At 44.6% G+C, this 288,358-nt stretch overlaps 8 protein-coding genes and 1 long non-coding RNA gene across 28 annotated transcripts; 5 read left to right on the top strand and 4 right to left on the bottom strand.

Moving 5' to 3' along the window:
* Positions 1–52,467: 52,467 nt before the first annotated feature.
* On the bottom strand, positions 52,468–162,727 carry KLHL3 (kelch like family member 3). 7 transcript variants are annotated; one of them, XM_041397460.1, is made up of 18 exons: positions 162,430–162,727; positions 127,850–128,442; positions 119,174–119,297; positions 102,021–102,086; positions 88,858–88,974; positions 85,755–85,861; positions 80,585–80,706; positions 72,791–72,953; positions 70,096–70,205; positions 65,178–65,294; positions 64,056–64,205; positions 61,400–61,517; positions 60,469–60,666; positions 59,582–59,683; positions 56,971–57,099; positions 53,696–53,836; positions 53,342–53,485; positions 52,468–53,101 (listed from the first exon to the last, which is right to left on the bottom strand). In XM_041397460.1, the coding sequence occupies exons 4-18, from the start codon at positions 102,059–102,061 to the stop codon at positions 53,073–53,075; spliced, it is 1,788 nt and encodes a 595-aa protein (XP_041253394.1). In that variant the 5' UTR covers positions 102,062–102,086; positions 119,174–119,297; positions 127,850–128,442; positions 162,430–162,727; the 3' UTR covers positions 52,468–53,072. The 7 variants fall into 7 exon arrangements, with proteins under 7 accessions (XP_041253394.1, XP_041253397.1, XP_041253395.1 ...); XM_041397463.1 differs by lacking the exon at positions 127,850–128,442 and having other exon boundaries at positions 162,418–162,727; XM_041397461.1 differs by lacking the exon at positions 119,174–119,297.
* HNRNPA0 (heterogeneous nuclear ribonucleoprotein A0) lies at positions 109,410–111,078 on the bottom strand. Its single transcript, XM_041397470.1, has one exon. The coding sequence runs from the start codon at positions 110,878–110,880 to the stop codon at positions 109,948–109,950; it is 933 nt and encodes a 310-aa protein (XP_041253404.1). The 5' UTR covers positions 110,881–111,078; the 3' UTR covers positions 109,410–109,947.
* On the top strand, positions 120,671–126,074 carry LOC121332226 (neuropeptide Y receptor type 6-like). Of its 2 annotated transcripts, XM_041397468.1 has the most exons (3): positions 120,671–120,928; positions 122,992–123,068; positions 124,078–126,074. In XM_041397468.1, exon 3 carries the CDS (start codon positions 124,096–124,098, stop codon positions 125,212–125,214), a length of 1,119 nt encoding a protein of 372 aa, XP_041253402.1. In that variant the 5' UTR covers positions 120,671–120,928; positions 122,992–123,068; positions 124,078–124,095; the 3' UTR covers positions 125,215–126,074. The 2 variants fall into 2 exon arrangements, with proteins under 2 accessions (XP_041253402.1, XP_041253403.1); XM_041397469.1 differs by lacking the exon at positions 120,671–120,928 and having other exon boundaries at positions 122,656–123,068.
* Positions 158,637–161,436, top strand: LOC121332228. The gene is made up of 3 exons (XR_005952126.1): positions 158,637–158,660; positions 159,237–159,356; positions 159,952–161,436. It is a non-coding gene; the product is annotated as an uncharacterized LOC121332228 (long non-coding RNA).
* Positions 162,728–164,477: 1,750 nt separating the features above from the next.
* On the top strand, positions 164,478–177,028 carry MYOT (myotilin). 4 transcript variants are annotated; one of them, XM_041397457.1, is made up of 10 exons: positions 164,478–164,645; positions 166,344–166,946; positions 168,609–168,759; positions 170,672–170,773; positions 172,760–172,809; positions 173,377–173,509; positions 174,585–174,792; positions 175,314–175,479; positions 175,933–176,066; positions 176,433–177,028. In XM_041397457.1, exons 2-10 carry the CDS (start codon positions 166,510–166,512, stop codon positions 176,603–176,605), a joined length of 1,554 nt encoding a protein of 517 aa, XP_041253391.1. In that variant the 5' UTR covers positions 164,478–164,645; positions 166,344–166,509; the 3' UTR covers positions 176,606–177,028. The 4 variants fall into 4 exon arrangements, with proteins under 4 accessions (XP_041253391.1, XP_041253392.1, XP_041253390.1 ...); XM_041397456.1 differs by lacking the exon at positions 164,478–164,645 and adding an exon at positions 164,695–164,802; XM_041397458.1 differs by lacking the exon at positions 166,344–166,946 and having other exon boundaries at positions 164,479–164,645.
* An 8,342-nt stretch (positions 177,029–185,370) lies between these two features.
* On the bottom strand, positions 185,371–229,920 carry FAM13B (family with sequence similarity 13 member B). 5 transcript variants are annotated; one of them, XM_041398039.1, is made up of 25 exons: positions 229,663–229,919; positions 219,382–219,548; positions 218,227–218,417; positions 217,564–217,776; positions 215,289–215,466; positions 214,523–214,667; positions 212,306–212,463; positions 206,539–206,580; positions 205,373–205,531; positions 203,328–203,463; positions 203,083–203,106; positions 200,736–200,803; positions 200,111–200,165; positions 199,595–199,742; positions 197,064–197,129; positions 195,786–195,996; positions 194,138–194,267; positions 193,595–193,676; positions 193,099–193,328; positions 192,686–192,769; positions 191,797–191,892; positions 189,510–189,593; positions 189,241–189,413; positions 188,721–188,822; positions 185,371–187,712 (listed from the first exon to the last, which is right to left on the bottom strand). In XM_041398039.1, exons 3-25 carry the CDS (start codon positions 218,381–218,383, stop codon positions 187,589–187,591), a joined length of 2,865 nt encoding a protein of 954 aa, XP_041253973.1. In that variant the 5' UTR covers positions 218,384–218,417; positions 219,382–219,548; positions 229,663–229,919; the 3' UTR covers positions 185,371–187,588. The 5 variants fall into 5 exon arrangements, with proteins under 5 accessions (XP_041253973.1, XP_041253975.1, XP_041253974.1 ...); XM_041398041.1 differs by lacking the exon at positions 191,797–191,892 and having other exon boundaries at positions 229,663–229,920; XM_041398040.1 differs by lacking the exon at positions 197,064–197,129 and having other exon boundaries at positions 229,663–229,918.
* Positions 229,921–240,209: 10,289 nt separating this feature from the next.
* On the top strand, positions 240,210–243,010 carry LOC121332367 (thymosin beta-4-like). The gene is made up of 3 exons (XM_041397773.1): positions 240,210–240,247; positions 241,132–241,239; positions 242,673–243,010. Exons 2-3 carry the CDS (start codon positions 241,140–241,142, stop codon positions 242,708–242,710), a joined length of 138 nt encoding a protein of 45 aa, XP_041253707.1. The 5' UTR covers positions 240,210–240,247; positions 241,132–241,139; the 3' UTR covers positions 242,711–243,010.
* Positions 243,011–255,586: 12,576 nt separating this feature from the next.
* On the top strand, positions 255,587–258,897 carry WNT8A (Wnt family member 8A). The gene is made up of 6 exons (XM_041397815.1): positions 255,587–255,684; positions 255,772–255,805; positions 256,018–256,156; positions 257,044–257,169; positions 257,270–257,412; positions 258,330–258,897. The coding sequence occupies exons 1-6, from the start codon at positions 255,614–255,616 to the stop codon at positions 258,888–258,890; spliced, it is 1,074 nt and encodes a 357-aa protein (XP_041253749.1). The 5' UTR covers positions 255,587–255,613; the 3' UTR covers positions 258,891–258,897.
* A 16,020-nt stretch (positions 258,898–274,917) lies between these two features.
* Positions 274,918–284,851, bottom strand: NME5 (NME/NM23 family member 5). 6 transcript variants are annotated; one of them, XM_041397698.1, is made up of 8 exons: positions 284,577–284,851; positions 284,314–284,447; positions 283,843–284,162; positions 282,514–282,680; positions 280,486–280,691; positions 280,001–280,101; positions 278,874–278,992; positions 274,918–276,558 (listed from the first exon to the last, which is right to left on the bottom strand). In XM_041397698.1, exons 3-8 carry the CDS (start codon positions 284,024–284,026, stop codon positions 276,472–276,474), a joined length of 864 nt encoding a protein of 287 aa, XP_041253632.1. In that variant the 5' UTR covers positions 284,027–284,162; positions 284,314–284,447; positions 284,577–284,851; the 3' UTR covers positions 274,918–276,471. The 6 variants fall into 6 exon arrangements, with proteins under 6 accessions (XP_041253632.1, XP_041253633.1, XP_041253636.1 ...); XM_041397699.1 differs by lacking the exon at positions 283,843–284,162 and adding an exon at positions 282,782–282,899 and having other exon boundaries at positions 284,577–284,850; XM_041397702.1 differs by lacking the exon at positions 283,843–284,162 and adding an exon at positions 282,782–282,824 and having other exon boundaries at positions 284,577–284,850.
* Positions 284,852–288,358: the final 3,507 nt, after the last annotated feature.

Genomic DNA, 288,358 nt, shown 5'->3' with positions numbered 1-288,358 from the left:
TTAAGCCCAAATTTCTTGTGTGTCAGACAGACTTTATGTCTTTCTTGCTGATATTTTACTGTGGTTCAAACCTCCTTGAATACTGCATGAGAATGTGAGAGGGAGCACCCACCCAGGGCCTCACCTGAATCTCCCAGTGTTGGACCTTGGTGACATTTTCTGTTGATGTGGGGCCACCTGAAAACCTAAAAAGTGTCCAGGAACACTGGGCATAAACCACAGTTTTCAGCCAACATCTTATTTGTGATATTTTCCTGAAATGAGCCTTTTTTCCCTCTATATATTTTCTCTCAAAAGCCCAGCTGTGGAAAACCATTACAACCATCACTGATGCCCCAGGCAAACCTTTTTTTCTTTTTTTTGCTTTATTTCTACAGCAGGAGGTGATTACTGACAGAAGCTCTCTCATTCTCTCATTCTTCCTGAAAATCAACCCAAGTTTCCCATTGCCTCTAGGCTTGAGCTTCCCAGCTTGGGAGCCTGTCATTTGATAAGGACAGAAAGAAGAATCTGGTACTTAGAATATGGGGAGAACACCTGAGTCAGTGTTTAATCCTGCACTGCAAATATGGTATTTGATCATTGCCTCATACACAATGTAAAACCTCACATATCTCCTCCAGTTTTTACGAGAAAAAAAAAAAATACACTCAGTGTCTTAGCTGGTTTTCAGTTTATCCTCCTGTTAAATTATTTTTCTTTCACCAAACTAGAGAATAAGAATAGAATACCATTTACACACATGATGTGATGACATGGGGTATCTCACCAGAATGGCTGTGTGGGACAATAACAGGGAGACACTGGGATGTGGGCAGCTGAGATAAATCAAGGCTTCCTTAAATCCTGATCAAAAAGTGATAGACTGGGAAGAGATTTATCTTTAGTGCCAGGAGCAGGTCCCAGCCAGCTCCACCAGGAGTTGTTGGGTGCTCAGAGCACTTTCCTGAGCGTGGGGGGAGTCAGAACTCCTGAGAAAGCAAAATAAAAGGAATTAACTCAAAGAGCCCCAGGACGGAACCTCCTCATTCTCAGGATGGACCCAGACCTGGAGGGGCCTCAGGCCCAAACCCAGGCTGAAATCTGAGCAGCATCAAGGGCAGAAATGCCTCCAGCCTTGCTGCCCATGGAGGGGACAGCCCCACGTCCCCAGGGCTGGGGCAGAGGAGATTCCTGAGCTGAGAAGGGCTCCACTCCCTTCCCTCACTCCCCTGGCCCCCTCTCTGCCTACTCCAGGCAACCCAGATAAATAAAAACCAAAGCAGGAATGCCTCATTTCACCTGACACTGGGAAAAAAGGCAAATTAGCTGCCTTGAGCAACAATTAGGAAGCAGAACATTTCTCTGGGCATTGCTACAGAAGCTGATCGTCCCTCAGAGCAGAAGCCATAATAGCTTTTGAGTCATTATAAGCACTGCACATTCGAGCAACAGTCATTTGCACTGAAAATAATCTCAGGAAGGAAGGGAAAGCACATTTATGTAAATAAACTAACCTCACTGTTTGGATACATTTGTATTGCACATGGGTGTTGTTTTTCCACGTCTGAGGAACCTCATATCAGAGAAAGAGAACAAGAACAAAAAGGATTAAAGAGCTTCAAGAATTTTAATATTTCACTTCCATTTTGTGGACACTTACTTTCCACAATCTGATACTATATGCAAATAGTTACAGTCAAATTCAGTTCTGTGTTTACCAATGCAATTCCAGGTTGATATCCAAAAGCCACATTCACTCAAACCCAAAGAAAACTGCATGTCAATCACAACGTGTGTATTAGAACCAGAGCTGGAATACTTTACAAAAAGCTCTGAGAAATTGCCACTCAGAAAAAACAGGTGAAAGTCATTGAAGCTGTTACTCCTGTGAGACCCTTGATTTGTCCATACCAGTATTCCTGCACACTGTTTAAAACAAACAAGTCTTCTTTTTTAAAAAGAAAGTAAAATAAGAAGGAAAAAACTAAATTAAAAAAAAAAAGCTACTGAGAGAAATAGTACAGACATGCAGCTCTGCAGGGCAGAGAGCTCAGAGGGCTCACCTAACTGAACTGCACTTCTGCATTGTAAGACACCACAAAACGCGCAGTTCCAGATTAATTTAATGCAGCCCAATTTTAAAGTTTGTTTGTTTAAGAGAACCAGAGAACTATTTTCAGTTAAATTGCTATTCCCTAAAGGGTTTTGTTCCAGTTTTCTTTGTTTTTACATTCATTTTAGTTAAACTGTTCCAGCTTTGCCTACAGGAAGAGTGCCTGGATTTATAAATACCTTTGCTGGGAACAAACAAAACTGTCCCATGATGCCAATTGTACCAACAGAATTCTGGATTCCTCATGTGGTGGCATCCTCTGTGGTATCTCTCTTCTCTCACTGCTAGAAAAACAACCCAGCAATCTACAGCTGTACCAGTAAAGATGGAAATACACTCCTGGAGAGCTGTCCCTGCACCCAGGCAGCTGACCCCAGCAGGACATTTTTGGGCAGGTGAATTCATCAGGGGTGCCCACCCCACACATCTCACAGCTCCAGCACAGCTCACCTCTGAGAGCTTTGGCACAAATTAAGGTGTCCAGGCAAGCTTTGAATAATTTGTTTCACAGTGCCAAGAGTCCCAGATCAAGGTAGGAAAACCCAGTGCCAAGCAAGGCCAAGCCCTCACACAGCTCTTGCTGAACATCCCTCACACCACGGGGCTCCTGATGGGCTGAGAGCCTGCCATGGATGAAGCTGCAGCCTGCACTCCAGGGACACTGCCAGCTCAAGGGGCACCAACACACTGGCCCCATGCCCTGGGCCGCACCAGAGAGGGACCATGACCCTTCAGTGCTGGGGTGAAGCCAAAGTGCTCCAGCTCTGGAGCAGAGCCAGAGGTGGCCTCTCGCTGTAGAGCATCTCCAGGAGGAGGCACAGGCTGGCCCAGATGGGCCAGTGATATGTTGGAATCATTGGCAACATCACACAGACTTCAAAGGCCTCGGCAGTTTTGGGGAGAATAAAGCAGTGCATTAAAAGTGAAAAAAAATACCCAACAGAAGTAAAGGTGTGCTGGGCATTCCCCTTCTGCTGCACGTGTCCCTTGAAGCACTGCAGACCCTGGTAAGGTCAGAGCTGAGCACATGGAGCCATGGAGCACTGCAGCACAGCAGCATTCCTCTGCCTCCAGCCCTGCTTTGGGCTCTCTGAACCCTGCTTTGGGCTCTCTGAACCCTGCTTTGGCACCTCTCTGAGCCCACAGCCTGAGCTTTTGCTCTGACACAGGACATGCAGTGACACCATCAAACCCAGCCCATCACCAGCCTGGCCCTGCACAGAGGAGTCATAGGGCTCAGCAGGAGCCAGGAGACATCTCAGATGCCTTCAGCTGCCAAGGTGCTGCAAGCCTGACTCCTCTCATGCTATGGAAGCCACTCAATCCCTTGTCAAAGTGGCACACACCACGAGGATACTCTTACATTTGCTGTCTAGAGGAGGGGAGGACACCCACCACAGCTGTTGTGAAGGGCTGTGGAGAACCCTGCAGGTTCCTGCAGAGGACCAACCCAAAAATGCAATTTAGCAGCCCCAGCCATCCTCCAGACCTGTCTAGACTGCAGAATGCTCTGCTCACAAGTGGGAGCAGGCTTGAAAAGCCACAGCTGCAGTCAATGCTCTTCCACCCCACAGCCCTGGGGCTCACTCTTGCCAGTTTATTGCTTTCTACGTATCATTTTCTGTCAGATGGGGTTTGCAAATCTGAGACAACTCTATTTTATAAAGTAAATTGAGTTCTCGCCTATCTACATAATAAATATTAAAACATCATCATTGTAATTTTAGGCTGGGAATGTTTATGTAAAAACATTGTGCAGATGTGGTGAAAGGCTAATAAAGCGATGCTAATTATCTAATCAATCTTTCTTAACCTTTGTCTTAGACACTACATAGTGCTCATGCTAAGCTTAAATTCATTTTTCAGGGTCTAAATAATGTTGTAATCATAGCTGTAATGTGTGGGTTCATTGAAAACTTCTCTTTAGATGTAACATTGTCAGTTTACACCCAAATCTGTCTATAAGCCATCTGTTGCAGAAACTGGTCATTATCAATTTTATCAATCTGTTCCCAAATATTGCAGATGCCAGCCACCAGGAACCATCTGTTAGTGTAAAAAAAAAAAAAAAAGTAACAATTCAATAAGCAGACTATTTGGGGAGGAGGTGGGCAAATATTCTGCAATACTTGGCACAAAAGGCAAACTTACTAATGGTTGCAGTTTGACTACTGACCTGTAAGTCCTTTTGGAGCTCATTGATCAGCCATCAGTGGGAGGGAGACTGCCAGAGCACAGTAATAACCATCAGCAGGGATGGGAGAGGAGAGATGACACCTACTCCTGCTCTGACATATTGTCCAGCAGTGCCCAGGCTGGTGCTGGAGTGACTTTCCTGAAGTCACCAGCACAATTGGAGCAGCTTTGACTGATTACCTGTAGCTGTAGTTTAAATAAAGACAGTCTGCATAAACAGGCTGAGATTTTATGTTCCCGTGGGTTTGTTCAGTCTGAGAAATAAAGCAAATTCCACATCTCTTTCATATGGGCAGCCCTCACTGCAGTGCTCAGAAAGGCTGGGGTCCTCTGAATGCCCCAAAATCAAAGCCCCTGAGCCCTCCTGTGACCTGAGCAGACAAGCAGCTCCTGCAGAGACAAAGCTTCTTTAGAAATCCCTGGAAGAGTTCCCAAAGCCATGCTGGGCATCCAGCTGGGGTTGGGAGTGTCAGTGCCCAGGACTGGGTCTACTCAGAAGTAATAAGAGTAGAAGAGATAAAAGCCATGTTTTGGTCAAAAACCTTTAAATCCTTCATTTTATCATTTATACAACTGTAAGCTTGCACATTAACCATGCAGCAGAAACCCAGGTATTAACCATCATGATAATGGCCATGTGGCTGTCACCTCCACCTCCACCACCTTTCCTTGCTCCTCAGATGCCTCTGCTGAGGCCTGCAAGCCCTGGGTGGAGAATTGCGAGAGCAAAAAAGTTCTATGCAAAGAGAAGCACAGGCTGAAAAATAAGAAAATCCAAGACACAGCAGACATGCTGTACTGAAGTGCTGGCCAGAACCCACCTCCCTTGCTAACAATTACTTTCCCCCCTTGTCTTGTCTTGTCCAGAACAGCCTGATCTGACAAGTACCTGGCAGCTAAACATGTAATGCTGGAATAATAAAGCACAGAAGCTCAGTGTTTATGAACTACTCTTGCAGCAAAAGAAAAAAAAACAACAAAAAAACCCACATTTGTTTTCAGACACAGTTTTCTCAAGAAAGAAAAATCCAAATTTCATTTCAGTTTGTAGGAGGATGTGCAAATGTGCTTCCATTTGCAGGCCATAATGGGAACTTTCTTTTGGGTCAGATATATAATTGTTTAAGCAGTTATTCTCTGGGAAAGCTGCTTTGTCCTTACAATACTCTTTCACCTCAGAAATTTGAGTTAAATCCTTATGTGTTTCAATCCTATTTAGAAGCAAAAAGATCAAGCCATTTCCTTCAGCCAGAATAGATAGTGTCTGCAAAACTACCTGCCAACTAATCACCATCTCCAGGTCCTGAAATTCCTTAAACATATTCTGCTGGACATTCTGTATCACAAGATCACATAGAACTCCCCTTGCAATGGTTCTAGCTCAGGAGAGCACCCATCATTTATAGACCTAATGCTTCTTCTCATGCCTATATATTCATATGCACATGTAGATATGTAAATATATATAAATGTTCAGGTCCAAAGTGTTTTTCCTGGAGTAAGTAGCAGGAAGGTAGGCTGAGATAAACAAGGGAGTGGATTCTTAAGTTAGAGCTCCTACAGCTCTAAGATCATTCATCAATGCTGTTGGGGAATGAAGTGCAAATATTTCTCTGAGGATGCAAGTGTTGGAGTAGGCAGGCAGGAGGCAGTGGGAGAAACTGATATTTGTAACAATTTGATGGGAATTGACATAGCTGAGCCCTTTGCTGGTAGAAGGACTTGGAAAAAATTAAAAGCTCAATATTCATATGCTGTGAGGCAAAAGTCAGACCTGTGTGGGATTATTACAAATGGATTTGGCTGTGCTCAGGGTTTTCAATTGGGTGTTTGTAATAAAGAGTAGCTAAACTCTCTTACTCACAGCTGAACATCAGCATGCAGGCCTGCAAGGGTAACTGACCTTTTTGAATGTTAATTATCTTTAAAAGGCCTGTTTGCCCAGAATTGTCTGAACCAGCTGTAACCAGCCAACAGGGTCACTGAGGAGAAATGATGGATGTCATGAAGAGTCATTTGATATCCATTAAAGGGGAGGAAAGTCATTAAAATATATCAGGCCCAGGGACCTTATGAAACAAAGAGAAAGTAATTACTTTAGGCTCAGATTTACCTGCCTGAGCTAATCAATAAAAAGACACTCTGAAAAGAAGAGAGGGAGTAGAAAGAACACAATTTTGACATGTCTGTGAGGAACATCTGTCACCAGAGCAGAGGAAAAGGTCAAAGCCTGCCCGAGTGCTGCTCATCCAGCTGTGCCCAGTGAGAGGACAGGGGCTTCAGTGGGCAGCAGGGCCAAAACACACCTTTACAGAAGCATCACAGGTCAGAACAACTGTGCCAACATACCCTCAGCCCAGCCCTGGTTTTAGGGGTGTGTGACTGTGGGACCACCAGGAGATGCTCAGGTTGCATTAACCAAGCAGATGGAGGTCCCTAATTAGGTGCCCCCGTTCTGCTGTCACTGTGTACCAACATCAGCTGCCCTCACAGGGGCTGGGCTGGGGGTAGCAGAGTATTTCTGAAGCTCAAAGCACATCTTCAGTGGCTCAGCAGCCATGTGAAAGCAACCAATCTGCTTTTTCAGTGTGGCAGAAAAGATTAACTTTGCAAAAATTCCCTGGATTATGCATCATCTTCTGGGGCTCTCCATGGCCAGATGCTCGAGGCAGTAGGACTCAAACCCTCACAAAAGTTTGCTGGCTTTTTAACACCCTGGTGGGCACCAAGCTCTTTGAAAAACCTGATCCTACCTAATCCCTTTTAAAATGTAACACCAATTTACTTCTCCACCAGGATATGTGCAAATTAACTCAGCTGTGGAAGATGAGCAGGAAGGCTTAGGCAGAGAACTGCCACGGGCACCTCGTACCCCAGCAGCAATTCTGTCCTGCCTTCACTACCTTCAGTGGGCATTTCAGCACATTTTCATCCAAAAGCAAAGTTGCTGACTTTATTCACTGCGTAAATCACTCAGGTTTTTGCAAAACGAAATATCCTCCGAGCCACTTCACAGAACTCCATGTATCTTCCAAAATGAGACGTGCTAAAAACCCACTAGTTAATTTTGTATCATTATTCACTCTAATTAAAATCTTTGTCAAGGGAATCTATTGCCTTTTTTCTATTTTCTGCTCTGATGTTGCAGTCCTTGACATTACACTGTGGTCTATAAAGACACAGAATATTAATGCCTCCCATTCTAGGAAAAATATAGTGAGTCTGCTCCACTATTTTGACCTTTTCAGTACATTGTATTTTGATTAACTGGCCAGCTTGCTTCTGCCCCACAGGTTTCCAAGGCTGTAGGGGGACAAAGAGGTGGAAAAGCTACCAAATCACATTTCTAATCACTTGGAAGGTTAAAGGCATGTGATCAAACATCACATCTCACAGACTGGCTGAGGCACAACCACACGTGTGGAGGAGAATGCTGGAAACCAGAACCAAAAGACCCCACCATCATCACAAACACCTTTTCCATCTTGAAATTCTGTAATTTTTTTCTCTCTATAGCTTCTGCAGGCACTGTCTTTCCTGAGAGCCAATTAATTCAAGTCACAAATATCTGCCCTGAATTCTTGAAGGTAATTAGCACCACGGGTTATCAACAGGAAGCTGGTACCCACAGGCACTTCAGATAATTGTGTTTCAATATTGGCACATTTCTGCTTACCACAAAAGGTCACTTCAGTTTCTCTTCTCTATTTTCTCCCTCTCTTTTACTAAATGAATGAAAAATCGTTATCATTATTTTGAATGCTCTTAACGCCTGGCAAAGGTTTTGGACATTACAGGACAGACATGAGTGACATGGGCACTTCATATGGTTGCAAAATTATTATTTTCTAATCCTCAGTTTCAGATATAACCCCCCTCAGCATACCAGTGAATGGAAAAAAAAAATCCAAGTCTAGTTAAATACTCATGCTCCTGAATTAATTTCAAAGAAAAGCAATGGAAAGAATACATAATTATAGAGTAGCACAGCTATTGGTCACTTTAACCAGCGCCTGCAATTTAGGTAAAGCTGCATTTAGTAACGCAAAAATTTGAAGAACTTTTTACCTGTTACAATAAATTTTAAAGGGTAACCATTCATTTAATTATATGATGAATAACTTCCACAAACTAAGTATTATACATGAAGGACTATGTAATTGCTTTGTAAATATGGGATTATATCTGTCCTCGAAACAAGAAAACAAATTAAATCAGCCTTGCAAAATTGCAATCACCACTCACAGCGAGTGCAATTCTATTGCGAAAATAAATTACAAAACATCATCTTCTTTACAGAATGGTCACAGTGAAAGGACAGCTGGGGTGTTTTTTGGCAGGGCCATACAATTTCAAGGCAAGGCTGTATCAAGTGTTAAATTTCCGTAACAACAAAACCTTCCCTGCCAGAGGAATTTGAGAGCATGCAATAATTTTGTACTCGCCTTGGACTGCTGAATAAACTGTGTATTGGAAAAGAAGTCAGCAGTTGTGCCTGTTAAGCAGAAGTTTTGAATCAGAAGCATCACTGCTGGGAGTGAAGGGGGTGAGCCATGGCACCCCAGCAAGTGAAAGACAAATTTCCCCCTGCACTGGGAGGTTTGCCAGTTACCCTGTGGACACTGCTCTGCCAGGTACCAACATGAATCAAATCAAATTTGCTTTCTGAATTACTGAAGATGTGGCCTCATATGAAGTGCATGAACAACAGGAGTGCTCTGAGTTGCTTTGAGTTACTCCCCTTCTATCATCACTGCATTATTGCTCTTAAGAGTTTCTTTATTGTATCATTAAAGTTAATGAAATTTTATAGACACAGAACTGGTGGGTGGTATAACAGGGAACATTAAAATCATACTCTCATTTCAATCCCTCACAAAACTAGAAAGCCAACCACTTAACAGCTAAAGACTGCAGAGAGCTTGAGTCAAGAGACATCGTGGCCCTTAATAAAAATGAAAAGGGGAAAAAAGGTGACACTATTTCAGCAAAAGAAAGCGTAGGCATTCTGCAATTCCCAGTGGCCTTCAGGAAATCAATACCCACTTCATATGGTAGAAAACTTTTCCTTTAACCTTTATTCAAGGTACAGCAGTACCATCGATCCTGGGTGAGGTGGCAGTGACATTCCCGGTGACACAGCCCCACCCCGGCACGGAGCCGGAGCATCCTCAGGGCACAGCACATCCCACTGCAGAGACCCTGAGAAAGGGTAAAAGCTGCTTGCCTACAGCCACCCGAGGAACTCCCTGCCTGCCTAAGAAACCAGCAAACCACTCACACCCAACAGATTTTTTTTTAATTTTTTTTCCCCCCCAAACATGCAATTCTGAGTCATGGGAAGCTTTATGTGTGCTCACCTCCCACTGTGAAAGGCAGTCAAGTATTTTCTTCCTAAAGAAATGAAGCAAAATATCAGGACAGAAGGTCACCTTCTCTCACCTATTTTGGATAAATATTGTTTTGTTAAACCAAATTCTTTTTATTTTTATGGGGCCTTTGGGTCATTGAAGCTTTTATTCGCAAAACATAAATGCTTCTCACTGCAGTCCACTGCCAAAGCAGAGTGAACATCATTCCCAACCTGACTCACACCTAAAACCTTCAGCAGGAATCCTGCAAAACAATGCCATCTGCACTTCTTTGTGTTTCACACCTCTGCTGCACCCTGAATAAAAGAACAAGAAATTATTCGCTCCTCCAACGTAAGGTTTCCAGTAGCCAATCCAGGGAACACACCTCCTTATCGTAAATTCATATAAAACCCTCTACTGTCCAGGTGTGAGAGTCGTTATTCAAACACTGCTCTTCAAATTTCAACCTACTGATTTCAGACCTCACCCTCTCACACAGTTCATGATCTCCTATGACCCCTGATGGTGTAACTCACATACAACATGAACACCCACACACCCAGATCTGCAGCCTCCTGTAAAAAGTGGAGTCAAACAACAAAACTCAGCTCTGGACCTCCATCCCATCATGGATTTTTTCCCAGTTACAGAGAGGGTGCTGCTCTCTGTTCAGGGACATGACAGCAGTGACCCAGTGCATGGCAACAATCTGCATGTCCGTGTGCCAGAGAACTTCATTTTGGTTTGTTTTTTATCTGATAACGCCTGTTTGCAGCATATGTACTTCCACCTCCAGCCCTGGGCATCCTCAGGGCACGGTTGCACACATGTGAGATCTGCTGAAGATGCTCAGGTGACAGAGATGCATGTCTGCACACTGTTACACGATTTTCTGCTACTCACACCTGGACAAGCAGGAGAGCTTTGGGTGTGGGTTTGATTTCCTTCTGCCTCCTGAAATGTGTCCAGATGGATGTGCTGGTGATGGTTGCCTTAGAAACCAGCAGAACTCGTCGTGCCTGGGCAGGGCAGAGTCTCTCGTGCTGCCAAGAGCAGGGAAGGCACAAGGCAGGTACAAATGTTCTCGCTGCAAAGTGAAAGGTTTTTTTGCTCTGCACACAGCAGGAACTCCAGGAGATGCAGCTCCAAACTGCTGCCAACCAGGGCCTGGCCATCCCAGGGGGAGCCTTGTCACTCTCCAGGCAGAGGGGAGGTGGGTTTTCCCTAAATGAACATTTTATTGCATTCAACAATTTTCCCTCTGTTTTTATGTGTAAATACAAACGATATGTAACAGCTACAGATCACTATCTTGATGTTTATATGAAGTGATCTACATATGCAAAGTCTACTGCTATGATCACTTGTATTTTAATTACCAGCACAGTTCTGCTAATTTCAAGCTCTAGCAGAAACACACGAAAATCAATGTTTCATAAATGGGAAGAGGCTTCAGTGGGTCAAGGAGGATTATTTCTGCACTTTCAAAAACTGTACAAGAGAAGTAAACAACAATGTTGAAAACTATTTAAAGAAACACATTTGACAATATCCCTTTAAACAGATTTAAAATTTACATATATTTATGCTGAAACTTTCCCAGAATATTTGAAATCACATTCATTATTTTTTGGGGGAGAGGGAGAGTGGGGCAGGAAGAGGTAAGAAAATATATAAATATTTGAGAGACAATTTTAGAATATATTTATGTCCTTTTCAAATGCAGTTTAAAGGTCTGCAGTCTGTGCAACCATTGCCTTCAGTGCCATTTTTGTCAGTTCAGTGCAGTATTCAAAATCCATTTAATGCCATGAAAAGGCGCAGCCTTTTTCATGAATTCTGATTTATTTAATATTGAATCCAAGTCTAACATGGCACAGAAGCAGCAAAAATTATTCTCAAAGCAACAACCAAACTTCCTTTCCACTTTGACAGGTGAACAAGCAGTTATTACATCTCTGCAGAGCCCCTTGCAGACTCTGTGCAGCTGAGTTTGCCTATTAAGAAATGCAATTTCACTTGGGTGCTGCAACAGCAGAACGTGGCATGTTGGGTCATGGCTAACAATGGAGATGTGAACGTGAACACAGATATAACTAACTTTCTCATTTTCCCCAAGTGCAGCAGTAATAAAAATGGAAATCAAGTCCAAAGCTAGGGTGGTTGCCCAGCCCTGGCCAGCACTGAGTGATGCCAGTGGCCACAGCCCATGGGGGCACCGTGTCCAGCCCAGCCCCAGAAGCTAGGGTGGTTGCCCAGCCCTGGCCAGCACTGAGTGATGCCGGTGGCCACAGCCCATGGGGGCACCGTGCCCAGCCCAGCCCAGCCCCAGCCCAGCACAGCCCCCAGGAGCTGGCAATGGCAGGAACTGAGCATCCTAACTCCACACAGAGCCTCACCCAGCCAGGGAACAACCAGAGCACACTGCTTTTAGGGGAGCAGGGCAGCAGCTGCAGCTTCTTCTGACAACACATGCAGCAGCTCTTTGGAATAATGAAATTCTTTCAGTTGGAAAAGACTTTTAAGATCTTTCAAGATTACCAAGTTCATAAAACCAGCTTGGCAAAGTCCAGCAGCTTCTGAACCCCAGACCAGCCAGTCCATGCAAGAGCACTCAGCAGCAGCCCAAGGTGCAAAGAAACAGCAGATAAGGGATGCCAAAACTCAGTAAGTGACAAAGAGCCTCTTCCCCTGCAGGAGAAAACTTGTCCCATGATGAAGAGAAAAGGCTGATTGATTTATCTTGATATCCTCTGCTCTTTAATGAAACTACAGAATGAATACCAGCTAGGGTAGGGATATCAAATAAAGCAATGATTAGATCCATGAAACAAGCAACCAAATATATTGCACTGAGCTCCAAAATTAAGATGGCAACAACAGACAATTACTTATTCTGGCTTTTCTCTGTGTGTGAGTTAAGGAGAGTTAACTTCACCAATGACATTAGTTACTTAAAACTGTGAGGATGACTAATGTTTTATAAGTAAATTCATTTTACATCTAATTATGACTGTGTTTTGCCAGTTTTTGATCAGGAACAAGTCCCCTCTACCTTAGTGCACAAGGACAAATCTTCAGATGAAGCAAGGCAGCAAAGTCAGCTGTACCTCAGAGTATTTGCACTGCATTTTTCCTGTATAGATACCATTAACAAATAAGGCTGGCAAAGGGATTCCAATACCAGAGCAATAAAAAGGTCCCTGTGGTGGCAAATGTTTGTTTCCAATAGCTCCTATTGACAGCATTTGTGCCAGCTCCATATTTTCTCTCCTCGGGTGTTCATGTAAATGTGGTTTAATCCAATAGCCCTGCAAATGTGCTCCCCCAGCTCCTAAAGCCAGCCAAGTTAGGAACACTCTCGTGGAGAAAGAGGCTTCATTACTCAGGGAAAGGAGCTGCTAGAAAGTGTCTGCCCTGCTCAGCACCTCAGGGCAGAGAGAACAGGGCTGCATCCACAGGAGGGTTGCACCTGTGGAGCAGTGCCTGGGGCCAGCCCTGCCTGTCCCACCTGTGCCCAGGCTCTCCTCCTGCACCTCCTGCACTGTCACGCTCAGCCCCATGGCCTGGGCTCAGCAAAGCAGCTGTGACCTGCTCAGGGCTGAGGCTGGTGTTTAAAATAGGAGCAGCAAGGAAAGTACAGATGAAGTCACACTCACTGGACAAATTCAGGTCCTGGGGCTACAACCTACTTAATGTGATAGGGATGTGATTTGTGAAGCCTTTTCTCAAAAGACATTTTTCCTGCTGAGATCAGAGTCCCATTCTGGGCAGGGAAGGGAAGAAGTACAGCAATTGCTGATTGTCTGCTCCCCTGCATCCCCTCCTGCAGAGGACACCAAGTTACATCTCCCATTTTAAATGCTCATCTCACTTCCCTCTTCCACTAAAGGCAGCTACAGACACTGTTCCTGCAACCCTGCCATAAACATACCCTGTTGCTGAGGGCATGGGGGAGGCAGAGCAAAATGCAGAAACAGCTCAATAATAATAGTTATAATGATGATTATGATGATGATAACAATAATAATAGTAATTAAAAGGATGGTTGGGAAATAGTAGTTTGAGTTTGTACAGAGCTGGCTTGAAAAATAGGCCGGGGACTGGGAAGTAGACTGCTTCATTTTTTTTTCCTCAAGGTTATATTCCTCTCTACTTTATCCACCACCATTGTAATTCTGTCTCTAAACCTAATAAATTTCCCACAGAAGCCCTATTCATTCTAACACCTATGTCTGCTGATTCAGGGAACTGTCATGTTTTTCCATGCCAGAATCAGTTCACACCGTACTAAAAAAAAAAGCAAGATAAGGACTGGAAAATAAAAAGCAACATTGTGCTTTCACCCAAAAGCAAGAGGCAGCTTAGGGGGAGTTGACAGTCTTATTTTGCTGATCATCAGTCTCTGCAATAGGTTCTGTGACCAACTAATGAAATGCAGGCTGGAGGAACCACAATTTCATAGGAAATCTGACCTCTCTTACACTGAAATCCAGAGATAAACGTGGGATGTAGCTGTATCTGTGCTCCCTGCCCAGGCTGAGCAGCCACACACACGTGGGTGTTGGGATGGAAAGAACCCAATGGGCAACACTTCACTGGCCCAAGGATCATGGTAAACATTCCCACGAGCAATGTGACCAGAAACAGGGGTTATTCTTTTCCTTCTAGCTTTGAAACAGATGCAGTCTTTATATCAGAAAGACTTTTATTTCCTTTTGTAGGCAGAGGACAAGACCCTCTCTGGTGCCGCACGACACGCGTGGTACCCCCAAAGCAGAGCCGGGAGCCCGCAGCAGCCCAGCTCCTGCCAGGGCAGGATGGCTTCCAAGCACACAGCACTGCAGGCTGCCCTCCCCTCACAGCCTTCCGAGAGGAGCTCAGCAAAAGTGCTGGGTGCTTTTTGATCCTTTGTTCAGGAGTAAGCGGTCTGACGCCACCAAGCTCTGTCATTTTGCCATCCACAATGGGACAGTTGCACTCGCTGGTCCCACGGGCAGCCTCACCTGTCTCCTGACACTCCTGGTCACATTTTCCTTTTAAAAAAACATTGATTCAGTCAGATTTCAAACATTTGTTTACACTCGTTCTTTTTCTCTTGGGTGTGCCCTTTACATGCTTCTCTCCCCTGAAGCTGCCGTGTGTCACTGTGCCAGGAGAAATCATAATTAACACACAAATATTCACAGGGCAATAGGCTGAACAATTAAATTTGCCTGTTTGTACACATTTCCTTTTTCTAAGGTTATATCTCTCTACAAGAAGTCTAGGCATTCTCTTTGAAGCTGTTTTAATTGGGGAAGAGCTGGCTCTTGCCAGCTGCTAAAACATTGGTATTTGCCACTGTTGAGGTGCCTTTTGATTTCGTTTGGTTTTTTGCTGATACAATTTGCTAAGCGGCCAGCCTCATCTTAATTTATTTATTGGCTCATCTCAAGCAACGGCTACAAGTTAATTACAGTTTGCTTTTTGCAACAGAAAATCATGCAGCACATGTGGTTTTTTATCAGGAATCAAATCCTTGGATTACTCTGTTAATTGTGACCTGGATTAACCACAGAGAGTATTCCAATTTAGCAGACAATTTCCCTGGCTTATTTTTGCAGTCACAAGCCATGTTTCATTGGCAGAAAGTAAGGTAAAATCATTAAGTGTGCTCTGGGAATGGCATTTAATTTCTGTATCAAGAGTTCTCCATTTAAATCTGCCACCATTTCTGCTATTAAAGAAGCAGAGCAGCAACCCAGGCTTTTTGTAATAATTCATAACCTCTCAGCAACCAAGAGCATGTTACACAGAAACTGCTGCATGATCCATCGCCACCCCCCACGGACTCAACTTTTGTTGGCAGATTTGTCAATCATGTTTATAGGCTCCTTTCTGCTGTACAGTCAGGAATTCTCATCCTATTTTGATTTGTGTCATAAAAATGCACCAGGACTGATATACACCCAAGGACTTTCTGTTGATTTGTTTCTGTCGCACAAGCTATGTCTAATTTATTTATAACTTATCTCATTCTATTAGATCACTTTGCAATCATATTTAATTTAGATTTATTCCCGACAGTTCAGGCTGGCTCCAGGCATTTAATTAAATTTTGCCCTCTTAAGCCACTTAGTCAGTCTAGATTTTAAACATGATGGCGTTTTCCCTTGGACAGCATTTTCTATCCATAACCTTTGAATTGGTAATTTGTGCAGTTGCACCTCACATGACATTTTCAGGAGCTCTCGATGCTGTGCAGTGTGAGCACCTGTGAGGAGAGGAAGCCCAGCACCATCCAGCCATGCTTTGATGGGCACTGCACCATTTAGACACCATTTTACTCTGCATTTTAACCTGAAATTGAAATCCCTGACTCAAACATGGCAGAAGGGATGAGGGCAAAAGTATAGATAATAAAGATAATAAACTGTGCTGTTAAATTACATACTTCATTTGATTTTGGAGGTTCAAATTGAGAATTAAAATTTGTGTTTCTCAAAAATTCTAGTATAAAAGTATTAAATACTCCTAGAATTCAATTCTATTCAGATTCTTTTAATTTGATATTATTACCCTTTAGGAGATGGACCTGAAAGTGTTTAGAAAAAGAATAAAATATATAACTGAAAATTAAGATTAGAAAATAATCTTAACTACAATTTTCACTGACTACTTTGCTTTTCTTCCCTGATTTCTATTAATAAGAAAAAGAAAAAAAAAAAAAAAAAAAAAAAAAAAAAAAAAAAAAAAAAAAACAAAAACAAAAACAAAAAAACCTTTGAATGAACAGGATTCTTCATGGTTTATTATGAATTTTTCCTCTCTTGCTGATTACTGGAATTGTGTCTCTCCTTCTGCTGGTACTGACAAATTACAATATTTTCAGAGAGCACACTTTAAATTTCCCTTTGTCCTGAAAATTACTTCATTTTTGTTCCTCAGTCTTGAACAAAACCCTCTGAGTTTCACTAATGCCTCCTCCTTGGTGCAAATCCTCCCCTTTAATTTTCTCCTGCCACTCTGTCAAGTCTGGTATCATCAAAATGCAGATTAAGACATGACTCCACAATAGCCACACACCTCTGTGTGCTTTATTGTGGTCTGCAGTTCCTAAAGCACCTGGACATCCTGCCTGCTGCTTTCTTGCCCAAGCCCAGGGCAGAGCACACTGCAGAGACAGCTGGGCTAATCATGATGCAAATTCAGTGATAAACTAGTCACTTAAATTCCACTAATATATCTTAATTTTTCACCCAGCAATATGATATATGGTGCCAATATAATTCAATCTTCTTACATTTTTCATGAGTTAAATAAATCACATCAAGATAGAGTCCTTCAACCACAGTATTTCACTCTGCCTGCAAATCTCCTTCACACAAGTGCAGAGAAAACTCCACATCCCCCTTTACTGGCATCAGGGAAGTCAAACCCAAGGAAATGTGGATGCCAGGAAGCAGCAGGTGATGGACATGGGCAGTCCCCCAGGTTAGCACTCTGTGAGTTACTATTTCAAAAAAGGCATCAGAAGAACCTGTCTGTAAGGAGCTTTCCTACTGCTGCTCAAGCTCAGGCACTGGGATAAGAGTAATTATACTCTCTCCACAATTCTGGATTTTCTTTTTAAAGCACAGCCATTGTTTCAACCCTTCCTCCCTCAGCCCAATGGATCCACAGCATCCACAGAAATGTCTGGACCATTTCAGCACCAACATCTTGCCTTCAGCACTGCTGGGCAGGAGCAGTGAACCCATAAGGGCATTTTCCCAGAAGTGATTTCCAAAGGGTTAAAGAGGGCTCTGATTTGTTGTGTGTGTGTCCCAGCTCACAGCCTCACAAACCTGGGCCACCCAGGGCTGCTGCTGCTGGGTTCCAGTCTTGCAGCACCCCAGGCTGCTTGAATGAAAGTATTGTAAAAATCTGGTTTTCTCCCCACATTTTTGATTGAAAAGAGCAGATGGACAACTCCCATGAGTAAACACCCGTTGTTGTAAGCAAAGATCATGCAATGAGCCTCTGGAGGTACAAGCAATCTTGCTACCAGAGTAGCAATCTCAACCTTCATAGTCATCACTACAGTTTAGGGAATTACAATTCTACAAGAAATCTTTAGCATTCCATATCAAAGTATTTTGGGATCATAAAAAATTACAGCTCAAGAAAAATGTATTTCATATCCTTGCTTTCAATTTCTCCCTCTCTAGCACAGGTCATCCTGCTACAGAGCATTTGCTCTCCTGCCTCTGGCAGAGCTGCTCTTTGTCATCTTCCTTTCATCGTTTATTTTCAAAGCTGCTCTATAAACTTCTTATCAATGCATTTCTAATAATCTTAACAGACTTTTATCAAGGAAAATGATAAGTTTCCACTGTCAAGAGGCCTTTCTCTGAGCCTCAAGTGCTGACTTTTTTTTGACGATTTATCTAAAGTCAATTGTCTTCTATTGACTTTTTTCAGCCAGTTCCAGAATGACGACACTTTTTAGCTCTGACAGTTCATTTGGCTTTCTATGCTTTCTTTTTCTTTTGGTTTTTCCCTACCATCCATAAATCTTTAAAAAAAGGCAAAAACAACCACTGTACTTTGGCAACAATGTCTCACTTCAAATGTGTTCCATTAATTTCTCTGATTCTGTTGCTCTCACTGCCATCAAAACCAGAAACAGCAAAACATTTTAAAAAGCTGCTGAGGTTCTTATTTGATAGCCAATGTAGGTATGTTTTCAATATTTTGGTTTGTTGGACTGTGGAGTGTTACTTGCTCTTATTTCCCTTTGGAATCACTAAGTGCTCATCCTGGAAGATGCTGGAGCTGACCCAGGGACCACAGCTGCTTTGCCCCCAGGGAAGCCAGCCAGGGGTGGCTGTGTCCCTTGGGCATCCCCAGCCCCTTTACCCAATTCCTCAGTTTCCAGCTGCTCTGAGGTCTGACTCTGCACCCTCTTTGCTGCCTGCTCGTTACAAACTCCCTTGATGTTCAGCAGAGAAAGATGAAAGCATCATTTACAGCCTTTGCTGAACTGGAACCACATGTCTATTTTCCTTCTGCAACAGACTTTTTTCTGCAATACAACTCCACTTTCCTACGTGTTCCTTCATTCTTCATACACAAATGATTTGATTGAGCTTTACTCTATATTCTCTGCAATAAACCATTTCAGGATTTAGTCCAACCTTATGTTGCTGCAATGTCATGTTAGGAAGCAAATTAAGTTTATTTTTATATCACTTTCTTACAAGACTGTCTGTTCAAACAGAGATCTCTTCTTCTAAATACTCAGGTTTTTATTCTCTTTCCAATTCCCATCACCTTTGATTTCCTTCCTTTCTCCTTTTCCTTCTGTTCATTGCAGACCAATGAGGTCTTTCCTTCAGAACACTCTTGTAACACCCCCACACCACAGCTCAGACATCAGAGCAGCTCAGCATTTCCAGATTCCCTGTATCACACTCACTCATGAGCCCAGGGGATCTTTCAGAGGCCACACCAGAACTCAACATCTGTGACACCCACTGCTCCCCAGCCCAAGGGGCTTTAATTGAGGGTCTGATGCCAAATAAGAGAAGAAGGAAACCTTTTAATTTACTAGATAATCTCTTCTACCTTTCCCAAACCTCTCTCACCGTAGCATTTCCTTGCAAATTTCGGGCACACCTCAAATTCCTTGCATCCACCTGCCATGGATTTGTGCCTATTGATTGTAGCTGTATCCACACTGCTGAGAAATCCCTCTCCACTCCATAAAGGATTCTTTAGGTGTGAATTGCAATTGCTAATTTTAAATTCATAGCTGTCACCATTGAAAGGCCTTCCTCAGCAACTTCTGCCATGTATGTTCTCAGCTATTACATCAAACCCTCCTCTGCTACCTAAGAACAGAACAAATAAATTCTAATCACATGTACAAACATCCTTCCAATATTTGCTAAGCATTAAATCAACTCTTTATCTTCTCTCTTATTATTTCCCAGCATACTCTTAAAGCTCAAGAGAGCCAGAAAATGAGAGGAAATGTGCAGAGCATGCCAAAAGAAAGCAGGAGGGGACTGCACATTTTTGATTCAAGGGAGGAATCAGAGGCTTGAGTGATGGCTGACAACAGACTGGATGAGGAGCCCAGTACCAGATTTAAACCTCATTAAAGTCTGAAGCTTATAACTAGACCACAGCCTTGAGAAATATAGTGGGTAAAAAGGTTTATTATTACCAACGAAGTAAATGTGTAGAAATTTTTGATAAGATAGGTGGTGCATTGCACTAAGTAGTTTCTTTAGTTATTATTTTGCACTGGGTGATTGGAATTTTGCCAACAGATATGTATGATAGAGAAGAGACTGTCTTTTCTTTACATAGATCTGTTTGGCAGGGGCTGGCACAGCCGCTTTCCATTTTAATCTCTCCTAGGTCTTCATTGTTATTTACTTATGCCACTGTCACGGCCTTAAAAAATCAAGATCTAATTCAGGATGGAATTTTTCTACACTTCTGAATGACTTTGAACCACGAGTCCCTTTTGCTTTTGATACCAAAGGTGCTGCTAAGAGCACATGAAATCCTTAATCTGCCAGAATTGGAGGTGGCAGAGGAGCATGTCTGTAGTAGGTAGAAAACATTGCAGCAGCAGTGGAAGCAAAGACACTCCCTCACTCCCAGAGCCACGTTTGCCTCAGTCAGAGGCAAAGTGCCTTTGCTTGCCACAGCTCAGCTGAACACACCTCCAGGAGCAAAGCTGAGGAGAGGACAAGAGGTGGTGGTCCCAAAGCCACTACAGAAGCCATAAAATGAGACCTCTGTTTGACAGGCTGCAAAGTCAGAGAGAAATGGGATCTCTGACATGCACAAAACCAAACGAAGCTCAAAAGCTTTTTTCCTTAAAAAAATATCAAGAACCTCACACACAAACACAATTTCAGCACTCAAGGTGCGGCTGCACACAGACATGCAGATACCCTTGTTTTACCAGCTCCAGATCTGAAAGTTGCAAGGACAATGTATTCAATCTGGATTGCCAAATATATTGCTATAAATAGCATACAAAGCTGTGAAGAGTATGTAATGCTACCGAGAGAATTCCTTTATTTTATCTGAACCATTCTTTGCAGTTTTCATAATTTTCCTAACTGAGCCCACCAGCATTCTGCATTGCACAAGGATTAACACACCCATCATGTTTTGTGTTCCTGAAATCATTGTTTCTACAGTGCACTTGGAAAAGAAGTTCACATCAAAAACACATTCCCAGTAGTGTAACAAGGAAACTGGAGAGTGTGAAAAGGTGCCTGTGCTGTGGTGGGCTCTGGACAGGGGCAGAACCCAAAGTCCTGTACTGGAGAGCACCTGTAATGCCTCACAGCCTGTCCAAAAGGACGAGAGGACACATTTCTGGAGAGAAAAGAAGGACACTGCAGGACTAAGGGTGGAGAGAGGCAGAACCTCCCTCCTTTGTGAGGAGTGCCTTTCCCAGGTAGGCACTACCCACAGGGACAGAGGAGCCAGCAGCCTTTGAACTGCTCCATCTCACCCACTCCAGGTGAGTCTCCCTTCTCAGCTCTGGCTCCAACAGGAGCCGGCCTCGAGTGTTAATTTGTGCTTTTCACAGGAGTCCTGAACTCTGAGGGCACAGAGAAGAAACTGGGCATTTGAAATGTCAATCAGCACACACCAGACAGGATCCTTCTGACTATGTCCCCCACAAATGTTACGGGCTCAAAACATCTATTAATTACAGGGAGCAAAGGACACCTAGAGCAAGAATGGTAAATTAAATCAAGGGTGTTTCAAAGGAGGACTGGTTCCAAAGCACCTGGCAGAGGGAAGAAACAAGGAAAATGGTCCTGATGATTAGAATATGCTGCCAATATTTCTAGTGAACTTTTGGTTGTTTAAATTCAGATTTTGTATTTGCACATAACATATACAGAAGCAAATTAGTCTACTCTGGAAAGCTAAGCAGCCAAATCCTGCTAATTCCTGCTAATAACCAATATTCCATTACAAGCCGCTGAAGCTAAAAAAATTAGTGAGTAAACAAGCAAATAAGACAAGTTGAAAAGCAGAGTATCACAAGATGGTTTTTATGGAGGTTCAGTGATTGGTAGCTGCTTGTGGAAAGCAGATATGTAATTTTCTACTCTGGCTCTCTGACAGTCAGAGAGGAGGAGGAGGACAGAGCCAGTAGCTCATATTGCCAGAATGGCTCCATCCTCCCCACCAGGGCAGCTCATGGAACCTGCTGCAAACAGGTGAGCAGTGGGAGGGAGAAGGTCCTGGCAGGACGAGGAAAAATTTTAACAGGCTGCAAATTCAACACCATTTCTGTAGGTCATGTTACACGGCCCAAGAGGGGCCTGTTAGATCAAGTGACACAAAGCCATTAAACATTATATTTCCCCAGTGCAATTGGAGTAATGAAACACCTAGAGTTAGATGAGTCTGTGCTACCCTTGCCTGCAAATATCAGAGCTGTTGCTGCTCAGAGCTGTGCTGGGATTGAAGGGAGTGGTACATGAGAGCCAGCAGAGATGCAGAGCCTGGGGCCAGGTCTGCAGGACAGAGCCCAAAGCACAGCAGAAGATAACCAAGCACAAACGGGCTTGTGAGGAGCTCCCACCACGTGCCTGGAGGTGCTCAGCTTCCCAAAGTGCCCCTGTGGGAGAGCAGCACGCTTCTGAGGTGCCGCTCCACTGGTGATCAAGTGATGGGCGCACACAGAGCCCTGAGCAGCAGCTGGGGCGAGGCACGAGGGGATGCTGAGGCAGCAAATTGTGCCACAGCACGGGCTGTGTGAGGAGGGCAGGAGCTGTGCTCCCTGCTCCTGCCACACCAGAGCATCCCAGGCCAGCTGGGAATGACAGGGTGCCAGACCCCATCCGTGCTCAGGTGCTGACAGAGCTCGGGTCACTCCACCTTCACCCCTCTGCATGAAAAGGCTTCATTAGAGCAGCTGGGGGGTCACGGAGGAGCAGGAGAGGAGGCTGTGCTGCCAGGAGCCAGAGCTGCCTGGCAGGAGCTGGGTACACGGGCACAGGGTACCCTGACACCCTGGAACACAAAGCAAAAGTGAAAAGTTGGCCATCAAATGACTTGGCCAGGTTTGATGGGCCCTGAGCAACCCAGGGCTGTGAGTGGTGTCCTTGCCCATGGGAGGGATGGGGCGTTGGAGCTAGCTGATCTCCAAGGTTCCTTCCACCCCAAGCCATTCTATGAAATCCATGGAGTTAAATGGGGACAAGGAAATGCAAACAAAGGCCAAATGTGCCCAAAGCTGAGAAGTAGCCTCAGCAGCTATTTTCCAGCTTCACAGGTATGAAACAGCAATGTCAACACTCAGGAGAAAGTTTCCAAAAAGACCATTTTTCTCAGCAATTCCCCAGTTAGCTGATTTGACACAATAACCACCCCTGTGCATCCCAAACCTTCTTTATAATAATAAAGAAGGTGTCAGGAGCAAGAGCAGGCAGGCTAGTGGGCAGTAAGCCCAGGGAGAGGGGAGGCTGGAATCACCCCACTGTGTTCCTGCCTGCTCCAAGCCCTCCCAGCACAGAAGGGAACATAATTTTCCACTTTCCATTTATGATTTATTTTTAAAGCACCGTATAAATCTGAGTCTACGTGAAGCTGTTCCCACTAAAGTGCTGCTTGCCAACACTCCCTTTGAAGAAATATTTCCTTGGATTCCATTGCTGCCAGTTGCCAAGCCACGAACACCCTGAGATAAGGAACCTTGCCCAGGTGCTGTAGCAGCTGCTTGTGGGACGTAGAGATACCACCCAAATTAGTGTGAGAGAGGGACAGAACAAAGATATGGACAGGTCAAGGGCTGCAGAACAGCTACAGGCACTTTTGCTCTTCTTCTCCTCCATCTGCTCCCTGGGAATACTGTCAAGGTCCTGACCCACAGCAGAGAGCTGACAAAAAAACAGTAAAACCAGGAAATTTTTCATTTTTAGTTCAGGCTTTTTCTGTTGAAAGAAGACCTCTCTTCTATTATATTGTTTTTCAGACTTCACGATCTGATTACAATACTTGAAAAGTTTCCTTTTTTTCCAAGAAGTTGACTCACTGTCACTTTATTTCAACTGCTTGCACTTTAATATCAGCCACAGGCTACTTCAGGAATTATACATATAAAATAAAAAAATATTAAAAAGGCGCATCCAAAAAGATGAGGAAGTCAAATTATTTTCCCTGCTTTGATGTTTATTTGTGTTTTGTACTGCAGGGTACTTGTGCAATATGCACAGAAATGCCAGGAGAATGAGTGAATCCTGCTCAAGTAATTTAGAGGATGAAATGGTAAAAGAAACTGCTTTGAACTCAGCCCAATGGCAGATGGGGAAATGCATCTCCTGCCTCTGCACATGGCCACTTCTTCCCAGCTTGGGTTTGTTACCACCAAGGCAAGACTGGCCACAACCACACCAGGCAGGCCTGGGATGTTAAGGTTTTTGTCAGGGTTGGAGACAGCAATAGAGGCAAATCTGATAGCAAGGAAAGATGTGTCTTGTTTTTCCTCAGAACCCTCTGGATTTAAAAACTTTAAAACCCCCAAAATCTCATCTTTGTCCATAATTTGGAAAATTGGTCCAAAGTTGTGAGGGAAATGTGGAAGAGGGCTCTGTAACTGCATCTTGTTTATGTGAACACAGCACCAATGTCAATGCTTTGGCTAAATAAACTTTAGTATTGCAACTGTAAATTGAAATCCAAACCTTGGCTAATGTGAATTAGTGCTGGATTATAATGCTACATCATGATAAGCAGCTTCAAAATATTTCAAACAGATTTGGAAAGTTGTTCTCCATTAGATTATAAATACTATTAACAGATAACAAGCCATATAAAAGGCCATCACTTCAAAGGGGATCTTCTGGCCATTTTCTATCAGAGGAGCTGAAGGGACATAGTTTACTGATCTAAATTTGAAAGCAGAAAGCAAATCACAGCATCTAGAATTATTATTGATTCCTGAAGTTATTAACTTAAAGGATTACCTTGTTCACTTCATTTTTGTTAGGGATAACACATTAGCTAGATATAACAAGAGATAAGACAGGCCAAGATTTGAGCTGTAATCATTAAGGGCCTTTGAAGTTATGCATGAAATCCCAATAAAGATGTTGTTTTTTCTTCCCAGAACAATACTGTGGACGTGAGGGAAGAGCAGGGGGCTGACCTGGGCTGAGAAAAGAAGCAGGAGGCTTTGGCAGAAAAAGCTTCATGTCTGAGACACCCAATCGCTTCCTCACATCTGCACAGGACACATCTCTGTTAACAGTTTATGAAATAGTCATTATTGACAGATCCACTCGGGGTTATGCCAGCAGCTATACAAACATGTAGTTAAAAAAGCAGCAACAAAAATGTCCTTCCCAAATGAACAAATCACAGAGGATTAATGAAATGGGGCAGCCAAGGCCTCCTGAGGGAACACCAGACTAAATTAAACTTGCCATCAGCTGATCAGCATGAAGTTTTCTTCTCAGCAAAACCCATCAAAAGAGATTTCATTGCAAAGCACTTGGACAACTAGTTTTTATTAAAGGGTTTTAAAATGTTTTCCACCTTACTCCAGCAAACGTGTCAAACCTTTGCCCAGTCTCAGTGACAGCATTTGCACTGACCCAGAGAGCAAAGGGGGTTTCTCTCTGTGATTACAGCTGAGCTGTCATGCTGAGACCTATTTTGATCCTGGAACTCGAGCTAACCCTGTAGACCAAATGGGTCTGTATTTAGATTGTACTGTCTTGCCACTGATAACAGAGATTTCAGAAAAGTGCTTCATGGGAAGGATTACAGCAGGATCTGTCTGCCCAATACCCCTGTAAGCACAATCCCCTTTCCCAAATTCCCAGGGTCCTCCCTATGGGCAGCTTGTCTCAATGGCTACAAATCTCTCATACAAACACATAACAGGTAGTGACACATTTACTGCACTTTTCATCTTTACAGCAGGGTGTGCTGGTCAGTTTTTATTACACTTACCAGACAAAGTGCTTTCCTTCATGTCCACTAGCAAAGAGAGGGTTTTTTTTCCCCAGACAATCTGTAACCATACAATAAAGATACATACACATTTTGCCATATTACAGTAATTGATAGAAAAAGTTAGCTCTAAGCCCAGTATGTTTCTGCCTCCTTTCCCAACTAGTCCATCACATCATTCTGAAAATGTTCTTTTTATGGTGCCTTAGTACTTGGCACCATCTAGGCCTGAAGTGCTCCCCCAAGGGTTTGTATTAGGCTCAGAAAGGATGAAAGAATGAACTAACAAGATCAGAGCTGTAGCAGGTTCAGCTTTAGGGGCCACAGCAAGTAAATTTCTAGTTTGTAACACTTGCGTATTCCTGAAGTTATTAATCGCTCCCATGCAGTATTTATAGCTGGGCTGCTTGCTTCCCTTTCCCCCAAGCAAAACTGTCACTATTTTAATGCCATAATAAGCTGATTTCCTAATGTATCACTTCAAAGGAAAACTTTCTTCTTCTGCTTGATAAAGTATTAATGGGGATAATGGAGCATGGTGACACTACACAGAACCCCAAGAACCCTTTTGGGTCTCCAATGCAGCACAGTCCCTGGCTGGCAGCTTTTGTTCTTGCAGGTTATCTAGTAAACTTGCCTGCAGGAAGTTCTCTGTCTTCTTTCCCAAATTGTGACCAGGGACTGCAAGTATGTACCCAGCACATTCTGTTCCTTTTACAGCTCCCAATCAAGGTGGTGTCAGGAGAACGAGGAGGAGGCTCCTTCATTTTGCACCTGGGAGGTTTTAGCAATGAGGGCACAAGTTGGGAGGGATGAAGGAAGAGGCAAGAACAGCCAGAACAGGGTATGGCTTAAAGCCTCCTCAAGAGAGTGCAGAAAGGATGCACCCACCATCCCAGGCTGTGTCTGCCAGCCAGACCCTCTGCAAATACAAGCTACAGCCAAAAATGCTTCACCCTTTCAGCTAGGGAGGGTCTGGTGGATCTGCCTCAGTCAATATTTGATGCACAAACACACCAGTTTGATCTCTCAAATACAACACATGCACCTGTCCTGGGTATTCAGCACCAGCCCGTGCTCCTGCATTGAGATGAATTTGCAGGAACCGCACTCAAAACTATTTGAGGAATTCAAACATGTAGGATGGCTGGAAAGCTGTAAGGAGAGCTGTCAGGGGAAAAGAAAGCTGGAGAATAGCTCAGACAGCAATTCTTGCTGGGGGCTGGAACAGAGATAACAGAGGTGCTGAGCTGCAGGGAACATCATTCCACAGGAGACCTTCCTGCCTTAGCGTGGCTCTTGGCTCTGCTGCAAGGGGATAAATGCAGCTGTGCTCTGTGGTGATTTATTCAAATTCCCATTCAGGTCTTTTCCTAGCATTGCCAAGGCTTCTGTGTAAAAGGAAGATGCTGCAAAGCTTGGGAGAAGCAGCTCTGCATGTGTGCTGCAAACGGGTGAATACAGCATGGACTGGGCTGAGGTGGAGTGACTGGGTTACTTGGGGGTGTTGCTGTGCTATCACTGTTTATGAGCTTTCTGTCAGATCTTTCACTGCTTTCCATCTCATTTCATGATGACTGGTATAGCTGCTGCCATAATGCCCAACCACTCGACTTCAGTTATTTGTCAATATATTCAATATCCAGTTATTTAATCGGAATAGTACTTACATGAAATAATGGATCCTGTGCTACTGGTGCCATCCCACTGGTTTAATGTCACCCCTGGCTAACCTCAATAAACACTTCAGCACCCCAAGTCATTATTCATTAAAGGAACATCAGCTTCTGGCCTCTGTAATGGGTCCAGTGCTCCATCCTGCTGTTCTGGAGACAGAATCCCCCCGTGCCAGTGCTGCAGCACCAGCCTTTCTGTGTGGGAATCACAAAATCCAGTGGCTTATTCAGCCTCTCACAGAGGAATATTCATTAATGTTTACTGATGTAGAATGCACACACTACATTAGTCACAATCCTATAAGTAAACATGTTTTTCATCCACACTACATTAATCCTGAGCCTATAAATAAACAGATAGAGCACAGTCATAGCCTGCTAAGATACCCCCTGCAGAAAGAGAGTTACTGTACCAGAATACAGCACAAAGCAGGACTGTGGCATTATGAAGAGGCCTCAGGTTTGGTTATTATTGTAAAATGGGAAGTTATTTAAAGGAAAAATTGGGATTTAGGTGGGCAGGGTGGGGAAATTTCTGTACAGCAGTACTGACTTTTGGTACTGTCTCATTTAAAGGTGTGAGCTGCTGCCCACAGCCTTGGGTAACAACTTTATTATAAAGCCAGCTAAATAAAGCTTGGTGTGCCATCAGCAACACCTGAAAGACTGGATCGTGCACAGAGACTTTTCCATATGATGAATACACAGTGCCATCTTGCATTCCCACAGGATCCTTCTATTTGCCCATCATCCTGGAGGAAAAGCACTGTGCTTTCCAAAATAAATACCCACAGGAATGGCTTCACCAGTGGCAGCCAAATTGCTGCAAGCCAGCTGGGGTGGAGAGGACGCTGTTCCCAAGAAGATGACAAGGAAGCATAAGGAGGCAGAACATGCTCACCCAAAGTGGGACTTGAACCATCAGGAGTGGATGGATATTGGTGCCTATATAAAAACTGTAAAAATCAGTTCTTAACAATCCACTTTAGACACCAACCAACTAAAGAAATGCCAGCAAAGGAAAGAAAATAAAAATAAAAACCATTAAGATGAAAAGGTACAGAAAGAAAAACAAAATGGAGTTGAGCCCCTTTAACCTCAAGCAAGAGGGCCTGGAAACTTGAAAATAATGCAATACAAGGAAAGAGAAAGGAAAAAGGAAGGGGAAGGGAGCTTAGTGTTTAATCTCAGTCACAGTTTCACTGATTGTCTTATTCATTAGCACAGTATTGGGCTAGACCCAACGTTTTTGTCTTTGCAATAAATAATAGTTGTGTTTTAACAGGCGATGAACCTACAACTAAGAGCATCTTCTATCTCTGGCTGTGTGCACCTGCATCTGCACAACCTGAATTATGTTCAGGAGGCCATAAAAAAGAGAGCACTGAGCACTACTCAGATGGTTGGTAATATGATGCATTGGCTATTTTAATTAACTTTCCCACTGGGAGCTGACTGTTTATACAGAGCACAATAAAATGCATTCTTAATTTTTAAGACTTTAAAGATAACAAGGCAAAATTGGAGCAGGCTATTTAGGCTGCCCCTAGAGATCAGGACTGTTGTACTCCTCTTTCCCCCATGAGGAGTGGACCATTCCAGAAGCACTGGACAGGGAGTGCAAATGATTGCTAAGCCATGAGATTGACCTGATATACAGAATATCTGAGGCCTGAGTAAATTTCTCTCTAACATTTCCCTTCAAATGTTTCTACTGCATCTTATTCTGTGATGGGCACTTAAGCAATCAGGAAAAAAGTTTACTATTTGCTTCCTTTTCTGGTTTTCCTTCTCAAGAGGGTGCAATCAAGGGAAATGTAATTGTTCATGAAAGACAACATCTGCATCACGTATCCATCACGTTTCCACTTGGAAAGCTTCCCAGTGCAGCTGCTGCTTGGTGTGCATTACCTTTACACTCATCATTAATGAAGCTGATTCCATGATTAGAGACCTGGAAGCTGTAACAGGGGGTGATGTCTATGTCCAGAGCATCTGCGTGCTTTTGACAGGAGATGCACCTCACCAAAAGCCAACACAGATGACTAAGCCACTGGCCAAGGTATGCTGACTTCTGATTTTATTTAACAGTAATGAAATGTAACAAGTGCACCAGAGGGATGCATTTTCCTAAGCAGACAAGCAGATGGGTGAAGAAATTTGACTTGCTATAAAAAGCTCATAACTGCCAAGCAGCCTGAAAGGCCCCATGGAAAGAGTCATCTCCTGCACAGTGAATTCCCTCGTCAAAGATTCCACATTATAGGTGCCAGTCACTCTCTCTGGCACTCCACATCCTACAGGTGATAAGCCTAGCACATGGCTGCTGGAGGCCAGCCAAAAGCCACACTCTGCCAGGCCACATTTTGCTTGAATTCCTCCAGAATTCCCTCCTGCCCAGGGTGGGTGGAGTGTGGGTGGGGAGGACAGAGGATTAAATGTGAATTGCTCATTCAATTGATTTCACTCCCTTGTGAAATTAATGTTTTTCTAATAAATTGCATTAGAACCTCAGAGGTTCTCTACTTCAAATGGTCCAAAATCACACATGTTCTAGGGGAGAGGTTAATATCAACTATCACCAAAGATTAGGCATTAGACAGAAACCAAAGCCAAGGCAAACCAGATCACGTTCTTCCCCATTTGCACTGCACCAGTCAGACAGGCAGTTGTGTCCTTTCCTTAAACTGGAGAAATTCAGAGTTTGATGGAACACAGTGGGACTTAGCTGTAAATCTGGTTTTGAGTTGAAATCTCCTAAATCTGCTGTGACTGCACTGCAGATATGCTGCTAGATTTTAGTGGCAAAAGTACTTCACATCCTTTCTAGTCGTGATCGTTGAATCCATCCAAAATACCCACAACAGGCACAAAAGCAACAAAAATGTCAGCAACCAAGTGGGAGGGAGCAGTAAGTAGAGTATTTCTCTTTTCCCACAGCCAATAACACCACACTACCACCCACAGTAGTCCTTAATGGCAAACCCTTCTCATTATGTTCACAGCACACAGAATACAAATTTAACTTATCAAAATCACAATCAATAAGACATTTCTTAAATTACCTAGATTCAGAAGAAACGAGGAATATTAATTAGTGTTCACCAGGCTTATCCCTGGGTGAAGGCTTACACTGAAGGTCCAGATCAATACTTTTGAATACAGATGCTGAAAGTCAGTCCCATCACCCTGACAGGACTGGTGGATGGTGGCACTTCTAAAACCCAGGCAGCTCCCTATCAATATTCCACAAGCTTTCTTGCTCTAGAATGCTTCTCTCAGAGCAGCAATCATGCTCAGCCTCCTTCAACATTTCCCCATACCAACCTGTTTCTTTGTTGTGCTCAAGTTTTTGTCTTTGGGATTTCACGGGCAAACTGATTTTCCTGGTTATTTGTGTTCATTTGCAAGAGGCACAAGTCATCAAGAGGAGACGCAGATGAACACTCCACTGCTCATTGTTTTCTTTTTAATATCAACACAGCATAACAATCCAACTTGAGAAATGTGTGTTTATAACCAGTCAGCCAGATGGAAACATCTGATCTGCTATAAAAGCTTGGAGCTGCTGAAAATCTTCAGGATTTGCTGGAAGGACTCAGCTGTAGCAAATCATGCCAGGGTGCTAAAAAGACTGATGGTGCTTTGTCCAACTGTTGTCTCAACATCAGCTTTCCCAGAGCTGAGGCTGCACTTAAGGAGATGGATGGGATGGGATGGGATGGGATGGGATGGGATGGGCATGGGGATGGGATGGGATGGCATGGGGATGGGCATGGGGATGGGCATGGGGATAGGCATGGGGATGGGTAGTGTGGCATCCCTGGTGCTGGGAAATGGGTAAACCACAGATGTTCCAGGGCTTTGTGTCACAGCAGCCCTTCTTTGGATGCACTGGGGGACTGGAGCATATTCCCAGTACCCAGCTGGGATGCATTTGAAGGGATCCTGCTCTGAGCACTCAGAGATGGCTCTGCCATGCAAACCAGGGCATGTGAAGTGTGGACAACCATGGGATTTGCTTCAAAAGAGCCCTATCACCCAAACCACAGCACCACCACAGACAAATCCACAGAGAGAGAGCTTTCCTGGGCAATCAGGAGCCTGGGAGCAGGTTCACAACCAGTGTGGAGTGCCAGCTCGACTTAGAGCTCAGCCCTCTACAAACTGCCAACACCCTCTGAAAGCCACGTCCCTGCCTCAGTTACATCTGAGTGACATCAGCTCCCAGGGGCCTGAAACTCCCAAAGGAACAGGAGATGATTGTGCCAAAAGTCCTCATGTCAGAAGCTGTTTTCTGTCAGCCTCCAGATCCAGCCTGTGCTGGAGGAGATGTCCACACCATCGTGGTGGATTTCAGACCTCCCCAGCACACAGAGACTCCTCTCAGCTGTCCCTGGGAGCCCAGTTTCAACAGCCCTTCACCTCCTCGACACCCCAAAGCCACTGTTTTACTGTTTTACTTTCTGCTTGTGGCTAAACTGTTTTGCAAGTACAATTCCAATGAACTTGCCTACAGACTACAATGTTTCTCCATTATCCACAAGCACAGCACACTGAATATATTTTTTCTTTAGTCTTCACAGGAAAAACATTTCTCTTACAACTAAAATGAGATCTGTAGAGACACAAAAGATGTCCAAAAGCTGCCATAGGCTGTTGGTCCAATTGACCTGGAGGTGTATCAGAGCCAGTCTTTCCAAGGCTCTGGGAAATGCTTTGCCTCTCCTCTAGGTAGCTTTTCTCCTGCTTCAGGCATACACAAATTTTATCCTGATGGGGGAAAAAATTGCTATTCAGTTTATAACTTAGGGTTTTGTGAAAGGAAGTTTTCATATTTTTGCCTCTGGGTCTCTGGAAGCCTGGATCATAAAAAGGTCAAGGTTCTCCAGCTATCCACTTGCAGGTCAGGTACTGTGATAAGAATACATATTGTCTGTTCAATATAGATGAAAACAAGAAATAAAGTGCCTGTTCAATATAGATGAAAACACTCTGAAACAGCACAAATATTAAGCTGTACAGAGTCACACTGGATTTTGACATCATAATATGACAGATATCCTTAAAAGCACTCTGGAAGCAGCTTCATCAGCCCTAAACACCCACAAAATGCAGCTGCTGGGGCCACACCTGCATGTCTGCTAAATGCCAAGTTCCCTGTTTCATGCCCCAGTGAGAATTCAGCTTCCCTCTGGCAATGTGGAGTGCCCCAACACACAGCCCTACAGTGGGAAGGCACCAAACTCATCATTCCCACTCACTCCTTCCTGTTTTCCTGTGGTTGAGGAAAGGGAACATCACTGAAAAACATATTCTGCTGCTTTAAAACCCAGCAGTGATGACTGGAATCCATAAATCAGATTGGAGGGTTTTTTTCCCCAGACTTGTGGGACTGCTCCAAGCATAATTAGGTTTTGGGTTTACAAAAAATGCCAGCATCTGTTGCCTGCTCTGTGCATGCTGCCAGTCTGAGGGGACTGCTCCAGGCTCACTACAGCTTTTGTTCTCACAAATAGAGAAAACTCTGTCAGGCCTGGAGCAGGGCTGCTGGCCAAGGGACTCTGAGGCTCACATTATGTGTGGGACTGGGAGCAGAGGAGGAAGAAGGAGAGGAAGGATATTGAACTCTGAATGCCTCATTCTCTGGCTCAATTTAATTTGATGAGTCTCAGTTTAAATTAAGACAGGGAAAACTCCCAATAATAGCTTCTGCCAACAATCCCATTACAAAATAATGCTGGTGTAAAATAATCACAAACATATGCATGTCTCTCTCTTTAAAGTCAGTTCCAAGAATTCAGAGACCGGCCAAGGCCCTTGCTGATTAACATGGAAAGATCATTTCGTTGGATGAAAAGGCTTTGCTCCCTCATTCACAACAGAGAAAAACATCAGAGCAATTCCAGCAGAGCAGCCCCATCTCCAGCAGCCCAGGGTGCAAGGGAAGGTTAACGGAGAGGGATCTGTTAGTCCTTCTCCTCCACTTCCTCAAGGACACTCCAGGGGAGCTTCCCGGAGACAGAGGAGCCAGCACCACCCATGGTCACCACACCCACACGGTGGCTCCCCAAAATCTGCTTAAAATCAGGCTGTGAAGGCTTCAAAGGAGTCCTATGCCTTTTTTGATTCTTAACAATTCTCTGAGGACAGCTCATGCTATAACAGCAGCAGCTGGAGGTCACTGCACACAGGATTGCAGTGCAAACAGCATCCTGCAGAACCCTGTGCCAGCCCAGAAGCTTCTATCCAAATCCAGCTGAACTTCTAGGTACATTTGGGTTCAAATCCCTTGAATTCCATCTAATTGAGTATTACTTTCATTTCTAGATAAACAACTCCATCAGTTCCTCTTGTTTCAAATCTGAGCTCCCAGCCTGTTTGGGCTCAGTACCTGGATCCTCTCCCTCTGCACCATACCTCTTTCCTTTCTCTGTACATTACTGTGCTGCAAATGCATTGCTCAGGCTTGGTGAAGCACTTCTTTTCTTTCTCTGAAGCCCAGAAACACTTCTAGGAATCCTTCCATTATTTTTGGAGTGCTGCTTCACTTCTCCAAGTCAGGAGGAAATTCATTCCCATATCCCCAGCCTCTCCCACACAGGGGTAACCCATTAGATTATTTGGTTGTAAGTAGCACTGATTCTAACTCTGGGGACCATGTTCAGCCAGCTCAAACTTGAATACATTTTTAGGAATACATTATGTATGAGAGTACAGATATCCAAATGGAGTTAAAGAAAAAAATTAATAAAAGCTGAATGTTGAGGAGGAGGAGTCAAATTACCTGCCCTGCCTCATACCAGAGTTCCAACAAAAGAAATTTATGATGTCAATAGGAACATGTATTTAACATCACAGGGGATTGGCAGGTGGCAATATACACTGTATACTGTGAGAAAAGGAGTGGTACCTTCTCAAAGACACACCCATCAGGTGCCTTCTAGCCAGGAGGGAAATGCACAGCCAAGAACAGGGCCAGGAGCAGGAGCTTTGCACTTGATCCTTGCTACAACCAATAGTAAAGAACTGATATAAAACCAAAGTGAGTTGTCATGCCATGAAACACGAGGTTGTGCACAGTCTGCCCAAGGAGAAGGGCAGTGCTTCTGCAGAAATAAAGCAGAATCTACCACAAGTGCAATCTAAAACCTGTGCAGAGTTGCTGGAGACTTTGCCCTGATACACCAAGCTCTTGGGTCCTGCAGGTTTTATGTCAAAGAGCTTTGATGGCAAAAATACAAGATTTGCAGTTGTATAATTCACCTTTTTAATTTCTTATCTATTTTTCTAAAAATGTAGAGGAAAGAAATATTTAAAATAATTTGATGAAGGATTAATTAAGAAGTGCCTCGAACTAAAAAGAGTAAAAAGCCATTAACTGGACATGTAGAGGGAAAATGGTATAATGATATGCTACCTCTACATGATTAAGAAGTTAAAATGGTCTATGAAAGAAAGGTTGTATTGAAGGAAAAATAATAGACCTATTTCCAGCACCTTTCAAACAAACGTCTGGTAACATGAGTTGTCAAACATTCCTAATATCAAAAGACAAAAAACCTACCTCCTGGGGAGTTAAAAAAGTTAAAAGGAGCATTTCTGCTTGCAGGAAGGAGGGTAGCTGACACCAGAAATGAACATTTTCTTCTCTCAAATGTGCTCCAGCAGGAGATACCATGGGGGGGTCCCAACTGCAGGTTAACAGAAAGCCACCACAGCTGTAATCCCCAAGTTCTGCAGAAAAAGGGGGAAATAGACAATAACACCCCAACCACATTAAACTGACAGGCAAGTCTGTGTTAGGAAAACCCAGATTTCCCCAGCATGGCACAGTCCTGTCCTGCCTGCTTGAGAGGCAAAGCCATCTCTCTTTGGGAATGACCCCGGATGGCCAGGAGCAATTATGGACACAGCAAAGTGCCGATGCCACCTTTGCTCCGGGTGTCTGCTGGGGGCCAGCTGAGCAAAACCCGGGGGGAAAAGGAGCAGGGTACTGCAGCACTCTCCAAGGCACAGACAAGGGCATTGCTCTGATGCTCCATCAGTTTTTGGTGCAAAACGGTGAAGAGATGAAACATCCTGAGAACAGCACGAATCCCCCCAGTGCCTCAGCCCTGGAGAGCCTCTCGGAGCAGAGGTAATTACCTCCTTCATTAGCAGCCCTGGGGCTGCTCTGCAGACACAGCCACCTCCTGGGCAGTTTGAAGTGCTAACCTGGCAGTTTTGTCAGAGACCATCTAGACAAAGTTAATTGTGGTGTAATTGTTAGAGTGGCTTGTTCTGAAAAAGCCCTTCTTCCTCTCTGTCTCCCACTCTAATCTTGTCCAGCCCTCCAGGATCAGCCAGGCCAAAAAGACACACCAAGTCAAGCAATACCTCTTGGGTTTGCTTTTTAAGGGATAGATGCTGTAATAAACAGCAATCCCAAGCCAAGTTTGGAAGCCTGCTGGCTCAAACACCCATTGAATGTTGGTGTGAAGTACATGCAAGATCAAACACCCCCATCATATTACAGCAGCCCTCACAAAGGCACTTTATGCTCCAGGAAAAACTTGAGAGCTGCAGGAGGAGCAAAAGAAGGTGAACATTATTGTGCACTGGATGGAGACTCAGCATTGCTTTGTGCATTGCTGGTGGTGGAAGGCTCCAGGACATTTCACTGCCCACCACAAGCACACATGAAAGCCTGGGACTTTTTCTAAAAACAAGAAAACAAAGCATGAATCTTGAGAGTTTTGTGAAAGCCAAAGCAACACACACACACAACAGTTGAAAGAAATAAGCCTTTGGCTGCTCTAAGTTATAAAACATGGCAAAGCAGAACCTGTGGTGGCACTTGATAAATCTCCAAATGCCTTGTCATAACCTTGTGACACCATGAGTTACAGTCTCCAGCGTGACTCTGAGAAGTGCTGCTTTTTAGACAAAATGAGGGAGAGAAAAAAAAAGAGAAAGGGAAAAAAAGGAAAGTACTCTTTTTTTTAGCTCTTTTTAGAGGAGTATGGCCACCCTGGAATGCTGTGAAGAGCATCTCTATTTAGAAAATACCACATATCTATGGTACAAAACAGGATTTTGAACATCTTTCATAACATAAAATGAAAAAAAAAATCAAAACTCTGAACAGAGAAGTCCAAGAAGTACCAATATATTCAGAGTTTAATAGTAGATTACTACCGGATTTACAATAATAACTACAAAATTATCTAAATTAATATAAAATGCAGCCTCAAAAAAACTTCATGAGGCCACACAGAGTCAAAATAGAGCTCTGAAAAAGGATTGGAAAATACACATGTACAGCATTGAACACATAAATGAGGATTTCTGTAAGGCAAACCACAATAAAGACCTTTAGAACACAATAGATGAGCTCTAAATGAGGGTAAATATTGTTGCTAGCTTACAGCAAACAACTGAAAGGCTTTAGGAGGCCTGTGAGGGAAATATAAACTCACTTAGATCTGATGTGCACAAACAGCAGAAAAGCATTTGCAGGAAAAATTTGGTTCATGCCAGGAGGATCACAACCAGGAGCTGCACTGGCTAATCTGATCAGTGGGACCTTCTATTGATACACCCAAAATAAGCTTTTAGGTAACACAGTTTTCCAAGGGACACTTGTGAGACAAATACTTGGTTTGTACCAGTCTGATATCAATTTTAAGATGTTGTTTTTATTTTAAACCCACTCTTGTCTCCAGCCTAAATCCTTTTGCAAGTCTATCTCTGCAAAACTGATGCCATCTTGTGGTGGAAAAAACTCCTTTTCCTGAGGGTTTCAGTCTCCTTTAATGGTCAAAATAATCCTTGACTAACTCAGTGTTACAGGAACAGTGACTTTATTCCAAACCAGGAATGTCTCCTCAGGTGTCCCAGCCTTCAGAAGTGCATTTCTATTAAACTCCAAAAGCTTATTCCAGCACTGGAATCAATTTAAGTATGAGCTTTTAGAAATTGAAACTGCATGCAGATTTCTGCCTCATTCAGCCCTGCAGCCACAGTTTTTCCATGGACAGCCCAAACCAAGGCTGCTGCTCCCAGAACCACCATCTTTTATTACAAACAACTCAATTTCCTTTCATTTGCTGAGTCTTCCCCTTGCAAAGTCATCATTTTCAGACATCTGCACTCCTGCCCTACTTTTGGCTTCTTTCAAACCACTACAGCTCACAACACTGTGTCTCTTCTTTCTATCACCTAGAGGAGTTTCACTGACTTCTGCATGCTTTACTCACTTTTTTTTTTCCATTCTTTTCTGCTCTCACAGTTTTTTCCAAACTGTGTTTTCTGCACACTGACCTCACTGTTTCACAGAGGTCTGATCTTCCTTCCTCCCTCCCCGTGGTGAGCAGACCCTACCTCTGGGCAAAACGATTCTCTCCATCTCTCACCCCACCCTCCCTGCCCTTCCCCAGGATCACTGGGTAAAAAAATTTGGATGTTGTGCTGTGAAAGTGAGCTGGTGGGTGTTGTGGCCAGGAAAAGCAGGCACAGATCCAGCCCCCTGCTCAAACTCTTTCCTCCACAGCATGCAATTGCTCATCAGTCATTTTCTGGCTTCAGCAGAACTCACACAGAGTCTCTGATCCAGAACCTGCCGCTCCTCCGCTGCTGGGGTGGCAGGGATTGTGCCCCCAAACTCCATCCATCCACCTGCCTTGGCCAAGGATGTCCAGCAAGCTCTCCTGTGTCCCAGGCTGCAGAAATGCCAGGCTTTTCTGAGCAGCAAACACAGCTAACCAAATCTACCTGCTCTCTGAAGGATCTAATTTGTTGCTCCTTTATTAAGTATTGGATTTTGGTTTATATAAAGGCAAACAACACATCATGGCTTGACACCGGCCCAACACCAGGCACCCATGAGAGCCCCTCACTCACCTCCCCTGCCACAGCTGGGCAGAGGAGAGGAAAAAACATCAAACCAAGGGCTCCTGAGATAAGGGCTGGGAGAAAACCCTCCAAGGGAAAAACAGGCTCAACTTCAAGGTACAAAGTGAATTTATTACTAACAGAGTCAGAGGAGGATAATGAGAAGTAAAATAAACACTTAAAACACCTTTTCTTCTCCCAACCCCTCTCTCCTTCCCACTGACAGTGCAGGGAGACAGGGCATGGGGGTTTGGTCACTTCATCACCAAGGCTTTCTCCTGCTGCTAAGGGAGAGGAGCCCATCCCCTGTGAGGCTCTGGGGTCTCTCCCACAGGAGACACTTCCCTGTGAACTTCTCCAGCGTGGGTCCACTGATGAGCAGCAGTCCTGTCCAAACTGCTGCAGTGCAAGTCCCTTCCATGGGCACACAGCCCTCCCAAAACTGCTGTGGCACGGCTCTCTCTTCCAGGGGGTGCAGCCCTCCAAGGACAGGCTGCTCAGCCTGGGAGCAGGGCCCTCTCTGCCCTGGGTCTGCACTGGGTCACAGCCTCCTGCAGGATCCACCTGCTCCGGCATGGGCAGCTCCTCCAGGGGCTGTGGGTGGATCTCTGTATCCCTGTGGATCCCCAGGGGCTGTGGGTGGATCTCTGCATCCCCTGGATCCCCACAGTGTGCATGGATCTCTGCATCCCTGTGGATCCCCAAGGGCTGTGGGTGGATCTCTGCATCCCCCATGGATCCCCCGTGGGCTGGGGGTGGATCTCTGCATCCCTGTGGATCTCTGCATCCTCATGGATCCCCAGGGGCTGGGGGTGGATCTCTGCATCCCCTGTGGATCCCTGTGGGCTGCAGGGGCTCAGCTGTTCCACCCTGGTCTCACCAGGGCCTGCAGAGGAATCCCAGCTCTGGCCCCTGGAGCACCTCCTGCCCCTCCTTCCCCACTGACCTTGGTGTCTCCACATTGTTTCCCTCACATGTTCTCGCCTCCTCCTCTTCTCTGGCCAGGAAAAAACTGTGCCCCACTTTGTTTTGACTTTCTTCCCAAATCTGTTATCACAGAGGTGTTGCCAACCTCTCTCATTGCCCAGGCCTGGCCAGCAGCATGTCCCATCCTCAGAGCCATCAGGGACTGGCTCTGCCAGACATGGGGGAATTTTCCAGCATCTTCTCACAGAAGCCACTTCTGTGGCCCCCACTTCCAAAAACCAGTCTGTGCAAAACCAGCACACAATGTTATCACACAAATCTTGATCTTATAAAGGCAGCCTCCCGTTAATTCCTTGATAATTAACCTCTAGGCACAGCACTCATCTTGTTCTGTTATACCTTCATTATCATCAGATTCATTAATTCATCCTCTCTGTGCTAAGACATTGCATGGTTAAAGGCAGCATTTAGCAATATTTAGAATCTTGCCAGGGTTCCCCATCCTCTGCTGAAGAGTTTGCAGAAGCAATATTACATCACTAAGACCAAGAAATTAATTTTTCCTTTAAATCCTTGCTATATTCAGGTAATAGTCAAATTAATATTAGTACTTATTTAGTTGTAATTTCAGTACATGCTGGGCATAGTGAATGGCCTTCAGAGGGACCATGAAAGAGCTTTGCCAGAGGGTGGCTGGATAAGCCTCTTCCCGCCTGCCTGCCTGGAGAAACTGGGGTCTGCTGCCTTTCTTGGCCCCTGGGGTAAGAGTTTCACTGGCTGAAACACTTCTGGCAGCAGCTGAGTTTGTTAATCCTCCTGTTAGCCAGGCCTCTGTAAGCAACTTGTCTTTGTTACTCCATAGTTGTTGGCAGTGCCCTGCATTGCCAGGTTGTGCATAATTCCTCTATATTCCAATTCCATTTTAAATAAACCCCTTTGGAAGTGGCCAGGAAGTCAGACAGACAGACAGGGAAGTGAAGGATGGACACAGCCATCGAGGTTATGAGCTCAGAGAAACTCTCCAGGTGCTGTAGGTGATGAGCCCAGACACAGCAAAGCCACCTTTGGGTGGCAGGGTCTATCCAACCCTTCCAGGGCAGGATCACCAAATCATCTTTCATTACAGGTATGATTGAGTAAAATGGGCTGTCACACCATTTATCTTTAAAACTCTGGGCAGTACCTGCCTGCAGAGCAGGGCTTTGATGAGATTCCCCCACCCTCCCAGATGCCCTTCAAGAACTATAATACAAAAGTGAGGAGTCTCAATATGTATCAGTTTTATAAAAGCTTCCATAGAGCACCATCAGAACAAAAAGACCCTGCATAAACATAACACATCAAACCAAATCCCTGCCACAAAGAGCATTCCTGTGCTCTGTGACCACTGAGAAGAACAAGTACATGGCTTATAAAAGTAAAAATAGTTGTGCATGTTCCAACTAGAGGCATAGTGAGCTAAGGTATCAAGTACAGCAATTTATTTTTTTTTAAGCTTACTAAATTAAATTTTGTGTTCTAAACACAGTATTTTCACTTCTTAGTAAATAAATATCTTTGGCAGCAGGTAGAGATTGATGCAACACCACTTTCAGGTGGGAAGTGATACAGATGCCCTGCCAGCAGGTAAAACAGAGAAATATTCCCCTGGCATGTTGAATATATTTGATAAAGAAAGGAATTAAGTAAATACACATGCAAATATAGGTAGACCAATTTAATAGAGGCCTTCAAACTCAAGTGCTAACATTTGTACAGCTTATGCTCTGCACATCTGTGTACTTTCAAGCTGCAGACAGCTTCATTGAACAGGACAAATATGAGCTGCACTAGAAGAGCAGGGGAAGTGTCTCTCTGACATTGGAGCCCAGAGACAGGATAGGAAATATATTTGGTGAAAGAGAGAGGGCTATTATTCTAAGATTATAATACCTGGTTTAGAGAAGAGAGGTTGTTCAAATATTGAATTCTGCAAGAGGCAGAATTCAGTATCAGTGTCTCCTCACCATCACATGGAGCTGGCAGTTCAAAGGGGTCAACTGGGCTGTGGTGCTTTTCCTCCAGATCCCTTCAAAAAGCCAGCCTCAGAGATGTGCCATGTTACAAACCAGCACTTTCCTGGTGTCCTTGGAATTTCTGTGGCTGGCTGGGGTTGGTGTTGAACTGAGCTAGGGAGGAGGGAGCTGTGCTGGTGTGCAGGGACACCTCCAGGTGACATCCTCTGCCAGGCACCACTCCTGCAGGGAATGTGCCTTTTCTTTTAAATAAATAAATAAACCACGCTGACTTCCCAGTTATTTACAAACTTGCAGTCACACAGAGAGCTGGTGAAGCCTCCTGCTGTCCCTACCCAGCTTTTAGCTGGGCTCTGGACCAGCTCTTAATGACACTTGTGAGTGATGGATTGTGGGCTGGCACTGCTGCAGCAGGGATGAGAACACAGGCCTGACTGTGGACTTCCCCAGTGCAGAATCATGCCCAACAAATTAAATTAAATTCAGTTATACTGAAGCCTGTGGCCACTTAGGAACCATTAAAATGTCAGTTAATTAAAGCTGGATTTACCAAAGGTGATGAAACAAACTGTCATCTGTTAATCTGTCAAAATCTGAAACTTAACAGTTTAGGGGATATTTTAAGGTGATCAGGCAATGGAGCAGGTTACATTTTTTCCACCTTTACTTGCCTATGTAAAGCTGCTTCCTGACACACACACACACAAAAAAAAAAAAAAAAAAAAAAAAAGTCTTAGAAATGTTAGTGATTCCCTCAAGAAGGCACAAATAGAACCAGGTTCTACTAATAATCCTGTCCCTAAATCACAAGATTTGGGGAATCTGTCGTAGCTTCATAAGATTCAATTAAATATTTTCCTTGATGTTTTTAAAGGGCTCAGTTAGTACTAAAACTAGCTGCACAAATAATCAAGTAACTATCTTGATTTTACCATTTGCTTTTACATTTGCTTGTGAACAAATCCAGATAATCTCTCAGTGAAAGAAGCAGGCCCACTGAAGAGGTGTTTTCTAGAAAGGGCAGAATTAGAGGAATCTGCCTGATTTGTTAAATGGTAATTATAAAATGAGATCACTGCAAAAAGACACAGATTTCAGAACCAAGGACCTTCCCCTTAACAGCCACATTAAGAACCAGCGGCGTGTGCGTGTCTCAACTCACATATCTTTTCAAAAAAACTAATTAAAAACATGGCATGGTGTCAAGCTTTTGTGTAAGCCTCAGTCTCATTTCCATAAACTAATAGAAGCTTTTCTGGTTCATCAACAAGCCAGTGACAGCACAGGCAATCAGTGCCTTCCTGGGCAGTGCCCACTTCTGGGTTACGACAGAAAAGGGAGATGCTAATAACCTCTGGGGCATTATTCCATGAGTTTCAAATAGAAAAGCTCTCAAGGTGGGAGGCAGAGTGAAACAAGCCAGGGGTTCTGATTTCTACCAAGAGTAATTGTTTGCCCTGCTACCAACTCTACCTGCTCAACAAAATCATACTCTGACATCCAGAAATTATGAAATGCTACTTACAGAAATGAGTAGCTTGCAGGTAATGTCATTGAGACTTGAAATTTGAATGTTGTTTCCATTAGATTTGAATCCCAGAACTCAGCTGCTGGAGAGCAGCACCCTCTCATCCTTCCTTGTCACCTGCACTCAAGGATCAGCAGCTTTGGCAGGATTCAATCATTATACAGGAGGCAAAAAGCCAAATTTCCCCCAGGCATCTTTGGCATGTCCCAGCTGGAGAGAAACCCTAAACCTCCCTCCTTTTTTCTCCATCATTAAGGGATGATCCCTGCTTTGAGTTTCTTGAGGGGACTAGAACTAGCAGAGAATCAAACTGTGAAGTGGGGTAAATCATGGCACTGTTTAGGTTGGAAGAGCTCTCCAAGATCATCAAGTCCAGCTGTTACCCCAGCACTACACCATGTCCCCAAGTGCCACCTCTGCCCATCTTCTAAATCCCTCCAGGGATGTGACTCCACCGCTGCCCTGGGCAGCTGTGCCAGGGCTGGACAGTGGTTTTTGTGAAGAATTCTTCCCTGATACCAAACCTAAACCTTCTCTGGCACACCCTGAGGCTGTTCCTGCCATCCTGTCCCTGTTCCCTGGGAGCAGAGACCGACCCCCCAGCTGTCCCCTCCTGTCAGGAGTTGTGCAGAGCCACAAGGTCCCCCCGAGCCTCCGGTGCTCCAGGCTGAGCCCCCCAGTTCTCCTCATCAGACTTGTGCTCCAGACCCTTCCCCTGCCCTTCTCTGGACCCACTCCAGCTCCCCAGTGTCTTTTACACAGCCCAGTCCACAAAACAGTTCATGACACCCCCAAGAGCTCACAGGCAGCCAATATTAAGGCTTAATTAAGCCTGCACCTCCAAGTGCACAAGTTTTGCCCCTAAGATCAACCAAATCCTCCCCCAGACATCTGCTGTTGCTCAGCTCACTGCGGCTTCAGGCACCTCCTACTAGAAAAGAGATGACAAAGCCCATGACTTAAAAGAAACAGCCCTTAAAAACTCCATCTTCTTGTCTGCAGCTTATTTTTAACGTGTGCCATCAAATGTGAGGCTCAGCTATGATGACTCTGAAGAGCAGAGCAGGAAGGATTTGTGTCACAGTACTTTTCATCCCAATCTACATGCAAAATACAACACAGATGCTGGAATTGCGCTGCTTGAGAAGAAAATATTTCTATTTTTTCCCCAAATACTGTTTTCAGGAAGTCACCCTGAATCACAAAGGGCTCTTGCTAGCCAGGCTCGGGCTCATTTATTAGGCTGTGCTGACCCCCAGAGTCCAGTGCTCTGTATGGCACATCCCGAGCCGAATCCCATCAGGTTCCTCAGCCTCTTTCCTCCCATTGCCACTGATTCAAAGATATTTTTCTGGAGTGACTGCTCCCACAGCCTGGGGACAATTGCACCCTGCCAGCACCAGAGAAAACAGACATTTACCCCGCACTGACTCAAATTGCTGCATGCATTTGAAACTGCAGAATTAACTAGATAAATGGGGGAAAATTACATAGGCATTGTAACAAAGCACATAGAGAATCTCATGGGGAAGCTGTCTGATTATATCTAATATTTCCAGCCACACACCTGGAAAAACCTGAATTATCACTAGATAAGCACCTGCTGGAGCAGAAAGAATCCTTTATATCTGCTACTTGAGTCTGGAGAAAGCTGATACTATTTTCTAACATACATTTTTAGGACTTTCTAATTCCATTTTTCAGAAAAAACTGTTTGCCATATTAACTATCAAACATAGCAATCAGACATTATAAAACACACAGAAAACAGAGAGGGATTAATTTGGGTTAATTATTCTTAGGCAGTTGCTGCATAAGAGAAATTGTTTAGACCACAGTCACAATGTTAAAATCACTGTGACAGACACCAAAACTTCTCCAGGATGAGAGGACACGAAGCTGAGTGATTGCTCACTTTTTTTTTGAGAGGAACCCCACTTCAATAAATGAAGTATCTTCCTCTTGCACATAGCACTAAAAGAGTTTTCTTTATCCTAATTCAGGTCTCCTTAGAGATGAGGGTTTGCAGCTGTTTTCTAAGCAAGTTTAAAATACCTATATAATTTTTTAACTTTTAAAGCTCCTTGCGACCTTCAGTCTAGAAAAAAAAATTAGTTTTTCTTCAGGTAAGAGGCATTTTTCACAACCCAGATGGGAATTATCTTTCCTCTCCCCCCTTCACAAATGACAACCTGATAAATCTCTTTTGTCTCAGTATACTCTTCTGTGAAGACAGGATCTTTCTTCTTGGCTGTGCTCCCCAGTCTCTGCACCACCCTTTAGGCTGACACTTGTCCCCTGAGCTACAGAGCAGCTGAGGAGACATTTGTGAGCAGGGACATCCCCCCTGGGTCCCCTTTGTCACCAGCATGGAGGACACCAGCTGCAGGACTGGTGACATTGACACCATGCACACACAGGGGACAAAGGGAAAGTGCTGAAGTGTGAAAAAGTCGTAATGAATAACATCCTGGAAAGGAATCAAAGAGAGCTATCACTTGATGTATCACCCAGGAGCATGTACTTCTCAGGAGCCCTGTATCAGCAAGCAGGCTGGTGGCACTGATGGATCACCCCTGCTGGGACAGCCAAGCCAGGATCCCACCTGACCCTGCAGCCCCCAGCCCAGCACCTTGGCTGCATCCAGCCCCCCAGTGATCCTACTGCCAGCAGCAGCATCACATTCCTTCAGCCAGCACCTGAGGCTGCAATATTTTGCCATAAACAAACATATGGAACACGCTGGAACTCATTAAACACAGAATAACTTTTCAAGAAAATATCCATCTCCAAGCACAGGTGAAGCCAAGAGAAATCCCTGGTGCTGTATCCTCAATGCATCATCTCCTTCTAGGAAAACATCCCCTGTACTTAGGGAGAGATCCAAGAATTTTTTCATCTTACAGCATCACCATTAGAGATGTAGAGAGGAAGAGAAGGAGAAAACAAGGATGCACAAAGGAGAGAACACAAGAATTCCCTGTGACCTGGCACAGACGCCACCACCAACCCTGCCAAATGCCGCAGTGGCTGCTACCACCTCTGTCCCAGGGAGCCCCCATGTGACACCCATGGGGCTGAGAACTCCCCCTGCTTTGTGGCTGCCCTTTCTGCTGCAGCCCCATCCCCACTCACCCTGCTCTCCTTTGGTTTGGGCTACGATGTTCTCTGGAACCTGCTCTGCCAAATCCCCCTCGCAGTGGGCACTGCTTCCCACGGCTCCCACCCCTGCAGCTCTCACAGAAACCAGCCCCTGTGCATTGCTGGGACAAGGGGCTGGGACCAGCTGTGTGTGTGCACCCCTGCAGCTCTCACAGAAACCAGCAGCCCCTGTGCTCTGCTGGGACAAGGGGCTGGAACCAGCTCAGTGTATGAGGTATTTCCTGCAGAGAATAATGGGAAAGAGTCCAGAGCAGGGATCAAAGCTTCCCTGCACAGGGTGGCTGGGGAGAGGGTGGAGGGATGGATACAAGTGAGGCAGCCAACTCCTGTGCTTCAGCCAGTTGATGGCAATTAAGGTTAAGTCATCAAGCAGGTGCTCCTGCTTTAAGTAACTTGCTTCCACCTGAATTCCCACTTTTTTTTTCCTTTAACTAAGATTGTAAAGATTTCAGTTTCATTTTGTGTTAGATAAACCAAGCTACTCCCAATGTCACATGTGCTTTGAAAAACAAAAGCATGTTTTGTGTTCAAGATACAGCTATTAAAAACAACTTATGTAACAAGTAACTGGGCTGATTTTTGAGACATAAAGCCCTGCTCTTGAAGGTTTTTAAAACCCATTTTTTTTGGGTTGTCCATGGGTTGAGACTGGACCATGGTGTACCACATATCCTGCAGCATTTTCTCTATCCAAACTCAAAGGTAAGGGGGATTTTAAGAATAATAAGTGACAAATTATTGTGGAAAGAGTATATGTAACAAAGTATAAGAAAAACACTGAAAAGTAACATTTAAACCTCTTGTGGTTAAGAAAGAAGAACAGATCCCTTGGGACAGGTATTCATACTTTAGAGGGCCCTTTTAGAAGTCTTACTGAATGGAGAATAAAAACCCTCTAGCATTTAAGACCAGTAATTCACTGAGCAATGTGCTTAGCAGAGGCTGTGGAGGTTTGCAGTGATAAAAGGAGGAGGCTTATGATAACATATTTTGTAAATCAAGGCCAAATCAAATGCATTGAGTTTCAGCAGCTGTGCCAATTAAATCTCATTCAATTTGCTGAACAAGAACGTTAACATTAATCACTTTGGCAAATTTCTTAGAATATTTCGTGTCACTGAGTAGTAAAGTGATTTTGTGCTTGTTTACAGTGCAGAATAACATTCTGTGAGGCAATATCATCAGTCACTGAGCAACTGTAGGATGCTTTGGGAGCCCTGGGTGGCTCTTAGCAATGTTTCTGTAGTGGTCCTTTGCCTCCTAGAGGCTTTTTCAAAAGTATCCATCAGATTTTGTTATTTTTTAACTGCCATTATTCTCTGCCATCTACCCCTAGCACAGTCAAAGAACAAGATTCCAGCCAGAGCAGAGGGAATTTTGCCATCTGAACCCTCCACAGCCACACCCCATGTCAAACTCAGACCATCAGTGCAGCTCAGGGCACAGGGACACAGAGAATTCCTCTTTGGCTTTGTTTATTCACAAATGGACAGGTTCATCTTTGATCAGGTGTTGAAGTTTCTGTAGCTGAGGTTGTTTCCTGCCCTACCTTTGATTCCAGCTCCAGATGACTCAGGCACCAAATCATAAAACATTTCTGCAGCAGAGCAGGCACATCTCACCCTGGCTTATTCCAACATGTGTGACACCCAACAACAAACACAGGAGCTGCTTTTCTGACCTTGTAACCCCCAGGTGAGTTTCCCCCCATTTTCTTTCCTTTCCTCTCTGCTTTCCCTTTCCTCACTGCAAAACCCTAACCTTGACCCTTCTGAGGTGAATGAGGCATGGTGGCAGCTACTGCTGTACAGTTTCTGCCCTGTCAAAGGTGAAATGTAGGGTGGAAAACATGCCCAAAGGTGAAAATGAAAGATGCAAAAATAAACAATAATAACAGAAAAGAAGATCAAGCAGAAAAATCAAGGTAGTGAGATTTCTGGATTGCCAAGGCTTTTCTTTAACTGCAGGTCCATAGATTCATAGATTTATCAGTTTAAACATGAATAAAAAGGAGCCAGCTGCACAAAAGTCATTTTGAAATGAAATCAGGAGTAATTGCAAAGTCCCCCAGCTGCATAGAGCAACCCACAGTATGTCATTCATTATCTGTGTATCAGGTAATTAAATTTCAGGATCCCAGGATGGTAAATTGGATGTTGTACATCGATATTAACAGATGAGGGAGGCACAAGGAGCATTTCTGGAAAACCAAAGAGCTCAGTGAGATGTTTTGTGAGCATAAGGCAAAATGAGTTGGGTGGCTTGGCTAATGTGTTACTTTATGGTGTTATTAAGAAATATTGAGCCCTAGGAGCTAAAGTCTCTTTTTTTGTGTGTTTTCTCTCCTCCCAGCTGCATCCCCTGAAAGGTTCTGTCTTCTGCCAACCATGCCCTGAACCAAGGGCTTCCCCACCCCCAAGAGAAATGCTTTTAACTTCCCTTGGAAAAGGAGCAGAGCAGAGTCTGGGACAGCATCAGAGCTTGGCATCAGAGCAGCATCTCAGCATCAGCACGAGTGCCACACCCCACAGCAAAGGGCAGTGACCCCAGGGCTGGTACCTGCTGTAATTAAAGAGGGGACAAATAAAGCCATGGGGAGTGATGAGATTCTTCCTTGTTGTCAGAAGCCAACAAAGTCAAAACAGACCCAGAAAAGTTTCATTAGTCCAGTTTTTATTCAAATTAAATGATGGGGAACTACAGTGTGATTTTCTTTCATAACATAAATATGTCAGTGAAGAATGTTTCTTGAGTTGTTCGTCGCACTGGACAAGACAGCTATCAAGAGAGTTACTTTGCAAAGTCCTTTGTCCTCCACACTCATGCAAAAAAAATCTTTAATTTAAAAAATGAGCTTAAACAGTCAACCAACTTGTTAGAGTATACTGTCACCTACTGAACCAAAGTACTCTGGTTTACAAAACCAAAAATTTTCACACTCAAGTAAATAATTTCACAATCATTCATTACCCTAGAGGGTCTTTATACATAAAATATACAAATTAAAATTATCAATATTTATTTATTTATTCATTGTCACTGTAGAAGAAAATAATTTATAAACCCATAAACAAAGATAAGGGCAGATGAAAAAAGTGAATGAGCCCATATTCAGACCATAATGTGTAGCACACTCCCAAACACTGCAGCTTTGAGCAACAATGCTCACATGAAAGTGATTATTGGGCATGATGTGGGCAAAGGGGGCAACTGCTTTGATAGTATATGAATAATGAATCCCAAAGGTTGAGACCAAGCTGCATTCATCTGTTGAGCCATCACAGTAGCTTGGTGAACAGCATTTATCTGTTGAGCCATCACACTGGTTGAGGAACAGGCACCACACCTTGCTGGATATTAAGGATTTTGGTCTCCAAACAATGTAAACCAGAGAAGAGCTTTGATGGTGGTGACATGCAAAAGCTGCCAAGTGTATTTATGGTAATTACTTGTTGTACACATCCATAAAAAGACGCCGTTTGGATAAACTGAATGAACTGAAAATTTATTTTAAACACCCCCAATTTATCTATTAGGGACCAATGGAAAAGATAGACTTCATTCAGACTTGTTTAAACAACAGCTTGCTTGAGACAAATCTGCACTGCAAGCCCAGGAGGGTGTGCACCACACATGATGCTCTTGGGGCTGGGGCTCATCCTGGGGTGATTTTCTGCAGGAGCAAAGCCCCCTTTAGGAAACCCAGGGCCAGAGTCCCACAGGGAGACCCCAAAAAGAGATTACAACAGAAGGAGCTGAGGAACGTGCTCATATTCTCAAAGGATGAACACAAGGAAGAGGTCCAAGTTTGGTCTGTAAAGCTTTTACTAAAACTCCTGCAATAATTTGTCTGATTTTGGCATCCTGGGGGTTTGTGCCCAGACTGTTGTGGGCAGAGTATCTCTGTCTTCAAGCAGCTCATGCAGGAGCCAAGAAACAGAACCACCAAGTGACAGCTTGTCCCCCAAACTACCCAGGAACCAAACTCATGGCACAAGGAAATTAAATCAGGGTATTGGAATCATTGTAAAATAACCAATAATCTAACAGCTACTGGTGGCTGAGGTAATGGGTTTGAATTTATCTCACAACGTGGAGCCCAATGCTGTCCTTCTAACATTAAAACCAACACAACAGCTATCCCAGATCTTTCTTACAACATGGCATTTCTTGTGCAGAGAACATACAGAATCACACCTACACCACAGCCAGCAAAAACCACACTGGAGTGCACAAATTAGATCGAGAAATGTCATTGAAGACCATAAAAAGCAATCCAAAAATTATTTTAAATTGTCTTATAAAAATATTTACAATAAAATTTGTTAGTACTAATGCTATGTTTTCAGTCCTAGAAAAAGGCAATCTGTAAAGGATCTGGCTCAGGTGCTCAAAATGAACAATACAAACACGAAACCACACATCAAAGACAAATTCCAAGAGCATTTTGGGGATGGGGGGGGGCACAGCTGGTTCATCACGTGTTGTTTGTATTGCATAGCTGGAAAACGAGGTCACTTGACTTGCATAACACTGCAACGTTTGGGAGGGAAGGGAGGAAACACACCGAGGAGCCCTGGCTGAGCTGGGAGCAGCATCAGTCCCTGGCAAGGGCTGTGAGTCCTGGCCCTGTCCAGCATGCCACAGCTCTGGGCCAGCACTGGGCAGAAGTGCCATTTTACAAGAGCAGGGAACCACCAAAACTTGTTTTCCTTACGAGCAAGAAAGACTTATGAACAGATGGATAGCAGGGAAAAAATTATCCCACCTCCAGGTATACCCACATTTCCCACCTGAAAAACACAGCAAATTGCAACCTTGCACCTCTCTAGCAGTACTACCAATTTTTATCTCCAGCCCATATAAACTCATAGTCTCTGGCTAATATTTGCTTTTACTCCACTGAAGCCAGAGGTGTGAGAATGTTGGCTGGAAACTCTTTCCAACTGTTGAGCTGCAGCTGGGCTGTACAGTAGCTTACAGAGGAGTTTATTTAGCTTTATGTCTGTACCAGACCTAACAAGGGCCACGTGTGCCCAAATGCTTGTCCAGCCTCGTGCAGTCACCTCTGCCTAACAACAGGTGCTACCTTGGATTGCAATGCTTTGTCTGTCCCATGTTATCCTTTATTCCCAGGCTGCATGGAAGGGATGAATTTGAGTCTGTCCCAGCTGAGCCCTCATCACCTTCCTTATGCCACCATAAAGGTGCATCTCAGGACTCTGATCCAAAAGCAGCTGCAGTCAGGGAAACATTCCTACTGGGATACATTCCTACTGGGGTACATTCCTCTTGGGATGTACATTCCTGCCAGGGTACATTCCTGCCAGCCTCAATGGCTTTTACAGTAAGCAACACCTCACAGCAGAGCAGCATGTCACACTATGATTTTGGCACGTTTCCCTGCAGATTGTAAAACTCAAAGCAAAAGGTTTAAAGGGTATTATGGAAAAGACTAATTTTTTTTTAATTACTATTTTCAAGACCTCTGAGCTCACATACTGTGGAAGGGTAGACAAAAAGAGCAGTAATGCCCTTTCTTTAGACAGTTTGCCCTTGTTTGTGAAAGCAAGAACATCCCAAGAGGAGTGGGAGCGACCTCACGTTCCCCATGAAGGGAATGCCAGCCCCTCTGCAGGGCAGTGACACAACACAGGCACCCATCTCACAAGGACTGTGTCAACTCAAACATCAAAGAACACAAATTTATAGGAGAAACCCACTCCTCTACAAAAGCAGCACAAGGTGATGCAGCTTAGATCCCTCTGAAATACATTTTTATGTATTTTTCTGTTCTACTGTCGAAGGTCACACAGAGCAGATCTATGGAGACAGAAACCAGCATTACAACTCTGGACAGCTGCCCACAACAAAAAGCCTCAGCTGATCTACAAGGGAAAACAAAACAAAACAAACAAACAAAGAAAAAAAAAAAAAAAAAAAAAAAAAAAAAAAAAAAAAACCCCAAACAAGAAGAAAAAGAGTAGAGAAAATATTTTTCTTCACTAGTTCCCTTTAGCTGGGGAGCTTCTGGGAGCTCACCTCTGTATGCAGAAGCATGTCAGAACTCATAGGGAGATACAAAGAGGTATTTTAAAGTCAAATGTCTTCTTAAAAAGAAAACTTTAAGAATTTGGTATATAAGCAAGACAGGTCCCTTACATCTGGATCTAGATTTGTCTGTTTTGAATAATCTTATGAGTCCTTCATACTAATAAAGGAATGCTTTCAGTAAGGGCAAGACTAAAATAGCAATTACAGTGACAGTGATTAGTTATTCTCCCTGCTCTGGAAGCATTAAAACACTGCAGGTATTTTACTTGGCTCATTAATCCCTGCTTGGGTGACAGAGGGCTCTTGCTGTATGGAATGTCTCTACATTAATGGCACCATAAGGTTTTTTTTAACATCTAAATGCTCTATTATGAAATGGCATTGAGATGCTGGACAGAGCTAGAACTGAAGCTTTCAGCACAGCTGAAAAGTGTGGGTTGGGAACATTTTCTATTCAAGCAACATTTGTTTCACAGGAGCAATAAACCCCGTGGGAGCAGCATGTGTTGTGTGGGGCTGGGAAGGTTTGTGTGGCTCAGGTGCAGAGCTCAGCCCCAGGGAAGGCACTGCCCAGCAGGTCCCGTCACGCACAGCACACAGCATTCATGGCAAGTAGAAAAACCACATGGTGTTTATTTCCACAAGCATTTCAGGGATACATACAGCAGTCCAGTGGCATGTACAAACGTATGGCTGAGACAGCGTCACACTCGAGCCAGACCACCCTGTTCCAGTCCATTTCTGCTGTTTTTATCTGTTGGAACTCAGAAGTTTCCCCTGCCAGTATAAAGTCCACCCTCCAGGCACAGTGAGTAAGTAGTTCAACCAACAATGTGCACGGAGCATCAGTAGGGAAGAAATCCAGAAACTTTCATTTTTACTCACATGCCCAAACGTAGCAGTTTTGTTTCACACAAAAAATCCCGTGCCTGCAGTCCAAGCACAGTGTTTATCTCAGGACACATGCCATCGAGAAGAACAGCTGATTGCACCACAGATAACAAGCAACACCTCGTGTCTAGCATGGAACACGTCCCCAGAGGGATTTTCACTTGGCTATGCAATCCACTGCAGAGTGGATGATGCTGGCAACGTATCACTTGTCATGCTAAGACATTAACAGCAATGAGATGGGTCAAGTCAGAGGTCAGTCATCTTCCCAACACCACCTAGCTGGATCCACTTCACTTCTGCTCCTCACATTGGCTTGATCGTGTGTCACAAGGGTTTGTGAATCACAGCCACACCTGTTGTAAGAACAGACAGACACAGTTATGTAGGAGCAGCTCCTGGGTTGCCACGTGGCTACAATCATTCTGCAAAGCCGAAGGCCAGCAACGAGGGAGATGTCTACCACTTCTGTGAAAGTTTCTCCTACTGAAATCAACATAAAACATACCAAAAAAGCAAAATTAAAGCTTCAGGGAGCACAGCCCTCAGGTTTAGGGATGACTCCACTGCCGCCCACTCTCCCACTGCCTGTTTACCTGCATAACTCCTCCCTGTGCTCATGCTGGTTGGCAACAAGGTCCACTTGTCTGTGCTGGGGTTGTAGTACTCCACTGAGGCCAAATTGCAGGAACCATCATCACCTCCCACCACGTAGAGGAGACCATTCACAGCACACACACCTCAAAGCAGAGCACAGATGGTGAGACATGGGCTAGCTCATCCCCCACAGCACGCTGCTGCCACATTCCAATTCACCCCCAAGCAGATCCCTCAACTCCCATTTTTATCTTTTACAACACTGATCACACACACCACGAGCACACCAAATGCATTAAAAACCACACATAGACAAGAGAGCCAACCACCACAGAAAGGCTTATCATGGTTACCTGCATTTCTTCTACACATATTCATGTCTGCTACTTGTTTCCAGGTGTTTGTCCCTGGGTCGTAGACTTCCACACTCTTCCTCACCAAGGGCCCGTCATGGCCCCCGGTGGCGTAGAGCAGCCCACTGAGCACACCAACACCTGCCAAGCACAGCCAGGTCAGCCACAGCACAGGGACAGGGCTGCACATCCCTGGTTCTGCTACTGGGCATGGCCTTGGCCTCTCCAAGGCACTTCCAAAAACATGGGCCACATGTGCATCAAGATCAGCAGGCACATGGTCAGCTCTGCCCCCACCCACCCCGTGGCACTACAGCAACCTGCACAGCAATGCCTGCCAGATGTCCCCTCTTAGGAAGCTGTCAGGCTATCCAAGACCAGCAGTCTAGTCCCATGACATTCCTCTGCCTTTATTCCATCTCTTTGCACTCACTTGCTCTCTGCCTCCCACCCCACCTTGTTTCCCTCTGCCTGATATTTTCTGCCATGGGACCCTCTGCTTTTAGCCTGATTCCCCCTTTCAGGACTTTGACTTTTGTTTTTCCTGCTGCCACAGGAAAATGTTTTTCATTGTGCCACATGACTTCATCCCTTGGATGATGCTCCTCTCCTCAACAACTTACAGCTCCTGAACCTGCCACTTGATTCCTCTCCTCCCACTCCCACCCCAAAACCTGGCAGCACTTGGCACAGACAAGGTGCCTCCAATGCCATCTTCAAAGCCATTTTTGAAGGCCCCTGGCCAAATCTCTGGGAATAACAGGGATCTTAAAGCTACTTCTGCCTAATATTAAGTAAATTAGTTAATTAAAATGTTCACCAATCCGTGAGAGTTAAAACTTCCAGCAACATATCTTCGTTAATAGGTTCAAAGGCCTCTATTAAAATTAACAAGGTGGGATGTTAGTAAAACAGAAACAGATCTGAATCACATTATTTCAACCATGGACATTAACCAGTATGCAGGGACGAGAGGGGCCCTGCCAGCCTGACAGCAACAGGTTTTTGACTTGGTCCCTGTGCAAGAATCTCTCCTGGTCAGGAAAGGAGAGGGCAGGAACAGCTGCTGAGCCAGAGAACAGGCACCACCCAGGCTCAGCTGCTCCATCAGGAGCATCCCCATCTGGGCACAGGTACATAGATCTACCATGTCACCCCTCCCCTCTCCAAATTACCTTAGCTTGCTACTGCTGGGTTTGGTTTTGACCAGCCATCTCTCACTGTACCAAGTGCTGAAATCCTGATATGACATTGGGACTCATGGGTCACCTCTGGCAAATGTACAATTAATCTCTAACTGCCATAAATATCCACCTTACTGGGCCACATCCTTGGTGTGGTTGAAGTACTCCAGCATGCAGGACTCGGGAAGAGCAAAACACATCCACATGTGTGTCCTGGCTCCTGAGCTGTAGCAGGTGTCTCCCAGGTCACTGGGAAATGGAAAGTCACTTAACTGCATCTGAGCCCAGCAGCCTGGCTGTGCAGCACCTTGGTATTTGACTATATTCAGCTGTTAGTGGAAATTTTATACTTGTAAGAAATAATTTAATGAGTAAATTAATTTAGCAAGTAAGAGAGTAAAAGAGTCGGAAACACTCAAGATTTTTCACATGAAACTGCCTCCTTGTGCAGTGAGAACAGGGCATGCAGGGACAGGACACCCCTGCCAGCAGGGGAAGTGAACTACTTCAGCAAACCCTGGGAGTGTTCAAAAAATGTGCAGATGTGGCACCTGGGGACATGGTTTAGCAGAGAACAGGGCAGTGCTGGGTTAACAGTGGTACCTAATTATCTTGAAGGTCTTTTCCAATCTAAAAAAATGTATGATTCTATAAAACCTGGGCAGCCCCTGCACATCCCCACAGCCTCAGTGCCTGCAGAGACTTGGGGACAGCTGTCCCCAGCCCCACTAGATGTCAGCACGGGGATGGCAGCGCAGAGCACGGTGTCATTGCTGGAGTGTACAGCAGAATGTGCTGCAGCACTGCTGGTGGCACTGGGCAGTCCCCTCCAGTCCCTGCTGCAGGGGCCTCTGTGGGATCACCAGAGTGTGAGGAGCTCAGCTTTCAGGTGGGGAACAGAAAACTGCAAAGAAGTTTGGCAGAGGAGTATGAGCATTCCTAACAAAGGACTTGCTACGTGGAGAAACACTTGTAAAGCAGCACTCAGAGCAGAGTGTTTCCAACAAAGACAACTCACTAAAATCCATTTCACTACAGCCACAAAATTCTTGCTGTTTCAGCACACTGCCAACAATAGGAGACACTCATTCTGCTCTCCTGGAAGGCTGCACCAGACTAGGTTTAAGCATCAAGCAGATACTACAAACCTCTTCAACAGAACTCAAACCAACAGTGTGTCCATATTTACCTCACCTGGAGCTACAGAAAATATACTGGAGTGAGGAGAGAGAGACAGGGTGTAGGGAGCAGCCTCAACCTGCCCAGCTCAAAAGGGAACTCCCACCACAGCTTAACCTGCAGGGTCATTTCAGCCCCAAAGAGCAGCCCCCAGGCTTGCCTGTGGCTACCTGCACAATTTAATAGCAGGGAAGCACACACTGAGCATTAGGATCAACAGTGACAAATTCCCATTCACCTGAAGATGATTTTACATGCAGTGAATGAGAGCTCTTCTCCCTTTCAGAGAGGAACAATCACAGAGAAGACAAATTGCTACCTGGCCCAAGATCATGTAGGAAATTAGAAACCATCAAGACTAGAATCCAATCGTTTTACAACAGGTCCTTTCCTCTAATCCTCCAGATCACCAACTCTCGCCAACAAAAAACCAACTAAAAACTACCTAAGCAGGGACAATCTGAGATGAATTTTGTTATCCTACACATCACCCAATGTGCAGATGAAGTTTGCATTGCAAAGCACCCATTGGGTGCTTGCAGGAAGATCCAAAATGAAAATTCCTCTGAAATCCTACAATGACAGGGGACAGGGAGGTGCAGCTTGGATTTCCTGTGCCTGCAGCTGGAGATTTAGAAAGGGAACTCCTGGCTTACAAGTGAGATGCATCTGCTAGCAGGGCTACTTTGAGACACCGACCATTATTTCATCAATCCAGAAATCAATCTCAGTTTGGCAGGTTTAGTCAAAGCCGGGAGAGCTGCTGAGAGATTCCAAGCCATTACAATTTTCCCCCTCACGGGCAGTGGGGCACACAAGAGGTTGCACTTGCAAGCCCAGCGATGGCAAATGCCACTTTTCCTCCCTGTGTGTGAGCAGAGCAGGTGGTGTGGTGCCCGTGCTGAGCAGTACCTGCCCCGCTGCGCCGCGTGCTCATGTCAGCCACGTAGGTCCACTCGTTGGTGGCGGGGTTGTACTGCTCCACCGTGCTCAGGCACTGCCGCGACGCGCCGTCGTAGCCGCCCACGGCGTACAGCTTCCCTGCAACACACACAGCCAGGCTCAGCAAGAGCCACAGCCTGGCGACAGGCCCTGCCTCAGGACATGCCTAACCTGCTGGGTGGCTGGGGAAAAGCCTAGCAAAGGCATCTGGAGTGGACTCGCCACAGGAGTGATTGTTTGTAAAGCTGTTAAACTGTCAGCAGCACGAGGATGCACCACAGCAGCTTCATCAGAAGTCAACAGACGGTTTTCCAAATTGCTTATTGGCCCAGGAGAAGAAGGATTATCAAGGCATGTTCAGTTCCCCCCATTCAGGTATGCTGTCAAAGGCTGTCACTGCCCATTAACTACAGCATCACATGAGCAATAAATACTAAATAGCTTCTTATAATAATATAATACCTGCAAAGAAACCCAGACACGGCTTTGTAGAACTTGGGCCAAATGGAAACCCAGAGATGCTGTGACCAGCTGAGGCCAGCTGGTCACTCGTGCCCAGTGATGACAGCACAGGACACACTGTGGTGTGAGGGTCTCCTGAGGTATCCAGCCCTCCCTGCCTCAACTCACTGAAAGCTGATAGACACACACTTACTGAGACCAGAGAAGCACAATCAGATATCATGGGACTGCACCATGCATGAAACAGGGCTGATGCTCTACTGTGTCCTCTGTTCCCAGGCCTGACTGGTCCTCTCCCCTTGTCTCCCTGTATCATCTATCAGCTTGTTTTGCATTTAGGCAGTTAATTCTCTGGGCAGAGAAGGATTCTTCTTACTAAAGCAGCCAGCACAAGGCATTCTGGTTCAAGTCCAGGTCTCCTAGATGCCACAGTGACCAACAATTAAAAAAGCCCAACAAATATGTAGGAAAATTCTAACCTAAATTTTTGTACAAAACCTAGAAATTGTATCAATTCTCAATCGATGACAGCAGAGCCTGGCCATGAATGAGCTGTGCAATTCTTTGCATGCACAAGACTCCCACCAGCAGTTATCTTCACCCTTAGGCTTTTGCATCCTCCTGTTTCTGGATGTTTGCAGATTCCAAGAACAAGCTGGCTCTTTTCTTTCTCTCTCAGGCCCACTCATGGCCTCCTTCTGCATCTTCCTGTCTCTAGTAACATTTCAAACTCTTATTTGTGCTGTTGGTCCTGCCTGGTGTTTGTCAGCGAATCAGGCAAGAATGCCAATCTAAGCAAGACAAGATCAATTTCCCTCGCTGGCATGGATTATTAGGTATTTTCAGTATATAATTGATCATCAGATCAATTTTTGTCACATTCAGATGAACCCTGTGGATTAACTGCAGGCTGCAGTTTATTTTCTACACCAGTATGAGCAGTTCTTGTGCCCACCACATGTCCTCATTATTTTTATCATGGACTCCAACATATGCAACACTTGTGTTCTCAAAAAAATCAAAGGAAAAAGATTTCATGAGTGTTCAGTAGAAAATCTGTCCATAGAAACGCATCTCTCAGGTCCATATTTAATACTTTTTCTGCATTCAAGCCATTTGAATAAATTCCAATGACTGACAGCAGCCCAGCACTTCCCAAGCATGGGCCAATTTTGAAGGAGGTGCTTCTTAAATATGCAAATTTAAGTTAATGACCACTACGTATTCTGACTTTATCTCCCTTGTTCTTCTCACATAAACAGATTTCATGTACACTAACATATTCCATGTACTTCCCACTCAAACAGGTCCAACCAAAGCACTGTAAAGCATGGTTTATATGGTTTATATTAAGGCTTGTGCCAAAGCTGCTCTGCATTGCACTAACAGGAAAGTGCTATGCCACAATAAAGACAAGTTCAAATAAAGCCTTTCACTTACTTCAGAATAGATTTTGTAAAGGAAGAAATGGTTCCTACTTAAACTTTTCATTCTCCTGAGTCCAAACCAAGCTGCTCAGTTCCAGCTCCCTCAAGTTGCTGACCCAGAGGTGCCAGCAGCTGCCACCATCCTGCCAGGCCTCCCACCTCACTGAGCTGCCACAGCCTTTGCTATCGTCAGCCCCTGCTCATTCAGGAACCTCAGCAGAGCTCTGCCTGATGTCAATAAACACAGGTTTTAGTATTCCTGCCAAACCACCAGCTTGGGGCTGTGGGACAAACTCTGCTCCTGTTTCTCTGGCTGAGCAGATTTTCCGTGATGGGTATTCCATCCACGCAGCCTCTGCCGGCAGCAGCAGCACAGCAGTGCTGGCTTTCACCAGCCAGAACCAGCCCAGGAGAATCTGGATTCAAACAAACCTGCATACACCTGATTGCATTCACAGGAGGCATGGGCTAGTCTGATACAGGTCTGTGGCTCTTGGAAAGCTACACATGATTTTTCACTGAGATAAAGAAGAGAATGGAAAAAGTTGCAGCAATTACGTCATATAAAATCAATCTTTCCCAACTGGTGTGGGGAATAGCTCTTGCCATTCCCTCCTACTGCACTTAACCATTCAGGCTTCTATTTGACACAGTAACATTTGCTTGATGGAAATGGCTGTTCATTTTCTTACCCTCCACAACTCCAACTCCAACACTGCTTCTTCTTGTGTTCATGGGAGCCACAAAAAACCACTCATTGGTTTTATAGCTATAGGCCTCAACTGATGCCAGACCTAGTTAAAAAGGGGATACACAGGTTTTCTAATTAAAAAAAAAGAGAAGAAAAAAAGATTGGTGTTGCACTTTCATCTGCCTTCCACCACCTCCCAAGCCCGTAATTCCCACCATGCTCCTGCAATCCCACTTCCTAACCCCTTGACTTTCAGGCTGGGACCAGACTGTCAATGCCACTTCTTCAGTGGCTGGGAAAACTGTCACCCCATGACCCCCACCCTTGGACTGCTGCCTCTCCAATGTGCTAGGCCACCAAGGTGAGCAGAGTCCAAATTCCAAGCCCAAAAGCCCCACATCCTTTCAAACATTACAAAACATCCATGCAAGGGTTTAAAAATTCCCCCAGACCCTGCTTCAATAGTTAGTTCAGGGCTTAATCAAGTGGCAGAGCTTTACAGCAGAGGCAGAGGTGTGAATCTAAACACGCAGCTATGCCAAGATAAATCCCAGGCACACACACCCTGTAAAATTCCTTGCTAGTATTTTATTCATGCTGCTATGAAAAATTTAACTGAAACAAGGAAAAAAAATCCCTTTTCAGCCCTGAAAAAGCATAATCATGCAGAGAATGAGGCCGAAAGAAAATAATAAGGGTGAGATTCTCTGCAATTACTGACAGGCCAGAACACGCACGTGGGTAGTTACAACACACACCAAACCCCATTTGCGGCTCCCTCTCCACAGAACCCTAGAGGAAGGGCGCAGGAACCGCTCTAAAGCTCTGCAATCTCTGCAAGCACTTCGGTCAGGTCAGGCACTGCCTGCTGCTTGCCCAGCCACGTACCAGTGCTGCCATCAAAGCCGCCCACGGCGTAGAGGAGGTCGTTGAGCACGGCGGCGCCCAGCGTGCTGCGCCGCTCCTGCATGCTGGCGATGGACGTCCACTGGTCCTTGGCGCCGTCGTACACGTCCACCGTGCGCACCCGCAGCGAGCCATTAAAGCCCCCCACGGCATAGACATTGCCAGCCATGAACACCACGCCTGAGGAAAGAGGAGAGGGGTCACAGCAAACTCTCTGGGAAGAGAGCAGGACCTGCCCAGATCGTGCTGGCCGGCCAGGGTGTGAAAGGCGGCTGGGGAGAGCGGAACACGGCGAGGCTTTGGTGTTTTCGGCAGGTTAACAGTGTTGAAGTCGAGCGTGATAAAGCATATGTGTCATATGGGAGGTGAAATGTACATGAAAACATGGCAGCATAAGGCACAGATGGAGTTCACACCTGAATGAGTAATTCTGTGAGCCAGAGGGAACACCAAATGGTGAGGCACATTCACAACTCTGTCAGATGTTTTCAGAGGAACACTCGCAACTTAAAGATCTGCTCTCCATCACCCACTCCTCCGCACCAAGAGAGACTGACTCAGCTCCTTTGATTTTCACTAGGAAACCAGCAAGAAAAACTGAACCCCTGTGGACTGCCAAGACAGCAACAGGGGAGGAGGAGGGGAAACACTGATGGAGGAACAGCCAGGAGAGAGAGATGACGAAGGGAGACAGTGGGAGGGCTGACAGGCAGGAGTGCCATTAGAGAGCAGGACATCCACCTGAACAAGAAGGGAAAGATGTCTGCAGAGAAAGAAGAAGACATGGCAAAAAGAAAGTGCTGCTTGAGGCCAGGGGCACAGAGGAAGCTAAAGGGAGGACTAAGGACATCCATCCAGTGCTGAAGAGCAGCATTAGGGAAACAAAGAAGGTTGCAGCAAAAGTTCCCTTTACCTGCTCTGCATCTCCGTGAGGGAAGCTCAGCAACCTGATCCCACCGCTCCTCCTCAAAATCATAGCACTCCACACTGCGAATGGCTTTGGGTGCTTGCCCACCCACCACAATCATCACCTGCAGAGGGAAGAGGAGAGCTAGAAAACCTCAGACATGACCCCAGGCAGCTGCTCTCTGCAGAGAAACCATCACCACAACCCGATCAAGAGCAGCTGCCAAAACATGTGCTGAAGGCCAGCCAGAAGCCTCTGCAGGGACACTTATTTCAGGCAATTATATTTCAAGGGGGAAAAATTTCTCTCCAATTTAATGCATGCTAAATATGGCCACCCCATTTACCCTTCCTCACCGTGTCCAAGGTGGGCAACTTGCCCAATTTCTCCTTGAAATACAAAACCTTTTGGCACCACAGCATTCCCAAGACTCACTGCAAAAGTATTTTTAAGTGAGGAAGATTCCAGCATAATTTCCACTGGCAGCCCACTGTTTAGTCGTTATCTCCATGGTGGTGCTAAAAATAATCAATGCCACTCAGCAAATAAAACGTGACAGCTGCGGTGCCACCTGCGGGGAAGGCGACACTCAGGGAAATCACCAGAACTGCCACGACCTGGGGGGCCTGGGCTGCTGAAGGATGTGATTTGTCAGCTTCATTAAGGCTTTTGGCTGCCACAGGTACTGAAGGAAATACGGGAATTAAACCGTGAATTCCTTACAGGTAGGGAAGAGCTATGTCAGGGTGGTCAAGGGCAACTTCAGGAGTGGAAGAACCACTCTGCTGGCTCAGGTTCATCCAGCCCCAGACTCCACTACCACCAACAGCAAGGGGTGGGCACTGGTGGGGAAGTGAGAAGACCAGAATATCTGGTCTTCTCACCAGGGAAGCATGCAGTGTCGTCCTTCCCAAATCTGCCCTATCTGCTGCCAGAAGACAAATTCCCCACGGACATTGGTGCCAGGAGCCTGCAGCTCTGCACTCGAGGGTGCCCTGGCTCTGAGCCCCAGCTGGGCACTGCAAACCCCTGCACAGGCTGCCAGCCCCCAAAACACCTGCACTGGCAAGCAGCTGGACCTGCACTTTGTTCAGCACACATTTCATTCAACCCTCCACAGCCAGCAAGAGGGAGGATTTGCTCCCCTTATCACAGCAAATCAGTGGGACAAACATCACCCAAGACAATCTGATCTTTACAAGGCCAAGGAGCTAGAAACAAAATAATGGGTCCTCAAATATAGATACAGAGTAGTTGGAAAACTGGCTTTAGGCTCTGCAAGGCAGCTGGGAGTAGCTGAGGGGATAAGATTGTCACTTGGGTCACTCAGATAACAACCCCAAGCAGGGTTGCTTTAAAAGTAGAGAGCTAGACAGCAATTTAAAGAATTTGAAGAGCATGGAAATAGTGGCCTGTTTGATCTACAGAGATGAGAACATTATATTAGGAACCAAATTGAGTCTAAATTAACAGGCTGACTACTAGTTGTGTAACAGTCTCCCATGGCAAGCCACAGGGCTTCACACGATTACAGAATTAAGGGATTCCACAGCAGACAATAATCCCTCATCAGCAGGACCAACAGGCCAGATGAAAGTTCCTCAGTAACAGGATTGCTGAAAGATCATCACCTCCTTCCCTTTCTTCACAGTTCAAAAGAAGGGAGGAAAGACCTGCAGAAGGATTTGGGTTTATACTCCTAGGTCATGCTATAAAAATGTTGAGAACCTCTGAACTCACTGATTTGCTGTTCCTTTTATCCTTAACTACTTTAGTCCTTGAACAAGGGCCATGTCAGCCCTTCATGATACCTCCAAAGCTGAGCTCTACCAACTTCATCTCAGCAACAGCGGGCAGAAAGGACACTGACACATGCTGCAAAACCACAACTTCTCAAAGGACAGTCCAGTATCCAAATATCAAAAACAGCACAGATCTCATACACCCTCCCACAAAGCAACCTCATTATTGTTTGTGCTTGGAAAAATAGCACACTGTGGTTTTGATGTCCTGGAATCTCCAAATGCTTACTAGCACCTTCAGTGGCAGTCTGCTGAGAGACATTGTGCCAAACTGTGTTCATCTCTGGGGCACAGAGAAAAGCTCCTGTGGTGGTTTTTTCCTTCACTAATAAAGTGGTGGCTGGAGCACCCCAGGCCTGCAGGATAAACATGGGGAGTAACAAGGATTATTTATTCAGTTGCTGCTTTGAGTCTATTGAAATGCGCTTCAGACTTCCTGCCCACGGGGCTGGGTGCTGCTGTTTCCTGCTTTCCTGGCTTCTGATTATGGATACAGGAAAGGAAGAGACACCTACTGTGACCCTCCTCAGCAGGGCTCCACGACACTCTTACCAGGCAGCAGCAACCTCAGCCAGCCCTGCCAGCTCTCCAGCAGCCACTCCGCAGCTCAGCGAGCCACCAGCCACAAAACATTACAAGAGCAGAGATACTCCTTCCCCTAAGGGTTTATCTAAGCTTATTCAACTTCATTATGTTCCTTGCTGGGCATAGGCCATGCCAGAAGAGGGAGTAAAACACTTCCAAGCACAGCCACTGAGTCAGTAAAAAGTAACACGGCAAGCACTGGATCTCCTGTCAAAGGACTGAAAATGCCACCAGGCACAGGCGTGAGGTGACACAAAGTGACAAGCTCAGCTTACCTTTGGCAAGCTAACGGGGGTCCTTGGCTTTGTCCTGGGATTCTTTATTAGTTGCCTTTGATCCAGAGGAAGCAAATGATATTTCATGGCTTCAATAAGGAAGTCTTTACAGGTGTTGTTATTCTTGATTAAAGCTTCTTCTTCGACTGTCTGAGAACATGCACACACAACAAAGATCATTTACACTGGCACAGGTCACAGGGAGCTTCGTGGAAAGAACATGTAACCTGGAATTTCCCTTCAAATGTACCAACATTAAAAAAAAATGCAAGAGACAAACACAGACTTCCAGCTCTTCCCAAAGAAGCACATGCAGCAACATCCAAGCTTCTCACTTTTTCCCAAGATCACTCACAAGAAGTGAGTGTTTTATCACCCTCTGCCAAACACTTGATGCAGCAGAGGAGAATTCACCTCAGTAAGTGGTTTCTTTTATCTGAGTCAGAATTTTTAAAGAGAGGCAGTATCTTTTATTCCATTAGAAGATACAGATGAAAGAAAAGAAAAACCATGATGGGTTCATCTTATGAATACCAATTTTATACCAATTGTATTGACTTTTTTAGATATATGATAAAAGCACAGCAGTCACGGAGCCCAAATGCCAACCTCTTCTTTGGGAATTCTCAGCTTATTATCTAGGCCCAGATGCCAGGAATTAATTTATGAAGAACAATCTCCAAGTCAGACTGAGTCAGAGAGTGCCTCCCTGCCAGCCACACAGACCCAAATGTATGCACAGCACACGTCTTAAACCAAAATTATCATACATTATATATTTCCATTATGATGTTTTGCTTGTGCATGACAGAAAAAAGCTGCGCGAGCTTGTAACACCACCACTTCAGTATTTTCAGGGTGAAAAATCACAAGACATTAACTTATCAATGCTTCCCCTACAGGGACAGCAGCTCTGCTCTCTGCATTGCCTGGCAGAGCATGGGTCCCATTTACAGGAAGGTTTCTGAAGCACACATTGATTTCAGTTTTTGTTTTTATTCATCCGTTTACAGACTCAGCAACAGACCAAATTACCCATCTCAGACACAAACAGCCAAGCCACTGATAAAGGAGCCACCAAGAGCTTAAGTGCAAGTATTGATGATTTCTTTGCAGACTAACCTGTACCAGGTAATCTCTGGGCAAAAGAGGCAGGCGAACGTGCTCCATCAGCTTAGCCATGTGCTCTAAGCGAGATTCCTTCTCATAATTTATCCAAGAGATAACTGCTTCAAAGACCTACACAGATTAAGTACAATTAAATGGAGAAAAGACAACTTCCTTGCAGAGTCACCCACCCAAAATCAGCAGCATAGTGATTTTAGAGCATCAGAGGAAGGGGGTGCAAGATCTCTATCAAATCAAAAAGCTGTGACTGCACAGAGCACAGGCAGCACTGTAGCAAAGAGCTGAGCTGACCATGCATGTTAACAAGCAGCTTCACATCTAGATGTGCTGTATCACTCCCAGAGCTAAGTACATGTCCAGAACAATCATATACTTCTTGGACATTAGCACTGGAAGGCAGCCAGGAAACTTAATGAGCCTGCTGACATTTGCACTGGACATTATTCATTAAATCAGCCACAACAATTACTCCTGATAACAGAGATCTCCCTCCTCCAGGAGCCTGGCCACATAGTAAAGTCACTACGCTCATATTTAATCACTACACCAGTTCCACCAGCCCCCAGAAACCAAAAAGTCTTGAGGACAAGTTCCCCCCACACACAGGGCAAGCCCTGCCTGCAGCCATGGAGCCTCTGCACTGCCTGCATTTCCCTGCTAAAAATACTCAGATACTCCAGCTGGGGAACAAGGGCACGCTGGGCTTCTGGTCTGAACCAAGATCTAGTTTTACTTCCAGATCCAGCTGGTTGAGATAAGCATCCAGAGCTGGAGTCCGTGACAAAGTGCTCACAAACAGCCCCACGGCAGAGCCCTGGCGACGCACAGGCGCAGCAGAAGCCTTCGCTCTGGGCTCCTGTATGAATATGCATGTGCTTATGTAACTGGGAGCCTCACTCACAAAAGAAAGGCCTAAAAATGTCACCGGGAGTGGGAAAGGCTTCCTGGAACACCCAGCAAGGCAGGAAGAGGGGCTGATGCAGTCTCGGATGCTGCACAGCAGGATCTGGATCACTGCAGTGGAGTTTCCCCACAGAGACAGAATTAAATTCTGACACATAAGGCACATCTACAGGCAACACTCCCCAAGCTCTCTCACTGCCCAGTTACCCAGGGGCTGAGCAGAGACCCTGTCTGTCCCATGCTTCCCCCAAAGGCATCCCTGGCCCTTCCCTCCAGCATGCCAGGCAAGCGCCCTTGGTTTCAGCTTCCTTCTGGGGTCACCATACGGTCAGGCCAATTTGCACAGATAATTATTTCTTTCTTTCCATCCTGCCCATCGCTCCCCAAGAAACCATTTTGTTTGGTCCAAGGTCACTAATTTGACAAAATCAACCAAAAATGAGGGCACCATCTTTCAGTCCCCAGTTGTTGCTGGTAAATGTACTTGCAGGAGGCTGTGGCAGACACATCCTGCCATGAAGGAGATGCAGAGCAGAAAGGGGTTTCTTCCTCTTAGGCTAAACTATATACTTTTAAAATGCAGTAAAGCACCAGCCTCATTTCCTGTGCCAACAAAGTTCCTGCTGAACTGTTTGGAATTCAGGACACTGCAATGAGGATTTAAGCAACCCAACAGGGAGTGGTGTAATCAAATCACAGCAAATGCTGAGGAAAATAAATACTGCAGAGCTTTTAAGTATTTTTAAATTAAAATAAATAAGCAAACAAACATTTTAACTTTGGCTATGAGGCTTTTAAAGTAGAAACTGGGTTGTGAGATTTTTTTAATTGCAAATGAGTGTGGAAGAAGGATAAAGCAAATGTTTAGCCGACAAACAGGCTTTTCATTAACCTCTTCTGCACAAAGGCTGAGCTGCAGAACAGGTCACAGGGCTGGGACATACCCAGCTACAGGTCAGGAGGACAGTGAACAAGTCTAAAGGAAGGTAAGGCAACAGGAATATGCACTAGGAATAAGCTGCTTCCTCGGTGCTGGCGTCCACTCCTGAGTCAGGCCAGCACTGATGCTTCCCTGCTGGGCCTACTCTAAAAATAACTTTTTTTTTTTTTTTTTAAATCAGATTCTGGCACCTTCCATTGGCTCTGATTCCTAATTTCAGAGAAGGGAAAAAGGCTTTAATCCAAGACAGCAATATCTCTATTTAAAGGCCACATCTGTTTCCAGTCCTGCCGTGCCCGCTGCAGACCCCGAGCAGCTGCTGCCGCTCCCCCGCGACCCTCCAGCCATGCAGGACCTGCTGCCAGGGTGGGATGGGCAAAGCAGTTGCCCACACAGCTTGATTTAGAGCTGAAGTAGCAGCTGGCACCTGCCTGGCTGCAGGAGCACTCCCGAGCTTGGGAGAAGTAAATTTCCCACTCTGTGGAGGAGAAGGGTAAAAGCCTGGAATATCTCCTCTCTGCATACTGCCTAAGGAAGGAGCAAGCCCAGATGTTTTCCCAGTCTCTTCAGCCAAAAATCCATTTGTTAGAGACTCCCAAGAGTGAGGGCCAAACCTTGCATCAGCTTCTGCTGCATGTCAGCAGCATGAGACAATGAATCAATTACCAGACTCTGCATAGAAACCCCAATCCAAAAATCCCAACCCTCTAAAATATTTCTTTAGCCACTGTTCTGAGTTGGCAGGAGACCATTTTCCAGTCCCCCCACTTCATACATCTTTAGTAAATAACAAATAATTATTATTTTTATATTGTTTTTTTACCTTGCAAACAGTAAAAAGATCCAATTAGGTCAGGTACAGAAAACATTAGTAAAACTGTCTTCCACTGTAGTGTACTCAGCTATAGCAAAAAGAGCAAGCAGGGACAACAAACCTTTGCACTGTTCTGAAAGGGCCTGTGTAACTGCAGAGGCTGGTACAACAAGGGGGACAGAAGAGAAAGGAGAAGAATCTTGGACTGATGAGAAAATGCTGTCACTACTTGACAATTAAAATAGATTTCTGTGCTAGCAGAGAATTTTTGTCATCCTGATGGCCTAGGGGTATAAATAAGCCAAAATTGGTGGATAAGGATATATTTTATTAAGCCAATAGGTATTAGTTGCGGGGTGGCAGAGGAAGGGGAGAACACACAAATTCCTGAGGCATTCCAAGAGCAATTCTCCCTCCCTGATCTTGGCAGGACTTGGCTCTAACACTTCTCAGTGATCCAGGGATGGCAGTGCTCTGGCTCACAGGCACAGAACATGTATGAGACACAGCAAGAAGAGGAACAAGAAAGCTCCTTGTGAAATCTGGCTGTGACAATTAAGCTGCCAGATTTCTGAAATATTTTGCACATGCATACACACAGATATACGTGTGCATGTAGGACTGGTATACACATATATATACTTTCATATAGTTTGTTTTATAATATCTATCTCAAGCATTAGCAGATAGAAAGAATAAAAGTGAGGAAAACAGCTTGTCTATCATGAAGTTAACATGAAACAGCAGCCTAGGAGTCTGTCCTCAATTTCCAGCACTTCTTTGAACTCCAGCACATTTCATGCTTATGTTCCATTCCCATTTTCTGCCTTTCTCCTGTTATTCAGGTCTGTTGTTTTGAACGTGCAGCTTATGCTTACATTTCCTTCCACGGCCTTGCATTCTCAACAATCTTTTCTTTTACAAGTTCTTTTACAGTCAGCTAAAGAAATACTGGGTTTGATTGTGTAAAGCTCAGATGAGGGAAGGAGCATTTTGATTCCCCTGGGCGCAAGGCCAATAAAAGCTTTTGAACAATGCTTCACAGGACTGGAAAAAATTGGTTACTAAACTTGCACTTCCCTTTGCAGGCTGCTTGGCTCAGGCAGAGGGATTCTGCTGTGAGTTGGTGCCATTTGCTGTTTCCCTTGCTGGCCCTGCCCCAGTGGCACCTCGCAGCCCCACGCCTGCGGGAACGCGCCCGGAGGCTCCGAGTTCATGGGCTCAGCAGGGAGCACCCCTGAGCCCACACCTCACATGGAGCAGGATTTCTGGAGAGTTTTACAGTGCCTCTGGGCCCAAGCACTTGTGTGTGTGCAGCCCAGAGGGGCTGAGCAGGAGAAGAGCACATGTGAGGATGTCCAGCCCCAGCCCACCCAAATGCAGACACCCAGTAAGGGCCCTGAAGTTACAAACCACACAACCCTCAAGCTCTTCTGTGGCCTCCCACAAGTGACCATTTACATTTAGGAACATGGTTTAGTGGCAGACCTGGCAGTGCTGTGTTAGTGGCTGAACTCAATGATCTTAAATGTCTTTTCTAACCTCACTGATTCTGTGACTTTACAATCTCCCCACAGTGACAATCTGGAGATGAGCTGAAGGACTGGAGGCACGTGCCTGTCCCCAGAAACCTGCAGCAGTTCACACAAGAAACTCAGACCAGAGAATGGAGCTGGAGTTCACCAAACACCATAAACACTGCTCACCCTGCTCCCCAGGACTCCAGACTACACAAGATGTGCTGAACATTTCAACACAAAAACAGTATTAACCAGTGCCTTTTTCCCTTTTTTTTATTAAAAACACTGAAGATACTAGAAAAATACTTCCTTCCTTCCTTCCTTTTGGTTCTGGGCTTCCTTTTGTTTTTCTAGCCAGCCTGCAACAGAAGCCAATATTCCTCCCCTGCCTAATGAAATTCACTTTTTTTTTTGAGGTTTTACAGCAGGTATTAAATGCTTTACACAACAGCAGATGGGAGTTTCTTAGTTTTCCAGAGAGGGAAAGTAGTTGGTTCTGAGCCCCAGGGCTTTTAGCGTGATATGGATCTGAGAGTCATAACTTCCTGCAAAGAACAACCAAGTGAAGGTCATTTTTATGTGCTTTTAGGATTCACATTATTTTAATTTTCCTTTCCACATGATCTCTGTTGGAGAATGGCCCCTAAGGAGCATATCATGATAACAGTTCCTGGTGTAAGAACTAGAAACATTCCAGCATTCTTACATTCAGTCTTGCTATACAATTTACTGTACCTTTTCTTCAGAGGAGACTGTGAGCTTGTCACTTGATATTAAACTGCAAACCTGGTCCAGACTAAGGCTAAGAAATTCTTCTCCTAGCATCACCTCAGGGAAGTGCTGCTCTGTTCAACAAACGAAAAGGGGGAACAGAAAATTATAATGAAATCCATGTTTTCAGTCAGTGGCAGGACCACAGCATGAGAGAACAGCTCTGAGCACCCACGACAGACCCACAGCAGCTGTGAGTGGAGCACAGACAGAAACCAGCCCCAGAGCAGGATAAAGAAACCTCATGTTATTTCAAGCAGCACCAGCCCCATGAAATACTTTCATAAATGATACTAAACTTTCTGAAAAGCCACTGAGACTATTCCAGTGGCAAATACAGTTAGAAGTGGCAATTAAGACAAGGGCCAATATACAAAGCAGTAAATAACCTGGCCACCACAGCATCCACCTCCCCAGTAGTTTTCCCCTTTCCACTTAAGCCTACAATTGTACATATTACTATTTCTCCCTTTTTGCCTCCAGATCCCTCTATACTGTAACTCTGGGAGACACTTGAAAACAAAAAGCATGAATATAACCCCAAACTGGAAGAATTATGACTGAGCATCATCAAATCTGTCAAGCTTTATATCTAGCCAAAAGGCACACAAAATAAGCACTTCCTAAAAAATAATTTCTAGGTCAAATATGTCATTAGCCATCTGCAGCAATTTTAGTTTTGCAAGAATTTCTTACATATACTGCCAATTTAATCTCACCTGTCACTTGCTAAGTCCCATTTATCTTTGGCTGAATTACAGAAACATGAATCTCAGACACTTTATCTGAAGCAGCTTCTTTCAAGTTCTAATTCTGTAGCTTTGAGAAGCTCAGACTCCTGTATCCAAAAAGCTCTCTGCAGCAAGATCTGCCTCGAGTTTTCACATCTGCAAAGTGCTTTGCCTGACAAAAAGCAGCATCAAAGGGACATGAGCTGGCATAACTTCCAGAGAGGAGATTTTTGGAGCCCCTGAAAGACCCCTCACCAAAGCTGCTGCTGTAGAGTTGGACTCTGGACTTGGACTCCCCAGTCACAGACCCTCCTTGCTCTACTGAGGACCAAAACCCCACAGCTAAGCCAAAGGCTCTGATTAAAAATAGCAGAATGTGGATAAAATATAATACTCTGTTATGCTGGAAACATACATATGTTCTAATGAACTCTTTAGGCCTCAAATATTTAAGAAGCAGGAAACACTCCCCACATAATAAGCTGGATGTACTCTGACTTCTGAGCAAAATCTCATATTCATTCATTCTGGACTTGCATCTGGCAGCAGAAAGGTATTTGATCTCTCATTATTAGTTGGAAGCAAGGAAGAATATTTACTGATTTTAATAAAGGAACTGGTGCCTGCATCAAGGAGGCTCCTTCACCTACTAAAGTTATCCATTGGCCAGAACTCAGCATTTCTCAAGTAACTGAGCTCATGCATGCATGGACTCTTGAGCTTGGGGACTTCTGTCTTGGTTTAAGGCTGTTACATAAACAACATAGTGAAAAGAATTTTAATGGCATTTTTATTAATGGAGTTCCATTAACATTACATGGGCTGCTGTACTAACTGGGACCTACGAAGGCCAATAAAACAACAAAGCAGACCTTCTAATTGCCAAACAACCAAATAAATATACAGTGAATGCACTGCTTGTTGGGTTAAAGATTAAACAGGGCCTGGAAACAAGGATAATGAGATATTACAAGCAAGCTTTTATACAATTAACCATTCCTTCCAGGGTACCTTTTTCTCCAGGGGATAATACAGCCAGAGCAGCTGAAAAGGTTTTAGTTTTATTTGCAGGAGAATAGGGGAGGACTCAATGGATACATTTTTATTCCACCGAGCCTACTTAGGGTCCAATTAAGGACAAAACTGTAAAAAGGAAAATGTTGCAGGACAGAGCAGGTGCTCTGGGAAAGAGCAGGTGAATGTGTCCCTATACAAATTATCAGAAAACAGAAAAACAAACTGGGAGAAAACTATCAGCTTCTCCCAAGCAGAGGTCAAGAGCAACTCTGCTGGAGGAGACTGGAAAGTGCTGGGCAATTCAGAGCTTGAGGCTGGCTGAAAAAGCTTTACATTTATGATGTAGAGGAGAAATGCTGAAAGCCATTGCCTGCACCTACTTACTGCAACCAAACACATCCACTCCCAAAGAAACATGAGCCCTTGGGGTAAGGGGCCATTGCTGCACAGATCAGAGCCTCAGACTGCATGGCAATTTTAGCTGAGTGCTCCAGCTCCCACCCCAGGATTTAACTTTGCTCAGTGCTGTTTATTCCCACAGTGGAAACGTCCAGCAGTGCCTGCTGCTCTCCCAGGGCAGGGTCCATGCGGAGAACACCAGCACCAACGCTGAGCTGTTCAACAGGCACACCAAGAGCTTGCTAGGATCACACTCAGGAACTGTATTGTGGCCTGAGATCCAGAGGATCAGCCTTTTTTACCTCCTAAACTCCTCCTTTTTTACCTCCTAAGGTGCTCCCCTGTGACCAAACCACATTTCACAACCTGCAGCACCACTGAACTAAACAAAGCATTCCCTTCCTGTTTGAACAGCAGAAATCTGAAGAGACCAAGCAGGACTCCAAGCTGCTGTGCCTGGAGGCAGGGTGAGCTGCAGAGCCAGACCCCCTCCCCTCTCACCCCCTCCTCACCTGCGTAGGCGTTGGCCTGCTGCAGCAGCTCGCTGCAGGCGTGCACGTCGGCGAAGGCGCGGATGCCAAGGCAGTTCGTGGGGTGCAGCTGGGACTGCAGGAAGTCACAGCAGTTTTTTCTAACATCCATCAGTTGCAATAGACTGGCAGCTGGCAACAAAACCTGCAAAGGCACGAGAGGGGAATGAAAGCGAGTAACGAGGGGTGATTCACAGCTTGCACAGGTTGGAGGCAATTCCCATCCAGACAGGGACATGTCCCTGTGGGGTGATGAGAAGGAAGGTTCAAGTCTTAGCTCTACTCATACCCTGTTCATGCTCTGAGACATGAAAATGCTATCCTACACTGGGCTGTAAGTGGAACTCTTCTCACAGCTTCTCCCCACAAGACCTCAATGCAAAGTGAGGACAAGGTAAAAGCAACCACAGATGCTCCTGAATTTCTAGCTTTGCTGCAGGTAGGTCCTGCACACAGATTTTTTTTTTTTCTTCCCCCAAAGGGCTTTATATTATTTATAAGCATTGCCACCAGATTCAAAACCCATAGCAGCCCAGTAGTCCTCAAAACCCTGAACTTTGTTACTTCCAACAAAACCTTATTGGCTTGTGAGGAGGGTCCCCAAGCAGTCATGTAAGAGAGGGGGTTCCCAAAAGCTCAAGCACGCTTTGGTGACAGCAAGGCTCTTGGGAAAGACAGGTCCAACTATTCAGATCAGCAGCTCTCATTTGCACTTACACAAAATGCTGGGGACATTTGTGGATCATGGCTGCATCTGAATATGAGGTACTGCTTTGTACCTCCAAAACTAAGCATAGAAAAAGGAGACAGAAATGGATGATGAACGTGACATCTACTGGAAAAAAAACACCTTTGAGGCCAGTGAGAAGGACAGGAAGTAGAAAACAAAATCCATCAGGACATTACAGCCCGTGACATCAGCTACTTCCTTTCTTATGTTCAACAGCAACTGCAGACGTGTCTTATTCCAGCTTTTCCACAGCTCTGGCTGCCTCACACATGTCCTTCCAACCGGGCATCTGTGCTCACCATCTGAGCACACATTTCCGGAAAGTAATTGCCAACTCAAAAAAAATAAGCAGCTGTTAAACAAAACAAATAGGTTAACAGCATTCACCTCCCTGAATCCCGATGGCAGCAAAGAGATAAAGATGCTCCCTCCCTGTTCCTGCCACCACAGTGCCATTTCACACCAGGGCAGGACACTCACAGCCTGCTCCAGGTCTTTCTAAGCAACTGCTGTGTTCCACTCCAGCCCAGCTGTAGAGTGGCTCACTGCTGCCAAGCAGCCACCCTAACAGGCAACAATAAAAAGAGAAGTCAATTAACCCAGGAGCCTGTTTTGGCCCAAGCCTCTTGATGCCAGGAGCAGATTAGTTTGTGGCTTTGATTAAGTCAAGATAGCAATGCTCTAGGATTTTGAAACGTGGCTGTGAACCACTTTCTTTCTTGCTGAACCATTTCTGAACACCTGAGCTACATAAGGGCTTTGGGTAGCCAAGTCAGACTCCATACAAGCCATCTCTGGCTACAGACCAGCCAGAGCCTCCTCAGTGCACCCCCATCATCCAGGACACATCCCTGCCAGTCCAGGTGGGCTGCTCACCTCTGGTGTCTGGGATGTGGCCTCCAGACCAAAAGGAACTCACCACCATCCCCACGTGCACCAGCCCCTGCACAAACCAGTGCTGCTGTCATGGCCTGTGCTGCCTTGAGAAGGAGTGCAGAAGGAGCCTTACAGCACTTCAGCCTTCAGGAAAGGGGCATTATCACACAGCACTTCTCAGAAATAGGATATAAAAAGCCTATCAAGAGATGAGGGGATTTTCTCTTTCTTACTTCCCAGCTGAATGTCTCAACACTCATCTTGTTTTTACCAGGCAAGGCAAAAAGCAAGCAAAGGATTTCCGTGAGAACAAAGTCTGTTTCCTTTAGAAATAACAAGAGGAAATGCCCTGCCTAAACATGCAGCAGGACCAAACTGCAACCCCATTAATATCCAGGCAAGTTACTCACATGGCTCTGGATTTGGCTCTTAATATTTGAATTCAACAGCCATGAATGATTTTATGAGAGCTGGTTTCTCTACCAGATCTGCCTCCAAATCAAAACACATTCATTTTTTTGAAACTATGTCAAAATTATCAGCTATTACTACTAAGACTGACTACTTTGCTTAATTTATGTCCAGAGCTTCATCTATGGGGTGTGTGACTGGAGATATATATACACATATAGCATCTAGTTCACCAGCTGTGCTCTGCAGACTCCACACAAATTTCAAGTTTTACACAACATTGCCCGGGCAATTACTTCCATAGACCTTTGATGTCTCTAAACTAGAAACATCTTTCAGCCAAACGTGCTCTGTATATATAAGGTTCATTCATTAATGCTGGACTGCAGAGGCTGGGGTTAATTCCCTACTGTGACAGAGCATTACAGGTAGCCTTGGCCAAAAGTTAACTTACATCATTCCTGCTCTGCAAAACTGGCAAAGGAGCATTTCCCCTAGGCAGGGGATGTATTAAAGCTTATAAGCAGCTTTGACAATTTGATCAAATTGGAAGCCAAATAAAAGTACTGGCTGTAAGCCTCAGCTGCACACCCAGGGCCACAGCTGGACTGCACATCTGCCCAAACAGGGAGACAGCTCGCAGGCACCTGCCCAGGGGAACCCGTGACCAGAGAAACAAATGAATTTTGTGCTTGCAAGGCAGGTAAAATACTCAGTTTTAAACAAGCTGCTATGAACAGCACAAATAGTGGAGATAAAATGACATTAGCATAATGTGGCTTTTGAGTGCAAGGGCACAATCAGGCTTTATTACACCCCAGCTGCTCCCAGGCAGCACGTAGGCTGAACAACAGTACTTCCACTTAAATGCTCCACCTGAGGTGAAACACCCCAGACAGAGGAAGGTGTGACAGCACCAGGGAGTCAAAAAACCTTGTCAGGAGCAGGAGATGGACAAAGAATGTAGAGATTAGAGAGAAAACAGGGGAACAACTGGCAACTTCCCTCCTGAGCTACCTTCTCCAACTTCAGACACACCATCCCTTGGTTAAACAGCGAAATAAAAAAAGTGAAGACATGCATCAGGCACAACACAGTGCTCTGGTGTCACATCCATAAGTTTCTCCTCAGCCTAAGAACGAGCCAATTTAAAAGACCTCCTATGGGTTTAAGGAAGGGCCCCCAGCCCAGAGGAGTCACCCTTGCAATGGACCAGGGACCCCTGGACCACAGGGAGATGCACAGCCAGGAGCTTTGGCTCCAGGGAGGAACACAGCCTCAATTTATTGCTGTGCCTCACCCTGGGCTTGCACCTAATAAAGCTGCAGCTTTTGAACTGAATAGGGAGAAGAGAGATGGACTGACCCATTCATAAACCCTTTATCATCAAGACTGCACTTGCCAGAGAACTCTCTTTCCTTGCTGTGAACTCCTAAGTGTGCAGGGAAAGCTGAGGTGCAGAAGCACTTCTGAAACAGAAATATTGCAGCTCCTAGCACATCTTTTTTCCTCTTTTCTTGAGACATTTTTTATGAAAATTACTATGCCTGCAAAGCTGACAGGTTCAATATCTACTTCCTCCAGAGAGCTGATTTCAGATTTGTTCGCTGTGTATGAGCCATATCTCAACCTGTGGCAGTACACAAGGACACCTCACACATGTGGTCCATGGCACATCATTCCTAACAACTTAATTGTGAAACCAGGTTCATCAGGACTTTTTCCAGGGAATCATTACAACCTGAATCATAATGACTTTCTTAATTGGGAGGGCACTTCTCAGGCTGCCTGCTAGTAATGAGGTGTCATAGGTAAGGCTGGTTGGGACACACTAAGGAGCGACTGGATTCACTGTCTAGAGCCAGAGGTCCAGGTGTTTTCCCAGGACTGCCTAGGACAGGGAAGGGCCTGCTCCCAAATCTCTTCATTCAGCTCTGCTCAAGGACATCATGCAGAGCTTCTCCATCACTGAACTACCAGGTTTGATATGAAAGTTGGAAAGCAGGCAGCAGTGTAACCACTTCAGCTGCAAAATCAAGATCTATTTGAAAAATTCGGGTAATTGATATGTTAAAAGCAAGCTACCCCACACATGTAGGGAGCAGCAGAGCCTGTGCTCTGATAGTGTTTATGATTTCCATTGAGATCAGCCCAGGAACCTGAGCCTCTGTGAAGTTCCCCAAGACAGTCACTTTAGTTTTCCTTCCTTTTACAGAAACTGCATGACACGACTTCCTTCTAAATAAATGTATCAAGCTCCATCTTCAAATGAATGAGGTCTTTATATCATGCATATCAAAATTTACAACCAACCTTGACGTGGGATGCAACAGAGGAGGAACAACAGAAGGCAGCAGGTGTAGAAATCCCAGGATGGATTTTCCTGAAACTACAACACGACTGCAATAAAGACAGAAATTCTGTCTCTGCTCCATGCCTTCCAAACAAGTGGGAGGCTCAATCCCAAATACGTGTTCACAGGTAAAATTTCCCTATCATCCATCATCCCTGAGCTCTCCTACTGCTGCACCTATACTGCCTTGAAATCCCACTCTAAGAATGAAGTTCCGATAGATAAAGCACGATTGCATTTGTTGGGGTAATTCTCAGCCATGCACCCCAGCAGGGTTAGAAGAGAGTATTCCCTCCACATGGGCTCAGGGTGAGCTGAAAATTCCCTTTGCCTGCACATTTGGGACATAATCTTGAGAAGGAATTGGATGGCCACCCCCCTGAACTCACTACAGAGATGATGACTGGAACTGACCATGCAGGCTTGGCCCCTGGTGCACGTATCTATCCTTACATAAAAAACAAAACAAAAGACGCTGTGTCACTTCATTGCACAATCAGCTACAGAAATAGGTGCTTATAAAAAGAGTCTCACTTCCTGAGCCCATACCAGGCCTATAAGAGCAAAACAAAATACAGGTTTCTATTAGAAAAGAAACAACAAAAAAAGCCGTTAAAAGGCTTCTTGTTGTGAAGGGCTGGGCACTGCTCAGCATTCAAACAAACCTAGGAACATTCATTCTGCACTCCATGCTACCTTTACTGTTCATCTTTTTCTCATTTCTATCCTGCTCTCATCTTATTTTTCTCACTGACAAGACAATGTCTTTTCATTTATTCACAAGTCCTGATACCTTGGTTGCATCTGCTCAGTTAATGCCATTGAGCAACATTTTTTCTTTTCATAATTTCTACAGTGACTTTACCTGGCACCTGTACCCAGAAATTGTTTCTTCCAGCTACTGAGAAAGTCTGAAGAACTCCCTTAAAAAAGCACCCTTGCCGAGCTAGAGATTCAGAACATGTGACAAGGAAACAGGAGAGCTCAGGAGATACCTGCTGGGAAAAGAGAAAGTCTCACTGTGCTCAAGCAGAGCTGCAAGAAAACATTGCTGACACAGCACAGACAGGCACTACTGAGGTGTGCTTCCATGGATGGGTGGATGGATGGATGGATGGATGGATGGATGGATGGATGGATGGATGACCCAAAGCTGTACAGCAGGAGGATGTGGTGATGCAAGGGACCAAACCTGCTCACTTCTTTCTAACACTGACGCTGCTGATGAAAAACTACAAAAGAAGCTTCATTTTCGTTTTTAGCCTTCACTTCATGTGAAACTTTCCAATAAATTACAGAATATTCACTTCTGTAACCTTTTCTTCTTGTGGCTAAAGGTGAATATTAACCTGTTTATGGCATTTTGTTCAGAGTGAATCACCCAGGGACAGGATAAAAACTTCTCTTTCTATTGGTTTCATAACACACTTATATTAAATTCCATGAAACATTTTCATCATGAACACTTTAAACATGTAATAAAATTTAAACTAGTCAGTTAATCTTGCAGTAGATCAGCTTCATTTCTTAGCTCCTATGAATTAATTTACCTCTAGCATGAAGAGTTAATACAGAGTGGATATTGAAATAAATGCTGCAGTAAAAGGACCCGCTTTACTAGATTGGGAAAAAACACTTAGTATTCAAAACTTACATTTTTTTATCTTACTGTCTGAGAGATGAAAGCCAAAATGTAGCCAGGGATCTGCTTTAACTCCCTGTAATCCCTAGGCCACAGAAGGCAGGCTTTGGTTATGTTTTACTAAAAAATATGGCTGTCTAGTAGCCCAGGAAAAGCAACACCTGGAGTTTCACAGACCTTCTGGGCAGGATGGAGCTGCTACAGCTCCCACAGCACTGCTCACACCCCTTTTGGTGCAGCTGGAGCACCAAAGCCAGAATGCAGCTGGGGTCACTGCCCAAGCCCCATCCAAGGCAGGCTCAGCAGATGGGATCCCAAGCACTGCACATCCCACAAGCCAAGTGGGAGCTTCTGGAGCACCCAGCCCGGCAGCGTGGAAGGAAAGCACACCTTTCACAAAGCACGTGGATACAGTCTCCATATTCCCCACAGAAACAGGGACCAGCCTGAGGGTGTGTAAATGTCATTTCTCCTCCAGCAATGGGAGAACTCAGAGGTGCAAGGAGCTCCATACCAGTCCCCCCCTGAGTGATGTTGTGCCAGCTCCTGATGACCCTGCTGTGGGTCACACAGCAGCCAGCCAGGCCAGGCCACCCAGGGCTGGGTTTGAGTCTCAGCTCCTTTGCCATAATGCACCTTGAAGGGCTCCTCACTGATGGCTCTCAGCCTCACTGCAGGGCAGCCAGGCTCTACACTCCTACCAGTGGGACACTGCCAGGCTGAGAGCACACCAAACAGACACATTTGTAAAACCAGAGGGCAGAAGGGGCAAGAAAATCCCCCACAGATTTGGGTCACAAAGGATGGTGCAGGGCTGCACTGCAAAGTGGGAGCAGCTCAGGGGTTTGTCCAAGCTCTTGGACAGGGCTGCAAGAACCTGCACTCTGCCTCAGGGGCTGGAGCAGAAGAGCTCACAGCAAGAACCCCATTTCAAGAAGAACCAGTCTAATTTTGCTGTGCTAATTAGGTCAGCAAAACTCTCCCCAGCATCACTGACACAGACTTGCTCCCCTGGCAATGTCCAAGTCAAAGTGAGGAGAACAGGCTCAAACTGCCACTTGCAAGCAAAACCAGACCAACTGAAAAGCACGTCCACACACAAGCTCTCAGCATCCCTCCCAGACATCAGTGCCTAAGTGCAGAGCCTTTTTCTTACCACAAATACAAGCAGAGTCTAAGAAAGAGCTTTACCAGCAGCCACAGCCACGTGACACCGCAAAACACTCTTCCTGAGCACCCTGCTTTATTTGAAGGCAGCCTTTCAATTACTCTTTCCACTTTTGAGCAAATATTTACCTCTCAGAAATTCAAGACAGAGCACACACACAAAAAAAAAAAGGAAGAATGTCCTCATTTGAACAATGTATTCCACTCAAAGCTCTGTGAAACAACACAAACTACCCAGAAGAATTTAAAAACTAACAGCCACATTCCTCTGCCATGGCCTTAAACCATTTGACTCACTGCTTGTTTGAGTCTATTCTGACCTTCGACAGACTGACCCACAAGTCAGCACAGCTTCTTGGAAGGCAGATGCCTGCTCTTGTTACAACAGCTCCACACAAAATCTAAATGCAACATGACTTAAGCGTGGGGAAAGCACTAAAGTGCCTCAAGACTAAACAGAGGCTGGAAGCAGCTCTTTTCAAGCTCAACCTTTTACTTTCCACAGCCTGAGGAGATGCCTCACCCCCGAAGAACCTGTGCCTTTGAGCTCCAAGCTTTCCACTTGGCTCTCCACAGGAGCAGCTGAAGCAGACCCACCTGCACGTTCTCCTCCGTGACCTCGATCTCAGCGGTGTAGATGTAATCAATCAGCTTCCTCAGGGTCTGCCCATCCACGTCTTTGATCTCAATCTTCTTGGCCTTACTTTCAGACATGTCTCCTGAAATTCAGTTCAAAAGGACAGTCACAGTTTGCTCTGCAAGACCTTGCTCCTCACATTGTCCCGGTGTCTGACTACGAGACTGCCTGGCATTATCCCTCACCACTGAAGAACCACCAGTGAGATTCCCAGAAGCCTCCTAATGCCACCTAAAAAACAACTCCATATTGAGGACACTGGTGTAAAACAACATAAATCAATAAATGCAAAAAACTCAATTTCTTGACAGAAAAGAACCTGCCATGATTCACCTGCATTCAAACAAATACAAGAGCTAAAAATAAACCCCCAGTATGTCCCTCAATCATGTCTCAAAACAGAGACAGACTCAAAGAGACTGTGGATGTGTCTTACAAAGGCCTTTGAGAAATATAGTTTTATATCCATTTATTATTTTTTTTAAATATATATACATATGGACACAATGAATATGAATGAACATGAATGAATATAAATTAATACGTTACAACAGCAACATAAAGGTATTTTTTTTGTATATCCTACATTAAAAGCAATGCAGTGTTATTCTCTTTCTTTAGAAAGAAGCTAAAACCTGCTCAGGAAAACAAGCACACAGGCCAGCAGTTACACCCAGCATGCAGCAAGCTTCTCTCCTAATTACCCTGCTGTAAGCTATCCATCACTACACCTTGTGCAAAGCATCCACACAGAAAGATGCAGTTCTCATCTCTCACCTTCCCAACCTCACACCTCTGGATCCAAACTGCATCCCTTCCCCAAACACATAACTCAAAAGCACGTGGAACTAGAGCAGTAATTTCTTCCCTGAATACACAAGTAAAGCCCCGTAGCTGTGTAAGAGCCTATTCATGACCCAGAGCTTTATGCACACCTCCACACCCCCCGTGCAACAGGAGCACATCAGAGGAACAAAAACATCCAGTGGGGAGAGAAAGGACTCCCCATGGCCCTTCCAGCATCCCCACACATGCCGGCCTCACCCAGGAGTTAATCACCAGGATCTCCACAGAAAAGAAAGAACAAACTCCCAAGCGGAAAGAAAATGATAGGTGGAAAAACAAAGCTAAACAAAGGAGAGCATAAAGAAATGTCAATTCTTAAACCTGGGCATGAATAATCACTACTCTCAGAAATCCGGTGACTCAGTACTGCTTGTGGGATTAAGTGGAAAAATATTTCCTGCAGCCTATAGAAGTAATTACAGCCTACATCTCTGTGCAGCATTCCACAGGACGTGGCCAGGCACAGTAAGTGCACAGCACAGACTCAGATGCTAAAGAGGGCCCAAGCTTGAGCAAAACCTGGATCCTGCTAATTGAACTTTGCTGACTTTCCCTGTGTGAATAAGGAGGTAAATAAAAGGAGTGGGGTGGGACCATGAGTGTTAGAACAGTCAACAACGTCCCAAGAACTGAAATAATATTTGCCCCAAATTCAATTTTTAAAATTGAATAATAAAATGTCATTCAGAGAAGCTCATGAATACAAATGTACCAGTACAAAGGGATAAATTACCTACATTTGGAAGGCCTTCAAAGCAGGTAGGACTTTTTAATTGACAAAATGTCATCTTCACACACTTCCTCCCCCTAACAAAATCCCCAAACATCTCCAGAGATGAAAGTGTGCTTCTGCGGACAGAGCACCCCCCATCAGCCCAGTGGTGCTGAAGGTGCCTGTAAGGAGCACCCAGTGAATCCCCCTGCACTGGGAGGGTGAATGGGACCCTGCAGGACCCCTGCAGCTGTGGGGAGGGGCTCGGCCACACACACCCAGAGATGGATGCAGAAATAGCCTGCAGGGACCAATCTGGTAACATCATCTGGCGTGGTGGCATCCATGTGACACAAGCAACAAAAATAAAAGCTGTGTGGGTTTCCCCACCCACCATCAAGCTGCCAGCCCTGCATACCAACAGGCTCCTCTGGCTCTGCTGCAGGACCAGCCCAGGCAGCCCCGCGAGGGTCTCGTGTGCTGTGCCCACCGTTGGGCAGGATCCGACTCAGAGTCATCCAGTCCCTCCCACGTGTCACAGGTGGACAAATCTCCAGTGCTGTGGAATAGGGAAGAGCCTGGAGACACCACAAGGGAACCAAGGCAGGGGTTGGTGCAGACCAGGAGCAGGCAACAGACCTGGGGCAAGCCTCTGGAGCAGCCTGTGGGCAGCTGAGGGCTTCTCAACTCACATCTCTTCAGAAAAAACCTATACCTTAAACCCCACAAAACACAACTCCTAGGGTGTCTTTCATAAGTCAGACTCCAGCCCTACCTGATACCTAATTACAGAATTATTCCAATCACTAGCATCTCCCACACATGAGAAAGGGCTGCCTTGCAGGAGGCACTGCACAGACCCTGTCCCTGCAGCCAGGCAGACACAGGGGACGAGGTGAGAGGGAGCAAAGGCAGGCAAAACAGGCAGGGTGGCTTTGAGCAGACCTCTGTAGGGGACAGACTTAGCAGACATCAGCCCCCCATGGAAGCATTCCTTTCCTGCACTACAGTACAGCACTCAACACCCAGCAGTGCCTTTTCCATGCCACTCTGCTCATCAGGGCAAGAAGAGAGGAGAGCTCTGTGTTGTCACAAGATGAACCACACTCCAAACTGCAGCAGCCCACGGTGCAGTGTTTACCCAGCACAGCAGCCTGCCCTGCTCCTACACATTGCATTTCCCAGTGCAGAACCACAGCTTTGGCTGTTTCCTAAGTCACAGATGTGCTGAGGGAGCATGTGAGTGCACTGGATAACAAAAGCACAGCCTCTCACACATGGGTTCAGTGCTTTGAAGCAGCACGTAAGACCTGCAAGGGAGATTTCTGCTTCCTCCTTCAGCATTTCCAAAATTCCTAAGGTATCTGACAGGAGCAGTCCTAGCAGTGTCACTCAGGTATTTGTTACCCTTTCTAAAATGATTGTATTTTCTTCTAAATGGACAGACATTACTGTCCCAAATCATCCCCACAGAATAGTGCCAACAAGGACCAGCACCCAAAATGCTCCAGAAAGCCAGCATGGAAAGGGCCACTCTGGAAGTGCTGGTCCCATCTCTCCTTCAGCAGTGGAAGTTACAAATGGAAAATGTGCCTACCCAATTTCAGACTTTCCAGGAATACTTCAGAGAGGAATGGCTAACCAGAGGACACCCATGGCTTAGGAAAGACCCCAAGGTGATCACAAGGTCATTCATGGCTCCAAAGTCAGGGCCAGCTGACAGTGACAGAGCCTGCAGAGCAAGTGCTGGGCAAAGGTGGATGAGCTTAGGGTCCCAGTTGGCTCCCACTGCTCACAGCTCCACACTGATCCGTCCATACTCATTGCTGGGGGACCCCTCCAGTGGGAATTCAGTGTGCACAAGCAGCTCCTGCAAATACCCCCACAGTGCAGCTGAACCTGAGCTCTTGGCCCTATCACTGCTGTGCAGTGCAAAAAAAAACCAAGTTACAACACCCAGCTGGTGCTGAAGGTGTGATTTTAAACTGTGCCCTTGCAGGGAGTGAAGGAAGGAAGATCACACACTGTCTTCACAAGAGATCCAGACCTTGGGAATTCAGGGATAGCTAGACTGAAAGCAAAGGGAGAGCTGGTCTTTGGCTGACCCTCTGCCCCCGGGGACTTGTCAGGGGGAGGGGACAGGCGGCTGTGGAGGCTGTCACCCAGCCCAGGGGAGCTCTGGAGCCAGCCACATGATGGGTTAGCTGATTACTGTTTAACTCACAGAGTGAGGGATTACACGGCCCAGAGAACTCCTGCATGGAAACATGAGCAGCCCTGCACCACCACCTTCCCACTCAGATGACCTCTAAGGATCAGAGGGTTTTTCCAAGGGTTTTTCTTTATTAAACTCTTCATCAGGAACAAGCATCACAAGCTGTGCTCGAGGTGCCCTCACAGAGAGCTGCTTCTGAGCAGTGTTTGCTCCTCTGCCTCACCATGCAGCCAGTAGCAGCTGCAGAGTGCAACACCCCAGAAAACACAAATGCTCCCCACCTTAGCTCACCACACTGATAAAGCCACCATGGGGAGTGTCACCTCTCACCTCACATTTTACACCTGAGGTTTTCTCCCCACCTCCATCACAGAAGGGAAAAAAGCTTCACTAACAACAAGCTTTTTCCTGAGAAATGCTGCACTCTGCTTCCAGCAAAACGAATTAAACTAGGTCTAATCTCAAGGCTTTTAAAAGGAAGAAACAAGGCCCAGACCACAAGAAAATGAACATGAAACAGGGAAAAAAATCCATGAACCTCATTTTTGTTGGAGCTCAGAGGCAGTAAAAACCATTCCCTGTACAATATATATTTTTTGTATTTGTCAGTTCCTATCCTGAAAATGAAGGCAAAGAAGGGGAAGGAAGCTCAGGAGTTTCTGACCACACTAATTTTACTAGAATGACTTAAGTAAGCTGCTCACTCCTCTCCTTCAGGACTGACCTAGCTTTCTTTGGGTTTTTTTTTTTTTGCTGACCCATCTGGGCACAGCCTTTGAAGGGCACCTGCTCCAGGAATCAGGTGATCAGAGCAGGAATTTTGTCCTCTTCTTCCTTTCTGCCATTACCAAAATACACTGGCCTGTAGCAACTCACCCTGTTAAAAAGCTGGGCTGCTAAAACACACTGGGATCAAGAGAACAACAGTGTTATTTCAGGCAGCAGAAAAAAGTGCCATGGGAGATTAAACATCTGTGACTGCCAAATCAGTATCGGCAGGACTGAGCCTTGAAACTACAACTCCTGTGCCAGCAACTTCTTTGATGTGCACCATGAACATTTAGGGCACTGAACACGTGCTTTATGGTAATGTATTCATGATCCAAGGTCTTGTTAGTAACACATAAAGCAGTGAAACAAACTCCACAGTAACCTCACAGTGCTATCTACTATCTACACATGCTATCTACTCACCCCACAGGAATTAGTCAAGGGTGACCAGCATCACCCATCAAGTACAGCAAACTGCAGACCCATCTCTCTTTTCAAACCCTCTCCTGCCTGTGCTGCAGCTCCTGACAGAGACACAGCCCGAGGGCTGGGGACAGCAATGGCTGTCTGGGGTCACAAGCAGTACCTGTAAACATGGCACAAAAATAAGGGCTGCAGGCTGCCAGCACCACCCGGTGAGCTTCCATCTCCACGGTTTCGGCCACAATCACCACATCACACAGGAGCCGCTTGCTGGGGAAACACCAGAAAACACAAAGATCATTTCAGAATTCCCTGTCAGGCAAAAAGCTACATCACTACAGCCCAAAGAAGTGGAAGACCCACCATTACAGACACAGCACCTGAGCTTCTCCCAAATCCCAGGGGAAGGTTCTCTAATGCTCCAGTACCAGCTCCTATCACTTGTTTGCCTACAAAGCAAAGCCTGAATCCTCCTGAGGCTGCAGCTCTGCCTGTGCTTCTGCCTTCCCCAGGGAAAAAAAACCTGAAAGCCAAACTAGGCATACATGCTGCTCAAAGAACAAAGGACAAGCAGCTCCTTCATCCCTCAAACAAGCAGGGCTTGGAGGAGGCACAGACGAGCTTAAAGATTTGGGCATTACCTGGGTCCAGGCTCTAGTAGATCTGTAAGACAAGAAATAGCCATGCAAGGGAACATCAGCATCACTTCCGTCTTTCCACAGGAAAAAGGTGCAGTGGAAAATGAAGTGATTTCACACCCTTCCAGGCTTGTCACAAAGGAAAGTGGCCACCAAAATATGTCCTGGCACTGGTAGGTGCAGAGGCTGCCTCAGCCTCTGCCAGAGCAGAGGTATCAGTCACTGGAGTTCATCCATGGGCCTGAGGACTTCATTTACCTCATGAATTAGTCTGGGATTAAGAGTCACTGGGATAAAGAATGGGGTTCCAGACAGAAACCAAAAAAAAAAACCAACCTCGTAAGCTCCCCCACTGACTCATTGTAGAGCTTTGGAAAAGTCACTTCATTAAGGAGTGACCTTTTCTGCTCACCCCACGTATGTCCTTTGAGGATTCATTAGTTAATGTTTGCACAGAGCTTCGCAGATGCCGACAGCAAGAAGTGCTCAGCCTCCCAATAAGTTGGTTTAAGATGCTTAAGCATACAAATGCAAACTAAGGGTGTTCTTTTCAAATGTCAAGCCCAAAAAAGGATCAGTGCCTGTAAATCTAGATGTTGCCTTCTCTTTGGAAATACTTATCTCCACACTGAACTTTGTCTTTAGGAAACTGCATTATCAAACAAACATACACAGAGCTTCTAATGGACCAGCTATGTGTCTTCTTCTCCACATATTGAAATATTAAAAAACAGCTGTGAAATGGAGGGCTATAGTTGGAAAACAGAAGAAAGTAGGAACTGGCAGTCTGTACTCTACATTCATTCTAGTTTGGAAGGGGGAAGGGCAATGAGGGGAACCCTTTAAGAGCCTCTTAATGGAAGCTTCCTCATTTCTTTTAGCTTATGTAAAAGATGCTCTGTTCAATTCCATTTTGGGCTATAGTAATCTAAAGTATCACTCATAAAATTAGTTTCATCTACATTTGCCAACTAAAAGCCTAAGGGACATGGTTTAGCAGCAGTGCTGGGTTAAGGGTTGGACTCATTGATCTTAGAGGTCTTTTCCAACCTAAACAATTCCATGATTCTATGTAGTATAGTATATAGGCTAAAGGCTTAGCATGATTTTTCTAGACCTCTATGAGATTTCTGGATGCATGTGAAGGGAGAAACTTATTATTCAAGGCATCTGTTGACACTGATTGCTGAGAGCTTAACAGATCCCAAGCTCAGTGCACATTCAAGAGATGTAAAAACTGTACATTCCACAACAGCAATTCCAGCCAAAAAAAAAAAAAAAAAAAAAAACCAAAAAACCAGCACCCAGAAGATGAAAACATCATGCAGGTGCTTAATGGCAGCTTTCATTCTTCTCTATTTTATCTGTTCAGTATTGCCCAAGATACCTAACCACAGGCACTAAGAAGTATTGTCTGTCTCTAGTTATTCCCACTGTGCTTCAATTAACAAAGGAATAATAGCAGCACAATAGATTTCTCAATATAGCTGCACAAAACTTTAGTTTCGGATCCTTTGCTTTCAGTACAAAGAAAGGACCAGAAGGATGCCAGATAAATGTGTAAAAAAAAAAAAAAAAAAAAAAAAAAAAATTTACAACATAGCCTGCTTCATATAATAGTTACAATATTTCCATTTTGTTCCTATGCAACAGAGACTCACTGTCAGATATCTGTGGAAGGAAACATTTTCAATCCTTCTCCACACTAGAGAAGTGTGTATTAGAAAACTACTTAATCCATGGAGAGTTAGCTATTACAGCCTCTTTTGATTACTTGGAGTGTGCAGAAAAGCAAAGGGTGTTACCTGCTTTCATCACATCGCCTCAGCAGTTAGGGAGCACATACATTCATGTGTGTGACACACACACTTTACATAAGAATTCTTTTTAAAACTACAAGGGTGAAAAGTCTAATGAATTAGTCAGAGAAATGCTCACTGAACTTCTGACTGGTTAGTGGGATAACAGCCACCAAGAAACAATTCAGGCTGAACCACTGCCACTGCTTTGCTGATGTGATGACAGCAGTTTTCAAGGCTGCGTTCACAGATATTTTTTTCAGACTCTGTTCTCCCTGTACCCACACAGCTGTGTAAAGACCAAGGTGTTCTCTTTTAAATAATATGAGGATTTTTCAATTTGCAAGAAGAGAGCTGACATTCTTCCTGAGTACTTGCTTTTTTTTCCACCCCTTACTTTGGAGTACTGAGCCCAGACTGAGTGATAATGCAAGTTAAAGAGACTAAGAACAGTACATTAATAATCTTTGGTCTGTAATTATGTGTAGGTGTCTTAATGTCTGTAATGTTCTATTACTGGGTTTCAGACCCTTATCTCAGTTAAGAACGTAGTTTACAGCTGAATTTGCTGAAAGTAATGGAAAAGACTAAATGAATTATCACCTATAAATGAAGGCCACGGCTCAGATAATGTTTTTGGGAAGACAGAGGTCTGAGACTGGCGAGAGCAGCCCACCACAAAAGGACTATATTTTAGTTTCCTATCTGTGATTAATCCTCTACATGCAACCATTAGCTGTAACAAAAAGGGCATAGACTATTTTATACATCTCTCAATCAGCATAATTCTGCTAAACCAGAGAGGGTGCCCAGTAAGTCAAAAGTGTACCTCCGTAATTCATTCATGACCTTGAAAGCCTTTCTCATGTGGGAGGGATTGACTGTCACTGTACGCTGGTCCTTTTCATCTTCAGCTGCCTCAGAGGAACGGGAACTCTGCTTAATGCTGAAAACAGGGACAAAAAAAGGAGCAGAAAGTTTGATTCAATGGCAGTTTAAAAAACAAGCATCCTAAAACTGCAGCACAGGGTATTAAGCATGGAGCTACTCACAAGTCAGTCAGTCAGTTTAGGTTCTTCACATGAAGCACATCAAAAAATGCAGCTACTTCTGCATGGATGTTGAAAGCCAACTCAGCCCACATTTCAGCCAGCAGGGAAGAAAAGAAAGAAGTGCCAAACACCTGAGGACAAAGCCCAGTCTTACAGGCTCCAGGCCAGGAAAGCAGTATAAGTTGAAATTCAAGCCAGAACATAATTGCCTCACTGAATAGAAATAGACTTCAGCACTGGGAACTATAAGAGTACCATGGATTTTTTCAACATTCATACCGAGAAAAAGAAGTTTAGCCTTCAATGTCCCATCTGAAAAAGGCAAGCACACAATACCTGACTTGTATCTTCTTTAGAGGCAAGTAGAAAAGGGCTATTAAATCTCCCTGCACAGCTTTCAAAGCTTTACTGAAGCTGCTTTCCATTTCAGACATTGTCTATTTATTGCCACTGAAACATATGGAATGAATTATTAAAGCTTCCTACCAGAACCACCAGCTCCATAGGTAATGTCAAACCAGAGGCACTCAGCTATGTGCTGTGTTTAAGCAGGCCAACAGGTGCCTAAGGCACACACGTGTCCTCATTACTCTGTTGGGAGCATTGGCTCTGTACACACAACTGACAGCGGGTCAATATCTCCAGCTCCCTGATCCGAAAGCCTGTGAAATCACTCGGAGCTAAAGGCTCCCACCTGAGAAAGGAGCAGCTCTTTGAGGCAGGTCCCTGTTCTGTTCAGTCCATGGCTCACTCCTCAAACCCTGGCAGGCAAAGGCAAACAAGACAAGTCAAGGAGGGTTGTCTGCATCTAAAGCCAACTCCAAGAGAACAGCAACTCCAAGTTGCCAACTCCATTGCCCCATGTGCCTGACTGGAGACCTTCTCAGAGCTTTTCCTTCCAGTCTCCTTCACCTTTGTCCCCTCGTCCCTACCACCTTTCTGAGTTGGGCTGCCATGATTAAAAAGACTGAATTGGGCTAAACCAGCAGTCTGGACAAGGCAGTATCCTGGCTCTCTGGTGATCAGAAGGAGATGTCTGAAGAAGGGCACAGAGCAGGGAAGTGTGGAAGGATCCTTCCCAGAACACCCTGGTAGCTCCTGTCAAGGTGTGTAGGCATGCACATATATATCTATATACAAGCACACTTACACACACTGACTATCCCTTTGAAAAACACATCATTCACTATTTACAACCCTGACAGTGTGAAGCCCTGGCTAACATTACATCCTGTCTGCTCCTGACCAGTGGCTGTCACCACCACTGTGTCCCTTGACACCACACAAAGCTCTCTGCCCCCACAACAGTCTTTGGTGGGCTGCACTCTCCTTCCTGGAGAAGCAAGAGGCTGAGCAGCAGCCAAGCTGCACACAGCTCAAATCCATGCCTGCATACTGAGCAGCCTCCAGCTTTGTGCCTGAGACAAAGGTTAATGCCAAAAACCAGCCAAGTCCAATTCTTTCACTTTGCTGAGCGAGTGAAATATTTTCAGTCATAACTGAAGCCACAAGGCTGAGCAGAACATCACTCAGCACATGTCCCAGTGAGGGAGACAACTTCCCAAACTCCGTTACAGCCATCATCCAATTAGCTTAGTATGAGTGGAGTAAAAGAAAAAAAATCAGAAAGGAGAATACCTTATGTTAAGTGTTCAGTATTCAAGGGACTGGTACCAGGCAACCACACAAACAGCTTTTCTATCCCTGAGGAACACTGAACTCTTTCTCTGCCACATGAACTGCCAGAGGTGTTCATGGAGCTGTGCTGGCACTTGGCTCTTCCCCAGCTCTGCACACTCCAGTGAAGAAGCTCCTTGCTCCAGGGACACAGCCAAATCCAGCTAAGCCTCAGCACTGTGTCCATCAAAAGCCCTCATTGAAACTTTAGGCCAGGTGACCACAGCTTTCATCACCCCAGCATAAACCCTTGATTTTTAAACAGCTAAACTTGCCCGTGTGGCACCATTGAGCCAAGAAGGGGAAAAAAGGCTCTGGAAGTGCAAGTGACTTGATGGAGCTTTCAGGCTCCAAAGCTGGAACACGTACAGGAAGTAAGCAAAGTAAACAAAAAAGAAAAAAATAATTAAAAAGAAAGTGAAACCAAAAGGGAGAGTCAAGGAGAGCCACTCCCACTGCTCCAGGGGCCGGACCGCTGGATCACCACAGGACACTGCCCTGGGCAGCCTCACAGACACCTCACAGACCCAAAACCAAGCCATGCACACAGAAACCATAGGGGCTCTTTAATAAGAACAAGCGCCCTGCTGAGATTTGTTTATTAGCTCTCCAGTGCCAGAGACCAAAGATGTTCAAACTTTTCTGCTGGCAAAAGATACAGCTCAAAGTACACAGCAAGTTTCACTGAACACCAAAGTAAATGTCAGGTCAAATGTCAAGCTTTCATAAAGCCTCAACTACACCAACATTAGTCTATGTATTTTAAAAGCAAAAAAACTTGCTTCAGGATTTTGGAAGAAGATCAATCAGCTCTTCCTAAAAAGCAGGAAAGATAAGTTTTTTTAAAAACCTCTAGGAGACGTCCTCAGCTTAATTAAAAGGGGCAGATTTCAGAATTTGCCAAAGGTTTGCCATGAGAAAATACTGCAGATTGTCTGGTTAAAAAACTTATTTCAAAAAAGATCAAGATATGCTATTTAAAGTTTTTTTCCAAGTGACTCATATCAAAAAAACATATTTGAAGAATTAATGGCTAAGAGCCTTTAACTCATCTCTAAGACTGACTCAGCTACCATAGAATTGTGTTCCAGCAACAGACAGAGGATGATTTTATCTGGGAGAGATATTTTACACTTCCATGCACATACTCTCAGAGATCACTGACACATTTCCAACATAAAAATGCAAGAACCTGAATGCTCCAAGCAAATGCACCCTGACAGAAAGCAAAAGCTGCCCCTGAGAAGACCAAACCATTACACTTCACAGCCTTTTCTGAGATTTGTCCCCCCACAAGAATAAAAATTACTACATTTATTACACTGTTTTTATTTTAATGGATTAAAGCAAAGGAGGAATAGGGTCCTCTGATCAAAGACCCCAGCCAAGACCAACTGGAGATGCTAGAGCCCCTGCACCCCGTGACCACAGGGGCATTGCCCCCACGTTTGCCAAGCTGATGTCCTACTACAGCAGCAGCACTCGTGAGCCAGCTGCCAGGAGCAATTTGTTCTATTCCTGGGCTATCCGAGGCCGTGCACTCAGTGAATGGACAAATGATTTAATTTCCCTGGGCCAGATGAACATCCTCTTTACAGGCACAGCAGGATGCTCCTAAAATGAGCAGAGAGGCTCTTAGTTTCAGACTGTGCCAACCCCACTGCCCCCTCCTGCGTGGCCTTTCAGTGATGTCCCCAAGCAGAACAAATGAACCCCTATTTGAGAGTCCCCAATTAAGCCAGTGAAGCTAATCACTACCCTGTTGACACCATGTTCCTCCTCTCCAGGACCCCCTAGCAGAGCTGGGCTCACATTGCCAGGGTTCACAGCCCTGCTCCTGCCCAAGTGTGGCCACCACCCAGCTGACAGAAAGGTACTTTAAAAACCCATACCCCACTGCTCTGCTGCCCGCATGTATCCACTGTAAAGTTGGGTTGCCTTAGTTACCAGCAATAATTACAGATGTCTTTGTAGATTATGTGAAAGAATAAAAGCCTTCCTTAGAGATAAACTGTCCCCTGGCAAGATTATTGCCGTGCAGAGAGCTGGTAAACCCCAGGAACAAAAATCCCAGCTCTGCCAAATCCAATTCTAACACTGGCTTTATAGGAGCCAGGAGTTCACCCTGAAGGAAGGGCAGATCTCAAATGCAGTCTCCTTCAGAGCACAGAAGGACAAGGTTCTGCTCATGTTTCTGGGAGAACAGCCTCCAGGCTCAGCTCCTAACCCAGCATGAACACCACAGAACACGGGCTCTCTCACTGGGGAGGTGACGGGACACCAGCCATGTCCAGCCCAGCCTCATCCCACTGTGCACCCCTGCGTGGTCTCTGGGAGCTGCTCTCCTCTCCTGTGGAGGTGACGGGACACCAGCCATGTCCAGCCCAGCCTCATCCCACTGTGCACCCCTGCTCCTCTCCTGCCTGAGCACCACAGGCTGAGCTCTGCTCTCCTGTTTGGTCCCTGACACTGCAGAGCTTCAGCACCACAAGCTGGGCCAAAGAACCAGGCAAGCTCAGAGTCCTGCACGGGCAATCCAGCCCCTCTGTAGCAGCTTCATACCCCTGGATTCACTTAAAAGTACCTGCTAACCATAGATTTCCAAAGCCTGTGGAGCTTCTCTGGGGGATATGTAAGAATCATCACCAGAAAATGTTCATCTACATTTCTGAGAGGTTTGACATCACTCTGGTCTAAAAACCTGACAGATGCCCAATAGCAGTTCGTAGTCTTCAAAACTTGAATACCTCTACAAAAATCAACAGAGACCAAAATTAGTCTTAGTTTTAGTCTAAGCACAATGAAAAATCATTTTACTTTAACTGGCCTAATTCTCTGTTTAAAATCAAGACCCCAAACCACAGGACAAATATATTATGCCCAATAGTTTTATTCCTCTAGTCAGGCAGACACAGTAAGGAAAACATGTCAGTGTAACGGCATAGTTATAAAAATCTCAATTTCTGAATTTGTCTTTAGGTACATAAAAAGACATTAAAAAAATTGTGACTGAAGGGATCCACATACTGAACTGGGTTTTGAGAGGATTTCAGAGAAATGCATTATCATTAAAACATATGGGAGGCAGTGTAATGGAAAGGATTATTTTTCTTTTAATAGCAATATTATTTTCCTATTTTGTTGATTTTTTTTTTTCAGTGCCTAGATCAACATGGAGACATTAGCTTAGGAAAACACACAACTGGCATACAGGAGATCCCTAAAAGAGTATTCATATCAAAGGAGACCTCAGGGGGAAAGAAGACTTTGGGAACTAGTGAGGAGAAAAGTCTTTGCTGACACTAATGGAAACAACACAAAATAACTCAAATATGACAATACCATTTGCTTTCAAAGACAAATATCGTATTTCTCAAACAGATACTAGAGACTACCTTCACTTAAATATAAAACCACAGGTGTTTTAATATTTTAACAAAAAAAAAACAAAAACAAAAACAAAAAAAAAAACATTCCAGGGGGTTTTTTCCTATTCAAACTCAAAAACATCTTGCAGAACCAGAGTACCATGCCTAACTATAAGCCTTATGCAATTTCTCCATAAAATAGAAGTACCATCATTTTACTAACAGCACAGTAAAAGAAAACCAGGATTCTGAAATATTTTATTGCCACATGTGAATGTTCCAAGTTAAATCTCCCTTGCCCACAGGTGCTTCTGCTCATGTGCAATGACATGGGCACATGATACCACTGAAGGTCCTGGGTGTGCAAGTTACCAGGATATTTGAGTCTGGGCAGGCTCAGGACCAGAGTCAGAGGTGAAGTGAGCACCAACAACACGGATCCTCACCGACCACGAAAAGGGAAAATGCAATGATGTCAAAAACCAGGGGGAACTCTGCCATAACGAAAGTCACCAAGTGTAAAATTTGAGGATCAGTCTGCCCAACACCGATCTGAGTTGAAGTGTGGGGCAAAAGCACAGCCACAAGCACAGACCGAGCCCACCAAGCTCATTTTTGAGCACCTCCTCCCAGGACTTGCTCTGAGCAGCACAGTCCCACATACCGTGCCCTTTTGAACCAGAAAGCAGGTGAATATTTCCAGCTTTTCTTGCCAAGTCAAACCCCATATCATTACTGCCCACAACCAGTTCAGGACCGCCTTCCTCTTCCCAAAAACTAGAAATGAAAGCAGCAATTTAGGTAATCATTCCTCACTTCCAGAGGCAGAGAATATGTTGATGGGGATAGTCCTTCATTCCCTAAAAACAGATGGTCTGGAAAAAACAGGATAAGGTAAAACAGTCCAGGTATTTTGCCAGTGGCATTTTCATCACTGTATCCCCAGAAAAAGGCCTCCAGTCAGAATGAGGCCATTGCTGGTAGCGGTCAAAAAAAAAGTAACAAACAACTGTGCTAAGGATGAGCCCAGCCTGGGGTATCAAAACAGCTCTGTTCCATTTCCTCAAACACAGGCTCATTTATACAAATAAAGAAAAAAAACAAGAAAAGGAAATCCCATTCCATGAGCTGGCATCTAGCATGACAAACTAAGATTTCAAGGCACTTGAAATTAATTAATATTTGGATTAATGTTCAGAGGTGACTGTTCACACCATTATGAGAAGCAGAAGCCCTACAATGAGAAACGTGGCAGGATGAAAGGTTTTGCACATTAAATACACAAACAATTGCAACCCTTGAGTCACAGAAGGGTAGAAAGCTGCCCTTTGGAGCTTGGAAAACAACTCCTACAGGCTGCTGTGAATGTTTTCCCTCAACAGAAGGAAAATTTCCAGAATTTGGGGGTGGACTCCAGCTTAATTTTCTAATGTATCATATTTAAACAAAACTCCTGTCAAGCCCTGACATTTAGTCCTACCAGCAGGTCAAGCCCCCTCTCTGTTCCCCCACCTCCTGCAAGGTCACCAACACAAAAGGAAGCACTCAGCATATCCTGTTCTTAAAAAAATATTGTAAAAATCCCAGAACAGTTTAATGTTTAGTTTGAAGAAGCACAAGTAGCTTCTGGTGTGCAAAAGGCACCTGACAGAGGGGAGCAGTGAGGGCAGAGCCACAACACTGAACATCTCTCTGGCATCCACGAGGTCCCTGCGCAGAATAATATCTTTTATGGGTTCAGTGGACATTAGGTCGACTCTGTAAACACTTCTTCACACAGGTTGTGGAGCAAAACAGCTGCCTAGCAGGAAATAAAGTCTACACGGCCCGGCTCCCGTGCGAGGGAGGCGCGGGGTCCCCTGCACTGCCCGAGCACCGCACAGCGCCCGGCTTGCACACACGGCAGGAAAACCGACCCCAAAGCATCCACAGACGATATGGATTTTCACTCGTGACTCAAAAAAGCAGCGGATATCAGCGAGTCTGTGTGGAGCGGAATGCCGAAGTCGGCTGAATGAGGTTCCAGGCGCAGGCAGGGCACACAAGCCCAGCACGTTGTGCCGGCGGGGCAGCCACCCACCCCCCTGTCCTGCATCTCATCCCCCTGCCCGGCATCCCACCGCCCTGCCCGGCACCCTTCCTCCTTGCCCGGCATCCCAGTCCCCTGCCCCGCACCTCCATTTCAGCGAACACCCCCCGACCTGCCTCCCTCACGTCCTTGATTACATCCCAAACACATCCCACGGAAGCCCCTCCGCCGTCTCGGCGCGGGGCGAAGCCGCCTGTCACCATGACATTGCAACATCCCCGAGCGGCAGGCACGGCGGGCGCCCATGTCAGGCGGCGTTCATTCCTGCCGCCGGCCACCAGCGGGGTCCCCGCAGCCGCGCCCCGCATTCCTGCACAGCCCCGCACGGCTGGCAGCCCGGGGAAGGGCATCCCCATCCCGCGGCGCTCGGGGCGGACACAAAGGCTTGCTGGCGGCACCCACCTCTCCTCCTCCATTGTGCGGGGCGGCGGCGGGGCCGGCTCAGCGCCCCGGGCCCGGCATGGCTGCGAGCGGCCGCCCCCGCCGCGGGTCGCTTCCTGCGGGAGCGGAGCGCTGCGTGCCGGGCGCGCCCCGCCGCACCGACTGCCGCTGCCGCCGCCGCGCAGCCCCCTCCGCTCCGCTCCGCTCCCTCCCCTCCCCGGCGGGGCTTGCGAGCGTCTCCGGGCAACGGCAGCACCGCCCCGCACCGCCCCGAGAGCGCCCTCCGCACCCCGGCCCCGGCTGGCGCCGCCCGCACGGCCCCGCTGCGGCAGCGAAATGGGTCAGGGGCAGCCCCGAGCCCGCCCGGCCCCGAGCGGCACCCGGGCAGCTCCGGGCCCGGCATCCATCCCCTGCCCGCACTGCCGCTACCGGGACATGTCCCCCGCGTGGCCCAGACTGCTGCGATCGCTGCGATCTGCGGACCGCACGGAAGTTTTAGCGGCTGAACATCCCCAGTGCCGAGGTCAAGCCCGCACACAGGGCAGCGCAGGAGAGGAGCGGTGATGGTGAGGAAGGAGACAGTCTCAGCGCTCCGGAGTCTCCCCACTCCCACCGCAGAAAGGAGGATCTTACCTCCAATTCCCCAATTTATCAAAACCTTCCTGTCCTTTATGCAATCTATCAGGCCAAATACACCCTGCATAGGTAATATGGGTCCTGCTCCACTGCAGGTGCAATTTAGCCTAAAGAACTTTACTAAATCACATTTGTTTTATTCCAATTGGTACAAATGCAGAGAGTTCTACATAAATCTTCTCTTCCCCCCCCCCGCCCCCCCATTTTATTAAAATAATTTTTCAGTTGTATTCTGCACCAGTGAGGCCTTGGAGGTTAATTGTATTAAAGACAAGAAACATTTTCCTTCTTCATTACTCATCCATTCACAAAATGTTCTCGTGCAAAAGGAAGAGATAACTAGAAGTCTCAAGAGATTTCTCTTTGAAGATGCCATTTCATCTCTTTTGTAAATAAAATTACCTCACTCTTGTATGTTTCTCCTCAAGCCATGTCCTCAGCCCAGGTTTCATACATCTTTTCAAAACATCTCAGCAATGATGAACAGATGCTATTGTGCCTTCCACAGGAGGGTTTCAAAAGCTTGTTGAGAATCTTAACTACTCATCACCCTAATTTTTCACGTAAGAAAACTTACCACACCTGAAACTTAAAGGACTTTATCAATGACACAGGGGGATTGAGAGTCCTGCTATTTAAACATCATTTGGCAGCCTACTCCTCAACAGAAGAAATACAGATGAAGCCATGAAGTCAAACTTCACCCAGAATTCAGGTAAAATTCCTTCATTTTGCCTAGAGAATCCTGTTAAACTATCAGCTTAACACATCCAGATCCTCAATACTTTCCCCATGTCCAGTCTTACAGTGCTGATACACAAGATACACAACTGCAAGACGCGAGCTCAATCCAGAGAAAAAGGAACTATATAAAAATAGTAGAATTTACCTTGGAAATGAGGGCTAGAGCTTGTTTCCTCTGAGTAAATCCCTCAGTAATCACAAAAAGTCCAGATACTGCTGCAAAGTGCCTGTGTATTTTTATTAACACAAAGTTTTTCAATAACAAAATATTAGGCTTTCACCTTAAAAATTTACATCTTATACCAGTCAACCTGGGAGCTAAGCACCTAAATGGAACCAAACCAGCAATACCTGCTTACATGCTTTGCCCCACAGGTTTGTGTACCACTGGATTCTACAAATCCTGAAAGGTACAGTGACAGACAAGCAAAACAGTGTTGCTGGAGTGGAACAAAATCATGTTCCAGTAATCAGAGATTATCTTTACAGCAGCCTTGCAAAATAATCATGACTTGGTAACAACCCCAAGGCAAAAAAACTTCTTGTTTGTTTTTAAGGGCAAAGACTGGTATCTTGAGAAAACATTCAGCTAAAAGGAATTAGTGACACCTGATGGGTGGAATCTAATCTACCTTAGACATTGACAACCATATAACCAATTCTCAGAGTAGAAAGGTCCCCAAAACACAAGTTCCAGCCAGTCCCATCATCCCTCAGCCCATCAAAACCTTCGCAGATTCGTGTGACAATCTTCAGATCTACCAAATCCCCCAATTCCAAGGAGCCACAGGGAGACAGGAGAGAAAAGCATTGCCAGTGTCTCCACAGCAGCAAGGAATTTCTTCAATAAAACTGGCATGAAGGGAGGGAATATAAACAATCCCTACCAATCTGATCCAAAACTCTCTCCTGGCCCAAAATCCAACAGCTGGTTTAATGCTGAGCTTATAAGGAGAGGACACCGAGTGCTTACGAGAATTTAATTCTGTGAAGAGCCCCAATACAATCAGACAGCACCTTATCAATCTCCACAGCCTCTGCAGAAGCCTGAAAGGTCACTTTGCCTCCCAAAAAAACCAGCAAAAATCAAATGGCATCAAACTGGGAAAAATCCTTCCTAGTTCTGCAAGGCAAATTGTAAGAGTTGTTAATCACTGGATCATCCAGCCTGAATACAGTGCAAACAACAATTCAGGAACACTTCAGTCCCCTGTACATATCTGTTTCCAGGTATATACCAGTGTTCAGGCTCCAGAGACCCATATCAAGCAACTTCCTATCTTTAGCAGCTCTCCTGCTCAGTTGCATAATCTCTTCCATGAAACTATAAATCGACTTCCTTAAAAATCTATGGTTTCGGCATTGAAGAGCTGGGAAAGGTGTAAATAAAACACTGCATTTACAAAAGCTTCTAAAGCTGCATCTTCACAGCCTAAATTATTTTTCATTCTGTTTTTGTTTTTTTGAGATACAGATATTTAGATAAAAATATATGTTGATAGATATAAACATATTTATGACCTTAATAGCATATATTAAGTATATATATTTATCTTTGAGTGACCAAACTAATCTCACCCTGAAGCCTGTCCTGCTTTGAGGGTCTCCAGGAGTCTCTTCCAAATAAACTTCTTTTGTCATCCTAATTAAGTAGACGCTCATTTAGATAGATCTGTATTTAGACCATATGTTTTCTTGGAAAAGGTTCTCTAAGGATATTAATATAAGAAAAGCAATACATGGGGGATCTGCTGGAATAGCTGCCTTGGTAGCTCCAGGCCATTGCAGTCACTTGGAGGTGGCACTCAGGTACTGGCTCCCAAGGCACCTGGAGATGGAGGTGCCTCAGCAGAGGAGTCCTGAGGGTATCTGGTATCTGCTGCCCTGCTGCTGCTAGAATTCAGTAACAAAACCAAATCAGCAGCTACAATTTACCTACTGCAGCAGCTCAGGAATCCAAATTCTCACAAGGCTCAAAAAGCTCTGGGAGACTCTGAGGTAAGGATCTTCCCAGGACTGGAGCCAGGGATGCTCTGGCAGCTGAAGCAGTGAGAGATTCTGAAGCCTGTGATTGGCAGAGCAGGGGCTGGAGCAGCCAGGCCAGCATTCCCCCGGGATGAGCATTCCCCCGGGATGAGCATTCCCCCGGGATCAGCATTCCCCCCGGGACGTGCATTCCCCCGGGATGAGCATTTCCCCCGGGATGAGCATTCCCCCCGGGACGTGCATTGCCCCAGGGATGTGCATTCCCTCTGAATGAAACCAAATCAGCAGCTACAATTTACCTACTGCAGCAGCTCAGGAATCCAAATTCTCACAAGGCTCAAAAAGCTCTGGGAGACTCTGAGGTAAGGATCTTCCCAGGACTGGAGCCAGGGATGCTCTGGCAGCTGAAGCAGTGAGAGGCTCCCACGGGAGCGCTGTTTTCTGAAGCCTGTGATTGGCAGAGCAGGGGCTGGAGCAGTCAGGCCAGCATTCCCCCCGGGACGTGCATTCCCCCGGGATGAGCATTCCCCCCGGGACGAGCATTCCCCCCGGGACGTGCATTGCCCCAGGGATGTGCATTCCCCCTGTATGAGCATTCCCCCCGGGACGTGCATTGCCCCAGGGATGTGCATTCCCTCTGAATGAGCATTGCCCCAGGGACGTGCATTGCCCCAGGGATGTGCATCCCCCCGGGATGTCCATTCCTCCCCGGACGTGCATCCCCCCGGGATGTGCATTCCCCCCCAGGATGTGCATTCCCCCCGGGATGTGCATTCCCCCGGGAAGCTGCAGGAGTACCAGTCTCTCCAGCGGCGCTCCGGGCTGTTGCCCTCTGCTGGCACACATCCCACTCCCGGGCTCCTGCTCCAATCGCGCTTCACAACATTGTTTTCCTTTAGTCTTTTGTACAAATCACAATTCCTACAAATAGTGGGTTTGTTGCAACAATTTCATAATAACATTACCACCTTTAGGGCAACGACCCCTGACCATCTTCACCCCCATCTGTGACTCTGGGCCATGAGCCATTCCACTGCTCACCCACACAGCAGTTACCCACCAGCTGGAAATGTTCTTCCTGCTGCCCTCCTGACTCTTTCCTGGAGCATCAGGCACGGATGTCACCCGCAGTCACCTATGTCAGAGGCACACACTTCCTGCCCTGCAGTCATATCATATATTCATCAGAAGTTTGCAGGAAGATTTTCAGATTGATTTTATTGTTTAGAATTTAGAGTTCAAAATGAAAAGAAAATCAGGAAGAAAGCTGTATAAACAACTTTTGTGGGCACTGGAACAAAGGCAAAGGATAATATTCAGTTGCCTAAATGCTACCAAGTCTCTCTGCCTCCTTAGATTCTGCACCTACTGAGTGTACAGTTCTTGCTACAGGCTCAAAAAAAGATTGAACTTGAAAAAAGTTTACTTTATGAACCAAAAAGTGGGATTTTTTTTTACCAAAATTTTTCTAATAAGGTATCATTTTAATGTGATTCTTCATCTTTAAAATACAACCCTTAATTCTTCCTTATTACCTTCTGTAATAAGGGGAAATTATCCATATGCATCATAAAGATGTATGGCTTAATTAATATTTGTATACTATAACTTAGAGAGAACAGCATAAACAAAGCTCTTCCCATTCAGGATCTCAACACCATAACCCAAGTCTCTTGTTACTGGTTTTTCCCTGTACACTCATTTGTCTTGCTCTCTTCTTGGAATTTTTTTAAACATTTCATTACTTGCTCTTTGCAAAAGCCAAGAAACACAGCCCACCACCCTCATATTGTAACACAATGTGCTGCAGCATCAACATAAATGAGTGAAACTCACAGATGCAATACACAAAAATTTAGACAGGATTGTTTCTGCAGGCAGATTATTTTACCAGAACAGAAAAACCTGTCTCAGGCAGCATATCTTCCTTACAGGTAACAGACAGGATTATCTTGCCTTGTATTTTCTGGGCAAAGCTCTTTTTCTGTTCAATATTCCATAGTTTATTCAGACTGGGAACTGTATGTCAGGGGCTTAGCTCAGGTTTCTGTTCACTTACTCGACTTTTGTGGTGTGCTTTTCAGGGCTCAGCTTTCCCATCCTCCCATTCACACAGAGGTGCACCCTGTGAAAGAAAAAAACACATTTTAAAAAGGCATTAGAGAGTATGTGGCATCAGCTCATTACAACACTTTTGGCACAGAGCAGCTCCAGCAATAAAACAAACCCAGCTCTTCCTTCTGAAGGTGATGTTTCCCAACTCCCTCTCATCTGACTCCCCAATATATCAAAAACAAGAGCTCCCCATTGCCACCACCTACACCCAAAGCCATCGTAGCATCTCCAAAACACACTGGTGCTGATTCACCGCCAAGCTCACGCCTCAAAGATTTAAAAGTAAAATTGATACCACACAGAGGAAGTTGAGGTTTTAACTGGTGCTGGGTGAGTAAAAGAAAATTCCCATAACATCTAAATTATGTCATTTGAGAAAAAACAATTTGCCTGCATTTAAGACTGCTGAAAGTAATGGAGGGATGGGCCTAGAGAGAAACGGCATACCGACTGCAAGGGCTGGAGCTCCTTGTGCTGCTGGGCATTTCTCTTTTTCAGGACACACCTCCATGAAAGTAACAGTAGAAAGCTGGCACTACCCTTGCAGAATGCAGCTGCTAACCACCCTATGCAAGAGGCATGAGCAATGACAACTCCAAACATCCTGCAGTGCAGTTGGCATCTTGGGGAGAAGTCCTGACCTTGCAATCAGGACTCAAAGGAGCCCCTTCCAATAAACACAGCATCATTATTACAGCAGTGGTACAAAGAAAATAAACAAGTCCAAATGAAATCTCACAATGAAGGACTTTGGCCAAATTTGTTACCCAGTAAATTTAAAAGATTACTAAAACCTGAAGAGGTAATAAATAAGTACAAGGAGATAACTGGGGATTTAGCATCAGGAATCTTTCACAATGCTGGACCCAGCCCAGGAAGAGCCAGTGAGCCTGAAAAGAGAGGACAGCCCTTCTGAGGAGGGAGGGGATCTGGAGGATGAAATTGGATGAACTATTTCAAAACACAGCTGATAGTGCTTGTATACAACAAGGTAAGCACAGCCTCCCCCCAGGGCCATGCCCTGCCCATGCTGCAATTTGTTCATCAGGGTGTGTGGCTGGGAGAGGGAGGCTTCCCACTGGAGCTGGGTTAGTGTGCAGTACAGAAAACAAGATTATTGATCCACAGAAAAAAAAAGTAAAAAGCACATGAACTTCCAGTCCCAAACTACTTGTGCATTTTACCTAGCACTGCTTTAATCCACACCTGTGCTGCAAACAGGTTCAGTACTCCTGAACTTTATCCTTCCCAGGCAGTGCTGCAGTGACTACACTCACACTTCCTTCCCCCCAGGGTTCTGTGGAATGCAAATTCTCTTACAAAAGAGGGAAAGTCCATTGTAAAGCTACAGAAAGCAACAAAAATTATAGAAATAACAGAAGAGACTGACATGGTGCTCATCTTTTATATTGACTGGATTACAGACTAACAGTATGTTTTCGGATGCATGACTTTGCATGTCTTTAAATTCAAAGAGCATTCCCAGGAGAACAGGGCTTCTGTGAGACAAACCAGTTGGCAATTCCATGGTACAAAGTAGCATTTGAACAAATTATGTACTTTCGGATTCGTCAGCTCATTTTGCTTCTAAGGAATTTTTCTGCAATGTTAATCAGAGATTGGTACTTTGATGGTGGTGAGCAAATGTGCATCTTGACATATTTCCAGCCAGAAATGTAATTCCCTTCTAAACTGGCATAGATTCCTCACTGCATTACTCATGAAAAGAGGTATTTATAGTAGTTTGATGAATATAATATGCACCAAAATTGTACACAACTCAACATAGCCCAATTTTAATTTTTTTTTAAAAAGATGAGCTATTCTTTCAAATCTGTGTAATTTCCATCTGCGAAAGCATTTGGGAATGAAACCCTAAGCATCATGCTAAGAGGGTTAATATCCAGATGCCTCAGACAGATGGCATTATTAGTCTGCCTGGGCCTGACATCTAGTTTTCCAAGTTAAGGAGCTTTGGTTCCTTGGATGGCTGACAATCTGAGAATAGCGCTGCTCTAAGCCTGACGTTTACTGTAACAACAACAGGCAACATTGCAGCTTTGCCTCAAAGACTTTTAGCAAAAAGAAGTTACACCAAGATTAACCACACTTAGAATGTACTCTAAAAAATGCTGTTGCAGCTTTAGGTTAGGACTCCTACTGGCAAAGGCTGAACCACAGAGAACAGTACTTGAATTTTGGTTTTTAAGCTGGCTGTTTTTTTCTTTTGCTACAGCCTAGAGCTGAACTGTACCATCTTTTTAACTGTTCAGTCTATTCAACAGGTAATACAAGAAATAGAAAAATCTAAGAATATCTCTCTTCTGCGGTGAACTACAGCTTCACGGTTGTTCTTTCAGGGTTCCCACTTCCCATTTTCCCAGAGAGATGTTTTTAAGGGGAATATAGAGTTTATAGGATTAAAAACTCTGAGAGCCACATGAAAAAGAGGTATCAGATCAAAAGTCACTATTTCCACCCATTTATATATAACAGAAATTGGTGAGAGTTCTGGGAGCAGAGAAGGTAAAAAGACTAGGATTTGTCAAAGAGAACAGCAATGAGAAAAGCACCCAACTCCATCAGCCTCTTACAAGTCCTCATATACAGGTAAATAATACAAAATTCCCAGGAAAACATATATAGCAGGAAGACTTTCATCTTGTAATGAGAAATGCACATGTGACACTCATCAGTAGTAATGCTTACATTACAGCATAAATAAATATTCATTAAAGGTAAGTGGAAGTAGAAGTAACATCTGTGTGTGTGTATAAATGCACATTCCAGAAATAACAGAGCAGTAATGCTTCAACAGGAGACCTAAAAAATGCCCATCAACAAAAGCAAATAGTGCTTGTTCAGGCTAGCTCAGAATCCTTGTGGTGTGCTTGCATTGTGAAATACATTTTCAAGTGAAGCAGGGATACAACTGTTTTATTCATTAATACAAAACTAACAAGCAGAAAACTCATCTTTAAGGGACACATACAGCAGATCACAGAATCAGTTATGCAAAACATGTTAAATAACGCTTTGTTTTGTAAAGTATGCCTCTGGCTAGTGTGAAAGACTGAAAATTGGGTGTTACACTTCTAATCACCTAATATTAATCCAAGGTATTAAACATATAGAGTTTGAAAAAAAAACTGAAAATGCCTTCTTCTGAATAGCTCAGAAAGTAAAAGGTCTGTAACAATGTAAACCACATAAAAGTGGTATAAACTTTTGATTACACGATAAACACTAATCCATAGTAGCTACAAGAAGTTAAACAATCCTAATCTAAAGGTTTGGATAAACTGCTTTCTATCAGAAACCCAACCCTCTTACAGACTGTAGGAGCAAAAGCCCATTGTCACAAAACACACCGTGTTTTGTTCACTGTGTGCACATCAGAGGGGTGTCTTTCAAGCTATTTTTTAGGGATTAATGACCAATATAATGATTTAAACCAAGATTTTTCATTTCAAAATAAACATTCTGAGGTATGTAGAGAAAGGAAGCTGCTCTCTTTTCACACTCAAATGAGAGGTTAAGGTCCTCAGCACCACTCAGACCCTTTTTGGCAGCAGTGGCAGTGCCATGTTGGGATGGCAGTATCAGCTGACAGAGCAGGGTAATAAACCCCTTTTTTGACCTACAACATCCAATTAGACCTTCCAATGCTAAATGAAAGCAAAATTTGCTTTACAGGCATCTCAGCTGAGGGTGTGGGGAAGAGAAGACCGTAAAGCATTTGAGAGCTTTCCTATTTTAGCCATTTTAAGTATTTCTGCTTCACAGGTCGTTAAGTCCACAGTGCAAAGTATCTGGTAGAGTTCAGACACACCTCCTGTCAGTGCCCAGCCGTGCACACCCTCACCTCCCCACAGGGCTGGGAGAGCAGGAGAGCCTGGCACTGCCAGAGCCAGTGCTGGAGCCGGCACTGCAGCTATTTTAACATCCAGCACAAAAGCTTGCCCAGCTCTGGAGGATAAGGGTTGTTTGTTACACTACAGAAGTCTGCGGGACAAGACACAACTTTTATTTTGCAAGTGTGTCACACCATCAGTGACCCACAGAGATTTACTGCCATGGAAGCTGTCTGAGCCGTTAGCACTGTTCTAAAGCACATTTCCAGCACCTGATGTTAAAAAAACACGTGGAGGTCCTTCCACATATCACTGCACTACATTTACAGGTGTTTAGCATGTTTCTTTTTAATGCAGTAGTAGTCAGTGTTATGAAAGTTTAAGTTAGGCTACTTTTATTAGCCAAATAAAATTTACAATTCAATAACAAATTGTACTTTAGAGCAGACATGAACACCCACAACTATTAGAAAACTATGTACATCACAACACACTGAGTTCAGTGACACTGCAGTATGAAAAGTTTGGTTTTGGGAATTCCATTTTGGTCATGCAGATTACAAAAATAAAAGAACATCTGTGTTTTAAGAAAACTACCATGTTTTTACTTTATTAAATGCTGAAAGCAAACTAATTGCTCTTATTTTCTATTTCTTACAGGTGACATCAACACAATGGAGCATTTGGTCCTGAACAGAAGGCCATTAACTTACTGAGATAATTTCAGACATAGGAACTTCAGAATTCAACTACAAACTAAGGAACAGCAAAGTTATTTTATTTCTATCTTCGTGACCTTCCTAAAGCAACTGTGAAGTCACAAACTTATTTACATGCCAGCCACACACCTTATTTCAGCTCAGTTCTTCCTATGCACCTCTATGCAGACAAATCCACCCAGGCCTCAGAAAATCCATTAAATACCTTTAAACACAGGAGCAAAGCTTTATCAACAAACCTCCTATAACTAGGAACTGTTTTAGAAACTGGTTTATATTCCAAGCGTCCTGAAGTCACTGCAGCTTTAACGCCACCCAATACAGGTCTGCACTTTTCTGTATTCCATGGTACAGCCTGGCATTGCTGCCCCTTCCCCAACCTGTGCTCACAGGATCCTCTCCAATGCCACCTGCAGGGTCACAAGCTCTCCTTCCCAAGAGACCAGGGCCACAGAGCAGGTGCCACCTACTCAAGCCACCAGAGAACATGGTTAAAGAGGTGACAATCTTCTGAGGGTGACACTAGGCAGCCCACTCCCTAATCCACGTGTGATTTTTGGGATCAGCTCTTTGTCCTAGCAGACATTAGTCCTACAAGGACTATTGCACACAGGTAACAGCACACTTCAGCAAAGCACTTCCCAAATTGTCAAATTTCACAAAGTCACTTTTTTAAAAATCTACTTGCTTCTAGTATCAACATATTCTGTCACAGCACATAACATGAAAATATCATAAAGCTATAGCTGCTGCACAAACCTTTAGCTTCCTTAATCAAATGACAAGACACATCACAAAAGTTAATTTAACTCGTTTCTCTGCAAGCCAGGCTGTTCCTTCATAAGGTTAAGGCAACAACATTGCAAAGGACTAAATCATACCCCTAAAGTAACACACAACCCAGAACACTGCTGCTCATTTCAGCTAAGAACAGGAAACTGTGCTTCAAATGAAGTTCAAGGATGACTGCCCAACATGGCTGTAAAGTGCAAAGGTACAGAAAAAGCCTTCAAGTTCAGTGAGCTGAAATAAAACCACCTGAAGCTGTGCAGGTGCAAGAGCTGGCACTTGCAGTGTTTTACAAACTCAAATTCTAAAACTTGACTTACAAAAACGTATAAGAGATGCTGGTGCACAACAGTGACTAACAGGTTTTTGAGATAGAAAAATTACAATATAACTGCAAACAGCAAGTTATTTGGAACCTATTCATAAAAGCTCAGCTAAGCCAAAGAAAGCCAGTCTCCACAATCAGGAGGAAACTCAGCTCTCAGTTTAAATCCTGATGACACCAAGAGGTTGTCCTGTTTAAGCTCACAAAGGCAGTCAAGGTGATGCAGTTTCACTTCTAATAACAACAACGCTCATTTCAATTTAAATCATCATGAAGTTCGATTGATGACAAATAGTAACAATACCTTGAAATTTCATTCTAAATTCTTCAGCCCAGAAGCACCAAGCCCTACACATTTAACTTTTCACTGGAATCAGTGGGAATTATATGCCCAATATCTTGCATATCTGGAGGAAAGCAAAAAGCAACTTTTATGATGCAGTCCCATGAAACATCAGCATTCCAAGAGCTTAGAAACCTGAAGTCAGAATAACTTTGTACTTTTTGTATGCATGCCCCACATCATATATACTCTCACTCAAGCATATAAGGAATTCAAATATTTTATTTGATATCCATAAACCCATAAACGTTGCTATTCTATATTTCTATGCAGGAAGGCAGTTTCCCCCTAAAACATTATGCTTTTTAATAAACAACAAACTTTAATTCTATTGCGTGAAAGGGCTACAAATATACATTTTTTAATCAAGCAGACTACACAGATATCTTTGCTTTACAACTGGCACCTATGTTACTGATACACTTGCTGGCTCACTTCTCAGAGCTCTTTGCCCAGTTTAGATCACCACCTTCTGAAATATGGGCAACTGCAATTATTACTTGCTCAATTACGTGCTGAGGCAGGTATTGCAAATCCATTCCTTTCCCCCCCACCCAAGCAGCAGTCAGGGACCCCATCTTTATTCACATGCAGGTGTCACCGCATTCCACACCGGTCATCTAGTGGCATAAAACGACTTTCCAAAGTCTGGTACAATCGTCAGCAAGCCAGTTTTACTCCTGCTTTAAGGAAGCCCACAGCACGGGGCTGCCATCCTGACAGCAGATGGAGCTGCGAGGGCTCTCGGGGAACTTTCAGGAAAGACAATAGTTCCGAGGGAAATCTGTTAACCCGGGGCTAGGAAAACAAGTATGCCTTTAATAGAAGAGATAAATGTCGACCCTTTCCTGGAAGGAATCACACACAGACAAACCAAGGACTTGAAAACTAAGCAATAAGAAATTCTGAACATTTTATATGAATGAAGCACATGCTTAACACAAACTATTTCTTCAAAACTACACAGTACATACGTTGATGGAAAAATCCTATAGAAAAAATTGACCAACCATGTCAGCACGTCAAACTGCCTAGTACAAGATGGTGGATGCACACAAACTGCCAAAGTGAGAACGAGTATTTAAAAAACAGACCACATCCACGGATTAGTACTTCAAAAATTTCTCTGTCGAGTGCTTGAAAGCCACTAGCAAAAAAGTCAGTTAGGACCTTTACTGGCAACAAAATATTTACTACTCTAAGTACACAGAGATTTTAAAGCAGAGGAACACTTGCTTCAAACCTAGAAAAGCCTTAAAACCGTACGGAATTGATCCTAGGAAAAAAAATTAGACGTGTAAAGGTCAATGAACACAATGATTTATTTAAAAAATAAAAAACGTAAAAACCATTTTTTCTTCCTTTACAGAAATGTTAAAAGTCAGTCATGGGATCCGAGTAGCTTTTGTAGAAAAAAACGTAGTATCCAGGCATCGAGTCCTTACAACAAAGGAAGTTCCCCCCCAACCCGCCCCAGTTTTTACTCCAGATCAGCAAGACACTTCCCACCCCGCACCCCCCAAAAAACAAATTAAAACAAGACATTTTTCGTTGCTAGTATAAAAACGACCAAGGTCCAAGTAATAATAAAAAAATAGAGTCCATCAATGACTGTAACACAAAATATGTGTATGTGGGGCCCAGTCCATCTTCAGAGAGAAAGAAGTGGCACAGGCAGCAGAGGCGACCCTCAGGGGGCATTTAGGAGCCGCTCCCACAGCAGGGAGGCATTTAAAAGGAGCTGCCCTTCGGCGAATGAGGGGAGAAACCATTTGGAAGCTGCCCCGTATCGAAGGGAGGGCTCTCCACGCCCCCCCATCAATGGGTATGGGCGCTCCGGCTCAGAAAGAGCCGCCCCCGTAGCCTCCCCCACCATAGCCTCCTCTGTACGGTCCACTGTTACTGCGGCCCCCCCAGTTGCCGCCCCCTCCTCCACCTCCTCCGCCGCTCTTCATGGGGCCGTAGGAGGACTGGTGCTGGCTGTAGCTGCCGAACCCGCCGTACCCGTTGCCGTAGTCTCCGCCTCCCCCTCCGCCGCCGCCTCCGTAGGAACCGCTGCCATAGGAGCCGTACCCGCCGCCTCCTCCCCCGCCGTAGCCGCCGTAGCTGTTGTAGCCGCCGCCTCCTTTGGAAAGCCCGTTGTGATCCCGGTTGCCGGAGCCGCCGCCGCCCCGACCCCTTCCTCCTCTGCCTCCCCGGGAGGGCCTGGAAGAGCCGCCGCCTCCCCCGCCCGCCTGGATGTCCTCCTTGGGCACGGCCTTCTTGACCTCTACTCGGTGGCCCTGGATCGGGTGGAACTTGACCACGGCCGCCTTATCGGCGGCGTCGTGGTTCTGGAAGTAGACGAAACCGAAGCCGCGCTTTTTCCCGCTCTGTTTGTCGGCGATGATCTCGGCCTTCTCCACAGGACCGAACTGGCTGAAGTGCTGCACCAGGTCCCCTTCGCCCACGTCCCCTTTGAGGCCGCCCACGAAGAGCTTCTTCACCTTCGCGTGAGCGCCGGGCTTGGCCGAGTCCTCCCGGGACACGGCCCGCTTCAGCTCCACCGCGTTCCCGTCCACCGCGTGGGGGGACGCGGCCATGGCGGCGTCCGCCTCCTCCACCGCCGAGTAGGTGACGAAGCCGAAGCATCGGGAGCGCTTGGTCTGCGGGTTGAGCACGACCACGCAGTCGGTGAGGGTGCCGTAGGCCGCGAAGTGCTCCCGCAGCCCGGCCTCCGTCGTCTGCACGTTCAGCCCGCCGATGAACAGCTTGCACAGCTGCGAGTTCTCCATGCTGCCTCCGGTGCCGCGCCTGGGCCTGGCGCCGAGACTCCTCCTCCTGTTCGGGGGCAGCTCCGGAGGTTTTTTCCCCTCCTGCTCCGTCTTGCCGCTTCTTCTCCCTGCGAGCGACGCGACCTCACGGCTGCGGCGGCCGCCGGCGGTAGCTCCCTCGGCGCGGCCCGGCGCCTCCGCTCCGCCTCACCTGACCGGCAGCACAGTCGGGGCGTCCCCGGTGCCGCCGCTCCCCCGGAAAGGCGGGCGGGGGTGGGCGCGAACACAGGCGCGCACAAAATGGCGGCAGCAGCTTCTCGGGAGCGCGGCCGGCGACTGGTGCCCACACAAAGGGGCCGCCGGGAGCCCCGCCCCTCGAGCCTTCCTCCACCGCCGTCGCAGCCAATGAGAGCGACGCACCGGCACCGTCCGCCACTCATCTTCAAGGGGCGTGGCTCAGACAGCGATGGACGTGTGCAACAACCAATGAAAGGGCGCGACCTCCGCAAAAGTCCCGGAGTTTGCCGACGACGGACGCGGCGGGCAGCCAATAGGAACGCGGGACGCGTTCCGCGCGCGCCGGGTAGATGGGCGGGACATGCTGCGTCAATGCGCCTGGCCCGCTGCCGACAACCAATGGGACGCCGCCTCCGGCCCGGCGCGCGCTCCCTCGCCGTTGAGCCCGCCCCTCGGGGGGCGGGGCAGCGGTCGGGGGGCGGGGCGCGCGGGAGCGTTTGAACCGCGGGACCGTTGGGCATCCCCCGCGCGCGCCCCCAATGGCGGAGCGCGCGAGCGGCTCGGGGCCTCCCCTCAGAGCGCGGCAGGACCCTCGGCTCCCTTCGGGCCCAAGCTCCCCGCTCCAGCCCGCAGCACACGGACAGGATCGCGTCCGGACGGCTCTGGGTTATCCCCAGGGAGGCACACTCCACATCCCCTCTGTCCCAGGATTGGTCATTACGCTATAAATAAGTTCTTCCTCACGTTCATGTGAAACTCGCTGTGCAGCTGTTTCTGCCCTGCCTCGTGTTGCCGTGGCTGGCACAGTGAAGCGCAGCCCGGCCAGCCTCTGGGCACCGCCCCTGTGGATGCGGACACAGCCGGTGCCCGCAGCGGCGGCACCCACCGGGCACGGCCCCGGCCGGGCTCCGCCTCCGCCCCCGTGCCCGCACCTCAGCGTCCCTGTGCCCTCACACCTCAGCGCCCCTGTGCCCGCGCCTCACACCTCAGCGCCCCTGTGCCCGCGCCTCACACCTCAGCGTCCCTGTGCCCTCACACCTCAGCGTCCCTGTGCCCTCACACCTCACCGTCCCTGTGCCCTCACACCTCACCACCCCTGTGCCCTCACACCTCACCGTCCCTGTGCCCGCACCTCACACCTCAGCGCCTCTGTGCCCTCACACCTCACCGCTCGCCGTCCCCAGCCGCTCCGGACTGCCCTCCTCGGGGCTTAACCCTCCACTCCGCCTGCTCCTGTCTGCTCCCTGGCAGCCGTGGCTGTCCCCTCGTTTATGTCCCACTTCCCCTTGGCAGCCTGCTCCCAGGGACAGGATGGCAGGAACGGCCTCAAGGTGTGCCAGAGAAGGTTTAGGTTGGCTATCAGGGAAGAATTCTTCACGGAAAACACTGTCCAGCCCTGGCAGAGCTGCCCAAGGCAGCGGTGGAGTCACGTCTCTGGAGGGATTTAAGACAGTGCGGATGTGGCACTGGGGTCACGGTGCAGCGGTGGCTTTGGCAGTGCTGAAGGAATTCGATGATCTTGAAGGGCTTTTGCAGCTCAGACCTTTCTGTCATTCCTTCTCACTCACTCTTCGTGCTACTGTTTCCTCCTCTGCTTTCCCCTTCTCTTTCCAACCTTATTACAGCCTACTCACCCTTAGATCCCTCCTTAGCTCTGAAAAGGAGGTGTTTTCCCAGAGAAATGATTAGAGCTGTTCAAGAGTGTGCAAGCCCTGTGGAATGACAAATAGTGAGATCATTTTCCTTTTTTTCCCCTCTTACTTTTATAGTACATTAAACATTACTGTCATGAAGACAGCAGCATTACTTTCAACTTAAGTGAATTTTTCATTAGAAAGAAGATTTTTTTTTTTTTTCAGTCTTGCAGCCACGAGGGTTTATATTAAAAATTAAGCAGGAGCTAAGAATGGCTGCCGGTTTGCATGAGGCACTGTCAGGATGTAGTTCCACATTTTCCTGGACTGATTCTGCCTTTTCCCCTGTGCCAGCCTTGATGCTTCTGCAAACACACAGCGATCCACATAAGGGAACTGAGTCAGCCATAAATAGTTTTATCACGACAAAGGATTTGGTTTTCAGCTGCCTCAGCTTTCTGAAACATTTTTTGTGTGACCTGCTGGTGCTGGCAGGAGGGAGGAATCAGAACTGCAGCATCCCCCTGATGGGGATCCATTGGAAATTGTGTCCCCCTTGGAGACACAGACACAAGAGGAACATTGGCTGTGCTGGAAGGTTGCTTAACCACAGCCCCAGAGGAAATCCAGAGAGGCTGAACATGCTTTTGCCTCACAGGCTATGATTATCATAACCTGTAACATTGGTACTTGCAGTACAGTAATCTGATTTTACTCAGATTGGATTTTTTTTTTTTTTTAATGTTTTAGCCATGTCTATAGTAAGAGTAACCTATAAAATGACTGTGTGACAATCACAGTCAGGAAAGTTGCCATGGATTTAGACCCATTTATCTCAATGCATGAAGCTGACACCATCATTTTATCTAGTTTAAGAAAAGAGAATATCCCATAATGCCACTGAAATATTTGTGGTTTTAAAATAAACAAACATATCCTACTGTATTAAAAAAAAAAAAAAATTAAAAAAAAAAAAAAAAAACCAAAAAAAAAACCTTCCCAGAGGCTGTCTGCAAGCTGCACATAAATTACAGGAAACACAAAACTATTTTGCCTACCTAGTTATTGTAAGAGCTGTATGACCCTTCCCAAGATAAATTAGTATGTGTCACGTGGAAAATAATGCATGAGAGTTTTATAGATCTATAGTAATTTAGAACAAAAAGGATGAAAAATTAAGAGGAGCTAATTACGGCCTCAAGAGATGACAAAGAAAACAAAGCTTGTTTACAGCACACTTTCTCTCCCTGAAAAGACAGACAAGTAGGCCAAGGAACAGATCAAAGAGAAAGGTCACAGCTTGCATCACGAGGAGATGAGGGTCTTCAAGATGTGAGTAAATCAGTAGGAAAAATCAGCCACTGACTCAATTCAGGTGTAGCTCAAATCCTTCCTCTTCATTTACACTTTTAACTGGTTGGTTAATGAAAGGAAAACACCTTTAAGACACACATACCCATGTCTTGCAGGTGGAAATGTCTCCTCTGGAAATGCACAAAGGCCTGCTGAGGCACCCAGTTACCTGAGCTGTGGAAAAAATCACTCGGTGCACATATTCCCGGGAAGCAGGTGCCTTTCTGTGCTCCTGAAATGTGCTTTTTCCTCCAGCTGTGTGAACCCACAAGACACACATGCTGCCACAGTGTGAGTGCAGAACCAGAGGTGAGTTTCACTGTGTGTGAGATGTGAACCACAAACACTCCAGCAGCCACAGTAACTTCCCCACAGAATTTTTAAACTGCTTTTTGCTGTAAACTAGTGAATGCATAATACCAGCCGATGGATATAAAAATTCTTAGGAAAGTGTCATGCAAAAGAAATACATGCTTTTCACTTTCTGACAAGGCAGTTGCAGCATGACATTTTTTCAATTCTGATAGCAGCCTATAGAATAAAAAAAAAATATCAGCAGCTGAAGTTTCTAAAGTTAGGTGCTTTTTCAGATAAAAACTCCACCTGTATCATTACCTAAAGGAAATGTGTTTCTCAAACCAGAAGCATTGGCCAAATAATGCCAATTAAATTAAATGTCTTCATAGGACATTTTAATTAGTGTTTTAGGAAGAAGGAAATCCAAATCGTTTGCATGCATACACCTTTCTAGTTGTTCAGAAGAAATCATTCTACCCAGAGTCCACAGGAGGGCAATGCTGCTTAAGAGATTGAAACGCAGAGACATCTGAGCAGTCCCTTTCCAACACAAATTCCTGTGCTACCATATATTCTTAGTAAAAGCTGATGCAAAATAAAATATTAAGGAATTCTTTGTATCAATTTTTGTCGTTCAAGAAACATAACTTTCTCATGCTATTTAATGGGTCCAAACTGCCAAGACGGAAAATGAATAATTAAGCTTTGGAAAAGAGCATGAAGGACAATAGAAAAACATAATGAAGTCAGAAGTAGTTTGTAAGTTACAAATATTTTATCTAAACCCTCATATAAACACAAAGTCATATCTTTTTAACTAGCTTCAACATCTTTAGTTACATCTGTGACTTCCACTGTTGGCAGGCATTGATTATTTTTTTAAACAATTTATGTATAGCACATGAATTTTTAATGAGTTTAAGTAATTTTTTTAGTATAGTACAATGCTCTAGACTTAGGTTTAGTTTGACCTTTCAGCAGACAGAAAGCATTTTGAAGTTTCATGCAGACTGTTTGCTGACTTAGTTCTGCATTCACATTGAAGACTGTAATGCTATCACCTTAACTCCACACAAATTTCACCCAGATTTTTCTAACCGTACATAGGTGGGGACAGTTGGAAATACAAGGGATACATAACTTCCCAAATCACTCTGAGATACAGACAGAGGCAAAGATTTTTATTTTCATCATTTCAATGAGATATTATTGGACTTTTGGAAGGCTCACTCCTACCCAAATCAACGCCTCAAGCAGAGTGTAATTGTTTAGTTCATAAGGAGCATTGCAAAAATACAGCAGCACCATGAGCATTCCCAGCCTGGCACTTTGCTTTAGTTACAGGTACAAAAAACTTCTGAAAGATGTACAGCTGTCCTTGAGAGAGCTGTTGCCTTTTTGGCAAAAGTTTATCTTTCACTCTGTTCTGCTGTTTGCACTTTCATCTGCATAAACATCAAATCTGTGATCTTACTTTGGAGCCTTTCATGAATTAGTAGTGATCAGGAGAGGGGTTTTTGTTGGGAAAGATTTAAAAATACTGAGAGGCAACTAGATAGACTTTTACCCCTCTAAAGTGTGAACATGACACCCTTCAGGATAAAAATCTCTACCTTGTGTAAATTCAGATGGGAAATAAAACACTACCCCTCTCTTGTATTTGCTTAATGCAAAGGAAGATAACCTACAGATAAAAAGGTAACAGAATAACCCACAGGTACTATTTCTTCAATAAGTAGTATCAAAGTTTATCTGTTAAACAAAATCTTCCTGGAGCCCTTTCTAAGGGGAGTTTGCTGAAGAAAGAAACACACCTTTGTGAAGGGTGGAGTGGAAAGTCATCAGAGAATTGAATTTGCATCCTTTTCTTTGGATTTAAGTTACCGTTTTTCCTTAAACCCTGCCCTCCCTCCTCTTCCCTCTGAATTTCAATTTCTCTTTTCCTTTTTCATCTTTTCACTCTTCTTTAATAATTCATTATTTCCTTTCTTCTCTTTCCTATAATTGTATATAAAAGCTGGCCATATTTTGAAGTGATGGGATGAAAGTAAGGCTGCAAAATATGGTCTCAAGTCAAGCTTCTTGTGAAGGATCAAAGAATGTAGTGATGCTGAGACTGATGTAAGAGGGGAAAATTTTCACTGTATCTTAGTCTGAGACAGACCAGGACCCTAAACTTTGCCAACGAAAGACCTGGAGCCAGCAACAATCTCAGCCACTCTGATCTTTTTCACCTGCGAATTTTTCATGATGTATTTTCCAATTAAATTAAAATATACTTGCTTTTAATTTTTTCCCCTTAGCTATCCCTAGACTCCAACTCTTTCTCATTGCACAGAACCTCTGTGGGGTGGGTTTGTGGTGCTGTTGCACGACGGATGTTAAACTTTGAACACAGCAGGAGGAGCTGTGCTGTGAAGCTCAGTAAGTACCTGCCTGAAATTAGCTGAAACATATCCTTGCTATTCAAGACATTTTAAAGTGAGGTGGTGTGAAGTAAGACTTTCTAGACAGGAAATAGCAATCTAGAATTCCTGGGTTTAATCCAGAAAATAAAAATGCTTGTTACAGTTTGAATGCTTGTTACAGGCAGGGTTTAAGGAAAAATGCTGGAAAATTGAAACAGACTGAGATTAATGGGAAAAACTTTTTGATTATTGAGGTATTTTGTAATTAACAGTTAGGACACTGAAAGATGTCATGCCATGAGAACAGCAGGGTTTGGTGCTCAGTGTCATTATGAAAAGACTCCAGAATGGGAAAGAACAAACTAGAGATACAAATTGTCATATTCCCCCCAAATCTGTGAGCTATTGAAATAATTCATTTTTTGGCAGAGACAACTTTTGGAGAAGTTCTAGAAAACTACAAAGACTTGAATCAGGGTTTGGAAAGTGGAATCTATTATAAAATATGAATTTATGCAGTCACACTCCTATTACAATTACTCATATATCTTATCTCTTTTTCAGTGAGAAAAGTAACTTGGCTGACCCAAAAATTAAGATGCTAACCTTCCAGCCAGGGAGTTTATTCATCTCCATCTCAGCTCTATGCCAACTGAATAAGGTCCAGAAATTAGCCAACAGTTCATGGCATGACACAATTTTAAAAATTAATATGTTATTATAAGTAACTCATTTATAGTTATATCAGATTTTTAAACAGTTGACTTTTCATTCTAGTCATGAGCTAATTGAGCATCAAAATTGAGATCAGGCATCAAGGATATTGCAAAGGTGTCCTTTAGAGCTATGCAGTATGATGGAGTGAAACCTAAACTCCAGGTAGTGAACATGAATTATTTTTGTGACAATTATTTCCAATTAGGAAAAAAACCTCTGAGTCATGGAGCAGGGCTTCAACTTACACATGTACATCCATGGAGAAAAAGTGGCAGGGCATACTTAGCTGTTGCTAGTTTGGTCACATTATGAGCTATTTACTCAGAATCCCTTACTGGATTGTTGGTCTCTCCGCAGAACAGGAAAATGTGAGGGGAGTGTGTTTTTCCTCCATCACAGCGTATTATCTTACTTACATGGCATTAACCAGCACATCCAACACTAACAAATGAGATTTCCAATTATTCCTGTTTATTTTTCTGTGCCTCTATGAAGAACAGTATTTATTAGGAAGCAATAATCCAGGAGAGAGTTTTGCAGGTATTGATTGACAAGAAGTTCAACATGAGCAGGCAACATGCATTTGCAGCCCAGAAATCTGACCTTGTCCTGCGCTGCATCAGCAGCAGCACGACCAGCAGGATGATGGAGGTGGTTCTCCCTCCCTGCTGCACTCTTGTGAGACCCCACCTGCAGTGCTGCATCCAAGGGCTGGAGCAGCTCTGCTCTGGAGCCAGGCTGAGGGGGCTGGGAGTGCTCAGCCTGACAAGGGAAGGCTCCAGAGAGACCTCAGGGTCCCTCCAGTGCCTAAAGGGGCTCCAAGACAGCTGGAGAGGGACTTTGGACAAGGGCCTGGAATGACAGGACGAGAGGCAGTGGCTTTGTAGTGACAGAGGGCAGAGTCAGGTGGGATTTGGGAAGAAATTCTTGACTGTGGGGCTGGTGAGTCATTGGAAGAAATCACCCAGAGAAGCTGTGGCTGCCCCATCCCTGGAAGGGTCCTGGAAGTGATTTCCACCCCTGGAAGTGTCCAAGGCCAAGTTGGATGGATCTTGGAACAGCCTTATCTAGTGGGAGGTGTCCCTGCCCATTGGAACTGGATGATTTTTAAGGTCCCTTCCAACCCAAACCAGTCTGTGATTCCATGATACAGAGATGTTACAGGTCTCTGAATCAGCTCTTGGCCAATCTGCTGTTAAGGAATTCCTTTATGTGGGAAGCTGAGAAATTGTACATGCACATCTCTACTAAATCTTGCTTTCTGCAACAGGCAGAAACCAGGACTACTGCACAGATGTATAAGAGAAACAACTAAGCTGAAACAAAAATTTAGAGTGATCAGCCATCAGCAAAGATTCCTGCTGGCCAAGGAATCATGTAAATGCCAGAGCAAAAGGTGAACTTAGAGAAGTTAAATGTTCTTTTTCACCAACAGATTGTTGCCAATACTACACAAGTTATTACAAACTTTAAGTTTAAAAACCTATTATGGCACTTCACCTGTCACTTAATACTGAGCACTTTAGAAATAACAAGACCATTAATAAAAAGTAAATACAATTCTGCTATCCATTAACCTTTTTTGCAAACAGACACTCCAGCATTTGGCTGAAAAAAATACATTGTGATCTCTCCTCCAGAGCCATGGGTCCCACTCAGCATACATACCTTTGACATCAAGATTAAACACACCAGGAGCAGCTACACCCACAAGCCTCTGATGCTGGATGTGATCTAATTCACAACAGGTTACAACACCATTAAATCCACACGAGGCAGCAGGCTGATACAACTGTAAAAATCAATGGATCATGTGTTAAAGACTGCACTTTTTCCACAAATGAAGGACTGCATACAGAATTATATTAGAAACAGAGGCGTGTGTAAATAAGCAAAATGACCTTTGAAATTTGGAAATAGAATCAGAACATCTTTTCATTTTATTGACTTATTTGCTTCACAAGTAGATATGCATTTTTATGGCCTGTTCTGATGCTTATCTATCACATTGCATGTTCAGGTCCTGATTAACTTCCTGGGGTTACACTACAACCAGAAGCAGAATTTCTAAAGTACTCTGGTGAAGTTTTGTTTTTATAGCAATACTGACGTAATCAAACCCAGCAAGCTCTAGAAATGCTTTAGGAAAATATATTCCCATTGCTTGATTGCAGCATTTTTGGTTAAAATACCAGAATTCCCAAACCACACCTAGAATAAAAAGCACTGGGTTAAACTAAAGAGAAGGAAGTTTTATGGGGAAGTGTTAAGGCAGTCTTCCTAGCAGTCAATTAGGCACTTGAATCCCTAATCCAAGATCCACAGATGGTTAAAAAACAGTCTGGACAAACACATCATGAATAGATTCAAATACATGAAAAGCAGGATGTTCGTCTGGCTGGCCACAAAGGCTCCCTCCACCCTGCACCTATTTTATTCAAATACTATAGTATGACAACCAACTACATTTTTAGATAATTAGTTCTGAATTGTACTTCAGTACGGCATCAGCATTGCTCATCCCAAAAATCCTACTGTTTTTTTGAGAAACCATTTGCTTAAAAAAGCCAGACTGAGATACTGGAAGTTAAGTGTACCCAGGTAAAAATGCAAAAGTTTATATAGCAACTTACCAGATTGCAGATCCTAAGAAAAGCAGTTCCTTTCCCACTCCATAAACGTTCATTCTAAATATTTAGTGAATAAGCTGAATGCTTATTTTTGTATACATGTGTCTACAAAACGTATGGACTCTTACCGAAAAAACACTAAGAAAAATAAAGCCCCTTTTCACTATGTGCTATGCAGTGTGCCATGCCTTGCTTTTCAGAAATACTGTTTTTATCTGAGGCGTATAAGCTAAAATATCGATTTATAATGAAAATCTGATTATCTTAATTGCAATAAAGCAAACGATACACTTAAGAGGATGTGCATGCTCTTTCCAAGCAGCTTATTGTATTGCTGTATCAGTTAAGAAAGCAATATGCCATCTGCAGATGTTTATGTATGAAATCCTGCAGAGGGAAAACATTTGAGCTGCAGAACAGATTAAATAATTGAAAATGAAATTGCATGATAAGGTATTTGACAGGGTGGAGGGAAGCAGCACAGTGGAGGAAAATCCATCCCCATGACTACTGGTCCTTCCTCCTCCCTGCTCACTGCTGTTCATCTCCTCTTGGATTCCAGAGCTTGCTTTATTCCTCATCAGCCTTCCTACAGCCTGGCAGATTCAGTACTGCTGGAAAGTGGGGATCTGTGGTTTGTTTCAGACAGAGAAGAAAGGAGAGTTTAAGTATCGCTTTAGGAGACATGGCTTTGCTCTGGATTCTTTTATACAGAAAGAAGATGTGTTTGCTGGCTCTGAGGGAAAAGAAAAACTGTTAAAGCAGTGTGGATATGACTTGAATTTTTCATCAGGTAAGAAGTCAGAAAAATCAATAAAACTATGAAAAAAAGTTACTGAAATATCTTTTAAAGCATTATTTTATTATCTATAACCTATATTTAAATTTGACTGTAAATTTTCCTCCACATTTTATCTGTGCAATACTTAGGAACTTAATAAACAAGGTTTGTAATTGAAACATTTGTTGGTCACCTTGAAAGGATGGGACCGTTCATCTTTAGCATAGGTAAGAAAATTGTTAGGAAAGAAAGCCTTTCTAAAATTCATTTTACTTTAAACCTTTCTTTTGCTCATGAACATTTCAGTGATGTTTCTGCAGACAGAGGAATGAAGCAAGGGGGTTTATAATATCTTACAGTGTTAAACTCTTACTATGGTAGATAATCTTTTCCAAAATGCATGGGTTAGGGCTTGAAGCAATGAGTTCTTTTTGTTAAACCCTTCAATTCTGGTATCAGCTGTAGCTGTGATCCAAGGGTGCTGATTCCAATGACATTTATTTATTAGATTAAAAGATGCCAGTATGTATTACAATGTAGTTCAACATGCTGTAGTAAATACTAGAGTAACTTATTTTTTAATGCTATGAATATCCCAGCTGTTTACCAAGACAGGTGAATTTGTTTTATTGCCAAGGAAATGTTTAAATTGCCTCGCAGAATGGTGTGTACTAAAGACTGCACTCTTTAACTCCCGGCACAAACCAAAGAGTGAAAAGAAATTGCACATTTTTCTGAGAAAAGGCAGTGTAGATGGAGAGTGTGCCTAAAACTGATGTAGCAAGTGAACTGGTTAGGTCAGTACAGGGACTTTTCCTGAACAGAAAATGCCAGAGAAGCCCTACCATCCTGAATTCTTGGGAGAGGACATTCAGAATTTGCTATCAAACTGTGTTGTGCATCCATGGAGAAATAAGCAAGCTTAGCAAATAGTGCATAAAATATTACAAACTTGGCTCAGCCTCATGGCCTTTTGCAGCCCCCACAGCTTCTCCTGCTCACATAAAAAACAGGGAAGAGTTTGTCTTTGAAGGCATCAGGTCTGTGCCAGCCAGGTGGACACCACAGGCACTGCAGAGAAAGATCACCCCTGGGGCAAAGCAGCCAGGCTTTAGATCCCCACACTTCTGGTGGCAGTAAATCACATTGGGGCAACAACTGCCAATCTGCCATGCAGTGCCTCTGTCCTTCCAGCACAAGCATCCTTGGGTGTGAGAAACCCAGCCAGGCAGTCAGTGCTGCTCCAGGGAAAGGTGGGTGACAGTGCTCTCCAGGAAATAGGTGGCCTGAAGGGGCTGCTGCCAACCCCACCATCGGGTTCTGCAGGGTGTGACAGTCAGAGTCACAGCCCCTGGTCTCTCTCCTGGCCTCAGGAGCAGAAGAGTTTGTGGAGCCTGGTGGGCACACAGTAGAGTACCCAGCTCTTGCCCTACTGAAGTAGGGACACCTGCAAGGGACTGCAAAATCTATCAGAGCCACCAGGCTTCCATAGTTTTTGCAGCAGGATTATAGAGTTTTCCATGTCATTCCCCAGTATAGCTTTAACCAAGCCAGGTACATTCTGTAGAGAGACTACAGGGCTTAATGCTAGCCCTGACCACGATTTAAGTCATTTTGGGGACATCAGGGCCACACAGAGGCACATATATCTACAGCCACTCCCCACTCCAATGAGTATGCTGATTGAAAGAGTATTTTAATCAGAATGAAAATGGTAATAGATGCTCCAAAGGTGAGCATGGTGGTTTTTGGAGGTTTTTAAGATCCTAATTTGGAGCACCCAAGCTTATGCCAAAGAGAAGTATCAAGCTAAAGGAGTCCAGGATATAACTCTAGCTGGAATATTCTACAGAATCATAATTCCAGTTTACCCTGGATTTAGTGTTTAATTTTGCAACCAAAACTTTTAAGAATCCTTAGTGATTAAATAATGGCAATAATTTCTGTGAAAGGGCTGACAAATCTTCTACACATAAGCAGATTCTTTCTAGTAATAATAAAACATCCACCTATCCCCTCTTCTTTTTGTGTATCCTCTAAATTCCCACTTCTTCTTCATTCTGCTTTCTCCACAGGCTCTCAGCACCATTTCTAGGGGTGAAGAATGATCTCCTTCCAGCTAGTTTTCCAATAATTTCACAGAGGAATTAAGGTGAGTTGAAGTTGAGTTTTGAAAGATATATGTGTAGAACATATATCCATTACCCATTTTTAAATACCTCTTTTCATACTTAGCTTTTCCTTTCTCAGGTCGGAAACAATCTCTTTCTGGCCAGAAAGGTGGCAAGCCTATAAACTGAGATTAAGTTCTGCATTCAGTGATAAATTCAAACCCATCAAGATGTTATGTTGAACCTAACTCTTCCCATTAATAAAAGTTTTAAAACCACAGAACTGTTCTAATAGCAGATTTTTTGCTTGACTCCTGTTTAAGTTAGAGCTGAAAGAGGAGTTATTTTCTGTATAACTACAATGTGAATTTTATTTTGTTTACATTTTTCTCAGGTTAGATTTAGGAAAAAGGACATACTATCTTCAATGCATCAGTAGAACAGGAAACTCCCTTTTAGATATCATTCATAGAGGTTTTGAATGCCATTTGAGCTCAAGCACACATAACTTCGATTAATTCAGGAGGATTGAGTGTATTAACTCACATTGCTTTGTAGTTCTAAAGAAAATCTAAGTGTGATGTCTAAGCTAGCAGAGTGATGGCAGGACCCAATTCTTCTTTTTTGGTAATACAAAAGCAACAGATTATCCTCATTGGAATCCATTAAACCTTCTTAAATTTTCAGCAGAGGCAGATCTTAGAAAACTTTATTCTGAAAAGCAAACTTTATCCTCAACTGGTAAAAGAGGATTTGTGTGAAAGTGTCTGTACAAGTTCAGTCAGAGCTCCTATCACAGCTTTTTCTTGTGTATTAGTTATAGATCTGTAGCAGTGTCAGTGCAGAACCTCAGAAAGGTGACATCAACCTCCTTCCACAGGGACACATAAACCCACTAATAACCATCTGCTTTTCCAGTACTCTAATTAATCATGTTAGGTTTGCTCAAAACTTTAAGGACACTGACTATAATGATAGACCCACAGTACTCACTGCTCTGAAAATCCCCATGCAAAGTATATTCTAAATAATACAAGGTTTTGTCCATAGGTTGGAAGATGCTTCAGGATGGATAAAGCTGTTCAGCACACCAGCGAGATCCTGAATCAAACTATCTCTAACATTAGCCTCTCTCAGTTCTTGAACTTTGATACATGCCACCTTTCCTCCCTTGCAGAATTCTTGCTTATTACAGCTTACACACTGGTTACACTAGTGGGGCTTGTTGGAAATCTTTGCCTAATTATTATAATAAAGAGACGGAAAGAAGCTCAAAATGTCACCAACATTTTGATTGCCAACCTCTCTTTATCAGATGTCTTGATCTGTATCATGTGCATTCCTGTCACAGTTGCATACACCTTAATGGACCACTGGATATTTGGGGAAGCAATGTGTAAAATAGGCTCTTTCATACAAAGCCTATCTGTCTCAGTCTCCATTTTCTCACTTGTACTCATTGCTGTTGAGAGATATCAGTTAATTGTGAACCCACGTGGCTGGAAGCCTAATATTTCACATGCTTATTGGGGAATCCTTTTCATCTGGGGGCTTTCCCTCATCATATCCACTCCTTTTTTACTATTCCACCAAATAACAGATGAACCCTTCAAACATTTGTCTTTCCACAGTGATTTCTACAAGAACAAGGTCGCTTGCATCGAAGCGTGGCCGTCTCTTACAGAGAGACTGATTTTCACCACTAGCCTGCTGGTTTTCCAGTACTGCTTCCCACTGGGTTTTATTTTTGTCTGCTATCTCAGGATATTTGTGTGTCTTCGACGGAGACGAGGTAAAATAGACAGGATGAGAGAGAATGAGAGCAGGCTGAGTGAAAGCAAAAGGATCAATATGATGCTGGTATCAATCGTGGTGACCTTTGCAGCTTGCTGGTTGCCTCTCAATATATTCAATGTGGTCTTTGACTGGAACTACGAGGCACTAATGAGCTGTAATCATAACCTGGCATTTACAATCTGCCACCTCGTGGCCATGATCTCAACATGTATCAATCCCATCTTTTATGGATTTCTGAACAGGAACTTTCAGAAGGATTTGGTAGTATTAGCTCACCACTGCAGATGCTCAGCACCACAAGAGGAATATGAAAATATTGCCCTTTCAAACCTGCAAACAGATGCATCTAAGGGGTCTCTGAAGTTAAATAATGCCCATGTGGATATATAAGATAATCTAACTGCAGTTTCCAAAATTCTGTATTTTGCTGCAGATGGCCTTTTTCTGCAGGTCTTGGGCATGTTACCACCAAGTTTAGAGGAAGTCTTTGCTATTTAGTTCAGCAAAACCAGCATTATGCTCCCATAGGCATAGTCTTAACAAGTACTTTATGATAGGATTAATGCTGGTAAAACCACTTCCAACAGCCCTAAAGATCAATCATAATAAAATATAAGCAGTATTAACATCTTAATTTTTTTAATCCACAGTTTCCAAGTCACTGGCATGTTACCTTAACTCCAATAAAAATGTTTCCATTTCAGCCACTGATGGGGATGTCCTTCTTAAATGCCAGCCTCCCCCAGGCAAACCCTGAACCCTGTGCTATTCCTAACTTCAGCAGCCTTTCACACACTGTTTTCTGGCATTTTTATTTTCCAGCCCTACACCAATGCCCTCTATGATGAATCTGCAGTTGAGAGGCAGTTATCACTGTAAGGAAGGCCCTTGAAGTTATCCTAAGACTCCACCACCTTCCTTTCAGCCCCCTCATGCAGTTTGCTTTGGCTTAGTACCAGTTCAGCCCAGAAATTGTATTTTAACAAGGGAAAAGGCTAGAGCTGGACTTCTTTTTTTATGAACACTGAAACAGGACCCATTTCATGTACTGCAAGTTTCACTCAGAATGACGTTCAAGATGAAATATATATTTAGCATTTCTCCTAAAAGCATTGCATTCTCCAAAGCACCAGTAAAGATCATTCATTGTTTTCTCTCTTACCATCCTCACTGCTCCTTACAACAGACCTTTTAGAATCTCCATTATCAAAACAACCCACTATGAATTCAGAGTAAATTTTGCTCTAGCTACTTACTTGGATTTCTCTTTGAGTAGAAAATTAGGTTTGCATTTTAATTTCAGCAATATTTTCCCCCACTTTTCTGCACCAGCAAGAGGGCACGCTTGAGCAGATGTGGTCATTTCTGTTCACAGAAACTCAATTTCTGTGTTTGAAAGTGGCTTCTTTTGTAACACAATACAAAGAAGCCTAGAGGGATGATACTGAACCCAACTTTTCTTAAACTAAAACATTTTAAAAGCCAATTTCCAGTGTGGCCATAAAAAAAGTAGTCAAACTTTTTCTTCATCCATGACATAGTGGCAACATAAATAATCATAAATAAACATAATATTGAGATGTTTAAATACAGTACTTAGAATACTTTAGTCCAAAAACTCACCATGCTTTCTCTTGTTCAAATTAAAGATAATTAATTACTTGTACTGCTAAAGCCCCCTCTTTTTTTTTTCTTTTGAGTTTCAAAACCCCCTTCTAACACTTGTACATAAGGTTCCTTGTAAAGTATTCTCTAACTTTAGCAATTTATTAATGCCCCACTTAAGCAAAAAGAATTCACATTCAAATTTCAGTGAGCTCCTTGATGACTCAGCTGTGATGAAACTCACCTTAAGGCTGTGAAGTTCTTTTGAGGAAACACTGCTTTCCTCAACCATCCAGTTCCTAGAGGGCTCAGGCACAGCTCTCTTGTTCCAGCATTAGTTCAGACTGCACTACTCTGCTCATCAGAGGAGCTCTGTCACAAAAGTCTCAGCAGCTCCTGCAGGTACTCAGGTTTGTTTAGTGCGCCCTGATTCACACTGAGATAAAAAACCTGGGTGAAATCTCTTAGTGTCTGAACCCTTAGAAGTCATAAGGGCATAACAAGAGCAAGACTGGCAGAATTAGTGATATGGTAATCAAGTATCTGAGTGATAGGTATGGATTAATTTGGCATAATTTAGGGGTTTTTTCCTAATTAAATCGAATATAACGCATTTGGAATAGATTAGACAAACCTTAACACCTGTCTTGTGCATCATAGAAAGAAACCAGGAGATAGCTAAATACCTAAGAAAGGCCAATGATCAGACTGTTGAGAGTATCTCAGCATTAACTATTTCTGTGAACTTCAACCCAGGTCACTGGGCTGCCTTTACTGCTGATGCACATCATCTGTTTGCTCAGCACAGCAGGCATTTCACAGAGTTAAAAGCAGTAACTTGCCGTCAATGACACTGGGGCTGTGCATGGTCAGAGGGGCTGTGCTTTGGTGCAGGGGAGGGGATGGAGCTGCTTCTCTCACCACTGAGACTCCTCAGTAACAAAGCGATTCTCTGTCTTCATCGCACCTGGCTAAACTGAGAGCAAATCTGCTCCAGGAACTTCACTTTTCTTGAGGATCCCAGTATCTGTATTGAAAACCATCTACTCCTGTCAGAAGGTCATTTCCTGAACAAATGTGTTTTAACAAATGCTGGTGTCACACCTGCTAGAGGCTGGGCTATCAACTGTATTTCCCTGGGTTTGGAACACAAATCTCTATCACCATCTTCCTCAAATTTAACTACACTGCTTACAGCTTCAGGGCCCATGCTTAAAGCATTTTAAAAGCACATGGCATTCACAATTTATTCTAATTTATTAATACTAGCACAGCAGTTCAGGTTACTTTCATTGGCAAATGTCTCAGAGAGTATTTAATGTTTGAATCAGGCCCAGCTGAGATTCCCACGTGTGAACTTGGCCTAAGTGGCTCCCATCCCATCCCATCCCATTCCATCCACAAGCCCAGGTGTGCTTACTTTTACAGCAGAGGTGGTTTTAGTATCATGTCCCAAGTGGTTTTAAAACAGCCATGAAATGAATTCTGGTTCAGATTTTGTGATGCTGATGGATGGTCTCTCTGCTGTCTCTCCATAGAAGTGCTTGGGCAGTATGTATTAGGCAAAAAAAAAAGAAGATTGCCATCACTTTTTGTAATAGCAATTGTCTACTCCTGACATTCTGATCAGATTTGAGCACTCAATTTTTCCTTCCAGTCTGAAAATCTTGGTATAAGAGGGTTCTTCATTAGCAGGTGGGAGCTCTTGGAGCAATGACGCTGCTTCAGAATCAAAAGTGAACAACAATACTTGTGCCTTGATTTCTCCTTCTCATTTCTTTCTCACACTTTCACTTGACTCAAGTGTTGATGGATGCTCCATTTCTGTTCTGATCATTCAGTCATCAAGCATCTCTCCTTAGAGCTGCACTTGTAACAATCATAGTTAACAGAGCAGAGGATCCTCACTGTCTCAGACGTCGTCCTCAGCGCTGCACATCCTCTCTCTACATCCACTGCCTTCCTGTGCCTCCTGATACTGAACTTCCAAGCAAGTCAGGAGGAGCCAATTGACTGTGGCAGGAATAGGAACAAAGAGTAATTACTTGTTTTTAAAGCCTAAGTATTATGGACTCCAACATGGTGTGTGACAGCTGTAAATGTAACTGCAATACCTGATACTTAAAGATTGCTCAAGTTCAACTGGCAAATGTTGCCCTGTCTTGGGTGATGCTGGTGACTTTATTTTCCCTTGTTTTATTGGTATAGCCAAGTAGAAAAAATACTAACAGCATTCCTCAGCAGAAAGTTGTTACCTGATGCAACCAGCTGAAGAACTGTGAGCTTCCTTGGGGAAGCAGCACCATGAACTAACTACAGAAAGCTAGAGGGGAAACCTGAACTCCCAGATGCTATTCCAGTGTAGAAAGTCTTTGTTTTTAAAAAATAAAAACTGCATCAGAGCTTTGTTTGAGCAGTTTGGTCATGCAGACCAGACCAATATGTTTATAAACATCCTTGTAAATGAACTATGTCCTTATATGTCTGTATTTTACGGTTGATTGGTTTCACTTTAAGCACTTATAACCTTATAACTAGGGTTAGATACTTGGGAACTGCCATTCACTGTGGAAATTATTCCATTGAGTAAAGAGCTCAATTGATTATTGACTGTAATCCTGTCTGTGGACAGAGGCAGTGCCAGTGCTGTATGTGATTTAAAGTTTTTGATTTCTCCCACTGACTGACAAATAAATATTACCCTGTGTAAAACCATCCCCCTGCCCAGCTGGTGAATTGTACTGTCTGTGACTGGGATAGGACACTTCTCATTCAAACAGGGCACCAGAGCACCAAGAATCAGCAAAAGGTCCAAAGAAAGATCCAAAGTTCCAAGAGAAATCCAGAGCCTGCTGCAGGTCAGAGGGATGGCTATGGAGCCATGGCTCAAGGGCACAAAGGTACTCAGGAAGGAACCAGACCAAACTTCAGATGTGTGAGGGAGCTGCTGACCCAGAGGATACAAAGGAGAAGGGGAAGAAGACACAAAGACTGCTTTGAGGAGAAGGGGTGACCTCCAGAGATGTCCTGACAAACCCAGAGGGGTGCAAAGTGTGCTCCAGAGACAGCAGTGTGCTAAGGTGATCCTTTAAAGCATCAGGATGAGAGAAGAGGGAAAAAAAAAGACACATAAAAATTAAAAAGCAACAGGGTATGTGACAAATGAGAAAAAACCCAAAATAATAGCTATAGACAACCCAACAAAAGGAAACAGAAAGAAAAATTTTAAAAGACAAGGAGTACAAGGCAGAGGAAAACAAAATGTAAACAGGGACAAAAAATAAGAGGAGAGCAAATCTGTAGCAAAGCTTCAAAGCTTTGAGGAGCCTCACAATGAAGGGTCAGACAGGCTGCAGGATTGAGTGGAACCTCACAGACTCCATAAACAACATTGCCCCTTCAATTCTATGCTAATAAGACACTTAGAAATATTCCACAATGGCAACTGTAGAATTATCTTGTCTGCTATCACTCATTTTTAAACAAGGTTCCTTTGGTTTCCATGCAAATGCACTGACTGATGCCTTTTATTTAATTTCCATTTCATTTCATTTCACTTCATTTCATTTCTTTCATTTCATTTCATAGATTTCTCCATTAGTCACAGGCTATTTACATAATGTCATGGAATTGGCACGTGTGGAGCTATTCTCTGCAGAATTCACTTCACCCTCACTTCACCTGGTGAGGAAAACCTGTTAATTCACATAGATGTCAGGGTTGTAAGACTCCATGAATTAGTTCTTCCAGCTAGGAATGGCTACTAGAGTCACAAGAAGCTCTGAAAGTTTGGGTTCTCTCTAAAGAGAATCTCTCACCCCGCCTTGGCAGCTCCATTTTTGGCTGCAGACTCCTGCAGTGCTCGATCGCAGGGACTCAGAGCCGCAGTACGGAGGGGCTGGCAGGGGCACAGAGCTCCCAGGCACCGAGTCCTGCACAGCCTCCACCTCCCCAGGCTCCCAGGGCACCCTGACATTGCCCAGCACACACAAACCTCTCCTGTCCTCAGGAAGGGCCAACAGATTTGTATACTAACAAGTTACAGAATGTCTACTTTTGGTACTGCACTTATTTGGGTGGTGTAGTTGTGTCTATTCCCAGACCTTCTGACCATGTGAGCAGGTCAAGTCTTCACCCACACCAAATGCACCATTCGCTCCTGCCCTGGGAAGAAATCAGAGATCTCCTTGGGACTGGTGTCATCCAACATCAAATCCATGCCCAAGGCAGGCTGGGCTTTCCCCTGGAACTGACTCTCAAGGCCCCTTGCTGCAGGTGCTGTCTGTCTGCAGCTCCTTGTGGAGGGTAGGAGCAGGGGGAGCTCTGGAAAATGTCACACTCAGGTGGTTTTGTGCCACCATCTGTGTTAGTGACCATAAACCTGACCCCAAGAGAGGACATTCTGCAGGACACCACAGCCTCTGAGCACTGCAGAACCTCCTGCCAACCCAGCAGGGTCAGACCCCCAGTGTTTGGCAGACAGAGCCCCCAAAACCTGTATTGAGGGCATAACCATCTTTTTGAAATGCTCTTTATTAACTAAAACCTGCTAAAACTTCACCTGCATTTAGGCATTCAAACAAAACCACTGGCGTACTGCACTGAGTCGTCAGCTGAAGGAAGGGAAGTCCTGTGACTGAGTGGGAACAAGATTCCTGGCTTCTCATTAAAGATGAATTTGAGACTCCTTTAAAAAATTGCCACAAAATTAGCATTGAATCTGAAAGCAAAATCTGAGTTGACTGAAAGGTCAACAAACACAGGGAGATAATTACTGCTTGATGTTCCAGGAAACCCAGGCTCTGACACTAAATTTAAAAAGAAAGCCTTTGATGAATGATAACAAAAACTTTCTTTCTTCCCATCCCCATCATGCAAACAGACCAGACACAGACATACTGAGGGCATTATGTAAGAAAAACCAACAATCATGGAAGTTCAAGTATCCTGTTAAACCTCACATCTTTATTCACTGAGATACACAAAAATCAAATATTTCAAGGGAAATAGTTTTGGGGTTTTTTGTTAGCCTCATTTACTTTGCTGACTTATCAATTTACAGAGTTGATTAACTTTTGCTTTGAGCTCTTGCCTCTTTCTAAAGAAAAATACACAGTGTATTAAGATTTTAGGAGTACTCAAGCCATGTTAAAAGGCTGAGGTGAGTGATAAAATACTTTCAGTGTGTTTCTGCATGGAGGGGATCTGCAGCAGCTGTACAAAAAACATCTGAGAATAGCAGCAGCAAGTTATGAGCAAAAACAAATTATGAACAAAGAAAAACTGTGAACAGTCAAATTAATTTAATCAAGGGTTACTGTACATCTGCTGCTAAGAAATAATAGCTGCTTCTTGTTTTCTTGGAAAAGCTAAAAAAAGTCAGCTGCTAGTTTAACAATTAAGTGGAATTTTAAAATATGCAGAATGACTGAACTATTAAGGATGTGAAGGGGCCTCTTGATAACATCTAATCTAACCCCCCATGCTCAGTAAGATAAAATGCTTTTCTGAAGTATAATCATAAATTCACATGATTAAAACTTCACCAGAAAGCTGCTCCTGGGCGGGTGTTGCTGAACCACCACTGACCCCGCCAGATGTTTGGTGCTGCTCCAGTTCAGGATCTCCCCACGCTGAAGGGTTATTGTTTTCTTTGTCCCAGTTCATGTTGCTGACAAACTGGGAGTTGAGCTCTCTTACAAAAACCAAAATCTCTGAGTGGAGACCACTTCAGCTGCCCGTATGAAGGCAGAGGTGAGCAGATGTGATGTGGAGCTGCTGATGGAAGAGGCATGAGCCTGGTAGGTCTGGGCAGATGTGCAAGCAAAACAATAATTTTGGTTTCCTTTTTTTTTTTCATGCAACAGAACAAAGCAGGGCTGAAATCAATAGAAATCCATTTCCTGCCCACTTCATCTCTGGGATCCTGATGGGTTTGGAAGTTAACATTTCAGTACATGGTACAGATAGAGAAACAGACACCAGCAGAACCACCTTAGGTGACCAGAATCCAGCGATCCTGCAAATTACTGCCATCTGCATTTTATATTAAATATATCTAGAGGATGCTTGTCAAATTTGATCTTCATGAGTATCTGTCAACCTTTTATACTGACTTCATTTGCTTTACCTGGAGAGCAGTCGAGCTGCTCCCCAAGGCAGGCATTACTCACATGCCACCTTTAACAATCAGATTAGCACCGTGTTTGCTCTAAAAGCTGAAACCTCGGTGCTCAGCATTGAAATGAGATCTGAACACAGCTCACACAGCCTGGCCCGAGCTCCAGCCCTGTCTTGGACAGGTCTGAGCTCACCATATGGTGCTCCTGCTCCGCCTCTGCTATTTCTAGCTTCCAGCTCTATTGGAATTGTGATGGAAAGATTTATAAATAAGGTTTTGGTGCCAAGATGTCTGCTCTGCACACCATAAACTTTCCTTGCAGGTAGTTGAATCAGCATTGTGCTATGCAGCCATCATAGTACAGGTTCACACACCCTGCTCTTCCTTTAGCCAAGTCCTCAGACCTACTTTTACCCACTTTGCCTTCTCTCCTGCTCTTCTTGCAAACCTGTGTGCCTGAATTTAAGTTTGCTTTGGCTCTGACATTATTTAACCAGATGGAAAGAAAGATAACTTATACTCTATGCAATGAAATGAGTCCTTCACTCCTTGAACACCTCATTCTAACACTTACCCAAAACCCACCCTCAGCACAAGGTGCCAGCACAGGCAGACCTGGCCAGCCCTGTGCCCCCACCCCATGCCCACCCTGTGCCCCCACCCCATGCCCAGCCCTCTGGGCATAGCTTCCTCATAAAGTCAGGTGGAAAACCAGGTACTGACAACTCCTTCTTATCAAAAGTTGCCCACATCCCAGTGTCAGCTTTAGGCAACACTAAATATAAAGTAACAGTTCCCCTACGAGCATTCATTTCTAGATAAATTGTTCCAAAGAATTTTGGGTAGACCAAACATTCCTTTCAAATCAAGTGATTCAGGCTGTATAAAACCCATTCTCTTTACCCTACTGTTCAGCATTTAGGTTAATCTCCTGTCTAGTTTTAACATCTCAGCTGTCATCCTCCTGCAAAAATGAACACTTGGCAGTCCTAATCAAAAAGCCTTGAAAGGCTCCAGAATTCCCAGGGGGTGACAGAGGTACAATGGATTTCTCCTTCACACAGCAAGGAACCCTCTTAATGTCCCCAGCTGCAGCCAAGACAGAAATCTGGCTTCAGTGCACTGAGGACATCAAAATGAGCCACTTTGGTGCCAGAGGTAGGAAATGTGTTATTATCTGGGATGGTTACACAGAGAGGAAGGTTTCTCCTGGGTGAGTTTCCAAAATACATATGGAAAATGGATTACTCTTTCTCAAAGCTCATCACCCATTTCTAGAATCCTCCAGTGCTCAGTTTGCTCTGCCTGGATTTTCAGTTTCCCTTTCCCTCCTTCTCGCTACCACTCCCTTACTTACTGGGAAAGAATAGAGATCATATTTCTCACAGGATTTAGCAAGAACATCTACATGATGGAAGGAGCCAGCACCAGGATTTTACAACCTGTAATTCATGTGTACCAATCAGGACAGGGAAAATCGAACGTTTGATTTGTGGGGGATAAAAAGCAACCACAAATCCCAAATCAAACAAAACAGACAAACAAACAAAAAAAAATACTAAAAAACCCAACCAAACCCACCAAAGAAAACCAAAACCACAACAACAAAAACAAAAAAAGCACAAAACACAATAATAAATCCCCCAGAGAAAAACCACAGCAAAGCACTCTGGAACTTTTACCAGCCATGATGTATACATGAAAAAGTTGTTTCCATTCACTGAAGTAATCTTTAAATTAAAAATTAACTACTACAAAGCATTAGGAATCAAAGATCAAATTTTGGCACCATTAAGCAAGTGATGGGATTGTTAGCAGCAGAATCCCTGCAAACTAAACTACCAAATACCAGACTCATCCTTTTCCTTCCCAGAGATTTTGGCAGCACTGTGCTTTCCACAGCACATCTGAGACACTCAGGAAACACTGGGCCTGCAGTACAGCACAGGAATTCCTCAAAAGACATTTCCCACCTTTTTCACCTCTGCAGAGGTGAGGCACACATCAGCCAAGGAAGTTCCCCTCCCACCATCACCTCACCACTCCCACCAACAGGGTTAGCACACTCCACATCCACGTTCCCTGGCGCTGGGGCTGGGTCAGCACAGCTGCATCAGCTGGAAGTTTGGATCAACATCTTTGTGATCTCTGGCTCAACATCAGCTTGAACCATCCTAGGGAAATCAGTGTCCTGCCAACGTGGGAAAATTTTTTCCATGCACAAATTTTGGTCTTTAAATACTTCAAAATATGAAGGTTTTGGATATCACAAAGAATACATATTTTCAGATCAGCTCCCTCATTTTAAGTGTACCCAAAGGTCAGGACAAGCTCAGCCTAGATCCTTGCCCAGGTTTACTTTTTCTGCTTTGACTCCCAGCAGTCCCTTTCTGCGTGTTCCTGGAGTACCTGCAGCACTTCCTGCACCAGCCCCGTGTCAGCTCTTCTTCCCAAGAAACCCAGAGCTCTGTTTGCCAAATTGCCACACCTTGCACCAACACTGCTCCAGACAGTGTGCAGACACTGCATTATCAATGAATTGGTACAGCTGCATTTAGACAAAACCCTAAGAGAATCCAGATCAGCTTTGTGCCTGAGCTGCCCAAGCTCTCTGCTGAGTTCCACATCATGCTCACTGTTCTGTGAGTAAAGCTGAAATTGTCTTTTTCTCCTAGTGGCCTCAATGTAAATATGAAGAGCCTGAATTTATGAAACAAACAGATTTTTTCTTGGATCAGTCTTGAAAAGAAGGAAGAAAAACAACCAAAATTCTCTCCCCATCTCACTCCTTTATTGTATTGACATTTTGTCTTGTTATCTCTGGAGCCTCAGTCACAAGGCTTGTGGAATTGCTTCAGTCCAGAATAATTACTTGTCCACATCATAAACCCATTATGGCACAATCTGTCATTATTGGCATATATTGTCATTATTGTCATTATCTGCCATGCTTGTTTGACCAAGGCAGCAGCTGTGGTGGGCACACCTGTAGTACAGCTGGGCTGGGCAGCTTAGACAGCACAGCAGAACCTGCACAGGGCATATCTTCAGCTGGGACAATCCTTAATTTTTTTTGCTAAAAAGAAGCAAATCAACAAAAAATTTAAGAGGAGTGGTTATTTTGTCACTGTATTTCCTGCTAGTCTTTTATGGGTACGAACTACTATTGTTTTGTAGAAAATCAAGGCAGAATTATGCTTAGATTGTATCTAATTAATTTTTCATACTAAAACCTTCTTGTTGCCAGATGGCTGATATGTGGCCATTTAGAAACCAGAAGGTACCAGTCAGAAAACAGACAAATCCCTCAGCTTTGTTCACTGAGCCCCTTTTTAACCCTACAGCCTGGCTAGACAAATGGTACTGTAGAAAACAGACAAATCCCTCAGCTTTGTTCACTGAGCTCCTTTTTAACCTACAGCCTGGCTAGACTGCGTGCCTTTGAACAGGGAGGTCATTTAAGAGACACACAAATCTTTACAATTCAGAATTATTCTTTCTCATTCAAAGCCATCACTTTGAATACAGGAGGGATAGAGTATTAACCTTAGAGTTATCTTTTACTGTTCAAAAGATCTTTGTGTCATCATCATCATCATCATCATCTAACATGGGCCCTTGAGAAAGAAGCACACGGAAACCAAGAGCCTGGGTCTGCTGTGGCTCCTTTTGTCACCTCCAATTTGGTGGCAAAGGAAGAGCACCCCCCCCCTGGGTCTGCTGTGGCTCCTTTTGTCACCTCCAAGGCACAGTTTGGTGGCAAAGGAAGAGCATCCCCCCCTGGGGCAGCTGAGCAAGGGACAGAGAGTGCTGCCAGATGAACACAGCCACAATCCAGTCCCAGGTTTGTCAATGCCTGTGCAGAGAGGGGCAAAACCCCATCTCCCTCTCACAGGTGAAGCCTGGCCTTGCACCAACAGGGCAAAGGCATTTCTGTCCTGTGTGTGCCAGCTACCCACTGGCTAACATTTGACAGAATGTCACACAGAAAGGGGAAAACTGCTCCTTAATTATAGTCCTTCTGTTGTTCCACTCAGGGGTTTTATTAAAAGGGAAAAAGCATAGAGAGCAGCTAATCAGCTGCTCTTAACAAATGAAGGTCTGGAGATTGATTTTTCAAGTGATTAGTGGTGCAAATACACATTTTCACAACTCAAAATCTTCGCGAAGATTTTTATCCAACTGCTATTTTCATTAACCAAGGAAGGGTCAGAGGGGGACAGTTAACAGCCAACACCATCCTAAAATACTGATGGCTTTATTACCACAGAACACAGATTTAAAATCCTGTAGTGCAGCTCTGTTCCCATAACCTCAGGAGCTCCACAGGTGCAGTTAATTAGAAGCAGAAGCAGTTGCTGTACCTTTGCACATACAATCCTTTCATGACAAGACATCACTTGCTGGACAAAACTCCTCCCAGCTTGGCCCCAGCCATCCCCTGCCTCCAGCAGCATTTAGCACCATTTCTGCCCGAGTTAGGAGCTCTAATTACAGCAGCTGCCAGCAGCCTGTGGGCTGAAATAGGAATGGGAAAGGCTCAGAGACAGATGCTACACCCTGAAGGGAGCTCACAATGAGCATGGTGGCATCAGACAGGTCACACATCCTCTGAGCTGGCCGTTGTCCTTCCTGTGCTCCTTCCCATCTGTGCTGGTCCCTCCAGGGGTCCAGCCCTCACAGCTGACTGCTGCTGGGACTGGGAGCACTGAGTGCCCAGCACTCACCAAACATAAGCCACAAAAACTACAGTCTGTTGTATAGACTAATAGCTAGATTTAATTTAAACCTCCAAAAAGGACAGTTTTAATAAAATCATCACTTGTCTACCACTTGTTGCCTAATTTTCTGAAGGTGGAAATCATGCAGGGTTCACCAGTTGCTCTTGAAGAGGAACCCATTGTCTAATGTGGGATTTAGTGAGAGCCTGAATTTATGAAACAATCAAATTTTTTTCTTGGCCAAAGAACCAAATTAGAATTCTCACCAAGAATGGTTCTTTGGTTCTTCACCAAAGAACCAAATTAGGGCTCTCACAAAATCCCACATGCCCCAACCTTCAGTTCCCAGCCTGTGGCACGGGCAGCAGAAGCAAGCACTGGCAGCAGCCATGGGACAGTCCTCTGGACCCAAATGACACCAGACACTGGTGCAATGCATCCAGTCAGGGATGTTCCTCCTCTCCCTGATGTAGCTTTAAAACCATAAAGTACAAAGAACACATGCAGGACCTAGATGTTGATGCCTCGTGCTCACACAGGCTCAGAGACAATCTCCCTGCAGTTCTCAGAGGAGCTGATTCGTGCACTGTGGGCCAGTGGTGTTATCAAGATATGAGAAGGAATGCATTACATAAATATATATTCATCACAGGAAAGAGAACAGCCAAGACCGGTTTTCAGTTTTGCTTCTGCACTTAGACATGCTTTGTAGATATTTTCCTTCAGCAAATGACTCAATCCATCACAATTAAAGTAACACAATATAATCTTTCCTTTGATTTAATTGCTCCCCTTCTGCCAAATATTCAAGTTCAAAATACATTCAAAGCAATATTTAAAATAGGAAGATTATTTTCAAAATTAGCACAAATCTCCTAATGGGTTCAGAATTACATGCTGGGAGTCTTGCAATGCATTGGGTTTTGGTACTTAATTTAAAACGATTTCCAAGGTATGCCAGCGTGGATCTGAGTTATTTCCTAGGGAACTCTAATGGACTTGGGTATTCAAATCCCTCAGAAGATCAATCTTCTCTCCCATGTGCTGCTGCAAACACCCTCCTTCCCCCATGTGCTCAGGGCAGAGCTGCTCCTCTTGGACCAGGATGGTGCCCACAGCCCAAGGGGGACCAGCCCTGCATCCTCACCAGGCACCAGCCCACAGCATCTACATCTCAGACATTTACCCAGCTCAGGAGCAAGGCCATGGGGAAGGTCACAGATAATGTCACAATGAGACATGCACAGAAAGACACCAAGGACAAAGTCAAGACAGTGTCCATGGCTTTGGAAAAACACTCAGGGAGAGGCAAGGACCAGCTACAAAACCAGGCCACATGGCCCCAACCACTCTGCTTGGGCAGATTTGACCTGACAACTTAAAAGCTTTCACTAATAGTGCCACAAGCTTGCCCCAGGTAAAGCACATATACAGAAATGTTTGTTAGACAATAAACCAGGGCTGTGCTCAGAGCTTTGCCACTCTCCTGTGGCAAGTGGGGAAGAGTGATTCAACATCACAATTAATGAATGCAATCTCTTCTGTCCTTGCCTCCTGACTTTGTTTTGCACTCTTTCATTTGCTGTATCTGCTGAATTTCATGTCCAAGCTCTGCTGTGGAGAGCTGCCAGTGCTGAAGCTTCTTAGGCAAAGAACTGAGGATTTATCAGCCTGCTGGGGCAGCTGCAAACAGGGGCTGCAGCTCCTGGTCAGAGATATCCTGCACCCAGACATGGTCCTGGCCAGGGGAGAGGCAGAGCAGCTCATCCCAACCTGCAGCTCCACCAGGCTGCCCTGAGGGTGGCTGCTCTGAGCCCACCTGGGCAACAAGGAGCTCTGTCCCACCCAGCAGAAATCAAACCTTTTGTTTCTTTGTCTGGCTGCAAACCCTTCAGACCACTGCAGTGAGGCACCCACGAGGGGAAGGGCAATTACAGGTAAAACTACAGTCTGTGGCTGTCCATGAAGATGCTTAGATTAAAAAAAAAAAACAAACAAAACCGAAAAAAACCCAATCAACAAAACAAAAAACCCCAAACCACAACAACAAGGAAAAAACCCCCACAGCAAACAAACAAACAAATACCCCACCTCTGCTATGAGCTGGATTTTAGAGGTAAAATTGCTGTCCTCTTCCAGCGGACTGGCCCGAGCCGAGGCTGTGCTCTGTGAGCAGCACGGGCTGCTGGTGCCATCTGCCGTTCTGGCAGCCACAGGCACATCAGGAACAGCGGCACAAAAGATTAACACTTGACTAATTCATGTCTGGCATAATTGAAAATCCTTCAGATGCCTGAGGGTCTCATGTGGCAATTTAGGGATAAATGAGGTTTTAGGCAAAATTTACTTACATGGGAAATATCACAAGCAAATCCTTGCTGACAGTCCTTGATGCTGCATGAAGTTAGACACAATGCCTTTCTAGAAGCAAAGAATGGGATAGAAACAAAGATAGACCCTTACTTTTGGGGTGAAATTACTTTTAGCTTTAGCTTAGTTAGTTACTTTTAGCTCTTCAGCCAGGAGTTCAATTCCTGCTGCTCAAAAACCCAGCAGTCCCAAGGAAAAGAGCACCAAACTGGTTTCCTAAAAATTATCTCCTATTTAGGACAAACAAAACCATCTCCATATATAAAATCAGAGAATACCAGCCTCTGATCCAGCTCCTCCACTGAAGGCACTTGCAGAGGCTCACAATCCCCACCTGAAAAAATGCCTTTCCAAGATACCCAGTTTGCGCCCAGACCTGACACAGACAGCAGATTTCAAGACCTTGGTGTGAGTTTCACAGGGGATATTATTTTGCTGGTCCCAATTCAGCTGCTTTGTATGAGAATCATTTTCACTGTTCTTACAGAGGGCTATTTATACTGACAATTGGGCTCTGCCTTAAGCACTTAATCCTGCTGTCTAGCCAGAAAACAGGCTTCCCACCAACTTCCAAGCCTCTTCCTGCACCTGCTGGTCCCTCAATGCTGATAGAGGTGCTGTGCCACACACAGGAGGCAGGAGGAATATTTCTGTCAGGGCACAGGCAATATAACTTTTAAATGTCCTTGTTTATTGTCACAAAAACCTGCAAACTGGAGGGCCAGAGGTGCTTGTGTGTCCGTCAAGAGAGCTGCAGCTGTTGGGGTGGCATCCTGAGCTCGCTGGGGAGCTCCTGCCAGAGCTAAAAACGGCGCGCGGGTGGCACCGGCGACCCACGCTCTGCACGTGTCCTGACCTTCCCCGCTCAGGCAGCCCGGGGGAAAAGGCTCTGCTTGGAGCCACTTTCTCTGCCCCAATTATTTAACTCCATCCCCTAAGTACCAAGGGGAAAACCCAGCTGTAGGGAACCCCTGTCAAGGAGAGCTCGTGGTGAGTGCAGCCCTGTCTGCTTTAGCCAGTGGGTTGCTCAGGGAAAGGCCAGGGTAAAAGATTCCTCTCTGGAAATATCTCAGCTGCAAAACCCAGATCCATGTCCACAGAAGAAACTCACATAAAACTCTGGCATGTTTTGCAGAGCTGTATCTTGATGCAGCCTACAGAGGACCCAGCTGGGGGACATGTCAGTATAGCTCTATAGATATCAGGGCAAGTGTCCTACCCAGGGCTGGCAAGCTCCCAACAATGTTCACCCCTCCTCAAACTGCCTATGGACAAGTCTGTATAGCCCAGACTGGCACAGGCTTAAATTACAGTGGAAAATACATTAGATACATCAAAATACCTGAAATTAAACCCCAGGGAATGCTGCCAGAAAGCAGCACAAAGAGAGCTGTAAGAGCACCCAATAAAGCAGTGCCTCGAGGCACCATCCAGTAATGTCTTTATTGCAACACTTTGGGAGAACTTTAATCTGAGCCTAGCCAGTCACCCCACTAAAATATTGTTCCTGGGATTCAGCATATGGAGAGCAAGCAGGCACCTCTGCTAAGCTGCTTTCAGAAGTTAATAGTGACAGATGACTGAGGATATCTGCCAGCAATGCCACCTCTGTTATGTAGTAGCAAAGTTCCAAATTGCCCATGCTCATCTGCACTCCTTTCCACCACACTTGCTCAATCCCCTTGAAGTCTACAAATATGCACCAGCATCATTTAGAAGAGTATTTGGCTAATGTAGTCAGAGATAATCTGAATTTACAAGATGCCCATGATAAGCACCTAGGCTAAAACTACTGATCTGTTTGGCTCACTGAGAACATCAAATCTTAAATGGAACAACAATGTCAGGAGGAAGGTCAAATGTGCCCCTATTGTCCAAACACAGCCCTCACACAAACCTGCACTGCTCCTCTGAAGCCAGAGGAACCATGCCAGCCCAAATTTGGGGTTGGAGCAGGGTACTGTTAGAGGTGCAGGCAGCCCAGCCAGTGCTAGTCTCAGACTTGGTTCAGTTCAACCAGACTTGGCTGAGTCTACTGGTGGGTCCAGTTTCAGACAGGTTTGACAAAGTGCAACCAGCCAAACCTGGCAGAGTCTAGCAGGGTTGACCACCCACGTGGAGTCCCCAGTGTGGGAAGGCAGGAGGGGAGGCTTGGGGAGACTCCCAGGACCCCCTCACAGCCCCTCCACTGCCTTGGGCCATCAGCCAGGCTGTGACAGCCTCTGGCAATGACACCTCCACATCACTGAAACCTCCCAGAGGCTCTCCTCTCTCACAAATGGTGATGTTCAGCTTGCAGTCATATTCTCTGCCCTATCTGAGTCTCTGTTCTCTCACAGATGGTGAGTTCAGCTTGCAATCACGTTCTCTGCCTTGTCTGAGGCTCTCCTGGGGGAAGAGCCCTGGCTGTCCCCAGCAATGTCCCCACCCTGCCCCAGCCCTGCAGGTCACACCCTCCCTGGCAGTAACCAGCCCCAGCCAGCCTGTGACAGCCACAGGTAACCCTGGAACTCTTTGGGAAGCACCTGCTGGGATCTGCCAGCCTACCTGGACCTCCTCTCTCCAAAATTTCCTAGCACTGCCAAGCTCCCTCCCTTTTCCCAGCTCCCTTGTGACACAAACACCAGCTTGTGCCCAGCTTCTTCACACAGGAGTGGAAAGATGTGCTGGGTTTCCTCAGGAAGTGAGAAGCTCCTGCCTGAACTCTGAATACAACAGTCAGAATTAATTCAATTTTTACTGTCAAAACTACCCCAGACACTAACTTGCCACTGAAGACACCCAGTCTCTCCACAGGGCACATCCCTTCATCTCCACAAGAAGATTTTTTTTACCTGCACCCCTCATTCAAAAATCTCTCTGGAAAAAAAAAAAAAAAAAATAAGGAAAAGGTCCCTATTCATCTGGCTCAGAATTTGATGTATAAATTGAAATGTCACTTCAGAGGCCCTTGACAAAGCAATTCAGGAAGGAGGGCCCCAGCATTTGTGGCCTTTGCACCTGCTGCTTTTCCATTTTGGGAAGGGTTTAAGATAGCTGGAATAGCCAGTCTCTTCCCACCATCCCTGCATTCAAAAAGCTCCAAAAGTTCATCTGGGAATCACTCCCCCAAGAGGTGAGTAATAGTTTAAATTCCTTGAGCTGGATTGTCTGGTGAGGGGATCCAAGTAAATCCCATTGACTTGTGGCAGATTTTCCAGAAGAAGAGGAGAGCATCCCTAAACCATGGCCCCTGTTGTGGGCAGGACCCTTCCCATCCTTGGGCCCAAATGGTCTTGATGTGATTTGCAAGGACAAAAAAATGTAGCAACAGCGATTAGTAACAGTGCCAGGAGAAATGCTTTAGCCAAAAGTCATTTATATATTTTCACCCAGCTTCTGGGACTCAGTATGAATAAAGCAGGAAGGAAACAGGAAAAGTTTGAGTTTGTGCTTGCAGGAAAACAAACCACAAGTCATGTTTTCAAACTGGGAATCTGGGGAATCCCACGAAAGGTAAATGATTATTCAGTACCTCACACTGCTGGGCAGGGTTCTGCAAAGCAGCTGGGTTATTTCCATGGCCATAAAACTGATGAAGGCTGAGCAAACCAAGCCTGAGCAGGATAACCCCAGCCCAGCCATGGAAGGGCACTGCTGTGGGGGCAGACAAGAACCAGTTTGTTCACAGACACTCACAGAGCAAAGAGGAGAGCATCCCTAAACCATGGCCCCTGTTGTGGGCAGGACCCTTCCCATCCTTGGGCCCAAATGGTCTTGATGTGATTTGCAAGGACAAAAAAATGTAGCAACAGCGATTAGTAACAGTGCCAGGAGAAATGCTTTAGCCAAAAGTCATTTATATATTTTCACCCAGCTTCTGGGTGAAAAAAGTAGTATGAATAAAGTAGGAAGGAAACAGGAAAAGTTTGAGTTTGTGCTTGCAGGAAAACAAACCACAAGTCATGTTTTCAAACTGGGAATCTGGGGAATCCCACGAAAGGTAAATGATTATTCAGTACCTCACACTGCTGGGCAGGGTTCTGCAAAGCAGCTGGGTTATTTCCATGGCCATAAAACTGATGAAGGCTGAGCAAGCCAAGCCTGAGCAGGATAACCCCAGCCCAGCCATGGAAGGGCACTGCTGTGGGGGCAGACAAGAACCAGTTTGTTCACAGACACTCACAGAGCAATGGCAGCTTTGTTTGGGGATCCTGCCCTTTGTGCATCACACAAAGCAATTCCTCCAAGGCTTTGGGGGCACAGGGACCCCCCCTAACCTGCTGCAGTGACACTGAGGGACACAGCTCTCCAGAGATGCCCTCTCTCCCCAGGACTCCTCAGTGCACCTTGTGTGAAATGCAGGTGTGCAATGGCCCTGCAGCTCTGCCAGCCCCACAACATCCCTCAGCTCCTACAAGCTTCTCAGCACCAGCTCTGCAGGCTGTCACACGAGGCTGCTCAAGCCAGCTGGACACTTGCTGCCTCCACCAAGATATCTCCCTGCACTCCTCAGCATCTGGGAAGAAGCTCAGGTTTTCTTTCTATCCCAAGTGAATAGGAAATTCTTTACATTCCAGATCTGTGTAAGAGAGTCCTGCTTCTAATGAAGTTTTTCTACACTTCTCTTTCAATGTGGAGAGCCACAATCGACCTGAGCTGGCATCTTTCCAGCACTCAGGGCTATTAGCATTTCAAATTATAAGCAATTACAGATCTGGCCACCTTTGTATCTCACAACACTGGACCTGTTTTGTTCCAGCTAATGGTGCCACCCTGTTGACTTTCAAACAGGCTGGAGGGAATAAATTGCTGCAGTTTATTCCCATACAGCTGACATTCCCGCCATGCCATCACTCACAAGCAGGGATCTGAACATCAGAAATGTAACCCACCACCCAGACAGCCTCCAGACCTCAGAGGGAGCTGCTGGAGAGGAGACTTTCCACTTCAAGACTCAGCACTGACACAAACTGCTGGCAGCAAGAGCCCCAAAACCAAACTGATGGCTTACAGAGGTGAGTAACACTTTAATTTCTAGCATATTAACCATGTTCTCAGGATGTTTGATGCTTTTCAGATGTAGGGAATAGAGGCAGGGATATGATTTTCCTTTTCAGAGAGCAGCATTCCCCTTGCTAGCACACCAAGCTCTGCTCTTACCTTTAGGCTCATCAAGGGTGGTCATTTGAGCATCCTGGCAACCCAGGAGCTCCAAACCCACAGCATCCTTGGCTCAGTCTGCTGCCTGCATCAGCATCTCTCACCCTGGCACCAGGAAGATTGTGCTTTCAGAGCTAGAGAGGAGCCCACTGCCACCCAGGGCATCCCAGCTCCACAGCGCGGGCACAAGGGGTGAAGCCACAATGAGCTTTGCTCCCTGAATGTCTCATTTCATTTTTGGGGTACTCTGCAAGCAGCCAATCCACCAGTGCTCCATTTAGTGTCCTGGGCTGAGAGCAGATGAAATGGTCCCCAAGATCCTCAGCTGTGATGTGGGCTGTGCAGCAGAGCACCCACAGGGCTCCAAAGCCTAGTCCTAAATGTGGCTCGTGGGCAGGGGAAAGAGGAAAGGAGTAGAAGTGATACAGGGAAGAAAGTGACCAGAAATTATGATGCAACTTCTCAGTGGGTGTCTTTTCAGAGCACTGAGAACTGTAGGTCATGCAGGTAACCAGAACCACAGCAGTGGGATTTGGATTTACTCTTTCACCCTGTGCTCTGCCTTGCAGCAGCTCAGGCTGCCCTGATTCTCTGCCAGCACATCCTTTCCAGCCACAGACATTCACTGCCCAGCCGTGTGCTAGCAGAACACATCACTGCTGCTCCTGTGCCACAGGCAGGGAGGAAGGCCAGCCTGAGTGTGCCCCTGCAGCAGGCAGCAGGGGCTGGGCACTGCCCTCCTCTCCTGGCCCAGCAGGGCACAGACCAGCCCTGAGACACAATTAACTGCGGTGAATTCCAATAATTAACCCTGGCCCATGTCTGTAGGTTTAATCCAGAGGGTTGTGAGAATGGCCAAGTGTGGATGGGGGTGTGGAGCCCTCCAGCTCCAGAGGAACTGCTGGATCAAGGATTTCCTCAGCAGATCAGGGTGTGAGGCAAACTTGAGGGCAGGACCTGCCCCTTGAAAGGAACTTAATTCCCTTTGTTTTCTGAGTATCTTCCTTTTCATGTTTTTCTTTTTGTTTGCATTAATTAGTAGGTTTGGGGTATCCAAGAACTTTGTCCCTAACACTGTTATCTCTTAGAGAAATAAGAGAAATAAGAGAAATTCCTCACTGTTGTTGAAAAAAGCAGCAAGAAAATTGAGTGGTGTGTCCTCACTGCCCGAGAGAGGAACTTTTTCCACTTCCCACAAATACAATTAACAAGAACTGTAACTCACCTCTCCCTCTGCTGCTAATTCAACCTTTTTACATTCTAAACCTAATTTAACATTTTAAACCCATTCACTGACCAGCTCTCTAAGCAGAAGCAAGCTTCTCATTTTTAGCAGGGAGGGCAGGCAGACACAAAGCCCTGGCTCTCCTGTGCCTCACAGTGCACACATGCTTTTTACTGGCATTTCCTAATTTCCAAAGGCTACACAGGGCAGGGGACAGCCCCTAGCTGGGTGCCAGGCCTGCAGCACAAGCTGGAGTCCAAAGCCACCCTGACATGACTGTACTTGAGACAACTGTCCAACGCAGCTAGGTACACATTAAATTAGGCATTTTTGGTTTTGAGAGATTTTCCAATAATTAAGCAATATCAGTTGCTTTGTGGGACACTTGAGCTGAAGTTTGGCACATATGCTACCTCTGCCACTCTCCAGAAGACAGGAAATTAAAGCCCTTCTGTATTTTTAGGGGTTTTCTACCCAGAAAGTTTGTCTTAGCTGCCAAAAAGAAGGTAATCCAAGCACACACAGAGATCACTGCCTAGATGTGCTCTTAGCAATTAGCATGATGTCTAGCAAATCAACTTTTCACTGTAGAGCATCTTTTCACAAGAGTAGAACACAGGGAGTATGACCAGAAAACCTTTTCACCAGCTGCAAACACAAACAGATGAAGCATAGTAGCAATGCAATGATTACAGGGTGAGAAAAACAGGTTACACACGCCTCACTTTTCTGAAGAAATGGCATTAAAATCTAAGAGTTTAGGCACTGCATGTCCATGGTTACAAATTTACAGCTCTGATTTATAATGAGTCAAGTGCAAGCTAAAATCAGGCCTGGCTGCCAATGGCCTTTGGGTGGAAATGAACATATTTGTGAAGCAATGCACTTGGGTTGCTCGACAGGCCCAGAGTTTTGTATGACACCAGCTGCTTCCATATCAAATGCTGTCCCTGGAGTTAAAATTAGCCTGATCCTATTTCTGGGGGGGTATTGGCTGTGCAGCCACTGCCCATGGGCTGCTGGCTGGGAACAGTCACTGCCTGGCACCAGCTGGGCACAGGGGGTCTGTGGGAGCCCAAATGCCACAGAATTCGTTGAAACCAACATTTCCTCCTCCTTGGGCACGGGCTGTGGCACGTGGCACTGTCACAGGAGGTGTTTGGGAGAGCTTGGATGGCACAGTCTCGATGCCTGCTGGGCACAGATAATAACCATTAGAACTCATTTTCATTCAAGAAACATCTGCGCAAGTTATTTAATTTTATGCAATCCTTTCTGCCAGCTCAATTTTCTGTGAAATGGCTTGGGGTTTGTAAAGTTATTTCCCTATAAAAGGCTGCCTTTGACTGTACAGTGACAGGTTAATTTAGGCAATTTGAACAATGATGGCTTGGGGAATTGGCACCTTTAACTGCTTCACAGTCCACACCTTAGTTCTACACAGAGGCTTCCAAACTACAGTGCTTAGCAATATCCTGATTATTTACACTTTTTAAATGCACAATTTATGCTCTGTGTAAAAGCTCCCAGACAGGAATAGTTTTCTTTAGCACATTTTACAGTGCAAGAGGTAGGTGCCTGCTCTGAGTTTTGTGGTAATGCTGCAGCACATGCAACAGGCTGCTCTTCCTGACTTGGTTATATGGTGCATTCTGGCTCCCAGCAGTTTTGGATTACTACCACTGCCCTGCTGCTGAATCAGAGCTCCTGGTGTAGGCTCAAATTCTCTTTTAGATTCTGAAGCTGCCCCAGCTCCTCTGGTGAAGAAATCAGGGGTAGGACCTGAGAACAAGTATTTAAGAGACCCCAGCTCTGCCCCACTGCACAGCAGCCCTCCAGCCTCTGCAAGGCCCATGCAGAGTTAAAAACTATAGAAAATGCCCTCCTTATGCTGGCTTCACTGCACCCCTGTCACTCCACAGAACCAACAGCCTCCTCCAGCACCATTTAAAGGTGCTTGAGATTACTCTGCTGCTCAGGTGGCAGCAGAGGGAAAAGCTTTGCCCCAGCTTGGGCAGGAGCTGGCCAGAGACCCCGTCCCCGTGCTCTGCTCCCCACTCCCAGGCTGCCCAGCCCACAGCACTGCACACGTGGCACGGGGGGAGCCAGGTTACACATCCCTGGTGCCCAGCAGTTGCTCCTGTGGTGCCCAGGCTCAGCACAAACCCCACATGCAACAGGCTGCTCTTCCTGACTTGGTTATATGGTGCATTCTGGCTCCCAGCAGTTTTGGATTACTACCACTGCCCTGCTGCTGAATCAGAGCTCCTGGTGTAGGCTCAAATTCTCTTTTAGATTCTGAAGCTGCCCCAGTTCCTCTGGTGAAGAAATCAGGGGTAGGACCTGAGAACAAGTATTTAAGAGACCCCAGCTCTGCCCCACTGCACAGCAGCCCTCCAGCCTCTGCAAGGCCCATGCAGAGTTAAAAACTATAGAAAATGCCCTCCTTATGCTGGCTTCACTGCACCCCTGTCACTCCACAGAACCAACAGCCTCCTCCAGCACCATTTAAAGGTGCTTGAGATTACTCTGCTGCTCAGGTGGCAACAGAGGGAAGAGCTTTGCCCCAGCTTGGGCAGGAGCTGGCCAGAGACCCCGTCCCCGTGCTCTGCTCCCCACTCCCAGGCTGCCCAGCCCACAGCAGTGCACACGTGGCACGGGGGGAGCCAGGTTACACATCCCTGGTGCCCAGCAGTTGCTCCTGTGGTGCCCAGGATCAGCTCCTGGGGGAACCCCAACACTTGTGAGTGCCTCCAGGAAGGCACCTCTGGCCAGAATCTTGCACCAGCACCATGGGGACACGGCCCCACCTCTCAGCAGCCCAGACAGACAATTCCCTGACCAGTGGGATAAAAACATCTCCTGGCCTGTCAGGGAAACCAGAGAGCTTTAAATAGCCCTCCTCACAGCGCCCAGACTCCAGGGGTTCTGGGCTCCTGGTTAACTGTGCTCATTCGGATCTCAGCCCCTGATTCATTCTGCTCGTGGAAAGGCTGGCACTGCCTGTCTCAGGGGTGAGCAGTGCTGTGGAGCTGAGCTAGGACAGGACTTTGGGCCAGAATTCCCCGAGCTGATGGGCAACTGGAGGATGCTGTGCACAGCTCCCCTGCCTGGGGCATTGTCTGGGAGCAGCCCCCACAGAGATCCCTGTCCTTGCTGCAGCCTCCTGCGCCGTGCAGCAGCAGCAGCACGAGCAGCTCAGGAGCCTGGCGTGCCCTGGGACAGCAGAGCTGACATTTCAGCAGGCTCAGGAGCTTTGATTCATCTCTGGATCTGCCAGCTTTGATGATTTCAAGTTTACATGGCAGCAGCATCAGGCCACCAGTCAGTAACCACTTGAGACACACCTGTGTGACAGAGATGACAGAAGCTACAGCAGGCACCTGCTGCTTTGCATAGCACTTTGGATAAAAATGTTATGCAGGCTCTGCAAAAGCTACCCCACATTCCTATTTGCATCTGAGTGCAACAGAGCTACTGCTGTCACTCTGGAGACATCCCATTTGAATGTGTTCCCATCTGAGGACACACTTTCCTTTTATTCCCATGCAAATGAAATCAGCTAAGTCAAATCATGATGTTTGGGGACAGAAAAGGCTCTTTCTCCATTTTGGTAATTACTATTATAGCAAAGACATCCTGTGCTACACGATGCTGTAGCAGTTGCAATTCCTGCAGCGCTGTTCACAAAAACTCCTTCTTCCCGAAGGAGGGACACATATAACAGGTGTGGTCTGGGGCCAGGGGAGATCAGAACTCGCTGCAGAAAATGCAAACGTAAGGGTACAGCCAGGGCAGCAGAGTCATCCTTGGGGCTCTGGATAGCAAAGCCATGAGTCACAGTTACTGCACGGATCACACAGTTCCCATCTCCTAAGCCTGCTGGAATGAGAGCCACCTCCTTGGAAGGTGTGCCCCACACGGAGATGGGGCAGGACAGGCTCCTCGCCTTCCTCCCTGGCCCTGTTAACCCAATCCTCCCTCTGCCGTGCCCGGAGCCCGCGCTGGGCCGGGGCGGGAGGCCAGCCCTGCCGACCTCAAAAACCACTCTGAGTTTTTGTGTTATGGCTGAGCTCTGCTTCATCAGGCATCCTGTGGGAATGGGAACGACACCCTGCAGCAGTGCGCAGGGAAAGGCAGAGCCGGGGCGGGATTCGTGCCCTCCCCAGCTCAGGCTGTGCAGCAGCAGCCGATGGATGCGAGGAGGGAGAAGGCTCCATGGCTCAGAGCTGTGCCCCAGCGCGCAGCCCAGCCCTGCCCCAGGGCACCAGCCCGGCACTAACTCTGGGATTTTACGGAGCAGGAGTCCTGGAGACCGTGGGTGTTCCCTCACAGCTTCCAGGAAAGAATTCCGTCTAGCTTTGTTACAGAATCCTCACTGCAGAGACAGCATTTACAGGTTCCTGAAACAACATTCTTTCCATGGCACTGAAGAGTCCATAAGATTCACATAGGGGACCCTCAACTTCCACAGACACAGCCTCTGGGATGTGCCTGTGCCACAGGAATGCCAAAGACACAGCACAGAGCAGGATGCCCAGAGACCCCCAAAAGCTGTTGCCTGCATTCACACCTGCACATCCTCTGCAGGTCACAGCCATGGGCACAGAACCTTCACCCCAGGACCTGCAGCTTCACACGTCAGGCAGTCTGGGCTCAAAATGCTTCTACATCTCTGTAATGCTCTGCATGCAATGAAGTGGGCAGGGTTCGGGTTTTTTTACAGGGAAGAAAGGAAGGAAATTAGCAGGATTTCTGTTTGACACGAGTATACTTTAACAAGTATGGAGCCTCATGACTTCAAGTGGAAGCTTAGCATCTCTTAAAATAAGCTCTAGGCATCTTTTAATGTCGGTGCTTAAAGGGGGATTTAGTCACTTGGTTCTAGGAACTCCACTTTGACTCAAGTGTCCAATATCTGTCGGCAGTTCAGCTGTTATCCAAATAAGGGGAGGGAAAGCCAGGATTTTCCAGCCCTGAGAAACAGCTGTGCTCAGAAGAGGCATGAGGGATAAAATTAATTCCCCTCAGCCTTGGTGTGTGAGCCGCTCCCAGCCTCTGGATGCAGGGCCCGTCCCTCCCAGCGTGTCCCCTCGCTAGGCGGCCCCCGAGCCCCGCCGGGGACCCTGCTCTGCCCCAGGGGCTTCCAGGCAACCCAGAGGAGATGTGAATGGACAGACACTGAGGCCACATCCCTTCACACTGCTCTTGGAGTGGGACATGTGCCTGTGGGGACAAACACCTTGAGTATGTGCACACCTGCACCCACAGCCACATGAGGCACACACTGGGTGTGCTGGTTCACCATCCCATCAGGGATGTGCCTTAACTAGTTCCAAAATTAAGATTTCCGCTGTGCTCTTTTCTGTATTAAGGCTACTGTTGTTCAAATGCCATTACATTCTGAGAGCTGATGCTCTTTTCTTTGCATCACTTGCTCTGTAAAGTGGACAAACCCAACTTAAACTTAGCAGTGGCTTTGAAGCATGAAAACACAGGACACTCATTCCAGCTGCCATGCTGGTCTCCATGCTTGACAGTCCTTGCTAATTCCAGAGGGAGCCTGTCCTTGAAAGCAGCACACCTTTCTGCCCTTCTCAAACATGTATGGAAATGTCCACAGGAGTGCCAGACACAACTTTTGAGATGCAAATCTCCAACCTGCTTCATGGGGGACATTAAAAGCTGAATTCACAGAAAACGAACTTCTGAAATTGTGCTCTTCCATGCTACCTGTTCTGAAAATATGCCAAAAATAAAAGAGGGCTTTGAAACATACTCAGATGCATTTCTACAATTTAGGAAGACTCTCAGCAAGCTTCACATCCAACCAGGATTCTTCAGTTTCTGTGAATACCTTGTCAATGGCTACAATAAGCTCTTTCAGCTATTTGATTATTTTCAGAATATCCCAGCTGACACAAACCTGCCCCACTCTCCACCTGAAGAGCAGTGATTTTAAGGGATTGTTCCACAAAACACAACAGTCTCTGCAGTCCAACAGATCTTCTCAGGATTCTTGGAGTGTAGAAAGAGAAGCAAATAAAATCACTCTTTTCTCACTTCCTACAGAAGTCTCATTATTCACACCTCAGGAGCAACAGAGAAGCCACTTTATAATAACACATTCACACCACTAAGGAACTCACAACTAGAGAGCTCACTACCAAAGTGGTGACAATTTCCCTGTTTAGCCATATGGCACAGAAGAAATACAGCTCCAGACAGAGCTTTCTGCAGCCCACTGCCACTGGGAGAGCCTTGTTCTTTGCAGACCTATTCATAACTCTGTTAAGCCCCACAGATCAGTGCCACGAGATACCCAAGTGTCTGGCACACACTCCCAAAGCCTGAACACCTCTGTAAAAATGAGTAGAACCATCAGGTACATGCAGATGGTTTGCAAATGCAACATTTCCAAAGTGATTGGAAGTTGTTATCCTGTGTATCTATTCAAGGCTGCTTTTTGAATAAAAGACAAGCTGGTACATCAGTGTGATGTTGCAGTCTAGCTCTGCCTCACTCCTAAGTGTCAATTTTAAATGTACTCCTCCCCTCTACACACACTCTTTGCAATGCAGTGTATTTCAGATCCAGCAGATGCTCTTCTTGTTCCTAAAACAGATTTAATGTGTTTTCCATGATCTAAACACCTGGCAAAAGGGCTCTGTGCAGATTTAATACTTTCCTAGCCCCGTGTTAAATTTGTCCTAGTGTTGCCTATAGCATAATTCTGCAGCCATGTCAGCTATTCAGGTAATGTCAGAATGTCGTCATTACAGTTTGTGTCAACAGCATGATCTGGATGTACCTTGTAATCATCCTGGTGTTGGGTTGCAAAGGTCCTTGGACTCTTCATTTGGCTGAGTCTAATTCTGTCCACTTCACAAAGATCTAGAGTTACACTAAGTAAAGGTTGACATTTACATGAGACACCAGGACTGCTAGGATGACTCACCAAGGTAAAACCTTGGCTAGATATTCTTTCAAGGCCGTAAATTGTAGGGTGATGACTTTTCACAGACTCGTAACATCACAGAATGGTTTGGGTTGGAAAGGGTTTTAAAGACCATCTCCAACTCCCTTGACATGGGCAGGGACACCTTCCACTATCCCAGGTTGCCCCAAGCCTCATCCAGCCTGGCCTTGGACACTTCCAGGGATGGAGGAGCCACAGCTTCTCTGGGGAGCCTGTGCCAGGGCCTCAGCACCCTCACCGGGAACAAGGTCTGCTAACCTGCTGTAGAAAACCTCTCTGCTTAGCAAGGTAATCACAGGCAGAGGGGCAGGTCACGCACAGAGCTCCTCAGGATGTGGGATCAGGGTCTCAGAAGTCTGAGAACTGATAGTTACAGAAGGCTGGAGCATCACTCATAAGGAAAAGGAGATGTGCCAGAGAGAAAACAGATACCTCAGAGTGACCTTCCAGTGTTTTCTTGGAAGCTGAATGACCTCCTCTCATTTTTACTGCTGAGTTGGAGGGCCACACACACAGGACAGGTTTGGCCTCCTACAGAAGCCACTATTTCAACCACGTGAAACCAATTAGTAGTGGCAGAGCTTGTCAGCATTGCAGCCAGTGCCCAAATGCTCTCAGGACATTTACTCTCCCAAATACACTCTGCCCTTTAAAGCAGCACCAGCCACCGTGTTCAGCAGGCTTGAAAGTCCCCTGGTTTACTAAACATCCTCAGCCCTAAGGTCATTAGGTCTCAATCAAACCAGGGAATTCAGACTAAAACAGTGACTGTCCCAGCACTGAAGCTCATAAGCTTTTATCTGTTCCCATGAACTCTCCTTTACCTAAATCCAATATTAACAGTGAGAGCATCCAACACACTCATGAGAAGCAAAGTGTGAAACAGAGGGACCACACAAGAGGAGGTGAGAACGGAGCACCTAACGTGAGCCATGTGTGTGAAGGATGAGTTTGTCTACAGAGGTGCTGCCAGCAACGTGAACTTCAAGGATGGCTTCTGCTTTTTAGCACACACAGCAGCCAAGAACAAGCAGAATTCCCAGCGATGGGGTCTTCACTCAGCTGAACTGACAAGATGTGCTCTGATGAGAGGTTAACCCAGCCTTTCTCAAGCACTGGCAGCTGCAGCAGCCCACGCAGAGCTGCCTGTATTTACTGTGGGAGCACTGACTGCCTGGTGTGTCACAGGGCACCAGGCCAGGCACACTTGCAGCCCTGACAGCCACCATCCCTTGGCCATGATCTCTGCCACGTCAGGAGGTCTTAGCAGCAGTCATCGCATCGAGGAACTAATGCCATGCAAGTGAGTAACTGTCTTGAGCACAAATTCATAAGATGCTGCTATTCCTGCTTAGTGCTAAAGTTCAGTGCCTCTTTCATCATACTGGAAACTTGTCAGGAGCTGCTCTTATTCAGTTCAGTAGAGCAGCCTGTCTCCAAGACCTTGCTCCTCACTCCAGATACAGTGAGGGCAGTGCCTCCTGCAGCACCTCACTGTGCTGTGGTCCTACACCACAGATGCCACTGTCCCCTCTGGCAGGAGAACCCCTGTGCCCTCTGTTTCTGTGCTTGTGTGAGACCAGACTGATCATGGACTTGGAAACAGAGTGGAACATGAAGACTGATGGCAGTTCTGAGGATAATGAAGTCTTTTGTTGTGCAGAAAAAAGAAGGGGCAATGATCTTCCAATGCAGTTTTGTTAATGGTGTCTCAGGTGCATGGGGCACTCTCTAAAGCAGACATATCAGCCCAGGAACTCCTTTCACATTCTGAACATGTGTGATTTTTCATCACCCTTTTTCTCTGGAGGCAAAATAGAAAAAACCCAAATCATCCAATATTCCAGGTCCTGAAAACTGACTGTACCAACTGTTACCTGATAGACTGGAAGGCAGCACCAGGGGAATCTGTGGTGGAGTCCAGCCAGGATTGGTTTGCAGTGGGAACCCAGGGCAACCCAAAAACATTCCCAGGCCCTGCTCCCACATCCAAGGGTTTGGGATTATCCAGCAGCCCTTGCATCACAGCACAGCCCTGTTGATATCCTCATGCTATAACCTTGGACAGGAGCCATCCTTGAACTGCTTGAGAGACATTTATAAATCAAGAGCAACGGCCAGAAATATGAAAGCCATGGGTGGTCCAAGTCCATGGGTCACTGTGCCTGGGCCCTCAGGGCTCAGTGACACTCTGCAGGTGTGAAAGAGGCACACAGGGATATGTTCTCATTTTAACCAGGCAAATCCAGCTAGGCTGCAAAATCTCCACGATGGTAATTGGGTGTCACTGTTATGGAGAGTGCTGGAAAGCAGAAGAGACAGAGAACAGGTCTCAAGTAAATTATTTGCACCAAAGAGCTATGCAAAGCCTCTGAGGAATTCAGATATGTACATTGATTTTATTTGATAAGATGGGTTATTTCTAGCCTACTGACCTCTTCAAGGTAACTAAATCCCACTCTGCTGAGGTACCTCTGTCTCTCTACACCAGGTACTCACCTGTAACTCCACCAATATGGCTCCAGACAGGGTGACAGCTAAAAGATCTCAAATTTGCATTACTTTACATAATGTCTAACAAACACTGTAAGTGCCAAACTCTACCATGTGAGGTCGACAAGGGTAACATCCAAACCCTGAAGAAACACCCATGCTCTTCTGACTTAGAGCACTGTCAGCATGACAGAAAACCACTGCCACCTCCAAGAGAGTTCAGTGCCAAACCATGACCTCTCACATCTGGCTCCTCACAGAGGCAAGCACAAAGCAAAACTGCCACACAGGCAGGGAGCTCACAGGGGAACACTACAGTGACTTTAGCAACTGAGCACTCAACAGCAAACAGCAGCTCTGCAGACATCTGCCAACACCTTCAGGTGCTGCCTGCACAGCCACAGGCACAGACAGGCTTTGGCTGTAGGTGACAGCAGCTTCCAGACAACAGCAAATCTGATGCCACAGGCACCCAGAGAGGGTGGAAGCTGCCCTAATGGATGGGGAATGCAAATGCCAGGGCCTGCTTCTGCTCACAAGATTGCATCACAGCAGAGAGCAGCAGGGGACCTCCATGGCTCCTGCAGCCAGCAGAAGGTCAGTTCAGCAGGTCCATGTCTTCTCCTGGCTGGCAAAGCAGGCTCCATTCCTGCCCCCAGCTGCAGGCACACAGGCACAGGAGCACTGTCACCGTGTGTCACCAGGCACAGCCCTAAGGCTCACTGCAGAAGCAGAGTGACAACAGCACTGCTGCTGCTCCTGCAGGGTGTTTGTCGAGGCTGGCCTTGGTCCTGGTGCAGGTGGCCCCAGGGGAAGGAGGATTGGCATCTGTGGCACACCAGCAAGAACAATCCTTCTTGCTATAGCAAAAGGGAAGCCAAGATGAAACCTGTAAGCCTTTAATTACCATGGTAAGCTATTAAAATCTCAATAACTACTTTTTCTGTGTCAACCCAGTATGCTACAGTCTTCATGCAGCGGAACCTAGCAGCTGGTTTATGAGGTTCCATTTTCACTCTCCCTAAAGTAACGTGTTTTTTTAGACTTTCCCATCCAAATACAGGAAAACCCTAGTTTCAGCATGAAGCCAGGTTTCACATGTAACTTGGGTCTTTTATAAAGGTCTGGATCAACAATCTTGTTAAAGCGTCTCCATGTTCTGGAGGTGACCTGAGCCTACTCTCAAATACTCAGGATGCTTCTATTTCCTCTGGCACCTCTGTGTGACCCCGCCTAGCCTGTGTTCAGTTCACAAAACAGTCACTGCTGTGTTGTAAGGAAAAGGAGATAGTTCTAAACACACACTGCTTTATGTTTGTCTCTGCAGGTTCTCAGGGTAAATCCGAAGGCTAAGCCTCCTTGCAAGTCTCAGCATCCTGTCGGGGCCAGAGGAATGTCACAGTAAGTGGTCCAGATATTATTGGATCAAGGATACTCAGCCTCCTAAAGCCTCTGTCTCCATCCTGCCCTGGTTTTTTTCCCCACACACTGAGAAAAAGCAGAGAGCCACCAGTGTTTTTCTGTCCATTGCTTCCTCAGCCAGTGCAGTCCCTCACAACCATTCAGTTCACCACAGTTACACCACTTTAACTCAGCCTAATCTACTGACACTCAGAGAGCAGCTTACACATGTTTTAAATTATTATTTACATAATTCTAAAATATTTTGCAAGGATCAGTTTAGGCTCATCTTCAGCAAGAGTCTAAGAGGGAAGGGTCAGCATGGATATCAAGGTCTGGACCCTAAGCTCTGAAAAAGGGCTTTGTGGCTTGGAACATTTCCTAGTCAGAATTGCCAGGAACTGATGGAGCAGGTGACAGGGCTGGGAATGCCCAAGGGGCTGCCACAGTTACACTTCAAAGAGTCACTTCAGAACAGAGAGCTGGCTTAGAGCACTTATGTGGCCAAGAGCTGGGAAAAAAGTCAGAACACCTAGAGACAGATTCACACCTTAACCCAGGCTGGGAGGGAAAGAGATGAAAACATGGGTTATTTCAAAGACAAGGTTTGCCATTGTGACAGCAAAACAAACCCAAGCACTTCAGTTGCACATTTATATGCAAGACACATGGTTCCAAAGCTAAAGGAGACAGAGATGAGTGCACATCAACACTCCACCATGGAACAAGGACGTATCTGGCACTGCCAGATTATTAATATTTTATTATCTCAAAACTGCCCTTCTTGCTCAATCAGAGGCCTTACTGGAACTTCTGTGATAGCTAAGCTTTAACAGAGGATGTAAGGACAGTAGGAAAATCCTGCTCATTTCTCTGTGCTCAGCCTCACTGTAGCAATCACAGACACGACACTAGCCAGGGAGTGACCTGCTAAACCAGGTCAGGATCTCTCTAGAAGGGGACAGCTGCTGGCAGCAGCACTGATCTTTACACTGCACTGCCTGCACTTCCTCTGGCACTGCACGAGTGGGACAGGAACAACAGGGCAGATTCCAGGCTGTTAGTCATTAATGACAGCCCTGCTGAGCCATGGGGGCATTGCTACCATGTGCTAGAAATGCTGATGAACTCAGGGGGAAAAAAGCATAACTGCTGCTTGGTGCACAGATATTCTCCTGGGACAGGGACAAGGCAGGAAGGAGAACTGCTATAAAACCCAGGAGATGGTTCATAGGCGCAGAGCTGAGTTTACAGTATCAGATGACCCCAAGTCACAGGCTGCTGCACTGCCTGCACTTCCTCTGGCACTGCACGAGTGGGACAGGAACAACAGGGCAGATTCCAGGCTGTTAGTCATTAATGACAGCCCTGCTGAGCCATGGGGCATTGCTACCATGTGCTAGAACTGCTGATGAACTCGGGGAAAAAAGCGTAACCTCATTTCAAACAATTTCTTATACTCCCAGGCATGAGGTCAGAGCTCCAGAGGGCCAAACCCACGGCAACCAACTCCAGATTCAGTGGAGCTCTTTGTACATCTCCTCAGTGGAGAGGTGTTTGTACCACCAGGTCCCCCAGCCACACCTGAGCTTTCCCTATCCACGTGCTATTCCTTGTGATGGACAGAAAGGAGATGGTTCCCTTGTAACCAGGGTGACATCTGAGGTGGGGAAGGGAGTGAGGGATGAAGGGCTTGGGTTTTTTTCCATTCTGACATTATAATAATTTAAATTCTCTCTCTCTTTTCTTGAGCAGAGGCTTGTTCATCAGCAGTACCTGGTAAGTATGCTGTGCATTTTTTGTTAGACTCCTCACCACACTCAGTATTTCCCACCTCATCCAAAATAAAACAATGATGTCCAAAGGTAGCCAGAAGACAACAGTCAGTCGAGCCAAGAGCTTTCAAGTTCTTAATTTTGATGCAAGCACCCAAAAGGACCTGATTTTTTCAACAACACTTGGAAAAAATATCAAGCCTTTTACATTCAGCCAATGAAGAGTACCCTGTGCTAAGAGAAAGCATATCTACCATTCTGACCTATAACCTTTTAAACTTGCACAAGAAATGACAGAATTTAGGGAAAAAACAAAAACAAAACAAAGCCACAAACAAAAACAACTAAACAAACAAAACATCCACCACAAAAATGTAGTTTTTTTCATTAATGTCAAAGGAAGAGTCTCCTTTAATCTTGCTCCTTCTAAACCCTTTCACTTCCCATGCCCTCTACATCACTTTTTTTGCACTCTGTTAGTGCCAATCCCCACCACTAAGTAAAGAGTCCTGTAAAGAGCAGTTCCTACAAGTTACGCTTTGCCTCTTGTGGTACATCATGCCTGAATCTCTTATTTCAGAGGAAGTCTGCACCCTGGTTATTACAGAAGCTTTCCCAGAAGACTCTGGAATATTTAAATGTGTTGCTGAAAATGAATTTGGGTCTGCAGCATCCAGTGCACATCTCTCTGTTTCCCCAGGTAAGCACATGGATTTCTGTGTTGAGCAACTAAACACAAAACAATTTGCTGTGCTCAACATCAGGCAGAATCACAGATATTTCCCAAGCAGAAGCCAGACCCAAACTATTTTGTAGGCTCAAGAGGAGAGAAATGCCCAAAAAATGCAGTCTGCTTGGGTACCTCTCAAAGCTGGATGCAAGATGTTCTGTGTTTGTGCTTTTGGTCCCTCTTCTTCCTGAGTCAAGGATGACAAGGTGGAGATGCTGTTCCCTCTCTCAGAGGAGTCTCATCCCTGAGCTTCATCCCTCCAGGGATTCCAGCTTGGCCCAACATTGGCCATGTCTATTCCTTGTTTATGGTTCCACCTGACCTGTTTGGCTCGTGCTGGAAGCCATATGCCACCAGAGCAGCACCTGGCAGGTACCCAGAGCTCAGCAGCCCTGCCAGAAGCCAGGTTTGGCTCGTGCAGCTGTGCAGGTTTCAGTCTGTGCAGAGCAGAATGAGCCTCATCCTCCTGCTCAGACATTGCAGTTTCCCATGCCCTGTTACTGCAGTGCTGCACTGGTGAGCCTCCACTGCTCCCAGCCTGACATGGGGACAATTCTACTTCCAGGAGCTAAAGAGCTGGAGAGCTTTGGAGGTGCTGTCCCCAGGCCAGCTGTGCAGGTCACCATGAAGAAAGCCACCCTCCCCAGGAGCAGCCAAGCAGGAGCCAAGGAGCGAGGGGCAGCTGCTCTGCCATCCTACAGCCCAGAGAGCCCCGGGCTGGGCACTCGAGCTGCAGCCTCCAGCTTTGGCCAGAAGAGCTCCAAGAGCCAAGCTGAAGATTTCCATGGAACTTACGAGAACTCCCCTGGGGCTTTGCCTCCGCGGTAAGACAGAGAAAATCACACCCCAGAGAAAGTCACACCCCTGGGGCAGCTCTTTACAACACTTACGGCATGAACTGCTCAGGGATGCCAGCTGCACACTCCAGTGCCCCTCAGCCTGACAGGGATCGGGCACAGGCAGCAGCCTGAGCTGTTTGCCTGGGTGACAATGACAATGTGCAGCACCATCCTGGCAGGTCCCATTTGACCAAGGGTGTAACCACCCAAAGCACCAGGGAAGGGCCTGAAGTCGTTTGCAGGAGTCTGTCTGTGTCTAACCTAAAAGCATCACTCCAAAAAATTGTCTTCCAGGAGACCTTTGGCTCCACAGCAGAGCATGAGGCAAAGATCACAGTACCTGGGAAAGCTCAAGGTACAATTCTGTTGCCACCACCTTCCTTGGTGGCTTTGGCCGAGCGGCATCACCTCATGTTTCTGTTTCCTATTCTTAAAGACAGCAATAAAACTTGAGATCCTGTAAGTGTGGTGCAGACAGGACCTGCAAACCACTCTGTGGAGGAAAAGCACCGAACCAGTGACCCACTGCATAGAAGGAAAACTGTCCCATGGCATGGCAGGGACACTCCCCCCTCAGGAGATGGAGATCCTGCCCCAGTAATAAAGCACTCAGTTTTATGACAAGACTTGATCCAATTTCCATCCCAAATGCATCTCTCAAGTCACTGCACACTTATTGCATTATCAGTTCTGTTTGATTGCTCCAGAGAAACAAGTCAGGTTAGAATGCATAGATTGGTGACATCACCCCCATCTCTGGAGGGCTTCTCAGGGGTTTGCAGATGCAAGGATGACCTCGAATGGTGACAGTTCAGCCATCCAAGCCCAGCAGAGGATTCCCCCTGTGCTCTTAGGGACAGCGAGAGCTACGTGTGCCTGCTCTCCCAGCTGAGTGCCAGCCTGCAGCTGCAGGGATCCTGTTACAGACTTGTGGAAACGGCTGTCCCTGACAGAGACCATTCCCTGGCTTACAGATTATTTTTGGATGTACTCAGCCATTTTAACTAAACCAGTTATTTTAACAATTCTGAACAGCCTCCTTCAAATTTTACCACAGGAGAGATCATATTTCAGTATAGATATCTCCATGCAGGAGAGTTACTTTTTTGCTAAATCACTGGGTAAAAATGGTTTTGTTCCAATAACCAGCATGCAGATCATTAAGAGGAAGCTCTCAGTTTGGCTTCAAGCCCTTCTTTGAAATCCAGGCTTGCTCCAGGGAAATCAGCTGGGACCCTAAGCAGACCCTAATGCATAAAGGGATTTACCTTGCCACCAAAATCAGCTATGTAATAGCTTTTTAAAATGTAGGCTACGTGCGTGTGTATACATATATAAACGTAATCAAAAAATATTAACTAGTCCAGACTTCGGACACATCACAAAATACAGAGAGAAACTATTAAAATTTCTAGATATAGGTATCTATGAGAATTTAAATACCTTCAAATCTCACAGACATACTGCCAGGTGCTTTGAAACATCATTATGAATGTGACTCAGCATTGTAAATGTTGCTGTTACCTCAAACTCAGCAATCAGGGCTAATGGCTTGCTGTAAAATAACTGTCTTGTTACTCAGATTTAGCATATAATTCCCTCATGTGGTTCAACTGTATTACCAAGGCAAATACCAACAAAGGCAGTGATGACAGAACAATGCAATTATTGGGAATAGCTATAAAATGAATGAAATCCTTGTGCCCATATTCTCCCAATTATTGCCTAGCAACAGGCACTCCACAAAAGCCAGAAAATGCAATTCAAGACTGTCACTACCAGCTACTCCTTTCTGAGCCCTTTACACCTGCAGCTTGCAGTGTCCTCAACAACACTGAAGCAGAATAAAGCATTCAAACTTAATTAAAGAAATTCAATCCAAGCAAAAGAAGAGGCTTCAGGCACTAATATACTTCCAGGTATTTTAGTATTCAGCTTTTAAGTACCTTAATTAATAAGCAACAGATCCTTAACTCTTTTTCTAGACATTTTTTGCTATATGACTCAAGCAGTGAGGAGAAAGAACCCAATCAGAAGCAGCAGGGCACCATTCTTAGAGAGTAAACTGAAGCAGGACAGAAAAGCTGATTTCTGACACCTCGCAGTGCTGGTCACAGTGCTATTAAGTTACTTGACACAGGAGATGAGATTTATCCCTCTGCCTTCATCAGTTCAGCTTCCAGTTCTCTCACCTTTTTTCCTACCTTCTGGATGTCACGTTTTCCTGTTCCTTCTCTTTCACACAAGCTGTCCCGGTTGTGTCCACTCTTTTAAGTGTGTAAAACTGTCCTTAAATTGATGCCTCGCAGCCAGCTTTAGTGCTAAGTTGAGGTTGGTGGGAAGCCAGGGAGCCTGTCTGAGCACGGAGCCTGCCCTTTACTGTGCTCACAGCGTCCTGCAGGGCAGTGATCATGACCCACGTACCTTCTTACAAGCACTCGCCTCTCTCTATGCAAACCACCTATTTTTAATTATTTTACTTTTTTTTTTTGTTTTGTTTTGGTTTTTTTTGGTTTTTTTTGTTTGTTTGTTTGGGGTTTGTTTGTTTGTTTTGGGTTTTTTTTGACGTAAAAAGCAAATAACGTCTCAGAGAAGTAGGGACGAATTCCCTCCCTTTTTTTTTTTTTTTTTTTTTTTTTTTTTTGTTTTTTTTTTTTTTTTTTTTTTTGATGTAAAAAGCAAATAACGTCTCAGACAAGTAGGGACGAATTCCCTCCCTTAATCACTTCCACGCGAGGAATTTATATAAATTAGCACTCAATTAACACCTGCTCTGTAGTTTTAGCTCGCAAACGATGTTTAAACACAAGCTCTGGAGGTGGATTAACCTCGTGAAGATCTCAGTGCCGACAGACTCCCGGGCACAGGGGAGGAGATGGGAGCAGCTGAGAGCGCACACGCAGCCCAGCTGCGGGACTTTGGGGCGTTTTTAAACAACAGGCGATGGTTGCCGAAGTATAATTAAGACATTTAAAACACTATAATGTTAATTTAAGGTGTAATTAGGCATTGAAGCCAGCCTAACCTGCCAGCAGGATCTGCTGCTGTTCTGGTGAGAACAGCACAGCTGCATTTTTTCATCCGTGTAAAAAGCTGTAATAACAAACACGAGCAGCAAAATATTAACATGTCCCGCATTTTGATCATATCCTTTGCACAAGGCTAGTTTCGTTACTCAGTTTATGCCTGCTCAGACACAGACACATCCATAAGCAGCGCCCCTGCTCCTGACCGAGCTCCCTGCCGGAGCGGGGCTGGGGAGGCGACCCTGGCCACGGAGGGAGGGCTCGCTCGGGGCTGCGGCGGGGGGGGTTTAATGCACCTTTAAACCTGGCTCTCGAGTGTGTGTTGAGTGCACAGCCTTAAAATCGGTAGCAGAGCTTTATCACTACAGAGGCAATTAGCTACAAACAATTAGGTAATGAGTTAAACAAGGAGTTTAGACCCACATCCCGCAGAATGGTTTGGGCTGGAAAGGACCTTACAGATGGCATTTTTTCTGCCATAGGCAGGAGCACCTTTCACTAGACCAGGCTGTTCAGGGCCCCATCCAACCTGGCCTTGAACACCAGCTGTCAGTCACAGCTCCTCTGGGCAAGAATTTCCTTGGGATAATAAAGTGGGATTTCGGGACGTTCAAGCATACTGCAGCGGTCCTTGCTGCTGCTCCCTGACGGGCAGAACACCTGCATTTCTCTTGAAAAGCTGGCGACTTTTGCGGGTCTGCCCCTTCTGCTGAGCCAGGGACGCTCCCGGCAGCGCTGAGCCGGGGCCGCTGCCCCTCGGGGCCGGGACAGAGCGGGATAGAGCCAGACAGAGCCGGGATAGGGCAGGGACAGAGCCGGGACAGAGCAGGGGCAGAGCCGGATAGAGCCAGACAGAGCCGGGATAGGGCAGGGACAGAGCAGGGGCAGAGCCGGATAGAGCCAGACAGAGCACAGAGCCGGGATAGGCAGGGACAGAGCCGGATAGAGCCAGACAGAGCCGGGATAGGCAGGGACAGAGCCGGATAGAGCCAGACCAGAGCCGGGATAGAGCAGGGACAGAGCCGGGATAGGGCAGGGACAGAACCGGACCGAGCCGGGACAGAGCCGGTCCGAATCAGCAGCCACAGCAGCAGCGGTGCCTCGGGGCTTCGGGCGGTGCCAGCGCTGCCGGCCGGGATGCGCTGCCGGCCGGGATGCGCTGCCCGCGGGCACCTGCCCAAGTCCCGGCCCCGGCCCTTGCACAGCGTCCGGCTGTGTAGAGACTCTTATTGTGACAGCGGCGGGGCCGGGGACAGGCCGGTCCCGCCGTGTCACCGCTGGCAGCACGTTAAAGCCCCGGGCTCGCACCGCCGCGCAGAGGGCGGCTATGACAGTGAATGACCGTCCTTCCCAAAATACCGGCCGCGGCCCAGGTGACAGCTCCTAGGCTGTAGGTAAGGCGCTTGCTGGGGTTTTTGCACGTCACTTTTCACTCGGAGGCTGGTTAGGGAGGCGGCGTGAGGGACTGCTGGGAATGCTGAGGTGGAGCCGTACCTGGAGGGTGCGGGAGCGTCAAAGGGAACGTGGGCAGCAACGGAGCCAAAATCACGGGTTTGTTCTTCAGCAGGCAAGCTGTCCCTGTTATTAAGTACTGTTTTCATCTTGCAAAGTCAAATGTCTCTTCGGATTTATTTTTTTCCCTCCCAAATCAAGGCGGAATGATTTGAGGAAAACATGGCTTATCCCTTGCTGTGAGAAGTGACGCTGTGAACCAGAGCTTGGTTAAGTGCAGTGCTCTAGAAAGCAGAGTAAACGCTGGTTGCTGTCCACAGCCTGTGGTACAGTGAATGTACAAATCCGTGCACAGGTAGTGATATAAAAACAGGATAAAGACAAGACTGAGGGAGTTTTCTGCACTGGTGAATGAGGACATAGTGTGGACATGCTCCAAAAGTTTGAGCCAGCTTCAGATTCCAAGAGTATGGAAAAGTTAGGGAATTTTTACTATAAGGCCTCTGTTTACTTACAGCTAATTCACAACTAATATTGACGATTATCTTTAGGAAATGGAAGCCTTGAGTCCTTAATATCAGAGCAACTTCTCCACTTCTCTCCCCCCATGGGAATTTATGACCTCGTGGAGCCCTTCTCTGGGCTCTCCAGTGAGAGCAATACAATATACTGGGTATATATAGCAGTCAAACAGCTGATCTCAGTGGGGCAAGATTACAATTTTTTCCAGCACATGTAACTGTAGGGATTTATATTCTTCTTCTTCTGCTTTTTACTAGTGGCTTTATGTTTATTTTGGGAGACTACTTTTTGAACAAATTACGGAAGTAATTTGTCCATTTTAAAAAGCCTGCTAAATGAAATTCCCCCAGGTTTTGAGTTGATGGAAAGCTGAGGTTTTTAGATATTAAACACCTACCAAAAAAAAAAAATCAGGACTCTGAGCAGCTCAGCTTGCCCTACCTTATCTTGCAGCTCATGTCATTCTGGCAATTAGCAGCCTTAACAGCAAATCTCGGGAAATCACCTCAAACAGAGACACACAATCCTTGGCATTCTAATCCCAAATCTCGGTTGGATATTACAAGCTATGAATTCAAAACCTATTAGAGAAGAAATCAGGAGATTTGGTTTCAAAAGTTCATTTTAGACTTGAAAGTGAAACTTTTGTGCTTCCCTATGGTACAAGGAGTTTCTTGGCACAGGTAGCTGGTTCTGGGGAATAGTACATTTAGCATTTTGATAGGCCACAAAACAGCAGGATCCAGGGATCTTTAGTTAAGATGATACATGGGAAATTACCTGGCTTAGCAGTAGTATCTGTGTTTATCTGTACATTTAGGCAGGTGGTTAACAAATTGCTATTTCCTTTAGAATTTACTGGGCTCTGGCATATAAAACAAGCCCGGTGATCATTGCACCTGAGCCAGACAGACTGTGTGGCTTGTTACTGTGACCCAAAATGCTCATACAGTTGTGGGGCAGTTCTAACAAATCCTAAATAATTTTAAATTCAAGCTCTAATTTAGTTGAACTTTAACTTCATAGTGTTTGAATTGCTAATGACTGCTCAGAACACAGTATTTTGGTGATTCAGCTTGTGATGTACAATTTATTTTATCTGTATTGTCTTCCTTAAGGGAAAATCCACTCCAAGAAAGCCTCTATTCTGCAAGGCAAGGGTTCCATTCTATCCAGGAGCCCAGCCAGGAAACCTTTTGTGGCCTGTCACCTAGTTTTTACCAGCCACCTATCCAAAGCCAGTTATCACCAACAAAAACCCAGGACAGCCGTGAAACCTCTCCTATGAGTGTCCCTAATCTCCCATCCGTTTCCTCTATGTGCCAACCAACCATGTTTAACTACGAACGCCCAAAACACTTTATCCAGTCTAAGAACGTGTGTCAAGGGCAACAGCAGCCTCCAGGACCTGCAGCCTCTACAGAGTCAAGCAGAGAAATCAAACAGTCCTCCATCCTCATCCAGCCTCGTAACCCCAGCGGGCAGAAATTCTCCTCCTCGTCATCGCTGAGCTCTTCAATCACGCTCTCCTCGCCTTCCTGTAGTGCCCCTAAGGAATCCACCTATCCCATCACACCTGCATCTGCACAGTCTCCTGCTAGCTCATCATCTGGGCAGAGGCTTCTACCCATGCCTAACCAATCCCCCGCAGCCTTCCTGTGCTCCGTGCTCCCCTCGCAGCCCGACTATAACAGCCCAGCTCCTTCTCCCGTGGGACCTCAGTAAGTACACACAGCCTCCTAACCTGCCCTGCTTCCCCTGGCCTGTCCCAGCACTGACCACCCGAAAGCAAGGCCCTGGTACAGCTGTGCCCGTGCACAGCCCCCCGGCTGCTGGTGTGCAAGCAGAGCCCTGCAGGGGTCGGGTGAGGAGGCTGAGTGCTTGCCCTTGCACTGTGGGCATGCCACAGGCTGCTGGGTGAGTGTTCTGGAGCTGGTTTGAATTGTTTAGGTTCATTTGACAGACATTTCTTAAGGCTATTTAGAAGAGAAGACAGGCACCTATATCAAATTAATTTCTTTCCAAGACATGTTTTATGAACAGGGAGACAGGGAGGAGGCAGTAGTATTCCCAACACAACTTAGAATCCTAGTGAGTCTCAGCAATATTTTCACAACATAATGTGAAGCTAAACTCACCTACAATACCCCTTTTATTAATCTTACATGTAAAAGAAAGGCAGCCCCTTGAAAATTTCACTCCTTTAGACCAAAGAATAAATTCTTTCCTAAATATGTATTATATCATTTTGCCTTTGGGCTGCAATCCAAATATTTTCCAAGGTCAGTGAGATCTCAAAGGGAGCTGGGCCTTGCCTTCTCACCAACTTGTATTCCTGCCAATATCAGCTGGAGGTCCTGGGGAAAGTCAGGGTAGAATATGCACAAAGTGAGATATTGGAAAGTTGATAGGGGCAGGGGGTCCTGCTGACTTGGATATAAATCCAGGTTTAAGTGTCAGTTTGCATTCAGGAAATCAGAATATTTCTGTCTGTTTTCTGAATCACAGCACTGAGGGAAGGGGAAAGGTAAGATGGGGTGGGTTAACTGGGGAGCATTTCCTGAAGTCCTGCAGGAGTGTGGGGGGCTTGGGACACTGCTGGGGTTGTGTTTGTAGTGTGGGGTTGTTTGTTTCCATAGCAAAGGGTTTGGGTGCCTCACTATGCTTTTCATATCAGCTGCTCATAGATGCAGCACGTGCTGAGTTGAGGAATTGTTTTCCCAGTCCCGCTGGTAATGGGCAAACAGGGACATGAGGTGTACTCATCTGTGGGGCAAATCACTCAAGTTTTATAACTCACATTAAGTTATTAAATCCAAGCAGTGCTGGGAGTATTCTGGAATTATAACCATTCTACTCTAGTCTAGTCAGCAGAAAAAATTCCCAAGCCACAGGAGGAAGAGGATTTGGAATAGAAATAATCTCTGAACACAAGTGCAGCACAGGAGACCCCACTGCGGGTCACAAACCAGGTTAGAGCCTATCAGCAGAGTGCTGTGACCTCCAGCAGACCTTTGCAACCCATTCTGATGGCTGCTCCTCTTTTCCTGGCATCTTTCAGAATCAGAAGTGGTACCAAGCTCCGGGAGCTGACTGCATCCCGTGGCTACGGATGGGGTCAGGCTGGCAGGGGCCACTGCAGGATGTAGGGATGCTGTGTTGTGGGAGGACAGTGATTTGGTTGCACCATGGTCCTTCTTTCCCTTAAGGTTTTGATGCTCAGTTGGGCAGCTTGGCCTGTTCTCCTCCCAGATGCTTTGTGGGTTCATCTGATCTGCAGTTCTTAGGAGGCAGGCTCACATTTTCATGTGCATTCTGTGAAGCTGTAGCAGATAATCCAGCAGGCCTGCAGGAATAACTGTTTTCTCTTCCTGTATGAGTAGTTACTCGCAGCCCATGTACAACAAACAAGCCAGCATCAACTCTATGCAGAAGACATCAGACCAAGAAATTCGAGGAACAAAGGAGGCCCTCATTCAGGACTTGGAAAAGAAACTCCGATGCAAAGACAGCCTCCTCCAGAACGGCAACCAGGTAAGGGACCAGGGAGCTCCCAGGGGTGCAGGCAGGCTGCAGAGACTGCTGCTGCTACCCCAGGGGCTGGAGCCTCCAAACTGAGCTAAGGAAGGAGGAAATGCAGGAGCAGCACTGCCCAAGGACCTTTACCCAGAACCTCAACAGATCCCACATGAGGAGAAGCCATTTATGACCAGAATATTCTTTCAATGTGAAAGAAAAAGGAACATGTTTAGAGCTGTGGCACAAATTTGAACTCTCTTCTGGGGATCCTGTTGAACATCACATCGACAGAAAATTAAAAATCCAAGGAGAATGCCTCCGTTCCCTAGACATGACTACAACCTGGTTTTCAGCACTGGAGTTAATGAACATCACAAAACCATTAGAACCTGAGGAAAAATTGGAATATTTGAAATTTCATTCTATGAACCACTACCAAATGGGGTAAATTTTTTATTTTATATGAACAACAATCAATGAAGCTTTTATATGAGCTTTTTTTTTATGAGTTTTTTTTTTTAATATGAGCTTTTATCATAAAGCCTGTTTCCTACAAGAAGGCCTCTTAGCCTTAGTACTTATTTATTTATTCTGCAGATGGTCATAATAGAATCCCCCTTACCAAGAAATCAAAATCTGGGGGAAAATTTTGCTACTAGTAGGGAAGCCCACTACAGCAAGCTAGAGCAGGCAGGTTTCTAATGTGGGAACCTTTCTGCTGGCTGTAGGCAGACTGGTAAAAGCCCAGTGTTTAAAGTTTCCATCTTCTTTCCCCTGAAATATAAGGAGTATTTCATGATCATCAGTGAGAACAGGTTTGTGTCATATACTGTAATTTTAAATACTGAATGGGCAAACAAATCGGTGAAATCTGACTGAATATGCCCCTAAACAGGAGAGTCCTATGTGCTGTAAGAAAGCTTGTCATAGCAAGGCAGCTTTTCTTCCCATAGGAAGCCAGGCTAAAAATAAGTCTTATGCAATCACCACCGTGTCCTCCTCCCTTGTCCTCCAACAGCGTCTGAGCCAGCTGGCCAATCTCAGCCACACTTGATACACACGTAAGGACCTCAGGGATATTCAGCTCTCACAGGTTTTGCTAAAGGTCTTGTGCTCTCTTCTAAAGAAAAGTCCCACAAGGCTCCCAAACCTTTCCCCACCCAGCAGACACATGTATATCTGTACAGAGAGAAATTCAGTCAGAGCTCGCCCTCGTGTCACAAAATCCAAACCCGAGTGAAACTTTGTGGGCAGCAAAGCGTCAGGTGTTCTGGTGCTAACATATTTCTAAAGTAACCCAACTGACAGAGCTTGAATTTAACTCTGCTCGTTTTTGTCCCTGTGTGCCTCATCCAGATTGCAGGAACTGGCTGTGCCATAAACGTGTCCTTGCCTCCTCCCCAGCCAGCTCACAGCATTTCACCCTTCAGATGTGCTGGCACAAACCTCCCCAGTGCTTCAGGGGCAGTGGTGCTCCCCTCTGGCTGTGCCTGCCTCTGGTGTGGCTCTTGCTTTTTTGGGAGCATCCATCATGCCTCCAGCTCCACGGCTGAATGATTTGGGAAGTTTTCCCAGCCCTAAGAGAAAGGTACCCTGGGACTTACTCTGGCTTCTGTGGATGATGCCATCAGCTACCCATAAATAATCCCAGCAGAGAAAGAGGAGGAGTGGAAGGACACAGATGGCATTAGGGAGGCTTTGATGAACAGGCAGTTTAATCTTTTATGCATTTCAGTGCTGTATATATTGAGGCTGACTTCAGTTGGCATCACAGACTGCAAACCCTCTGGGCCAGACGTGGGGCTTCTGGTCAGCTCCTGCTCATTGACAATATCCTGAATTTGTGGCGTATTAATGTGCTCTTAACAAGCTGATCTGAAATAGTAAATGGACTTCTGACTAGAATTCCTCTCCACTCTGCCTTCAGCGACTGACTTATGAAGAGAGGATGGCTCGCAGGCTGCTGGGACCAGTGAATGCTGCCTCTGTGCTGGACACACAGGGTGAAGACAGCATGCAGAATGCACAGGTAACTGGGCTCCTGCCCCTAGAGCAAGGATTTCCTGTGGTTGTGCTGTGGCCTGCTTGTACCTGGGTGGGGCAGAGATGGGGTTTACTTGGTGCCAGTGCAGGTGAGGGGTGGCTCTCAAAGGAGAGCTCTCCATGGCAGGAGTTTGGTGTTTTCACAGGCTGGTGGCAGAGGGGGAAAATTCAAGCACCATTCCCTTGCTGTGCCTGATCTGTAGGAGTGACCTTTCCAGGGAGGAATCCCAGCAGCTGCTGCACAGCACAGCACAGCACCCCGTGCCTGTGACAGGCAGGGAGCAGCCCCTGAGGGAGCCAGGTACCCACTCCCAACAGCCTGGGTGCAGCCTTGGCCAGGACAACAAGATTTACACCTGTCACTGTTGGGAATAAGTGACATTGGCTTCAAGAGGTCATGGCCTTGGGCTGGGATTGGTTGGGTTTTAGCCCTTGCAGGGGGCTGAAGCCATTAAGAGAAGGCAAAGCAGTTATTTCAGCAGCCCACATGCTGATAGACAAGAATCTATCACTACTGGCTTTTTCCAAAGAGTTTTAGTTGGAGAATTGCATCATTTGTTAGTTATTCAGGTGAGTTAGAAGCTCTCTTTGGCACTTCTATACTCAAAGTTAGTGGAAATGTCCATGGTATGGCACTGGGTACCTGTGCAGGAAAGAAAACACCCCTCCTGCTGCAAGCAGCAGAGAGCCAGGAGCAGGCACACACAGCCAAAGAGCCCTCAGCAAAACTCCTGCATGGAACAGACACTTAAGATCACAGCAAAGGAGGAATACACAGTTTGAGCTATTTCTCCCCAACAATCACCTGGCAAGATCAGGAAAGAAGGAGAAACCATGAATGTCAGAGAGCAAGGGAAGCCTCATCTTTTGCAGAGAACAAGGAAATATTCAGTCAAAACAGGATGACTGACAACTTTTCAGCACATGTGAAATGCTGCTTTAAAAAAATAACTTTGGAAGCAGAGATTGGCTTATGTTTGGGACATCTTACTTCCATTGTTCAGTCTGATTTTTACATATTGCAGTCACTGATTCATTCAGCCTCCTGATTCCTCAGGATCTTAACTCAGTCCATGTAACAGATCATTAGAATCACCAGCAACTTCACCACTATGGTGTAATTTCACAGGACAAGTTAATAACTGTACAGAACCTGTGTAAATGAGCAGATAGAGGCAATTGCCTTTGGACTCCACATGGAACTCAACCCTCATTCATGGTATATTCCCCCTGAACTTAAAACTGCATCCTTGCTTGAAGTTTAAACCCAGGCTTAAATGTTCCACAGGACTGGCTGCAGAGCACAGAACCAAACACTGGGATGGCTCAAGGCAAACACTCCAGAAATTTCCATGCAGCGTTTGCTCTCTCTGACTCCATGGCTAAAAGGAGCCGCTGGCACCAAACTCTGTCACCTTTTCCAAACATCCTGGCTCCTAACAGGAATCAATCCTGGGTACTTTAGCAGATTTAGCCACGTGGTTTCAGAGTTGTCAGCGAGCTTAGCTGGTGCTGTGATCTAGAAAGAAAAGTATTTTCCAGCTCAGCATGCATCCATCGCTGCTGGTACCATATTTAAGTGGGCACAATACGAGGCTCCTGCCAGCCATTCCACTGCTATTCCTGCTGTGGGAAGGACACTCTGTACTCAGCTCCCAGTTTAGATATTGCCAGGAGCGCTGCTCCTCTCTGACAAAGGTTATGGGCTGGCAGAAAACTTTGTGTGCCAGACAAAGCTGCTGCACCCATCACCTGGGCAGCGGTGAGAAGTTCTGCCATGGCAAAGCCCACGGTGAACACAGAGCGTGTCAGGTCCTCGTGCAAGTTCCTCTGCCTCCTGTCCCAAGGACTTCTGAAGTACATTCATTTTGTTTTCAAGCAGCAGTCAGGATATGAACTTAAAATGGCTTCTCAGTCAGTCTACAGATAAATCTTTCTAAGTGAACTCACCTCTCCTCTTTCTCTTCCCAAGCATCAGAATGCAGAAAACATCAGGCTGCAGGTTCCTACAACACATGTCAGGTAAAGCAAAAACTTGTGCTGTGTTATTCTTCAAGATCTTATTTCAAACATTTCTAGACAATGTTGGTTTAATGTCATTAATTATCACTTTTGCTAAAGTAGTAATTACCAAATTCACTCCCTTTTGACTAAAATGCTACCATTTGTGGATGGGTGATGATGCCTATGATCTTAATCCAGTGAATTCTAAACATAGCATTAGAAAGTTTAACTTCCTTGGGAGTTGGGAAATGCAACTCCCATGCACCCTGGAAAAATATTCTTTGTATTCTAGAAGATTAATTTCTAGTCAAATAAATAGAAATATTGAAATGAATATAAATTATGAAAACTAAGCAGCCAAGTTTCTTTTGTCAATTCTTTTGGACATTAGGCCATAATGAAGGTTATTCTTGTGTGTTGCATTGAACAACTTGACTGATCAAAAGCTATGACTTTCAGCTGAAAAACCAACCAGAAGTGTTAGATTCCTAAAGGTGTTGAGGGGCTCCAGCTGCAATCAGAGCTTTGATATCACTTGTGCTACAGTGGCTTTTACACAGTTAACTGCTCCTGTCCCATTTTCAGGAGCAGACCATCCTCTAGAGGCGACGATCGCGGACATGACTCAATCCAGGAGAAGTTTTTTCAGCCACGTTTTACACAAGTGCCTGAAGATGTAGTGATTGAGGAGGGGCGGTTCTGCAGGCTCGACTTCAAAGTAATGCCAACCTCTCCCTCCCAATCCCACTGCCAACCTCTCCCTCCCATTCCATTCCCTCTTGGGGTGTGGGGCATGGAGAAAGGTCTCTGCAGTGCCTTTGCATTTTAACAAACCAGAGCACTAAAGGCAGATGGTTCAGGGTCTCCCCAGGCTATGGAAACCAGGAAAAAGGAGACGTTCTTGGTTCTAAATACGTCAGCATTTTCTCTTGGAAAATGTAAGTGGAATTAGCTACATAAGATTATGATTAAAGCTAAGTACCAGTAAATATAGACCACTACAGAATGTCTCTAGACCTCCTTGAGAAGAATGAATATTAATGCCCTGCTGAATAAAGGCTTTTTGGCAGGGAACTTTGTGCTTTGCACAGGGGCTCCACTGCTTCAGTGGACACACGTCCAGCGAGGTCTGTGCAGGACTCACCTCCCTTGAGTGAGTCTTCCCCGAGGTAACTGTACCCTTGCTGGAGCAGAAAACAAGGCAAGGAAATGCCCTAAATAGAAACAAAACTCAGGAATGGCCTAAAAGTTCATGGCAGCTGTACCAACCCTGGGGTAAGAAAGGACCCTGTTGTCCCCCACAGGCTTGGGTTTTCCTAATGGCTGCCAACCTCTTTGCTTCAGTAAACTCTGGCCAGACTTACACATGGCCTTTAGCTGTCTTCCTCCAGGTTGCCCAAACTTCTGAATGCCGTGGAGAAGCTGGAGCGTGCCTGCAGGACAGCTTATTTCCAGCCATTACCAGTTATGGGTGTCAGCACTGCTGCAGTGACAGCTGTGGGAACAAAGGGCTGAACCCAAAATCAGCATCTTGGGCCTGATCAAAGCCACCTACAAGAAGGGAACAACAGGGGGTTGCAGGAACAGCATCCACTGTCTTGTAGCTAAAGCTCATCTTTCCAGAGCCCTCCATGAGCCTTTCTGTGCAACATCTCATTACTATTCAGAACTAGACAACACCATTCAGCTTTGCAGTAGAAACATGGTTTGATCACCCATCAGCATCAAACTCCCTGCAGGGTTGGAGGGATTTTATTATCTTTAACTCTTCACTGCTCTCCTCTCCCTCACAGGTCAGTGGGCTCCCGACCCCAGATGTGATGTGGTACCAGAATGGAAGGATGGTTCACCAGGATCAGTTCCATAAAATGATAGTGTCAGAAAAGGGGTTCCACTCATTTATTTTTGAAGCAGTCAAATCAGCTGATGCAGGGACATACGAATGTGTGGCTGTCAACCGTGCAGGAGAAGCATCTTTCACAGTAAAAGTGGAAGTAATTGGTAAGACTGAGAGCACTGATAATTCTCTGGACACACTGGGAAAGTCTCAGAAATCTACTGCTTTTCTCTCTGTGCTTGAGACATTAAACTAATAAGAAGCAGAGGTAGCACTCCACATATCCAGGCTCAAACAATAAAAATCAACTTACCTGTTCCAAGACTATTTTAATAACTCCATCTAGGATGCCATATTTCTCCAAGCCACTTCTGTCAGGATATTTAGATGTAGTAACATAGTGAGATGTCCAGAATATAATTTAGGTATAGTGAGATGTCTAGAATTTAATTTAATTTATGTTATTAATTTTCCAGGATTGATAACATATGTTAATTGACTCTCCTTCTAAAGTGGACTGGGTTTACCACACCCTTTAGCTCATGGGAACTGCCTGCAGGCTAAGGAGATGCAGTGAGGAACACGTGTCCTCCTGAATTTAGCAACCTGAAATCTTTAAAAAAAGGCATGACAAGAGCCTTCCACACTTCCAGTAACTCCTCCTTATCTCTCCTCTTTAATTCAGCTAAAGAACATCACATGCCTCCAACTTTCATTTTCAAACCACAAAGCAAAAAGGTTTTTGAAGGAGACACAGCCAGACTCGAATGCCAGATCTCTGCCATCCCAACCCCTCGGATTTACTGGAAAAGAAACAACGAAATGGTACAATATAATACAGACCGAATAAGGTATCCCACTGATGAGCTGGCCATTGTTGTGTTAGCAAACAGCAACCAGTATTTGCTCAATCCAATGTAAATGGGCTGCTCTCTGTAAGGCTGGAGAGCTGGATCTGCCCCTCGTGTGTGCCACAGGGGCACAGGCCATGTGCTGAGCCTTGTTTTGAGGCACAGAGGGAGAGAGCTGTGCCCAGGTGCTCCTGCAGCAGTAGAGGGCCCTGGGAGAAGCACAGCTCTAGGACTGAGATGTGCAGTGTGGGGCTGCACACCGGTGCCACCTGCATGGTGCCAGGCTGTGAATCGCTGGTGGCTCTGACACAGGCGCAGTGTTCACCTCTGAACAGCATGCAGTGCCCTGCAAGGATTGATCTGGGGCTTTCTCAGCTCCTCAGCATGTAAACTGACTCTGCTTTCTCTCCTTCCCCCTCAAAGCACTTAGGCATTAACTCCTTGATTTTTCAGCTTGCTCCATGACAATACTGGAAGGATTTGTCTCCTGATCCACAATGCCACCAAGAAGGATGCTGGCTGGTACACCGTGTCTGCTGTCAACGGGGCAGGGGTGGCCACATGCCACGCCAGGCTAGAGGTTGCAAGTAAGTTCCAGGCCACAGAAAGTGCATCTTATATTCAGAACTGGCCCTCAAGATTAATCTCATGAAGTTCAGACTGCTGGGAGGATTTATTTACTAGACAAAAAGTAACTATCCTGGGAAAAGATCTTCTCTTTAGTAGAGGACACTGTGGAGTGTCCTTTTGCACTTTTAAAGACTACAATTTCCCTGACACCAAGCAAGAGGGTGAATATAAATCTCTGGTGTCTGAGATATGGGTTTGTCTGCTAAATTCTTCCCAGGGGCTTGCTGGTTTATGTTGCAGATAAAAAGCAATGGGGTTGCTCTGCCATGGGTCTTACTACACTCTGGGAAGGCACTGAAAGAGGCTTTTTCTCTCTCTTCCAGCACATACAAATAAGCCACTTCCAGCCCCAAAGCAGTTACGGGTTCGACCAACTTTTAGCAAGTATTTGGCACTTAATGGAAGAGGACTGGATGTGAAACAAGCTTTCTCACCAGAAGGGGAGTTTCAGCGTTTGGCTGAGCAGTCTGGACTGTATGAAAGTGATGAACTTTAACTGGAAGTGAAGAGGAAAACCTCACACCCATCAAAGACAGTTACAACATAGATGCAGTTAATTGGTGATTGCTCTAACTAGCAAAATACCTACTGACATATTTTTACTTTGACTCTTGCACATTCAGCTGTTCCCATTTTACCATGTTAGATTTTATTTATATAGTTTGGTGACTGTAACCATTACTGAGTATTGCATTTTAACTAGAAAGCCTAAGAAAGCAGGTTAATTAGTTTTTACAAATGTGGGTGGGCTTAGTTCCACCTGTGCTTGGTTACATGCTAAGGTAGCTTGATTTGTACTGCTTCTCTAATATCACTCGTGATAATATCAGAAGTCTGTACTGTCTGAATACTAAAACCAAATAGAGTAGAGTGTTTTTATGAGAATAAATTAGAGGCAAATAAAATTTTAAATAACCAACATGAGCTGTGACTCTTCCTTGCTTGATCTGTTAAAAGCAGCTCTTGAATGTCTGGCATCAGCTGCAGCCTGGGAAAGATGGGTTCTTACCCTCCTAAGCTTTCCACTTGTCCCCTCCCCTGTCTGTTCCCACTGTCATTTGTCATCTGACATTTATCAAATATTTAGCATAAACTAAATGCCGACACCCTATTAACACTACATCGTGCCAGTGAGGCAACATCAGTATTTCTTCTCCTTGCACACTTGACCCAAAAGCTGCCCTCTATAATATGAATCAGTGGGGCTATCATGTTTTCCCTCCTTTCACTCCTAATCAAGGAGTGGTTGCAACTTATCCTTTCTCCTTGCACACTTGACCCAAAAGCTGCCCTCTATAATATGAATCACTGGGGCTATCATGTTTTCCCTCCTTTAATCAAGGAGTGGTTGCAACTTATCCCGCTGTTGACTCTCAACAAGCTGTTGATTTGAGTCACCCAGGTGGTTTGTGTGCTGCTGGTCACAGACACCTTGTTCAAAAACAGTATTAAATACCATGGAATAAAACCAAAACTGGGGACCTTTCAACTGCACTTACTACAAGAAAATTTGTGGGGGTTGATCTAGCCTGTCCTCCTCATCAAGGTGCACAGCGAGCAAACCTCTCAAGCATCTTCCAGAACAGAAAAAATGAGGCCTCAGTTCCACCCTGCACTGCTGTACCATGAAATAACTCCCCCAAATCTGATCTGTATAACACTGACTATTAAATTCCCCAAAAATCCTGCAGCTCTACCACCACACATCTCCTCTGGGCTGCCCAAGTGATGAAATACACTGAGATAACTCCCCTGTTGCACATTTGGAGATGGAGCTGATCAGATGAAAGCCAGCACGCAGTTTGCCCACGGGCTCCACTGGAAGGGTGGAAAGTCTGCATCATTTCTCTGGCAGGTATCTTTACACACAAGTCATGGAATAACTGAGAGACTCACTCTCCTTACCAGCAACCACGGTGTAAGCTGTACCTCATTCACTACTCACTCCTTACCCCACACATCATCCACCCAAAAGCGTCCCTGCAGTGGAAATGGCTCTCAATTCCCAGCAGCACGACTGAGTGACAAGTGGAAATGGCAGAGCAAGGTCAGAAGCTGCTGTCACCCTCTAAATTCAGCCTGTGAGCATCCCCTCCTTGCCCCTTCTATCTGGTGACGTTCAGGGTGCTGAGCACAGACGTGAGCAAAGCCATGTCCCAGCTCTGCCTGGAGGATGACAGGAGCAGCTCTGGGAGCTGATTTCTGGAGGGCAAGGCTTTCCTTGTAAATATGTTTTCACGTAGAGAAACAAGTGAAGAAGCTACCAGTGTAGTTCAGAGCAACCTCACCTCGTGGTTCCCCAAAACCATGTGTTAAATGTTGTGTTTTCAGCTCAGGAAAGGCAACCAACTCCTTCAAATGCATTTGGAGAAATCCTGAGTACAAACAATGCAGGCACTTCTGAATAACCAGCCTAGGAAAACAATAGGACAGCTGATTGCTGCATCATATACTCAACACAAGGAAAAAGTCTTCAATAAAAAGTATTTTCATATTTTATATTCATATCATATTTTTAAATATATCATATAAAAGGGATCCCTGTTGGATGGACTCTGCTGGGACAAATGCTGTCACAACACAACATTAACCCTCCCAAACAACAGCCATGCTTACTACAAGAATTTGCTGTTGGGAGTAGCCCAGGCCCACGAGCTGAAAGGAGACAACAACACTGGATCCATCTCCCTGTAATTCCACACTTTTTAGCATACTTACACCAAATGTCACTACTGAGCTGAAGACAGGTCTGACTTCAGTCTAAGGAATCAATCTGAGCAAGTAATCCTGTGTGAGCACAGAAATGTTTTGAAAGTGCCACAATTCTGCATCAGTAACGGCCATGAGTGCAATTAGCTGAGCTTTTCTCTTGTTTACATTGAGATAAACCATGGATTTGTTTTTGTGCCAACACTAAAGACGGGTATTTGGCATGGGAAATCCATAGCAGAGAGACAGGAAGAACTGGAAAGAGCAAGCCCAGCTGAGCAGAAGCACATGTTGGTGCTCCTATCTCCTCTATCATCTCTGGAGGAATCAATTAAAGGAGGCCTGAATTTAAATCACATATTTATAAATTGGAATCAGGCAAAAATACTCTGGAAATGCTCTGCTTCACACACTTCATTTAGCACTGATTTAACACAATGAGAGACCACGTGAACATGCCTAAGTAACAATAAACTATGTAAACCAGAGTTATTGCATTTAAGCTAATGAAATAAGGCTTTAAAGTAATAAACTGCCTGGCCCATGTTGGGTGAAATCCAGATTAATAAGGAATTGTTGTTTTGTGAAGGTACTGAGCAACTAAATAAAGGCACTGGGAATATGCTAAGGCTGTCTATATCCTGAGTATTTCACATAAAGAAAAGTGTTATTTCAAGGTCTGTTTTAAGTGCTTAGTTTTGCATGCAGAAGAACACAAGGACTAATAAGGATTACAACATAAAAATTCAGGCTTACATCAGTTCAGGTTCCATAAGCTGAGCTGCTTTATTTTCCCATTTCAGAGAGATGGAAATACACCTCAGCCCCCTCATTATCCCCATGGCACTGGGATCTATGGGCTGGTACAGCAGTGGAGGACATATCTTCACCTAAATCAAAGCAGGAGAGTGAGGAGAAGTTGATGTTTCTCAGGCAGAACAGCTGGATCCCTAGAGGAACCAGAGTTGCATTAATCATACTTGTGTTTGTATTTCATAAACATAAATGTATATGTATTTCTCAAGATGCAATGGTAATGTGAACCTCTTCTGGATAATCAGGTGAGCTCTTACCTTTACCATGCGTGAAATCCAATTTACTGAGGCATGATGCTTCCATAAAAGCACAGGGAAAGGCTGGGCTCCTCAGGTAGCAGCAGGCATGACAGTAATTCATTAAAAATGCAGAAATCAGATCAGGGAGCAGACCCAGATCCATCCTTCCCATTTTTTGGCAATTGTTGGTGTCTGGTCTGCACACTGGTTGCTGCTGCTGTTGGAAAAGATTTTTTCAGCCAAAGACTGTATTATTAGTCCCTGTTATTAGCAATATTAGACAATTAAGGCCTGAGATGATTCAAAAGGATTGTATGTATCACCAGCCCCCAGTTTTTCCCTGGCACCAAGGCTGCTCTCAGCTCCCCACACCTCTCCTGAAGCCCATCGGATCAGTCACGCGTCGGGATGAACTCCTGTGGCCCTGACAAGCCTTGTGTTGCCTCTTTGTCATTGCACCCCTAATCTAGGGAGCTACAAAGACAGTAAAACTGAGAAAGAAATGCTTCAGAAGTGCCTAGCAGTGGCTGCATTTGGGGGTGAGTTACCCCTTGACTTTCACCTCTGTGCTTGCCAGCCTTGGCCAGCCCTGGCTAAAGAGGCAGAAGAGCCCCAGAGCCTGCTCAGACCCAGTCTAACCCGTCCTGCCCTGAAGAGGCTGCACACACCAGGCTCCAGGGCCCCTTTCTGGCCTTGCTGTGGCTCTGTGCCCTCCCTACTCTTTATCCACCCTGTTTGTTTTAGCCTGAATCCTGGCAGAGCAGGGAAGTGCTGGAGCAGCTAGAGCTGGCACAGCAGAACTGGGATGTGTGTGGCGTGTGACACAGCACAAGGCCAGAGCTGCCACAGCACAAACACAAGAGCTTTGGCCAGAAAAGTCTCATATATACAGCTTATGACAAAACATCCAAAAAGCTCAGCTTCTTCAAATCTAGCCATGTTTTGAAGCCAATCCAGTCTTTCCTGTGCAGAATGAGAGCCTGAAGAGCGGGCAGGGAGCTGGGCTGCAGCTTCCCTGGCTCCTGTTTTCATTCAGGATCCATCCTTGCCCTTGCCTCCAGCACCTCCTGTCCTGGAGGAGGCTCCCTGCTAAAGGAAGAGCTGCTGGCTGATGCCCATGCCTCCAGATTGCTGTTTCCTTGCATCCTGGTAAGTTCTTTACAACATGTTGTAAACATGCTGTCAACATCTTCCTTCCCTGGATAAAAGCATTGGCTCAGATTCCCTTTCTCTGTACTCAGGAATCACTGTTCTCCCCAGCACAGCACAAATATTCACTTTTACCTTTTCATGGGTGAGTTGCAAAGGTGCAGCTCAAAGGGAGAATTCTGTTTAGAAGATTCCAGAGGGGTTTAAAACTACCTCCCCCTCATGAACATGGGCCACACAAATTCCAAGCTCATCTAAAAAAAAAATTTGCACGTGGGCAGCTGTCTCCATTGGAGCAGCTGGGAAATCACCACAGGCAAAGATCCTCCCTAAACTCAGCCTTTTCCTAGACCCAGTGTTAGCCAGGTATCACCTGTACAGACAGCCTGGCTGTAAGAGAGGAAGGCAATCATAGCTTTGTAGCCAAAAGCTATGAAAAAAGTGACTCCTTAACTGCAGAAGGAGGCAAAATGTTCTGACCTTTATTCAGGACTGCCTTCACACCTAATTTAATTGCATTTTTATTTGCAAATACATATGCTGACCTCTGGACAGAGAGTGCATACTTCTCCAAAATTAAGCACTACCTTTGTTCCTAACCAGGTGCTCTGGGGCCAAACCAATGGAGACAGTGCTGAGGAAAAGGTAGGCTTTATTCTTTCCAGTAATCTTAGAAACTGCTGGCTGCATTTTGGAAATTGAAGAATACAAAAGGAGTCACAGTTGCCCCCACTGTGACTTACAGAAGCTATTTCTCCACAGGATACTATTTTCAACCTCATAGGAATAGCAGAAGCTAAATCTATAAATAAAGAAAAATCACCGATTATGCCCATAAAGTCAAAGGAAAGCTTATTCAGGCCAGGCCATACACTGCAGCAGCAGAATTGGCAGCAGGATGAGATCAGCGAGTTTTAGTGATTGTATAAAGTTGTGAGCTGGACATTTCCCCAAACCTTAACCAGAAACAGATGTATGGAAAACAAACAAGTTTCACAGCAAACTATTGGGTCACAGGCTGCACCTACAGCAAGAAGAAATATTACTGCAACTTCCCCTTGCTTTACTAAAAGGTTTCCAGCAACCTTTGTTCCAGTTCCATCACTGGGGTAAGTCTGTGTCTGTACAACATATTTTTATTTTAAAATCACTTCTGCAAGAAGAAAGGGATAAGCCCCCAGGCTGTAAACATTACTGCACAACAATCCCTGCCATCTCTCTCTAATCTGAAAAAAAAAAAAAAAAGTGTATTTCTATTTCTTGTCTTTTTGGAAGGGCCAGAAGGAAAGTCTACTTTCAGCCAGATGTGGAACATTTTTCCCCACAAAGCTGCATGAATCTCTTCCTACAGGAATGATATTGTTACTAGTGACCCAGTCAAACATGCTGGCTTTGTTTGAGACCTTTTTCTTTTTCTTTTTTTTTTAATCCCTCTGGTGTTGAATTTGGAGTTATCAAAGCTACAGGAATGGAAGGAAGAGACCCAGTCACAGCTCAGAGCAACATCTCCGAGCAGCACTCCAGCAGGGTGTGGCAGTCTGCTCCTGCAGATGTTCCCATCCCCAGGCAGCAGCCCTTACTGAAACCTCACTGAGCGACAACCCGAGAGGCTGAAGAACTGCACAAAGTCAGTGATTTTAAGATACTTTAAGTACTTTTATACTGGCTGACAACAGTTGCCCTCTGGGAGGGAAGGATTTAGTAAAGCTTCAGGAAAGAGGGCACAGCAAAATGTCTGAGCTCGGCTGGTAACAGACTGGTCACAGTTTCATTAAAACCAACTACCCCCCTCTGTTTTTCCTATTTCTGGACAAGAGGAGCAGGACTGTCAATAAATGTATAAATAACCACTGCTTCTGGGTCTTTTCTGTGAACCTTCCAGGTGCTGTTCTGAGAAGATGGAGACAGTGCTGAGGAAAACGTAAGCTTTATTCTTTCCTGTAATCTTAGAAACTGCTGGCTGCATTTTGGAAATTGAAGAATACAAAAGGAGTCACAGTTGCCTGCTGGAGCTACAGATGCCTGAATGCCATCAACTCCCGTGCCTTGTTTCGGGCAGCTCTGAGACTCCGTGCGACCAGGGGCAGATCCCGGGCCCTGGCAGCATCCCGGACCTGCTGGCTCACATCCGCCTCCCTTGCCCCGACCCTTGCTCCGTTCAGCATCAGCTGCCGAGGTTAATGCTAATCGCTCAGCAATTCCTACTGCAGCTGTGTTACCGTCAGAGAAAAAAGGATCAATTTAAGTTTTCATGAAAATCCCCAAATCTCCTTCCTTGGCTCAGGAGCTCACAGCTGCCGGCACCAGAGGGCGCTTCGCCTCATCCTTGCGCCGGCCGGAATTCCGGGAATAAAAATTTTATTCCTCATTCCCTTTATTCCCGTAGCCCTAGGAAAAAGTTACGTGCAGGCCAAAGGCTGTGCATCCCCCGGGCAGCCAGTGCTGTCCGTTTATAGCTAGGACTCAGCTGCAGGAGAGGGAAAACGTGTCCAGGCGCCATCCGGACGGCGCCACGGGAAAAGCCGGGGCCGGCACCCCAGTCCCTGCCCAGGCAAATTCTGCTGCTGCACAGCTCTGTTCCTGCACGATACAGAGCCCTGAATCCTAGACAAATCCTACAAGTTGTTGTGTTTTAAAGCCGATGTCCTGCATTGCCACGCTGCTACGTGGGCTCCGCTCTCCCCGTGCCTAATCCCAGTGTGGAGGAGCAGGGAGAAGGGAGCAGAGGCACTCGAAGGCTCCCGGGGGATTTCCAGCCCGACAGCAGTGAGGGGACACAGGGCACACAGCAGCCCTGCCGGGGGCACCGATTCTGTACTTTGGTCTCCTGGCCAAGCCAAGCCATCCACTTTCTAACTAAACCCCTATTCCCTTCTCCTCCAAAGGAATCCTGTTGCCAGGCAGTAGCCCAGGACACTTGTCCCAGAACACATAGGTCACTGGTGATTTGTTTATCTGGATTACTCAATAGCCTGACAGCAGAAAAGCAGGTGTGTGGCATCTTTGACATCTCCAACCTTTCCTCCTCCTGGCAGCCCTCTCCTACAGAGCCTCAAAACCTTTGGACGCATTTCCTCTCCCAGAACTTCCCAAAAGAGCTTTCAAACACCCCTCGACCTCACCCCACCTCCCCTGGGGCACAGGACACCCTCTCCACACCCTGCCTGGCTTTTCCCTGTAAGCTCTGTGCCCTGCAGTGATACAAGGGCTCAGGCAAATCTGTTTGAAGAGGGAAAGCTTGGAAAACTCTAGACTTGCATTGTCTCAGAACTGGTTCTCCAGTAATAGATTTTCCTAATATAACTGAGCTTTTTGCACCCGCAAAAACATGCTTGTCCTCCATTTTAACTAACAGTATTCAACACAGTTATTTTCCTCATTAGTATCTTAGTTCAATGCACATCGATTTGTAGCAGTTCCCACTAAACCATCTTTGAGGGAATTTTTTTTTCCTTATTAGCATCCTGATGACATCAAGCTTCATTGAATAAATAATGATTTAAGGAAAAAAAGGGGGATTGTAAAACAGATCAGTGGGAACCTTGTTCAGTCTTCAGGCCAATGTCCTAAGAATTTCCTTCCCCTGTTTTCAGAGAAAGGCCATGTGATCAGGGGGAAGGTTATTCTGCCCCAACCCAAAGAACATGCCCAAGGCTGCCTTCCATCTCCTCTCCCTCAACTTGCTGGTTTCTTGTTCCCATTACCTGCAGTGCAGAGTCTTCACCTTCAGGAGTTCTTCAGCCCCTGCTGAAGAGAGGTGGATTTTCACAAAATACAACAGAGGAGTCAGCTAGAAAGACCCTGACCACCTTCTATGAACTCACAACATACTATGAAAGGCTGTCTGGTTGAGAGGAAAAGCATCCTCTGGTGTGCACAGCAGCGTGCAAGAGCAGTGCTTCCTGGCCACAAGCAGCAGTAACTGCTGCAGTACTGATTCCAGGGATGAGGGATCCTCATGGATGCACAGACACAACTGATGTGCTCAGCTGAGAGCAGGGAATGAACCGTCCCAGGGTGGCTCCCGGCTCCCACCCTGCTGCTGCTGGGGCAGGAAGGAGCCATCTCCCAGTGTGCTCCCGGGTCACTCCCAGCAGGAGCTGAAGCCCAGCCGGCACCAGGATCCAAGCTGTCAGCCCAGGAGCGCTGGGACCCCTCTCCTGCACGGGCAGAACACGGCTCCAGGGGATGCAGTTCCACTCGAGCCACCACCAGGGCACATCGTGGAATCCAGACCCTCCTCACAACACCCTGGAGCAACAAACAGGAGCAGCAAAGGACTCAGCACTCCTTTTCAAGAGATGGCAGTGGAGGAGAAAGCATGATGAGAAACAAAGATACAAGACAATAAAGGTTAAGGTACTTTTATTATAAAAGTCTATACAATGAGCACCAGACATAGCAATGCAATTATATCTGGTTAAGTTATATATATTCCATATCTATATATCCATATAGATATATAGTTTTTGCTTTTACCAAAGTAAAACTGTTATATCACAAAATGCCTAGTTCTACCATTTATTTATTGCTCAACAAGGATGGCACAAAACACACTCAGCATAACTGTTGCCATGCTTATCTACTATACTGAATAAACAGCCAAACACTGCATAACAAACACAAAGCAGCTGTTAATTCTGAATTGGAACCAGTCTGATCACTCACTCACTTATAAAAATATTGGAATCATATAGATTTAAGCATTATAAAGGAGGAATATATTATTTAAAACATTTAAATAGTGCATATTGACATTTTGCATGTGGTATATAAAACACAAACATTCATGTACAACACTATACAGTACACATTAGTTTCAATGTTTGGATACACCCGTGTCTGCAGACTGATAGAAAAGGAACTGAAGTGTACATTGCACAATGGAACTGAATAAAACTGGTAAATGGTCTCAAAGACTACTTTAACCTCATAATTCTCTAAGGTCCCAGATCACTTTGCAGTTAAAAAAAAAAAAAAAAAGAAAAAAAGGCATACCGCCAGTGCTCAATAGTTTTAGTGCTTTTTTTTTCTGAATTCCAAAACTACATGCCTACAAGCAGAGTAAAACAAACCAAGAAGTATTCTACAGTACACAAATGAAATCTGAGCACTAAAAATCCTATTTGTAACCTATTTCATATGCTTCATGACAGAACAGCAAGTCTCTGAGGTTATGTGCGAGCCATTTCTTACATCGTGAGAAAGTTCATTTTTGGTCTTTCATAAAGCAGAGTGAATCATTGCTATGTTGACACTAGCCAGTCATAAAAACATGCAGTGAGAGTAGGTGCATGCAAAACATGGCCACAATCAAACTGATACACTGAAATTAAAAAAAAAAAAACAACTGAGAAAGCACCAGCTGAAATTAACATTTTGATTTTGCCAGATCAGAAACAGCTGCGGATGGCTGCTGCAGAGCAAAGCTAGTCCCTAAATCATCATTCAGCACAGCAGATGTGATACTCAAAACATTATTTAGATTCAACTCTGAAGCTAAATCATGCAAGGCCCATAAACTGTTTTGCTTACATCGTAAGGATTAGATAATGTATTTTTATTCTCCAACTGTAAAACAAAACCGTGATAAACAGCAGTAATCTTCCCACTCCAAACCGACGGTTCTCCCTGTGGTGCGTGTTAACTACACTGATTTTAGCCCTTGACACCATACTCATTTCAGGTACAGTGGGATTTTAACTGTCCTAAGCCAGCTCCTTTCTGTGGAGCCACACAAGTTTGAGCACCACCAGATTTCCCAAACACCACAGTGTTCACTGTGCTCCTCAAATCTTCCGAAAGCGGAGATGCCGTATCCAATTCAGCCCAAACACTACGTCACCACTGGCTGATAAACAACAACCGAAAAAGGGATCAAATGAACAACAATGACATGAGTCCTGTAGGCAGCATGTGATTGAACTTTTCAGTTTTCCAAGGTTTAAAAGCCACTAAGAAAAGGTCACTTTCTGGTTTGTCCACTGTCACCTTTATCAAGGAGGAAACGTGACCGCTAATGAGCAAAATCCATAGACGTTAATTATTACTGTGTACAGGTGGAATTTAGAATACAAAAAAACCAAAGTTGTTCCACAGAAGTCCTTTGAAAGGAATTACAGTCTGTTTAAGTGTTCCAAGAATTAAGAGCTGTACCCTTAATTTGCTGATTTTTTAGGCAAGAGGAATAGTTCGGTGTAGCATTACAATATTAATAATTTCTTCAACAATGCAAAAGGTTAGTAATAACAAAAGTCTCAAAGTTCTTGAATGCTAAAGACAAAAAAAAGCTATGGTTGTTTTGGAACAGGATGGATGCATCTGGAATACAAAACTTCGATGGAAACTGTGTTTGCTAAAGTTGGATAGAGCAGTCTCAAACTCAGAAACCTTACTTGCTCTCTAGACAGGACCTACTTACCCTTCAAATATGTCCTAGTGGCACCACAGTAAAGTGCACAAACTGGATTCTTTCAACAGTGCATGACACATGAACACAAGCACCCAATAAGTACAGGGGTAGATATGGAAACAGCATGTTATTCAACAGGTTGGAGGAACATAATTTAAATTGATTTTGAAGAATCTTGTTTGCTGATAAGGACTTCTAACAGCCTCAGTTTGGCTTTGATTTTCTTGTACTCCCTGTACTCATCCAGCATGGGGACCCGATCTTCTTTCTGTACATTCCTGTAAAAAGAAAAACATCAAAATTTCAACTACATCCTCTATCCTGCAGCAAGCCAAACACAGAAGCATCTACAGGATTATTTTAGGGCAGATGAAAATAATACTGGCAGCTTGTTCACCAACAACAGGCATGACATAGTTTATTGTAGTTAAAACTGCCATCACCTAAAAACCTGAATTAAAAATCCAGCAGAATTTATTCAGCACAACTGCTCCAGCAGTGGGTAACAATCATTGCCCTAAGCTCTCCTGGGAATTTTACAAACAGGATATGAAGAGATTCATTTCAGATTCTGTGTACACACTACAGAAAAATACACATTTAAGTCAATCTACGTTTTTTACTGTAAGTAGATTGACCCACAAATTGGCAGCAGAGCATTATTCTTACTGGACTATAAAAAATAATCTATTAATATGATTAATGTAATTATTTGCCATTGAAGTCAAAAGGAGTTTTGTTCCAAATTCAGAAGTGCACGATGAAGCCACGTTACTGGAATTTGTGTGACCAGTGCTCCAGAGTTTGTAGCTCAGGAGAAGGCACAGACAAGTGACAGCATTTGCCAGTCAAGAAAGTGACCTCTTAGGAGCACAACAATTCATGACAAAACAAATTCAAATAAGAAACATAAAAGAACTAAACCATATGGAGAATAAAAATTATAAAAACCTTTACTGGCAAAGCAAATATCCACTGCCAGATATTTGCTTTACCAAGCAAATACTGGAACAAGGGGCAAATGGGCAAATTTCCCTGCCCTATGTTAAAGAACAGGGATAATATGGGGTTTTTAAAATAAAAAAATCATACTGTCTAGTAGGTTGTTTTAAACGCTATTTTTAAAAAATGTAACTGTTAAAAATACATCAAGTTTTCTCCCTCAGGAGATTATCCACAGCAGATCAAAACAGAACAGATTCCAGCTGACAACATTCAAAGTTAGAAAATGCACTTGGGTACATAATGAGGCTGCAGCCCAGCATCTGCTTTGGTGCTAAACAAACCTTCCATTCTGCTGATAAAACTCCTCTTCAAATTCTCGTAATGTCTTACGTAGCTTCTTTTTCTCAGCTCTGGCTTTCCACAGTTGCTCCAATAATTCAGGCCTAAAAGTTTAAAGTGAAAGAAAAATATGTTGGCCGTACAATAGAATTTAAATTCCTCCAAAACAACTGAGCTAGCTCCACTAATAATTTATTTGTCTGGCTCATGAGGAACATGCTGTCAGTTTGAAAGTGAAATATTGAGAACAAACTAGCAGTTAATAAAGGGGTATAAATTTTCTGCTGTCTACACAGCTCAAGTAAGGCTGAAGAAGGTTTAGAAGATACTAAATAATTCACTGAGTACAAAAAGATCTTAGTCAGACATGTCAGAGCAAAGAACACTCATTCAATCCAAACATTTCCTGAGAAGTGCTGAACATGTCACTCCTTTTCACCCAACATCATAGGTTTAGTATCATGACTCTAACTACAATAATTGCAACTACTATAATTAAATTATCCACTCAATTGTCCATACATAGAAGCAGCTCGGGTGCTGGACAGCCTCAGGTCCCGGGTGAGTTTCTCTTGACCATCTTCAATATCGGACTCAGAGTTTTCAACTGGGCTTAGAACGGGCTGTGTTTGGGCAGCAGTTTTTAAGATTTCATTCAGATCTGTACACAAACCATCACTTTCCTCCTCTTCCTCCTGAAAGTGAAAACAGAAATTCAAATCAAATATGATGTATTTCAGTTCCCTATTACAAGTACTGGGAAGTATTTTTTTTAAATGCACTTCACCTACCTTAATTTCTTCAAAAAAATGGGCAGTTTCACCTTCAATAATGGGCTGTAACATCTGCCCCCGCCTCTTGGTTGATGGTGATCCCTGAAAAAAATGTAATTTGTTTCAAAATGTACAGTAATACATCAAGTACTGTTTGAAGTCAAAATTACATTGAAATCACCCAAAATTTCCTCTCTGAGATGAATAAAAGACAGTGAACATACAGAGCACAAATAAAATAACCATACAACCCAAAAAGCTCAGGTACCCAAGGTATCCTTGACACAGAAATAATTGCTGTAGCTTATAATTTACTTTAAAATATTAATTTTCAGACTTAAAATAAAAAGCATTTGCCCTCTCCATGTTTTGTAGAAGATTCATAAAGTGCAATGACACCTCTGAATTTTGTACTTATTTTTGTTCTTCCCAAACCAAAGCACAGTTACAGAGGCCAGAGTTGGTTATCTCCTGCCAGATATCCATTGGGAATCCTGCCTGGTTCCTTTTCCAGACCACTCTGAAGCCCTGCAGGTGGAAGTGTGAAATCAGAGCTACGTGTTGCCACCTCAGAGTCAAAATCCTGTGAACTCCAGCCTAAAGCAAGTGCCTCTGTGCTGCCCAGGTGCCTGCTGCACACTTGCCATAATGTCCTGCTCATGCCTTATCCCCAGACAGCAGAAGCAACTCCAGCAGATGGTCTCTGGACAGGAAAATGTGAAACACAAAAGCCACACAGACAATGACCTGTCAAAAACTTTAGTTAGTGAAAGGTAAATAGTCTCCTGCTTCTCTGGACATTTCCATACAGGTTTCAGTACATGTCATTGGTGTACCAGGATACAGTAAGAGATCTCATGGAATCAATTGTCATACAAGCCTAAAAATCCGTTCTTAAATATCTGGCACTGAATATAGACTACTTAGAAGCTATCACTGAACAATCCTTGGCAGTAAGAGAGAGCTCCTCATATCTCTTATAAGTTTCCAAAGCAAAGACCTGTGAAAGAGAATCTAATCTGCCTACAAACAGCACAGATTAGGAATCATATTCCTGACATCTCTCCTGAATTTAAAATCCTTCTGGTGGGCTATCACCCATCCCTTTATTTCACAGCCAAAAAACCAGAATGGCTATGGTACACTCATAAGGCTACCCAGAATGTAAAACCCATCTCAGCTGAAGAGTCAGAATTCTGAGGGGAGAGATGGGATAGAGCTCAATCAGTCAAGGGCACTACCAAAAAGCTGTGACTCACAGAGAAACACATCGTTGCCTAAGAGCAACCTGTGTTTATGGAGTTCACAAAGAGATTCTCATAGAAAAGCCCTTAAACTTGACTGTGATGTAAATAATGTTTTTCTTTAAAAGGAACCACGAAAAACAATGTACGTGCAAGAAAAGCAGAATCTTGACCTGGTCCCTTTATCTCAGTGTACTCCAGCTTAGAGGGGAGAGCTCAGAACTGTCAGTGACAATGTAAACAGCAGATTTATGTTCCTGCTGAGTAAGCCCAGCTACCTGTGTCTGGGAAGAACTGTCTGTATGCAAAGAGATTATCTCACGTCAGCTGTGCAGTCCCTTCGTTCCAAAAGGGTCAGCAGCCAACAGCCAAACAGGTATTTTGCAAGTCTGGGTCAGTATGCAAGGCTTGGATTATGGCTCACGCAGAACAAAACCAGCTGGCTGTCATGCCCCAGCTGCTTTACAGGTACTATAAACAAGGTTACATCAATTTCCTTGCACAGTATGAAAACTTTTCTTCCTCATCTCTTAGAAGACCACAGAGTGAGGATAGAAAATTCAGAAGGAAATGAAGTGAAAACACAATGAAAAAGCATGGATGTTGTACAGATGCTGCAGGTGCTGGTAATATGTCTGTCTCTGGGGAAGCATGAAGGAATGAAATGGCTCTGATGGCAATCCTGTCACTCAAGCCTCTGCTGACAGCAACCTGCACTGCAACTGGTGTTACTATTCTGGGGAGGACTAAAAGTACAGTATGTGCTGTGGATCCATACCTAGCACAAGCACTTGGGAACATCTCAGCTACAGCAAGTTAGCACAGCTCACTTACTTCCACAGAGAGCCATTTAATTCCCAATAGCCATCAAGGTCACAGACAGCTTGGAACTGCTCTGTTCTCAGCCATAAATCAATCAAATGCCTCAAGTACAATGACAACAATATCTCATCTCTTCCACAAGAAAGATGTTTCACAGAACAGTATTACTAGCTCTTCTAAAGGCAGCCTTGCAGTTCAAAAGTGGGAAAATAAATAGAAATAGCATTTGTTTTACTCACAAGAATAGGAGTAATGCTTGCTCTAGTTAACATTTGTTTTACAAGTCTGTATCTGTCATAAAGTGGCTTCACAATATGTCTTTCTTCTCTAGTAACCTAGAGGCAGAGAAACCACAGAATTAATTATACCGGTCACTCCATCACAGACAAGCAAACACAAAGCCGTGTGCTTCTCCTGCCAGGCTACCAACGTTGCAACTAGGAATATAAAACTACCTCACGCTGTGTGTATGAAAGGGGGTTTATGCACATAAAAGGGAATAAGTGGGTGCTTTTTCATTCTCTCTCACTTTAATACCCTGTATTTTTCAGGGAAAAGATGTAAACACTTCCTAAAAATTAGGGGAGCTTCTGCACAGGCAAACCCTGTATTTTAAAATCCATGGAAAAGAGGCAAAAAAGGGACCAAGAACTGGGGGAAAAGATGTGTGCCTGGCAATGATGATGGCTCTACAGAAATGAAAGGAAAAAAAGAAAAAGATGAAACTGTAGAGAAGGGGGTGGGAACTGTCCTTTCATTTCTGTTTCTGTGAAATTCAGAATAACATTTCCAGTCTTTTCTGAGGAAATTCAATAATCTTGTTTATTTTTAAGACATCTCTTTGCCTCACAGACATATAAGGCACCAAATGACACCCATCACTTTGCACACTCCAATAACCTGCTGATTTCTGAAAAGGGGCCTAATAATACATACTTTTTTCTTTTTTAGAAGTCAATGCAGCAAGTTCCTCAGATGACAACATGGAGGCCAATAGATACCTTTGTGTTTTGGAGAAGGAAAAAGAAGAACCCCCCACACCAGCATTAATTCTGGTCTTACTATGGCTCCAGGGTTACTGCTGTCTATGCACACAATGGCAGAGTTTGAAATAAAGCCAAGCATTACCGGCCGTCCATGTTGGCTTTCATAATACAGGAGGCTCTTCTGGAGAGATGTTTTCTCTTCTACCAAATGGTCCTTTGTCATTTTCTATCAAGAATAATCAGCATTTAATCAAACACAAGTCACTTTTATTCGCTATCCAGATGCCTAAGCCAAACTTATGTTAGTTAACATCATACAAGCCACCTTCCTCCATTTAAAGCTGTTCAATATTGTCAGCACATACTTGTAAAGATTTTAATACAGAGCAAGGAGGATGTGGTTCATGTTGATAATTTCCCCACTGACTCTGAAATATGATGGCCTGGTAAAGAGCTGCTAGCCAGAGGCATCATCATGTTGGATCAAGTAGTACCTCAAGTGCTCTATTTCCCCCTTATTCTCTTACAAAGAGCCTATCCAAACCTTATGCTTACCTTTACATCTTCTGGTAAACATCTCTCAACTCGTTTTTCCTTTAATCTTTTCAAAATGAGTTCAAGTGTAGCCTCCTTGGTGGGCTTCTTCTCTTTCTGCACAACCCGCATCTCATCTTCATTTTCTTCATCCTCTTGGTCAAGAGAGGAACCAAAGCTTTTTGGAAGAGTGTTACTTCGTGGGCGTGTTTGAGGTATGAATTCCCCCTCTGAGCTCCTCTGCTTTGCATCTGAAATGGGAAAAAACTGCTCAATCCAAAGGTTTAAAATAAATAACACAGTTTATTTAACTGCAAGTACAGGAACATAGCAATTTGCATTGGGAAAGTTTCTCTCCTGAAGAACTAAAGCACAAGAATAATTTGATTTTTGAATAGCGCAGAATGTAGAAATGAAACATTTTTGTGTGCTGTGGAATTTTATGAACGACTTAGCCATTTCAGTCATGAAGATAATTTGTGTTGGCAGAGAACAAGGAACTGTAGCAACCTCTTACCTTTTATTTGCTTTCTCAATTTGGTAAGTTCAGTCATCCATTTTAAAACTTTTGGATTGGCTGCAATATCACTATAGGAGGGCTGAAAAGAATACAAATAAACTACATATTAAAACAAACACACTAAATCTTGTTTATATGTACTTCTTTGAATATTTGGTAATATTCGTGATGGTGAATGTGAACAGTTACAGGAATGCCATTGAGTATCAGCTCCGAATCTCAGTGCCAACATAAGGACACTTGTGAAAAGAAAACTTAAACAACTTCAGCAGCTGAACCAGAGAGTGGTAAGACACTTCTGCTTTCCCACACATCTGAAATGGCCTCAGTCTCTCAGCAGAACTGTCACTCTGTCCCCCTTTGGCTCTGGCATTCTGGCAAATTTTCTAAATACTGCTGTTGCTCAGCTCCCTTTTGCAGACAGCAGCATGTAACAAAATTCTCATTTGTGAACACAGTTATTCAATAATGAACTACAAGAGTCACTCAGCCCTCCCATGCAGTCCTTTATCCTGAGTAAAGACGGAAGTGCTAACCTACCTTACTGTTTTTCTCTTTTTCAAACTGTTCCTCAAATTGCTTTATTTTTTTCTGTAATTTCTTGACAAGCTGATAAGGTGTCTTGTCTTCCCTTTTGTCATCTTTTGAGCTAAAGGATGCTCTTCGTGTTCTGTTTAAAAACATTATTAAAATCTCATTTAGATAATTAAATGAGTGCAAACAAGATGGATATTCAAGGCAGAGATTAATAATTTCGGTTTTTCTCCAGTCCATAATCCATTAATTTCAAGCTTTCAGAGCTATTTACTCAAACTGCTTTGAGCTGCTGCCTTCAAGATGTGATGTTATTTTTGTCTCTCTAACAGGAGCAATACCCACAACAGAAAAACTGTATTTGAAATTCAAGTGTAATGAACCATTAATTGCCAATTTTCTGGTGCCTGGGCTATTTATAAAAGTTACTATATACTCAGCTGTTCTTCAAGTACTGCGCACATAATAAAGCCCAGGCTACAAAATACCACTGAACAATCTTTGGTAATTAAACAGCTTCACTCAACTGTCTCAGGCAAGTTAAGAGATAATTAAGCCCAAAAGTATCCACATAATTTGTTAGTCTTACTAATAAATTTCTTAGATTTTACTAACAGACTTCTAAAGTACGTGGTTTTGGTTTTATATCATCTTTCACACAGCTCCTTGACACTTGCTGCTCTTGCAAAGCATTTTTTGCTACAAGACTGATGTGAGAATTTTCCAGAACACTTATTATACAAAGTGCCTGAAACATCCCTCAACACAGCCAGTGAAATCTATGTAGTTCAAAATAATAGCAATACTAATCTAATAATCTACTGGAGCAGATCCTTATTAGTTTCAGAATGAGGAGAACAGCTATTACCAGCAGCACTTTTCTGCAGGTCAGTCTTCTACATCATTTTAACAGTACTTGTTAAATATCTTCTGTAGCTAATTGGAGAAAACTTGCACAAGGATCTTTTGGCATCAGTAAATCTGCCAGACAGGCAACTAGAAACTCTAAGCTTGTTCCAATCTCCTGTTTCAGGCTTTGTCATTTTTTTGAGATTATTTCTTCCCTAACAGGCATGAAAATTCTTCTCAACTTCCCTTTCCCAGTAACAGGAGCAGACAGTACAGGTCACGGGTTATTTACAGTTTTGGAGAGTCACACTGACCAGTTCATACAAATAACCTGCAGCTTGTTTAGTGACAACTCTACTTTAATAAATTAGGTTAACAAAATACAAGGAAAAAAAAAAAAAATAAGCCAGAGCTTACATTAAAATCAGACCAGAGTCTAGCAAAGCCTGGTAAACAAAGGATATAAATACTACTTTCAGCCCAGGAAATGCCATTTGTCCAAAGCCATGACCAAATGCCAGGGAAAGCTCTGCAATCTTGTCCTATTTTTATCCTCTTTCCCTCAGCATCTGTCAAAGGCCAGTTGGAGAGACACGATCCCACCCCAGCTGAAGCTCTGCTCTAACTCACTCCAGCAGTTCCTGGCAGGCAGAGCAGTCAAAGGGCCACACAATGCTATGTTTGACCTTGGTCTTCAGTCCATTCAGATCATGAAAACCCACAGCAATCTCAAACAGCTGTATTTTCATTTACATTTATGTGTGGCATAACACATCCTGCCCACCAGACTGCATTAAATACACACCTAACAAAAGAAAGTGCTTTGGATGAGGAGTCCAACGTTTCTGGATCATGTAAGAAACGCTGGCTTTGCCCAAAATCCAAACTGCGATGTGACAATACGGGATGACAGTCCTCTTCCAATGGATGATTAGTCATCCTCCCAGCCTGTGGGGAAAGCTGAGCTTCTCCAGATTCACTGTCCTCCTGCCAAGACTTGAAAGCAGGAAATGGATCTAGAAGATAAAAAAAGGAGAGAAAATGGTATTTTTCTGTTACCAGAACTATCAACAAGAGTCGAAACAAAAATGCGAACCCAATGCTTAGTCTTGTATGCTCTAGAGGATGTGGTGTCATACACACAGTGAATAAAAACAGTGAAATGCATCAGAAAGCTACAAATTCTGTCATATAACTGAAAGAAAAAGGTACTGAAATGAAGTATGCACACTAGGATCCCTTTTTCAAAGTGTATCTTGGGAGTATGCATTTCTGAGCAGTTCAACAGTGTAACAGAGCCTTATTTATGTATCAGAAATATAAAATAAGAATATGTTTATTGTCCATTGCAGTATTTTGCTGTGGAAATTCATTTTCATACTGTACTCATGTACTTTGAAAGTTGGTCCTCTTGGCTTTGAAGAAGGTAAGTTTGACAGTACCTCTTTAGGTACAATGCCCATTTGCCTAAGTCTTTTTCAAGGAGTGTTTTTGGGTTTTATGATAAAATCTATCTTAACACCACTGAGAAAAAGAGATTTCTTAATTTGTGGAAGGTGATTTTTTAGGAGGGAGATTCCAAAACAATCAGTTCTTTCAAATCCCTATGAAAAGCTCCTTGCTAACATTCTTTATAATTGACATGGTTTTCTTGCTGTCTAAAAAAAAAAAAAAAAGCTGATACAGCCTTTCAATTACTTCAATTTAAAATCCCACCCCCCTTTTCCCTTCAGACTTGCCTGTTCTTTTTCCTAGTTCAAATCTGAAATTTGAAAACTGGGTTCAAAGTGTGCAGAACAACAATAAAACCCACAAAGTAATCTTCCAAAAAAAATAACCCTTGTACCTGCTTTCCACTGCACATTTACTCAGCATGATTGGGAATTTTTTTCTTGTTTTTCAGCTGTGATCTTGCCCGTTTGCACAGAACAAGATACAAGAAGGGGACCTTTTTGAATCAACAAAAAAGCTGCAGATCAGAATATTCCCAAGATATAAGGGACAGCAGGTGAAGGGTTAGTTAGAAAGCAAACCATCAACTATCAAAAGGCAGATAACTGAACGTATGGCGAACCATACTTACCCTCCCCTTCTCTCTGCAGATGCATTGTTTTGAAATCAATGAGGGGGAAAGTGATAGGGCATGGCGCTAATAAAATGAAAAAGAATGGCAAAAATACTAAAGTGAACACACAGCACAGTCAGAACAAACTATACATAACATGTAAAGCAGGAAGATACAGTACCAGGGAAAAACATCCCATCTTTTTGGACCAGGCCCTGAGCACTCTCAGCTTCCAAGCAATTCCCATGGCAGGTAAGGATGCTCAGTCCTCAGCCAATTTGAACTTTTTACTGGAAAGATTTACAAAGAACTGGTAGAGGAATAGTAAAGACTTATTGCAGTTTAATAAGAGACTCATGCATCCTCACATGAACAAAGGCAAGCTCTAATGTTTTTGCTCAGAGCTTGTAAATAATAGAGATGGTGGTGATTCCAAAAAGCAGGGCAAATGCAGAAAAACTACTCAAAATATAAATCAACCATTCTGCATTTTCACCTTCGACCAGCAAGCATTTGATGTTGATTTTCAAGAACTCTGTTGCATACAGGCCTTTGAGTTTTCTATTAGATTTGCTTTAATAACCCAAATCTTGTAACTGAATTTGGACTAGTATAGATTTCTTAACAAAGTCACTCTACTTCAGTGGAATGCCACAAGGACTTGCAGTGCCTTGGAAGGCTGAGTTCCTAATAATCATCTTAAACAGGACTGAAGTAGTCAACATTCAAATACTTCACAGTGAAATTAAGATCTCTTGCAAAGAACATTATTTAATACCAAGAAGTAATACTATAAATTTATAAAAAGATACACTGCTTTATTTTCAAAACAAGGGTCATAAAGCTATTTGGGGAAGTAAAACCAAAAGCAACTTCATGAGCAGATTTAAGGAAATAATGAAAATGGATGCCACAAACCTTCTTAGAATACATATTAAGTCATCTTAACACAAACAGAGGATGTAACAAAATGTAATGTGCAAGTAAGCAATTAAACTAAATAAAACACTGAAAACATAAGCAGGATTTTTATGTTTTAGCTTCAGTTCTTAACTTGGGCAACAAGAATGGAAACCTGGACTCAGTGTCTTTGGGTGCCTGCAATTTGACTTCTCTGTGCCATGACATATGACATAGTCTGAATGTGCAGTTTGCTAGGGCTCAAGAGCACCAACCAGCAAATATTGTACAAAACAAATGAAGCCAATCACAAGTTACAAACCTCATTATTTGCAAAAGGATAAAAAGGGGAGTGTGGACTCATGAAGGCAATTTATTTGCAAGACAGTCAACAGCAGTAACAGTCAGTTCTCACCACTTGAGCTTCAGGACAAAGCTGTATGTGCTGACAGCTCGAAGCTGCACTGTTACAGAACACACATTCCAGCTTTACTTCCCTCATTTTAATACTTCCAGCACTGCAACCACAAGTTAACTGCAGTGATTCCTTGCTACCAGCGTCTTGCTAAGGTTTCACTGTGACACTTAAAGGCATCTCAAGGAACAGCTGTCACTGGAATCGCCTGCTGAAAGTTAAAACCCTGTCCCTGCACTACATCCATCAAGTTGTATTGCAAGTTTTCCAAACCAGAAACAAGTGGCCTGTGGCCACAGCACTGTCAGTGACAGCTCACAGTGGTTTAGCAGCTTAGATCACTTGCATTTTTTAAGGTGTGATGACTCCAACACCAGGCAGAGGAAACAAGATATAAGGAAGACATAAAAAGAGAAGTATTTTGAAAAGAAGGTATTGACAAGAGTGTTTTGCTCTGGTTACAAAGGACTTATGGTTGTTTTAAGTAAAACAAAATTTTTAACAGTTTAACCAGACATTTAAGCAATAAAATTCAGTCAAGTCACAAGCTCAAGGGATTGCTAAGCCTGGAAGGCAGCAAAGAATAAGGTCACAAACACAGGGAATCCTGTCTGAGAGAAAATTGTTACAAGTATTTTTCTTCTCCTAAAATGCAAACAGTGGAAGGACAAGGGGCACAAAAAAAATATCCATCTGCAACTTCAGGCTTTATTTGAAAATTCAGAGCTGCTTCAAGTTGTCCAATGACATGGAAACCAAAACAACCGACAGATTTTTCTGAAAAACTGAAATATGAACTGCTGTGTTTGGCAGGTTAGTGATTTTAAGTCAAATTCAGCCAATTCAATAGTTTATACTTAATAAAACAAAGACAAACAAGACACAATGATAATTTAAACTAAATTATACAATTAGACAAAGTGTTTTTAAAGACTTGGATGAGAGACTCAGGGTCATGAACTTTTAAAACAATAAAAAACAAAAACAAAACAAAACATGCCACCTAGAATGCAACTTGGACTTTTTTGCTTTCTTTCTTTAGTTTTCCCTTATATTTTTTCAAGGTTCTTAATTAAGCTGCAGATGGTTCTGAAACAAGATGAGACCTATGTCATGACTTGATTGCTCTTACCACGTGTACAGGAACATGCTGTTGTCTCCTGCTTTTACTTTGTAAATAGTTTTATTTATCACTCCTCCCTAACTATAGTGTGAGCTAAAGAGTGAAGATTACCTTCCCATTTGTCACCATCGGATACATTCTTCAGCTCCAGATGTGGCACTTGGACACCTGGCGCTTCCTCGGCACCATGAACGCTGTCATCCCCCAGCACCTCTGAATCAGGGTTTGCATTAAGATCACAAGTCTTGCTACTTGAATCCTGTATTTAACAAACAGAACAATTTTATTGTTACTTAGCAGCTGGAAATCAGGTATTTAATCAGTTCCAGCACTTCTAGAAATTTTAAGAAAAAAATAAATCTTTCCAAAGTCGAGGAGTTAAGAATACAGACACACACCCCAGCAGCAATTATTTACATTCCAAAACATTTCTTACATGAGATGCATAAGCATAAACTCGCTGTGCTGCCCTAAGTTTCTGTCAAGTGACATGAAGAGCTCTCTAACAGAGGTCTTGCAAGCCTTGCAGCCACCATAAGATGTTAAAAACTAAATTTATTGTGTTATTTCACATTTATATTTCTAATAAGATGCTGTGTATCTGTATATAAATGAAATCTTTCTTACCAGAAATGCCTCTGAAGATTTTCTATCATTGTCATCAAGCAATATACTATTTTCCCTAAAAAGAAGACACAGACCTCATTATTTTAAATGGACATTATCATTTAAATGAACAGGAAACTTTATACACTCCCCTTAGATGTTTTGGGTTTTTTTTTTACAAATCCCATGCAGTTTAAGCAGATAGGCAATGCATTTATTCAAGACAATAATTAAAACTCTGGAGGATTAAAGTTATATTACTTTTTTTCCAATTTCTGATCTTCACATTGAATTTCAAGTCATAGCATGTGAACAACAACTAGACTTGAATAAAGCTGAAAATAAAACCAGCTCAGACCTTTATTCTCAAACAGAGAGTAAACATTTTAAAACTCAACTGAACAAAAAATGAAATTTCAATCAGTGCCTAACTAAAGCTGCAAATTAAAGAGCTTTCTGGCTAGTCACTGTTGCTAACATTAATTCTTCAATCATTAAGAGCAATAAAATGTGCCAAAATATTTTGAAGAAAAAAAATTTTTATTCTTCTGTTTCTCTTGCCCATAACACAGGGCTGATCACAAAAAAAAAAAAAAAAGCTGTAGGTTAATCTTATAGATTTGTATGACTACAGAAAAACACAAACCTTTCACTATTATTTTCTCCATCAACATCATCATCTTCATCACACGGTTTCAATAATATTTCTGCAGTCTGTTAGGAAAAAGTATGTTTAGAAAGATTTGGGAATGGCTCTCAACAGAAAACATTTCCATAATCATCTCTGACCACAAAATGCCCTCAAGAACTGGAAGTTTCTTATGTGTGTGGATGGAAACCATGCTTTTTAACCATGTGACATTTTTACATCCCAAGTAAGTCCAGTGACCAGGTGTTGTAATCACCAGAAGTCAGATACATACTTTTCATCTTCAGACAAACCATTTTTTATTATTTCTTCAAGAAAGGTGTACCTAAAATTGTCACTCATGACATGAAGTTTGGGGTGACTAAAATCATGGCAGTTTGTACATCCTAGTCTCAAAAACAGTTGTGCCCAATATATATGAAATGAAACAAGTCTGACAAACTTTTAGGAGCTACTAATCCATGTTACTAAATAAAGCAGCAACAGAATTGGAAGGGGATGAAAAAGTGCTGTCAGTTCTATGACACCATCTCACAAAAAAAATTCAGATGAGTCCATGTCACCACTTTGTTCACAAGAAGTATTTATGCCAAAGCCCAGTAGCTGATTTCTTCAGAAAAGTGTCTCATTTGGGGGAATACAAGAAATTTGAAATAGAAAATATGTCATTTGGTTTTAGACTTCAGGAATTCTCACAAAATGATCTTTACAGTGTCTGAATGTAACATCAAGTTACCAGGAGACTTCAAACACACCAACAGTTGCCAGCTTTATGCTGCTGACAGCAACTGACACCCCTGTCAGAAAAAACATCATTCTTCTGTTGACATTATTTCAGTCCTCAAGCCAAATTCCAATCTGGGGAAACAATTTTTAATTACAGTGCATTTGTCACACTCCAGCAGGTAATTTCCATCGTGGAGATGAACTGTGTAAGTCTTGCACAGTCACACTTATTCAAATTGTGGAAACAGCTGCTTCTATTTCCATTTTGGGCCCAAAGGAGAACTCACATGCAGAGCTTTCTTTTCCCACAACCCTACACACTCCTCTCAAACTCCTTCCACACAGGACAATCACCACATTTCTCTTCAACCTCTCCCCAGATAGTACAACTCTCCAATTGGAAACAGTGTATTAATAAGATGGAAAAAACTAACATTGAAAAAAACAAAACTCCACACCAAAATGTCACCTTACTACTGCCAGCAATGGACAGAAGTCTATCAAAAAGCAAAAAAAGGCCAAGAACGACACCAGGTGTGACAACAGAAGTATTTCTATTGTGCACTCACAAGCATCATATTCCCCTTTACATCCAATACCATGTTTTATGCATTTTGTGCTATAGGATAACAATCTAATTATTTTTTAGAACAAGTTTTGGCACTAAGGTATGAGGAAAGAACCAGGACAATGAATATATTCTGTGAAATTTAATTTACAGAATGGGATTCCAAAACAATATGCTAGTTTGTGGGAACAACTGGAAAATTTGGTTTGCTAGGTGATTCAAGAGAGTCATTTGGGATCCCCAACAGCACACAAAAGCCCAAGAGCAGAACACATCCCAGTAGTGAAAAGCACAACGGAAACATTTTGCTTTAATAAAAATACAGATTCCAGATGACTCAATTTCACTATGCTAAGGCATCCATTCCCATCTTTGCAAGTTCAAAGACCCATTAAATTCTTCTAGTTAATTTAAGTCTACTAACAATAGGTTTGCTTATCTGGTTATCTTTCAGGAAACAGTCCATAAACCAGGAAGATTTATGGACTCACAGGCAAGAAGCTGAAAACCATTGCAGAAACTTCTCTACACATGTGTAAGAAACCTCTCCACCCACAAAATTAATAATTTAGATTTGTAACAACAAAAGTGTTAGCAAATAAATAAGGAACTATAGATTTGTTTTTTTCATTGGAAGGTCTTATCTGACAGCTGCATATACTTGATGCAGTGGAAGAATACTCTCTCCTCTTGCACTTTAACTGTTATCCTTAATTTCATTTTTGTCAGCACATATTTTACAGAATTCCTTGACTCCATCAACTAGTGAAGAGATAAAGATGTGTTGAAAAGAACAGGGTATCTCTGCCTACCATAGAAGGAACTGGAAATAGAGAGAAAAGGCTGCAATTAGCTAATGACAAAACCTTCCTAGCACAAGCACAGCCAAGAGGCTGCAAAGTCTCAAGGTGACTGCTACCCCTTCCTGATCCATGCAAGGTGACTCTGGGCTATGCTGTAATCAGCTCTACAGCTTCTGCTCCTCAGGAAGCCTTTACTAACACAGATGGCATTCAAACCAGTGCTGTGCTGCCTCATACTCCAGCTTACCTCAGCAGAAGGAAGGGCTGGTATCTGTGAAAGAAGAATGGAAAAATATCAGCCAGGGACCAACAAGTCACACCAAAATACACAGAGATTTCTCAGTGCACATGGCACAACAAGGAAGACAACTGACTGCACAGAGCAAGAGCACCACGTAAAGCTACATCAGAGCTCTTAGGAAAACTTGGATCTCTAGAGCACTAAAGTTGCAGCAACTTATGATGTGATATACAGGAGAATCTTCCTCTCACCTGAATGCTTTCTTCTTCCTCAGTTACAGTATCATGTTTCATAGCTTCACTGTCTAAATCAGTGCAAACCAATACTTCAGAGCAGTCTCCTGTGTTTTCAATGCTACCAGTGTCATTATCTTCAATAACATCATTCCTAAAGATACAAACAGAAAGACTTTAGAAACCTGTTGTTACACCTTAAAAAAAGAAAAAAAAAAAACACCACAAAAAAAAACACTTCCCCCCCTTTAACGTTATCCAACACCAGGATGTTTTTTGTTTGAGTTTTTTTTTTTAACAGAATTATTCTGACCTGTAGGCAAAATTAATTATTAATGTGGTGTTTTGTACATCCAGACATGACAGATGTAATAAAATGTATTTATTTGATTCTTGTCTGAAGGGTCAGGCATACACCTCACACTTACAGTACTAACCTAAGGAATTAAATCACAATAGCCAGAAGCAATGACATCCTGAAACTACAGTGACTCAGTGACACTGCTGTGGCTACACTCCTCTCAGTACTGAGGCCAGTTAGTTTATAGCTACTGTCACTGGGTTCCCCTCCAGTGAGAAATCCCATTATTTCTAACATTTAATCTGCTAAGACTTCAACTTAAGGCATGTAACATTACAGCCAGATTAAAACTAATTGACACCATATTTATATTCACATATATGCTTTATGTGCCACCACATGACTCTGTCATTCATCACAAGCCTTTGACTTCTTTGCCTTCCTATTCCTCACTCAAAAAGAATTCCAGACCACATCAAGAAAGCTCCTTCTCTATCAGATATAGAGAAAATAAACAAGATGGGCTGAAAATTAACATTTTAACTCTTTTTTTCTTAATTCCAGCCATTAAATTAGCACTAAGAAATTGGCACTGGATCACTGCTTTTTTCAGTTCTTAATTTAACTGTGTATTTGCCTTGTGCATACTCTGCTGCTTTAAAGAACCCAGACACCCCCTTGAAGAACAATATCATGTATCCTGTCTCACAGTTAATCCACAGTGGAATGATGATCAGAAGCATTTGCAGCAGTGCCTGTGCCAGAGGAGGATACTGGTTTCAAACCGGCAGTGATGGCACTTGGAGCCTCCCCCTCTGAGATCAGCCAACCTTTACAGCACTTGCACTGGGACTGAAGGAATTCAGCTGCTACAGGGCTGAGAGGCAATCACCCCCTTACAAACTACTTCAAAGACATTAAATCTTTAGCACTAAAACTCAGATTTAATTGATCATTACCAGCAATGACTATTACTTTTATGATCCACTGCAAACTTTATTCCTATCTTCTAAAACCAGTAAAGATTGAACAATTTAGAAAAGAGCATCTAAGTCTCTGAACACTTCATGTATTTCAGGTTCTGTTCATCTGTTCCAGCTCTGACCAACAAAGAATTTTAGGTACTGAAATCTTAACAACACATTTTTGAAGTCTGAGTATTAATCACAACTACTTATTTTTAATGAAGCACCAAAATGTACCAGCTTCCAAATGCTGCCATGGCAATCACTGCACTCAGAATCTGTCCTGATTTAAAAGAAAAATAAAATCTGATCAAATAAATTCGGAACTGTATGCAAATAGACCCACAGTGGTCATTCTATCCATTTTTGGCTGTTTCATTGACACTGGCAGCCAGAGCAGTAAAGTAGTTATGTTGATGTGGAAAGACAGGGCTATGAAACAGAATCTACAATAACTTTAATATGTTAAAATTTTCTTGTAAATCACATGGATGAGATAAGAATGAAAGCACTTGAGTAAATTTAAGTTCCTGTGCTATTTGCACGGAATTCAGCAGTAAAGCAGACACTACCCTTCACAGCATTTTTAGCTACAAGATCAATTTAAAATACTTCTGCTTCAAGAGCAATTGATTACTGGCACCTGATGGAAGCTGATTTGTTTTAAAATATATAAAACTGAAGTCAACAGCCAAAGTTGTAACTTTTGGGTCTAGGTGGGGGGTTTGGGTAGTTTTTTTGGAAGAGTTAAGATACACAATCCTACAGAATTCATCACAGACACAACAAAATCTTACTGGTTGTTAGATCCTTCCTCATCCCCACTGGGATTTTTTGTTTCATTGTTACAGCCCAGTCGTTGTTGTTGCTGTATGTGTTTCAGATCGTTATCCAAGCTGCTCTGCAGGTCGAAAAGATGCTGTTCCACAGCTGCTCTGATTGTTCTTTCTAAAATGCTAAAAAAAAATAAGATGGAAAAGTTCTATTAAGAGCTCTACTTTTGCACTGATCAACTAGACAGAAAGGCAGAGATAAACCTTACATGACAATAATTTTTGATGGCAGTACTTCAAGGCAAGAGACTAACTTTTCCAAAAAGGAGTGGAAATTACTACACTAACTGTTTTTTAATCCATTAAGATTTACATGAAGTATTATGAAGTTTATCAACAGTATTTTAAGATTAACCAACACATTACAATAACTAAACTATTTTTTAACAATTATACACAAAAACTTATAAGAGCCTTATAGATTACAGTGACAGTAAATTCCTGTGTCTGTAACAGGTGAGAATCAACCCTGGAGCAGGTTCCACTTCATCACATGTGGCTGCACCCTCTCCTGAACAGGGCTGTCATCTTAAAAGGCAAAAGCCAACAAATAGGAGCAACAATCAGCAAGTACCTGATGAAGGACACAGGATATACCCAAAATTTCATCAAGAATAATACTCTTTAAAAACACTATTCTTTAAAAACTACTCCACTGAGCACCTGTCAGGCAGCTCATCCTCAACACAAAAGAGGCCTCTAAAAATCCGCCTGTAAAAATCTTAAGCTATTTAATCCCATTTTACCTCTGAAATTGTGCTTTTATTTTTTCCTCCACATACGTACAAAGAATTCCACTGAACTGTACTCAGCATCACTTGTGCTAAAATTACAATATGAATGGTATTATAAGGTTAAGTAAAAAACTTCAGATGTATCTAAGTGTAAAACCAAAGTTCTGGACTCTGGACTCAAGCACACTGCTCTCGTGCTCCTGCAGTCAACAGCACTGACAGGCATTTGGTACTTCCTGCATTAGTGTTATATGCCACCAGTGAAGTCCTTCACAGTATAATATGCTCCTTCATAACTGTAATCAAACCTACTGCATTTTTTTGAAAGGATACATAACTTCTATGCATGTTCTAGCAAGAGCAAACTCAAACATTTCATATTTTCATTATACTTACTCTGCAGAGGCTGGCAAGATACTTATGGGAGAGATATGAGCACTGCAATAAAGAAAGAAAAGTTAATATAATGCAAAAACTTATCACACTAAATAGAAGTCTTGACGTCAACAGAAAGCAACCTAAAAATACTTAAATATTGCATGTGATGCAGCTACCAGAAGTAGAATAAACATGAAAGGAACACCCTGATTTGCAGTCCTCTATTATTTAAATGACAAAATCTTAAGGAGCACCACCACGAGGCAGAAAGTTGTAGAAGTAGCAATGCAGATTTCTGTCTCACAAGAGCCAATATTTGTTGTGTTATGAAGCTCCAAGCTCTCAGATGTATGGTCTTTCCCATGGGAAATACTAATCATTCTGTAGTCAAACATTTCCTGACACCTTGCTTAAGAATGCAGATTTTAACCTTGCTGCCTAAAGCAAATTCCAAATTACTCTGCTTTCCCCCACAGGTTCTTCCCACTGTTGCATAATTTTGTTCTGCAATGCTCAACAGATCTTCAACACTCTCTGAGCACAGCTACAACATTTCAAGTAGAAGGCAGATTTTGGGACAGGAGCCTGATTTTTGTAAAGCATCTGGAAATCTCCAGACAAAGCCACTTCAGCCTAGAATGTTAAACTCCTCGAGGAGGGGTGGGAGGGTGGAAATCAACATAACTAACACAAGCCAATTAAGTTGTGTGTGTGGTCCCTCTACAATTTTTCATTAATATGATTAAAATTTTATTATAAACAGAATACTTAAAACTTCAGACAAAGTGACAATAAAGAATAAAAGCTGAGAAATCTGCTATAAACAACCCTGAATTGCAACACAGACACCTCACCCAGAAAAAATTAAATATTAATTTCAGCTGAAGTTGGAGGCAGGGAGGGAGGTAAAAAAAAAAAGCTTTTTCTTTCTATTACAGACAACTAAGCTCAAAAAGCTGAAAAAGATTTTAAGCTACTCTTTACCATGCAGCAACACTGTTGCCAAAGTTGATTTAAAGTATTATTTTCATGAATGCATATGGTAAACCCTGAAATACAAAGAAGCTTGCCACTCCCCTGGAGAACTAGCAATCATTACCTCTGGGAGGTGTCCTATCAGTTTTGAATGCTATGAGCCTTGCTTGCACTAAAAAATGCAGACAGCCTCTGTTTACCCAAGAATAGTTTTAACACAGCAAATACCTTGGTTAGAACTTCCAAGGTTTATTAGTAGTTCCACCACTAGAGAGAAATCATCTCAAGCAGTCTATTTTTCCTTCCTCCAAGTAGGTGAAGCACAAGCAATAAAGGGCTTTCAATTAAACATAAGGTGATAAAGAAAGTGGTTAAGGTATTTATTTTAAAATAACTATACCAGTTTGCCTTAGACACCTTGTACTGGGCCAAGAGCAGAGTGCACAGAATTTAAAGCCCATATGACACAAAGTGAACAAGCATGTGCTCATAGATGCTTTTAAATTCTTTTCCTCCCTTTTTTTTTTTTAATGGAAACTGGCTGACAAATCAAGTTCATCTTATGATTTGTGTGTGTGTGCCTGGTGAAAAGCCAAAGCTGATCTACTCCAAATGCATTGAGAACAGACAACACTCAACTACTATTTCAAAGCAGACATAGCTTCAGGAAATTAAAACACCTTGTAGCCACTGATTTCAAAGCTGCAGATCAAATAACTGAGGGGGAACATGCTGACATTTTATATTTTTCTTACAAACAAAAAAATGGAGGAGGCAGTTTACTGCTTAGGGTGTTTACATGTCATTTGTATTTCCATGCACAGAAGTTCAGCATAGTCCTACAACCGAAGTCAATTTCCTGATAAACATACTTTGTATCAGCAATACTTGAAATAAAAATTGAAAATATGAAGCTACAAGTTTAGCTCCATGAACAAAGTAAGAGAAAAGAAGCACCATCTTGGGAGAAAAACCCCAAAAATATTTCAAAATACAAAATATCCATCTCAGTAAGTTCTACCAAAGTTGCATTATAAAAGGCATACTTGTATTCTAAAGGTACAAATACATAATTGTGTAAATTGAAATTGAATTACTATTGAAACAGTCTCTCCTTGGACAAATTGGTAGGAAAAAATGAGGCAATTAGAGCACAGAACACTGCAACACCCTAATTGCAAAAGAGAGCAAGAAAAACTCAGTCAAGGACACAAGTACAAACACTATTTATAGGAAACTGATGACTTGAAAACCTTTTCTTCTACCACTTGAGACAATGAGGAAATGTGTCAAGAATAGGGAGAATCAAACTCATCTCCGAAGAATCCAGATGATTCCAGACATGGTTCAGAACAAAATTTTCCATCCTAGTGTGTAACCTTCAGCCCCCAGCACAGGATGGCTCTCCAGTGCTTTCACTCAACACCTTTGGGAGCATTAGAGGTACTCAGCAAAAGCTGTGCATAAATCAGCAGTATTACAAATCCTAAAGAATCCTCTTACTACATGAAGAATACCTTACATCTTCAACTCACTTTAGCAATTAAGCACTTTCTGAAACAAATGTGACAATCTTAGAGAAAAGCCGTTACAACTTCTAAGCCCACCCACCACAGTTTAAGGATACTTTTTAAAAGCTGTAATTTATAATGCCAGACAGAGCCTTAACGCAGCATGACACAGCAAGACACAGAAAGGTAAACATCTTTGTTTCATAATGCTAACTCCCTCCTGAGAATCCCTCCAGCACAGCTCCCTAACCAGAAAAGGTCCCAGCAAAAAAATATCCCAAGTAGAAAAATACATTAACTGGAGATAAAACATGTCCAAGTTCTCCTCGGTAATTTCCTGACTGTACACACATTCTTATTTCTCATTAAAATAATCAGTTGTGGTATTATTTCATTTTTTATCTCCAAACCACATTACATTTAATCTCACATAATTATAAAAGTTAAAGCCTTACTTGCAATCATACCAAAATCACACTTTCTTTTCATATATTTACCTGTGCAGCAGAACTTTGCAGGCCATTCTGATTATTTTTGCTATCCCAAAAGAGCACTTCATGTAAAAATGCTTCATCTGGAAGCCAGCAAAGCGTGCTGTGGGCTGCTGGCTGTGCATGCTGCTGGCTGTGCTCCGGGGGCTGCCTGCGAGCGGCACCTCTGGAGTGCTGCACTAAACCCTGCAGTCTAAATAGAAATCGACTGCAACATGAGGTCACTCCTGACAATAAGCTGCCCAATCAACACTTGAAAGCTCTCCTAACGTGTTGTTTACACATTTTCCAGAATTGAAGGAGGAAAAAGTATTTGGATGCTAGAAATAGCACTACATTAAAATATTAATGTATTCTCTAGCAGTTTAGGCAGCTCTTCTATTCAGTCAGCTATACCATGGATTTTGTCTCCCTTGGCAGGTGTTAATATTATCACTTCTCTCTGATCAGAGCTAATTAAATAACAAAAGGGTTAACAAAAATATCCCAGAAGCAGTGAGGATATTGCCCTTGTCACTGCATTTAGTAGAAACAAAGTAAATTGTTTATATAACTTACTGCCTGTCACATCTCATATTTTTACACATATAATTTTGAAAACTCCAAAACGAAAGAGATTTTATATTAGGCTTCTAACTGACAACCTTTGAGATTAACTGCCCAATTAAAGCAAATACTGCTTGTCAAGGCTCAGAGATGAAAAATTTGGAATAATGACAGGGAAGGATTCTAAAGTACTTATTTCACCAGCATGTCTTAAAATTCAGCTGCAATGCTGAGTCAGTAATTCTTTACTCCAAAAGTCAGGAGAGCAGAATGGAAAGAGCCGTGGGGAAAAAGCTTCTGGTAAAGGAGAACAAGTTTCCTTTACGTGCTCAACACCAACCTGGGAGCAACAAATGCTCCCTGCTGGGTAATGGGCTCAAAGATCACTCCACAGGTTTATTAGAAATACCATTTTCAAGCAGTCACTAAACCAAAGTGCATTACTGATTATCCACATTTTCACAAGATCTCTAACTCAAAGTCAAATTAACACCATGCAGTGCAGGAAGGTCATAGGTTTCAGCAAGAACAAACAGAATGAGTAGAGAAAAAAGACAGTGAGCAAAATTAGAAGCAAGTTACAGTCCAAATAACAAGGAGGAAGGTCAGATGCCCCATTGTACAAATCAAGATAAACAATCTCTTTTAGTATTCTTCACAGAGAGACCAAAATACAGGGATATTTGGTTCCCAAAATCTGACAACAACAAAAAGGAAACAAAACCCCAGCTTAAAGAACTACAAGAATCGTGTTTAAGATCTACTTCTCCTCCTCCTTCCTGTATAAGCTGCCACAGGCTCTACATCAGGACAAAGATAAATAATCCAAATAAACCTGCATTAATTAACATTTGCTTTCTTAACTATTTTTTTTTCTTACATGGAGAAACTAAGACAAAAACAAGGCCACTAAATACACACATAAAAGCCATCAGGTTTGGGAAAATATTTACAGTATTTATAGTGGTTAAAAGTTTAATAAAGAGCACTCTCTCATTCACTTTATTTCTTTTTAACTGTTTCCTGCAGTTGTTCTGGTTTAACAGTCAAAATTCTCCTCCTAAAGGATTCCTCCTTATCCTTCCCCACAAATTATTTAAAATGCCAACCATAATTAATGTCTATTCATTTTTAATTAACCTTAAACATCTAGTAAAATGTTTGTCTCTTCAGGCTATCCAATTTAAACTTTCAAACATGTTGAGTTTGTCACTACTGCTGTGTTTACACATTCCAGAAGCAACCTAATACCTGTGAATAGTTAAACTGCCACTTTTTTTTAATTTAATTCAAACTAAAAATAAGAAGCTTTATTACTGATAAAGATAATTAACTATTAAAATATAATTTCAATTACGAAACAGAATCACGATTCCATCATTATTTGGCATTTTACAGCTTCTTGCCACGAAGCAGAATGAAGCATGCAGCCAGCAGCTGAACACACTCCAACCAAAAATCCACATTCTTGAAACTACCCATTCTTAGGAAGCAACTTATTTGTGATTTTCCCTGCATTTCTTCTACTTTCAGTCATATTTTTATTATAGATTCCTCCTACTCATCCCTACAATTTCTTACATGCAATGCCCATACCAAACACATGCTGCAGAGGGGAAGAGGTAAAATTCACCATCTGTAGAATGTAAACTCTAAGTACAAATAAAGCAGACTTAACAATAAAACCTTGCATACTACAAACAAGTAAAATATAAATCTGTGTATTAAGCAAGCACCAACAAGCTCTCAAGTGAAAGTATGATTTTATGTTTACACACTCTTTTATGGGAATTGCACTTAAAGCTGGGTCACCCTCCAACATTCCTGCCTATATGGCATTTTGCAGCTTCCAAACCTGCCCACAGCTCTCCAGAACCACGTGACAAGAAACAGTCCCAGGATCTCCCATTGGAGAGATGGTACAGAACAAGTTTGGATCTACCAGCATGCAGATTCGTCTTATTTCTGCTATAAAGTTTACTGTTTAAATACCACTTTACAGTTTCACTAAAATATGCTCTTTTTAACTTTGCCTGCATAAATTCCCATACTTAATCTCATCTGATCCTACAGGCATTCCTCTGCTGAATTTAGGAACAGTTATTTTAACCCACATTTTACTATTATAAGAACTGCACCGACTTCTAAAGCTTCACTTTGTAGACACCAACACTTATCTCAAAAGTCTGGCAGTTTCTCTCTCTGACAGAATAAATTACAATCCAAACTCTAAATCCAGACTCCAAGGCAGAACCAAGTTACCTCGTCGATGCTGTAACATTCCTGGAATCTGAGAGACTCCCTGTCATATCTAGATGCACCACAGCTGGACTTTCAACAGGTTTCTCTGTGCTGTCTTCTGGAAGTTCTTCTGACTGCTCAAGCTTTACATCTTCCTCTTCTTCCAAGAGATCATTGATCTAAAAACATTTAATCAAAGATAAGGGATTGAAAAGTTCCTTTCAAGAGGTCCAGGGAATTAAAAAAGCATGAAAGGTATGGAAGTAACATGAAGAAGGAGAATGCTTTTTAATTTTAGGAAAAAACAGGCACACTAGAATTGCTTTTATATAAAACTGTAAATTCTACACCATTAAAAAGCTGCTCTTGAATGCTGGACAAAAACTGAAAAGCACAAAGCACCTCTGATGCCATAAATGAACACACGCAGAATGAAGAAACAATAAAATCCCAACCACACTGAAATAATGAACTACACAACCTTTCTTCTTCTATGTCTAAAACTGATAATTCTCCTCTATTCCACAGGTAGCCTTATTCATGTATCAGAAGCATTTTCAAACCCTCCTAGGGAAGACAATACAGAAGTCTATGAACCCAAACTTCAAAGCTCAAAATGAACACTTACGAAGTTTCTGTGCCCTTGTCTATTTTTGTTTCTTTGTTTCCAAACACAGATGTTTTTACTGAAGCAGCAAAATATGGCCAATTTAAAAAGTAAAACAATATAGCCAAGTGGTAACTCAAGACAGCAGAAACCTTATTTTTTAAAAAGCAACTATGTCTAAAATACAAAAAGGGAAAGAAAAAAGTGATTCCATTTGACTCCCAAGGTGCCTCTGCAACTGATTATTGATCTCCCAATCCTGCAAACCCAAAAATTAAAGCAGCAGCCTCAAGAAAACATGCTTTATAAAATCTGTCACCAGTGTAAAACAAAAACATTAAATTAAGAAAAATTGAAACTGCAGAAGTTTAAAATTACACAGAAGACAGAGAGAAGATATTTGTTAGTTTTTAAAATGAGTGTAACATGTTATATGGTACCACATTCCAGGCAAGAAATGTATTTATCCCTGATTTTCCTCTGTAACTGCAAGAGGATGTGCCAGTGAAGCAAAGGCAAGCCCACCCACACACTGGGGCAGATGCCAGCGGGGCTGTGCCCTGCAGGGACAGCGTCTCTTCTGTCCCACCGCTCTGGCCTGACAGAAGTGCACTGTTGACATCTGGTGGAGACATCACGAAATTAAAGGGACACCCCACCAGCCCTCCAACTAAGGGAAAAAACAAACAAAACCACACACCAAACAGATTTTGTACTTAGGAAACCCTTTTGCTGAGACATATAAGAAGGCACAGCCAAGGCAGTAATTTCAAAGCGAGAGAGCACAGCAGCTCTGGTTTACAGAGCAGCTATCCCAACCCAGTGACAGCCTGCAGCTGCAGCAGTCACAGCCCAGCTTTGTTCAGCAGCTCCCTGCATGCAGCAGGGCTGTGGCAGCTCTCAGTGCCAGGTTCCTGCATGGAGCTTTGCAGAGTGGCAGTGTTTGCTCCAGGAGCTCTCACAGCAGACACTGCTCACTCCAGAACCTGCTGCCCAGCCTGGCACACCAGACCAACACCTACTGCAGGGAAGAGGAAGCAGCCAACTGCCCCAGTGCTTGCCTTACCTGTCTTTCTAGAGGAGGGGTTTGTGAGATAGGCTGTAAAATTCAGCACTCTTTGTTACCTGCCTTAGCAACTGCTTATTTTCTCCCTTTCCTCTTAACAGAAAACACATCATTTTCAAGTCTTAGAATTGGAAACACCATTCAAAAACTTTGGCACAGGAAAGCACCACTGATAACATCATCAAGTGGAGCGCAAGACCCTGCATGCTCCTGTAAGACACACCTAGAAATACTCTTGACCAAGACCAGAGTCGCCATTCATTTGATCAAAAAACAGTTCTTTATTCCTAAACTGGTAATTAGAAAGCTGTTTATAACAGTGTCTATGTTGGGCAGGATTTCACTGTTGGTTTAGCTCCTATATATTTTTCAATATAGTACAGTTACACTTACTGTAGAATCAAGAATTTCACAAGCATTAAGAAAATGCCAGGTTTTGTTAGTTTGCAGGAAACTTCTAAGTCATACTAAAGAAAATGTATTTCAATAAATCTTTCAAAAACATAAATGTAAATGTATAAAAGACAGTTAAATGGTAACATATAGTCATTCAAAATATTCTTACCTGCTCAGTTATTGAGCTTAAATCATTAGTAGATGAAAAATCTTCCTCTTCATTTTCAAAAAACTCATAGTAGTTCTCCAGAAGTCCCGCCATTATTCTGCTAACTATTTCCTGTTCTTTCAGATCCTCCACATCTGTGTAAATGCTAAAGATTTCAACACTGCTTTAGTTTGAAAATCTAAATGCAACATTTCCCCAAAGAACACCTCTGAATGTCTTCTATGACTAAGTGCTACACTTGACACCATTATCCCCTGCCCATTCTGAACACACACAACTTTAAGCATGCCTTTACACTACTGCCTTATAAAGCTTGATACCATTTTATATTTTAAAATCCTGGATTAGAACTATTTAGTCAATTAAATTTTCATGAGGAGTATTTAAAAGTCAAATATTTTCCTGCGGAGAGGAAACAACAGTATAAGCTGGTACTTTACCAGCCTTCTTCCAGAACTGTTTTCTTGCTACAAATAGTAGCCTTACATACTATCACTAAAATATTTGAACTTCAGAATAAATACAGTAATGCAACAATCAAAACAGTGGTTTCTCATGCCACAGCTCAGAGACAAGCTGATGTTTAAATCTTAGAAAAATTGCAAAACCAAACTGGGGTGAGAGAGTGGGTGGGAACAGAAAAGGATTCTGCTTGAAACACATTGTGCACTTTGTTACTGTTGCTCAGGGACCAGGAATGACTTTAAACCACAGAGAGAACTCAAATTCCCACAGAAACAGTGAATTAACTTTTTAATTAACTTACTGAAAAACATCCGGGCCAAAGACTGCAGCTAAAGAACTTGCTGACCAAATTTCTTCATGATGTGATGCTACGTTAGCTAAAAATTTACACAGAAACTTTAACAAACTGTAATTAACAGGTGGAAGCTGCTGCAAGAGGAACCTCAACTTTCTTCCAAATTCATCTTCATTATTATAATCTGAAAAAGCAATACAAATATTTTAGTTACAAAGAAAGTATCTTTTCCTATTTGATAGCCATCAGCTTGTTGCCTCTGACAATTACTTCTGAAAAGAAAACTGATTTGATCTAAGGGCAAGCTAAAATGTGAAAACTGGCTTGCGTTTGTTCATTATTATCCACCACATTCTCTTCTGCACGTTTTCCCCAATTAATGCCCACTCAAATTCCTGATTTCAGAGGCCAAACTCTGTATGTTTTTCTTTTACCGTTGTTACATAACAACGGCTCCACAGAAGAGCTCTAGAGAGAGCAACAGCTCCAGACAGCGAGTTAACTGCCATCTACTTAAATTCTTCTGGCACACAAGCTGCTTTGACACCTTTTCCTTTACAAGCATCCCATTCTCACCACTCTACCTGCTATTATAATACTTAACTGATAAATCCAAGCTATCTCAGTGTAATCATCTTCACATGTGCTTAGCTTGAAGCCTGCTGATTCAATTTCAGATCTGAGAAAGGGTCACCATAAAATCTCCTCATTCTCACCCCATTTAACTACACTCTTCATCAAAATATGTCCCCATAAATCTCATGTGTTACCTCATCAGCCTTACAGGCAGCAAGGTTCAAAGAATTACAGCTGTTTGTACCTAACTGAGAAAATTCATATATAGGAAATGTCAGGAAAGCAAAATGGGAGAAAAATTGATACAAAGAGGCCTCCCTTTCTTTCCCAGACACTTGAAAACTCTTCTAAGATCAGTTAGAGAGGGAAAAGCACATTTGAAAATTATGAACATCTCTGCCTCTCTAGATGAGAGAGCAGAGACATCCTAGCCCTTAATATCTACAAAGTAAAGAGTGAGTACATTCCCTGTTAAGCATGTACAGGAGCACCAAGCAGGATCTGCAGGATTTCATTTGCTCAGACACAGACAACACCTACAGCAGCTGAATACAGGCAACCAAGCACAGAAAATGATTGTCTAAGCACGTAACACATTAAAATGAACATTTCATTGACAGTTCTTACTCTAGAAATGCACTTTGGAAACAGAACAGGAAAAAAAAACTTTAAAAAGTACTTTAACAATGTAGACTGTTATAAGGGACCACAGCAAGGTGATAATCAGACCACTCTGAACATACACATCTCCATGTTTTGTCTAACCAATCCCTCCTGAAACTTAAGTTCTAAACAACCAGAGACCCAAAGGCAGAACGTTCTTACCCCTAACTGAAGTGCTCTGGTACTAAGGCAGGGATACACGCTTGTGGGACACATGGCCACGTGCACTGGGATGGCCACATTCACACCTCAATTAGCCAAATCACCTGTCTTAGAGGAACCACCTGCCTGCAATGATCTCCTAACGATGCACACAGGCCACACCTTGCTGTGTAATGAAGGTATCCTGAGAACTGAACCTGACCTAATGATATGGAAGAACTGCTGAAGAAGGAGAGAACCAGAACTAACACATAGGTCAACAATTACTAGCACCTTCTGCAGGTCTTTAAGCAATTCCTCTGCCTCATATGCAGCTGATGATGTATTTCTGAAAACTGACTGAGATATGTCTATCAGACAGACAAAACCCAGTTAGAGAAATTCAAAAGTCTCATTTTAGCATCTGAAAACTGTTTCAAGTTTATGTGGTTTGATTTCCTTGTTACAGATAACTTTAAATTTTTCTGAAATAACTTTTACAGTTTAAAAAAACCAGTAAAGACAATAAGCTGCAAGTTTAAGTGAAGTGTCTCTACATATTGGACAAAAGGGAACTAAATGGGGACTTGCATGCTAGAAACAATCCACGTGTAAACCTATCCACAGTGCTCTATTCAAAGACAGGAGGAAAAAACCTATGGTCACACTACATTTTACAGTCATAGAAGGGAATTCTGCTGTCACACCAAGTGAATATACTTCAGTCCCATTTCCAGTTCTGATAGATAACATTGTAACCAAAGTGCACAGCAGTACTATCACTATTATTACTACACAGAGCACCAAAGACACCTTAGTGGCAGTACAAATCTCAATACAATACTGGGTTTTACTCCTAAAAATCATCAAATAAAAACACTGAATCAAAAAGAGTTATTACCTTGAGAAAGTTGCATCAAATGTATGTGCAAACTGCCTGGAATAACTGGCTCTGGAAGTTCTTGAAGAAAAAATCTAAGAAGGCTAATAGCTGAGGGTACATCTGCTTCTTTAACCAGGTCCACATCTTCTCCATTATCATATCGTTGCCGGAGCCACTCCACTGTCTCAGCATTCCCATTGACTTGGAAAAGTCCTTCTTGTTCCAGACCCCCTGGGTCAGAAAAAAAAAAATTGCAGAAATAAACTTTTAGCTCTGGTATGGACAAATATATCGGAAAAATTAGTGATAATCAGCTATGCACAATTCCCACACTGACTGAAACATTTTCTGGACAACAGTTTTGCACAACTTCCAGCAGTTCCCTTCCCAACACACAATTTCTTGTGCCCAGTAACAAGAAAATAACATGGGAAATGTTAGCAGTACCTAAACCACAGCACTTCCTATGAGGTGCCCTGCAGAGCTGACTACATTACTGTTGGCTAGAAAACAGTGATACACATAAGAGAAGGAGCAAAGAAAGGAAGTAACCCAAAACAACCAAATCTCATCCAGTTGAATAATTAACTTCAGAAAACAATTACTCTTCAAACCCCACAATCCATTCTGTAAGAATAACAGAGAAATATGTTATTTTAAATACAGCAAGCTGATACATACCATGTTCCTCAATATAGTCCACGACATGGCGGACTATGAATGGAACCTCATTGTCTGGTTGCCCTTCTTGCTGCAGCTCATCAAGTGGAATTCCAAATATTTTGTTAGCAAGAACAGAGTTGCAGTTACTCAAGGAAGGGGAGGAGCTCTTCCTCATATCTTTTTGCAGCCAAAAATCAAAGCTGTCTTTTCTGTCAATAGGAGAAATTAAAACCAAAAGGCCCACTTCAATGCGTGTTTTTGAAAGCATTAATCTGTAACACAGTGTTTTAATTACCTAATGCAAATACTCTCTAGTCTGTCTCCATCCATGCACTGCTTTAATGGACAGCTCTGTAATGACTCCAAACACAGCCTACTCAATAAACAACTATCACTGAAGTGTTCTGTCCAACCCTCAACAGAGGACTGAGAAAAACATATACAGCAGCAAGAAAAATGCAGAAAATTCTAGTTACCACATTTCTAGTTAAGTTCTAAGGTATTTTGGTAGATTTCTCAGTACTTTTTCTGACAGTATTTAGTAGCCAGCCTTTTGGAACTCAATACAAAAGCCTCTTAACAGGAAATGAAACCAGTGGAACACACCAAACCAAAACCCTAAGTTTCAATCATACAAAATGACTAAGTATTTTGTGATACACAACTGCGCTGTAATAATTTTAAAATATACTTGGCATTTTCTGGTCCACATAATAAAGATTTCAACACCTGCATCAAATTAAAATTTTTAGTGAACAGAAAACCCCCAAAGCTAGTTTTTAGATGCTCAGTGATACCATTCTATCATGCAGAAGCTCGAGCTTCACTTGCAAGTCTTTGCTTGATATAGGATCTAGGTAGATAACAAAGGGCAGTGTAAGTCAGTCAGGCTGTAATCCTGTCAAAACCAAAATATTTCTTCTAGGAAAGAAAAAAATGTCCTTTCAAAATAAATAATAAAAAGAAAAGAAAACATACTTGCTTAAATGCAAGCAGTCACTTTGACAGAAGTTGGCACACAGAACATGAAGTATATGCTGTTAGTCAAAGCACTGCAACCAAACTAAAATTCTCTGTTTACCAAGAGGTAAATTCTAATAGATTAGACATTCTGAAATCCACACTTGGTTTTCTTTTTTTTTCCCCCCCAGCAAAACAAGTTAAGAAACCCACCTCAGAGTACTTAAACAGCCGAGTTTGAAAAACGCTTTCTGCGCCAGCTGCCCTCACTGACCAAGCATTCTTTTGTCATTTATGGTTGTTTAAGATTATGGCAAAAGATCAGCCTGTAGTTCCTCATTGAAGAATAGCAGAACTCGATCAGTACTTCAGCAGTTAATCTGAAAATAAAGAAAATATTATTAGATCGTACAGTTTTCAACAGTTTTAATCTCAGTCAGGAATCCAAACATCACGTTAGAGGAATTCTTGTCAAATCATCAGTTTCTTGTTCTGAACAAGAAAGCATAAAGACCACATTAGCACAGCTTATGAGAGAGCCCCTAAAACAGCAAATCCCTCTTTTCACTTGTGAGCTAACCAAATCCGAAGTGAAAGTTAGCATAGGACATCTAAATCTTAACAATTATGAAATCATTTGCAGACTCATTCAATCCTCTTCCAAAGAATCAAGGAGGGCTGAGTAGCTTACAGAAAGTGTTTTAAAGTACCTACCATACTAAAACATTTAATGGCTATGAAATTTTTAGAAGGATCTCAGGCACTGGTCTGATCCAACATCTTTAAACAGCAAGAGCAAAACCAAAATCCTAACTAAGGAACCTTTACAGCCAACCAGTTTTTGATGGTACTGATCATCTTTTCTAGGAAGTTGACTATGTGTCCTAACTGCCAGTTCAAAGTCCAAGTGATCATCAGGTCTGGATACAGGAAACAACTTCCCCCATGTCAGATTCCATAGAACCACCCACATTTTTGCCACCTTTTATTTAGAATCCAGATTATCTGGACAGCTTTCATGTTCTCAGTTCTCAAAATAGCTACAAACCACAGTAAACCAGCTTTATGATTTTCTGATATTAAAAATTTAAATTGCAGCTTCATGGCACAGTGGAGCCAATGTAATGTGTCAGCCCCTTGATCTCCCCCAGTACCTGCTCTAAATAAACTCAAGCAACTGTGACTGGGCAAAACAAGCTTGTGACATACACATAACCACAACACTCATCACCAAAACTAGACAATAAAAAGGCTTTCCACAGCTTCAAAAAATTCACTGAAACCTTTTGTTTCATAACTGGAGATTGATATGACAGCCTGGGGACAAGTACCTTCCCTCCCTTTGTTCTCCCACACCAGCTCCTGTTCTGTTCCACATCAGGACAAATAAACTTTATCTTCACTTGCACATTCCTGACAACCAAGCCCTCTGCTTTCAGTACCAAAATGCCAGACCATTCATTAGCCTATCACAACAGGAGACCAGAGTACTCTCAGTAGTTTGAATAAAGCAGTTTTCCTCTCCCAACCCTCCCCAAACTGCATCCATGTGCTAAGGGAGTTGGTCATAAGCTGTATGTGAGACTACTTCCACCTCCTCAGCATTTTCTTGCATTGAGATTCAACACAAGTGAATCCTGGTCTGAGATCAGGACTCCAGGTGAGCTGACAAAAGAAAATGAAGGGTTATATTCTAGTCAATGGGTTTCACTTTTTCTTTTACCCTATCATAATCAAATCTGTTATTACCAATTCTTGGTTACTAAAAGATTCTATCAGATTCCAACAATGATGCAGCTGCAATTCATGACCCTCCTACAATTAATGGAGGCCTTGTACAGCCATTTTTTCTTATTGTTCTGGTATTTTAAGTGAAAGTCAACGTCTTTGCACGTAAGTAGATTTTAATCAATCCAAATACACCAAGCAAAATTTAAGATATGAAGTTGCACACAGTCTATTTTCTCAAGCTCTACCAAAGTCAGCTTGTCCACAATGAACCAGAAAACCTCACACTGGCCAGCTGTGAGAAGGGCAGCTGGGAGAAAACCTTTGATGGATCTGCCATAATGCTTCAGGCTGACTTGGTAAAACCAACAAATAAACCTTCAAAACAAACATCACCTAATAAAAAGACCAAATTAGAACTAACCACTTCTTTATAATTCTGCACCAAATGAACAATCCTGCAGCCCAGCTTTCTCAGCAGAGGTAACTTTGGGCTCAGTTCACTGACACGAAAGCTCAGCCACTTTTGCCAGGTGGATGAACAGGCTGCTTGAATATTCATTTCATTCAAGAGGCATGAAAAAAAGAAAAAAATACAGACTTCTATTTTAACTGGCTTGGCAAGGTAAGAATGAAGTTGAAATAGCCTGGTTGTCTCATTGTTAGAGCAAAACTGGATTTACAACCCAGGTTTATACTTTGAAGAAAGCTTTACATGGCTTATTATCACCTAGAAAAAATAGCGAAAGCCTCATTTTCACCCTCTCAGACACACACACACTTTAACACACATTTCAATACATCCTTATACACGACAATCCATTTTCAGAGCATTTCAGTTTTTCCCTTTCAGTTCAGGCTTTCGTATCCTTACAGGCTGTGATACAATTAATCTGACATTTACAAAATCTAGAAAGAGCTAGAAAGTCTGGAAGTTATTCAGCTTTCAGCAAGTTTTACTTCCTGCTATTTCCAACATTGTAAAAAACTGTTAATAATTAAACATTTTATCTTCACTTTTTATATGGATCAGAAGCTTTCCCACTTGCCCTCCCGTGACTCAGGAAGTGCAGCACGTCACTGCAGACACACATGAGAACCAGGACAGGACATGTAACCTTCAGGATTATTTCCAGACTCTTTTACAGATTCTCAGCAATGATGTGGAGTTTTTAATACTTTTTTTACCCAATCAAACAACTGAGGAAACAGGAGCTAACCCACTCAGTCAACTCTTGCTACTTTTACCCATATTATCCTGATCCTTTTGAGCACATGCTTTCCCCTCACAATTTCATAACCTAAATGCTTCACAAGTTCTATCAAGAAAAAGACAAAAAATAGCGACTAAAAAAAAAAAAAAAAAAACCCACACAAAAGAAAACTACCTAGCTTGAGTTTAATTATAAACATTCTGGTTGCATTTTTTTCAATCTACTTCCCCTCCTTGTTACTACAAACATTTAAAAACATCCTTAAGCTACAATCATGCTCTACAAAACATAAACGCAGGAAAGTGAAAATACTCCTTATTATAACCACATCTTACACCACAATTTTACAAGAGACTGAAAAAAACTTACTATGTCCTTTGCAACATGTTGAGCCCAAGCATCTTAAACGAGGGTAAAACACAGAGTTTTGTTTTGTATTGTGGATTTCAGTGCTCTCTGGCATTATTTAAAAATTTTTGGTTTGCTTTTTTCTATTAAGGCAAGTTCTTCACAGAGTCTGCTGGGAAAACAGCACCATGAGCTTCATTTTGCCATCATAATAGCATTCACTTATCTTGGCAACTCGAGAAGTATTTACACCCACACATGAAATGCCACTAAAAACCCCACAGAATACATGGCTAACTGTTCATATTTGAGGAATACACATGAAAATTTAGACTTACGTTTAGTTCAGCTTTTACATTAATGACTGAAGTACAAATAATATATGGGCATCATTTTAAATTTAAGTCCTCAGGGTTCCACCACCTTTCTTTAAAACAAAGGAATGAAGCAACAAGTAAAAATAAACAAAGAAAGGCTGCAAACTGAAACTGCGCCATAGGAATGAAAACATTAATTCTTCGTGTAGAATGTCTGCCACAAGTCTCAACTATTTAAGCAATTCTTTTATTTGCTTGTTTTATGTAGCAAGAAATTCATATTGTCTCTGAAACAAACCCAAAGCTAACACTGACTGCTGTTTTGCTCTCTTTTTAATATATTATTTCGTGACATTAGCAAACATCACCAGTGATTTTTTTTTTTTTTTTTTAATACACAAAAGTAAAAACTAAGATTTTTAGATAGGGAAAAATAGCAACAAAATGGCCAGTCCCAGCTTCTCAGGAAACACACCTCAAGTTTTTTGGCTTTTTCAGCCCGCAGTGCTGTGACCCTGTGAACCACCACATGCCTGCAAACAGTGTCCTAACAGATCACACACACATCCTCCAGCACAAAGAGATCAAGGATCCTTGTCTGCAACAATTATTTACAAATAAAATTCCACAGAAACATTAGAGTCTCAAAGTTTTTGATTTCTTCCTCTATATTTGATGAAGAAAAATAATGTATTATGTTTACTTGTATGACTTACAGCTAGACAAAACCTGTGATGTCCCCCTGGATGCCTACAGCAAACATACTATTAAATCCAAATAAATAATGATTTTTTTTTCTAAATTCGAAATTATCAAATTTTAAACAGATTTTCTAAAAAGAATTTCTAAATGATGGCCAAAACTTAAGAAGCTAATTCCAAGCTGGAATCACAGGAACTCTCCTCATGACATCACCCAGAGGCAGCTGCCAGGCGAGGGCAGGAGCAAGAAGCCTTCCCTGGGAAACTCCTGAGTCCCAGCTCACTCAGAACACACAGAGCCACCCGAAAACTGCTGAGCTACACTTATTTCTGTCTCCAAAAAACGGCAACCAGCACTCTTGATCTTACTCTTCAGTTTTGTTGAGATGAAAGGAAGCTGATTTTTTGCAATGTTATGTCAGAACTGTAACAATTAACACTGGCTGATTTTTATGCCATTTGTATACTCAAATTACTGTGAGCATTCCCAATGGATGAACTGCTTTTGGGCAAAAGAGCTTTTCCTCATCTGATTTTCAGCTTTTGTTCAGCTAACAAGTAAAAACAGAGTATTTTGCTTGTTTGAAATAATCCAGTCAAAATTGAAAAGATGGCCAGGCTGGGGAGGGGACATAGCTTGGAGTAAATTTGTACAAAAGACAAACTGAAATTAATCCCACAAACAGAACTCCACTACAAACCCAGGACACAGAAAAGGATAAATTTGTCTCAAGAGTACAGTAAAATGCACACAGAGATGTCTCAGTGCTTGAACAGACACAGAACATCCTTTATGTAAAAAGAATAATCACATTTAAGTACTCATTAATACATTTGAGTAGCCAAAACAATAATTATTTAGAATAAAATTTTTAAACCCAGCAAGATTAGCTTAAAATAGACTCTTAAAGCAAGATTTCCTCTTTCTGGCTCAATGAAATCAGCTATCAAGAGGTATTTTAGTCACAAGTCTAGAGTGGCAAATCAGACAATTGGGCTCAGTTATTATTTTAAATTAATAAATTTAAATTTGTGGTCTTCTTAAGAACACAATCGCTATCCCCATTAAGGCACACTGTTTGATATTAGGTATAACTACAAAATTTAACTTGCAGTGCTGAAGGAATCCATGTTAGAATAAATCTCCTCTCAAGCAGATGTGACTTTCCTGCTCCCTTCGTTTCTCATTATGGCTCCCAACTCTCCACTGCCCTGTTTGCTTTCTGGTTAAGTAGGAATCAGAAGGAAACCAGCCCGCTGCAGTTTTGCACACAATCACAAAGGGAGTCAGCAGAAGCACGAACAGCAGCTCTTTAATTAATGAACTGTTTGCCTGTGTAAGCCTTCACATGTGCATTCACACACACATTAACCTCAATGCTATTGAGCACAAATCTCCACCGTTTGCCACCGGCGCTTCTGAGATAGTCTCCAAAGCACCCAACTGCCAAAGTGCTGGTGATACTGACACAGCAAGCAGAAGCACAAAAAATACAATGGAAGATTTAGCGGAATGCAAGTCTAATGCAATTTTTGTTCCCGGGGAATGTGGCAGCAAGCCTTCTGATTTACAAATTAGAACAATTTCAATTAAGCCTTTATGTTGTTTCCATGCAAGAAAGAAACAAAACACCTCATGAAAACTCCTCTGGAAGAGATATAACTAAAACTAATAGAATTTTGGATTTTGTGGGGTTTTCGAAATTTATTTACAAGCCAAGAAACCGTAACACTGATTAGTATTTATTTTCAATTAAAGTTTAGTCTATTTATTTCAGTTGAGAGAACCTGATCACATTCTGAAAAAGCCCATCGTTCATGGACTTTCACGAGAGACAGATCCCACTAAAAAACCTCAAATACAGTGACTGATTTAAGCAACATTCCAAAAAAATCCTACACTTTTAAAGAACAAGCTAAGAGATCATCAAAATGTTAGCTGGTTTTGATAAGCAAAAATAATGTTTTATATTCACTTACTAGATAAAATCCAAAGGCTTTTTAACAGCATTACAGCAACTTATAAATCCTCCAACTACATTGTAGCAAGAAAATAAAACCATCAGCAATACCAGAAAAAGTAGATGTTTGCTCAGTGCCTCACACCCACCACCACGCACTGCCAGATTTGCTCTCATCTGCTGCTGCCAATGCACATGTGCAGAATTCTAAAGAAACTTCCTGCTCACACAGATCCCATCACACTCTTAACAACAGTAGTTAATAAATAAAAAGGCTTTTGTATCTTGTGTAACAGCTAATTATATTCATCCTACTTGCCACCCCCCAATGCAAAGCTCTACTCCACCAACCACACACATCTCACTGCCCCTGCATCAGATAATGCAGAACTTTGCATGGCATTATAAAAGTACAGTAAAGTAACAGACAGGAAGAAATTATCAGCAAAACTATGCAACTTGCAAGCTTCACGTTATAAAACCAAAGCAGTTTAACAATTGTCACTGCTGTTAAAACAGACTTTGGAACAGGAGCCAAGCTATCTCAGAGACACCAAAAAAGCAAACTATAAATATATAATGCACTTAATTCATTATACATAAGTTATCCTATTACATATATTTATCATCAGTTTGTTCCTCCCCTCCCAAACGGGTCAGCAGAAATACACACTGGAACTCAGCAGAAGACAAAATGGTTCACAGCCCCTTTGCTATCGAAACACTGCCTCTGTCAGAACCTTGAGCACGTGCCACCAAAATAAAGGACAGGCTCAGCACCCCCACTGCAGGAGAAAGACATTTCAATGAAGAGTTCAGTGCTGCAGCAATGATTCTCTGAATTTCAAGAGATGGGGGGGGGAAGGTCTGGTACTGAGGTTTCCCGTCAAAACTTGCTTATGACTAAATTTGAAGAAATCATCAGAAATCGTAAGGTTAAGAGTTACATTGCAGACTAAAATTAACTAACCTGATTAGATTTCTAGAGTGCCAAGACAACAAAAGATTTCATTAAATGTAAAGTTCAACAGAAAGGGGAGAAACCATTTCAAACATCCACACTTTAAAAAAGGGGAAAAGGAAGAAAGAACCACATTCGTAAGATTCCAGCTCTCACCTTTTCAGTTTTGTCCATGTATTATTATCCTACACAGCTGAGCACAAAATTGAATCCTAACACACTGCAGGGAGCAGTGAACAGAAGAGACACATGAGGAGAGCTGCCAGCGGCACTGGAACCTGGACAATCAGTGCAGGGCTCCCACCAGATACAGGGCTCAGATCCAGCAGATGCCCCACCCAAATGTCCTTAGAAATGTCCAAACAGTGAAGAAAATAAAAACCATTTAAACCTATCTATAGGAAAAGCCTCTACAAGCACAGTCTTTGTTACAAGCTGTTTGAACACAAACATAAAGCCCTATCTGTATTTTAAGCTCGAATGGCACATTTTTCTTTTTTTCTTAAGACAAATATACAGGATTTCACACATTCACGGGAAAGACCACAAGAGTAGAACTGTTTTTATCACAATAGAACTATTTTCACTAGTCAGAATATGGGCCTGCAAAATACTACCCATTTCTTGTAGTGAATGACTCCACCCATATGTTGCAAACATAACAGGTTTTGACCTTCTAACTATGTTTTCAAGACTTCAAAACAAATCAGCTCTACAGAAAAAAAAAAAGCCTGGTAGAAGATGCAGTAACGAATACATTATGTTTTAGGGTGCAATAATCCACAGAATTTACTTGAACTGACTGAACTTTCACAAATCTCAACAGCTGCCTATCAACCCAGCACAAACTGTGAAGATAAATCTGAATTTACCAAGCCTTGAGACAGCTAGTCGTTTTCAAACAAAATGTTTGCAGGTAAAATCTCTCACCTTACAGAAAATAATAGTAGTCAACACTGAATTGCTCAATTATATTAACTTTCCAGGGAGCAATGTAAAATTCTTCCATTCTCTGCCTGACCCCAATTTTACAAGAGACATAGAGCCCCTCTGCTGAAAAACTGATAGAGCCGTCACTTTACAAACTGCACAAGAAACAATCTCCCTCTTCCATAGCCCTTCACAGAAGATTTAATATTCCTTCACTTCTGTATCTCCTCCTCGTATGTTTTGGATAAAGTGTTATTTTTCAGTTCTTAAATAACAGTCCTCACACCTGAAATGATCAATAAATAAACAACTAGGCCTGTAATGCAAGGAAAAAAGTTTAAAAAGTTTGCCATCCTTCATCTTTCAGATCAAATGATGAATTGCCCTGCACGTAGTTAATTCACTCCCACCTAAATGGCCACCAGATTTTTGTGTGCTAATATGGCAGCAACATTAACCTGGTGCTATGCACGGAATTAAAGGACAACTTGAAGCATTCTCCTACCGACATCACTTCCTCTTCCATGTAGCTACAGCTTCTTTTGTGGGGGATGGGAAAAAAAGAGAACAACCACACACAAAAAAATTAAAAATCCAAACTTTAAAACAAAAAAAAAATCACCTCAGACTTGGTGGGTTTTTCTCACTGTCCCATAGCCCTGCAAAGGGGCATGGCTGCTCAGCTGTAGCATTTGTCCAGAAATCAAAAGGCTGAGTACCAGAAAAAGAAAAGCCCTATCCCATAAAGCCTGCAGGGACTCAAAACTTTCTGATGTCTGTTCCAAATGCACTGAATATTCCTGCAGCCTCACCTGCTTTTGCAAACATGCCATTATGTACATTAGAAAGCAATGCTTCGCTGCCTGCACAGGCTCTCAGGGTATGAGCCACACATGACAAATGTCAAATTAAGTCTTTTAATGAGTGCCAGAAGATCCTCCAGTGTTCCAAGCAACACAAAAACGAAGTGCCCAAAGTAACACAGAGCAGATAGAAACTATCATTTGCCAACTCAGACGTTTTGAGGTGTTGTTCGTGTCAAAATCCGCAAGCATTAAAAGCTACCAGGAGTTTCTCTGAGTCAGCTTCCTTAAATGTAACCATGGGACACTCCATTTGATTGATTTTTCTAAAACAATACTGTAAATTTGCAGTTTGATGCTTTCAAAACATTGAGGTATTTAAATCCTTATTGTTACATAGTCGACACAAGGAAAGAATCCCTATGGAGTCAAACAACGTATAAAATACAGACAAAGAAGATTAAAAGAGATCCTAAACATCTTCAAGTCTATGCAACAAAGAACACATAAAGCAATTTACTAGTTATGAGCAGTAAAAAAAAGAAAACAAAATAGCTAAACTGCTTATAATATAGGCCAACAAATCAGCTTTCTATTCTTTTTATACTGCAGATTAAACTGCATGGAAGACAGGAAAACTTCAAACCTAAACGCTAATCCAGTTTAACAATTTGTTTTAAATTCACAAACTAACAATTCCATCCCTGAGGACATTCAGGAACTCATGCCAAAAAAACAGGCAGGAGTTATTACATGGTATTTACTTTCTTCATGTGTTACCTCTTTTCCCCAGCTTGAGCCTGGCAGCAGTAAGAAATTTTGTAAAAATTTCTCCAAATGCAGCCAGACCAAGGAACTTGAGAATAAGAGAGCTGTGCATTAAAAGCTGGCGTTGCAGTATGTGATGGCAGGTTTTTTGTTGTTGGGTTTTGTTGGTTTTTCTCCAAACCTTGAAGGAGCACCCTAACACTGGGCCATCTCACGTTAAAGCAACTTTTTGACAGCAAGAAACATTTCCACTGAAATATTCAAATCCCTAAGGAGCTTCCACGAACAATGGAAACCCACAGCAGCAAACCCCTCGGAAGATACATTTGGTCGCAGGCTGGCGCGTTCAGTCCGTGACCCAGCGTTCTTAACGCCAGCGCCGCCTTCGTGACCGCAGGCGATTTAGTGACCGCCCTCCTTCCAACTTCAGGGACCACCTGGGCTGCCAGGGAGCGGCGAGCCTGACGCTGTCACCGCGCCAAGCCCCCTGCCCGGGGGCACCCGGCTGCTCCGGGCGAGGAGGGAGCAGCCTGGGCACACAACTCCTGCAGGAGCCGGGCTGTCAGCGCTGCCTGCGCGCTCCCACCGACACCAGCCCGGGAGACGCTCCCGCCTCTTGACAGCTCCCAGCGAGCGGCTCCCGGCTCGGCAGGAGGAAGTTCCCGCGCCCCGCTCGGGCCGGTGCCAGAAGGTTCCTGAAGCCTGACGTGACACCGAGCGGCCCGAGCGGGGACCCCCCGCGCATGCGCCCCGCGCCCCTCACCGTTGCCGGGTGACTCGCCCTCCCCGCCGTCCTCAGCACCACCAGCAGGTTCCTCCGCCTCTTCCTACCCCGGGGGCCGGCGCGGGCCTCTCCTCGCCGCTCCGCTCTCCTCGCAGCCCTCCTCCGCCGGCCGCTGTCCGCGCCGTGTGCCGCGGCCGCCGCGCTGCCGGGACCCGACGCCGTCCGTGCCCTCACAGCCGCTCCGAGCTCCGAGCCGCGAGCGGGGGGTCCCCGACGGCAGCGGCGGCGACGGGCGGAAGTGACGCGCTGACTGACAGGTGCAGAGCGCGCGCCCCCCGCCCGCCTCCCCCCGGGGGTCACGTGCCGCGGGGCGGGGCGGGCGCTGAGGGCGGGCGGGACCCGCGCCCTGAGGCGGCGGCGGCCGCGGGCGGGTGGCGTGGGGGACGAGCGAGGGTCGCCCCAAAATTAACGTTTTACTCGTGTTCTCGCCCTCAGGGTAGTTCGGCCACCCGCCCGCATCGGCCTGTGCGGGCTCCGAGTCACAGAGTCAAATAGCTTGGGGAGGACCTGTGAGCTCGTCGGGCCCAACCTTGGACCGAACATCACCGCGTCCACCACGCCCGGGCACTGAGTGCCGCGTCCCGTGTTTCCTTAAACACCTCCCTGCACAGCCCGTTCCGATGTGTGATCGCCCTTTCCGTGAAGAAATTCCTCCTGTCCAAGCTAAAACTACTCTGGTGCAGTTCAAGACTCTCATCCTGAGTGCCCAGAGAGTGACCACGGCCAGCAGTGGCACCATGCATGCTCGTACCCTGCTGGCTTTGGTTGGACTCGAGCAGAAATTTCTTCACGGAAAGAATGATCAGACACTGGAATGGGCTGTCCAGGGAGGTAGTGGTGTCATCGTCCCTGGAGCTGTTTGAGAGAAATCTGGACAAGGCACTCGGTGCCTGGTTGACATAGGTTGGGCTCAACAACCTTAGAAGTCTTTTTTGGTGTAATTGATTCTGATATTCCAATTTTGCTTTTCTCATAACCATATTAAAATATTTCCTGTAAATCTTCTGAATTGAAGCATGAAGAGCAATCACTGCCAAACATTTCCCAAATGTGAGCGTGCCAGAAGTAATGAAGTGCCCTTTGACAAAGAGCTAATGCATTTTGAAACACAAAATTTAGCACCCTTAAAGTGAGTTAGCATAAGTTAGAGAGGAGATGCAAGCTTACACCCGAAGTGTTAAAACCAGTGCCTGGCAGTCTGTGGTTCCCACATGCCACGCTGAAACTACAACAGCTTTTTCTGTCATGCAGTGCCAGCAGCCATAGGTGGTGGGTTTAATAAGGCATTTAAGGAAACTTGGATTTAGTTAGTAAAAATCCTCTCAGGAAAAGCTTTTTTTCTCCCGTGAAAAACTGACAAAGAGTATATGAAAGAGGGAAAAAAATTATACAAGCAGGATGGGATTAATTGAAACCTCTGTATTTTCAATAGCTGGGAGGATTTTTTTTTTCAGGTTTTCCAGCATGGATTCTGAATTTTATCTAGAGATACATTTATAAGACTCATTAAAACGTTTTGCATTTAGAATCCAAAGAAGGGAGAGTCACAACCCCACAGTAAATTAACCTGGGTTTAATCAGATCTAAAACTCTCTTTTCCTGCTGGAAGATTTGGTGTCATTAGGAGGTACCACACAAACCCAATAAAACGTGTAGGGTCGGGGGAAATGGTCTGTGTGTGCTCTCTGTCTGTTTCCACAGCAGACTTCTCCACTTGAAGCACTAATAAAATTTCCTCGCATCAGGATGAGGTTTCTGAATTTGTATTTTGTATACATAGCCATGTTCTTTCTGATTCATTTAGCCTCATCAACAACAATAAAGATACTGAATCAGAACAAGCTGGCAATTTTGTTGATGAAACATGGGGGAGAGCGGACTCCAGCTGGCTCTTCAGCAGATCCATTGGCCGGTTGACAGGAATAAAACTGCAAGAAACCTGACACAGAAAGCACATGCGGTGAGAGGAGACAGACAGCAGAGGCAGGCAGGTAGGCAGGCACTGCACAGCACCTGTTTGCTGCTTTTGAGTCCAAGGCAGTGGTTTCTCTCCTCTGAACTGGCTCTGAATACACCATTTCATGCCAGCTTATCCTACCTCCTTTCAAAGGCTTCCAAGGCTCCTTGCAGGGGGCAGACATATGCAGTCCCAGGCTGCCATTTTAGGCTTTTCTGCTCACTTTGTGCTCTTGCTGTCTACTTGAAAGGTTGAGGACAACCCAGGAGTCAGAGTCATAGAATATCTCAAGTTGGAAGGGGCCCATGAGGATAGAGTCCAACTCTCTGCTCCTCACAGGACTGTCTAAAGCTAAGCCATGTGACTAAGAGCATTGTCGAGATGCTCCTTGAACTCTGGCAGACTTGGCACTGTCACCAACTCCCTGAGGAGTCTTTTCCAATGGCCAAACACCCTCTCAGTGAAGAACCTTTTCCTTATATCCAGCCCGAATTTTCCCTGACTCAACTTGATTCCATTTCCTCAGGCTGTATGACTGGTCATCGAAGAGAAGATCAGCATCTCCCCTTGCCTTTGAGGGAAGCTGCAGGGTGTGATGAGAGCCCCCTCTGTCTCTTCATCTCTGAGCTGAACAAATGCCATGAGCTAATCTGCTCTTTGTAAGACTTTCCCTTGAGACTTTTCACCATCTTAGTCTCTGTGTGATGCCTTAGCCACATTTTCTAAGGTAGTAAATTGAGAGAGAAGAGAGGCAAGAACTTAATGAGTGTCTGCATGGTTACATGCCCAAAATTCAGCTGTTGAAAGCATCTGCCTCTCAGATCACTCCTGAACATCACAACAGAGCAATGTCCATTAACTGTTCCCACTGCATTTTCCACTGTCTCAGGCACACCTGAAGTGCGAACGCAGCATTCCACACTCCTCCCCCTCTGGTGCTGTGCAGGCTGTGGAGCTCCCACAGCCTCGTTTCCCACTCCAAACCCAGGGGCACATTCAGAGCAGGGGTTCTGCAGGGCAGGGCTGCAGTCCCACCATGTGACACTGCACTGTCACCCCGTGTCAGGAGGTGTGACACTGCACTGCCCTGTGCAGTGACACGGCCCCGGTGTCAGGCTGCTGAGGAGCAAAGGGCCCATTCCCCCACTGCTGCACAGCTCCAGGAGCTTGGCAGGAGCAGCTGGTCAGCGTCTGGCTCCTGTGACTGAAGAGCCAGAGTGCCACGGCATCCCTGTCTCATCGGTAAATCCATGTCCAGAGCCACACCACGAAAGGGGAGCCATTTCTGCAGCTCAATGTGTTTTCCTACAAGTCCTTACAGCTAAATTGCTCAGCTTAAAAGTTTTGCAGAGATTGACTGCTAAATGCTTACAAAGTAACTCAGTAGATCTGAAATAATTACTGGTGTAATTCCCTTGTTTTCAGAAATAGCCATTCATAAGCACAAACCACTGTTGCCTGTATGGGTCACAGAAGAACTGGAGACATGTTTCCATCATGTATCCCCAGTTCCCATCATGACCTAGTATGGCTTGAGAATAAATATTCTCTGAAGAATTTATCTTCTAATTAAGTCTACTTCCAGCAAGAGCCCTGCATTACACCTCATCAGAAATTGAAGAAACTGAAAGAAAAATGTCCTTATTCCAACCATGCTGAGTGTTGTACAAGGCTTAGTACAAACTGAGCTAAAATACTCCAAAACTTAAATCAGCTTTGCAAAGCCTTGGAATCCTTGGAAAGTTATTAGCCTGCCATGAAATTCCTTACCTTCATATTGGGTTATTATCTTACTAGGAGGAAATGGGAATCTGACACGTAGCAAAACAAGACACTGTCTGTTGTAATACCTGTGTATTATATGCCAAACAGTTTTTCCTGGAGAATATCCATATGTCAGCAAGGTGTTTGTTTTTGGGTTTAATTTTTAACCTAAAAATTATTTTATACATTCTTCTGAACTTGTAAATGCTCAATTTTTGCCTTTAAGTGGATTCTATTGATATCTTGCAAAAAATATTGACAAGCACGAGTCCTTTTCACACCCAGGAAGAATTAGCAAACCCTTTCCAGCTGGATGCTCTGCAAAGAGCTTTCCTTTCCTGTGTATTTCATCCACAGACAGAGACATGTCCCCAAGCTGAGTCTTTACTTTGTTCTTTTCCAGCATTATAGCATTTTCTAACAAACATTTTGTTTCAGGAGGTGCAGAACATGACACTTGGCCTTGCTGAACATCCATAACTCTCCATGGAAACTCTCATATCAGCAAGTATACAGTAGTTCTAACTCATGGTGTCCAAAAGGGCACCTAAGAAGCAAAGTTCACTTTTAAATCTTTGCCCTGTATTAAAAAATGAGGATTCACAATGCTCAAGCAAACAGGTTAAAGGATCTGTTTATAGAAACACAAACTCCAGCCGAGAGAAAACCATTCATCATTTCAAAGACTGTCAGCCATTACTAGACACATATGTAAGGATTTTTTTAAAACTGAATTCAGTATCAAAGGCACATGTTCTGTGTAAATGTCAGACATTTTTACTCATTTTTCTACTAGAGTTCTGTGATTAAAATAAACATTTACAGCATGAGATTTTTTTCCCTGCCTCTGAACATTTTTTGGATCTGAATCTTGGTTTTAGAAGATCTGTCTTTAAAGTAGAAATCTAGGAATGTGGGTCAAATGTGGCTTTTAAGGCTTGTTCATATTTTAATTGCATGGTTGCAGACTTAACAAGAGATAATTCTTCCCTCCTTGAAATTCAAGACATCGAAAGGTTAATTCAGTCTTCTCAGTTCCATTTCCTTCCGTCTGTTCCCCTTCCCACACTCCTCCCCACCCCCCATCTGTAGACAGCTGAGTTATTTGAATTTTGTGCAAGCTAGTATTCATCCAAAGGGGAAAATCACTCAACGTATGCACCAGGCAAGCGAAAATTGCAGTACTGCACACTTGCATTTTTTACTTCCTATTTGCTTTTCTCTGCATTCGCCAGCTTGGGCTGTGGACATACACACTCATGCCCCAAGGATAAAGTTAAATTAAAGCTTGTGTGTCCCCATTGCTGTTGAATCCCCATTCTTTGCACTCACGTGGAATCTGTGCTCAAGCTGCCGTGGTGCTTTTACCTTGGCTTGAGGAAAGGCTGCAGTTCCCGTTACCACAATTTGTCAGCTGCCAACACAATCACGCTGTGCTGCTCCCATGTTATTTCATGGTGTGGTCACTCATACTCAAGGTACACTAACTCCAGAGGAGTCACTTTGACAGAGCTCAGGTTAACCCTGGGATGAAGAGAGAGCTTTAATCCAACTGATTTTGGCACTTTACATACATTTGCAAGGAAAAAAATTCATAAAAATATTCATTAAAAATGTTCTAGTTCACTCAGGTTCTGAAGAAAGATATGTTCACTTCAGGTGCCAGGAGATGTAAACAGTATCATCTTTCTTTATTCTCTTTTTCACATTTTAAGAAAGAAAAACAGTGTTTAATCTTAAAATACTTGCAGCTTTCATGGAAAAGGCAGAAGTTAATAGATGTGGAACTCACTTATTACCATTTTCTTACATAATCGTTGACCTTGTACACAACATGTATACCTATGTGTTTGACTCACACTGTATAACAAGCTTATAAAATTGGAAATTTTTTTCTAGAAAAGATGATGGAGAAATACAAGTTTTTGTTCTGTAAATTGCTCAGAGTAATCAGCTAGAAAAGATAACTTGGCTGCCTTTTCTGTTCCTCTGCTTCAGCAGCCTTGTTTCCTTAAGCTGCTGAAAAATTTCAGGGTTTATCTTCTCCCCAAACATAAAACCACTCAGGCTACCAGGAGTCCCAGGCTATTGAGAGTGGAATGATTTGGCAACACAAAGAGAAGTTCTGGTGAGGTTCCCCTCAAAACTACATCCACAGCCCTGTGGAATGAAGAATTCCTCACCTCTGTAGCTACCCTAACACAGCATGGATTGTAACAACAAACCCACCTATTGTCCTTTCTCCTCTGGACAAAAGGAAAATCTAAAGTTAACATAAAGCTAGTAGCTCTCTGGATTTTATGATTTTTGATCTATCTTCTCCTGGATTATGTTGGTTATCTGTTTGCTGCACAGCAGGTGCCACAATTTGAATGGTAGAATGGTAATGAAAGCAAAGAGAGGGAGAATCTCAAGAGTGGATTGTTTCATTTCAAAGCAGCCAGCTACACTGAGAAAAGCCATGTTTGAGCACACTCCCAATGCTCATCCAAAATTTCCCTGTCTTACTTCTTCCCTAAACTGCTGCAGGAGATGCTTCTGTCCAGAGACAGAAAGGGGGGGGGGGGTGAAGACTGTTAAAGACTCAAAGTCATGCTAAACTTGTGTCTTTAGACCAGTATTCATCACAAACTGTCATGTGCTCTGTAGCACTAATGTGACTAACACATCACATGCTTTGTTCCCCACCCTGGCTTTGGGGAGAGAAGCCTGTGCATGGACATTCTGTATTAATTCTACTTTTTCCTTTAATAATTCATGCATGGGTCAACACATTTTGCTAGAAGGGGCCAGGCCAGAGCCAAGCACTTTGTGCTGGAAGACACACTTTTGGGTCAGTGTTTGAGAAAGCTCTGTTGCAAGAATCTCCATCTGGTTAAACTTTCAAAAATTCACCCCCATACCAAGTTTTATAATATTGAAAAAAAAAAAAAAGAAAAAGAAAAAAAAGAGAGAGAGAGAGAGAGAGAGAGGAAATTTCTACTCCCACTAACTTATGTTTTCTCCTTTTGCTCTTTACTGCAACAGGGCTTCTGGTATAGACTTCCCTGAACTCCTGAGCTCTTTGGAAAACATGGGGTTGGAAAAAATAGCCCAAGGAGAGGGACTATATAAAGTGCCTCTCCTCTCCCCTCATCTTCTACATGTACCTACCCTCAAGGTTCAATGGTCTTGATAAGGAAAATGAAACACCTTAGGTAATGCTAAAACGTCCAGTGTAAGACGAGTGTCGAGTATTTACTGAGTGGCAGTGCAGCATTAGAGCAGAGAGCCTGCCAAAGAGGGATCAGTGCCTTCCTTACACCCCCAGGATTCATTGTCTCTTAGCCTGGGAACCTGTCTCCGTTCCCAAACAGGGATATTTTTTTTGGCAGCAAGACGGAACAAAAGGCACAAAGAGAACTAAGAAAACCCTTTCAGTGAAGCTGTAGTCTTTTTTTTTTCCTGTTCCCCTGAGGACTGGAAACCTTCTAAGGACAGCTCATAATATACCCAATCCTGCTACCTGCCTGGAAGGTGCTCAGTGCTCACAGGGACCTGCAGGAATTAGGGTCTGTGCAGATTCCAGCCCAGCTTTCAGCCTTGACAAATTGATCCCCTACCTTTAGCACCAAAAATACCACAGCATTTTGAAAATGAAATCACTGTTATATTTGAGTGGGTGTGTTATTTCGAGACAGCACTAATGTGATTATAAAATCAGTTGTGTCAGCTTATTGGCTCAGCTACAGACACTGATCTGCTCGAGCGTCTGTTCCTCTACCCGGCTGCTCGCCTTAGGGTGCTTTGTCCCCCCTCAGCTCCCCGTGGAAATAGAGACCATTTGGTTCCCACTGCTGCACTGAAGAGAAAGAAACCCCTTCTTCTGGCAGTTGCCCACCTCGTCTCTATGAAACCTGGCATTTCCAGAGCACCTCTTGTGCCAAACATGAGCACAGCATCCCCCAGCCCACTAAAGGCTACAGCCCATATATGTATGTGTATCTATACATATATATATTTATATATATATGTATATGCATGGCACGCTGCTTCCAAGTGACAGCAGCCAAGGGAAAAGGTCAAGTGGCAGCAGGGTCCAAACCTCCAAGCTTCACTTTTCAGACTTTTCACTTGAGCTCCCTCTAAACGTTTCCTCTCACCTGTTATCGAATCCTGGGAGCAAGTGTTTGTTTTTCCTGCTGCTCTGTGGGTGTCTGACAGACTCGGTGCCTTGTGCTGCCAGGCATGGTTTAATGCTGTCAATGGCAGGTGACTCACTGGTATCAGAAGTGTCAGTCCTGGCAGGTTTGACTCAGCCCTTCATCTTTTGGCAACAAATTGAAATAAAATAGAATTTCCATTGTATGAGGCAGCTTTTCAGGCACAGCCATACCAGTGTAGCTTTATATGCTTTATGTGTGGAGCATCTGGAAAGATTCTATAGTCTTCATGCTCCACTGGCTTCCTGGTTTTTCACATTTCTATACACTGGATCATTCTTCTGCCTCTGTGCAACACGAAGAAAGTTGAGGTTTTCATTGCAACCACATCCTCCCAAGGCCAGGTAAATGCCATGTTCCCCTTACTGAAGACAGTGACTCTGAAATCCTGCAATTAAAAACCCGACAAAGAGCAGCTTTGCTGCTCATACACCAAAAATATTTCCATTACTAGTGAAAGGAAAAGGCATCTGAGTATGATATTACCTACCCATCTTTACCTCAAAGTATGCAATGCCCTCAGGCCAAATTCCAAATTTTCCATATGTAAACTGTATCCAGCTGTGTGTGCTGCACTGAGTACATAAACATGAGGTTTGAATCCCACACGAGCTGTGTTTGACCACAGCACTGAATTTACAAGCTTCAGAAACTTGACAGGCTCTTTATGCAATGGTCAAGATGTTTGTTATGGAGATGAGTATCTCCTGATTTCAGCAGAGTGAGAACGTGTAAGTTCTCATCATTATGTTATTTGGGTCAGCATTGTTGCACCTTCTTCACAAACCCAACTGAATATCAATTAAAAACTTGGTCATCTTTAGCCTAAAAACCCAAATAATGTATCCCAAACTGTTTAAGTATTAGGTTGGACAATAAATTGGGCAATTAAAATGGTAGTGGTGGTGAAAACAAGCATGCTTACCCTGTCTTAGCATGTTTAGAAGAGCCTGAGCTCTGCTGTGGATCCTGGGGGCAGAGCCTGTGACTGGACACAGAAAACCAAAAGTGAGATTCTTCTGCTTTTCTGTTCTGAACCCTTTGTTTGCTCTCTACAACTGTGAGAATTTGTGCTACTCTTGAAGTTTAAGAATTTTTGTCCTTTTAGTCTCTGTTCATAATCAGAATTATAAATGTTATTTTTACAAATGGACAAATATTAAATATTAATTAAAAACTGAAACTCATTAGCTGCCTGGATTCATGAATCACTCAGATTATGTTTTAAAGTCTTTTCTGATCTAAATCTTGTGTCCAGCCAAACAAGAGGTTAATGCTCTGTCTTTAAACAGACACAAAGACTCTTCAGTGCCAAATCTCAGCTACGGCTTACACCAAATATTCACCCAGTGGCTGCCTTCCTGCTTTTTCCCTGGGGGTTTCAGTCAGGAACACAGCTTCCTATTTGTGACAACTAGTTGGATATGTGGGATGGAAGCAAAGGAACCGAGTCCTGACATTAAATGTGGTGCACACACACACACACACAGTGATTTGGTGTGGTCAGTGCAGATGCAGAGATAACCAAGCCAGCCTGCACAAATCCCTTAGGCTGGGAAAAACCTTTAAGATCAAGTCCAACCACAAACCTGTTCATTGTTTTAGTTTAAACAAACATTGAAAGAAGAGGTCCTTAAGACACATTTAAGCACATTAAAGCCATTTTCTCCATGCACACATATCAAATTCAAACCCACTCCACCTAAGCCTGTGGTGCCTACAGAAAGATCCACAGACATTCCAGGGGCTCCCAATCAGCTGAGACATCTCTGTCCCGCTGAGCTCACTGCTCAAACTGCCTTGCAGTCAGTAGAGAAAGCCAGGTACTCCTAGGGCACAATCAATTTGATCCCAACTTCATTGTCTCCTTTGTGACTGTCATGGAGTCTAGACAGGAATTTCAGGTGGAGATGCTGAAAGGTGCACGACAGGAAACCCACACCAGTATCCAGGAGGATGCACACAGCCCTTCTCTCCCTGCTTCCAGAGCTGTGGGCTGAGGGAGGCAACAGCAAGTGAATTAACAGCTACCAAAACAGGCACAAGCAGAAATTCACTGTACATCCCTTCAGGACGCATTCCTGGGTGTCAGTGTGGTGCCTGGGCTGTGCTAATCCCAGACTTGGCCCTTGGTCATGGCAATCACACCATGGCTGTGCTGAGAGCCCTCCAGAGCCCCGGGCTTGTTCTTCTGCCAGCCTGGGCATGTGGGCATGATCCCCAGGGGTGCTGCTGAATGCACCTACAATTCCTCCCTGAAAAACCAATCTGGCAGAAGCAATCCCCAAACCTCAACCTTACTCCAAACCTCAGCACTGGGAAATGGTGGGAAGGGAAACTTCAATATGATTGCCATGGTAAATGAAGAGAACAGAAAAAAAGAAAAATCAAGATGTAATTTGGCAGTTTTCCATGTCAGTTTTCCCATTTCCCTCCCTCATGCACTTTCTACAGGAGCAATCTGTCCTTTCCCTAAACGATGAGCAATCCCAGCACTAAACTAATCAATATTAATAGCGATGGGTTCGGGAGGGGGGAGGAGGGGAGAGGAGAGGAGAGGAGAGGAGGGATTACCCTGACCTTTTTCAACTCACACTGCCTCAGACGGCCACCAAGCAGCTGAAGAGAGAGCAGCCAGACGGTAATGCCATGTGGTTTTAGTAGCTTTGCAATTTTTAAATTTTTTTTTCCTTGTGAATATTTACTGTGTTGTCTCAGTGCAGATAGCAATGAAATCTGATTTTCTGCAGGAAGGAAAAAATATAATTATATCAGCCATCTCCGGGCCAAGCCTTGCCTTGATGGGAAACTCCACTAAAATAAGGGGAATAATGCCCAGGCTGGATTTTAACTTGAATTTCTTAATAAAAAGAGGAATTGGATTAGGGAAGTTTTGACAGGTGAAATGCTGGTGTGCTTTGTGGTATTCTCTTTATTATAATAGAGTATAATCAAAGCCATTGAGCTGTGACTGGGATATGGAGCAAGAGCAAACAAAGGGCTGGGGGAACCAGTCCTCTATTGTTATGTTCAAGTGTCCACAGCAGCTCAGGGGATGATGTACTCAGTACAGGGGGCTCAGAATGAAAGACAAATCCTATTCATTAAAAGAAAATCATAATTGAAGCTCTTTGTTCCTGTTGGATTTGGGGTTTATTGTAGATTTTCTAGTTAGCAGCATTTCTTAAAATACAGGTTTATGTCAGGGGCACCGTGGATTACTGGCAATTAATCATTGTCTCTTTATTACATATTATTCTTGTTGCCATGTGCAAAATATGATTTTTAGAAATTGCATCTGAGAAATCCAGGGAAAATTCTATTTATGTGTTTCTTCTTTTGCTCTGAAAGAGCCAAGCCTCAGGGAAATGTCCCAGATTGAGTGTTAGGTTTGTGGAGGTTTTTGAATAAACATTTTTCTGGTATTTTAAAATTTTTTCTCTTGAGGAAAAAATGCTTTGCAGATGGCTGGTATCACAGCACTAGCTAATGAAGCCATGGGTGTGTTTTCCCTTTCTTTGTCAGGACCCATCATGTCCGACAAACCAGATTTTGCAGAAATTGAAACATTTGACAAGAGCAAGCTGAAGAAGACAGAAACCAGAGAGAAAAATCCACTGCCCACTAAAGAAAGTAAGTGCTTATGAGGCTATTTGAAGTACAAGTAGCAAGGACATAATCCATATTGCAGTTCATATGCAAAATGAATACTAATCACAGGATTACAGGCTCAAACTCATCCCTGACTTTAAGTGGGGATAATACTAAGACTCTATGCTGGGCTTCCAAGGATATCAGTAATTATAACCAGTGGTGCATTTTGTCTGAAAAACTCTTTCTGATGGGATTGCTCTTGCTTCTGCTAAAATCAAGAGCACTGTTCCCAGTGGGTGCTGGTAACAGGATCAGTCTGTTTGTAATTACCTTGTTACCAGCACCCCTGGAGGCACAGGGGATCCTTTGCCCATCCCTGGCAGGCCGGGCAGCGTCCCCAGAGGGTGCTGGGCTCTGGGTTTAATGTTAGCAGGCAGATGAGCTGCTGCCTCCCACTGGTACCTGCTGTCAGCCCTGGGCAGGAGACCTCCAGGCACCTTGTGTGGCAATAAGGCTGCAAGCAAACCCATCATCATCATCCTTGTCATCATCATCCTCATCTAACAGGCAACCTCCCCCCGAAAAGCACCCCTGAGCTGTTCTCATGCAGGGTCTTCTCCCATACACACTGTGCACAGGCAGCCACATAAGGCTGGGATTCATGTTCAGCTTCAGATATGAAAAGAGCATTTGGAGCAGATTTTGTGAGCAGTTTCCTTCAGAAGAGTGTTGCCAATCACTGTGGATGTGTGTGCTGATAGCCATGCACACGCACAGTCTCAGCATTAGATACCTGGTTTTTCCCCTGTTTTATTATCCTTGCCAATGCTGAAGCTGTAAATACAAGAGGAGCTTCGCACACCATGAGCTGCTCCCTTCTAGCTGTGCAGATGAGGAAAGGAGTTGTCATTTTCAGGGTGATCAAAACAACTGTTATGGATTTAATTCTCTGGCTTTGAGTATGGCCATAGAAATTTGTATTCTTCAGAACCATTATCACTCAATCACAGAATGGTTTGGGTTAAAAGGACTTTAAAGATCATCTTGTTTCCACCCCATACCATGGGCAAGGATACCTCCCACTTGAAGAGGTTACTCCAAGCCCTCCAGCCTGGCCTAGAACACTTCCAGGGATGGGGCAGGCACAGCTTCTCTGGGAAACCTGTGCCAGGGCCTCACCACCCTCACAGGGAAGAATTTCTTTCTCACATCTAGTCTAACCCTGCCCTCTGTCAGTGTGAAGCCATTCCCTGCTTTTCTGTCACTCTAGGCCCATGTCCAAAGTCCCCCTCCAGCTCTTTTGTGTCTCCTTTAAGTGCAAGAAGGGGTTCTAAAGTCTCCCCAGACCCTTCTTTTCTTCAGGCTGTACACCCCCAAAATTCCCTCAGTCTGTCTCTATAGGAAGGCAAAGTTTATTGTTCATAAACAGTAATGTTTACTGATGGTGTTTTTGTTTCCTGTTTTTCTGCCAGCTATCGAACAGGAAAAGCAAAGTGAAAGTACAGCCTGAGCATAAAACTGAAGATGTGACTGCTGCTTCTTCAGTGGGGTTTTGGCTTCTGAGTTGGATTGTTGTTTTATTTTGTCCTTCCCACCCCATACTTGTTGTCCATTTATTTTAGGAAACATTTGTTCATTTAATGTTCCCTGGAGAAGTTTGTTTTGTGTTTGTTGAAGAAGATACTATGTATTTGCATTCTTAAAATTATAATTCCAAGTTCTGTATCAACCTCATTATTTGGCAAAAAAAAAAAGGCAATTTGCATAGAAATTGTTTTCCTCAACCTCACAATAAACAGGTTTCTTCTGACCAACTGTCTTTAAGCCTTGCAGAAATCAAGTTTACACTGCAGCTCTTACTAACATCCTTCCCCCTTTGCATTTCCACAGCAGCTCAGGGCTTTGGGCAGGCTGGGAAGGGTCACCCCAGGCACTCACAGGTCCCTTGGCTGGAACACAGCCCCTCTCCATCACCTGCATCCTGCAGAATCCCAGAGCCCCAGATGGCACCAATCCACAGGAGCCCCCCTGACTGCCCTCACAGCAGCCTGGAAACTTCACCCCATCCCTTGGGTCACTCCTGGTGTTTCATGGGAACACTGAGGGACAAACTGTGGGTGCCAGGAGCTTTGAAATCCCCAGCCTGGCAGCAGGCATGGGTAAGAGGGGAAGCCACTGGCCTGCTTCAGTCTAGCCCAGCACTAATTAGAGTTCCAGAGACAAGTAGCCACTTACAAATTCCATGCCAAATTGATGGTTGGGCTGAGGACATATTCAAATTAACACTACAGGTGAAAAAAGGGGCTGTAGCACCCTCTCTATAGCTTTTTTATCTCTCTAACTTGCAAAGATCCAGTCAACCTTGTGATAACTGCAGCCTTTGGCCCATCACATACCAAGCAATACAAGAATGAGGGAAGATGGAAGGAAGAAAGAAAATTAAGTATTGCATTGATTTTAAGGGATGAGAGAAAGACCTTTAGCAGCACAGGGGTGTAAGACACAAACCTTCAAAGCAAGAAAGGACTCCCTACATCTTCATTACTGGAGGAGCAATAACATCCTCACAGGTCTGCAGAGGACTTGGCAAAAATAGACTCTTGTTCCAGCTCAGGGGACTCTCAATTACATGGTATCACATTATCCCTGGAATTAATTTGCAATCATATTAGAAAAACTAGTGCTTACTCTGGGCAGATAAACTGCTGTCCCTGGAGCTTTGGTTTGATCCTACTTGTGCTGTGAAGTGAGAGTAGCTCTGTGTACTTCAGCAGGGTTAGTCTGGGCTTGTACCTGCATGAGGTGAGGCACAGCCTACAGGGTTCAGGAAACAGAAGGGAATGGCTGGGGTGATGTCCAGAAAGCTTTTGTTTGCTTAAGGGCTGTTTGACACCTGACATTAAATGTGAATAGTCAGAACTGCAATTAAAAGTAGCAAGACTGTGATGTTTGGTGGCAGCAAAAAGTAACCAGAGGTAATCAGGAGACGAAAGGAAAACACAGGGCAAGAGAAGCAATGATTTCTGTCAGAGCTTATTTGCAATCATATTAGAAAAACTAGTGCTTACTCTGGGCAGATAAACTGCTGTCCCTGGAGCTTTGGTTTGATCCTACTTGTGCTGTGAAGTGAGAGTAGCTCTGTGTACTTCAGCAGGGTTAGTCTGGGCTTGTACCTGCATGAGGTGAGGCACAGCCTACAGGGTTCAGGAAACAGAAGGGAATGGCTGGGGTGATGTCCAGAAAGCTTTTGTTTGCTTAAGGGCTGTTTGACACCTGACATTAAATGTGAATAGTCAGAACTGCAATTAAAAGTAGCAAGACTGTGATGTTTGGTGGCAGCAAAAAGTAACCAGAGGTAATCAGGAGACGAAAGGAAAACACAGGGCAAGAGGAGCAATGATTTCTGTCTGTTAATGTGGTGGTGTCCAAAGGGATCAGACTGCTGTTTCAGTCCACATTCACCAGTTCAGCACTGATGATGTTTTCTTTTCATGACCAAGGGTTTTTTTCACATTCTCATTTGAGTACCCCTTGGCACCTGACTCAAAGGGGTAGTTATTTTCAGGTCAGCTGGATTTACTAAGACTGATTTTTATATAAAAGGTAAGGAATGCTAGAGGTTGAGCAACAAAGAAATCAGTGCTCTTTTCTTTGTGACTCATGGCCTCCCCTCACCCCTGCACACTTTGGGGTCAAGGACCCTCTGACATTATTTAAATATTTGCTTTGATTATAGGAGGAAGCATTTAGAGATAGCACTTAGAGCAACACCACCTATGGAAATCTGTTGAGTTCCTACTGTTCAACCAGGTTTTATTCAACCTGTTCCTTTCCCCAGGATGGTTTTTAAGCTGTGTATTGCACTCAGCAGTAAGGGCACAGAGGAGACTTCCTCCTTGGTTTTGTCCCATGTGATGATCTCCCTCCATCTCTGCCAGTTCAGAGCATCTGCCAACTCACTCAGCAAATACACTGTAAATCACCAAAAACTTCTTTGGCATCATTGAAACAGGGCTGGTCTCTGTGCCCACAAGTTCACCCAAAAATCAAAGGCCTGGGCTGTGTCCTCAGCCTGCACTTCTTGGGCAGAAGGGAAGGGAGGTCTGGCCAAAGCAAGAAAACAACAGAGATATTCTGCTCTTGTGTTTGCAAGAGGCAAAGGATTGGCAGCACAGCTCAGGTTTGCCCAAGCACTTGGCTCAGGGCTGCTCCTGGTCCTGCTGCAGGGCTCAGTCTCCCCCCATGAAGCCTGCTCCCAATTTAGCTGCTTGAATTTAAAGTTTGAAATGGTAAAATCAACATCTCAGTGCTTTTAACCACACATCCCACACCAATAAACAGGCTGAGAAGAACTTTAGTCACATTCCTGACCCCTGGATCTGGCTACAAAGGCTACAAACACCTGCTCACCTGGAAAAACTCCTCAAGGTTAAAGGCCAGATCTTCCCAGCTTTCCCCCACCTGCCCCAGGTGGAACATGGCTTTGTGGCAGGGCTTGGGGAGTGCTTCTTTCACAATTAGCAGCTCAGACAGGCTCAAAGTTACAAACACATAGCTGCAGTACTCTGATTTGAGAAACATCCCTCTCTGCTGCTGGGGGAGACCATTTCAACCCATGAACTGCATCAGGAGATTAAAGTTTGTCAAGAGCAGGGACAGGTTTGGCTCCCTGTTATCTTAAGAGCATTAAAGCCCTTATCTGTGGGGCAAACTGGGGACACCAACCAGGAAACTGCTCATAGCTTCAGGCTGAGAGAGGGAATTTTCATCCTTCCAGGCATTACACAAGGAAATATTTGTTGCTGCCATTGAGAGGGAGCTACAAGCAGAGCCAAGCTAAGCTAAACCAAAGCAAACACCTTACCCACACCTAGGAAACACCTTCTGGGTGTTAACCTGACCTTCACCCCCTGGAAGAGCATCTTCCAGCTCCAAGGCTTCCAGCAGCCACCCACCCAGGAGCTGAGGCCCTTTCCCAGCCTCCATGGTGATGGGCAGCCAAGCTGGAGACAAGCTCATCAATAAACAGAGCCAGCTCCAGGTGGGAAATTTAAATATTTCTGCCAATTAGCAGCAGCCCCTCGCTGTTATGTAAAGGTACATAAACAAGGTGTTACCTTGCAACTGCTCCAAAGGAAAAACACCTTCCATGCTAATGCAGTTATGGCAAAAAAAAAAAAAAAAATCATTATATGCAGATAAACACCCACTTTCTTGGCATCACCATGAAGCCATTTGCCCCCTGGATCCCAGGGATGGGGCCAGGCCTCTCAGGATCTTGGCCAAGTCCACCTGCCCCCATGAGTCACCTCTAATTGCTGTGCACAGTTGCAGCAAGCCCTGGCTGGGCAGAGGAGATCTGCATTCCTGTCGTCGTTATACCACAGTGAGTTGATTTAATAAATCTCATTAGGCAGGCATTTGATAGCAGTGAAAGCCAGGCAGAACAAGCCCTGAGCCTAGTTCTCCTAGGCAAAGGGTATTTGAGTGTTCCACCACAGCTGGAGCCTGGTGAAGGCCCTGGAGGTCCTGCCAGCCCCAGCTCGGATACCATGGCCAAACCTCAAAGCACATGTGGGGTTTTTTTCAAATATATTTGGGTGTTCTCTCTTAATTGGGGCATTAGCCCCGTGGCTGCTGAGACATGCCACAGCTCCACAGTGACAAGGGCAGTGGGTTTAGGCCAGTGCTTGGCCACCACAATAAAAGCTGGAATACCTGTGCAAGGCCAAGGCTGGAGAAGTCTTTGGAAAACACCTTTGTGTGTTTGTTCTGCCCTGAGCACTGGTGCTGATGCACCAGAGACCTCTCCTGCTGAGAGAGGATCAGGGAAGGAAACCAGGAGAGATGTGAGCAAAGGAAGATCTGCAAAAGCTCTGTGGGATCAGGAATCACACCACGTGGGAAGGAGGTCAGGGCTGGAGTGCAGCCAGGGAGGTGCCCACGGCAGCACAAACTCCAGGCAGAAGAAGCCAGGGTGGTTCTCATGCCCTGCCTGGCTCACCCCTTGTTTTTCCAAAAACACAGGGTGAAAACAATAGTCTTTTGAAAAGCACTAACCTTCTGGTGCCAAGCTGGGTGCCTCCCACACTGTGCAGGGGCAAACAAAGGCTCTGTGTCCTCCTGGAGCCCTGGCATGTGCAGCCAGCCCTGGCCTGGCCACCTGTTCCCACCCAGAGCTCCGGCAGTCCCGGCCCATCCCGGGCACCGAGGTGTGTCCCGGCAGCACAGCCTGCTCGGGCTGGGGCGTGAGAGGCACGCTGGGGCTGAGCCAGCTGGGTGGGAGAGGTGTGCTGGGGGTGCTCCTCCAGCTCCAGCCCAACGCCGCTCCAACTGACAGCAGGGAAAGCTCTGCTTCCATCTCCGGTGCCCGGAGAGGCGGCTCCGTGTGCTCGCTGCCTTGTCAGGAGAGCTGGCTTGGGAAGGAACAGTTGCTGGGGATGGTTCTGCACATCTTGTAAGCTGTGCTGACAACAGCTCTTGACAACTCCTACCATCAACTGTAAATCTCCCAATGCTTCGTGTTTGCTTCAAGGCCCGAGGCCAGAATTCGTTCAGTCCGTGGGGAACCAGGAGGGAAGGAAGAGGAGGAGGGAGCAAAAGGGGGGTTTGAGCTGCTCTGGTCAAAGGGACACTTGAAAATGGGGTCTCTTAAGGCTCCAGCAGTATGCACTGAACAAAAAGAATGAGAATTTTAGAAATAAAAAAAAAAAAACCAATTTCAGGAATTTTAAGCTGGTCTCACGAATTCAGAGGCCAGCTCAGTATCAAAATTTTTGATTTGGTGAAGTTGCAACAACAAGGGAGAAAAAAAAATTGTGTGTGACTCCAAGTGGGTGTTTTCAAACAGCACCTTGTTTGGGGAAAATAATCCTCCTTGGTCTGCTTTATTTTCTCATGATGCTGGAAATAATCCTTCTCCTCAGAGAGAAGAATTGGGTTTTATTTTTCTATCTAATCATGGGAGCTACCTCAGGTCACGCCTGACCACAGCTGGCCCCCCATCCTTGCTAGCACTGGGAGGAGTCACCACCACAAAGTGTTAAAGAAATACGTGTGCAGGTCCAAAATCACACATTTCATTTAGCAATGAAGAAATCAGGCATGAGGAGCCTTGGCTGAAGGCGTGTGCCTTTGGGGCTGAGCCCAAGGGCACTGATGGAGGCAGCAGGGATGCCCTGGGGCAGCAGCATCGCTCCCACTGCCAGGACCCTTCTCTGCAGGGAGCAGGAGCAGCAATAGCTTATAGTATTGCAATAGCTCCATAACGGCTTTAGAATAGCTCCAGCCTCCTCACTGCTCCCCCAGATTCCCCGTTTTATTTCTGTCCTGTCCAGGCTGTTATTCCAGGGGATCTGGGTGACCCAAGCCCGCGGTGCTGCTCCTGGCCGTGTGCATGGACACAGCACGGGCAGCAAGGAGCCCGGGCCCCGGGAGGGAAGAGGAGTCACCCAGCCTGTGCCAGCTGCAGCCCCTCTCGCTGGCAGACACCCCCAGGAACGCTGATGGCTTTGGGGACATCGGTCCAGAGCCAGACGGGGCAGTGACAGTGCCGTGACCCTGGGGCAGGTGGGTGCCGCTGGAGGATTGCTCTTGCCCACGCAGCTCCATCACGGCCACATGAGCCACACACCCACAGCTGAGGATTTTTTGGGTTTTTTTCCCCTCAACATGTCTTGAAAATCCCAGCCCGGGCACGGGAAGCTCCGCAGGGCTGTTCGGGATTGCTGCACGGCCTGGGGGTTCGGCTGGGGACACTCTGCAGGCTGTGCCACCCCGTGTGCCCCCGGGCACTGCCAGCGGGCACGGCGGGTGCGGGACGGGCTGGGGACGGCTGTGCCGTGCGGGGATGTCCCACAGGGGGGAGCCTTGTCACCAGCCTGCCGGGACACTGCCGGGACACTGCCGGGACACTGCCGGGGACAGTGCGGGGACACTGCCGGGACACCTCGGGGACAGTGCGGGGACAGTGCGGGGACACCGCGGGGACACTCTGGGGACACTGCGGGGACACTGCGGGGACGCTGCGGGGACACTGCCGGGGACACTGCCGGGACATCTCGGGGACACTGCCGGGACACCTCGGGGACACTGCCGGGACACTGCGGGGACAGTGCGGGGACACCGCGGGGACACTCTGGGGACACTGCAGGGACACTGCGGGGACACCTCGGGGACACTGCCGGGACACTGCGGGGACAGTGCGGGGACACCTCGGGGACACTCTGGGGACACCTCCCCCCCCGCCAGGCCCCCTCCGCTGCCGGCGCTGTGCCCCGGGTTTGTTCCCGGCCCTTGGCTCCATTTCCACCCCTCAGATTTAACAAACGCGAAGCGAACCGCGTTCCTCCTCACCCAGCAGGGCAGAGAGCCCTCCAGAACCACCGCGGCTCAGGTGTTCAGAGCTGGTCTGGGATTTACCAAGTGAATATGATCAAGGAAATCTTTTTCTGAAGAGTGTCACTGGGAAAATTCACCCCATGGAGTGTCCTAGCAGTTCTCTGTGCCTGGAGGATGCTGATGGGCTGAAGCCCTGAGCCATCCCCACCTTACACATTCCCATTGGATCAACTTTAAACTGAATAGCAAAGGCCTAAAACTGGTTTAGTAAAACCAGAGACCTTGCAAAGAGCTGTCATCCCACTCTGACCTCAGGTAACGCTGGAGCTGTCTGCTCCTGCCTCAGAGATGGAGAAATGCACAGCGCTAGCAGACTGATGGAAGTGATGATGAACACAGCATCAGTGCCCCGTGCACTGAGAAATGGAAATACAGAGCTCAACCCAGCTCAGCCCAGCTCTGTATTTCCAAGACAGGCAAAGCAAGAGGGGTTTCCTTAGGGGGAACCACAGCAAAGTGCCAGAGCCCAGGTGGGCACCACGGGGGGAACAAACCCTGCAGCAGCTCAGGCTCCTCACTGCCTTTGTGGGCAAAGCTGGTGCCAGAAGCAACTTTTATCCTCACTTTGTTTTTCCCAGAAAAACTCAAAGAATTTTTTAAGTTGTTCTAAGCCCAGATTCCTCCAGAGGAAGCCACAGCTTTCTGCACTTGGAATCACCTCTGTCCAAAGAAACAAAGACAAGTTTAAAGAAAATATTCATGGCTCAATTCACCATTTTCTTCTGTGAGTTTCAAAACCTCTCACACTGAGTGTGCCAGACAAAGCCAGCAGCAACAGCCATATCATCCAACTCAGAATTTAAGATCTTTGGGCTTGATCTGTGACATGAAATGGATGGGAGACAGGAGAGATGACAGAGCCTCAGCCACAAAGGGGTAATACAAGGACCCATGCTGGGAAAGGATGGGGAGCTCCACATGAGCCAGGTTGTAATCAGTTAATTTAACTTGAGTATGGCTAGGAATAATTAAGAAGGATGTGATAATTTTCCTCTGTATCAGTGCCCAATCTCTTCCTGGACAGGCTTTCACCTGGGAGGTGACACCTTGCCAGGACAGAGATCTGGTCCCTGCATGCATGCCCAGGCAGTAACCTATCAGCTGCACTGATTCTGTTTGCATGACACTTCCTTTAAAGAGGGAGAGAAAAACAAAACACTTGTCCCTACTTTATAAGGCTGCTGTGTAAACAGCCCTGTAGGTTTTGGGGGACACACCTAAAGGAGGCAGGTGAGGTGAGGCTGATGAGGTCATGGGGCACCAAGTGCTCTCTAGAGCTTTTCCCAGAGAGATGGGCACTGCTGCTGGCAGGGGGAAATCCCCTCCAGCCACTGTCCCCAGTCCATTGGGCTGGAGGGGTCCTGACCCATCTCCCAGCCCAACCTCCCCACTGCAGTGGGGCCATACTCATCCACCTCCTTCCTGACACATGGTGAGCCCACAGCAAGTTAAATCTGCATCTTGAGCCCCTTGCTCTGCCTCCTGTTGATGGAATAAAAGTTTCCCCACCACTGTTTTCTCTATTTTCTCATTTCTAACCTAAACCCATCATCCCATGCTCACAGATGCAAGAGTTCTGCAATGCTCTGAGGCCTTTTCTACAACCCCAATCAGGACATTCCAAAATCACCTTGACAGCCCTTGCTGGGAAGGATTTATGTCCCTGGCCAGCTTGTGTCTAGAAAGATTAGAATTTGGTTCCAAATCTCTTTTTTTTTTCCTTCCTGGAACCAAAAGGTACAACCTGGAGCTTCCTGTGGTGCTGCTGGCTTCCATCCCAGGATGTTTTCTTTCAGTAGCAGAGGCTCTCACCTTGGACTTGATGAAGTTCACTGCTCACCCCATCATGCTGCAGGAGGCTGTGCTGGGAATCAGGGTCAAAATTAGCACAGAAAAACTGAGTGCATTGGTACAGCTGAGGGCACAAAGTGTTGCTGAGAGACAGGAACCCCTTGGGATAATTTTTTTCACTGGGAAAGCACACCCTAAGCCAGCTCTGTTGGGTGGTTTAATCTTGTTTTCAGTAAATATTGGGCTGCTTCTGTGTGCCAAAACAGGCATGAAGAGGACCAAGCCTGTGGGATAGGTGTGGCACAATACCTGATTCCAGTTAGATCTCCATCCCCAATTACTATTCATTAATCAAAACATATTCATTATACAGGCAAAACTCCCCCCAGCATTGCCAGGTCCAGGGCTTTGGTCCTGCCTCTGTTTGCTCCTGCTGGGAACTGCAGCAGCCCACAGGGACTGTGCAGCAGGCAGAACAATGGACTCATATTTTCCCCAATACAAGAATGCTGAGAAGACTAAAAATAAAAATTCCTAGAAGAGCTGGGTGTGCAGGAGGGTTGCCCCACAGCTGCAGAGCTCTGGGGTGGAGCATTGTGCAGCACAGGGACACATCCCCTTTGCTGTGTACAGACCAAGGGGCTTGGGGGCTTCCTGGGGAGAGCACCATAAACCATCCTCCACCTCACCAGCGAGGGGGTGGCTTCCTAATTACCCAGGTGGGTTTCTATTGTAAGGAGGGCAGCAATGCAGGATTTGACGCCAGGGCTCTGAATGTGTCACCTGCCAAGGGCAATTTAGCAAGTGGCCTGTGCTTTATTTTCCTGTTGTCCACAGCCACGGGGCAGCACAAGCCAAGACCCCACCCCTGTGGGACCTGCCACCCTGATAAACTGATTTACATCATGTCTGTCTTCCCTGAAAACCCACATTGTGGTGTGAAAAAGGTTTTGTGGGTGCGTGGGGCTGTATATACTCTTGTTGTCTCTTTAATTCGAGCAGATACCAAAATGCTTTAGGATTTTGACCGTCCCATGAAAAGCACTGCCTGTTTGGTTACATAAATGAGAAAAAAAGCACCAACATTTTATCAGTTAAGTCGAGGGGGTCCAGCTGACACTCAGGACACTGCTTTGCAGGCAGCCTGTCCCTCAGCATCACTCAGTGCAGGCTCTGGTGCTGGTCCGTGCTGGGCAGCTGATGGCTCAGGAGGTCCAGGCTGCCCAGAACCCCTGACAGCGCCCATTCTTCAGGACCAGGTAAATTCAACAGAATTTGTCTTCCAGACTTTTTTTCCCCATCCAGAATCAAACCAAAAGCAGGTCTCCAGGCAGTGAGAAAATCAAAGGGAAAGCACCTTCAGCATCATTTCTCAGATGACCCACGGGGGGTGGGTCACCATGGGGTGACCAGTGGGTGATGGGGGAGCACCCAGCCCTGCAGCCTCCAGACCCCAGCTGGGCTTGGCCCACGTGTGCCCAGTGACTTACAGAGCCAAGCACCAAAATCAGCTTCTAAACAGCTCTGCCCAGTTCAGCTCTGCCCTTGATCCACCCCGAGATCTCCAGACCACCCGTTTCTGTGCCTCAGTTTACCCAGCTGCAAACAGAGATGTGTACATTTAATCTCTTCTACTGCAAGGACATTGCACAAAGTGGTCTATAAGTGCAAATTTATTAACACAGCAAGACCCAAACCTGCTTTTGCCTAAGGTGGAAAAGTCAAGCAGAAATGCAGTTGGGATCAGAGCACTCATTGCTGGATACCCTGCAGAAGTGCTGGCTCCTGCCTGCCAGGCCTGAGCAGTTAATGTGGAAAAAACCTGCAACAGTGTGGGGAGGCTTGTCCCAGCACGCTGCTTTGTTTGCTGACAACTAGTGCAAGTGACAACGTTATGAGTGACTTTTAGGATGGCTGTGACTTTAATTAGAAAGGACATTTTTAATAGCCTGGGCAAAGAGCTGTGTGGTCCTGCCAGCGGCTGCTCGCGGCACAGCTCACGCCCAGGGACGCTGTTATTCCTCTGGCATGTGATAGCAATATCATGTGTGAACTGACAGAACAGACATGCCAACATTTTTTTAGCTGCACAAGCTGTCTCAGACAAGGAAAAAACCCATCTAAATGGCCTCAGGGGCAGCCAGACACAACCCCCCAAAATTACCTGTGTGCTCACAGCAAATGCACGCAGATTTCCAAGCCATATGTATGGGCTTTAATCAATGAGCTCCCCTGATACATGGGAAACACTTCATTCCCAGTAATTGTCCTTTGACAGCTCTAACAAGTAGGATCTGTTTGGGATGGTAATGATTAAAATGCTGACTCACAGAGGGTTTTCCATGCTGGTGGGACTGCACCAGATTTGTGCTCACTTGGAAGGTATTTTGCATCCCTGCTTTTTAACCAATCTGCAATTTTAATCCTCTGGTTACAAACGGGTTGTTTGTGGCTTTGCCCAGCTGACTCCAGGTTTTCCTTGTGCAGAGTCTGGAGGGAGAGGGCTCTCTCCCCACTTGCTGGAGGGCAGCAGGACAGGGAGCATCCCTGTGCTTGCTGCAGCCAGGAGCAGAGAGGAGCTGGTCTGTCTCCAGGACAGAGAGAGAGGAGTGACAGGTCTCCAGCAGCGGGAGCTGAGCCCACAGACCTGCACTTCAGACACCAGCTGTGAGGTGTCAAACCCCAGGGCAGGCTGCTGGCTCTGCAGTGCTCTTGAGCATTTCATGGCAGGACAGAAAACTACTTCTCAAAGGTACTGAGGTGCATGCCCCTGCCCGGCCATTGTGCTGCTGGCTGTGGCCACTTGCCTGTGTGTGAAGATGGGGTTTGTCCCTGTGTGTCCCCTTCTGCTGGTGGGACAGCTCCCCAGGTGCCATGTCCAGTCCAGGCCCGTTCCCTTGAACCTCACTTTGCTGCCCTTTGATCAGTGCCCTTGCAGCAGCAGTGATTAACTCAGGGTCAGTCAGGGAGCTGAGAGGAGCAGGAAAAAGGCAGCACCTCTGCCTGCCATGGGGCCAAAGAGCCATCGCGGGCAGATGCTGTGCCTGTGTGCCATGGGACAGTGACAGGCAGAGCCAGGGGCTGTTTGTCACTGCTGGCACAGCACAGCTCTGCTTTGAGGCCAAGTACCCCACTGCCCCGTGGAGCAGCCAGGATCCCTGCCCAGGGTGAGCCAGCCCCCAGCGGGACCATTCACCCACAGGAAAACAGACCAAGTTTCCATAAACACCATCTCCTCATTTCTCCATCACAGCTCCTCACAACCTTTAATGACACTAGCTGTAACTACCAAAATGCTTTTTGGCTTTCCTCTGATAAGGATTTTCCTTTCCCAAGCCCAGATGATGGCTCAGTGCAGCAGAGGCCCCTCATTCCACCCAGGCTATGGGCAGCTCCTGCCTGGAGCAGCTGTGCCTGTGCTGCTGCAGCCTTCACCAAAAGGAAATTGCCAGCCCCAGAAAACTGCTCCCCTAATTACAGCGTTGGATCATGGAGAAAACCACATAAATGATTCACACAGTGTTCCCAAGCTGCAGCCGCGTAAATGAGAGAGATTTCCAAATGCTACCGAGCCACGCTCACTGGTATCAGGATGGAAATGCAGAAACTTTCATCATAAAGAGGAGAGAAGGAAAATTCCTGCCGTTAAACGCTTCTCTGCAAACCAAGGAGACCTGGGAGGTCTATCCCCTATAGATCTTTACAGAAGGGTTGTTAAAACTCCTCGGGGAATTCTCATAGGAGGGAGCAGGCAGATAGCAGGGGAACTATAGAAATGCATCTGCTTGTTATTTCAGAGCTATGGGGATGGAGCCTCTGCCGGCAAGCAGAGGATGAAAAGGAGAAGGCAAGAGGACTTGGGGCCAGCAGAAAGGGATGGCTCGTGGCGGGGAAGAGAGTTAAAAGTGTCCCATTGTTAGGGAAGTTTGCTCTCCTTCAGACCATCCCGCTCCCAGGGACACCCGCCGCCTTTTGAAGTGCAACCTTAGGCGGTTCCTTGTCACCCATTGGAGCGGGAGCTTTTTTATCACATTAAGTCATTGGGTAGCAAATGAATGGGGGGTTTTGACTATTCACAACTTCACCTTATAAATATCAGGGTTGGAGGTTCCTGCAGCTTTGCTCCATCCCCATAGCTCACCTTGGGAAGGAGTGGAGGGAGGTGGCCTGCGGAGAGCTACGGAGCAGCCAAAGGGATCCAACCCCACTCCTTGTGACAGCCATGAAGAGAAGCACCCTCCTCATCCTCTCCATCACAGGGGTCTACAGTGCCATTCTCCACACAGCAGCATGGTAGGGTCCAACTCGGTGGAAAGGGCATTTTTTAGGGATGCTCTTCAGCCTGTGGTAAGGTAATTTATTTTATTTTCTCTGTTTCAGGTCTGTGAATAACTTTCTGATGACAGGACCTAAGGTAATTAACATACAGACTGTCAGGAATTTAAATGGAGCGATTTTGTATTGCAAATGGGAGATAGTGCTTTCCGAGGAACCAGACTTCCCAGAGCATATTGGCTCCAAGTCCTGCCAAATACAGAAGGAAAGGACTCACAACCTGCTTATGCCTGTTTTCACTGATAAACGCTAAAACAGGGTGGATTTTAACCCCGCTGTTTCCCGTGCCAGGCTTACCTGACGTTCTCCAGCAGCGTGGCGGCCGGGGCGCACAGCGGGATGGAGGAGTGCAAGTTCCAGTTCGGCTGGGAGCGCTGGAACTGCCCCGAGAGCGCCCTGCAGCTCTCCACGCACAACCGGCTCCGCAGCGGTGAGTGCGCCGCACCTGCGGCCCCGCGCCCGCCCGGGATGCGCGCTGCACAGAGCTGGTGCTGCCGATTAACTGATGGAAAAGGACCTTCCTGTCCCAAAAATCACAGCGGTTTTTCCTTTATCTGTACTAACTGGTGTCATAAATAGCACTAACATTTTCCTAGGGATCCCAGGCTCAGTGTTTCCTGCGGGTCTGCTCCTACCCCTTTGTGTGCAGCATCCCCGGGAGTGCAGTGCCAGAGACACCCGAGCTTCCAGTGGGGAGAAGGGCAGGAGAGGCAAAGGGAGAAACCAGAGATATGCACTAAGAAACTGCCTTCATAAGAAAGCTGTGGATGTATTTCAGTATTATCTGTTTCAATGGGCAGAAGTGTCCTTTCACCCAGAGCAGCATCTCTATTTAATGTCTTCAGAAAGCCAAAAAGGACTACACTAGGAGTGTGAGTGCAGACAGCTGTTAGCACAGGTTCAAAGGATCAATGACCATTTTCTCTAGCAGGCAAGATCAAAGCACAACATACCCCCAGGCAGGGAAGGACAGAGATGAACGGAGTGCCAGGTGAAAGGAGAAATAACTCACCTTGGCCAGAGCAGGGCCATGGCATTTCCTTAAAATCCTACCCCTGGCAAGAAGTTCCATCCCTTGTATGGACACCTGCATAATATGATAGCAAATTGCTGTAGCCTGTGATGCCGAAGCCTGGAAAGATCATGTCATGAGCATTTCATTTCTGTAGCACCTTACCTTTTGCACAGAGCGTGTGGGTATTTTCTCCTTGCACCTTCACAGCACGGGAGATCTTCATTCCTGATAATCCGGGATTGATGCCTATATTTGCATGTGACAGCTTTTGCATGTGAGATTTTTTCCCTCCTCTCCCCCAGCTACCCGGGAAACCTCCTTTGTGCACGCCATCAGCTCTGCCGGGGTCATGTACACCCTCACCAGGAACTGCAGCCTGGGAGACTTCGACAGCTGCGGCTGCGACGACTCCAGGAACGGCCGCGTCGGTGAGTGACCCTCCCGGGACAGACTGACCTGTCCCTCTGTCCCACACAGCCCCACAGACTTCAGGGCAGGTCGGTGCCTAAGGCTGTGTCTGTCCTGCAGGTGGCCGAGGCTGGGTCTGGGGAGGATGCAGTGACAACGTGGAGTTTGGGGAGAAGATTTCCAAGCTCTTTGTGGATGCCTTGGAAACAGGACACGATACCCGCGCACTGATTAACCTGCACAACAACGAAGTCGGGAGACTTGTAAGTAATAATAATAATGTCTATATTGAAAACAAGATCTAGGCTGTTCAGGTGCCCATTTTCAGGCCCCTGTGAAAATCCAGCCCCGTAGTGGTTGCATGGGGGAAAAAACACAGCCAGAATCTGGCCTTGAACCTCAACACAGGGAATCACAGTAAGAGTTGTTCCTACTTCCAGCTTCTGCAGCTGTGTAATGCAGTTAACTGCTGGCACACACCACTTATTCAGAAATGCATGGGATTTGTACTCACCTCTAGGCTTGTCTGGTCTGTAAAACAAAGCCAGAACTACCTTCCTTACTTTCTTGCAATATGCATTTCCAAGCTCTTTGGCCGGGAAGCCAGGTGTGAGCTGGCCCTGCTCACAAGCCAGCCAGACTTGCCCCCACTCCTGCCTGGGCCGTGGAAGCTCTCAGCATCTTGCCAAACCTCCTTGTCTGTAAAAACAAGGATGACAACACTTAACATACCTATCTCATAGGGTGTGTCAAGGCTTAATCTCACATAGATACCGGCGATTGGGACCTTATAAATACCAGAGGGAGATAGGCAGATAATATCTGTGAAGTGCTTGGCCTGGAGGAGATGCAGAGAGATTGGGTATGATTATTCCAAAGCAGTTTCACACATTTTGAATGAAACCTCTGAAAGGGTTGATGCTGGTGAGTGGTGTGAGAAGGACATGACCTGACAAAGGCACTTTTTTCCTGGCCTGGATTCTCCTGGAAGGGCTGGGGACAGTAGTTTGTGCCCACTTAGCTCTGGGACAGATGTTTTCCTGGAAATGAGAGCATCAGCTCTTGGAAGGGCCTGAATTCATGCCAAGCATGAGCCACTTTAGATGCAGTGTCCCCAGATTACAAGCGCAGTAGAGCCTGACCTTGAGATTTCCTCATTTCTCCACCTCATCCCACCAAGGCGGTGAAGGACACAATGAAGAGAGCCTGCAAGTGCCACGGGGTGTCGGGCAGCTGCAGCGTCCAGACCTGCTGGCTGCAGCTCGCCGAGTTCCGCGAGGTCGGCAACTACCTGAAGCTCAAGTACGACCAAGCGCACAAGCTGGAGGTGGACAAGAGGCGCGCGAGGGCCGGCAACAGCGCCGACAGCCGCGGCGCCACGGCACACACCTTCCACCACATCCACGCCACGGAGCTCGTCTTCCTGGAGGACTCCCCTGACTACTGCACGAGGAACGCCAGCCTGGGCCACCACGGCACCGAGGGCCGCGAGTGCCTGCAGACCGGCAAGAACCTCTCGCAGTGGGAGAAGAGGAGCTGCCGGCGGCTCTGCACCGAGTGCGGGCTGCGCGTGGAGGAGCGCAGGACCGAGGTGGTGGCCAGCTGCAACTGCAGGTTCCAGTGGTGCTGCACGGTGCACTGCGAGCAGTGCCGGACGCTGGTGGCCAAGCACTTCTGCACCCGCCGCGACTCCGCCGCCGCCAACCACATCAGGCAGAGGAGCAGGGGCCACAGGAGATAGGGACGCTCTGGTGTCCTCACGCTGGGGAAGGAGCGTGCCGAGGTCCGGAGGGTTGAGTGTGCACCGTGTGAGGTGCTGGGGTCTCCTGTGGATGGATGCGGGGGGATTAGGAAGCACAAGGCGCGGGCGCTGAGGGACCACGGCCCATCTTGCTTCTGTTTCTTCCTCAACATTTACCAGCAGCTTCTTTCTTCTCGGGAGTCACTTTATCTGTGTGTTGGACAGAGGGAGGAATTTCATGGTTTATGTGGGCTCAGCCCCTTGTGCCCTCGCCCATGGGTCTGCCAATGCCAGCGGCGGGGATCCAGCCCCCAGCCAGAGAGGTGGGAACAGTTGCTGTGGCCAAAAGTGGGTCCAGCCAGGTGAGCCCATCCCTGCAGCCTCTGGTCCAGGCCGTTGGTGCACAGCAGCTGCTTGGCAGCATCTCTGGAGGAAAACTTATGCACTTTGTGATGTGAGAGGAGGTTTGGCAGTGTCGTGGTGTGTATTACCACAGCTGCAGCCTTCTGAGGGCTTTGAAAAGTTTACAGCCAGTGTTTACATATTTCCCTCCCCATCTTTTTTTTCTCCTCCTTTTTGAATTTTGTATTTTGGCACAAGAAGCCTTGCCCCAAATAGACGATAGCTTCATGTATTTGTACTGGATAAAATTAAGCAGTTTACAGTTCCTATACTTTTTTTGTTTGTTTTAAATTAGCAGATAAGAATTCAGAATTCTTTATGCCTAATGTTGTTTATTAATAAATTGTATTATTGCTTAGCACAATCTGTTTTCACTATATATTTTGAAGGTATCCTTTAAGAGTTAGATTTTGGACTGTATTTTGCAATAAACCACAATGAAAATAATTGGCCTTTTCCTTTCTGGCTTCCTAGCAGTATGATTTTAGGTGCAAAATTATCCCTTTCTGTGTAAAACCCAACACTTCCACGAATTTCCTCATCATTAATCCAAAAGCCACCGAGGGCAATGAGTTCAGTAACTGGATCTCAGTAAATTGGCTCCAGCCTCCAGCCCCGGAGGATTGGCTTTAGTACCTATCGCCGTAATCTCGCCCTTTCCAAGTGCTGAGTATGCAGACAGAGCCTGGCTAAAGCCGATTCTGAAGCTCCCAAAATCTCTTTAATTCGCCTCCACCCGACATCTCCCAGACAATGCGAGGCTGCCCCGCTTTGATGTGGAAAGCGTCACCACCGGCACTCGCTGCAAATTTCTTGGAGGCACGAGAGGAGCCCTTTGAACTGGAGCAGGGGAGAAAACTTGGGGACAGTTGTGAATGTGTCTGCTGGTTCCCTGCTGCTCCTGGTGCCAGCAGCCCGGGCCAGGTCGGGGAGGGCAGGAGGGGACAGCGCTGCTGCTGCTGGCCCAGGGCAGCTCCTGTCCTCGAGTCAGAGCTGCTCCGGAGGGAGCCAGGGCTCTGCCATCACCCCCCACTCAGGGCAAGGGTGCTCGACCAAGTTTGCTCTCCAGCCAGGGGAGGAGGAGGAGAGACAAGTGTAAAAATCACCCTACAGCTCTGCCAGCACGTTGCACCCACGCTGCAAATGCTTCAGTGTTATTTTATCCAGGTCTCCCTATGGCTCCCTGTGTAAACACAGCCTCGGCACACACGAGAGCCAGATCAGGGAGCTCAGCTTGCAAAACACACATTTGGGAAGCACAGCTGACTTCCATGCAGTTATTTTATAAAAAGTGGTTTTTGTTAAAGCTGGAAAGGTGACACCATCAGTTAGGGGGGCTACATTGCCTTCAGGGTAGCTATTTCTAGTAACTCACCCTACCAAATCAAAATACCCCAAGATTTGTGCAGTGTTGCCACAACAGTAGTTGCAACCCCCCAAAATTTAGGCTGAACTGTGAGTGATAAAAACAGACAAGCAAAGCTGCTTTCCTGCATCTCAAGCACTGGTTGACTTGTCTGCACAAATATTACTCCCAGGCTCTCTTTTTGTTTTGGTTTGGACTGTGCTCCAGAGCCCAGTAGCTGCAGGCACAGGCTACCACCAAAATCCCACAAAATGAGGTTAAACAGAGCACAGGACAGTCCCTGTTGATGTGCTGTCAGAGGAGGGAAACTATTTCACCAGGATAACTCCCAAGCACACATGAAAACATTCATGACTCCTGCTGCATAACACACACAGGTAAATCCTGGGAGATGAGGGCTCCCAGTGAGCAGGAATGGGCAGGACATGCTGTGTGTCATCTTACCCATTTCTCTGCAGCAATTTTTCAAACTAACATTAACACAGAAAATAAGAAGCAACAGGTTGTTGGTGGCAACAGCACCAGACCAGACCTCTGTCCCACAAAAGCTCCATCCCAGGGAAATGGGGCTGCAGAGGGAAGTAGAGAAACCACTGCTGAGACCAGTCCTTTTCTCACTGAGCCCTCCCATTCCCACCAATTCAGCATTCATATCCACCCCACTGTTTTTAAATGCTGGAGATGAACTGTCCTTCCTCAAATTTGTCATCAAAGCCGTTTACATTTCTGCTTCCCGGACTCTCTAAGACAACGAGCAAATCACACCCAAAAGCCAAAGGCCAAATGCAAACTGAAGCAAACTCAAGAGAATGTTACACACCATGCCATGGCACAGATTTCCTTTCTCTTTTTGTACCTTGCAGAGACAATACCAAGACTGAATAAATACAAAAATCAACTCTATGGCTTAGAGTGGCACCTTGCCAGAGATATTACAGTCCTGGAGGAGCTGAAGTTTCCTCATCCTCCCCCTTGTTGCTTGGATACACCAGTCATCAATTCTCACTACATTCACTACAAAACAATAGAAATTCAGGATCATCTTAATCCATCACAGCACTGTCAGGGAGCTCTGACACCCCTGCCTGCTGCTGTGGTCTCTGTAATAACCCTCACAAATGCCATGGGGCACAGGGTAACAAACTCTGAGGATGCCACAGGACTGAGCTCATCATTTCAGCTGTGATTTTACCTGGGCAGCTTTTTTACCCCTGCACAGCAGCTTTCAGAGTAAACACGAGAACACACAGCAGAGCACAGTCCTGCCACTGCTGCTCTGCAAAGTCTCCTTCTTCCACCACAGCCAAAGAGCTTTTGCAGGGACTGGTGATGCCTTCAAACCTGGAGGAAGGGATGGGCTGGCTCTCTAAAGCCTTGAGGAGGAAGCTGACACTGTCCCACAGTAATAGTATTGTAATTGTGTTGATCCTATTACAATGAAAAGCCAAAAGTCTTAATCGGGGCCAGGTGCTGCATGAACTCAAAGCAAAATCTTGCTGCCTGTCCCTCAAGAGCTGTCAGCTGTCAGCCCCTGGAGCAGGGGCACTTTAGGCAGGGCTGTGGAGCCACTTAGTTCTGGAACAGCATCTTCATGTTTGACCAGCCACTGACGTGGATAGAGCATCCTCTCTGATAAGAAATCTGTGGAACAGCTGTGGAATGAGCTCAGAATCACCACTGCCTTTGTGGAGGTTTAACACCAGTGTCCCCCCGGTGTATTTGTGTCTTTTTTGTGGGAGAGGGATGGTTTACAATCCATTTCTAGTGAGAAAGAGAAACATACTCCAAATGATGAAATAATATATTCCAGCTATAGCATTACCAGAGACCAGGGCAGGTTTATGTCAGAGGTGCCTGCTCAACTAACACAGGGTCAGAAGGTCAGTGTTGGGGTGCTCATACCATGATAACAGCCAAGGCTAAGCCCACAAGCTTTCCCAGCCCTTCCCATCTATCCCAGGACTATCCCTGTCCCTGTTTCACCAGCTGCCTCTTGGCCATGCTCTGCTGCTGTCCAGGTGTCCATCCCAGCACCTTCTTCAGGGACAGCAACCCCCAGTTTTTCTGGTTTCCCCTTCCCAGCAGGTGGGAATGGGGAAACTGCACAGCCTCATCCCCTTCAGGCAGGAGCATGGGCACGACTCAGGTGGCCTTGGCTGGGGTTACCTCCACCAGTGCATGCAGGAAGGTGAAGTTTGGGGTGCAGGTGCCAGCCTGTACCAATGGAGACAGCCAGTACATCCCAGAGCTGCCCAGCACTCAGAGCCACTGGGGCTGTGGGGGCTGAGGATGTCATCTGGCACAGGAGCTGGATCTGTGCTGTTTGCTCCCTCTCACAGAAGAGAGTGCAGGGATGGCTCTGGCAGGGAATTCACACCAGGGAATTCACCCCTGTGTGCCCCCACAGCCCCTCCCAGCAGGCTGCCAGGGACACTTCTGCTCAGAGATTGAGGCACCTGCCCCAGGCTCTCCTCAACAGGACACACTGCTGCACAGTGACCATCAGCAAGCAGAGAATTGGATTTATTAATGCACAAAGTGCAGGTTCTGCAGATGATTTTGCCAAGCAGTCTGGAGGTGGATGGATTTTGGCCTGGCACTGCTCCCTCCTGCCCTGATCCCCCCACAGCTGGGGGCTCTTCCCTCCCCCGAAGCCCTACCACAGCCCCCCCTGCATCCCACCAGCATCCTTCATTCCCCCAGCCTGCTTCCTTCAGCTGTTAAACTCCTTGCCTGCTGGATTACCTTTAAATGATGCCCCCAGTGCCCTTTCATGGATTATAATTCTGTATGAGATGTTTGTGCTGTATCCTCCCCCAGTATTAAAGTGTCAGGAGTGTATCCCCAGGCCATCCATCTTCAACACTTCCGCAAGGGCTTGGCAATTCTCTGACATGAATATTATGGCTCTCCATGCAGAGCCTCCATCACTCAAGCTGACAAGTGTTAGAATCTCCTCTCTTGAGCAGGGTAAGTGACCTTTTCATATGCAGCGAAGATTCCCGGTCACGCTGCATCTGCTGCAGGGAAACCAGCCAGTGCCAGCAATTCCCTGAAGTCTTAGAAAGCAGTCACAGGTCCTTTTCCACTTGCAAAACCAACTCTTAGCAGGATAAAGTTAAAGGGCCTGAATCAGCCCCTGGTTACCTGCTGCTAGTGCCAGTCCCAGAGAGGAGGATGAAAAAGCATCCATTCCATGCCTTCTGTGGGATTGATCAGCAGGAATTTTCAGGGAAAAATGGGAGGATTTGGGTGTGTGGCTTGTTGGAGTATACAGCAAAATTTTTGTGACCAGTCAGAGACTTTAGTGACTTGGAAACCTCAACTCTAGCTTTCAACAGTATATTTTTAAATGAGATACTTAAAGTTAGATCCCTAAACCCCTAAACCAGCCTGATTTTCAAAGCTGCTGAACTCCTGGGCCTCCCACAGTTATGTGCAGGAGCTTCCCTCTACCTGTGCCTAGGGAGAAGCTGAGGCAGAAAACAACCTTTAAAGCTCTTTTCCATCTCTGACTTCCCAGCTGTGCTGCCCTGCGGACACTCCAGTCCATGTTACTCGACAGAAAGTGAATCCCTCGGAGCTGAACTGTGTGGTGTTTCAAGTTAAATCCCTCCTACAAAATTCACACATTACCCCAAGTCTTTGGCTAAAGGGGTACCTAATTTTTTTTTCTTCTCAAGAGGGCAAAGGGACTTTCAGAGCAACTTTGCCACCTTCCCCTTACACAGGGACTGGTGCTGGCTCACCGCCAGCATAGAGCAACAAAAACTTGTTAACACCTTTTCGGCTCCCTCTTAATAAAGTCAGGGCAATTAACAGCTTCACTATTTACAAAACAAATCCTCTTTGCAACACCTGAGAAAAAGAGTTACAAGTGTTTCCCAACCATTTCTCAGTTGGGGAGGACACCTACAATAACTGTCTGCTGGGATCAGCTGCATCTGCTTTCCCTGGCTGGAGAGTCCGTGCTTCCCATGGAATGCTGCATATTCAGTAGGAATTCATCCTGCACTTCCAGCCAGGAGTCCTGATCAAGCACAGGTCTACTGGGAAAGGTTCCAAAGGTTTCTCCAGGGAGAAGGAGGTGTCAGTTTATTGCCCATTTGCTGGTCCATATTTCTGGTATGGCCATGTGGCACAAGAGGTGGACACAGTGCAGGTTGGTCCTCTCCAAAAATGCCCCCGGGGTGGCTGGGAGAGAGTTGGTAATGTACAGTGTATTTACACCTTTGCTGGGGGATTCACAAGCTCCCCCACCTCTTTTTCTGGTTCCCTGCTCTCTCCTAGGATACAATCCACTTTGCAAATCACTGCTGGCTTACAGTGCAGTAAATTCCCCCTTTTCAAACAAGCCCCAAGGAGTTCAGCCATATAACAGAAGATTGACGGATTAGAGAAAATCAGATAAATGTAACTTGCAATGTACTTTCAAAATTCATTCCTCCCTTCCTTCCTTCCTTCTCTTTTACTTTCCTATCCCGTTCCCCCTTTAGAAACACACAGAGTGGCTCACATTTTATGAACAAGAAGGATGAGGTGCTCCCTAATTAAATTATTATGTATCTCTAGAGATGGCTGCTGGGACAGCTTCACACAAGAGCTCTCCCAGACAAAGTGGACTTGGTCCAAACATTCCTGGAGATTAGAAAAGACCCTTTTAAAGTGTGCACCAAGACCCACACTCATTGGGCTCTTGCACCCACACTCATTCCTCCCAGAGGGTCCAAAACACAGAGAGAAAAGGAGAGGGATGTGGTGGTAACGCTAAGTGAAGTATGGAGCAGAGATGGATGGAGCAGAGATTGATGGCCACAGCTAAGAAATGTTCACCAAATGCAGTCAAGATGCAAAGATGAGTTCAAACCATGTGGGACAGAGCAAATCAGAGCCAGAAAACTAAAGAGACTAAGCCTAAATCTGTCACAGAATGGGATAGCAGAGCTGTACAAGCAGTAGGACATGATGGGAAATAGACGGGGATCTCCAATAGTATTTTAGCTATTCTTTTTCTTTCTCTCTCTATCCTTTCTTCAGTGTCCCATGCAACATTAATTGAAGCCCCTTGTGGGCATGGCCAGGAGAGAATAGCTCGTCAGGGGACATGTGAGCACAGAGCCTGGACAGTAAAGGGCCCTTCATTTCCTCCTCTGATGCTTTCAACAGCACATGGGATGCCATAAAAGATGGTAATGATGAGCTCAGTGGAAAGACTGTAAAACAGTGGGGAGAGGCACAAGGGTTACCTCACTTGGGCTCAAACTCGGGCCATGCATGGGCTGAGTTTGCTGGTTGCAAGCTCTGCTGGGACCATGGCTGCACTGCCTGTCCCATCTGGCCTGGCTGCCAGCACCCCAGCTGGGCTGTGATGAGGTGCCTGGTCTGAAATGTTGGGTTGTGATGTTAGTGGGACTCTCTTGACTCAGATCAAGCCTGGACACATTTCTTCTTCTCACATTTCTTATCAATTCCACAGGCTTCTCTAAGTGACGGAGCTGTGGCTCCTGGCCTGACACTTCCAGGGGATCATCCATCAAGAGCACAGTCGGCAGTTTTAAAGGCAGTGATTTCTATTTCTCTCCCTTTTGCCCAGTGCCTTGAAGCTAAAGCTACTCTGGCCCAGCTCTTCATTCCCACTCCTGCCAGGCAGACTTCTGCTGGCTGGCTGCCATCAGTGGTGATAGGGACAAGGCACCTCCTCCCTAAGTGGATTTTGAAGCCGATGAGCAGGAGAATAATTAAATTAATTCAGTCCTGAATACCTCCCGAGGTGCCAAGCATTCCCAGCATTACAGCTGCACCACAGGTGTCTGGAGAGCAGGTAATTCCAGTCAGGGGCAGGCTGCCGATGTGGCTCCCGGGGACATCTCTGCTGCCACAGGAGCACCAGCCACTCCTGGATAGGAGCACTGGGAAGAGATTCCAAGGATGGCTTTGCTCAAGCCAGCTTGAGTCCAGGAGTAAGACAATATATTTATGCTTTGATGTGCTTAAGTTAATAAGATTTATCCCAGGGCAAACACAGTTGTGCTTCCCAGCCTGGACTGCTTCACTCTCCTATTTCTTCCTTGTCCCACGGGCTTTCCCCCACAGGGTGTGAGGGCTGTCATCTCAGGCTCAGCCTCTGTTTTACTAACCAACCTGCTATTAGAATTCCCTGAGAAACATCTGTATGCTTTTGATTGCAGCACATTGATTTCTTTCTCTCATCTACCACAGGCCATGAGAGTTGAATCTGGAATTCAGGAATGGTCAGGGCACAGCCTGCACTCAGCTCCAGCTCCAAGGTGGGCATGGGGAGCCTGGCCCAGCTCTGGCCAGGGTGGAGGCAGGGCAGAGGACATCCCCACGGCAGAGCTTTATCTCACCCATCACCAGAGAGCCCACAAATCACTGTGCAGTCCCTTTCAAGCAGCTGGGAGCACTAAATTGTACCTCTTGTATCCAGACACCATCCAATCTCCCAGGACCAGGCCAGGTACATTGATGAGGAGATAGTGTAAATGGTCAAACAGGATGGAGCCAAAATTCACAATTTCCTGTGCTTTAACTCTGCAAGTGCCATATCAACAGAGAAGTCTCTTGGATTATCTCCCATTCCAAAGGGGGCTGTTGTGGCCAAGACCTGCCACTGTACTGTGTCAGTGTGGAGGATCTCTGGTTTCATGTTACACTAAGTACAGAGTGCTCTGTACATTTTCAGCACAAATTTAATTATGACTATGATCCAATAAATATTTGGGAAGAGTAACAAACAGTGCTACAACAAGAACAAAGTGGCAGTCAACTCCTTCCAGCTCTTCAGACTTTTAAACCCCAGATGGTCTCAGGGGCACTTCCACTCTCTCTGTCTTGTGCAGTAGATAAAATTAATTTCCACATCACCCTGATTAGTTCAGTATCATATAAACTATCCTGCCTCCCAACCAAGCTAACCACTGACAAACCCCTTCAACTCATTCTCTTGGCTGTAAGCAGACACTGACCTCACCCCAGGGAACTATTTTCCTGGAGATGACTTTGGGCACTAAATATGCAGCTACATCTTGGTAGGTTATTAAATCCACATGTGAAAATAAACTCATCTATCATCTCATGCATGTGGTTTAGCTTCCTTTTAAGAAGATATAAATGTACTAGAGCATCCCATTAAAGCAATTTATATGTCTTGCTTTATTTTCCCAGACAGGACATCTCTTCCTTGGAGATTACTGGCCTTTGGGAAAACATATCAACTATGGAGTCATGGAATAACAGAACTGACCTTCAGTGCTACTTCTTGAACAAACACCACCCTGACCTGCATCTTGAAGGATGGGTGGCTTTTTGCACAGGCCCCTTCAAGCCACTTCTTTTCAAAGCCACATGGTGACATCAAGGCCCAGAGGCTGGAAAAAGGAAAGCAGAAGGCAGCAAAGCTCTGCTGAGATGAGCTCCACAAGCACTCCAGTGCCAGAGACAGGCAGGGAGCAAGGGGACATTCCCTGTCACCCGTGGCACCAGTGTGCATCTCCCTCTCTGAGGCACCAAACACAAAGCCTCATTTTGTCAGACAGCAGGGCAGACACTTCTCTGCTGCCTGAAAGACATGAACTCTCGAGACAGCTAAATAAATGAAACCAGAAAAGATCATTGGAGAAAAAACAACCAAAATCCTTTAAAAAAAGTTTGGACGTGCTAGTCATCCTTCTTAATTCCAGCTGTGCCCCTGTCACCATGGACATGTTGGCTTTCACCCTGCTCCTCAAAGGTTTGACTGCTAATCCACCCACCAGTCCTTGAGGAATACACCCCCTGGAGACATCACCTGTGTTAGAACAGTCCTCACTTCCCAACAACAGCACTTTATGGCCCTGGCTGCCTTCTCTGTGGCATGTTTTCCATTGCAAGTCTCACTGTGACAAATTACAAGCTACTTAAAAACACTCCTGCCACATTAATCACGTAAGAGGAACAAAATACTTTGTGCCAACATTCTGACACTTGCCCTGGAGAGCCCTTCTCTCCTGGAGAGTGGAGCCCATTGGTTTGCCAGAGCAAGATAATCAAAGCACAATCATCACACCAGGCTTGGACATCTCAAGGAGGGATGTAAAAGAGAAGGTTGTCAGAAAATAAGCAAATTTATGCTGCCTGCAGTGATGAAGACAAATGTATTGATTAGACCTGAAGGGATGTAAGAGGAAAGGTTTATTTTCTGTAGAGCAAACCATTAGAAGTAAGAACATCCCATTACTTCTCTCATCCCCCAGAGCCTTACTACCTTTGCTGAATGGGTTAATTGTGACTCATCTTATTATTTCTTCCAAAGAAAAGATCCAAAAAGTTACTGCATTCCCCTTGGATATCTGCACCTCCTGCTGTGGCCTGAACTTAAGACACTAGAGGAGCTGCAATATTAGCTGCACTGGAATGTTTTGGTTTTCCCTTGCAAAACAGCCCCATCTCTCCAAGTGTGAATGTGCTTCAGTTACCTAAATATACTTGAGAGGGGCAAAAAGAAAGGAAATTTCAATTTTTTATACTTAACTGAAGAATTCCCATTGTTGTTGAAAGCAAACAGAAAATGGCATGCCTCAACATGTTCCCCTGGCGCTATGGACCAAGGGAAGCCAAAACTTTTAGAAGACAATTTTTTTCTATAAAAGATAAGCAAATTCTCATCAGTAATGTGTCACCTCTGGACCAGTGTGGAAATCCTACAGCCTCCATTAGCAGAAACCCTTTCATGGTATGCATGTGGGCACATAAAAAACATACTGTATATTTGGAAAACTCCCCTGGCACCAAATACAGTTATTTCACAACCAGGGGTGGGTTGGCACACACAAATGAAAATTATTCTGTATTTAAACTTTCTCAACCTTAAAAGAAAATCTGTAGCAGAACTGTAAATTAATACTAGGTGACAATGAAACGATTGATTTTCATTGGAACTGGATAGATAGATAAATAAAGATCCAATTTCTTGTCAGTACAAGGGAATGAAAATCAAAAGCTGCCAGTTTATACTGTTGGGATGTTACAATCTCAGGTCATATCCAAATGAATATAATCTGTCAGAATTCACCTCAGTAGAATTAAACCAGATGATAGGACCCAAGGACATGACCAAACACCATCTTCTGCAGCAAATCTCTAAAAGCACACATAAAATAGTTCAACTTAAAAATATACCTTACACCTTTTCCCTCATGTCAGGAGATGAAAGTCGTATCAACTGTTTGTACCTAGAAAGAAACCCAACAGTTGGAGCAGAATAAAAATAGCTACAAATTTTAATTTTCTGTCAGCCTTTGCTCTCTGTGCACAGGCCAGTCCTCCCGAAGCTGTGATCATGGCTGAGCTGAGAGGAGCTCAGTCAGAGTATCTGAAAGGTGGATGCCCTGGTTTAGGGAAACATTTCATTTCTGTGTTGTTGGAACTGAGGAAGACAGAGCAGAGGATCACACATGTCCTCATTTGGCCTTTTCTCTGCCTGTTCTGTTCACAGCTCTAAACACAGTGTCAGCAAACTCCGTGTGATTTCCCCTTGGATCATCACCTTTGGTGGCTGTAGACAACAGAAAACAAAAGAAAACTGTTGGAGGTGCAGCTGGGGCAGAGGAGCACGGATCCTCCCAGCCAGACTCATCTGTACCCTGGAGAGGAATTACTCCCACCTAGGAGTTGTGCTCAAACCTGCTAATTCCATACACAGCTTCACAGCTGTGCCAGCTCTGCTTGTTTCCACTCCCAGAGATGAAATAAAACTGACTGCTAATTTTTGATGACTGCTTTATGAAGTTCAGAAGTGAATAACAGACTTGGAACAGCATTACTACAGTGATAGAGCTGTCTTCATTAAAACCTGAAACCACAGAGAGAAACCCTCTACCCATATTCAGGTAGAAAAGTCTCCAAAGAAATGATTCAACGTGTAAGATGCCAAGTGATCCAAGCACCAAACCACTGGCAGACCTTGAGAACACAGGTGTCAAACTCCCCCTCCCTACCTCCAAGTAGGTACTTTCACAGAGCACATGCAGTAGCCATCTGCTCATGCATTTGCCCCTATTTTCCATGATTCTGTGATTCTAGATCCTCCTGCTGCTCCAAGGGAGGACCCAAGGAGTCTTTTCACATCTCCATTCCTTACCTTCACACTTGTACCACCTGTGTACTGCCAGTTCCTTTGTACATCATTGCCCATTCACTGAGGAGAGATATAAGAAAGAAACCAGGTATCATTATTAAAACCATGTTTATGGATGACTTGAAATTGTTAATTCCAAGAATACCAAACCACCTTAAAAAGGAACATTTTGCAGAGAGACAGAACAACTGGTTAAGATATATCATGGCTGCTCTGTGCTGTGATGGGTAATGACTAATTAATACCAATAATAACGCTAAGTTTGGAGAATGCCTCAGCACTGGGTCAGCACTCTGGTAAGGCAATGCTTTATTGCAGCTCATTAAAGGAGAAAAAAAAGCAGTAAAAGGCTTAAGAACCATCACAGATCCTGGCTATATGAAGCTAATAAACAGTATGATAAACTATCATTTACATGAATAAGAAAAGGAATGGACATTTCATTTCCTATGCCTTTGTTGCTCCCATTCAGTTGCACTGATGGGGCTATTTGGGGAAGCCCCACAGAGCCTGTTTACAAGAGAACTTTGCAAAACAAAGACAGTCACGGTCAAAACTTTGCTGGTCACTTCAGTGTATTTACATGGAAGAGCTGGGAAGAAAACAAGTATTCTGAAATAGCCTCGTGGGACAGTTCAGTTGGAAGTGGTAACTAGCAGGGAAGGATCTCATGGCTATCTGGGTGTGTTGGCCACAGAAAAAGCATCTTGTTTCCAAACAGAAGTTTGATCAAACTTTCTTCATCCAGGCAAAAATACCCACACAACTCCCTGAGCAAAATGGCAACTGCCAAAGTGTTCTGCATGCAGGGAACAGCATTGTTCAAGTCTGCCTCTTGAGAAACCAGGCACAAGCTCTTTACTTTCCATAAATGTGGAAAATGTGCCATGCCAACACTTGTCAATACATTTCAAATGCACATATTCCATCTGAGCAGCTCCCAGAAACGATCCCATTTTCCCTCTCTCTTTTAACTAACAGAATGGAAATGCTCTGGATTTACAATGAAGGCACCTAAAAGCACAGTTGAAACAACTGTTTTTAAGAAGACCTTCCTATGCCATAACTTTTCACAGTTCAGTTGCTAAATTACACATTATAAAAATAAGTAAGTGCAATTGAGAGACTGTGTTAATCTCAGAAGTTTAAACACTGCTCTGTAATGACTGCTTTATAGTGGCCCATGGTAAAGTGCTTTATGGGGCATGCAGGAGATTTGTCCACACGCGCCCATTAAACGCTCCTGGGAATTTTCTCACACAGAGAGACCAGGCCTGGCACAAAACTAAACATGGACAAAACACTGCCTCATTCACACGGCACCAGGAATGCCACCCAGCAAGAAAACACTTTACAGCACCTAAGAGAGATAAGAACCACCAGCCAGCATAGCAGTAAGATGTTGCTTTTGACAAAGCAGAATTTCCTAACCTGACAATCCGTGCAGATTCTGGAAGCATGACAAAAATACAACTGTCCCCTAGCAAGGAAATGAGAGCTTTAGCATTGATTATAAAGAGATGATAAAGAAGCATGGGCGGTTTGTGGAGTAGTTTACTAAAGCCAGGAGAATTTAGAGCCAAATTAGGTTCTTGCACATAAAAATTCCCTGGAATTTAGGGTGAGTTCACACGTGGTTACTCGCTCAGGCAGTCTGCCTTTTCTCTCTGGCCAAACAGAATCCATCCAGGCTGACTCAGATCCCAGGTGAAAAGACTTTTCAATAAATTAAATATGATGATAACAGAGTTGCAGACATGGTACCAGAGCTGTGTTTTGGTTTTATTATTTTAATAATCATGCTTCAGAACAGCACCACAGCTAAGCAAGATGGGGTTCTCAGGGGTTCTCAAGGGACAAAACTTGATGCTACACTAGACAAGTATAAGCACACGCAGCAAGGCACTGCATGAAGGTCTTTGCTAGAAAGCATTGCCTCCCTCAGCCCTAAAACACTCACAAGCACCGAGCTGAATTCTCAATCCTTCAGTGTTACCATTATTAGAGTATCATTCACCCACCTGTCTGCAAACTGCCTTCTTCTCCCACCAACTGCTCCGTCTCACAACAATACCTCATTTCTGGCTCAGAAGACCAACAAAAAGCTCTCCCCTGAGCTTTGGCAGTGTCCCCACGATCCCTTGGCAGGAGGCAGCATGACAATGATTTGACAGGCATCCTCCCAAGGAGACTGCACACATCAGTCACGCTGCTGACACGCTCCACACCCGGAGGAGCTCATCCACACCAGGGGAGGTTTCTAGGTGCAGGCAGCTGCTCTTGATGGACCATCCTAAAGCAGCAGGTTTTCCTGTTTCACTAACAGCAGAACCAGGAAGCACCTCTTTGCTGTGATGGTGCTGGTGACACTGCCACGCTGGCTGGTGCTAAGTCTGCTTGAGCAAAGCGAAACAGCTTTGCTTTGAGTAGAGAGGACTGAAGTCCTATTTCTAGCCCAATGACAAAGCTACCAAAATGAAATAGCACTGCAAAAACAACTGCAAGTTATCTGTTTATGATGATCTTTTTATGATGTGCAAAAAGCCTTTCCAACAAAAAAAAAAAAAAAAAAAAAAAAAAAAAAAAAATTCTCTTCTACTTTTGAGCCCAATGACAAAGCTACCAAAATGAAATAGCACTGCAAAAACAACTGCAAGTTATCTGTTTATGATGATCTTTTTATGATGTGCAAAAAGCCTTTCCAACAAAAAAAAAATATTTCTCTTCTACTTTTGTTTTTTTTAAAGGAAACTGAAGAACTGCTCTCACATTTTCAGAGGATGAGCTGTTGTTGGGTACCACCAAAAATAGCCAACATTTACTGCGCAGAATACAAATCATCTTGATCTGAATACTCTGGCTGAATGAATGAACACTGACCCTCATCAACTGTTGTTTAAAGGATGGTCAGGATTAATAGCTTAAAAGAAGGAATAAACATAAATCTTCTCCTTTTCCTACATGAGAAAAGCAGGGCTTTGCAAGTCTCCATGAAACAATCTTAAATCTCCTGAATGACAGTCCCAAGCTCTGGCCAGTGACTCATTTCTGAAGCTTGGCACGCTGGAATGCTCTGATAGATGCAGGCAATGGGAAACTGCCTTTGACTGAGGCTTCTGCCATCTTTAAAGTATGTCCAAGGCTCCTGGCAGGTTAACTCTTCCTGCAGATAATAAATCTCTTGTGAGACAGGAAGGCTGAACAATCACATACTTCAAGACTAGCTCAATCTGTATAGTTCCAAGAACAACTTCCAGCGCAGGTGATAGCAAGCATACGATAAGCAAAGTTCCAGGAGGAATTCTGTTGAAAAAACAGAATTATGGGAAACAGACTGAGCTGCTCATTTTATGGACATAGCTGTATTCCAGCACTCAGGCAGTAAAACTAAAATGAACTCCCGCAAAGTTAAAAATGCCCAATAGAACTCAAAAGGCAAGGTAATTATTTTGACTTGACAGAGGGAGAGGACAGGTCACTCGTTCCCACAGAGAATATCTCACCTTGCTGACATCGAATGGGAACACATCTTTCAGTTAATCTGGGTTTTTTTTCCAAAACTACATTTTCTGTGCTACAGATTTATAACCCTGGCCAAGCCTGTACCACTCTGGGCTAAATAAAAAAACTGAAGTCCATAAGAAATGTAGCAGCACATGCCCCAGCAGCCTCTCTTGCGGTGTCACAGCTCCCCCCACGGGATCAGGCTGCTCAGCCACTTCATGTTCCCGGGACTGACTGTGCCCACATCCCACCCATTAACGCAGGCTCCCCGGGATCTCGGCTGTGACAGCTGCTGATCAATGCTTGTCCTGTGTGCGGGGACACGGTGAGTCAGGATGGCACCCATGGGATAAAGGCAACTTCTCTCTTTCCACCTTTTTCTTAGGAAAATGGAAACAAACACCAGTCAGCAATGGAAGGTGTTAGCTTCAACATAAGAGAATAATTCCATGATAGATGAACACCTGAATGACAGAGTCTGTATTGTGTGGGTGACAAAGGTGACATTTGCAACAGCAGCTGCCCTTGTCCTTTCTCCCACCCCCCGGGTATGGACTCACCTACTCTCATCCAATGTAACACAGCTCTAGCACAAAAGCAAAACTGAAAACTCCAGCAGGAACATTAAGGATGCATTTATTGTCAAACAGCAGCACACCAAAATAAGCAGGCAAATGTCATAGTAACTAACAAAATACAGGGGAATGCCTTGTGAATTCACCGGATTTTCGTTTCTGGCATCTTTAGAAAATGTATTTTTTTATTTGGCTGACAGGAAACCACAAAGCACAACTGTCCTGTAATTGGAACAATCAGACACACATATGGGGACAATAATTATAGGCAAAATAAACGGGTTGAAAACAGATCTGTTACTGTATTTCTAACCACCTCATACTTTTATTCTTCATTATTTGAGGGTTTAGGCTTTCAATTTTTTTCCTTATCTTGGCAGTCCCAAGATTTTTAGGTCTTGGTACTGTAGGGACCAGTTTCTAAATGTTTATTATCTGGGCTGGCAATAGTGGCTTGTTCCACTGAGAGGATAAACAATTCACTTCAACAAAGTTTGATGTTACAGAAAAATGACTTATGTTTCTCATAATTACTCAAATTGGGGAAGCAAGTTTTTTCATGAAACAAATTATGAAATTACTTGTTTGTTTAGTATTAGTCAAGAGTACTCTTATTTCAGTTATGAAAATTACAGTTTTCTTCATTATAGCCAGTCAAACCATAAGATACAATTAGCTAACAGCGTAAGTACAGCTCTTTGAAGAAAATTAAAAAGCCCCACATCCCCAAAAAACAGTTCAGTTACTTCATAAAAGGCAATAGCATGGGATTAACCCATTGCCTGTGGAAGAGCACTCTTATGAAAGCACTCTGTTCTTCAACAGAACACATGAAAGTTTGAGGAAAACAGAAATTTGTGTATGTTTAGGAGCAGGAGAACACAGAAAACATTCTCAAATGTGAGCTGTTCCAATTAAGCACCTTTATTGCAAACAAATGTTGGAAGACAACCTTAGTCCTTGACTAAAATACATCTTGTTATTTATAATCCCTGAGCCTTTTGCACCAAGATGGGAAAGGTGCGTTGAATGTACCTTCAAATAAGTCCTTTGAATTATATTCTGACAAAATACATCAGACTAAGTGAATAATATTCAAGGACAACCTTAGCTGGGTGATGTAATCAGGAATTAAAATTCCAAAGTTGCTAATATGCCTCCAGTAATTGTTTTCTACATTATATCCAAGTACCTCCCTTCATAACTGAATTTATGCTAAAAAATTGCTGAAACACAACCTTTGGCTTTGCAAAGCACAAGCCAGGTGGATTTAATTTGGGAATCCACACTGCTGTAAATGATTTTGTTCTCCCACACAGCCAAACTAAGAAAAATGTGGACAATAGCAGTAACATTGCCTTCTTCTAATCACCCAATTCCATAAATTTATTGTGTAATTCTACATTCACTTTGTCAGCAGAGAAGATATTAGAACCACTACATGGTGGCTAGTGTAGGGTTATTTATCCCATGAGGACACAAGCAGTTATGACAAATGCATTTACTTTAGACAGTATTGCTTATACAGTCAAAGGACACACCAAAAATGACAATACACATCTATAACTTGGAATGTGTGAGATGGCTTCCACCAAGCTCTCACTGCCAACGCCCTTCCTGAGAGATGCGATATTGTAGCTTAGGTTTATTAGGATTGTGTTCAATCAGCCAGTCAGCAAGCCAAATCTGTGAACAAAAAAAAAAAAACAAACCCAAATGTTTTCAGCTTTCTGTTGCTTTCTATTAAGTTCATAGAAGAATATTACAAAAGCATTATTATATATAAAAGCATTATTTGAAACCTCTGCTACAGACATTCTCCTAATTCATCCCTTTTAGAAAGAAATGGACATGCAGATGACCTCTTTTTTAAAAATGTTCTGTTAAATCCTCACGGCCTATACTGTTTTTGAACAATGCACCATGACCTTTAGAAGACAACTTGTCCTGGCAATGTTTATCTTTGTGAAAATATAAGACCATTTGAGCCATGCTTCAAATAACTCAGCCAGCTCTGTTTTGGAATGCTGCTGCACAATATGCATGAAACTGCTTAATGAAATATTACTGCTGACAACACTCAGAGATACTTCATCCAGTAATCATTCATTAAGAGTGCCAGCCTTCTGCACTGAATCACCTTACAGTACCTAAAACGTAAAACCAAAACATGGTTACTTTTTGAAATTCATCTTTTAAGTTTTCCAGCACGTTGTACTTAAATGAGAACGTGGGAGGCAGGAATGCCTTGAGTCCTAATTCCATCTGCCACTCTGGGCCTGGCCTTAGGCAAATTAACCTTTTGCCTCGATTTCTCCGCTTGTAAAGCCAAGTTTTTAACACATCCTTATTTACTTCACAAGGCTGTTGACGACTGGTTTCTGGAATGCTGAGAACAACAAACTTCATACCACACTGTGAAGAGCTGACAGAACAGCAGACAGGGAAGGTAAGCAACACTCAGCTTTTACTACCACGTATAAAAGGTTTGCAAAGGGAGAGCCAAGCAGAGCACTAGGACAGGTAAAGCAACAACAGCACAGTAGTAAGAACCCGAGACACAAATGGAAAACAAACAAAATAGCCCAAAAGACAAAACCCCTCAGGAAAACTACTTTGGAAAAAAAGAAGTCCTCAAATAATTTGAACAAATAAATGTATCCTGTCACTTAAGGAACTGGCTGAGACAACCTCTGTCCTGACAGCAAGTATTTCTGAGTGCACAGACACTTTCTGATGCCATCTGCAAAAGGAGAGGAAAGAAGAAAAGGATGCTGGGAAAAAAGCATTCCAACGGTCTCCCTGTAAGCCATCTAGCAGAAAACAAACTGAAAAGCAACAGGCAATATCTATTTCTGAAGCAGCATAAAATCAACACTATTTTCATTCTGTTACAAGGTCACAGACATTATGGACAACAAAGAAAGTGCAAATAGAATGTTTTTAGCAAAGCTGCTGACACTGCTTCATACAGCTTTCTTACAAGCAAGGAAGGAAAGCATTGTCTCGATTAAGTTACTGTTAGATACCTCATAATTGACTAGAAAATTGTGCTAAGAATGCAGATTAACTCGAAGCCAAAACAATGAGTCAGAAAGATACAACGTGCAAAAAAAAAAAAAAATCAGTATTTAATATAGTAAAGAGAAGACTGATGGGAAAGAAATAGAAATACTCTTCAAATATGCAATAGGTTACAAAAAAAAAAAAAGAAAGAGGAAAGATATTACATTGTCTCCAATGTCTTTTGAGGATAGTAAAAGGGAAAAAAAAGGTAATGGGCTTAAAATTGGAGCCAGGAGATTTAGGCTATCTTTCAGTGAAAGCTTTTAACAAGTATAATTAAACACTGAAACAGAATGCCTGGGGAGACTGTAGATTCTCCATCACTTGGAGTGGGAAACCACAGGCCAGACACACGTTTGTTAGGAACAGATACAAGTGGCTTGGCCTTTGGGCAAAGGAATGGACTTCATCTCTGTTTTCTAGATTTCTATGGTAACAGTGCCAGACATACAGACAAAGTAAACAGGTTACAAAGCTGGAACAATCAAAGTACATTAAACACGGCCTCATAGATATCACATAGTTCCTAGGAACACCCCAAATGATTTTTAAGGCCTTTTTTTCTGAAAAAAATTATCCTTTAGAAAAATGCAAGGTTGATTATAAACGTGATAATGATGTAAATCCACAACTGCCAGCAAGTTGTTGCACCTATCTGCATGCTTAAATAAGTACTGGTGTGAATGACTGGAGCTTTAAGAACATAAAGATACATTAACCATGTTTTTCCAGATGTAAGAAAACTGATTTTGTTTAGGCACTTAAAACACACCCTTGTGTCATCTCTAACAAACAAATCAATTTCTTGAAACCAAATGTTAGAGAAGCTCATCAGCTGACAGCTGAAACAGCCCAGCTCTTTACCCACAGAGTAGTTCTGCCATGAACAGGGAGTGGATCCCAGAGCTGCCAGCAGTGCTGGACACTGCACGTACCATGGGGTCTGCTGGCTTCTCTTTGCACAGGGCAGTGAGCCCTGCCAGCAGCGTGGGCTTCACATACAGGTTCAGGTAATCCCGAGCCCTTTGGCCAGTGGGAATTGGCTCCAAGATTGCTGCAAGGAGGAACCACAGGTGTTAGAAAGCAGCCCCTAGAGTGATTAAACCAAACATTCTTTCAAAGGTTGTTTATATGTGAGCTGCTCTTTTCCTTAGTAAGTTAATAGTACATCATGGGTTTTACAGCTTCTTCCACAACAAACTGCAAAGAAACTCCCTAAACTTCTTTACTATGTCCCTGAGGTAATTTTACTAGTTATAGCCTAGTATGAAAAGGGAGGAAGTCAGATCATCTGGGGAAAACCTGAATCCTTGAAGATGAATTTGGGGCAGAAGAGAAACAGTATATCCCATGTTTAGCACTTTCTTCTAGCGTGAAGCTGATTTCTGAAGACCCTAAAAATCTCACCTCTAGTCTTGCTCTAATTGTCAGGGTGAGAAGAGACATGGTTTACACAATGGGTAAGGTTTGTAAGGAACTGCAACATCTTTTATTAAACTCACTGATACAGCTGACAAAAAGTATCAGTAGACACTTTATTCTAGCAGTTTCACTTGCATCTTTCTGTCAAAGAGCAAATCCTGCTACATTACAAACCAGAGATCCTCTTGCAGCCTTTCCAGGTTCTAAGGCCCTTTTCTCTGGCACTTAACTTGGGAATTGCACTGTCATGTGAGCATCCAGCTGCTTTTGAATAGCAATTATTCCGCGTGAATCCAAGGAAAGACTGAATTGTCTCAAGTCAACCAAGGCTGACTGTGCCAGAAACACTTGCTGCAGTATAATAGCTTCCTACCTCTTCTCATTTACCAGCTTTGACTGCTCCAGTTACCAGAACAGAGTTTGAAAAGTGGGAGCAACTCTGTAAATACACTGGCTCTTCAGACAGATTTTTGGTAAGCCTTTCATAGCAGAAAATGTCAGCTTATACATAAAGAGACCCACAATCCTGTAAAGCAAACAAACCCAACCTCTCCAAATCAGTTGTATCTGGAGTCAGGGCAGGACAGGGAAGCACTTCATCCTCCCCAGGACTGGCAGTGAACCAACTGTACCATTTTACCTTCTGGAAATATGAATCGAATTTCCTTCTCTGCTGAGGAGATGCTGAGACTGCCGTGGAGCCCATTCCTCAGCTCATCAGTCCCATAGAGTGCTCTTAAGCTGAAAACAAGGGAAATAACTGCTTGGAGGGCAACTGCAAATCCCTTCCAAGTCTCTGCAGCCTGAGAGCACACAAAAGCAATATATATGGACTAATTAACAAGCACTGGTTTGCTTTTGTTTTAAACATAAGAAGTAGCTACCTAAAACTTAATGTTCATACACTCAGCATTCCCCATAAAAGAGCTGAACTTTGCATACTAAAAAACAGCAGTGAAAAGCTGTTGCACAAAACTGAAGAGATAAGAAGCCTGTGTCTGTACTGTCCAAACAAACAAATAAAATAAAAAATTAAAAAAAAAAAAAAAAAAAGGAATTCTGGTCTCAATCCAAAGAATGACAAAATAATCCTACTGACTTGCCCAAGGCTAGTCAGTGAGTTACCTGTGAGGGTGAGTTATCCTAGCTCTTAGGCTGTTGGATGGTCCCAGCAATTCCTTCCAGTAAGAGACTGCACAATTTCTAGCAAGAACCATAGCAACTATAGGACCAGAACTCATATAGGCTGTTAAATTAGGAAAAAACATTTTTCCAAATTGTTCTGCATAGAAGTTGCTACATTGCTCTGGGCTTAACTGGAGCTTCCGTTTCTATAAAGTGTAGAAGAAAAAAAAAATTAAAATGGCTTGCTACATTTAAACAGGTTAGAGCATTAAAGGCAGAATAGAGTCCTCTCCTGCAGTCACATCTTCAAGTGCAGAACACAGGGTAACTTCTGAAATTCCTCTGATTCACCCAGATACGATCCTCTTCTAGACAGAGAGTAACAGAGAGCAAAAGTTTTCCAAGTTAATTAAAGAAACAGCCCATTTGAGTAAGATGTGATTTTAGCCCAGGCAAACTACAGCAATTTCTAGCTGCCAGATAACAGAGCACTGTACAGGAAAAGTGAAGAGCATTACAAGGGCAGTATTTTATTACTCAGCTGCCACAGCATAATGTTCTACTTTTAAACAAGTTTCTCTCCAGCCCACACTGTTAATTACGCAATTGTTCTATTTTTCATTCAGTGCTTTGTGACTCTCCCAATAGCTGCCTAACCTCCAGCTGGCCAGGATCAGGACAACTTTGGGAAGCTATCAAAAACCACAGCCAAGAAAAAAAATTTTGAAGTGCATTCTTTGAGCTCAAACTTGTACAACATGAGAGTTCCACATACTCAGAGTCCTAATAATTTTGGTGTCAAAATTCACTGCAGACATCAGAAGACTCTACTAACACTATGCAATTAAATAAATAAATAATGTGTTTTATCTCATCTTCTGATATGTATTGAATCAACAGAAACACGGAATGGTTCGCATTGAAAGGTATCTTGTTTCAAACCCCCTGCCACAGACTGAGACACCTTCTCCTAGACCAGGCTGCTCAAACCCTAAACCTGGTCTTGAACATTTTCAGGGATGGAGCAGCTACAGCTTCTCTGGGCAGCCTGTGCCAGGGCCTCACCACCCTCATGGTGAAGAATTTCTTCCCAATATCCCATCTAAGCCTGCCCTCTGGCAGTAGGAAGCCATTCTCCCTTGTCCCACCACTCCATGGCCTTGTCCAAAGTCCCTTTCCAGTTCTCTGGAGCCCCTTCAGGCACTGGAAGGGGCTCTCAGGTCCCCCTAGTGCCTTTTCTTCTACAGGATGAACAAGCACAGCTCTCCCAGCCTGCCTCCGGAGCAGGGGGGCTCCAGCCCATGACCTCTTCTAGAGTAGCTCCAAGAGATCCATAAATACATATATATTAATAAATATATATTTATTAATATAAATAAATATTAAAACATAAATAAAACAGCCAGAAAGGTTATGGAGGAAGCGAAAAAAACAACAAAACGAGACTTGGCGGGGAGGAGGAGGAGGGGCCCTGCCGCCCACAGGTGCGAGGGCGCAGCGCCCCCCAGCGGCCGCCGGGCCGGGTACATTTAAATATTCATGAGCTCATTTCAATATCCATAAAGTCTATTTTCCGTAAAAACAATGGAAACAAAAAATTAGTTAGGCTGCAACTAGCCAGCTATCGAATTCAATTAATTCTCTAATATCTATTATATCTCTAATATCTTCAATTAATTATCTAATATCTAACTTGCACACTGCACAAAATCTTATGAGATCTGAATGACACATTCTCCAAGAGTTGCCTTGGAAAGCTCACACATCTGCTCCATACGTTTGCTAAATGTGAGTTTATTAATAAAGTCCGTGTTTTCCTGTGGTCACCAAAATAGCTGGTCTGCTCTGCTCCATCCCATGCACCAAAAAGCATCTCCTTACAGAATCTGGCAGCAATGTTTAATGACACGAGGAACATTAATTGATTTTTGGACACACAAGCTTTTAGTTACTGGCTTGATTGCTAGAAGTTAAATATTTTCCTAACTTATAAACTACAGCTATTTTCTCTGGAGCACAGCCTGTTACCTGAATGATGTGGAATCCTGATCGGAGAATGAGATCCTCTATTTCTTCTTCTTTATCAATGACATCTGGTTTGATGATAGCCAGAGTTCTTTCCACAAAAATCTGAGGTTCAGGCATTAAGACTTCCATCCTGGCTTCTAAATTAGAATTCACTTGCCCCTTTTGTACTGCAATGACATCAGCACATGACATTTGGAATTTGTCTACTGCACAGTCACCTATGGTGACACTCACCATGTACCCCAGGAACAGAAAGGGTCACACCCACCTCACAAAATCCATGTGAGATCTTCTCTGCACTTGCTACCACTCTGTAGTTCACATTCCCATTTTCAGTGCAGTGGCATTTTGTGGAAAATAAGGCCAAAATTTAATGTTGTTATTCACTAAGTTGGACAATGTGTGAGGAGGGAGAAGCATTATCACACACCCTGATGTGGGCGCCCTGTGCTCCCACACTCTCCATCCACCACGGACTCCTTCAAACCCCAAATCTGTACCCTCACATGAGGACTGTGGGTGGGACTAATGACTTGGAACTGGTCCACCGTAAGGCTTGGGGTAATTTCTCAATGGTTATTTAATTCCTGTATTTATGGGCTCCAAACAATGTGCTGGTTTTCTGACTGAGCAGACACACTGGCAAGCTGAGAGCACAGAATTGTGTTGTGAGTGGTGGAACCAGTGAGGGGGTTTCTGACAGACCTGTCTCCATTTGTAACCTTGTTTTTCATCATGGAATGGTTTGGGTTGGGAGGGACCCTAAAGACCATCCAGTTCCACCCTGCTATGGGCAGGGACACCTCCCACTGTCCCAGGTTGCTCCAAGCCCCATCCAACCTGGCCTTGAACACTTCCACGGATGCAGCAGCCACAGCCACACTGGACGAGCACCGGAGCCTCACCACCCTCAAAGTCAAGAACTGCTTCCCAGTATCCCATCTAACTCTGCCCTCTTGTCGGCGGGAAGCCATTCCCCCTTTTTATGCGTCTCCCTGTCCTTGCCCAAGTCCCTCTCCATCTCTTTTGGAGTCCCTTTAGGCACTGGGAAGGGATCGAAGGTTTCCATGGAACCTTCTCTTCTCCAGGCTAAACCCCCTCAGCTCTCTCAACCTTTTAGAGAGAATTGCGAGCGCAGGACGCTGCGGGGGATCCTAACAGAGCCTCAGAGAGCCCAACACAACAGCACCTGCAGCCCTTCCCTCGCCCGCTGCCCGCCGCGTCCCCCCGCTCCCTGGCTCTCTCAATCCGCCCTGCACCAGACCCAGACACGCAGACCCTGCCTGGCTGCTCCCTGCTGCACAGTCCGCTTGTAACCCCCAAATGCACCTGCCTTGGGGCCCGGCCTGGCTTTGCTATCCCGGCCTCCGGGGCTCCGCCGGACCCGCCGCCGTTGCCGGGCGATGGCGGCGCCGGCCCCGGGCACAAGATGGCGCCCGCGAGCCTCGGCGGGGCGGGACGAAGATGGCGGCCGGGAGCGCCGCGGTGATGGCGGCGGAGGCGGAGTACGCATCAGGGTCGGGATTGCCGCGGGCTCCGCGCACACAACGGAGACCGTGGCTGTCCTAGAATGGGCTCTGCGTGTGGTGCGGCTGTAAAGGGCGGAGTGGCGTGATCTCCGGGGCTTATCTCAAAATCCTCATTCCTCCCTGACAGTAAAAGCTTTATGTCGGTTTCACCTCACGCTCAGAACTGCTGAGGGAGCCACGCGCTCACAACAAACGCTCATGAAGCGACGTGGCGCGATTATTGGCGGGGAAAAAATAAAGGAAAAGCCAGCAGTCGTTCCAGGTCATTTACCAGCGTTTGTGGGGAGGTTTCCTGTGGACGCGCCTCAGCAGCGGCAGCGGGGCGGGAGCTGCAGCGCCCCGAGGCACAGCTCTCTAATGGTGGCTCTCAGCACTGCGAGCGACGTACAGCGGTTACCGGTGCCACTTCACGTTTAAGACAAAAAGGTGTAATGAATAGGAGACCTTCACCGTTTTGTGCATTAAGCCATCATGAGCTGGGCATTAAGCAGAGCTGGGGAGCCGCGTTCTCTGGGGATTTCCCCCAAATTTTACCTCCGCGGTGCCAATGGCTTTGCTCCCCACACATCCCCTATTTCCCCGGCTCTCCGGGGGCAGCCGGCTGGCAGGAACTGGCTGTGCAGTAGCCACTGTCCACCCACCGTGACCCTCAGCGGGTGCCCCGGTGTCACCTCCCGTCCTTGTTTACCGGCGCTCCCGGATGGAGCCGGGCCAGCTGGCCGCGCTATCGGGGCGTGGGCCGGTGAACGGCCCCGATAACTGCGGCGTGCCTCCGCCGCCCTGCTCCTCTCTCCCCCTGTGCCTCGCCCCCTCTCCTCACCGTGTTCTCATAAAACTCTGGGATCCGAGGTGCTGGAACACCTGGGGCTCGCGGCTGAGTTCAGCCAAAACTGGACATTGCGCTCAGACCCCTGAGGTGACACTGACAAAGGGACAGAGAGAAAACACAAGTGTGCAGGTTTTAAATTTTAATGGTGTCAGACTGAAAAAGGCAAAGGAGGAAAGACAAAAAATCCCCTAGGATTTGGAGCCAGAGGAGCTGACACTATATGCCCTGGTTAAGTGAGGAAATAGCAAATTTACAGCAAAAGCTGGTTTTAGTGTAAGAAAAACCCATTTTGCCGTAATCCTTTTAATGAGTAATGTGAATAATATAGAAACAAGAAATAAAAAGATGCAGTTATTTCCTTGCAGCCAATTTGAAATATATTAAAAAAACTGAAGACTGACATTGTTATTCATACACCTTAAAAAATAAAGGTTCCAAATACACAAGACAAATTCAGATACAGGCTTTCCTTCACCAACACAGGCACATAGCATTTGTTTCTTTAACCCTATCCAATATTTAATTTGAAGACATTGTAAACACTGCAACTTCACAGCGATAACAGATAAACCTGTTTTATTTTTTAAGACATGCTGATAGAAAAGAATCCATCAGTTTTTTAGTTTAGTTCAGAGTTAATTCAGCAAGTCATTTCTTTTCAAAGTCAACGAGCACAAGTCTGACAGCCCTTGCTTAAATTTAGCAGTTCAAAGGCTTCCTCTGCCTGCATGAACACTTCAGAATTATTCTTACATAAGAAATGTTGAATTTAATATCTGTGTTTCACTGTGAACATGAATCTCCTGCAGTTTCTTTACTGTGTGCATTTTTTTCAAAGCACCCAGGACACGAACCCCAAGCACCTTGCAGCGCAGCCCGAGGCTGGGTCCGGAGCAGGGCCCTGCACAGCTCCCTGCCCACCCGCTCCTCCGGCTGTGTCACAATTCCTCCCTGTTTCCAGAAGCATTTCTGGAGGGCGGGGATGCTCTAATTTTAGTACGGGGAGAATCCTCCTCTCTCCAATGAGCGAGCGGCTGCATCTGGAGCTGCAGCCAATTACCCGGGTTTCCTCCTGCTGCACTTCCCACGATGGTTTAATAATGCAGAAGCACAAATTTAAAGTGGCCCCACACGTTAAGAGAAAATGACATTATGTGCTCCCTAACCAACAGTAGTAGAATCTCCAAGGTTTCTCTCAAGCATTGGATTCCATATAAACCTGACCTTAAAACTATGTGTTAATATCATTATGTTTATTGTCTTTACAGAGCTTGAAATAATATTTCTGATAGCTAAAAGGCTGGTGTGAGGCATCTTCTGTAACTTCTGTAGGCCAGGGATGTGCTTTTTGGAAAAGAAACAAAACAAAAAAGGAAAATTATAACTACAATGCAATGAACAACTGGGATTCTGAACACTTCCCAGGGCACAGCCTGGCTGCTGTACCTTATCTGTTAAGCGGTTTAACAAGCCTTAGTTGTCACTTATTTTTAGCTGGCATGGAATACACCATCAAAAGATTGTGCCTGCAGGTGCATTTACATCCCAGCAACACCAGATAGTAACATTTTAATAAAAAAAATTATTTAAGAGCTTTGCCCTCTGATAGTGCAAGAAAGTGCAAAAACTAATGTCTTGCAGACTGTTAAAAAGGAAAGAAAACCAGAATGATGAAAATAAGATAAGAAAAGCTAAAGAACTAATACCAACTGGTAAAATGGATTAAAAATGAAGCTTGCACATCTTTTAGCTTTGTTTGCATTTTGATGTTAAGGAGAGAAAAATGTGTTTGCTCCAGCAGCAATGTTCTAACTGCACACTTACCACACATACAACTTCCATCCACCACGGGCTCTCTTTCCTTTATTTCTTTTCATGATGAGGTGTCATACCTACCCACAGCACCAGCTTACCTTCAGTGCTTGCTCCACCCATGCATGCTCTTGCACTGCAGAGTGACGGAAATCCTGCGATCAAGGCAACTTCCTCTCCCACATGCCTGCTCCCTCCATTTCTGCCTTCTCACAACTAAACAATTCTCCTTCTGCTGCTCATCTGCACGCTTGTAATCCCAGTGAGCTTTTCATTGCTGCTGCTTAACCCTTGTCAAGCCTTCCTGTCTGTTTTCCTCCACTTGTTATCTCACCATTTTCTGTAAAGTGATAAAATATTCTCTTCATGCTTCCTCTGTCTACAAGTCTCTATGTGGCAGTAACAAAAAGCTTATCAACATGTCTTCTGTAACTCCATCACTTGCCCTGGTAACTTCACCCCATTTCATTTCCTGATCTTCCCAACATTCTCTTTCATTTGTTCACAGCTTTAGTCATTCAGTCTGCTCTGATTCCTAGCACCCACAGAGATATGCTTGTCTCTTTTATAATTAAAAAAAAAAAAACAAACAAAACATGAAAAAAAAGTGCCTTTGGTATAAGTGCCTCTTGTACCTCACAGGTTCTTCCAGTCACATCTCTCTGTTTCTTGTTGGGTTCTACCCAAAATCCCCATCAAAGTTGGTTTTGCTTCCTCTTATCTGAAAGCTTCTCAATCCATTTTAAGCCAATCTCTTGTTGGCCCTTCAGTCACATTTAGCTCATGTCTCAGCTTAGTTTTTGCAGCCTTTGGTATAAGTGCCTCTTGCCACCTCACAGGTTCTTCCAGTCACATCTCTCTTTCTTGTTGGGCTCTACCCAAAATCCCCATCAAAGTTGGTTTTGCTTCCTCTTATCTGAAAGCTTCTCAATCCATTTGAAGCCAATCTCTTGTTCGCCCTTCAGTCACATTTAGCACATCTAGCTCATATTCAGCTTAGTTTTTGCATTTTTTTCCTCACTTTTCACTTTTCCAGTCACTGTTTCATCTTGGTTTGCCAGTCCCTTCTTCCCTTGTGTTTCTTTCCTTTTTCTGCAGGAGCACTGGTGAGCACTGTCCTTGACTCTCCTCCCTTTCCTCCAAGCTCACTGTACCTTTTGTTTCACTGTCTGAAGACATCTCCTGTTTCCTGGCAGCCCTACAAATGAATCCCACTGCTGCCCTTTCAGATAAACCCCTTCCTGCTTTATCCCACCTTGTGGCTCAGGATGAGCTCCTGCTGAACACCTGTAGAGGCTGGGGCCGACAACTTATTTCCTGTAAAGCTCCTCCTCATCTATATACAGACATTCTACACAAATACTGCATATAGGTATCAGGCTTTCACCTAAACTTTAGAGCAAAAACACCTGCATGTGTTTGCTGCTTCATTGTTCTAGACAATGTTTAACCTAATGCTTGCTTGGATTATCCCTGAGGCCACCAAGCTCAGAGACAAGTAGTCACTGTGATCCTACCACAATGAAGAAATGAAGGTATGAATAAACCAATAAAAATCTTTTATCTAACAAATTAAAAGAGGCAATTGGTTAAATAAGATTTTAAGATATATTGTCAATTCCTACTTAAAGACATCTTCTATTCATCTTAATTCCATGTACCATAAGGAATCCTT

This window comes from Onychostruthus taczanowskii, unplaced genomic scaffold (assembly GCF_017590055.1).
Source record: "Onychostruthus taczanowskii isolate IOZ18803 unplaced genomic scaffold, ASM1759005v1 scaffold14, whole genome shotgun sequence".
NCBI lineage: Eukaryota > Metazoa > Chordata > Aves > Passeriformes > Passeridae > Onychostruthus > Onychostruthus taczanowskii.
This window is presented reverse-complemented; position numbering and strand designations above follow the sequence as displayed.

Bases quoted from the DNA above. Each gene is read 5' to 3' on its own strand.
- LOC121332226 (XM_041397468.1), top strand. From the start codon at position 124,096: ATGGATAAAGCTGTTCAGCACACCAGCGAGATCCTGAATCAAACTATC.
- FAM13B (XM_041398039.1), bottom strand. From the start codon at position 218,383: ATGAGGAAGAGCTCCTCCCCTTCCTTGAGTAACTGCAACTCTGTTCTT. The intron at 212,464-214,522 runs GTAAGAATATTT...AAATGTTTTTAG, and splicing joins TAAGCTCAATAACTGAGCAG to ATCAATGATCTCTTGGAAGA. The intron at 203,464-205,372 runs GTAAGATTTTGT...TTGTATCTTTAG, and splicing joins GAGGAAGGATCTAACAACCA to GAATGATGTTATTGAAGATA.
- WNT8A (XM_041397815.1), top strand. From the start codon at position 255,614: ATGAAGAGAAGCACCCTCCTCATCCTCTCCATCACAGGGGTCTACAGT. The intron at 256,157-257,043 runs GTGAGTGCGCCG...CCTCTCCCCCAG, and splicing joins GCACAACCGGCTCCGCAGCG to CTACCCGGGAAACCTCCTTT. The intron at 257,413-258,329 runs GTAAGTAATAAT...CATCCCACCAAG, and splicing joins ACAACGAAGTCGGGAGACTT to GCGGTGAAGGACACAATGAA.
- HNRNPA0 (XM_041397470.1), bottom strand. From the start codon at position 110,880: ATGGAGAACTCGCAGCTGTGCAAGCTGTTCATCGGCGGGCTGAACGTG.
- KLHL3 (XM_041397463.1), bottom strand. From the start codon at position 102,061: ATGGGAAAGCTGAGCCCTGAAAAGCACACCACAAAAGTCGA. The intron at 60,667-61,399 runs GTAAAGGGAACT...CTCTTTCCTCAG, and splicing joins CTCACGGAGATGCAGAGCAG to GCGTGGTGTTCATGGCTGGC. The intron at 57,100-59,581 runs GTAAGAAAATGA...TGTGTGTTGCAG, and splicing joins TGGAGTTGGAGTTGTGGAGG to GGAAGCTGTACGCCGTGGGC.
- MYOT (XM_041397456.1), top strand. From the start codon at position 164,726: ATGCTGAGGTGGAGCCGTACCTGGAGGGTGCGGGAGCGTCAAAGGGAA. The intron at 164,803-166,343 runs GTTTGTTCTTCA...GTCTTCCTTAAG, and splicing joins CAACGGAGCCAAAATCACGG to GGAAAATCCACTCCAAGAAA. The intron at 168,760-170,671 runs GTAAGGGACCAG...CTCTGCCTTCAG, and splicing joins TCCTCCAGAACGGCAACCAG to CGACTGACTTATGAAGAGAG.
- NME5 (XM_041397698.1), bottom strand. From the start codon at position 284,026: ATGCGTACTCCGCCTCCGCCGCCATCACCGCGGCGCTCCCGGCCGCCA. The intron at 278,993-280,000 runs GTAAAATGGTAC...TCCTCCTTGCAG, and splicing joins TCGATTCATATTTCCAGAAG to CAATCTTGGAGCCAATTCCC. The intron at 276,559-278,873 runs GTACGTGCAGTG...TTTTGTTCACAG, and splicing joins AGAAGCCAGCAGACCCCATG to ATTTGGCTTGCTGACTGGCT.
- LOC121332367 (XM_041397773.1), top strand. From the start codon at position 241,140: ATGTCCGACAAACCAGATTTTGCAGAAATTGAAACATTTGACAAGAGC. The intron at 241,240-242,672 runs GTAAGTGCTTAT...TTTTTCTGCCAG, and splicing joins TCCACTGCCCACTAAAGAAA to CTATCGAACAGGAAAAGCAA.